General features: G+C 34.8%; 1 protein-coding gene, 2 long non-coding RNA genes, 1 other non-coding gene and 4 pseudogenes across 18 annotated transcripts; 5 read left to right on the top strand and 3 right to left on the bottom strand.

Annotated features, from left to right (window-relative positions):
- Window positions 1–19990: 19990 nt before the first annotated feature.
- Window positions 19991–23689, top strand: LOC114311297 (eugenol synthase 1-like). Its single transcript, XM_028257415.2, has 5 exons — window positions 19991–20378; window positions 20472–20606; window positions 21608–21851; window positions 23017–23220; window positions 23362–23689. Exons 1-5 carry the CDS (start codon window positions 20196–20198, stop codon window positions 23526–23528), a joined length of 933 nt encoding a protein of 310 aa, XP_028113216.2. The 5' UTR covers window positions 19991–20195; the 3' UTR covers window positions 23529–23689.
- A 25315-nt stretch (window positions 23690–49004) lies between these two features.
- On the bottom strand, window positions 49005–106161 carry LOC145792620 (uncharacterized). 5 transcript variants are annotated; one of them, XR_014332197.1, is made up of 6 exons: window positions 104782–106161; window positions 95535–95662; window positions 84065–84170; window positions 71613–71778; window positions 50475–50702; window positions 49005–49326 (listed from the first exon to the last, which is right to left on the bottom strand). It is a non-coding gene; the product is annotated as an uncharacterized LOC145792620 (long non-coding RNA). The 5 variants fall into 5 exon arrangements; XR_014332199.1 differs by having other exon boundaries at window positions 71613–71830; window positions 104782–105545; XR_014332200.1 differs by lacking the exons at window positions 49005–49326; window positions 50475–50702 and adding exons at window positions 69192–69513; window positions 70662–70881 and having other exon boundaries at window positions 71613–71830; window positions 104782–105545.
- On the top strand, window positions 98436–101760 carry LOC145792519 (cytochrome P450 89A2-like; annotated as a pseudogene).
- Window positions 106162–110643: 4482 nt separating the features above from the next.
- On the bottom strand, window positions 110644–147665 carry LOC114311291 (uncharacterized). 6 transcript variants are annotated; one of them, XR_014332185.1, is made up of 6 exons: window positions 146902–147656; window positions 137648–137775; window positions 126176–126281; window positions 113716–113933; window positions 112114–112341; window positions 110644–110965 (listed from the first exon to the last, which is right to left on the bottom strand). It is a non-coding gene; the product is annotated as an uncharacterized LOC114311291 (long non-coding RNA). The 6 variants fall into 6 exon arrangements; XR_014332188.1 differs by having other exon boundaries at window positions 112459–113881; XR_014332184.1 differs by having other exon boundaries at window positions 113716–113881.
- Window positions 140549–143873, top strand: LOC145792518 (cytochrome P450 89A2-like; annotated as a pseudogene).
- A 10180-nt stretch (window positions 147666–157845) lies between the features above and the next one.
- Window positions 157846–193063, bottom strand: LOC114273288 (uncharacterized). 6 transcript variants are annotated; one of them, XR_014332191.1, is made up of 6 exons: window positions 192375–193063; window positions 183106–183233; window positions 163924–164029; window positions 161000–161257; window positions 159317–159543; window positions 157846–158168 (listed from the first exon to the last, which is right to left on the bottom strand). It is a non-coding gene; the product is annotated as an uncharacterized LOC114273288 (transcript). The 6 variants fall into 6 exon arrangements; XR_014332193.1 differs by having other exon boundaries at window positions 161046–161257; XR_014332192.1 differs by having other exon boundaries at window positions 161000–161218.
- LOC145792517 (uncharacterized) lies at window positions 183924–186177 on the top strand (annotated as a pseudogene).
- On the top strand, window positions 187464–189395 carry LOC145792516 (cytochrome P450 89A2 pseudogene; annotated as a pseudogene).
- Window positions 193064–229620: the final 36557 nt, after the last annotated feature.

Raw genomic sequence — 229620 nt, 5'->3', positions numbered from 1 at the left:
GGTTTGTTTTGTTCACTAGCCAAGTTCAACTGGACAGGTTCAGTTACACTGTGTGAATTTGTTCAAACCTGTGTGAGTGAAACCTGTTCAAACAGATGTGTGAGAATTTGTTCAAACAGACCCAAAAAAATGGAGACAGATGTATCTCAATTCGACTCTGTGAATTTGTTCAAACCTGTGTGAATTTGTGTGAATTTGTTCAAACCTGTGTAAGTGAAACCTGTTCAAATAGACCTGTGTGAATTTGTTCAAACAGACCTAAAAAAATGGAGACAGATGCATCTCAATTAGACTTTGTGAATTTGTTCAAACCTGTGTGAATTTGTTCAAACCTGTGTGACTGATACTTGTTCAAACAGACCTTTGTGAATTTGTTCAAGCCAACAAACCTGTATGTCATGAGTGAAACCTATGTTCAAATAGACCTGTGTTCAAACAGACCCAAAAACAATAGACCTGTGTTCAAGCCAACAGACCTGTGTTCAAGTCAACAGACCTGTGTTCAAACAGACCCAAAACAATAGAGACCTGTATGTTATAAGTGAAACTTGTGTTCAAACAGACCCAAAACAATAGAGACAGTTACACTGTGTGTATGCATCTCATCTTAAGACCAAAATAAACCCAAAAAATAGAAACCTATTGAACATGGACCATTCATGAGTGAATTTGTTGAAACTTGTGTATATGCATCTCATTCAAGCCAACAGTTTTTTTGAAACCTGTATATCATGAGTTTCAACCTGTGTGAATTTGTTGAAACCTGTGTGTACACTTCTTATTCAAGCCTTCATCATTAACTTTCTATTAGTCTATCAATGCTTCTCATTGAAGCCAACAGATTTCAAAATCTATAAACATTGATATCCAAATCACTATTTACTTTTATGTCATGGCGAACATATCCAATGCTTCCAAAATACAAACTACAAAATAAAATAAAATACAAAATAAAGATGGTAGGCAGTATTGACTACAAAATACAAAATAAAATACAAAAGAAGTACTAATTACATTCATAACATTGTCCAAAACGTAACAACTGATTCATTTAGATGATAAAGTAAAAAAATACACAAAATAAAATGACATAAGTCATTGCCTTCAAAATCTTCTCCATCCTTTGAAGCCTTCTATCATGCTCATGAACTGCATTGTCCATCTCACCAAGCCTTCTCCTTAGATCATTAATTCTTCTGTTCTTGAATCTGTCCGAGGTCCAGCATTGGCACGGATTGTGGAGGTAACGTTGTCGTCGTCATTATCTGCGAACCTGAAGTAATTACAGTGTTCATTCGTGCTCTACAATGCACAAGAATCAGTTAATGAATAAATAACAAATGAAATTTGTAAAAAGTAAAAGATTAATTTATATAACAAATACTTACATATTTTGTTGGGCAAACAAAAAACACACGTCATTTATTCCCATTCTCATTGGTTCGTACAATATGCATGGAAGCTGTTCTTCCACAATTACACAATCTTGGCTTTAATCTTATGTTCCTATTATTAGTAGAAGATGAAGCCATTTTTTTATCTGCAAAAAAAAAAAAATACCAATAGATTCAACTACCTATTAGTAGAAGATGATGTTCTTCCTATTTTTTTTTTATCTTCTAAGCTGTTCTACCTATTAGTAGAAGATGATGATTCAACTACTTATTACTATAAGATGATGATTGAACTAGCTACCAACAGATTCAACTACCTATTAGTAGAGGATGATGATTCAACCACCTACCAAGCTCTTCTTCCATCTTTTTTAATCTTCCTATTATTAGTAGAAGATGATGTTGAAGTTCAATCTTCATAACATATTTGTTTAAAGAGTTCAATCTTGATAACACAGTTGAATCTGTTTAAAATAGAGACAGATGCGTTCAAGATTGAACTCTCTTATTAGGTTAATCTTGAATTAATTTTGATGACAGAGTTCAATCTTGATATGTTGAATTAACCAGGTTAATCTTCATAATAGAGTTCAATCTTGAATTAATTTGGTTAACATGTTAATCTTGAATTAATTTTTCACAGAACTTTGTTCAATCTGTTAAAGGTTAATCTTGAATTAATTTTGATAACAGAGTTCAATCTTGATATGTTGAATTAACCATGTTAATCTTCATAACAGAGTTCATTCTTGAATTAATTTGGTTAACATGTTAATCTTGAATTAATTTTTCACAGAACTCTATTCAATCTGTTAAAGGTTAATCTTGAATTAATTTTGATAATAGAATTCAATCTTGATATGTTGAATTAACCAGGTTAATCTTCATAACAGAGTTCAATCTTGAATTAATTTGGTTAACGTGTTAATCTTGAATTAATTTTTCACAGAACTCTGTTCAATTTCAATCTGTTAAATTAAGATAACAGAGTTCAATATGTTTTTCATACACACAACATTGAATTATTCATTGAATTTATTTTGAAATGATTTTACATAGGAACATTTATGAAGTTCAAGAACATTTCATCAAGATTAAAAATTAATTCAAGATTTACCTGTTAACCAGGTTAATCTTCATAACAGAATTCAACCTTGAATTAGACACACCACCAGGTTAACCATGTTAATATTGATAACATAGTTCATTCTTGATAACAGGTATATTTTGCATGACCAAACTCATCACGGAGGAGTATTTCAAGCAAAACCCTAATGCTAACCCTAACCCTAACACAAATTGCAAGCAAAATCCCAAACCCTAACACATCACAAATTAAAGCCAAATCCCAAACTCTAACACAAATTGCAAGCAAAATCCAACCCCAAACACTCCAAATCGATTAATTTCTACAAAAATTGAAAACAAACGTAAACCCTATCTTTTCAATTTCAGGTTTACCTTAGATCATAGGCTATCGTTCGTCCTCCGTCGTCCTCTCACGTCATTCATCCACCGTCTCGTCGTCCTTCGTCCACCATATCGTTGTCCCTCGTACTCCTTCAAGAGACAGGTGAGAGAGGTGAGAGTAAAGAGTTAGAGAGGAGAGAGAGGCGAGAGTGAGTGAATGAGAGGGATGAGGCGAGAGAGGTGAGAAGGATGAGGCAAGAGTGAGTGAATCAGAGAGATGAGGCGAGAGAGGTGAGACGGCTGTGGACTCGAGTGAGACATGTGAGAGTCAATTTGTTGAAGGTGGTATATTTGTACTTTCGAGCCATTCGAGCCCTTTAATATTCGAGCTACGGATCATTTTCGTATTATAATACACATTTTTTTATAAAAAGTCAAAAAGATATCCCAAACACTCATCTTTTTTTTTCTAACTTTTTTAGCCAAAAATTCAAAAAGTGCACTCATATAAATCATCCCAAACAACCCATTTATGTGTTAAAAAGAATTAATAATTGAAAGCTAAATACAAACAGATTTGCTGATGGCTGATAAACATTTTTGTCACTGTGTAAAAAGTTCATAAAAATAATTTCTTTCCAAGTTTTTTAAATAAAAAAAGAAGGTGTATTCTCAACCTGAAATCAAGTCCTCGTTTATGTTAACCAAATTTATCAAAAATCATGAATTTTACTTGTATCAAAATATAATAAATAAAACAACGGAAAATTCTATAATATACAAATTGTTATGTCTAAAGTGATGCATCATATCTTTAATTATGCTTCAAGTAGTGTTTGATTATGATCTATTATAATACTTTTATATGGGAATATTTAAGTTGTTTATTACACGAAAAAAGTGCTTAAGGTAAGTTGACTCAAATGTAGGATTTTTACTTATGTCAGTAATATCGTAACAGTTATACACATTGATACATAAAATATTACAAATTCAAATTATAAACAGTGTCTTCAAAGATAATCAAGCACAAAATTTCTATAACTTTAATAATTTCAGTTTTTAAAGGAGTTCTGACTAATAATGTGACCAACAATGCTAGTAGACTCACATTTTATGCTCACAAATGCATCCACAATGATGTGACAAGGATGGTAAGTCCCATATTATTGAGCATGTAACCAATAAAAAATTAACACATATCAAATCAAATCAAATCATTGTGGGATGACTTATGGGATATTAATAGGGTTTTCAAACATTTTCCTTATGTGCCACGTCATAATAACCGTAAATTTTTTATTCTAGCCAAATTGTTTTTGCGTATATTTTTTGATAGAGCTCATGAAGGTGTATTATCAGTAATACTATAAATTCAAAAAATTTGTTTAAAATTATTCAAGAAACATCAATAGATACTTTAAATATACCCAATCATTTTTGATGAATCGTTATTCTTTAAAGTAATACTCCACACTATTTATCATTTGGCATTTGTCAATTTATCTTCTAAAAATTTAACAAAAATGTATTGAGTTCCATTATTTTAATTAATTAATATCAAATTGGACGCTACATGTGTATGTAAATCAGTTCTAGAAATATGATATCTGATATAAATGTATAATGAAGTTAATTTTAATTAATGTAATGATATTTTATATTGTGATATGTGTTACAAAAGAATAATATTAATTTTAATTTAAAATAAAAATTTTATTTAAATTATTTATTTTAATAATCTTAATCTTATCGTTCTGTTAAAGTGTTACTTAAATGCTCATATATAATAAATTTAGTTAAATTATTTATTTATTTTGATAATTTTAATTTCATTGTGTATAAAAGTGTAATTATCAAATAATAATTTTATATGATATATATTAAATTATAAGACAGTAAAATCAACACTCATTTTGATAATAAAAATAATAGTTAACTTAGGGCTAGTTTGGCATGTACTAAATAAGTCAAAAAGTCAAAAAGTCACTATCTTATTTAAGTCACATCATCTTATTTAAATCACATCACCTCTCTAACACATCACATCAAACCCAACCCAAATCCAACCCAAACCCACCAATAAGTCAAAAAGTACACTTTTTTAGGATATCCCAAACCAACCCTTAGAAAGAGAATTAGTAATATAAAACTAAAAGTGATTATAATTATTTATTTTTACTTTTATTCTTATTTTTATTTTTATTTCTATTTGAAAAAATAAAATATGTAGAAATAGAAATATAAATATAAATATGTTGTGATTGGATTAAGAAGAAAATATATAAATTAATTATGTAGAGTATTGATTTTTTCTTTAATATTCTTTTTGAATTAATCATACATATATAGATGTATAAAATTTAAATTAAACATAAATGTTTTGTAATAAATACTTTCATGTTAAATTAAAAATTAAATATAAATTAATATTGTAACACCCCAAATTTCATGCCCAAGCGATAACACAGTAGTCATGGCTCTTTAAAGTAAAATTGATAATAAATCCTCATACTTGCATTTCATGATGTAAGTAGTCTTTAAGCGATAATACAATTAATTCAACAACAATGAATTAAACAACGAACAACCCCAAGGGTTTACACGTTTCAAGGCTTGAGCCTGGTTACACAAACGGTTATTCAAACCCACACATATAAAGCCCTTGGCTTGCAATCAGTGTCACAGTAAATGAGCACATTATGCTCTCTACACACACTTCCACGCCTTCAGTTAGGCGGAATCACCACATCCTTTCCTGCACAACAATCTCGTAGGGTGAGCATAAAGCCCAGTAGAGAATTCTTAACAAAGTATATACATTTTACACAAGTCTCAAGAGATGGAATGCTTATGCCATGCCATGCCTTTTTGAAAATATACACAGCTTCATCTTTTGAAAACCAATATGTTCAATGATGTCATGCCATTTCAACTGCTCAACATTTATCCAATTTTATTCGAGGGGCGGTAAATACGACTCTGGTAATCCCTAGGTCAATGTCTGCAAGTAGACTATACAAGTACTACCCATTTGTCATTTTTACCAGTATCAACTGGAGGGCTCGACACCCATAATCTATCATTTTTACCAGTATTGACAGGAAGGCTCAACACCTATTCTCTACACTACCTTTCAAGACTTGCCACTGTATTTACCCCAAAACCATTTCATGAAAACTTGTTTCTCAACATTTCTTTCTCAATGCAAGTTTTCAAATCAACTTTCAAAGTTCAATGTAATCAATGAATTGATATGCCAATGCAACAATTCTTCTATTTCCAATTCTTCCACACAATACTACTATTGTGATCAAAACTCTCTTTTCTCCTTTCAATGCAATTTCACAAGATGAAAAAATACTTTTATTTCAATTCATCCAAGGAATAACATAATTTTCACATTTCAAACATTTCCAACAACTTAGTCATTTCAAGACTATATCAATACTTTTAAATAACAATTTCCAAAAGTTCAACAATTATCCTATTCCATGGAAAACCATCATTTATATGTAATAAATAAATAATTTTCAACCATCATTTATTTTGGCACACAAAATAAATACAACAACATATTCTAAAGATTTTCAATATCTTTCTTAAAAACCCCTAATTTCTAGGTTTTCTCATCAAAAATCATTCATCTTCAAGTATTTGAGAAGATCTAATCAAAACATTTTTCTTTCATCAACATGGTACAAAAACCCCCAATTTCTAATTTTAAGAAAGTAAACCCACTTTTAAAACTTTATCATTCTTCTTGAATCAACTACCCATTTTCAAAGCAAATCAAAGGATGATTTCAAAATCATGTTGATCTTGAAAAAACATATATATAACTCAAAAAAAATCCATACCTCAAGTTTGAAGAAGAAATGAGTTAGAAACCCCAAAATCAATGACGATGAAACTCAATCTCCACCGCACACAACGTAGCTCTTGTCTAGACAACCAACTTTGATGAATAACTTAGATCTAAATCCCAAGGGATTTGATAAAATCAAAGGTCTTAGGATGTCTGGTGGAGGTTTTTAGAGAGAAGGGAGAGAAAACAACAATTTTAGAGAGAGAGAGAGAGATAGAAAATGAGATACACTACAGCCCAAAAAGAAGAAAATGAGAAAATTTCGGATCCACCTACCCCCGCACATGCGGAGCCCATTTTCGCACGTGCGGAGTGTGCCTCCCGCACGTGCGGCCCTCATCCCCGCACGTGCGGCCCCCCTTCCCCGCTGTAGACGTCCCCAAACGCCCCAGGAGGGTGAGTCCCGTTCTGTTCATTTGTGGGGTCACTACAGCTCGGACTCTCAAATTGTCACGGTTCTTAATCTGAACCAAAGAGTCCAAATCCGGCAAATCATTTTGAGAAATAGATTTTTGAAAAGAAGTGCCAAACATGGACTGCTTTGCCAGATACAGAGTCGCCACCTAAATATTTTTTATGGGGAATTTAGGAAACCCTGACTCGGTGCCGAAGGCCAAATGTCCGTCATCACCAGAGTTGCCTCGGCTCGGGAGCTAGGGTACAATTGGAGAAGGTCAGCTATGAGCACCCCCTCTCGCCCGATCCGAAGATCGGCCTCTACTAACCATGATATCCGTTTTTGAAAACGTTATGTGTTCTTAAACCAATTATTAGCCTAGCGTTACTATGTTATGCGCGCAGCAAACAAGTATAGACTAGATTGCCTAATTTGGAAATAAGCATTGCATATCCATTCGTCTTAAAAAAAAAGTACTTTGGAATTTGCTACTACGCAAGTAGGCTAAAATACGGATTTCAACGAGTTTTTCCAACTCAAACAATCCAACCTTCACCCACAGGCATTCAAACAATTTATAACACATAAGCATCTAGCCACATGGTAAGCATGCTATCAGGTTAACATTCACACGCATGCGAGATGCTAAAGCATAAATACTTACATCGTACTCCGTGCCAAAACAATAAACTAGTTAGAAAACATGCGTGATCCTAGTTCATGTCAAGTTGACTAATGCAGCACATGCAAGATGCAATTAGAGTAGGCTCGGCTAACCTAAACATGGCATGTGAAATGCAACCAATTAATGCACGTATTCAATTTGGGATTGAAATACAAATGCAGTTAGAATGATGTACCGAGCCTGGTGCATGCAAAACAAATGTATGGATGCACGCATGCATAGCATAAGGTATGCTAATTTAAACATGCCCTAATCTACCATCATAAGCAGGTAAATAAAAGGGAAGAAAGAAGTGGGGGTTGGAAGACTTTCACACACTCACCCACACTTATTACAGAATTGCCCTCACTTGGAGGGTTCGAATAAATATTACAGTCCGAATAAATAATACTAAATTAATTATTACAAAATTTCTAATCGAATTAACAAATTAAATGCAAAGAGAGGATGGCCGCAGCCCCTGCCTCGGGATGCGTGAATGATGCATGCTTGGATTTATCTTCCCCCGAAAGCCCGGAAACCCATACCATGCCACTGCTGCCTCTGTTAATGCTGCCCTGCTCCTCTGAAAATTGCCAAAGTCTCAGGGTATCTTCAATGAGGACTGCATAACACCACCGGCTAAGTGAAATGACCACCGGCCATGGGAAATTTCCATCGGCTGCTTTCAAATCCATCGGCCTCATATCCTTTGCCGGTCGGCATTCTTCAGTGCCGGTCGGCAGAAACTTCCTGCAGAAGCTGGTTTTTGATAGCAACAAGGACAGACAGTGCATGGCATAGAATTTCAAGCACATGTATGCGCGAGCACACTCCCTATCATGCAAGGGACTCAAGGGAGCATGACCCTCCACCCTCGGGCCATCAATTATGCATGATAGCCTAAGAGGCCAAGTTTTGCAACTTTGATATCAAACGAAATGCAAGCACAAAACACATCAAAGGGCCCCAACCCCTATCATGATTGATCAAGAGGCAAGGGATGCATGCTCAATGAAATGCAACCTAGGCATGGAGGCTAAGTATGCAACATGAACATGCAAATGAGCAATGTATACTAGGCGCGCAACCTAAACATGTAAGCAAACATGGCATGCAACAACATGCGATGATGGACTTAAACTAACATGGATGGCTCGCAAGCATGCCAAAAATCAGTGGCCAAATGAGGGGAAAAACAGCCCCGAAACAAGGCGAAATGACACCTGATGCATGGAATTTCTCCCGAAATGCAAAACTAGGTACATGAAATGGCTTACAGCTATACAAAGCATGCATAATTGGTACATGGAATGAAAAGACAGGAGCAAGGCAGCCCCAAAATAAGCATTTTTACAGTTCAAAGCATGGCTAAACAGTAAGCACAAGTGGGACTAAATTATCATACAAAAATGGCTCCGCAAGGGAGGCAATGAAGCAAGTGGTAGATGCAAAGCCCAAACAGAAAAAGACTCTTCTACAACACCGAATAGGGACCAAAAATATGACTACTTACAGTTTATAGCAACCCCCAAAGCAATATACGAGTATGCTCAAAATGCCATGCAAGGTAGGGCCCAAAAGAGGTCAAAACCCAAAGTATACAAAACGTTCATCAAACAGCCAAAGACCCTTAATGAAACATGACAAGGGGGTCAAAATATGGCCACTTTCAGTTCGGACCAAGGTCCAAAAACAGAAGAAAAATAGGGTAAAAAAACATGCAAAATGAGGCAAAAACATGGATTTCAAAGCAAGTAGCACATGGGGTATCTAAACGGTGATGAGCCCTTCTTAAATGTTGAAGAAGGGATCAAAACAAGCTCACTTACAGTTTATGACATGCCCCAAAACAGATTACACATAGGCCAAAAATAACATGCAAGATTAGGGCCTAAAGGAGAGATAAAGAAGGAAGTGTAAGATGGGGACCCCAAATGACAAAATTCCCTTAATGAATCATGAAATAGAGCTCAAATGAAGGGTAATTTCAGTTTTGGTCGGAGCTCAAAACAGCAAGCAAAATAGCTAGAAAAATGTTGCAAGATTAAGCCCAAAAAGAGGGAATTGACATTTACCCTTGAAGACCAACCCTTGGTTGCTTCTTGGCTTGAGAAGTGATGCCTCCTAGCTACTGGAAAGCTCCCCAAGCTGCTGGAAATGGAGTAGTGGTGGTGATGCTAGGTAGTGATGAAGGAATGGTGCAAGGAACTTGGATGCTTGAGCTTGAAAGAGAGAGATGGAGGGAGATGTATAGAGAGAGGGTATATATATCAGATATATATGCCCTAGGTCTGGTTTTTGCTGAACCAAAACAATGGAGGAGGATGGGTTTCTTTTATAGAGCAAGGAAATGGCATAGAGCTTCTCAAAGAAGCTATACAAAAGGGTCAAAGGGACCAAGCTTCTAAGAGAAGCTAATGCAAAGGTGAAAGCTTCTTGAGGAAGCCAAGACAAGGGGTCAAAGCTTCCTCAAGAAGCTTTGAGCAAAGGGTGCAAAAAAGAGGGTCAAAAGGGGTGCAAAGGGTGCAAAACAGCCACACACGTGCATGGGGAGGAGAGTCAGTGCATTCCAACTGGCACAGCTAGCATCCATTCAATCTGTAGAATACTCCGGAAGGTCATCTGCTAGAAAACTTGGTCGGTCAGCCATCTATTTGGCCGGTCGGCCATCTATTTGGTCGGTCGGCCATTTGTTTTGGCCGGTCGGCAGGAAAAATCTGCTCTGCAGGTCCAACTTCAAACGGGCATAACTTCTTCATATGAACTCCTTTTCAGGTAATTCGTGTATCAAAATTGAAGCCCTGGAAGTAAGATTTCCAATGGAACCAGCCTTGCATCAAAATTCCAACTGTGCAAAAAGTTATGCTTGTTTTAGTGAAGGCTGCTCAGTTTCGGTCCAATCGGGATGATGCCCAACTTCAACCAATCATATCTCCGCCCTCCGGTCTCGGATTTAAGAGATTCTTGAATGAAAAATGAAGCCCCGGAAGTCTTCTTCCAATGGTGGTGGCCTCATACCTTAACTCAAATTGTATAGACAAATAAGCTTGATTTAGCGAGGACTGTTCGTCCCTCTCTTAGCAATTCTTGCCTATCTTCTTCTCCAACTTGGCTTCTCCCGTCTTCTCCTCTTTTCTTCAACTTCAAACCCCTAAGCAAGGTGTTTTGAAATATTTTTCAAAGATTTCATCTCTCTTTCATTCATTTCCACTTTGTCCTTGCTCGGTTTATCGAAAAGCGCATTTTTTGACAAAATGTGAGCCTCGGAACTTCGTAGAAAATTTATTTCAAAAATGTTTTTAAAGAGAGGGTTTTAAGGTCTAAAAACCATTCAAAATAGCTTTGGTCCAAAATGGGGTGTGAAGTTGGGATTTGACTCTCTCATTGCCGAAGAAATTGAACCTTTGCCCTGCACACCTTTCATCATCGAGCAAATCATCAGTAGCGCCCAAGTCTTAAGGGCGGTCAAAAATGGGGAGTCTACACCCGCACCTCACTTCCGCACGTGTAATTTCAGCAGTGTGCTACCCCAGCTCTCCCCTGAAATTTGCACGTGCGGCCTCACACCCCGCACGTGCGGCCCTCTCCCACACGTGCAGCCCAAGGTCCCTGCACGTGCGGCCCTGACTCTCAGCCCGGAATTTCCTTGGTTCAACTCTCAATGCTCCGAATCGACCTCGGACAAGCAACATTAATGCATTTTGCATTTTTGTTTTGAGGGGCGCTGTCCCTTAACCCCGCCAAGGGGCGCTGGCCCCTGGACCCCCGCGAGCTGACCGGGCAGCTCGACCCCTGCCAAGGCGCTACCCTTGGACCCGCGAAGGGGCACTGCCCCCTGGACCCCCGACTGGCCCAGTCGAAGTGGCAAAACATAAAAGGAGGATCGAAATCGGGATCGCTACAAATATTAAGACATCAATAAGATAGACAAAAAAATAAAAAAGAAAATTAATTTGATCCATGCGATACACATAATTAAGCATAATCTATCTTATTTATTTATCTATTTGTATATTGAGATATATTTTTTTTAAATATCATAATAATTAAATTATAATTATATATAAAAAATAAGTATTTCTCAAATAGATTCATATAAAATTGATTATTATAATTGAAATTAAGTTTATGTAAAACTTTATATGTAAATAAGAAAGGTATGCTGATGTGGCATTTTTAGAAGAAACAAAAAAGTAAATCTTTAAAATGTGTCAAAAAACACAACTTATATATATATATATATATATATATATATATATATGTAATAGGACCTGGAGCCTTTCCAATCCTTGATTTAAATTGGAGGGCATTGTTTGGGCATGTGGGGTGTTTGGGGTTTATCTTAGAAATTGGACTGTGTGCTGAGAAATGGAAGATCATGGGTTGCTTAGATCCTTAATTCAGTTTAAGGCCTTGTTGTACCCAACTTTTGGTGGTTAATTGTACCAAAACGTCACTTTTGGGTGTGATTAAAGGGAATTAGACTCAAGAACACAATGAACAACAATGGAAAGAGTATTAGGGTTTGGAGAACTTACGATTTAGGGCATTAAACTAGATTCTAATCGATAGAAATGCTCCAACGATGATGGTGATTTGATTGCTGCAAGAAAAATGCCTTAATCTGGGTCTAAAATGCAAGATTTTAAAGGTTTGAAGCTCTAGTTCTTAAGGTTTGCACCTGGAAAAAAAAATAAAAAATAGATGAATAGTAAAAAGTTTGAATCTGTATATATAGATTATATGTATAGGAGATGAAAGGGCGCAATGATTCAAATTTTTGGGAGTCTTGCGTAACAGCTGCACCCATTGCATAAAACCAATGGATGTATGCCATGTGTCCCAGACATGACGTGGTGTCAGTGAAGCTAGTTGTATGAAGCGCCAAAATGATTTAGACTGGACACATAATTGGACCGAGGTAAACCTTATATCTCGGCTAGACCAAGTAATCACAGTCATCTTTCAAAGATGGAATTAAAAGGCAATTGAGGGGGAATTTGTGATGTGATATCTAGGCCGGCCTAAATTAGGCCCTTATTGTCGGCCAGGCTATGAATTGGAGGATTGCATGGTTTAGGCCGTGCAGAGTTCGAACCGGTCAAAGATGTTTCGTGGTTTGACTAAACAAACTATGTCCAGAATGTGCGTAGAGCGCGCTACACTGCAGTGGACTTAGGATTTGAGCTGAGGTTGGGCTAACTTGGTTGTCCTCCAGTGGTGGAACAATTATCATAAGAAGACCAATCAAGCGCAGTTAGGTGCGTGGTGTTGACCGGGCTATTTGGAGTGCTGAGCAGCATTAGCATGGCGGCTTGCTGCACTGGGTTTGCATAGTGCTATGCGTTGCTCAATTGTTTCAAAGAACTAGCAAGGTTAAAGCAGCACATATTCTCGGTTGAGAGCTGCGAAAAAAGTTGTGCCATATCACTTGGTTTGAAGTGATCAAGGTGTAAAGGATAGGCATTATCGTTTAGGAAGATGATTCCTAGTGGGACTCTAAGAATGGGAATTAGACTTCTATTAGGATTCTACAATGAGAAACTTATAAAAACTCAAAGCTAGCCTAATTTCAGGTATCGCAATCTTGATTCCTGAATACAGAGAGCTTTTCCTTCTTGTTGATTTTATTTGTTGACTTTGGCATCAGAGGGGTTTCTGGCACATACTTGCCAGCTAGCTCACGTTTTTGTGATTTTAGGCTATACGACGAGGTTTGGAGGAACGCGAGCATGATCAATAGGATTTTATAAGTGACGATTATTTCATGCTGGTATAGTAACATTTTCATTTTATCATATTTGTCGTCGAAAAAATTAATGACAAATAAATTTTTAAAAATAGATCATTTATTTTTTAGAGACAAATATACGATAAAATAAAAAAGTTATGATTATCGGTTCGACATAATTTTTTTCATGAATGATATATATTGCAAACTCTATAAAATAAATGTTCAGATCATTGAAAGAAAACTCATGATGAACCCTTCAAGTTCTCTAGTATTGAGTTGTGAAGATGAGATAAGTCTAACTCTTATTTAGGCCAAGTTTGGGAACACCCCAAAAAGTCAAAAAGTCAAAAAGTTACTCAAAAAGTTAAAAAGTTATCACTATTCACCAAAAGTCAACAATTACGGCTGCACAACTCCCAATTCTAATTTTCTCCTACAAATCAATTTTTACAATTTTTTATTACACATTTTTCCATAAAAAGTCAAAAAGTTAACCCAAACATTCATATTTTCAACCTCAACTTTTTAGTCTAAAGAGACAAAAAGTACACTTATTTAGTCTTCTCAAACTTAGCCTTAAAATACATGAGACTTTACAATTTTAAATAAAGACAATATGTATTTTTTTAGTGTGGGATACATTATTTTGAACCAATCACAATGAGTTCACGCACTCTGACTATTGGGTATTTCTAGAGCACAGTCAAATGATATTTCATAGTATTATGATTAGTAAAGAATGTGGGGTATTATAATTTTGTATTAGGTACTTAAGGAACATAAAAATACTAATAAATAATAATTGATAAGAAAATATTTATACATAATATTCTAAGAATACCTAATAAAAAAAAAATGTGCATACAAATTCATTTGTTAATCATGATGGCGTTTGCCGGATGCTAGATTATGAAATATGGCAGCAGTAGTTGTAGGTTGGTGATGGGACGCTGTCAGGTTGTCAAGGATACTGTGATTGATGAAGAAAGTAAATCTATAATTTTATCAACAATGATTCATCTCATTAAAAATATCATTACTAATAGTACTAATGCATTAAAAAAGTAAAAAAAAAAATACAACTCCAAAATCAAAACATCACATCATTAATGACGGGACCCACTGCCACCTAATTAGTGGGAGCACTAATTAGTACTCCCAATCATTTTTCTAATTTTATATTAAATAATTTAAAAATATAAAAAAACATAAAATTTATAATTAATAAGAAATACTATCACGTAATACCTAAAGCACCAAATAATTTTTCAACAGACGCACATAATTCCCTATATTCTCACAATCTAGTGTATGGTTGAACGGTCTAGTCAGTCATGTGAGCTCGCCATGTGGTTAATTTTCATCCTATTATTTTTAGTAAAAATTATTTAATAGAAATTATTTTTTTACTTGTTAGATAAATTCTTGTGATGTCCCAATTTTATATTAATTAATTAGAATAATAAGATTTAATATTTTTTGTTAATTTTTTTCATAAATAACTTGATAAATATTAAACAATGGATGGTGTGAAATAATATTCTAAAATCTTTAAATAATCACACTATTACTAGCTATGCATAGACTGCTAAAAAATAACTATTTTTATGATATAAGTAAAAGAAAAAAAAATAAAAAATATGATATATTTTTCATTAAATTCAATATATTTTTATTAAAATTGATACATTTTTTTTTTTGATATTTTCACATCCTTTTAAAATATTTTTACATACATTTTAACATTAAATAATGTTTATAGAACACTGGTTAACATTTACTTTCAAAATTCATTTTTGAATCATGATGACGTTAGCTTGATGTTAGATTATGAAATGAAAAATTCTATTCATATATAAAATTTATACAAAAAATTTTGAAAAATATTATAGACCTCAAATGAATTATCAAATATTCTACCAAACCTAACATTGTACATAAATACATTTTTAATACTGTTTTTATTTTAAAATGAATAGTTCATAATGAGTCATTTATACTATATATTAAGTAAAATGAGATTTTTAACCACAAAATTTCATGATTTTTTGATTTAAAAAAAAAAATCTTAGCATTTATTAACTTCTCCCAACTCTCAAGTCTTACCATCATAATAACACTTTAATGCATTAAGAACAAGCATAAAAAAAAAATCTTTGAAATCCAATACATATGAATTCCTTGAAAAGTCCCAACACATATGATTATTATCCCTGATAATAACACTTAAAAAAAAAGCTTAGCATTTATTAACTTCTACCAAGTCTTACCATCATCATAACACTTTAATGCATTAAGAACAATTATAAAAAAAAAAAAAAAAAAAAAATTGAAATCCAACACATGAATTCCTTAAAAAGTCCCAACACATATGATTATTACCCCTCATAATAATATTTTAATGCATTAAGAACAAGCATAAAAAAAAATTCTTGAAAAGTCTAACACATATGATTATTATCAAAATATTAAAATTTGATATAATATAATAATAAAAAAAGACATTTAATTTTTTGAAAAGTCCAACATACATGATTATTGTCAAAATATTAAACTTTAATATAATATAAAAAAAGTAAAAAAAAGAAGACATTTAAAAAAATATTTAAAAATCACAATTCACATATATAGATAATTATAAACACAATCAGTGCATAACACGGGTGATATACTAGTATCATTATATAAAAAAATCATAAATGAGTTATTTGTTTATATAGCATTACTCTTGCGAAATATGCAGATAGAAAATTATTGTTTGCTCCTAAACCCGTGAACGTTGCTTGGAATCGCAGCTAGATACAAGTATTAAAAACAATGAACCTCGCATCAAGTTGCGGCTAGATACATCACCAACCACTATTGTATATGGTTCTCTTTTAGGGAAAACACCCTCCTTGGTTAACTCTTGATTATTTGTATATTTGAAAATTATGCCCATAAACAAGTCTAAATATAAGAAAAACAAAATATTTAAAATTTCTAAAAAAGATACTGATGACCTGTATCACAAATTTACAATGGTATGCTATTTAACTACCATAATGGAGGTTGTGAGTTCAAGTTTCATGTAAGACATTGGGGTTGTTCTTAGATTTAAGGTTTTAATTAGGGGTGCAACTCGGGCGGGCTCAACCCGAGCAACCCGAGCCCAGCCCGAGTTTTTTTAGGGCTTGGGCAACTATATCTTGCAATCTGGACGGGCTTGGGCAAAATTTTGATACCCGAATTGCAATTCGGGCCGGGCTTGGGCAGAACCAATGGCCAACCCGAGCAACCCGAACCCGAATTGAATTTAATATATTATATAAATTATATACTCCCTCCGTCCCATAATATTAGTCCCTTATTCCATTTTTCATTGTCCCAAAATATTAGTCCCTCTTCAAAAATCAAGTACAAAAATAATATAAATTTCCCATTTTGCCCTTCTTTTAAATTCATAAATAATATAAAAAGTACAATTATGACATTGATATTCTCAAAAAAGTGTACTATCAAAGGGTAATTTTGGAAAACCAACTTTTTAAAAGTACAATAATTGTATAATATATATAAATTAAGTAAAAGAGGTAGTCTTAATTTTTATTTTTTATTTTTTTTTTGGTTAGTCTTCTATTAAGTAAAAGAGTTAGTCTTAATTTTTATTTTTTATTTATTTTTTGTTAGTCTTCTACCATTAGATTAGCATCTTTTATGTCTACCCTTAGATCTACCTACAGGTTTCTGGACTCGGACAATTCGGGTAATTCGGGCAATTCGGGCAATTCGGGCTAACCCGAGCTCAAAATACAAAGCTCGGGCCGGGCTTGGGCAGCAATGCTCGGGTTCATGGTCGGGCTTGGGCGGGCTTGGGCACTGCCAAATACAATTCGGGTCGGGCTTGGGCAGACCCCCAACCCGACCGAACCCGCCCGAGTTGCACCCCTAGTTTTAATGAGCAACCAAAAAAAAAAATCTAAATTTATTTTAATTTAACTTACAATTTGACATATTAATGGTTAATTTTCACTAATTCAACTATATAAAACTTAATTCTTTTGACACGTTATTGCACGTGAATTTGAAAATAAAATAGATAGCATTAATAAGTTCAACGGGTGCGTTAGGACTTCAATTCAAATCCACCTACCATGATAAGAAATAAAATACAAAACAAAATTAATTATTTCTTCTCTTCTTAATTTTTTTTTTTTTTTTTCCCTTTCTACTTTGCAAATGTTGAGATTAATTACTCTTTCTATCACTGTCCCATTTCAATTTGAACAACAATAAAGCGTGATTTTTAGAATATTTTTTTGGCAAAAATGTTACATGCTAATTTTTTTTTTCAAAATTTGAATTAAATTTAAATTTTGTAGGGTTTATTTAGAATAAATTTAATTTACGTACTTTAAATTTTGAGAGTTTTTTCGTAAATAAGTAAACATTACTGATTATGTGGTGAATTTTTAGAAGTGCACGTGGTGCTCTAATAGCACCTTGCATTACTGTACAATTGATGCATATCAATAAAGCTCTGGTTTACCACCTACTATATGTTGGTATTTTGAGCATCATTATTGTCATTTTGGTAATGCCAATGAAAAAAACATATTTCGATGATAATTTAGAAATAAAATTGAAATTAATTTTTGGTTTCTAGTCGTTCTTTATTCAAACATTAGTTTTCATTAGATTTGGCATAGTAATGAAAAACACATTTTTGCTCAAGTTGTCATTTTTTTACCAATGAAAGTTATTTTAATTAACCATTGGAAATACTCTAACGAAATCCCGTAAGATATTTTCTATTGGTGTGAAGTAATGTCATAAAAGTTTTATCAAAAAAAGTACGGTGGTGCTACGCACACTAATTAATGTACTAATTAATATATCAATATTAGTTATGATATTATTATTGATCTCACTTATTAATTACATTACAAATACTAAAAACTTCTTAAATTATATCACATCTTCAATTGATACACTAGTTATTGTACAAATTGGTGCATATAACATTATTTAAAAAAGTAATGTCATAAAAGCATTAAATATTATTTGAAAAATGCTAAGAATATTAACAATTTTACTAACACACTTACAAGTTGATGTGGGTTCCATACCAAGTGATGGTTAATTTTATCAAAATTTGTGAATGTATTAGTAAAATTGTTAGTAAATATATAAGTATCCCTGACATTGTTGATAATATTTACTCATGTCAAAAACGCAAAATAAAAATATAGAATAAACCACAAGGATCACATAAAATATATTCAAATGTTAAAATTTATTTATTCATACCACCATAGTTAGGTTTAATCGCAGTCATCCATAAATTTTTTGTTATCATTTTGTGATCCTGACATTGTTCAAACATCGGGTGTTTTGGAAAGTTGGTAAAAAGTTGACTTTTGACTTTTTATCAAACTTTTTAACTTTTTGAAAAGTGATTTGGGAAGTTAGTAAAAAATTGACTTTTAGCTTTTTAGTTTAATATTTGTTTATGGTGTCAAATTAAATTAAAATGACCAAAATACCCTTACCTAACATAATTTTTTTTTTTTTTTTTTTGTCATAGGCCCTAATTTGTAATTTCACACTTGCGTTTTTGGCACTTCCCAAACCAATTTTGTTGCGTTTTTGCCACTTGCGTTTTTGAATATTTTGACAAAAACGTGACTTTTTATTTTGGTTCCCAAAACGGCCCTAGATGTATTAGGTTTAATTCCAGTTCTTCATTAACGTTATATTCGAATTATGAATTTAAATAAGAATTTAAAAAGATAAATGAAAAAGATGAAAAAAATGTGAATTAAATGTAAACAAATTTTTAATTCTTTCTTTAAATTTTTATTTAAATTCATGATCTAAATATTAGATAATTTTTTTTATATATATTTATGTCATAAAATAGTTTTTTTTTTTTTTTGGTCAATAAGTAGAAGAATAATTATAAATATAAGAAATATTTACAAATAAACTATCACCATAAAATATATTAAACCTGTTTTCATAAGAATTAAACTCGAAATCTCAAATTACAAATAATATTACACCACCACTATATCAAATACCCTTATTCATATTTTGATCTTAATATTACTCAATAATGTAAACGGTCCTGCTGGAGACCCCCAGCAGGAGAGACCCCAGCACCCCCACCTCCACGTGGGGGGCTGGTAATGGCCGAAAATCAAAAAAAAAAAAAAAAAAAAAACAATTTTTTGGGCCAATAGGAGAAGACCCCAGCTGGGGGTCTAAGGCATTTTTCTAATGTAAATTTGGTTGTTTAACAACTTAAAGGCTCTTTAAAAAAAGAAAGGCATCGTTTGACAAGTGTGTTTTTTTAATTTTTTTTAACTAACTTAATCAAAAAGATTAAAAAATTAAAAAAATAAAATATCACATTCATACTACAATCATTTCACGCGGTCTTCCATAAAAATCAAAAAAATAATCCAAATAAACATTTTAACCCCCAAAATTCAAAAAGTAAAAAGATTAAAAACCCAACCCATACTTTGGCGATTCCATATTGTGCTCCAATAAGATCCCACCAAACAAGGCTACCAAAGCTGACAAGCAAATAGTACCAACAAGCAAGGCTAATTTGGTAAATTCAACAACTAGCCTGGTCGATAAATTGCGCTCCCGCTGGCTCTGTCCATGCAAAAAACACTTGGTACCACCAGACTATACGCACAGATTCTTTTCTTCATTTTCGTGGAAAATTCGCAATGGCCGAGAAAAGCAAAATTCTGATCATCGGCGGAACAGGATACATCGGAAAATTCGTAGTCGAAGCGAGCGCCAAGTCTGGCCACCCAACCTTCGCTTTGGTGAGAGAGAGCACTCTTTCCGATCCTGTTAAGGGAAAACTCGTCGAGGGTTTCAAGAACTCTGGCGTCACTTTGGTCCATGTATGTATATATTCATCATAACTGTGTATATCTATATGCATATAATTGTAAATATAGTGGATTTGAGTATGATTGTTTGTTGATTGGAAACAGGGTGATCTGCACGACCACGAGAGTTTGGTGAAGGCGATTAAGCAGGTGGATGTGGTGATTTCAACGGTTGGATCTATGCAGTTAGCAGATCAGACCAAGATCATCGCTGCCATTAAAGAAGCTGGAAACATCAAGGTTAAGATTTGCCTTCTTTGTTGCCTCATTTGTCCTCTCCACATGATTATAAAATAATTATAAAAAAAAAAAATTGTTGTTTTGGGTTATGATTTATATTATTTTTGACAATAATTATTGGGGCATATAGTCTAGAAAATGAATATCAAGTTACTGTATTATTTGGAATCTAGGAGTACCATGCTTTGAAAATGAATCCTCTGTTAGTATTTGTTAATTGAGACAATTATATGACACCAACTAGTTTGTGTGTTTAGTGATTTTTCCACATTTAAAGAAAAAAAAAAAAGAAAAAAAAGGGGGTTTTTTTTGAGGTGTTCCTATCTCCTCTATAAAATTTAAGGATAAAATAAAGGAAAATGTTTGGTGGCCACAAATTCTCTGGCTCAAATGGTCTGAAAATGCCAAAACGACGTCATTTTGGCATTTTTAGAGTTATTTTGTACCCAAAACGACATCGTTTTGGCATTTTTGAGTCATTTGAGCCACAGAATTTGTGGCCTCCCATCATTGCCCTAAAATAAAATATATATTATTATATAAAGCACGTAGCCCTTTGAAACTTTGTTACCATTTCTCTATACCCAAAATACCTTTTCAGATCTAACCATTTCAAACCTGTAGTAACTATCTTTAGGAACTTAACTGCTTCACACATACGTAGCGTAGTGTGTGCCCACACAATTTTGAAAAAAGTCCACCAAAAAGCCTCAAGAAAATTGAATTATTTATTTATTTATTTTTTGGGTGGATTTAATGGGCTCCTACTTTAGAACACCTGAAAAGTGAATAAATATTTTCAAATATGGACAACAAATTTCTGAAACTTTACCATAGACAAAAATACAGGGGAAAAAAAAAGTTGCAAATGGTGGCTGATTATGTTCATTTTATCTTCTTAAACCATTCTAACATTGAACTTTCAATCTTTTCACATGTTAATAATTTCCAACAGAGTTAATATTGTGGAGTTTGTTATGATTTTATATTGAACGATCCAGAGATTCTTGCCCTCGGAGTTTGGAAACGATGTGGACCGTCTTCATGTAGTTGAGCCAGCAAAATCTACATTTGCAGTGAAGGTTCAAATCCGCAGAACTATTGAGGCCGAGGGAATTCCCTACACCTATGTATCTTCCAACTACTTTGCTGGCTATTTTCTTCCTACGTTAGCGCAGCCTGGAGTCTTTGCTCCACCTCCACCCAGAGATAAGGCAATCATCCCTGGTGATGGAAATCCCAAAGGTATTCAACTGTCTCTCTTCCAACTCAGCTCTTACCGGTCTCTCTAATTAAGTCATGAATTTTTTTTTCACATTAATCTTCTATGTTAATGGATTTCAATGTAAACATGGCATGAATGGAAAATGGGTTTTTTTTTCGGTTGTAGTTAAAGTAAGCATTTAAGGCTTTTCTTACAGCATGGATAGAATTCGAATAATACTATATGTACCAATTAATGTACTAATTAGTGTATCAACTGATAACGTGACATAATTTAAGAGTTTTTGGTATTTGTAATTAGTGTAATAAGTAATAATATCACAACTAATGTTGGTACACTAGTTAGTACACTAGTTAGTGCATGTAGCACTACTGGTAAAATTCAATTATTTGAAATAAATCCGCTTCAAAAAACAATGAAAGCAAGTACTATTGGGCTACTAAGAGTGTCATGGAAACGTTCAGTCTGAACACGGATTTTCACTGGGCGTAGAGCTCTTTAACTGGAGGATTTTACATCAGTAGCTGAACTAGGACGTAGGCCCTGTTTGGTAGGGCTTATTTCTAACTTATTTTAGTTTTTAGTTTAATTTAAGCTATTTTAATGTGTTTGGTTTAGCTTAACAATACCGCTTATAGCTTTTTGTAAGTCAAAAATCAACTTATTCTTTGAGTGGGAGAGAAGAAGCTTAATTTATAAGTCAAAAATCAGCTTATGTTCATAACTATAAGTTATAAGCTTTTAAGTTATAAGTTATAATCACTTTCTTACAGCTCTACCAAACGGGGCCGTAGACCTGGCCAAATACAATAACTGACATTGGTGCTATTAGCCATTAGTTCATTAGTAGCTGAATACAACTGCATTTCTGCATTTTCTTCCTAGGATGAAAATTGGAATTGTCTTTGGTTGTCCAGATGGCACATGTGCATTGTCTTTTTTATTCTTGCTTTCGTATGAATACAATATGGGAGTGATGGTTATGTTCCGTGTTTCATAATAATCAATACTTCGTGGGAACCATGGTTGCGTCTTTCATAATAATCAATACTTGAGGAGGAACATTGTACGTAAGTTATATTTTTATTTTAGTGGTTTGTATCAATATTTTATGAGCAAGTGGTTTGCAGGTCTTAATTTTTGGTCTGTATTTTATTTTTTTCTTCTGTAATTGTTTGTCTGTAGCAATATTCAATGCGGAACATGATATTGGCACCTACACCATCAAAACTGTGGATGACCCAAGAACATTGAACAAGATCGTTTACATTAGGCCTCCCAAAAACATCTACTCATTCAACGAGCTGGTTTCACTTTGGGAGAAGAAGATCGGCAAGACCCTTGAACGAATTTATATTCCGGAGGAGCAAGTTCTGAAGGAAATCCAAGGTCAGTAACAAAACTTGCACCGAATTATTCATACCACTAATCAAAATCTGATATAAGCAATTTTTTATTTTTATTTTTATTTTTTAATATATTTTAGTATGTTGGCTAAGTGGTTGACATTTGTTAATTCCATTGTTGCAGAGGCCCCATTTCCAATCAATATAATATTATCAATCAACCACTCGGTTTTTGTGAAGGGAGACCAGACCAACTTTGAGATCGAGCCCTCGTTTGGGGTTGAGGCTTCTGAGCTTTACCCGGATGTCAAATACACCACCGTGGAGGAGTACCTCTCTCAGTTTGTTTGAGAAATCACAATATTTGCTCTTCTTGGTGTTAAAATAAAAATTACACAGTTATATACTTGGCTTGACTCTTGAGAGTGGCTTCTTGTAAGCAAAGTTGAGTACTATTGTGTGAAGTTTCTTTGGGAATTTGCAGTAATGGTATTCAGTGAGTTTGATTTGAATTTTTTGGATTAAGTTTTTTAAAATTTGACTTTTTTTAGTTTTCGTGTTTTTTTGTTTTTAGTGAATATTTTTTTAATTTTAAATAGATGTATCTAAAAAGTAAAAAATTTGTAAAAAAATATTTTAAAAAGTTAAGAAATATATAAAAATACAAAAAATGTATTGAATTCTTGTATTTTTTTTTTTATATTTTTGGTATTTAGTGAATTTTTAAAAGATTTTTTTTACAATTTTTTTACTTTTTAGGTGTATTTATGTTAGATGTATCTAAAAAGTAAAAAAATTACTTAAAATATTAAGAAAATTCAGTAAAAATAAAAAAATACGAAAAATAAGAAAATGAAATTTTCTGAAAAGTATTTTTTGAAAAGTAGAAACAAGCAAGGTGATTACTTTTTTTTCCTGCCTTGTGCTTTATGAGTAGACCAAGCTTCACAAATGCTGTTATAATCAGTGTACAAATTACCCAACAAGGACTAGAACAAAGAGTGCTATTCAGCCTCTGTTTGGCAAGATGGTTTTCAGGTTTTTTTGGCTATTTTAGCCACAAAAAACAAAATAGGCTATTTTAACCATAACAAACAAAACATCACATCCAACCCATAATCATTACATTCTTCTCTCCCAAAAAAAGCCAAAAAAGTCAAAAAGCCAAAAAGCCAACCCACTTCCCAAACGGAGGCTCAGTGTGTTTGGTTTGAGTTATCTAGATTAAGTTTTTTGAAAATTGAGTTTTTTTTATTTTTGTATTCTTTTGTTTTTAGTGAATATTTTTTAAATTTTAAATATTTTTTTTACTTTTTTAGATGCACCTTAGTTAGGTGTATCTAAAAAGTAAAAAATTTGTGAAAAAATATTTTAAAAAATTGATAAGTACAAAAAATGTATTGAATTCTTGTACTTTTTTATATTTTTGGTATTTAGTGAATTTTTAAAAGATTTTTTTTACAATTTTTTTACTTTTTAGGTGTATTTATGTTAGGTGTATCTATAAAAGTAAAAAAATTGCTTAAAACATTAAAAAAATTCAGTAAAAATAAAAAAAAAATACGAAAATTAAGAAAGTAGAATTTTCTGAAAAGTAAAAACAAGCAAGCTGATTGCTATCCCCCCATGACCCATCTTATCTTACAATTTTATTTTTTATTTTAAATTTTTTTTCCTTAAAGAGTAAGCAATAATTCTCAATTTCCATGAGTGATCAGTACACCATACATGCTTCTCTCAATGAGTTGTAACTATAGTGATGGGTTGTTGGATTGTCTTCATTAGCAATGACAGTGGGCAAAGTTTTTCCTTTTCCATATTGACACAATTACTTTTTAGGTATGGAGTTGATGATGTGCAAATGGTAATTCAACTGACTAGTCCTCAAAAAAAAAATAATTCAACTGACTTAAAAAGGACATTTCAAAAGACTTTTATAACAGATTAATGGTGTTTATGGTGATTAGTTGTTGACTTGTAAATGTAAGCAATAAAAAAATGATCATGTGGATGGAATTATTTACAGAGATTAATTAATTTATATAATAAGATGACATAAGTTGTTCAGTAATAAAGATAAATAAACACAAATTGATTTTCAAATAAATAAACACAAATTGATTTTCAAAGATGGAAGTATTTATCGAGATTAATTCATTTATATAAGATTAATAAGATCACATAGGTTGTTCTGCAATAAAGATACAAATCGATTTTCAATTTCATTGATGAAAACTTGGCTCATTTAGTGATGGTTTTCCATTTATTTTTTGTTTTTATTTTTTGAGAAAAGAAGAAAATTTGTTTGGTGAATTGTTTTCCCAAACTCTTTTTGGGAAGAAAAGAAATTCGGAACAATGATTTTTAAGAAATATTAGAAAGTTATTTTTAAATTTTCAAAAACTATTTTCACTCTACAATAAAATGATATGAAAACTAGAGTAGTAATTTTCAAACTTTCAATTTTCTATATTTCTAATAGCAGAAAAAAAAAAAAAAAAAAAAAAACAACAACAACAACAACAACGCAAGCTTTATTAAGGCCGACTCTACCCCTTGCTTAAAATTTAGTGGAAATTTAAGTAAAATATTTATTTGATATGAAACGCTAATGCACAAACTCATACTTATAAATTTGAGTAACAGTTTCAGTAATGGCTGAGTTGTAAATTTGAAAGCTACAAAATGTTCTTGAAAATTTTGAATAAACATTTGAGTCTCTCTTAATTTGGGTAAACAAATAGTTAAAACTCAATTGGATATAAGTTTGAATTAAGAATTGGACATGTTTAACTTGAATTTTAAGTAGAGGCATTTTGTAAGTCAATTAGACAATTTCCATCTCTACCGAAATCTTTAAAATTTAATATGTTAAATTTTTTAAAAAACATAGGTGACAAATTGATATATATCAATTCAACATGGAAACTTTCTACCCAAATCTTCAAAATTTGACATTGATACTTTAAATGAAGACAGAAGGAAAAAGAGCCACATCAAAGCTTTAATTTAAGATAAAAGAACAAAAAAAAAAGGACAGAAGGGAACTTCATGTCAAAATTGATATGAAGAAGTGATACCAAATGCTACATTAACTTTTGACACATCGAGTGAAATTGATACTTGATATCAAAATATAATTGTTGGAGTATTGCATCAGATTTGAAGTATTGGGTGGATGTGACAATTTCTACCAAAACCTTCAAAACTTGATATGGTAATTTTTTTTGAAAGCATAAGTGGCAAATTAGTATATGTTAATTTGATATGAAATCTCTCTATTCGTTAGGTCAAATATATTATTCTATATTTTTTTAAAATTTGAACTCTTTTATTTTATATAGAAGTTCTTTTATTTCAAAACAAAGGCATGAAATAGGAATATATCAAAATTAATATGAATGAGTAATGTCAAATGCCACATTAACCATTGACACATCGAGTGAAATTGATGTTTAATGTCAAAATATAATTATTGAAATGTTATGTTATATTTAAAGTATCAAGGAGAAATGCAATAAGATTCCATATTTAAAAAGGTCTCCAAATTTTTAAGAATTTTTTTTTTTAAGATGATAAAATAACAAACATCAATGTGGCACCTCTCCGAGAGTATCAGAGACAAAATAGAGGCTGGACCTCTTCCAACCACACCAACTGTAATATACATTATTTTAGGACTTAATAATATATATTATTTTATTTGACAAGGGCTCTAATGATTCCAAGTGTACTATTTCTGTTGGAAAAGGGCAAAAAAAAAAAAAAAAAAAAAAAAAAAAGAAGTAAATTAACTCTCATATGATCAAACAAAAAAGTCCTGCCTCTTGTTTTATTATATTATTTATTTATTGTACATTTGTTGTAGGTCAAGAAGAAAAGATAAAAAAAAACAAAACAAAACAAAAAAAAAAGAAAAAAAAGTGATGTACTAGATTCTTCCAACTAAGAGCCTCTTTTTTTTTTTTAGAGGTAAGTTAAAAATTATTTCTTAATTTTTAATTTATATTAGATCATATTATTTTTCATAATTTTTATTATTTTTTAAAAAAAATTAAAAAAATTAAAAAGTTAATTTTTAATTATCTTCTCAAAACACTCTTATGTACACATCCTTCAATATCATATTAGAGTAGAGCTCAGGCCTTTTTGACAATTAGGTTAAAAATCAGTTTATTAGTTTTTTAATTTTTTTAGATTATATCATTATTTTATTTTTTTGTATATTTTTTTTAAAAATAAAAAATTAAAAAGTTAACTTTTAAGTTAATGATGGAACAATGTGCATATTTATATTAAAAAAATCGCTTAAAATATTTAAAAAATTCAATAAAAACAAAAAAAAAAATACAAAAATTAAGAAAGTAAAATTTTCTAAAAAGTATTTTTTGAAAAATAAAAACAAGCAAGCTGATTGCTATCCCCCATGACCCATCTTATCTTACAATTTTATTTTTTATTTTAAATTTTTTTTTCCTTAAAGAGTAAGCAATAATTTTCAATTTCCATGAGTGATCAGTACACCATACCTGCTTCTCTCAATGAGTTGTAACTATAGTGATGGGTTGGTGGATTGTCTTCATTAGCAATGACAGTGGGCATAGTTTTTCCTTTTCATATTGACACAATTACTTTTTAGGTATGGAGTTGATGATGTGCAATGGTAATTCAACTGACTTAAAAAGGACATTTGAAAAGACTTTTATAATAGATTAATGGTGTTTATGGTGATTAGTTGTTGACTTGTAAATGTAAGCAATAAAAAAATGATCATGTGGATGGAATTATTTACAGAGATTAATTAATTTATATAATAAGATGCCATAAGTTGTTCAGTAATAAAGATAAATAAACACAAATTGATTTTCAAAGATGGAAGTATTTATTGAGATTAATTCATTTATATAAGATTAATAAGATCACATAGGTTATTCTGCAATAAAGATAAAGAAATACAAATTGATTTTCAATTTCATTGATGAAAACTTGGCTCATTTAGTGGTGGTTTTCCATTTATTTTTTGTTTTTATTTTTTGAGAAAAGAAGAAAATTTGTTTGGTGAATTGTTTTCCCAAACTCTTTTTGGGAAGAAAAGAAATTCGGAACAATGATTTTTAAGAAATATTAGAAAGTTATTTTTAAATTTTCAAAAACTATTTTCACTCTACAATAAAATGATATGAAAACTAGAGTAGTAATTTTCAAACTTTCAATTTTCTATATTTCTAATAGCAAAAAAAAAAAAAAAAACACACAATCAACGCAAGCTTTATTAAGGCCGACTCTACCCCTTGCTTAAAATTTAGTGGAAATTTAAGTAAAATATTTATTTGATATGAAACTCTAATGCACAAACTCATACTTATAAATTTGAGTAACAATTTCAGTAATGGCTGAGTTGTAAATTTGAAAGCTACAAAATGTTCTTGAAAATTTTGAATAAACATTTGAGTCTCTCTTAATTTGGGTAAACAAATAGTTAAAACTCAATTGGATATAAGTTTGAATTAAGAATTGGACATGTTTAACTTGAATTTTAAGTAAAGGCATTTTGTAAGTCAATTAGACAATTGCCATCTCTACCGAAATCCTTAAAATTTAATATGTTAAATTTTTTTAAAAACATAGGTGACATTGATATATAGCAATTCAACATGGAAACTTTCTACCCAAATCTTCAAAATTTGACATTGATACTTTAAATGAAGACAGAAGGAAAAAGAGCCACATCAAAGCTTTAATTTAAGATAAAAGAAAAAAGAAAAAAGAACAAAAAAAAAAAAAAAAGGACAGAAGGGAACTTCATGTCAAAATTGATATGAAAAAGTGATACCAAATGCTACATTAACTTTTGACACATCTGAGTGAAATTAATACTTAACACCAAAATATAATTGTTGGAGTATTACATCAGATTTGAAATATTGGGTGGATGTGACAATTTCCACAAAAACCTTCAAAACTTGATATGGTAATTTTTTTTGAAAGCATAAGTGGCAAATTAGTATATGTTAATTTGATATGAAATCTCTCTATTCGTTAGGTCAAATATATTATTCTATGTTTTTTTAAATTTGAACTCTTTTATTTTATATAGAAATTCTTTTATTTCAAAACAAAGGCATGAAATAGGAATATATCAAAATTAATATGAATGAGTAATGTCAAATGCCACGTCAACCTTTGACACATAGAGTGAAATTGATATTTAATGTCAAAATATAATTATTGAAATGTTATATTATATTTAAAGTATCAAGGAGAAATGCAATAAGATTCCATATTTAAAAAGGACTCCAAATTTTTAAGAAATTTTATTTTTAGATGATAAAATAACAAACATCAATGTGGCACCTCTCCGAGAGTATCAGAGACAAAATAGAGGGTGGACCTCTTCCAACCACACCAACTGTCAAGAAGAAAAGACAAAAAAAAAAAAAAACAAAAACAAAAAGTGATGTACTAGATTCTTCCAACTAACACCCTTTTTTTTTTTTTTTTTTTTAGAAGTAAGTTAAAAATTATTTCTTAATTTTTAATTTATTTTAGATCATATTATTTTTCATAATTTTTATTATTTTTTAAAAAAAATTTAAAAAATTTAAAAAATTAATTTTTAATCATCTTCTCAAAACACCCTTATGTACACATCCTTCAATATCATATTAGAGTAAATATCATATTAGAGTAGAGCTCAGGCCTTTTTGACAATTAGGTTAAAAATCAGTTTATTAGTTTTTTAATTTTTTTTAGATTATATCATTATTTTATTTTTTTGTATATTTTTTTTTTAAATGAAAAATAAAAAAATTAGCTATTAAGTTAATGATGGAACAATGTGCATATTTATATTTTGAAAGTTTATATTTAAAAAAAATATGACAGATTAATATTAAGGATTAGTTTGGCATAAACTAAATAATATAAAAAGTCAAAAAGTCACTATCATATTTAAGTCACATCATCTTATTTAAATCAAATCACCTCTCTAACACATCACATCAAACCCAACCCAAACCCAACTCATATAAGTCAATAAATCAAAAAGTACACTTTTTTTTAACATCCCAAACCAACCCTAAACAATATTTACTTAATATTAAGTTTTTGCTTAACCGATTAATATTATGATAGTGGTTCATCTAATGGGTATGTTATTATTACTTTTAGAATCTTTGATAGGTTGTCTTTTTTATTTTTTTTCTAAATACTATATAATTTTTGTTATGAACAAATTACGCCACCCTTATATCATTATGCACCTTATTAAATATTTTTGTGATATGTATTATGTATTTTTGTGATAAATGTTACATATTTTTTTGTAAGAGTTACGATAATTTATGATTGAAAAATAAAGTTTCGCATTTTTATAGTAATGCTTCGTATGTTGTGGTATTATTATACATTTTCTGATTAAAAAATATTTACATAAAAAAATGTGCAACATTTCTATAAAAATACGTAATACTATCATAAAATACATAACTTCATTTTTGAATCACAAATTATCATAACTCCTATTAGAAAAATACATAATATTTACTATAAAAATATATAATATTTATCACAAAAATACGCAACAGCTGTATATGTGCACACTTTTTAAAGAACTTGGGATGACTACTGTTTTTTATGCACATCAGTCACTATTATACGATCAATGGGGCTTACTACGGATTCTATTTCGATAATCCAAACCGTTCACATTTTAAAATATATTAAGTACAATATACTTCTAAAAAATCAATTGATCAAACATCCAGAAGCTTTTCATTTAATCACATTTTTATTTTTAAACAAATGAATGATTAGTGTGATTTTGTATATAAAATTGAATACAAATAGAGATAAAAGGGCTATTGATATTTGGTAAAATTATTTTTTTGTAGGAATGTTTTACATGCTATGTCCTAAAATGTAAATAATTTGAATTACCAAAATAAGATTCGAAGTTAACCCAATTGGCCGCATAACAATAATTGTTGTGCTTTATGCACAACGGGCACCCATATGCCCTTTTAAAGAGATATGTACCATAGTATTTTTCTCTATGTATCATCCAATCATTTCAAAGTTGAAAAATATGTGTTCATGCTTGAAATTTATAAAAAAATAAAATTGCTGATGAAAATATCAATAATGCAATGTGTTGAAAAATATTTACTAAGAATTATTCATTTCTTATATATAGTATATCAAATAATTTATTCAATGGAGTGTATGTTTAAACAAGTTCAATTGTATGTTTTGTTTGATTTTGAAAATAAAATTATTAGATGAGAAAAGTTTGAAAATATATATCTTGGGTCTAGAAGGGACATTTTAGTAATATACCGATAGTTTAGATTTATATTTTAAATTAAAAGTTCTAAAATAAGTTTTAAAAAAATTAAAAAAAAAAAAAACTCTAATTGACGCATTGAATTACATTACAAGATTATTCTTTCTGAATACATGCTTTGCCCATATAATATTATGGGTAAATTTTTATCACTTTATAGTTGGACTCATATACGGATAATCTCTTATCATTTAGAAATAATCACAAACTCTCACATGATTTGTGAACTAAAATATATCATCCATTTTTTCATGTATATAGCTGTGAGATTTACACGCCATAAAAACAATAAATTATGTTTTAAGATTAAAATATATTTTATTCATCTTTAAATTCATAAAAACATATATAATTCTTCTTTCTTCTCCCTTTACCCTTTCTCTCTCTCTATTCCCTCACTCCAATCGATTGTACCACACCAACTTTCTCTTCGACACCTCAACTGACCGCCACACACCAACTTCTCCTCTTCATTTTGGCTCAACAAGTTTGATCCTTTAATCATAAATATATGTATGCATACATTTCTTCTTTTTTTTTTTTTTCTCTCTCTAAAGTTTTGATTAATTAAATAATTTTTTATTTTTGAACGGGAGTAAAATCCACTAAGTATAAGCCAAACGACACTTATAATGGACTCCATGTCTACACAAATACAGCCTACTTTAAACAAAGAAAAAATAAGCAAAGAGACACAAAGACAAAGTTATAATAGTATCAAAGACATGATCATCTAAGATCATAACCCATGCCGCAACACAGAAGCGATCATAAAAGATTAGCACTAGGGCTAGTCAGAGATATCACAAAAACTTTTACCCCAGAGAAGGTAAGCTACCAATAACACACCCATGGAGTCCAAACATACAAACTACCGATTAAAAAAGAAATAAAAACTCAAAAAACAAACCGAAACAAAGATCTGGAGAGGAAAGAAATTAGATTTGGTGGAGAAGTGGTTGCGGTGTGGTGGTGGTGGTTTCTATGGCAAGAAACGGCGATGGGCGGCAGATCCGGTTGTGGTGTGGTGGTGGCAACGAGAAGCAGTAGATCTAACTTCGGCTGGGAACTTCGGCTGGGAGGGGGGAGGACGAGAACTCAAAAAATCCGTCCGAAGGGAAAGAAACACCTCACAAGGAGGGAGAGATTGAAAAGAAAGATATCCCAAAGTTTATTTTGCAGAAAATAAAAGGAAAAAGATAGGAGTGCAGAGAGAGGCCGGAGCTCCCTCCCCCCTCCCCCAAGCAGCACACTCAAACAACCCTAGGAGAGAAAAACTTAGAGAGGGAAAGTGTGTAGGAGCACATTGGTTAATTAAGTAGTTTAAATAGTTGGATCAGTAGCACATTGGTTATATTTTAGATTTGTGAGTAAAATTTTGATCTATCAAATATGATATATAATTGATACAAAAAGAAGAATTCTTTGTACATAATTGGGGAACTAACTAAGTTCGGTGCTTATCAATTTCCAACCAATCGTAGTTAGGTCGATCGGAATTGGCTCTATGCGATGGTATTTACTGATTTTTCACCAATCTGATTTTTCACCAAACTGATTTTTATCAATTCTCAATAATGTTACAATCATCGTCATGTAGGCTAGAAGAAAATAAATAAATAAAACTCACCACTAATTTGGTGGAAGATTGATTGGGTGTCAATGAAAATTGTGGAGAAGTGGCAGTGGGTGATGGGGTAAGGAAGCAGTGAGGGTGGCTGGAGGGCATGGTTGGGTGAGAGAGGTGAATGAACTGAATATATAGGGTAAATTATTGACACTCCCTGATGTTTAAGTTTATTACAGTTCTCCCTTTACTTTTGGAAAATTGCATCTCCCTCCATGAGATTTAAAGTTTCTTTACAGATTCTCCCATTAGCAATTTAATTTTTTTAAATACAAATTTTGCCCTTACTGGATAAATTACATTAACACCCCTCACATTTTAAAAATTACAATCCCCTCCCTAAGGTTTAAAGTAGCATTACAAATTGCCCCGTCGGTTAGTATTAGTTAGAAAAAAAAAATTTATTGAAAAAAAAAATATTTGAAAAAAAAAATTTGTAAGTAAAATTTTTAAATTTATGTTTAAAAACCAACGTAAACTCATTTTTTGAATTTACGGTTGCGTTTGGTAGAGCTTTCTAATTATGATTTGAGAGTAGAAGTTGTATTTTGAGGTTGTGAGTTTTGGAATTGTAAATCAGAGATCACAAAACTTGCAGCGGAATAAAATGTTTAGATCATACCTGATTCGATCTAAAACCTCATGGATAAATCACGTGCTTCCAGAATCTAATCAATCAATCCCAACAGTGGGGTAATATTACAATGGTGAATATCACCCACACAAACCACAGTGCAAATGACTTGATCGTTGTTTCTTGGGAGAGAGTAAGTTTATGGGTTGAAACAAAACCTACGTTGTTTCTCTCTTGGTTACCCATAACCATATATCAGATATATATTATATTATTATTATTTATCCATATCAGTTAAAACTGATAATATCTATATCCTGAGTGGTTATCCTAAATAGGTTTGAATTTAATTCAAAACCTATTTGGATAAGATCCAAATTATGTTCAAATGGTCATGCCACATGGGCGCCCATTACTAGCATCTCCCACTCGCACATGAGTTGGCATGACACTGCCACATCTCTGTCTCAATCTCCCAAAAATAAACAATCTCATACTAGCCACTGCACCGTGCGACTGCTGAGAACACCTGCATGTGGGAGCTCTATACTAGAAACTCAAAATGAGCCAGCATAGAGACATCAACCCAAAAAGAACAGAAATAGTGTCTCATATACCCCAGACCCATCTAATTACACCGGTCCAAAAAACATCTCTAATCCCTCAAAAAAGAGCATGTTTGACCCTCTCAATTCTTGCAATATATTCACACTCAATTCGCCTCTCATACAGAGCGATGTGAGTTGCCGGCAGTGAATATACAACAGTGGTGTAATACTAGATGATCTTCTCTTTGCACTCATGCCATTTAGTTTAGGATTGACCGCTTTCCCAGTGATGTCCCTTAAGGCCGAATCATGCATGACCGCAGGCAACATACCAAAGTAGCAGAACATCAACCCCTTACCTTATGACATAGTCAAAAGTCACAAAAGGGTACATAAATGAAAGTCATATCAATAATGACACGTAAGACTCACACGGTGAGGAAGCAGGGATCCATTCTCTCACCTCATTACTCGGTCGCCAAGCACATATAGTATGAATACATGTTACGGTGGAGTAACTCTTCCATAAAGAGTGATGTCATACTCGATACACCGTACAGATATTAGTCTAGTCGCTTTCTAGCGCCTAACCCGAATTCTCTATTTGCTCGCCTTCTAGGCGCCAAATGAGATCTCGTATCTGGCTAATCATAACAGGCACAACATGGAAAGTGGGTACTAACATCCATGTTTGGTCCTTAACACGACCTCATCTTGGTTATAACCAAGGCGACATACATAGTGGATGATTTAAGCCTCTCTTGGCTCCAAATAAAAATAAACCACCAGTCTCATCCTTGCTCGCTCCCAAGCGCCAAGGGCGATTGCTCGTGTGAGTGAGCCAATCTTGCCTGCTGACATCATCATTTGCTAATCATTATGACACAAACCGTAATAGTGTCAACATCCCATCATCTCAAAATAAGTGATCGATTTTAAAAAAATTGACCACAACTTGCGCAATTATAGATTCCAAACATAAGCCTTATCAGCACCTCTTGCGATAAGTATATACAACGGAATCCACCATGTGCACCTCACATGAAATGATTTAAGATCACTACCTCTTGCGCAATAACCTCTCTAAAGATATTTTTGGTGACCAATTTGCGTTCATTCTTAATGCGCCCAACTAGCGCAGATGCGCCCAACCAGCGCATTGAATTTTACAATGAGCAAATTAATATGCTTCTAATAAAGCATTTTATCCACAGTCTAATGAGCAAGGTCAAAGTCTGAACAACTCAGTTAACCATTTATCAAAGATAACACTTATCATGCCCAATACGCCCACATAGCGTACTTTAGGCTCCCACAACAAAGAAAAGATCAAGGAATATAGGTCATCTGTTTCTCCCAAAGACAATCTGAGGATTCACTCAATAGCTAAGGCTCTGGCTTTTACCGATAGGTAAGTCAATGGATTTGCAATTTTGCATCTAGAATCATTCTAAGATATTCTCTATGTAAGTCATCGAAGACAGACCGAGAATTTTCCTAAAACAATCCCTAAGGATCGTACATCCGAGCATATAAATTACATCACCCATGTCCATCATATCTAAAATAGAGGACTGCCCACCCTAGGTGGCGACAACCTTATAAATTCCTGGCTCATAATGACTAAGTAAGGAAAAACTTCTTTTGGACCATTGATCATGCCTCAGTGGTCTTCATTGATCATCGTTGGCCTATCATGGCTTGACGAAATCTAAGAACCACTGTTTGGATAACTGCTTTAGGTTGTAAAAGATTTATTGGAACCAGCAACCTTTTTGCGCTCCTAACTTTTCACCATAAAAGCAGAAGGTAAATCCTTACGAATCTACTTATCCAATTCTCTAATGAAAAATCGGGTCACAATGTCCACAAATCAAAGTTCCGAACTTATGTCAATCATAGCCTAAGTCAAAATAACCTTACTCCCCAGGAGGAAGTCTTCTCATGGTCTACACTTTCCTCAATGGTGCGACCATTCGGTATCTAGCGAGCCTTATGCCTCAACAATGACTATCCAAATTACGCATAACTTTATAACAGTTTTGCGTCACAATGGAAAGTCAACCAAATTATAAAAAATGGTTAATCCTCAAAGACTTTGTCTTAAACTGCGCAACATTGATCCACTTTCAAAAAATAGGGGACTAGAGCCTTAGGCATTATCCTAGGCTCTTTATCATCTTGCGGAGCAATCATGAATGTTTCCCTCTCAATCACCCAGTGATGACGTGGAAAATTTTCACATTTGCTACCACGCAACTAAGAATGTAGAGTATTCTTCTCTAATGGAGTAATCCATTAGTAGGCACATCGCTCCCACTGTCCCTAGGATATTGGAAATTTCTTTCCATTCTCAACTAGGCTACATAGAGCGCTATGCTTGGAATTCTCCATCTTATAGAGTTCCGAAAACTCTATTCACGTCACCTTTACTAATAAAACTTTATGTGACTTAGTTACACTACCACAAAGCTGCTTACCTATATGCACATGACCCGGAGGGTTTGCATGACCGCATACAATAATGCGCCACACGACCCTTTGTGTTTACAAGACAGCATACAATAATGCGCTATAGAACCCTAGGTCTTAACTTCGCAATCTTATGAGAAGTAGAATAAAGATAAGCTGCTTAATGGTTACAGATCGCCCATAGATGGCTCTCTGCTAACCCATTACTCAAAATGGAGTGTAAAATCTGATATGGAGGGCACTTAGTTAGGGATATAGGCAACAAACTAGTGCAATTCCCAATTGGGAAACATTTTGCGCCATTATCCACCTAACATTAACAATATTTAATTCCTTATCTCTACTACACCAGTGTGTTGTTGAGTACTAGGAATAATCAATTTTCTAAGCATCCATCTCTCTTCACAGAGTTTTCTAAAAAATAACTCAAATAGATACTCGCCACCTTGGTCAAAACTGAAAGCATGAAAGCTGTTATCTAATTGATCTCAACCTCATATGTGCAATGTCAAAAAAACATCTCAAAACTTTTGACTTATGGGAGATCAAATAGTCTTGACTCAGATGCGTATCGTAATCTATAAATATGTCGAGATTGAGACTTAGCTATCATACCCTTACACATATCTAGTCACAAATATCATAATGGACTAAATGCGCCAAAACAAATGACCTTCTACGGCTTTCCTACTTACTTGTGCGCACCCATTGCAAACAAAGTTACACATTTACATAAGAGCATGATGTCATAAGCGAGTGGGCCCGAGAAGGCCTACTCAAGCCATCGTGTCATCATCTTATTAATGTGATTAAGTATAATAAGCCACTGGTTCATGACCAATGTCATAAACTAATTCCAATCATCTTAATGTGTGAGTTCTCGAAGATAAGTTTAAAAAGGTTTAGGCCCAACTAGGTAATGACTCAGGACTAATTCATATTCACTAGATCATAAAAGGATGTCATGGAGATATCAACTGCGCCTAAGTCGCAAATTTAACTAGTAAGTGCTAATCCCCTGCACCTTCAAGTCAATTTTATTCTCCATACACTTTAATACATCTAGTTGAAAGATGACGATACTCCTCTTGCCATATCTATTTCTCGCTTCATAGTTACTTGCAATTAATTCTACTATCCACAAGAAGGAGAGAATAAGCTATCAACTATGACAGCTCCTGAAGTAACTTAAGCGCGAATTAGGCTAAAGAGTCTAATTCAACACAATGCTCTCACAAGCGATGCGTCAAATTCTTAGAGTCATTACAACCTTATCGGCCTTGACCTTTTCATTACTATGCTGCAAAGTTTGCGCTTAGTGGTAAATGTTATTCAAAACATTAGCCTAGCTAAGGAATTATACAAAGAAGCCCCTCCCCATGTCTCACACTCAAGTGTGGAAACAGTAAGTGTCCAAACTTAGACAAGTTGGCAATGCTAATAGATTTTGCAGCCACTAAGCGCTAATCTTTTCACGTAGTGTTAATAGATTTTGCAGCTTCTAAGCGCTGATCTTTTCACTTCACGTGATATTTCTACGCACACTATTATAGTGCATGAAATTTCGCTCAATCCACTCCCAATAATTGGGTAGAGAGCAAAACACTGCTCATATTGGCTACTCGTCTTACACTTAATGACTAATTTATTTAAGCTCGCATTTCTTGGATGACGTGACTCTTGAATGTTACTTCATCCAATGATGTAACATTATTTACAAGTCAAATTACAAAGTCAATCCGCGCAGCTCATTAGTCAAGATCATATACAGATCTATTGAGGGCTTACTAATTTCATAACTCCAAAACTCGCCAACCAAAACTATGTAGCGTGCCGCTAACTATAGCGCACACATTAGTTTTTATTGTGCCAAACAAGGCAACAAAACCACGGCGACTTTGAGTCATGTTTCCTTACTTTGGCTCAATTAAGGTTTGACCTAAAGTCTCCAAGACTTTTGCTCATCTAAAGAATGGGATTAGTTTGTTCACATTTGAACATCTCTACTAAGTCTAGGTCAACCAAATTAACTTCCATAAGCTAAATCAATTTAGAGAGAAATTCGCATTGGGATTAATTTGATTAGCATAATATAATTTTGCCGCAAAAATCTAAATTAAATAGTGACAATATTACACAAGTCGCAAGATCGAAAATCCGCTATGCTCGTAATCATCTCTTGCGCCACAAGTGACAATTATCCAAAATTTAGTTTAATTTATGCGCAAAATATTGGTTTTCGGGAGTTAATCTACAAAGATTTCTCTCAATCGAATAACCTCCCACTGACTATGGCATATACAAAGCATGATAAATTCCATACAATAGCATTTTAATGCAAATCTACAAATAACTCATGCTATATTTATTTAATAATGGAATTCTAATAAATAAATAAATAATCATGCTCTTCTAATTACAACATATTACAAATCCAAAAAAAAATATGCTGTATTCAATATTCAGATTATGCCATAATTAAAGTGTACATCATTTTGAAATATTCTGGAATTTTTCTGAAATATTCTGGAATTTTAAATAACTAATAAACACACATAAAATTAGAAATAAAAAATCCAGAAACTGATAAACTGTAACAATATTACCAGTAGATAGTAAAACATTTCAGAAGTCCACAATAAAAATTTCAACCCCAGAAAATTAATCATGCAACACCAGATGCATTTTAAAGCAAAAAAAATGCATTATTAACACAGGAAAAATATTACATATTTTCGTAAAATTTTCAAAATTTTACAGAATGTAGAAAAATTAATTCTGAGTCTAAGGGTACCAACCATGCTTAAAACAAAGCTATAACGAATAAATTATGGCCAATTAACGCAATTCAGAATTAAAAAACAAACAAACAGAGCCTTAGAGCCAAGCCAGGCGGGAAAAACGGCTCGGCTCGGCTCGGCTCCGCTCAGCGCAACTCGGCGCGAGTTGGCTCAAGGAGCGGCTCGGCGTGCGGCTCAGCTGCGGCTCGGCGCTCGGCTCCAGCCCTCGGCTCGGCGCTCAGCTCCAGCACGCGGCGCGCGTGCGGGGCGCAGACGGCGCGCGTGCGTGGACAGCGCCGCCGACGCGCGCGTGATGGCGCGTGCAGGCGCGTCAGCAGGGCATCCGGCGCGTGGTGGCGCGTGGCTGCGTGTGGTGGCGCGTGGCGCTGCTGGGAGGCGTCATACAGCGCGTGTATCACACGCACCGCCTTCCCGGGTGTTTTCTGGTCCGATTTTTGTACTGCCGGACTCTTTTTTTCAAAATAAAACCGTTTATGGTCTTAAAAAAGACATTAATGAACATAAAAAAAAAATTATGCTCTTAATCTAATCAAAGTAGATTTTTTTTTTTTTTTACAGACATTCATGTATATAATATAAACATACACATGTAAAAATATACACATGATTAATGGAAACACGAAAATATCCATCAAAGGCTCTGATACCAATGTAAATCAGAGATCACAAAACTTGCAGCGAAATAAAATGTTTAGATCATACCTGATTCGATCTAAAACCTCATGGATAAATCACGTGCTTCCAGAATCTAATCAATCAATCCCAGCAGTGGGGTGATATTACAATGGTGAATATAACCCACACAAACCACAGTGCAAATGACTTGATCGTTGTTTCTTGGGAGAGAGTAAGTTTATGGGTTGAAACAAAACCTACGTTGTTTCTCTCTTGGTTACCCATAACCGTATATCAGATATATATTATATTATTATTATTTATCCATATCAGTTAAAACTGATAATATCTATATCCTGAGTGGTTATCCTAAATAGGTTTGAATTTAATTCAAAACCTATTTGGATAAGATCCAAATTATGTTCAAATGGTCATGCCACATGGGCGCCCATTACTAACAGGAATTATAATTTGAGTGTGGAAAATTTGTTTGGTGAAAGAGTTTTGAATTGAGTGGGAATTTTTGATGTGACATATGATATTTGATACAAAACTTACAACTCATAACCAAACATACAACTCAAAATTCTATTAAAACACATAAAAAAAATTTAAAAATTCGGAAAATATTTTTTTCGAATATATAAAAATTAACATATGTCAATTGCCAAAAAAAAAAAAAATTGTACTGTTCCAGTCAACCAGCTGGATGACTGGTGGGATGACCGGTTAGCCTAAATTTTCTCGCCTTTGACAGTGTTTTCAAAACTGAGTGTGGAATTACATTTTGAAAACTCTAAACAAATGTCATGTGCAAAACATGGGATGAAAATATATTTAGAGAGGCTAACCAAACACAGCTTGTTTTTTCCTCAAATTTACAAACTGAGACAACAATTTATAAATCAAAAAAACTATCAAACAAGTTTTTATGATAGTTTTTAAAATTTTTGTAAATATAAATTGAAAACTGAAAATGAAATAGTTACCAAATAAGTTTCAGATGGAAAAAAATGTCGTAAAATTAACAAATAATTAAATAAGTTACCAACGTAAAAAATGACTTATCAAAAGATTCTTACGCTATGTATGGTTTGATTTTTAGAACTTTTTTAAAAAAAATTAAAAATTAATTTGGTTAAGAAATAAAAAATAAAAAAGAATTATCATTTAAGGGTAAAAAATAATTATCATTTTAACTTTTGGGCAGATTATATACATATGTATGGCTGTTTCAATTTAATTTGTAAAAAATTATTTCTAGCCACTCAAAAGATAAAAATTATATAAAAATAATAATTATTTTTATTTTTTATTTCTTAACCAAATTAATTTTTAATTTTTAAAAAAAAATTCTAAAAATCAAACCATACATAGCCTAAGAATCTTTTGATAAGTCATTTTTTACGTTGGTAACTTATTTAATTATTTTTTAATTTTACGACATTTTTACCATTTAAAGCATGTTTGGTAACCAGTTCATTTTCAGTTTTCAATTTATATTTACAAAAATAAAAAAAAAAAACTGCCATAAAAACTTGTTTGATAATTTTTTTGGTTTATAAATGGTTGTCTTAGTTTGTAAATTGGAAAAAAAAATGTAAATTCAAAAAATGAGTTTACGTTGGTTTTAAACAGAAATTTAAAAATTTTACTAACAAAATTTTTTTTCAAATAATTTTTTTTCCAATTCATTTGTTTTTTCAATGAATTTTTTTTCCAACTAATACTAACCGAGGGGGCAATTGGTAATGCTACTTTAAATCTTAGGGAGAGGATTGTAATTTCTAAAATGTGAAGGGTGTCAATGTAATTTACCCAGTGAGAGCAAAATTGGTATTTAATAAAATTAAATTGTTGATGGGGGAATCTATAATGAAAGTTTAAACCTCAGGGAGGGAGATATAATTTCCAAAAGGTGAGGGGGGAACTGTAATAAACATAAACATCAGGGGGTGTCAGTGTAATTTACTCTAATATATATATATATGTATATGTATTATGTATTTGGGTTTAGTTCAGAAAAGGAAGAAGATGAGGATATAAATGTCAATTCATATGTTTAGTTAATGGATATTATTATGAGTGATGCTATTAACACCCCATAAATTATTTTGGACCTCCTATTTCTTTGGACCCCCACTTATAAAATTTGAAACCCTTAAAATTTCTTTTCTTTCTCCAAATAATACTAAAATTATCCTTATAAAAACATCCCACCTATTAAATGCACACCCCCACACCCCAAAAAAATCCCACTTCCAAAAAAACCCTAACAAAGTCCACGAAGAAGAAGAAGAAGAAGAAGAAGAAGAGGCAGTGTGATTACTGTCTCTGTTGCTTCATCCATCATTGTCACAATTGGTATGCTCTCTCTATATATATATAAATGTAAGTTCTTAGTTTTCTCGTAATAATTTCCTTCTCTTGCAGAAAAAAATTATAATAATTGGTTTAGTTTTCTCAGTAAAACAGGTCTGAACCTATGAATAATGTTTGGTTACCTATTTTCGAACAAATAATAAATGTCTGGTTACCGATTCCCGAACAAATAAACAATGTTCTGGCCTATGTTTCCAAATTTCGGTCATATGTTTGGGAGTTCAGTTCCGAAAAAATGACAAACAGATTTTATTATTTTTGTCATTTTTTTCAAGCAACTTACCCTTACAAGGTCAATCTCCTCTGAGCTAAGGACAACATCAAAGCTATGAACCTCCTCTAAACTTTTATTGTTGTACTCCTCTCGTCTTATGGAGTTATGGTTGCCAAAAAAAATTTCACTCATTGTCATCGCCGGAGAAGTGTAGGTAATCAAATGGTTGCTACCGTAACTGCCAGAAGGTTTTTAAGGTTTTGAGGGTAGATAGGTTTTGAAGGTGAGATTTGGAGAAGATGAATGGGTGGTGATGGAAGTGGGTGCTCTCATAAACCCTAATTCATAATGCAGTGGGTATGTAGATTTAATTGTGAGATAGGGTGTCCCAAAATTAATGATGTCCTTTATAGTAATTTTATTTGAGGTTATTATTATAATAAAAAAATTTAAAAATTGGGGGGGTCCAAAATAATTTTTGGGGTGCTAATAGCAGTACTCTTTCAAAAAATAGAAATAAAAAATAACTTGCAACGGTTAAGTAATTAAAAAAATAAAAAATAAAATAACTAAAAAGATTGATCTTGTAAAAATAAAAAATTAAAATAGTTAAATAAAAATTGATCTTGTAAAAATAAAATTTAAAAATAAAACAAAAATAAAAATAATTTAAAAATAAAACAAAAAATAATAATAGTTTTTTCTCTGGCCAGGCTAGCCACAAGAACAAAAGAGAGAGAGAGAGAGAGAGAGATGGAGTGTGTATGGGAGTACCCACTAGCACTGTGGCTATTATAACAGTCGAAACAAGAAAGGAGAGAGAGAGAGAGAAATGGAGTGTAGGAGTGGGACCCACTGGCTGCCTACTCTGGTTTGTCCTACTCGCCCCTACTAGCCTAGCCTACTCTGGTTTGTTGTATCTCATCAATCACTTAACTCACACTCTTCTTCTTCATTCATTGAATATGAAAAAAAAATAAAATTCAAATTCAAATGGTCATAAATTAGTAGAGACGGACAGTTATAAAAAATTCAAACGGTAATATATATATATATTATAATTTTATTTCACTCTTTAAAACTACTATAAATAATTCTCAATCTCTCTCAACAAATAATTCTCTCTCTTTCTTTCTCTCTCTCTTAAACTCTCAATCTCTCTCAACTCTTAATTAATTTTGAAGTGTCATCCCTATGTGACAATTGCAATTGTGCAATAAGAAAGTTTTATTAGAAGAAGCTAATTTTTGTATCGCATTCGCCAGTTGGTAACATTAATTAGTTTAATTAAATTTATTAGCTACACATTTTTTTCATTAATTATTTGTGCACATATATTAATTATTATTTTTTACTAATTGTATTTACACATTATTTAAATTAATTGTTAATTCTTATATATTGTTTTGCTTACATTACTATGGATCAAAGTATTCATAATGTTTATGTCGATACTGATACATATACTACACAACATGAATCTGTTAATTCTCCTTCTAATATCCCTCTTCCAACAGCTGGATCATCATCTAGGAGCAGAAGTAGTAGTGTTTGGGAACATTTTGAAAAAATATCTATAAATAATCCTGATGGTACAATTACATTTAAAGGAAAATGTAAATATTGTGCACATTTACTTAGTGCTGCATCTGCAGGAGGTACTAGTCATCTAAAAATGCATGCTAACAAATATTTACAAAGTCAACAACCTGATATTCGAAGTCCAATGCAATTAGGGGCTTCATCAATTGGTAATTTGCAAACATTTTCATATGATCCTATACGTGCACAAAATTTTGTAGTTGATTATATTATTAAAAAAAAAACAACATTTTACTACTAGTGAATGTCCTGATTTTACCGAAATGATTCACGAAAGTTTTGCACCGCAATATCAAAGTTTTTCAAGAAATACTACTAGAAACAGGATTTTAAAGAAATTTGAGGATGTTAAAAGTGAATTATTTGACATCTTTAAAATTTTGAATGGAAGAGTCTGTTTAACATCTGATCTGTTATTAAATAATGGTTTTGAACATCAATGTATCACTGCACATTTTATTGATAATGATTGAAAATTAAATAAAAGAATTATTTTATTTAAATTAGTTGAACTTCCATGCACTGGTCATTCGCTTGGTGAACAAATAAGAAATGTATTATCTGAGTGGGCTTTACAAAATAAAATGTTTACAATTAGTTAGATAATGTATTATATTATAATCAAACTGTAGCACATTTAAAATCAACTTTACAATTACTTGTTGATAGTGATTTATTTCATGTTCGTTGTTGTGTCCATATTTTAAATTTGATTGTTGAAGAAGCTATGCATGTATACAAGACTTACGTACTTGTAATAAAAAAATACAGTTGTTACTATAATGTCTTCTGGTAATCGAATTTCGGAATATAAAAAAATTTGTCAACAAGAAAATATGCCATTTAGAAAATTAATTTTAGATGTAGATAGTAGGTAGAATTCAACATATAATATATTAAAAATAACTTGCAAACAAAGAAAAACAATAGATTTATTTTTTGCAACAACATCAATAGAAGGAGTACTAACTCCCACAGAACTTAATTGGCGCCAAGTAGCTTTGTATAAAGATTTTTTAAAATTTTTTGATACTTCAACAAAATTATTTTCTTATATATATATATATATATATTTCTACTTCACCATTTGTTTTACATATGCTAGCAGAAATAATTAAGTTTTCGTAAAATATATGAGTAATAAATATTATATAACCATTATTACTTTAATGAAAGAAAAATATAATAAATATTTTGATCATTTACCTCATCTATTAAGTCTAGCCATAATAATTGATCCTAGGTGTAAATAAATTGGTTTACAAGAATTTTTAGAGCGTCTTTTCGCTGATCAAACAAAATTTGCCTCTATTATACAAATATGCAACAAATTATTTGAAGAATACAGGGCATCTGCATCTGCATCTGTAAATACACCTATACACACTATACTAGTAGTTTCATCTCAAGGCGGGAGATTAAGTGCTTTTTCAACAATAAAAAGTAGAAGAATATCTCAACATACAAGTGTAAGTAGTTTTGAACTGTTCTGAACTACAACGTTATTTGGAAAGCCCGTCAATGGATGATTCCGATGATTTTGACATTTCGAAATGATGGAAACAAAATGAAACTATGTGGCTTGTGGTTTCACAGATGACCCATGATATACTAATCGTTCTTTTATTTTTACAGTTGCTTCGGAAACAGCTTTTAGTGCAGATAGACGGGTGTTGAGCAATTACCGGAGCAGACTTTCACCCCCAATGGTTGAGGCACTGATGATATTCAGAAATCATATGTATGCGCTTACAAGAAGACAAAATTATAGTGAAAATGAGCGAATTCAAAATGATTTGGATGACATATCCTCGGGCAACGTGACTGAAATGTCTGTCTTCTCCGATGATTGATCAACAATTTATTTTTTACTATTTCATTTCATTTCGGTTTTTTATTTTTATTTATTTATTTGTTTATTTATTTATTTTTTCCCTTTTATATTAGATTATTGAGGTGGAGTATAATACAAACTAGTAGATGCCAACCTAGTCGGGATGCAATTGACCTATAGTGATGTAATTGCTCTACCATCATCAATAATCTATTCATTTCGAAAGAAAAAAATTACATAATTGCATACTTTTTTAGTTATAAATTCATAATTAAAGAAACATAAGTCATACATAATTAAATTTAAATATCACCATGAAATATAACCAAACAAAACATCTCATTAATCTTAACTAAAATATTCTAGTATAATTTTTTGAAAATTTTTTATTCCTAATATAAAATAAAAAAAAAAGGCCTGACTAGGCCTGGCCGGCGGCCCAGGCCCGAGCCCTAGGCCCTATTATGAATGGGCTTGGGCCCCACTTTTTTTGGCCCATGGGTCGGCCCGGTCTGGCCCACTAAAAAGAAGGGAGCCCACGAGGCCCACTTGGGCTGGGCCAGGCCATTATTACATCCCTAGTTGGTTAGTGTATTCTCGCATCCTCTCTAGAGTGATCTGAAGGCTGATATGTCCCCTAACTAAAACAACGTCGTTTTGATGAGCAACCTCACCCCCTAAAAATCTGAATCACAACTTGATGTGAGAGAGAGAGAGAGAGAGAGAGAGAGAGAGAAGGAGAAGGAGAAGGAGAGACAGAGCCATTGCCGACGCCAACGATCGTGCCGCCCATGAAGCTATTCTCGAAGTTTCTTCAACAGATTTGAAAAAAACACAGTTTCTTTTCCCAAACTTGAAAAATTATGAGGTTTTGATTTAAAAAAATATAGGGTTTTCTTTGAATGGTAATGGTAATATAAGCTTGTTGAATGCGTTGATGAGAGATTCTTAGCATATAAAATACCTAATATTTTTTTCATTTGGGACTTTTTACCTAATTTATTTCAAATATATTCTTGGGTCGAAATTAGGGTTTTCATTTGGGGCTTTTTACATGATTTGGGGATTTTGATGTACACATTTACAATTATGAGTACTTTTTTAAGTACTTTTCTCTGAGTACATAGTATTGTTGATATTGAGATTGTTCATGCCATGCCCACATCAAAAAGGCATCTAAAATATTTGTTTTCATTAAATAAAAAATTTACAATTTTTGAACAGTTGGTACACCAAATCATATTTTGTTGTTTAAATATTAGATGGATTTCATAGTTGAATTGAATTGAATACAATATTTTAGCCAAGGTTTGTCATTGAGTAAATTTCTTTTTGTAGTCCTGTTGTATGATTGCAATTTTTTATTTTTTTTATTTTTTATTTTTTTAGAGAGAGTATTTGGTCACTTAAATATCAACAATGCTACGTAGCTCAAAATTTTGTGGCTCAAATGGCTCAAATCTGTCAAAACGACGTCGTTTTGACAGATTTTGAGTGTAAAACGACGTCGTTTTGATAGATTTGAGCCATTTGAGCCACAAAATTTTGAGCTACCAAACATTTTCCCTTAAATATATAATGCTTAAATCAAGACACTTTTATCAGTCCTTTTTGCTATTAGGTATGCATAATGCAGCTTGGTTTGAAATAGTATTGGAAAAAATTTGAATTGAATCTTAGTTTGAAACAGTACTGAAAAAGACAAAAAAAAAAAAAATGAATTGAATAGATCGCTTTGAATCTGAACTGAGTTACTAGAAATCAATCCGAGGAATAACTAAACTTTTGTGTGAAGTTCACATCGTGAATTTCATAGCTGTGTTCTTTGCATTTAAATGTCATGTTATTGAACTATATTTTTTAAACAGATTTTTGGTGAGGCGGCATCTTTGCTTTCTACTTATTTGCTTCTTCTTATAGGGTGAATAGGCAATTGTTGTCTCATTAATGTCAAGTTCCATTTTGATATTGTTTTAGGCGTCGTAGTAGAATGAGCATGAGCACGATAACGTGGATGACATTTCAAAAGCAATTGAGAGTGGATTGCAAGAAGACCATGGAAATTGACCAGTTGTTGGAACCTTTTGGACATTTTTTAAAGTCCAGTATTGCAAGAAGATGTTGGACCCTTTTATGTATAAATATGTTTTATGTTGGGATGACCTAAATAAGTGCACTTTTTATCTTTTTACGGAAAGATGTGCAAAAAAGTAGAGAGATGATGTGATGAAAAAAAATAAAAAGATAAAAATATAGATTATTTTGTGTATGCCAAACTTGACCTAATAATTTTTAGGGAACAAGTTTTATGTTGAACGTTCTTAGAAACAGGCTTCTCTTTCTTCTTTTTCTGAAATTGAGCAGGTCATCTCTTTTGTATGTATAAACAAATCATCTGTTCTTAAGTTTTTTTATGAAATTGGACAGGTTTCATGCATGGATAGGTTTTATGGTGACCTATTTATGCTGAAATTGAGCAATGCATTTCTTTTCTATGTATAAGTTGTTGATATTTTGATTGGGATTCTTATATTTGTTTCAACCATGGACCATTGAGGTGAAGGACAACATTTTAAAACACTTTGGGACTCTATAAAATTGTTCCAAGAACAACTATTGTTGCAGACAATTCTACTCAATCAATGCACAAATCAAAATTGCCAAATGCTATAGACCATTCAATTCAATCAATGCACAAACCAAAATTGCTCTATAAAACATTCATTCAAATCATTTCATTCAACCAAGATGCTCAAACCATTCCATTCAATCAAAATTGCTAAATCGTTTAATTCAATAAAGATATGCAAACTATTTCATTCAATCAACCAACATATCATTTTATTCCATTAATATTGTCATACAAATATTTAATCTAACTGTAACGTTCATATTAATTTAACTACGACATTTCATTTGATCTCACTTTATTGTTATCAATCAAGTCACTGTTCATGCAACCCAGGATCCACTATAGCAAAGCAGCCAAATTTGTCCCTTCAATTTAATTTTCTCACTTTCATGTTTCCTCATCCTTGTGTTTTCCTTTCTCTTTGTCAAAATCTTTGGTCTTTGCTTTATCTTTTCTATCTTCATCTTTACCTATCTCATTTTTTTTCCCTTTTGTATCCAAAATCTGTAAAAGTGAAAATAAGAACATCAATAAAAGTTTAGATTTTTTTAATGACAATAACAGTCGCAATATAGAAGTTCAACACAAGCTAGCACACACTTTTCAATTGCATTTGGGCGAGATAAGATACACATAATTGCCCAGATTTTGCAAGCATAACAAAATTTGATATCTGTATGAGACTGAAAATAGTGTTTAAAGTTGTTATGCAGAAAGCAATCTTCTTTTTTTTTTCAATTTTATTTTTTTTAAATTAGAACTTCAAGCAATTCAACAATGCTTTGTTTAATCATCATAATTTATCAGAAACTATTCTTTTATAATCATCTTTCATATTAGAATCTGTTCTTGTAATATATCAACCATGCAAATATCCTCAAAATGTAGAGGCAATTTCATTGCAGAGGCATCCACCCTAATTTCTGAAATTATTTCCTTCTCAATGAGAAAACAGGACCTTCATTTTTGAACTCACATAACATGACCAGGAAAGAAATTTACTCAATGACAAACCTTGGCTAAAATATTGTATTCAATTCAATTTTGAATGGCAAACATAAGGAAATAGGCAATTGTTGGAAAAGGAAAAACAAAACATAATATGTAGCAGTGTTTATATATGCAGATCAATAAGAAGTGCTACTGATTTGTTTCCAATGCTAAAAATTGTGTGTTTTGATGTCAGACAACAAAGATTACAAGAAAAAACGATAAAGTAAAATCAAATTTGGAGTTATGAAAAATGGCTCATTTGTGACAAAAACTCAGATTGTTATTGTGAACTATTAATTCTCTGATTGGTATATCTCAAATGGTTGCCAGGCTCAACCCAAATGGATAAAAGAAAACCTTGAAACAGTTTTCTCTGATTGGTATATCTCAAATAGTTGCCAGACTCAACCCAAATGGATAAAAGCAAACTTTGAAATAGTTAAAATTGGGGAATTTCTGGTTTCTACAAATCAAGTGCCAAATCAACTATGAAATCCATCTATATCTTTAACAGAGAACCACTATGCAACTCAAAGACAACAATGCAGATAAAAGAATCTACAAATCAAAGCCCCAAATAAAAAACCCTAACTTTTCAATCTAGAATTCAATTTCTTAACCTGCTTTCATTCTTTCAATAATGAGTTTGGAGGATGAACCTGGTTTAATCTATGGCATGAGACAATGGCCAAGGACCGTCGTTCTTCTCAAAAGATTTCTTCTTCTCTCCTTTCATTTTGCACTTGTTTCGTCTTTCTCTCTTCGCTGAGGACAGCGGAGAACTCACCGGTGATGGTGGTTGTGCGTCTCTCTCTCTCTCTCTCCCTCTCTCTCTCTCTCTCGTTGTCTCCGAACTACGTCTCCCTCCTCTTTCAGTTGCCTTCGACCTGTAAAACAAAAAATTCTGTTTAGTTTTAAAATTATGATGTGAGGTTAGAAATATGATTTAAGATCAATGCTTGGTAGCTTGAATATGAAGTTGGTTCGAATGGCTTGAAATTCACCTTGCCGGTCGTCCGGGCGGACGTCCGACTAGGGGGTTGACAGCCGCGGTCGACAAAGGTGACAACCACGGTAAACAATCTTTCACCCGGTCGTCCGGGTGGACGTCCGGCCAACACCCATTCAGGCCATTCAAGCCTCCTCCAATTCGAGCTACCACGCTTTTTCCATGATTTAAATGTAGGGTTGTAAGTTAAGTTTTAAAGAGAAAAAAAAAATTATTTAGTTACGAATTTTGAAAAAAGTTCTTGAATTTTAAATTTTGAAAAAAATTCTTGAATTTTAAATTTTGAAAATAATTTTGAGTTTTAAAAAGAGTTTTCAGCTATATTTTAAGTTTTGAGTTTTTGAATTTTGAGTTGTATTTTAAAATTTTTTAGATTTATTTTTTTTGAAATATTAAAAAATGTTTAATTTTTTTTTAAATATATAATTTTAAATATTTTATTTTATTTTATTTTGTAAATATTTTAAATTTTTAATATTTTAAACTCAAAATATAACTCCACACTAAAATCGTAACTAAACACAAAAGTCAAAAATCAATTCAAAAACTATCTTCAAAACTCATAACCGAACACATAACTTCACGATACTTTCAAAACTAGACACTTAAATTGTAACCAAACACATGACTAAAAAATTAAATTATTTAAAAATATATTTATTTAAAATAAAAAAATAAAAAATAAATAAAAATAAAAATTATATTTAAAATATAAAAAAAAATTTAATACCTTGTTTGGGGTTATAGGAAGGGGATTGGGACTATTAATACCTTAGTATTACTAATACCTTGTTTGTTTTGAGAGATGGTCTTGGGACTATTAATATCTTGGTATTACTAATACGCTTGGAAGGGGGATTCATAGTGAGGAGGTAGAGATGGTATTAGAAAAATAGTGAAGAATTAGAAATTTTTTTATTTTTTATATATTGGGAATTTTTTAAAAAATATTAATGTTTAATTTTTATATTTTTTTATTTGTTTTATTATTTTATATAAAAATAATTTAACAATTTCTCACTATCAATTCCTTCCATTCTATCTTTGAAAACAAATGGGCCAGTGCTATTGCTATCCCCCATGACCCATCTTATCTTACAATTTTATTTTTTATTTTAAATTTTTTTTCCTTAAAGAGTAAGCAATAATTTTCAATTTCCATGAGTGATCAGTACACCATACATGCTTCTCTCAATGAGTTGTAACTCTAGTGATGGGTTGTTGGATTGTCTTCATTAGCAATAATGACAGTGGGCAAAGTTTTTCCTTTTCATATTGACACAATTACTTTTTAGGTATGGAGTTGATGATGTGCAAATGGTAATTCAACTGACTTAAAAAGGTCATTTCAAAAGACTTTTATAACAGATTAATGGTGTCTATGGTGATTAGTTGTTAACTTGTAAATGTAAGCAATATAAAAATGATCATGTGGATGGAATTATTTACAGAGATTAATTAATTTATATAATTAGATGACATAAGTTGTTCAGTAATAAAGATAAATAAACACAAATTGATTTTCAAAGATGGAAGTATTTATCGAGATTAATTCATTTATATAAGATTAATAAGATCACATAGGTTATTCTGCAATAAAGATAAAGAAATACAAATCGATTTTCAATTTCATTGATGAAAACTTGGCTCATTTAGTGGTGGTTTTCCATTTATTTTTTGTTTTTATTTTTTGAGAAAAGAAGAAAATTTGTTTGGTGAATTGTTTTCCCAAACTCTTTTTGGGAAGAAAAGAAATTTGGAACAATAATTTTTAAGAAATATTAGAAAGTTATTTTTAAATTTTCAAAAACTATTTTCACTCTACAATAAAATGATATGAAAACTAGAGTAGTAATTTTCAAACTTTCAATTTTCTATATTTCTAATAGCAAAAAAAAAAAAAAAAACACACAATCAACGCAAGCTTTATTAAGGCCGACTCTACCCCTTGCTTAAAATTTAGTGGAAATTTAAGTAAAATATTTATTTGATATGAAACTCTAATGCACAAACTCATACTTATAAATTTGAGTAACAGTTTCAGTAATGGCTGAGTTGTAAATTTGAAAGCTACAAAATGTTCTTGAAAATTTTGAATAAACATTTGAGTCTCTCTTAATTTGGGTAAACAAATAGTTAAAACTCAATTGGATATAAGTTTGAATTAAGAATTGGACATGTTTAACTTGAATTTTAAGTAAAGGCATTTTGTAAGTCAATTAGACAATTGCCATCTCTACCGAAATCTTTAAAATTTAATATGTTAAATTTTTTTAAAAACATAGGTGACATTGATATATAGCAATTCAACATGGAAACTTTCTACCCAAATCTTCAAAATTTGACATTGATACTTTAAATGAAGACAGAAGGAAAAAGAGCCACATCAAAGCTTTAATTTAAGAAAAAAGAAAAAAGAAAAAAGAACAAAAAAAAAAAAAGGACAGAAGGGAACTTCATGTCAAAATTGATATGAAGAAGTAATACCAAATGCTACATTAACTTTTGACACATCTGAGTGAAATTAATACTTAACACCAAAATATAATTGTTGGAGTATTACATCAGATTTGAAATATTGGGTGGATGTGACAATTTCCACCAAAACCTTCAAAACTTGATATGGTAATTTTTTTTGAAAGCATAAGTGGCAAATTAGTATATGTTAATTTGATATGAAATCTCTCTATTCGTTTGGTCAAATATATTATTCTATGTTTTTTTAAATTTGAACTCTTTTATTTTATATAGAAGTTCTTTTATTTCAAAACAAAGGCATGAAATAGGAATATATCAAAATTAATATGAATGAGTAATGTCAAATGCCACATCAACCTGTGACAAGTCGAGTGAAATTGATATTTAATGTCAAAATATAATTATTGAAATGTTATATTATATTTAAAGTATCAAGTAGAAATGCAATAAGATTCCATATTTAAAAAGGTGTCCAAATTTTTAAGAATTTTTTTTTTTTAGATGATAAAATAACAAACATCAATGTGGCACCTCTCCGAGAGTATCAGAGACAAGATGGAGGCTGGACCTCTTCCAACCACACCAACTGTAATATACATTATTTTAGGACTTAATAATATATATTATTTTATTTGACAAAGGCTCTAATGATTCCAAGTGTACTATTTCTGTTGGAAAAGAAAAAAAAAAAGAGTAAATTAGCTCTCATATGATCAAACAAAAAAGTCCTGCCTCTTGTTTTATTATTATTTATTTATTGTACATTTGTTGTAGGTCAAGAAGAAAAGACAAAAAAAAAAAAAAAAAAAAAGTGATGTACTAGATTCTTCCAACTAAGAGCCTCTTTTTTTTTTTAAGAAGTAAGTTAAAAATTATTTCTTAATTTTTAATTTATATTAGATCATATTATTTATCATAATTTTTATTATTTTTAAAAAAAAATTAAAAAAATTAAAAAGTTAATTTTTAATTATCTTCTCAAAACACTCTTATGTACACATCCTTCAATATCATATTAGAGTAGAGCTCAGGCCTTTTTGACAATTAGGTTAAAAATCAGTTTATTAGTTTTTTAATTTTTTTAGATTATATCATTATTTTATTTTTTTGTATATTTTTTTAAAAAATAAAAAATTAAAAAGTTAACTTTTAAGTTAATGATGGAACAATGTGCATATTTATATTAAAAAAATTGCTTAAAATATTAAAAAAATTCAATAGAAACAAAAAAAAATACAGAAATTAAGAAAGTAGAATTTTCTAAAAAGTATTTTTTAAAAAATAAAAACAAGCAAGCTGATTGCTATCCCCCATGACCCATCTTATCTTACAATTTTATTTTTTTTTTTAAATTTTTTTTTCCTTAAAGAGTAAGCAATAATTTTCAATTTCCATGAGTGATCAGTACACCATACATACTTCTCTCAATGAGTTGTAACTATAGTGATGGGTTGGTGGATTGTCTTCATTAGCAATGACAGCGGGCAAAGTTTTTCCTTTTCATATTGACACAATTACTTTTTAGGTATGGAGTTGATGATGTGCAAATGGTAATTCAACTGACTTAAAAGGACATTTGAAAAGACTTTTATAATAGATTAACGGTGTTTATGGTGATTAGTTGTTGACTTGTAAATGTAAGCAATAAAAAAATGATCATGTGGATGGAATTATTTACAGAGATTAATTAATTTATATAATAAGATGCCATAAGTTGTTCAGTAATAAAGATAAATAAACACAAATTGATTTTCAAAGATGGAAGTATTTATTGAGATTAATTCATTTATATAAGATTAATAAGATCACATAGGTTATTCTGCAATAAAGATAAAGAAATACAAATTGATTTTCAATTTCATTGATGAAAACTTGGCTCATTTAGTGGTGGTTTTCCATTTATTTTTTGTTTTTATTTTTTGAGAAAAGAAGAAAATTTGTTTGGTGAATTGTTTTCCCAAACTCTTTTTGGGAAGAAAAGAAATTCGGAACAATGATTTTTAAGAAATATTAGAAAGTTATTTTTAAATTTTCAAAAACTATTTTCACTCTACAATAAAATGATATGAAAACTAGAGTAGTAATTTTCAAACTTTCAATTTTCTGTATTTCTAATAGCAAAAAAAAAAAAAAAACACACAAACAACGCAAGCTTTATTAAGGCCGACTCTACCCCTTGCTTAAAATTTAGTGGAAATTTAAGTAAAATATTTATTTGATATGAAACTCTAATGCACAAACTCATACTTATAAATTTGAGTAACAGTTTCAGTAATGGCTGAGTTGTAAATTTGAAAGCTACAAAATGTTCTTGAAAATTTTGAATAAACATTTGAGTCTCTCTTAATTTGGGTAAACAAATAGTTAAAACTCAATTGGATATAAGTTTGAATTAAGAATTGGACATGTTTAACTTGAATTTTAAGTAAAGGCATTTTGTAAGTCAATTAGACAATTGCCATCTCTACCGAAATCTTTAAAATTTAATATGTTAAATTTTTTTAAAAACATAGGTGACATTGATATATACCAATTCAACATGGAAACTTTCTACCCAAATCTTCAAAATTTGACATTGATACTTTAAATGAAGACAGAAGGAAAAAGAGCCACATCAAAGCTTTAATTTAAGATAAAAGAAAAAAGAAAAAAGAACAAAAAAAAAAAAAAAAGGACAGAAGGGAACTTCATGTCAAAATTGATATGAAGAAGTGATACCAAATGCTACATTAACTTTTGACACATCTGAGTGAAATTAATACTTAACACCAAAATATAATTGTTGGACTATTACATCATATTTGAAATATTGGGTGGATGTGACAATTTCCACAAAAACCTTCAAAACTTGATATGGTAATTTTTTTTGAAAGCATAAGTGGCAAATTAGTATATGTTAATTTGATATGGAATCTCTCTATTCGTTAGGTCAAATATATTATTCTATGTTTTTTTAAATTTGAACTCTTTTATTTTATATAGAAGTTCTTTTATTTCAAAACAAAGGCATGAAATAGGAATATATCAAAATTAATATGAATGAGTAATGTCAAATGCCACGTCAACCTTTGACACATAGAGTGAAATTGATATTTAATGTCAAAATATAATTATTGAAATGTTATATTATATTTAAAGTATCAAGGAGAAATGCAATAAGATTCCATATTTAAAAAGGTCTCCAAATTTTTAAGAATTTTTTTTTTTAGATGATAAAATAACAAACATCAATGTGGCACCTCTCCGAGAGTATCAGAGACAAAATAGAGGGTGGACCTCTTCCAACCACACCAACTGTCAAGAAGAAAAGACAAAAAAAAAAAAAAAAAACAAAAACAAAAAGTGATGTACTAGATTCTTCCAACTAACAGCCTTTTTTTTTTTTTTTTTTTTAGAAGTAAGTTAAAAATTATTTCTTAATTTTTAATTTATTTTAGATCATATTATTTTTCATAATTTTTATTATTTTTTAAAAAAAATTTAAAAAATTTAAAAAATTAATTTTTAATCATCTTCTCAAAACACCCTTATGTACACATCCTTCAATATCATATTAGAGTAAATATCATATTAGAGTAGAGCTCAGGCCTTTTTGACAATTAGGTTAAAAATCAGTTTATTAGTTTTTTAATTTTTTTTAGATTATATCATTATTTTATTTTTTTGTATATTTTTTTTTAAATGAAAAATAAAAAAATTAGCTATTAAGTTAATGATGGAACAATGTGCATATTTATATTTTGAAAGTTTATATTTCAAAAAAGGGCAAATTACATATACACCCCTCGAGGTTTGGCTAAATTACAGATGCCCCCCTGAGGTTTCAGAAATTACGAATTCCCCCCTGAATGCTATATTTGCATAAGAAATTAGGGGGTAATTTGTTATGAAATATAAACCTCAGGGGGCAAATTGTTATGAAAATACAAACCTCAGGGGGCGGGATGTAATTTCTGAAACCTCAGGGGGGTATCTGTAATTTAGCCAAATCTCGAGGGGTGTATATGTAATTTGCCCTTCAAAAAAATATGACAGATTAATATTAAGGATTAGTTTGGCATAAACTAAATAATACAAAAAGTCAAAAAGTCACTATCCTATTTAAGTCACATCATCTTATTTAAATCACATCACCTCTCTAACACATCACATCAAACCCAACCCAAACCCAACTCATATAAGTCAATAAATCAAAAAGTACACTATTTTAGAACATCCCAAACCAAACAATATTTACTTAATATTAAGCTTTTGCTTAACCGATTAATATTATGATAGTGGTTCATCTAATGGGTATGTTATTATTACTTTTAGAATCTTTGATAGGTTGTCTTTTTTATTTTTTTTCTAAATATTATATAATTTTTGTTATGAACAAATTACGCCACCCTTATATCATTATGCACCTTATTAAATATTTTTGTGATATGTGTTATGTATTTTTGTGATAAATGTTACATATTTTTTTGTAAGAGTTACGATAATTTATGATTGAAAAATAAAGTTTCGCATTTTTATAGTAATGCTTCGTATGTTGTGGTATTATTATACATTTTCTGATTAAAAAATATTTAGATAAAAAAATGTGCAACATTTCTATAAAAATACGTAATACTATCATAAAATACATGACTTCATTTTTGAATCACAAATTATCATAACTCCTATTAGAAAAATACATAATATTTACTATAAAAATATATAATATTTATCACAAAAATACGCAACAGGTGTATATGTGCACACTTTTTAAAGAACTTGGGGTGACTACTGTTTTTTATGCACATCAGTCACTATTATACGATCAATGGGGCTTACTACGGATTCTATTTCGATAATCCAAACCGTTCACATTTTAAAATATATTAAGTACAATATACTTCTAAAAAATCAATTGATCAAACATCCATAAGCTTTTCATTTAATCACATTTTTATTTTTAAACAAATGAATGATTAGTGTGATTTTGTATATAAAATTGAATACAAATAGAGATAAAAGGGCTATTGATATTTGGTAAAATTATTTTTTTGTAGGAATGTTTTACATGCTATGTCCTAAAATGTAAATAATTTGAATTACCAAAATAAGATTCGAAGTTAACCCAATTGGCCGCATAACAATAATTGTTGTGCTTTATGCACAACGGGCACCCATCTGCCCTTTTAAAGAGATATGTACCATAGTATTTTTCTCTATGTATCATCCAATCATTTCAAAGTTGAAAAATATGTGTTCATGCTTGAAATTTATAGAAAATAAAATTGCTGATGAAAATATCAATAATGCAATGTGTTGAAAAATATTTACTAAGAATTATTCATTTCTTATATATAGTATATCAAATAATTTATTCAATGGAGTGTATGTTTAAACAAGTTCAATTGTATGTTTTATTTGATTTTGAAAATAAAATTATTAGATGAGAAAAGTTTGAAAATATATATCTTGGGTCTAGAAGGGACATTTTAGTAATATACCGATAGTTTAGATTTATATTTTAAATTAAAAGTTCCAAAATAAGTTTTAAAAAAATTAAAAAAAAAAAAAAAAAAACTCTAATTGACGCATTGAATTACATTACAAGATTATTCTTTCTGAATACATGCTTTGCCCATATAATATTATGGGTAAATTTTTATCACTTTATAGTTGGACTCATATACGGATAATCTCTTATCATTTAGAAATAATCACAAACTCTCACATGATTTGTGAACTAAAATATATCATCCATTTTTTCATGTATATAGCTGTGAGATTTACACGCCATAAAAACAATAAATTATGTTTTAAGATTAAAATATATTTTATTCATCTTTAAATTTATAAAAACATATATAATTCTTCTTTCTTCTCCCTTTACCCTTTCTCTCTCTCTATTCCCTCACTCCAATCGATTGTACCACGCCAACTTTCTCTTCGACACCTCAACTGACCGCCACACACCAACTTCTCCTCTTCATTTTGGCTCAACAAGTTTGATCCTTTAATCATAAATATATGTATGCATACATTTCTTCTTCTTTTTTTTTTCTCTCTAAAGTTTTGATTAATTAAATAATTTTTTATTTTTGAACGGGAGTAAAATCCACTAAGTATAAGCCAAACGACACTTATAATGGACTCCATGTCTACACAAATACAGCCTACTTTAAACAAAGAAAAAATAAGCAAAGAGACACAAAGACAAAGTTATAATAGTATCAAAGACATGATCATCTAAGATCATAACCCATGCCGCAACACAGAAGCGATCATAAAAGATTAGCACTAGGGCTAGTCAGAGATATCACAAAAACTTTTACCCCAGAGAAGGTAAGCTACCAATAACACACCCATGGAGTCCAAACATACAAACTACCGATTAAAAAAGAAATAAAAACTCAAAAAACAAACCGAAACAAAGATCTGGAGAGGGAAGAAATTAGATTTGGTGGAGAAGTGGTTGCGGTGTGGTGGTGGTGGTTTCTATGGCAAGAAACGGCGATGGGCGGCAGATCCGGTTGTGGTGTGGTGGTGGCAACGAGAAGCGGTAGATCTAACTTCGGCTGGGAGGGGGGAGGACGAGAACTCAAAAAATCCGTCCGAAGGAAAAGAAACACCTCACAAGGAGGGAGAGATTGAAAAGAAAGATATCCCAAAGTTTATTTTGCAGAAAATAAAAGGAAAAAGATAGGAGTGCAGAGAGAGGCCGGAGCTCCCCCCCCCAAGCAGCACACTCAAACAACCCTAGGAGAGAAAAACTTAGAGAGGGAAAGTGTGTAGGAGCACATTGGTTAATTAAATAGTTTAAATAGTTGGATCAGTAGCACATTGGTTATATTTTAGATTTGTGAATAAAATTTTGATCTATCAAATATGATATATAATTGATACAAAAAGAAGAATTCTTTGTACATAATTGGGGAACTAACTAAGTTCGGTGCTTATCAATTTCCAACCAATCGTAGTTAGGTCGATCGGAATTGGCTCTATGCGATGGTATTTACTGATTTTTCACCAATCTGATTTTTATCAATCCTCAATAATGTTACAATCATCGTCATGTAGGCTAGAAGAAAATAAATAAATAAAACTCACCACTAATTTGGTGGAAGATTGATTGGGTGTCAATGAAAATTGTGGAGGAGAAGTGGCAGTGGGTGATGGGGTAAGGAAGCAGTGAGGGTGGCTGGAGGGCATGGTTGGGTGAGAGAGGTGAATGAACTGAATATATAGGGTAAATTATTGACACTCCCTGATGTTTAAGTTTATTACAGTTCTCCCTTTACTTTTTGAAAATTACATCTCCCTCCATGAGATTTAAAGTTTCTTTACAGATTCTCCCATTAGCAATTTAATTTTTTTAAATACAAATTTTGCCCTTACTGGATAAATTACATTGACACTCCTCACATTTTAAAAATTACAATCCCCTCCCTAAGGTTTAAAGTAGCATTACAAATTGTCCCGTCGGTTAGTATTAGTTAGAAAAAAAAAATTATTGAAAAAAAAAATATTTTAAAAAAAAAATTTGTAAGTAAAATTTTTAAATTTATGTTTAAAAACCAACGTAAACTCATTTTTTCAATTTACGGTTGCGTTTGGTAGAGCTTTCTAATTATGATTTGAGAGTAGAAGTTGTATTTTGAGGTTGTGAGTTTTAGAATTATAATTTGAGTGTGGAAAATTTGTTTGGTGAAAGAGTTTTGAATTGAGTGGGAATTTTTGATGTGACATATGATATTTGATACAAAACTTACAACTCATAACCAAACATACAACTCAAAATTCTATTAAAACACATAAAAAAAATTTAAAAATTCGGAAAATATTTTTTTCGAATATATAAAAATTAACATATGTCAATTGCCAAAAAAAAAAAAAAATTGTACTGTTCCAGTCAATCGGCCGGATGACTGGTGGGATGACCGGTTAGCCTAAATTTTCTCGCCTTTGACAGTGTTTTCAAAACTGAGTGTGGAATTACATTTTGAAAACTCTAAACAAACGTCATGTGCAAAACATGGGGTGAAAATATATTTAGAGAGGCTAACCAAACACAGCCTGTTTTTTCCTCAAATTTACAAACAGAGACAACAATTTATAAATCAAAAAAATTATCAAACAAGTTTTTATGATAGTTTTTAAAATTTTTGTAAATATAAATTGAAAACTGAAAATGAAATAGTTACCAAATAGGTTTCAGATGGAAAAAAATGTCGTAAAATTAACAAATAATTAAATAAGTTACCAACGTAAGAAATGACTTATCAAAAGATTCTTACGCTATGTATGGTTTGATTTTTAGAACTTTTTAAAAAAAAATTAAAAATTAATTTGGTTAAGAAATAAAAAATAAAAAAGAATTATCATTTAAGGGTAAAAAATAATTATCATTTTAACTTTTGGGCAGGTTATATACATATGTATGGCTGTTTCAATTTAATTTGTAAAACATTATTTCTAGCCACTCGAAAGATAAAAATTATATAAAAATGATAATTTTTTTTATTTTTTATTTCTTAACCAAATTAATTTTTAATTTTTAAAAAAAAATTCTAAAAATCAAACCATACATAGCCTAAGAATCTTTTGATAAGTCATTTTTTACGTTGGTAACTTATTCAATTATTTTTTAATTTTACGACATTTTTACCATTTAAAGCATGTTTGGTAACCAGTTCGTTTTCAGTTTTCAATTTATATTTACAAAAATTAAAAAAAAAAACTGCCATAAAAACTTGTTTGATAATTTTTTTGGTTTATAAATGGTTGTCTTAGTTTGTAAATTGGAAAAAAAATGTAAATTCAAAAAATGAGTTTACGTTGGTTTTAAACAGAAATTTAAAAATTTTACTAACAAAATTTTTTTTCAAATAATTTTTTTTCCAATTCATTTGTTTTTTCAATGAATTTTTTTTCCAACTAATACTAACTGAGGGGGCAATTGGTAATGCTACTTTAAATCTTAGGGAGAGGATTGTAATTTCTAAAATGTGAAGGGTGTCAATGTAATTTACCCAGTGAGAGCAAAATTGGTATTTAATAAAATTAAATTGTTGATGGGGGAATCCGTAATGAAAGTTTAAACCTCAGGGAGGGAGATATAATTTTCAAAAGGTGAGGAGGGAACTGTAATAAACATAAACATCAGGGGGTGTCAGTGTAATTTACTCGAATATATATATATATATATATATATATATGTATATGTATTATGTATTTGGGTTTAGTTCAGAAAAGGAAGAAGATGAGGATATAAATGTCAATTCATATGTTTAGTTAATGGATATTATTATGAGTGGTGTTATTAACACCCTATAAATTATTTTGGACCTCCTATTTCTTTGGACCCCCACTTATAAAATTTGAAACCCTTAAAATTTCTTTTCTTCCTCCAAATAATACTAAAATTATCCTTATAAAAACATTCCACCTATTAAATGCACACCCCCACACCCCAAAAAAACCCCACTTCCAAAAAAATCCTAACAAAGCCCACGAAGAAGAAGAAGAAGAAGAGGCAGTGTGATTACTGTCTCTGTTGCTTCATCCATCATTGTCACAATTGGTGTGCTCTCTCTCTATATATATAAATGTACGTTCTTAGTTTTCTCGTAATAATTTCCTTCTCTTGTAGAAAAAAATTATAATAATTGGTTTAGTTTTCTCAGTAAAACAGGTCTGAACCTATGAATAATGTTCAGTTACCTATTTTCGAACAAATAATAAATGTCTGGTTACCGATTCCCGAACAAATAAACAATGTTCTGGCCTATGTTTCCAAATTTCGGTCATATGTTTGGGAGTTCAGTTCCGAAAAAATGACAAACAGATTTTATTATTTTTGTCATTTTTTTCAAGCAACTTACCCTTACAAGGTCAATCTCCTCTGAGCTAAGGACAACATCAAAGTTATGAACCTCCTCTAAACTTTTATTGTTGTACTCCTCTCGTCTTATGGAGTTATGGTTGCCAAAAAAAATTTCACTCATTGTCATCGCCGGAAAAGTGTAGGTAATCAAATGGTTGCTACCGTAACCGCCAGAAGGTTTTTAAGGTTTTGAGGGTGGATAGGTTTTGAAGGTGGGATTTGGAGAAGATGAATGGGTGGTGATGGAAGTGGATGCTCTCATAAACCCTAATTCATGATGCAGTGGGTATGTAGATTTAATTGTGAGATAGGGTGTCCCAAAATTAATGATGTCCTTTATAGTAATTTTATTTGAGGTTATTATTATAATAAAAAAAAGTTAAAAATTGGGAGGGTCCAAAATAATTTTTGGGGTGCTAATAGCAGTACTCTTTCAAAAAATAGAAATAGAAAATAACTTGCAACGGTTAAGTAATTAAAAAAATAAAAAATAAAATAACTAAAAAGATTGATCTTGTAAAAATAAAAAATTAAAATAATTAAATAAAAATTGATCTTGTAAAAATAAAATTTAAAAATAAAACAAAAATAAAAATAATTTAAAAATAAAACAAAAAATAATAATAGTTTTTTCTCTGGCCAGGCTAGCCACAAAAACGAGAGAGAGAGAGAGAGAGAGAGAGATAGATGGAGTGTGTGTGGGAGTACCCACTAGCACTGTGGCTATTATAGCAGTCGAAACAAGAAAGGAGAGAGAGAGAGAGAAATGGAGTGTAGGAGTGGGACCCACTGGCTGCCTACTCTGGTTTGTCCTACTCGCCCCTACTAGCCTAGCCTACTCTGGTTTGTTGTATCTCATCAATCACTTAACTCACACTCTTCTTCTTCATTCATTGAATATGAAAAAAAAATAAAAATAAAATTCAAATGGTCATAAATTAGTAGAGACGGACAGTTATAAAAAATTCAAACGGTAATATATATATATATATATATATATATTATAATTTTATTTCACTCTTTAAAACTACTATAAATAATTCTCAATCTCTCTCAACAAATAATTCTCTCTCTTTCTTTCTCTCTCTCTTAAACTCTCAATTAATTTTGAAGTGTCATCCCTATGTGACAATTGCAATTGTGCAATAAGAAAGTTTTATTAGAAGAAGTTAATTTTTGTATCGCATTCGCCAGTTGGTAACATTAATTAGTTTAATTAAATTTATTAGCTACACATTTTTTTTTCATTAATTATTTGTGCACATATATTAATTATTATTTTTTATTAATTGTATTTACACATTATTTAAATTAATTGTTAATTCTTATATATTGTTTTGCTTACATTACTATGGATCAAAGTATTCATAATGTTTATGTCGATACTGATACATATACTACACAACATGAATCTGTTAATTCTCCTTCTAATATCCCTCTTCCAACAGTTGGATCATCATCTAGGAGCAGAAGTAGTATTGTTTGGGAACATTTTGAAAAAATATCTATAAATAATCCTGATGGTACAATTACATTTAAAGGAAAATGTAAATATTGTGCACATTTACTTAGTGCTGCATCTGCAGGAGGTACTAGTCATCTAAAAATGCATGCTAACAAATATTTACAAAGTCAACAACCTGATATTCGAAGTCCAATGCAATTAGGGGCTTCATCAATTGGTAATTTGCAAACATTTTCATATGATCCTATACGTGCACAAAATTTTGTAGTTGATTATATTATTAAAAAAAAAAACAACATTTTACTACTAGTGAATGTCCTGATTTTACTGAAATGATTCACGAAAGTTTTGCACCGCAATATCAAAGTTTTTCAAGAAATACTACTAGAAACAGGATTTTAAAGAAATTTGAGGATGTTAAAAGTGAATTATTTGACATCTTTAAAATTTTGAATGGAAGAGTCTGTTTAACATCTGATCTGTTATCAAATAATGGTTTTGAACATCAATGTATCACTGCACATTTTATTGATAATGATTGAAAATTAAATAAAAGAATTATTTTATTTAAATTAGTTGAACTTCCATGCACTGGTTATTCGCTTGGTGAACAAATAAGAAATGTATTATATGAGTGGGCTTTACAAAATAAAATGTTTACAATTAGTTAGATAATGCATTATATTATAATCAAACTGTAGCACATTTAAAATCAACTTTACAATTACTTGTTGATAGTGATTTATTTCATGTTCGTTGTTGTGTCCATATTTTAAATTTGATTGTTGAAGAAGCTATGCATGTATACAAGACTTACGTACTTGTAATAAAAAAATACAGTTGTTACTATAATGTCTTCTGGTAATCGAATTTCGGAATATAAAAAAATTTGTCAACAAGAAAATATGTCATTTAGAAAATTAATTTTAGATGTAGATAGTAAGTAGAATTCAACATATAATATATTAAAAATAACTTGCAAACAAAAAAGAACAATAGATTTATTTTTTGCAACAACATCAATAGAAGGAGTACTGACTCCCACAGAACTTAATTGGCGCCAAGTAGCTTTGTATAAAGATTTTTTAAAATTTTTTGATACTTCAACAAAATTATTTTCTTATATATATATATATATATATTTCTACTTTACCATTTGTTTTACATATGCTAGCAGAAATAATTAAGTTTTCGTAAAATATATGAGTAATGAATATTATATAACCATTATTACTTTAATGAAAGAAAAATATAATAAATATTTTGATCATTTACCTCATCTATTAAGTCTAGCCATAATAATTGATCCTAGGTGTAAATAAATTGGTTTACAAGAATTTTTAGAGCGTCTTTTCGCTGATCAAACAAAATTTGCCCCTATTATACAAATATGCAACAAATTATTTGAAGAATACAAGGCATCTGCATCTGCATCTGCATCTGTAAATACACCTATACACACTATACTAGTAGTTTCATCTCAAGGCGGGAGATTAAGTGCTTTTTCAACAATAAAAAGTAGAAGAATATCTCAACATACAAGTGTAAGTAGTTTTGAACTGTTCTGAACTACAACGTTATTTGGAAAGCCCGTCAATGGATGATTCCGATGATTTTGACATTTCGAAATGGTGGAAACAAAATGAAACTATGTGGCCTGTGGTTTCATAGATGACCCATGATATACTAATCGTTCTTTTATTTTTACAGTTGCTTCGGAAACAGCTTTTAGTGTAGATAGACGGGTGCTGAGCAATTACCGGAGCAGACTTTCACCCCCAATGGTTGAGGCACTGATGATATTCAGAAATCATATGTATGCGCTTACAAGAAGACAAAATTATAGTGAAAATGAGCGAATTCAAAATGATTTGGATGACATATCCTCAGGCAACGTGACTGAAATGTCTGTCTTCTCCGATGATTGATCAACAATTTATTTTTTACTATTTCATTGCATTTCGGTTTTTTATTTTTATTTATTTATTTGTTTATTTATTTATTTTTTCCCTTTTATATTAGATTATTGAGGTGGAGTATAATACAAATGATTGGTAGACTAGTAGATGCCAACCTAGTCGGGATGCAATTGACCTATAGTGATGTAATTGCTCTACCATCATCAATAATCTATTCATTTCGAAAGAAAAAAATTACATAATTGCATACTTTTTTAGTTATAAATTCATAATTAAAGAAACATAAGTCATACATAATTAAATTTAAATATCACCATGAAATATAACCAAACAAAACATCTCATTAATCTTAACTAAAATATTCTAGTATAATTTTTTTAAAATTTTTTATTCCTAATATAAAATAATAATAAAAAAGGCCTGACTAGGCCTGGCCGGCGGCCCAGGCCCGAGCCCTAGGCCCTATTATGAATGGGCTTGGGCCCCACTTTTTTGGCCCATGGGTCGGCCCGGTCTGGCCCACTAAAAAGAAGGGAGCCCGCGAGGCCCACTTGGGCTGGGCCAGGCCATTATTACATCTCTAGTTGGTTAGTGTATTCTCGCATCCTCTCTAGAGTGATCTGAAGGCTGATATGTCCCCTAACTAAAACAACGTCGTTTTGATGAGCAACCTCACCCCTTAAAAATCTGAATCACAACTTGATGTGAGAGAGAGAGAGAGAGAAGGAGAAGGAGAAGGAGAGACAGAGCCATTGCCGACGCCAACGATCGTGCCGCCCATGAAGCTATTCCCGAAGTTTCTTCAACAGATTTGAAAAAAACACAGTTTCTTTTCCCAAACTTGAAAAATTATGAGGTTTTGATTTAAAAAAATATAGGGTTTTCTTTGAATGGTAATGGTAATATAAGCTTGTTGAATGCGTTGATGAGAGATTCTTAGCATATAAAATACCTAATATTTTTCTGATTTGGGACTTTTTACCTAATTTATTTCAAATATATTCTTGGGTCGAAATTAGGGTTTTCATTTGGGGCTTTTTACATGATTTGGGGATTTTGATGTACACATTTACAATTATGAGTACTTTTTTAAGTACTTTTCTCTGAGCACATAGTATTGTTGATATTGAGATTGTTCATGCCATGCCCACATCAAAAGGCATCTAAAATATTTGTTTTCATTAAATAAAAAATTAACAATTTTTGAACAGTTGGTGCACCAAATCATATTTTGTTGTTTAAATATTAGATGGATTTCATAGTTGAATTGAATTGAATACAATATTTTAGCCAAGGTTTGTCATTGAGTAAATTTCTTTTTGTAGTCCTGTTGTATGATTGCAATTTTTTATTTTTTTTATTTTTTATTTTTTTAGAGAGAGTATTTGGTCATTTAAATATATAATGCTTAAATCAAGACACTTTTATCAGTCCTTTTTGCTATTAGGTATGCATAATGCAGCTTGGTTTGAAATAGTATTGGAAAAAATTTGAATTGAATCTTAGTTTGAAACAGTACTGAAAAAGACAGAAAAAAAAAAAAAAAAAAAATGAATTGAATAGATCGCTTTGAATCTGAACTGAGTTACTAGAAATCAATCCGAGGAATAACTAAACTTTTGTGTGAAGTTCACATCGTGAATTTCATAGCTGTGTTCTTTGCATTTAAATGTCATGTTATTGAACTAAATTTTTTAAGCAGATTTTTGGTGAGGCGGCATCTTTGCTTTCTACTTATTTGCTACTTCTTATAGGGTGAATAGGCAATTGTTGTCTCATTAATGTCAAGTTCCATTTTGATATTGTTTTAGGCGTCGTAGTAGAATGAGCATGAGCATGATAACGTGGATGACATTTCAAAAGCAATTGAGAGTGGATTGCAAGAAGACCATGGAAATTGACCAGTTGTTGGAACCTTTTGGACATTTTTTAAGGTCCAGTATTGCAAGAAGATGTTGGACCCTTTTATGTATAAATATGTTTTATGTTGGGATGACCTAAATAAGTGCACTTTTTATCTTTTTACGAAAAGATGCAAAAAAGTAGAGAGATGATGTGATGGAAAAAAATAAAAAGATAAAAATATAGATTATTTTGTGTATGCCAAACTTGGCCTAATAATTTTTAGGGAACAAGTTTTATGTTGAACGTTCTTAGAAACAGGCTTCTCTTTCTTCTTTTTCTGAAATTGAGCAGGTCATCTCTTTTGTATGTATAAACAAATCATCTGTTCTTAAGTTTTTTTATGAAATTGGACAGGTTTCATGCATGGATGGGTTTTATGGTGACCTATTTATGCTGAAATTGAGCAATGCATTTCTTTTCTATGTATAAGTTGTTGATATTTTGATTGGGATTCTTATATTTGTTTCAACCATGGACCATTGAGGTGAAGGACAACATTTTAAAACACTTTGGGACTCCATAAAATTGTTCCAAGAACAACTATTGTTGCAGACAATTCTACTCAATCAATGCACAAATCAAAATTGCCAAATGCTATAGACCATTCAATTCAATCAATGCACAAACCAAAATTGCTCTATAAAACATTCATTCAAATCATTTCATTCAACCAAGATGCTCAAACCATTCCATTCAATCAAAATTGCTAAATCGTTTAATTCAATAAAGATATGCAAACTATTTCATTCAATCAACCAACATATCATTTTATTCCATTAATATTGTCATACAAATATTTAATCTAACTGTAACATTCATATTAATTTAACTACGACATTTCATTTGATCTCACTTTATTGTTATCAATCAAGTCACTGTTCATGCAACCCAGGATCCACTATAGCAAAGCAGCCAAATTTGTCCCTTCAATTTAATTTTCTCACTTTCATGTTTCCTCATCCTTGTGTTTTCCTTTCTCTTTGTCAAAATCTTTGGTCTTTGCTTTATCTTTTCTATCTTCATCTTTACCTTTCTCATTTTTTTTCCCTTTTGTATCCAAAATCTGTAAAAGTGAAAATAAGAACATCAATAAAAGTTTAGATTTTTTTAATGACAATAACAGTCGCAATATAGAAGTTGAACACAAGCTAGCACACACTTTTCAATTGCATTTGGGCGAGATAAGATACACATAATTGCCCAGATTTTGCAAGCATAACAAAATTTGATATCTGTATGAGACTGAAAATAGTGTTTAAAGTTGTTATGCAGAAAGCAATCTTCTTTTTTTTTTCAATTTTATTTTTTTTAAATTAGAACTTCAAGCAATTCAACAATGCTTTGTTTAATCATCATAATTTATCAGAAACTATTCTTTTATAATCATCTTTCATATTAGAATCTGTTCTTGTAATATATCAACCATGCAAATATCCTCAAAATGTAGAGGCAATTTCATTGCAGAGGCATCCACCCTAATTTCTGAAATTATTTCCTTCTCAATGAGAAAACAGGACCTTAATTTTTGAACTCACATAACATGACCAGAAAAGAAATTTACTCAATGACAAACCTTGGCTAAAATATTGTATTCAATTCAATTTTGAATGGCAAACATAAGGAAATAGGCAATTGTTGGAAAAGGAAAAACAAAACATAATATGTAGCAGTGTTTATATATGCAGATCAATAAGAAGTGCTACTGATTTGTTTCCAATGCTAAAAATTGTGTGTTTTGATGTCAGACAACAAAGATTACAAGAAAAAATGATAAAGTAAAATCAAATTTGGAGTTATGAAAAATGGCTCATTTGTGACAAAAACTCAGATTGTTATTGTGAACTATTAATTCTCTGATTGGTATATCTCAAATGGTTGCCAGGCTCAACCCAAATGGATAAAAGAAAACCTTGAAACAGTTTTCTCTGATTGGTATATCTCAAATAGTTGCCAGACTCAACCCAAATGGATAAAAGCAAACTTTGAAATAGTTAAAATTGGGGAATTTCTGGTTTCTACAAATCAAGTGCCAAATCAACTATGAAATCCATCTATATCTTTAACAGAGAACCACTATGCAACTCAAAGACAACAATGCAGATAAAAGAATCTACAAATCAAAGCCCCAAATAAAAAACCCTAACTTTTCAATCTAGAATTCAATTTCTTAACCTGCTTTCATTCTTTCAATAATGAGTTAGGAGGATGAACCTGGTTTAATCTATGGCATGAGACAATGGCCAAGGACCGTCGTTCTTCTCAAAAGATTTCTTCTTCTCTCCTTTCATTTTGCACTTGTTTCGTCTTTCTCTCTTCGCTGAGGACAGCGGAGAACTCACCGGTGATGGTGGTTGTGCGTCTCTCTCTCCCTCTCTCTCTCTCTCTCGTTGTCTCCGAACTACGTCTCCCTCCTCTTTCAGTTGCCTTCGACCTGTAAAACAAAAAATTCTGTTTAGTTTTAAAATTATGATGTGAGGTTAGAAATATGATTTAAGATCAATGCTTGGTAGCTTGAATATGAAGTTGGTTCGAATGGCTTGAAATTCACCTTGCCGGTCGTCCGGGCGGACGTCCGACTAGGGGGTTGACAGCCGCGGTCGACAAAGGTGACAACCACGGTAAACAATCTTTCACCCGGTCGTCCGGGTGGACGTCCGGCCAACACCCATTCGGGCCATTCAAGCCTCCTCCAATTCGAGCTACCACGCTTTTTCCATAAATAAATAAATAAATATTTAAAAAATAAAATATTTAACCTAAAAAATAAAATCAAGAAACTTTTAAATATTTAAAAAAGTTAAATCCAAAAAAATTCAAAATACAACTTAAAAACTATTTTCAAAACTCATAACTAAATAAAATAAAAATTCAAAACTCAACTAAAAACTCATAACTCAAAACATGACTCTATACTCAAATCATGATTCTAAAAATAATTTTAAAAAATAAAATAAAAAAAATATTTTTCTGATTTTTTTTTTTTAAAATAGCGTTTTAAAAAGAATTTGGTTTTAAGTTTTGAAAATAGTTTTTGAAATGAGTTTAATATGTTTTTGAATTATGTAATTAGTTATAAGTTTTGAAATTTTTTTATTAGAATCACAATTTCAAAACAAAACCAAACTTCAAGTTTTTTTTTTTTTTTGGGTCATTTTTCTCTACCTCTTTGCGCCTTCATTTTTCTCTACCTCTTTCTCTTCCTGCGACCGGAAACCACGCCTTACTTCTTCTCTTTCTCTTTCTGATATATAATCATCGGCAACCAACGATCACGATTAATTGAGGTTCACTGGCAACCACCGACCACAGACTCTTTACTTCACCCTCACTGAAGGCAAAGGAGATGAGTTTCCGGTGAAGAAGATAAGATCTACTTAAATCTGATATCAATTTACTCAAATTTGAATAGATCTAAACCAAAAATAGTTTTCGGAGTACAATATTCTCTTAATTTTTCTACTTTTTCTCTGCTACACCCTTCTATTTTCCTATTTTAATGAAGAAAATTTTCAAATTCTGAACAAGTTGTTTTCAAGTTTTAATTACAGACAGTGAAAACTATAAAATATTATACTTTTAAATTTTTTGTTGCGGAAATGAATCATGCTTTAAAATTCTAAAATTTTGCAATTTCATAACATTTTTTAAAATTGTAAAATTTTACAATTTCATAATATTTTTTAGAATTGTAAAATTTTACAGTTTCATAATATATTTTCAATTTGATTAATAAGTATAAATACTTAATAGAATCATGCTTTAAATTGTAACATTTTATAATTTCAAAACTTGTTTTTCAGTTTAACCAATATTTGAGATTATTTGTTTAAATCCTACAAAAAGTTGAAAAATAATACATGTTTTTTTTCCCATTGTTGATGTTTGTAATTATTATGTTTTTTTTCTCTTTCAGTTTATCAATATTTAGCACATTTTACTATGTTTATTCACTCTAATTTCTCCATTTTTTTTTTCTCAACAATATTCTGGACATTTCGGTGAATCTCCGACGATGTTCTTGACGTCTAGCGAACGTTCTAGACATTCCGACGACTTCCAGTGACATTCAAAACATTTCAGCGATACTCCGACGAACTTCTGGTGATACAGTGACTTCCGGTGATGTTAAACATTCCGGCGAGTCTTCGGTGACCGTTTGACAGAAGTCCGGTGATAGTGGGATGTAGCAACGTTTTTAAATTTAAAAAAAAAAAAATTTTTTGGTAACATTTAAAAATATAGAGGACTAATTGGTGCAAGTGTTCTGTTTTGGGATTAAATGGATTTTGAATTTCGTGTATGAGACTAAATAAGAAGTGCCCTTTTTTTTATTTTCATTTATTTTATTAGATGGGCTGGATCTATTTGATACCGATTAGTATTACATTATAGGGTTAATTACACTTTCTATCCCTACAGTTTGATCTAAATTTTAATTAGTCTCTATAGTTTCAAATTGAACAATTTGATCTCTAAACTTTAAGTTCAGTTTCAATTTGATCTTTCTATCCAAATTAGAGGTTAAATTTAATCTCATGATTTCAGTTTCAATTGACAAGTTCAGTTTCAATTTGATCTTTCAATTTTAATATGTACACAGATAAAATTAACAAAAATATAGAGGGAATAACCGAATTGAAATTGAACGTAGGGACTAAATTGTTCAAATTAAAACTAAATAGACTATAGTGAAATTTTGATCAAACTACAAGGGTGAAAAAAGTAATTAACCCTAGATTATAATGCTACGTCTCCATATCCCACTTTTTATTTAGAAACATTTAGATTAATTTTTTACTAGCATAAAATTCATGTTATGCACGGTCTTAAATAGATGACAACGAAAAAAAAAAAAAAAAGAGTAAATTTGAAATTAAATAATAGCAATAATATTTTCTGAACGTACAAACAAAAATTAGAATAAAATAATTCTAATTGTATTCATTACAACTACATTTAAGATTGTTTGCATGGTTGATTTAAGTTCAATCATTGTGGTTGGGAGGAAAAATCTCTTTAGGGGATTTTAGAAGCGTGCTAACTTCTAACCTAGTAATCCTCATTATAGCGATCCCGGATTTACCCTTGTTGTATAGTGATCCGGACATGTGTCCGTGGATGTTGGTAATTGATTATTATCTTGTTTACGTCCTTTCTTACCTTGTATTTGAGTTATAGGATGTGTTAGGCAGGTTTGTTACAAGTTGGTTGAGTTTAGAAACCAAAACTAGTTGCCTAGATTTTGGCCTGTCCGCTCGAGCGGGGATTTTGACGCTCGAGCGGGGAATACACCCATCCAGTATTTCCTGTGCAGTGTTGGACGCTCGAGCGGGGGATTGGACGCTCGAGCGGGAGGTTGTGAGTGACGCTCGGGCGGGGACCTGTTGTGTCGAGATGCTGGGAGAGTGCATCTGGAGCTCGAGTGGGAGTTTGGCCGCTCGAGCGGGAGTCTGTGAGTGCCGCTCGAGCGGGGGTTTGGACGCTCGAGCGGGGCGACTGGGTTTAAGTTCCGAGTTTTGACTTTTCAAATCACTTTTTCACTTTCTCTTCTCTCTCCTACTTTTCCAAAAAACACCATTGTTGAGCCTCTCACTCTAGAACTCTACCTTCTCTCTAGGTTTTGATTTAGTAGGAGTGATTTGCTCATCTTTGGCCTTTACAAAAAAGTTGTTGATCGTCGAGGGCTACTTTTTAATCTGAAAATTTCGAGATTTGGAGCACGTTGGGTTTTGTCATCTTCTCCCTTGGGGCTCCGGGTTTGAGGTAGGGATCCTACTCCTCTCTATGGATTTTGTCTTTAAATTTTAGTATTTTGAGATGTTGGGGTTGGTTTGGTAATTTTGTGAAAGTTTGGGACTTTTGTGTAATTTTACAAAAGTTGAGGTTTTATTTATAATAAACCTAGATGCATGTTTGGCATAGAGAAAGGGAATAAATGTTGAATCATTGATGAAAATGGGACCTTAAGGGTTGTAATGTTAATTATGGAAAACGACCTAATTACATTGTTTGATTAATTGGGATAATTAATTGTGAGAAGTGAGGAAATGAAATGGAATTGTTGAGATTGGGAATGCATGGGGAAAAAGGGTGTAGTTGAATTATTTATCACTCACCGAATTGAAATGTTGATTGAATATCCATTTGTGCATTTATTTCCTGTTTAGAAATAACTGCTTTGGGCTATCGGTGGAGGATAGTCGTGATTGTTGTAGACAATGCATGATGATTAGGCAAATGAAAACTAATCAATGGAATGTGTCATGGAATTTAACGGTTGATAGAATACATTAACTGTATGTATTGAATGATGGTATATAGAACCAATGTGTTTGTATACGTTATGTGCAGAGGAGGAGATGGGGGATGTACTCCGCGGTTTAGGGGAAGATGGGGGATGTACCTCTAAACCGGATAGTATTGGGAGAAGATAGGGGATGAACTCCGTAAATACAACTCATATGCTTGTCTAGAGAAGTGAAGATAGAGCTCACATGCTTATCTTTGTGAAGTGTAGATACAGCTTATATGCTTATCTGTGAACGTGGGATATAGTTGTTATATATATCTGTTGAGAATGTGGATATAACTTATATGCTTATCTGTGAATGTGGGATATAGTTTTATACATATCTGTTGAGATGATGATATAGCTAATATGCTTATCTGTTGAAAAAGGGAAAATGAAAAGTAACTTTGACTCATAAGTCGTACGACATAAAGTGTGATTTATGTGGATGTATCGGTGTTGGCCATCTATCAATTGCTAATCTTTTAGTCATTGTTCATGGTTGGTTTAGTGTATTTCTGCTGGACTGTGGCTCACCCTATATGGGAATATCATTTTCAGGTACAGGTAGCATGCCACCTCCAAGGTCATAGCTTGGGAGGCTAGAGGCGGATAGATTTTTGTTGTTTAAGTTCCTTTTTGATGTATTACATGTATATTCAAGCCGAGGGCTTAATGTGTAGATGAGTTAGCACTCTTTTGTTGTAACCAAGTGTTAACTTGGAAAGCTGTAAGCCCGTAGGGCATTTTGCTTTTGTTGTTAACATGTAATACTTTTGTAATGAAACTCTGATGAATAGAAGAATGTGGATATTTCGTATGTTAATGAATGTTTTATTTGATGGGTTTAATGTTATTATTTCGAGGGCGTTACAACTTGGTATCAGAGCGTACCGAGTTCGAATACTTTGGGTACGTGGGAAGTGATTAGTATCACAATGGGTTTGTCTCGCTTGATAGAGACTTCGGAATAGTGTTGCATGCTATGTGTTTAATTGATAACATGCTTATGTGACTATGTGGGTATGGGATTTAGTTTCTAGGATGTTGATTGGATCCTTGAGTTTCTGTGAGTCCTGTTGGAAAGGCACTTGATCAATGCCGTTTCTAACCGAAACTCTAGTAACGCCTCGGGACTATCATTATCCGGAAATGAAATTCGTAAGTGCTTATGTGTTTATGTGCTTATGTGCTTACGTGGACTGAATTACAGTTGTCCATGCATTAGGACGTGAGTGTTTAGTTTCGGCACATTTATGAATGTGCCAACGTTCAGTGCTACCTTTATTAGGATGTCAGGACGAGGAAGAGGTGCTAGGCGTGGTAGAGATCTGCGAGGCAGGAAGTACCTCTACCGGAGGAGATTCCGGCAATGCAGGAGGGAGTTGGCCAGACCAATGTGGCCGAGCCAACAGGTCAGCAGGCCATGGGTGCCTTGGCCAGAGAGATAGCAGGAGCTTTGGGTACTCTTAAAGCTGGGAACCAGGCAGCTGAGGCAGGGCCTTCTTTCTTGAAGAGGGAGTTTTTCCGGTCTAATCCGGATGAGTTTATCGGGGATTCGAAGGAGCCACTGAAGGCTGATGAGTGGCTAGAGCAAATGAGTAAGACGTTCGAGATGCTTGGCATCGAGGACGGAGCACTGAAAGTGACCTTGGCATCCTTCCAGCTGAAGGGAGATGCGGGTCAATTGTGGAAGTACGAGAAGGCTCGTGTTAGTGGGTACTTGGGAGGCGTTTGTGAATGCTTTTCAGGAGAGGTTTTTGTCTGCAGCAGCTAGGGAGAAGCTGAGGGATCAGTTTAGCCGGCTTAAACAGCAGGGCTTGTCAGTGGCCGAATTTGAGGCTACTTTTACCAATCTGTCCAGGTTTGCACCTGAACTGGTGGCGTCTGAGGAACGCCGTTGCTACGAGTTTGAGCGGAAGTTGAGGCGGGGCCTCAAGTTGAGAGTTGGTGGGTCTTACATCCGAGAGTATAGACACCTGGTAGATACTGCTGCTCATATGGAAATTATGATGCAGGAAGAGGAGGAAGAGCAGAGGGGCTCCAAGAGGGGCCAGGATGGCCAGGGTGATGGCAAGAGACAGAGGGGTTATAACCCTCAGCAGCTTCAGGGTGCAATTTCTAGATCGACCTTTCCAGTGCCGAGTGCAGGCTCGAGGAGAGGCAATCAGGGGGAGTTTGCTTGTTACAAGTGTGGCCAGCTGGGTCACAAGGTTTCAGTTTGCCCGCAGAAGGGTGGGGGTCAGAGAGCTGCTTCTTCTTCAGCTAGACCACAGAGTCAGAGTCAGGGCAGGGGCCAGTCCTTGTCTTGTTATCAGTGTGGTCAGCCTGGGCACCTGAAGAGGTTTTGCCTGCAGTTAAGTGCCACTTCGGGAGCGTCTGGCTCCAGGCAGACGCAGAGTTTTCAGCCAGCTCAATCTGCGCAGGCCTCGAGGGCCAATCCGGGGGCTTCGTCGTCCCAGTCAGTGTAGCAGTCGTATGCTCCTAGAGGTGAGCAGGTAGATCAGGGGCCTACAGGGCGCGTGTATGCTGTTACCGCGCAGGATTTGGTACCGGCTCCATCGGGGTACTTTTCTGTTTTGCAACTCGGTTGCTAATGTGTTGATTGACACGGGTGCATCTCCTTCTTTTGTATCTGCTGCATTTGCATCTGTTTTGGAATTGGAGTTAGCACAGTTAGCATCTCCTATTTGTGTAGTGTCACCTCTTGGGGGTGAACTGATCTTGAAACAAGGTGTTAGGGGTTGTGATATAGAGGTCGCCGACCATAGGCTTCCTTTTCCGTTTGTTGTCATGCCCATGAAGGGCTTTGATGCTATTTTGGATATGGACTGGCTATCGTCATACCGGGCTGTTATCGATTGCTACCGCCAGAGGGTCACGTTATGTACCTTGAGCGGGGAGTGGTTCCATTTCTTGGGAGACCGGGTTGGTAGTGTTTTGCCACCGGGGTATGATTCGCGAGGGCGAAGTGAGCTTAGTGGTCTACTTGCTAGCTTTGAGAGTGGTCAGGGTGATGAAACCCAGGTTGTATTGCCGAGGGTGGTTTGTGAGTATTCAGATGTCTTTCCCGAAGACCTTGTTAGTTTGCCACCTCACCGAGAGATAGAGTTCTCTATTGATCTAGTGCCCGGCACGGCGCCGATTTCTATAGCACCTTACCGTTTTGCTCCAGCAAAGTTGATTGAGTTGAAAGTTCAGCTCCAGGAATTGCTAGATAAGGGTTTTGTTCGCCCTAGTGTTTCACCGTGGGGAGCATCGGCCCTCTTTGCTAAAAAGAAAGATGGTGCCTTGAGATTGTGTATAGACTACCGGAAGTTGAATCGAGCTATGGTCAAGAATAAGTACCCTATGCCCCGTATAGATGATTTGTTTGACCAGTTGAAGGGTTCCCGTTGTTTCTCTAAGATAGACTTGAGATCGGGTTACCACCAGTTGAGGGTCAGGGAGGAGGATATTCCTAAAACGGCATTCCGTACGCGGTTTGACCATTATGAGTTTCTGGTGATGCCATTTGGGCTTACCAATGCACCGGCAGTCTTTATGGACTTGATGAACCGGATTTTCCGGGTATTCTTGGATCGATTCATAGTCGTTTTCGTGGACGACATCCTTATCTATTCGCCTTCAGAGGAGGAGCACGAGAAACACTTGAGAGTGGTGCTTGAGTTGCTTAGAGCCCATAGGCTGTATGCCAAATTTGGGAAGTGTGAGTTCTGGCTAGGAGAAGTCAAGTTCTTAGGCCATATGGTTTCCGGGGAAGGGGTATCTGTAGATACATCCAAGATTAAGGTAGTGCAAGATTGGGCACAGCCTAAGAGTGTGTTTGAGATCCGCAATTTTCTGGGATTAGCTGGGTATTACCGCCGGTTTGTGAAAGATTTCTCCAAGTTAGCGTCACCATTGACTAGGCTGACTCGGAAGGGAGTCAAGTTTGTGTGGAGTGAGACTTGTGAAAAGTCGTTCCAAGAGCTGAAAGTTAGATTGACCACCGCTCCGGTGTTGATTATTCCGGAAAGAGGGTTGGGTTATGCGGTTTATTGTGATGCCTCACGAGAGGGTTTGGGTTGTGTGTTGATGCAAAAAGGGAAAGTGGTAGCTTATGGCTCACGTCAGTTAAACGTGCACGAGAAGAATTACCCCACACACGACCTAGAGTTAGCGGCAGTGATCTTTGCCTTGAAGATTTAGAGGCACTACCTTTATGGTGAGAAGTTCGAGGTGTTCTCGGACCACAAGAGTTTGAAGTATCTGTTTACACAGAGAGACTTGAATTTGAGGCAGAGGAGATGGATGGAGTTCATTGAGGACTACGACTTTGAGTTGCATTATCACCCGGGAAAGGCCAATGTTGTGGCCGATGCCCTTAGTAGGAAATCCATTAGTGATGTAGCTAGTATTGCCATCCGAGAATGGGAGATGTTGGGAGCTCTTGGCGAGTTTGATTGCTACTGGGCGAATCTGTTGAGGCTGCGGCCTTGTTTTCCGTTGTCGCGCAGCCTACACTTGTGACTAGAGTGTTAGAGGCACAGGGAGGTGACCTTGAGGTAGAATCCCTCCGAGAGAAAATCTCAGGTGGGAAGGTTGAGAAGGGTTTGACGGTGTATCCCGACCTGAGTGTGAGATACCGAGACCGTTTGTTTGTGCCGGAGTCTTGCAGAGAGGAAGTACTCCGAGAGTTTCACCATTCACGTCTTGCGGTGCATCCGGGAGGCACCAAGATGTATCGGGATTTGAGTCGCCAGTTTTGGTGGCGGGGCATGAAGAGAGACGTGGTCGTTTTCGTATCGAAGTGCCCTACTTGCCAGCAAGTGAAGGCCGAGCATCAGAGGCCAGCGGGTTTGTTGCAACCCTTGCCTATTGCCGAGTGGAAGTGGGAGCATGTCACTATGGACTTCGTTGTAGGTCTTCCGAGGACTCAGCGGGTAGTGACGCCATTTGGGTGGTTGTAGACCGGTTGACTAAGTCGGCGCACTTCATTCCTATGCGCGTGAGAGATTCGGTAGACCATCTTGCCGACTTGTATATTCGGGACATAGTGAGATTGCACAGGGTCCCAGTGACGATCGTCTCGGATAGAGATCCTCGTTTTACTGCTAGGTTGTGGCAAAGTTTGCAGAGTGCCTTGGGCACTAAGTTGACCTTTAGTACGGCTTATCATCCGCAGACTGACGGGCAGTCCGAGCGTACTATTCAGATCCTTGAGGATATGCTTCGGGGTTGTGTCCTTGATTTTAGTGGGACATGCGAGAGGCACTTACCATTGGTGGAGTTTGCCTACAACAACAGCTTTCAGTCTAGTATCGGTATGGCACCGTTTGAGGCCTTGTATGGCCGACCGTGTAGGTCTCCAGTTTGTTGGGCCGAGGTGGGTGATGCACCTCTGTTGGGTCCGGAGTTGGTTAGGGAGACGACGGAGAAAGTTGAACTTATCCGTAGGAGGCTTGTTACAGCCCAGAGTCGTCAGAAATCTTATGCTGACCGTAGGAGGAGGCCTTTGGCATTTGAAGTAGGTGATCATGTTTTCTTGAAAATATCACCTAGGCGAGGTTTGATGAGGTTCGGGAAGAGTGGGAAGTTATCCCCTCGGTTTATTGGCCCTTTTGAGATCCTTGAGAGGGTTGGGGAAGTCGCTTACCGTTTGGCTTTACCGCCGCAGTTGTCCGGGGTGCATGACGTCTTTCATGTTAGCATGCTTCGGAAGTATGAGCCGGATCCATCGCATGTATTAGATTGGACCGACTTAGAGATAGATGAGGATGCCTCGTATGAGGAGAGACCAGTTCGGGTCTTGGATAGACGGGATCAAGTCCTGCGTGGCAAGACCATCCCTTTAGTAAAGGTTTTGTGGAAACATCACGGAGTGGAGGAGGCCACTTGGGAACGTGAGTTGGAGGTCCGCGAGAAATATTCGGACTTGTTTGTTGTTGTATAATCTTGTATTTACATTTTGGACTATTGTTGAACTTAAAAGCTTTTGTATATGTCTTAAGTTGTGAAACATTGAAAATGTTTTGATTTATTGAAAGTATGTTTTGGAACTTGCCTCTATGGAAGTTGAATGTAGCATTATATATGTTGAAATATATTGTTGAAATTGGAAAGGAAATGCGTAATGTTGATGCATGTTGAAAGTACATATGTTGTTTACATATTGTGAATTGCCTCTTGTTAAAGGGATGGGATGACCGGTAATGGGTCGAGTTTTTGAATGTTAAAATGTAACATTGTTAAAAATGGAGAAAAACCCGTTTTGGAAAACTTGTGCTTAATTTCGGGGACGAAATTCTTTAAGGGGGGGAGGTTATAGCGATCCCGGATTTACCCTTGTTGTATAGTGATCCGAACATGTGTCCGTGGATGTTGGTAGTTGATTATTATCTTGTTTACATCGTTTCTTAAATTGTATTTGAGTTATAGGATGTTTTGGACAGGTTTGTTACAGGTTGGTTGAGTTTAGAAACCAAAACTAGTTGCCCAGATTTTGGCCTGTCCGTTCGAGCGGGGGTTTTGACGCTCGAGCGGGGAATACACCCATCCAGTATTTCCTGTGCAGTGTTGGGCGCTCGAGCGGGGGATTGGACGCTCGAGCGGAAGGTTGTGAGTGACGCTCGGGCGGGGACCTGTTGTGTCGAGATGCTGGGAGAGTGCATCCGGAGCTCGAGCGGGAGTTTGGTCACTCGAGCGGGAGTCTGTGAGTGCCGCTCGAGCGGGGGTTTGGACGCTCGAGCGGGGCGACTGGGTTTAAGTTCCGAGTTTTGACTTTTCAAATCACTTTTTCACTTTCTCTTCTCTCTCCTACTTTTCCAAAAAAACACCATTGTTGAGCCTCTCACTCTAGAACTCTACCTTCTCTCTAGGTTTTGATTTAGTAGGAATGATTTGCTCATCTTTGGCCTTTACAAAAAAGTTGTTGATCGTCGAGGGCTACTTTTTAATCTGAAAATTTCGAGATTTGGAGCACGTTGGGTTTTGTCATCTTCTCCCTTGGGGCTCCAGGTTTGAGGTAGGGATATCCTACTCCTCTCTATGGATTTTGTCTTTAAATTTTAGTATTTTGAGATGTTGGGGTTGGTTTGGTAATTTTGTGAAAGTTTGGGACTTTTGTGTAATTTTACAAAAGTTGAGGTTTTATTTATAATAAACCTAGATGCATGTTTGGCATAGAGAAAGGGAATAAATGTTGAATCATTGATGAAAATGGGACCTTAAGGGTTGTAATGTTAATTATGAAAAACGACCTAATTACATTGTTTGATTAATTGGGATAATTAATTGTGAGAAGTGAGGAAATGAAATGGAATTGTTGAGATTGGGAATGCATGGGGAAAAAGGGTGTAGTTGAATTATTTATCACTCACCGAATTGAAATGTTGATTGAATATCCATTTGTGCATTTATTTCCTATTTAGAAATAACTGCTTTGGGCTATCGGTGGAGGATAATCGTGATTGTTGTAGACAATGCATAATGATTAGGCAAATGAAAACTAATCAATGGAATGTGTCATGGAATTTAACGGTTGATAGAATACATTAACTGTATGTATTGAATGATGGTATATAGAACCAATGTGTTTGTATACGTTATGTGCAGAGGAGGAGATGGGGGATGTACTCCGCGGTTTAGAGGAAGATGGGGGATGTACCTCTAAACCGGATAGTATTGGGAGAAGATAGGGGATGAACTCCGTAAATACAACTCATATGCTTGTCTAGAGAAGTGAAGATAGAGCTCACATGCTTATCTTTGTGAAGTGTAGATACAGCTTATATGCTTATCTGTGAACGTGGAATATAGTTGTTATATATATCTATTGAGAATGTAGATATAACTTATATGCTTATCTGTGAATGTGGGATATAGTTTTATACATATCTGTTGAGATGATGATAGAGCTAATATACTTATCTGTTGAAAAAGGGAAAATGAAAAGTAACTTTGACTCATAAGTCGTAGGACATAAAGTGTGATTTATGTGGATGTATCGGTGTTGACCATCTATCAATTGCTAATCTTTTAGTCATTGTTCATGGTTGGTTTAGTGTATTTCTGCTGGACTGTGGCTCACCCTATATGGGAATATCATTTTCAGGTACAGGTAGCATGCCACCTCCAAGGTCATAGCTTGAGAGGCTAGAGGCGGGCAGATTTTTGTTGTTTAAGTTCCTTTTTGATGTATTACATGTATATTCAAGCCGAGGGCTTAATGTGTAGATGAGTTGGCACTCTTTTGTTGTAACCAAGTGTTAACTTGGAAAGCTGTAAGCCCGTAGGGCATTTTGCTTTTGCTGTTAACATGTAATACTTTTGTAATGAAACTCTGATGAATAGAAGAATGTGGATATTTCGTATGTTAATGAATGTTTTATTTGATGGGTTTAATGTTGTTATTTCGAGGGCGTTACACTCATCTTTGTGGAATTTTATATGTTGCATCTTATTCATATTATGCTCATGTGTACTTGTGTATTTGGAACGGGAAAAATGACGAGATGTGTATGTGTTTATTGGGCATTCCCAACTCATGGCGCTTCATGCCATGTGAAGAGGAGTTTTTCGAGAAAGAAGGCCCGACAAAGAGTTATGAAGAGTTTGGCTACCGTAGACGACAAACCTAGTTATTTTTGCAAACTCTTGACAAACTCTGTTTTTTTTAATATTTATTAATTTAGCAGACAATGATCTGTAATGTAACGTCCCTAATTTTGGAGATTCAAATAATAAGTATAAATAACAATAATTAAAGGAAAGACAAGAATAAACCATAATTCCCCTCCGTATATTCATAAGGATAATGTCATACAATACATGAGTTGGGTTTCATTATATTCATCATCTATGTGAAGTGGATATATAATAAGTAAATAAAAGTACCATCATTATTGAATACATATTTAAATGACCCAATGCTTACATGTAATGTATTTATTATTTTACTTTAATTTTTGTAATATTATATGCCACGCTCCGATAAATATAACTCATTTTATAATTACCAATCCATTATTGTTATCCAATTTCATAATATAAGTGTGATTAAAGAAAAATAAAATATATCTTGTAAAACAAAAATACATCTCTTTTTCATAAATTAAGGTTCCATGAAAATTAAGAAGCCACTACAGATTTTCCATCATATATATTTTCTTCATGTTATGAAATCAAATTTTGAATGCATCAATAATGGCAATCAAAATCTCTCTCACAGATTAGTAGGATCAAAGACTCACTCACCCATATTTTTTTTTAAGGAAATCTAGACTATGAGAAAAGGATATGATTAACTGGATGGAAAAGAAAGTGATTAATGTAAAAGAAGTACCTCGTGTCAAATAGCACACCTTCCAGCATTTTCTTGTAAGGCCTGAACCATGCCTCGAGCCACTTTAAAGGCTTCACAAACCTCAGCCACATGTACTTCCTTTAGACTAGTATGAAAAGATTCTTTATTCAAAACATAAATTTGAACTTGTAAAATCATTGGAGATCAAGAGAAAACATGGAAATATAACTTCCTAAAATTCAAGAACAAAAAAAATAATATCAAAATGGTGATAATCTAACTATCTAGTTTGTTCTTCATTCCAGTCATCTCAACTCAAACTAGGTGAAGCAAGGAGTTTAATTAGGCTAATAAAGATTAAGTACTACACATGATTAGTTAGCCCTAACTAATTATGCTCAACACTTAATCATTTGATTAATGAGCTCTTTTCATTAATCAATCTTTACATAGAAAAAGAGAGAGCTCTAGAGTTTAATTAAGCACGATTAGTCCTTCCTTAGGAAAAACAAGATTTCCCGAGAATCTATGACGTTCAGATTCACTATCACCCAAGAAAGGCCAATACTTTTGCTGATGCATTAAGCAAAAAATCAACGGGGAACTTAGCTTGTCTACTCACTGAACAGAAAGAAATCTTACAGGATTTTGAGAAAACCGAGATTGAAAGTTGTGTTACATGGATAAGCTGGGTTAATAGTTGTCACTTTAGCTGAACCAGCAACAGTGAACAAAGTCAAGCAAAGGCAAAAAGAGGAAGAACTCCTCAAGAAAATAATTGACGAGTTTGAAGCAAATCCGAAACCTGAATTCGGCATTGATAATGAAGTATTGAGATTTCAAAACCGATTATGTGTCGCAAACATTCCTGAACTAAAGAAGAGAATCCTAGATGAAGCTCACAAGTCGATATTTGCTATGCATCCGAGTAATACTAAAATGTATCGAGACTTGAAGCAAAGCTATTGATGGCCTAAACGGATCATTGACCGGCAAGTGAAACAATTGAGGAACAAGTCCATCCCAATGGTGAAGGTAAAATGGAAAGAATACTATGAGGACGCTACATGGGAAAAGGAGGATGAAATGCGGCTACACTACCAACATTTGTTTCCAGATGGAGGTAAAATAAGTTCAGAGGACCAAACTTCCTTGGGGGGGGGGAGGGGAGAGAGATTGTGATAACCTTGTCTTGTGTTATGTTAATTAATCATGATTATGCTTGTGGATATGTGTTTAAATTAATTTTGGGTTATAATTGCTTTATTATTTGATTTTGTGAAGTTATATCTGTTCACTGTAGGAAAATCTGTCTAACTTACCGCTTTAATTTGAAAATTGAAAGCCGTAGAGGCGACAAAAGTTGAAATTGGATGTGTCATTGTGATCACCGTGATTTTTAGAGCCTATGGTGAAATTTAATTAAAATTTGATTCGGACCAAGTTAATTAGATTAAATTGATTAAATTAAGCAATAATTAATTAGCCTTAATCAAATTTGATTAGGCAAGCATATATAAGGACCTATTTACACTTATACTTATTCTTTTGAGTTCATTCTCATAACTTGGCTGAAATACACTCTAGAAAGAGAGACGATTCTAGAGAGAGAGTGAAGACAAAATTAGAGAATTGAGCTAGAAGCTTGAAGATTGAGAAGGTTAACTCAAGAACTAGCTAGAATTTGGAAGATTGGAGCTCTCAGGTGAGTGATTAAACTCAAATTCATGAGTTTAAGTTCATAATTTAGTGGATTCCAGCATGATATGTGACTAAGAATGAGATTTAAGTGGTATATGATGAAATTGAGGTCTATATATCCATGCATGTAAGGAATTGCCACAAATTTGCATAATCAAGCATGTAACATGTTAACCTTGAAAAATTGAGCGCCAAATCACACATGCATGCATAATTTTATTGAGCTTCATGATTTTAAACATTATTTGTATCATATGAAATGGAATGAGAGTCAATATTTTACATGTATGCATGATTCATGAAGGTATGAAGCTTGATTGTATGAGTTTTGAAATTGAAATGAAAAATTTGGAATGATTTGGAAAATGGACCATGATTTTGGACAATTGGATTCAAATTACCCATGTTTTCATGGTATAATGTTTTTTTATGTTTTTGGTATCAATTCGCAAGCTTTGGACCTTTGGATGTGTGTTTTGAGCTTCAAACAGAATTCTAGAAATTCCAAAATTCGACCTGCCTGCTCGAGCGAAGAAAGCCTTGCTCAAGCGTAAAAATCAAGCTCCCAGAAGTTTTGCAAAGATTTGCACAGTAGCTCGAGCGACAAATCTTGCGCTCAAGAGAACCCTGTTTTGCAAGACTCCTCACTCGAGCTGCGAAAGTCTCGCTAACCAATACTTCTACAAAGTTTTGCAGACCGTTTGAGTGACCAAAGCTACACTCAAGTGAAGGGCCCTGTTTCAGAAATTTTTAAGAGTTATTTTCATGTTCCGTTTTCCGTTCTCTTTCATTTCTAAGCACTCTTAGGCATGCATTAAGTATTGTAAATGAACTAAAGGAAGAAGAAAGAAGCCTAAGAGAAATAAACAAGTTAAGAACGGATTGAATTGCTTGTGAGTCAATGTGTTATGAAATGCATAGGGTCAAGCGCAAGGGCAAATCCATCGACAGAAAACTGTAAGTAATATCTTAGTAAAGATATTGTCAATTATGTCATATTGGGCCTGGGGCTGTTTGATATGTATGATAAGAGTATGAATTGGGCCTGAGGCCGTTTGATACGTTTGACATGAATGAATTGGGCCCGAGGCCGTTTGACATGAATGAATTGGGCCTGAGGTCATTTGATATAAACGAATTGGGTCCGAGACCGTTTGTAATATTTGATAAGGGAATGAACTGGGCTCGAGGGCGTATGATATGATGGGCCAGTGGCCGTTTGATGTGTTTGACAAGGACATTATCCATTAGGGAATTTCATTAATGTAACCTCTTTAGTTTGGTATTATTTACTGGGTTATCGCTCACTCTTAATTATATAAATGTAGGTAAACAAAGAGATGTGCAAACCCCGCCTCAATGAAGGATGTGAGAGAAATCCAAGTTTTTGTGAAGTCAGCCCGAACGTCTCACGCACGAGACTTTGTTTTGTTCTTTTGTTTCCCCCTTTTGCTACCTTGGTGATTTCGTTGGACCACCTAAGTGTATAAGCTTTTTGTTTGGCTGACTGCATGTCTGAAAGTTCCGGGATGTATAAGATGTTAAGATGTGAACTTTGTATATGTGAGTTACTATGGACTGCTTATGAAATGTTTTCGCTTTGCCATGTAAGCACAACTCATTGGACAAAGTTTTTAAGCTGCTTCCGTTTGGACCCCTTTAGCTCTATTGCGATAATTTTAATTTCGTTTGAGGTCGTAGGCAATCTCATGATTACTGGCCGGCTATGACCTTAATCCATGAGGGGTGGGCTCGGGTCATGACAAAGAAGGTTCATATTTCTATTAAATTACACTAAAAATTCTTACTCTTAAAATTCATCTAAACCTACTAGATCTTATATAAAGATTTGGTATATAACTTGAGCCAAACTACTTTCTTGGACCATAACTCCAGCCCATGTCTAGAAAATGTTAGAATTACCAGAATTCCCTCGCAACATAATATATGTGTGCGTGTGTCTAACATATATGCATGTTGCTTTGTGGCCCCAATTTCATATCACCTATTGTATTTTTATCTATTATGACTTATTATTCTTGACCACTTTATGGACTATCTAGTTTCTAACCAATCCATATATACGACCTAAGATCTATGATATCCGATTCTTTGTTCTCTTTTCGTTGTCTATGATAGCAAAAAGCAGTGACGAGTGGATGACATGAAATCTCCAGTGTGAGCGATATCTGTTAGGCATCAGTCATCACTGCATCAGTCCAACACCATGAGATTCGATCTTGTGTCGTACTATTCCAGTTCACAGTCGATACTATACGTGATATCTATCTTTTTATTGGCAATTTGAGACATGTCATACTTATGTAGGCCTCTCCCTAATAAAATAGTTTATACCAAGTACACCGTAGACAGAGGTTTGCTTTCTAACCTCTTGCACTACTCACCATTCTGATTCTTCTCTTTGATCTTTTCACTGCTTCTCAAGGAGGGGACTCTCTCTTCCAAACAAGGGTAAAAGTAAGCAAACTATTCATTCCCTCTGCCCTTATCCGAGGTAGGCTTCGTTAAGAGCTTCCTCATTTGAGGGGCTTTAAGGGAATTGAATTGGAAGTCAAATGACTGAAAAGAAAGGTCCATCATGTATAAGGAAATTTTAGGTTGGGAGGTTGCTTGAATGCATTGGTCATGCATGGTATTACAATCGAAAATAGTAACGTCTTTTCGTACATTGCTTTATGCTAAATATTGAAAGGCAGAACGACATAAAAAGAAAGAAAATATGGTTCCAATAATAGTGGATTTGATGGTTCTAGAAAGTCATTTAATTGAATAAGGTATTCACTTTTTCTGGTCAGTATATGCGTATATCTCTCATCTAAGAATGAATGTAGTTCACGATGGGTGTTGGGGCCCCTACCATTAGTTGTCTATAGGGATCTCAATTTTAATATTGAATCAAGCCTTAACTTCTTCTTCTTATCACTTTAGAAGTCCTATAAAATACCTAATTCTATTGAGTGGGGCTGGGTGGAGAGATTGGATGGAAAAGAAAGAATGTTGACTTCTTGGAATGGTATTCGCCCCTACCTGAAGACCAAGCAACAGAGAAAGAAGGAACGAGACTGGAAGGCTACAAGTGGGTCACCATCTCTTGGCTTTGCATTCTGTATTCTAAACTTCACTATACTTGAACTATGGAACTACTAACGACCAAGCAAGAGAGAGAGACGGAACGAGAATGTTAGGCTACGGGCACCACCTCTTGGCTTTGTTTTCTGTATTCTAAACTTTACTACTTGAACTGTGGAACTAAAAGGAGTTCATTCAAAGATAGGAATAGAACACAATATAAAAGGAGGAGCAAGACCAATATAGATTGAATTTCATAAGTCGGGAAAGGGAGTAAGAATTCCAGGAATCCCTATTCGAGGGTTAATCCCTAATAGCTTCAGGAGACAGCTTGGTTGAAGGCCCTATCGTAGATTGCCAATAGTCCTTTCTAGATGCATGCATCTCGCCTAACTGCCCGAGTCTTTCTTCTCCCAAAAATGTTATGAGCTCATGTTCTAATCCATAATAATAATATCTTCAGGAAGCAGCCTCGTTAAAGCCCCTATCATAGATTACCAACAATCCTTTCTAGATGCATGCTTCTTGTCCAACCGCCCAAGTCTTTTTTCTCCCAAAGATGTTATGAGCTCAAGTGCTAATGTGGTCTGAGGGGAAATGATTTCTTCTTGTCTACTGAGCTTATTTTTCAGACTACCACATTTCCGGTCAATGTTGCTTCTTTTTTCATTTTTCCTTAAGGATCCTTTTCATTTTTCATTAAGGATCCTTTTCGGCCTTCTTTTGTTTTGAGCTTTTAAGACATGGTTAAATCAATTAAAAGATATCCAAGCTTTTAATATTGTGTATCATATGACATAAAAATAAAAATAAAAAACAAGCACTATGGTTGTCTTTGATTTGAATAGAAGCAAAAGATCCAGAAATGCCCTTGAACCCTTATAAAATTGATTTAACCATGTTGCTTTTTGCTAATTTCATGTGATGTGGGTTCAAGTTGCAATAATTAGTCTCTCCACAAAAAATTACTAATAAAGTTGCCTACCTATTGCCTCTCTCAGATCTTGTTAGTGGAAGTCTTGTGCATTCAAATTTCTTAGCCAGGATTTCTACAACTATACAACAAAAATACTTCTCTCTTTTCTTTCATCTTAGCATAGTAAGTAGATTTCTTTGAAATGCTTCTTGAATGAGTTTGCCATCATCCACAGTAGGCTAAATCTGAAAGTTTAGTTTCTTTTGTAATTAACACAAAAGTGCCCTGAAACTTGTTGGCTATATAATCCTGCCAACTATTCATATGTCCAATTCAGGAATGGAAAAAAAGCTGGAACCTTTATAAAAAGCATTTAATAGCCTACTTTAAGAAATAGAGTATGACAAGATTCAAGTTACTATCAAAAACATGGAGTGAACTCACTTGCATACACTTTTTGAACAAAATTATAAAATAACCTATAATTAGAAAACTTTAATTTGTTTTCTCCAATTGTAACCCTGTATGCCTCATATCTCATTATTATATCATGAATATTATTTGATTTGTGATTTCATCTTCTCAACTTATGTGATCTTTAATTGCACCTTTTATGACATTTGAAAACAACTTTGCACCCTTGGTATGTATAATGTCCTATGAAGCACGAGTACTCCAAAAATGTAGCCGTACAAGTACCGGGTACTTCCCGGGTGCGGATACGCCTACCGGTACGGCTGCACGCATACCGGGTACGCCAAAAACGCACCGGGTACGTTTTATACGGTTAGTATACTGACGGGTACGCCACAGGTACGCCATGGGTACATTTTCGGTACTCCGAGGTTAAAAATGAGATTTTTTATAAATTAAAAGGTACTGGAGCAATATTTTATGTCTATTTTAAAGAATTATAAAAATCTGAGGTTCTTTTGTAATAAATAAAACATAAATAAAACATAAAACCAAATAAAATTAGGTTTCTTTATTCTCTCTATCATTCAATCATCTAGCTCCTTCCATATCTCATTCCGAAATACTCCAAGGCTGAAGAACTTCGAAGGTGCTAGGGTTCCATGTCCATTCGATCATCTCCTTCCAGAAATACTCCCAAGAGAGTCTGAAGAACACTTCGAAGGTGCGATTGAAAGGTTTAATCAAAGGTGCTGCTGATTGATTCTCTCATTCGAAGGTGCGATTGAAGAGGTAAGTTCATCTTCGATTCTTTCCCCTTTTCTTCTTCGATTCTTTATCTTCTTTCTTTCATTTTTTTTTTTTTCCAGATTTTTGTACTGTTTCTTCGCTTCTTTAGTTTTCCCTTTCTTTGATCCTTCATCTTCTTCTTCATTTTTCTTGAACTCCTTTTTTTTTTCCTGATATATGTCCAGATTTTTGAACTAAAATCTGTCCAGATTTGTTGAACTAAGATCTGTCCTTATTTTATTTTTATTTTTTTTCTGATATATGTCCTGATTTTTGAACTAAAACTGTCCAGATTTGTTGAACTTTGTTGAAGTAAGATCTGTCCTTATTTTTTTTTTTTTTTTCCTGATATATGTCATACATATATGCAATATGATATTGGTTGTAAAGCTTGATGACAAATTAAAATCCCTTGACACCTTAAATTCTCTTTCGTAGCAGTTTATTTTGAGGGGGAGGGATGGGGGTTTTGTAACTGAAACAGAGCATTAATTTGTGATGCATAACCATTGGTTTTGAGTTAAGTTATCTGTCTGTCTCCACATTGGTTAATTTCCTTGCAATGCATGATGTTGTGCATGGATATGATTGGTTATTGTTTCATTGTCTTTTATGAACTAAAATTGAGAGATACTTTGTAGTTCTCTTTTTAGTTTTGATATTTAATTTTAATTTGTAGGTTGGATCCCATAACCATAATTATAAAAAAAATAAAAATAAAATATCGGCGTACCGCAACCGTACCCGTATCGTACTTTTTTAGGGTTTTGCCGTATCGGCGTACCCGCACTCGTACTCGTACCTGCACCCGTGCTTCCTAGAAAATGTCACTTTCTCTTTGATCTTATCATGGCCTCCTTTGCTTGCTTGGGAGAGGAGCCTGCTAAGTTTCTGCATTATCTAACTATGTTATTTTTTTATGAGCTTTGGTCTATTTTGTGACCAGATTCTCAAGATTGCCAAAGTTGACTCTAGACTGAGGAAATATTTTGCTTGTAACATGACATTGCCATTGGAATATCCTACCATGAAAGAAATGCTTACACTATACGCTAATGGTAGTGATTATCATTACAAGCCTATGTATGAAAACACTAACAAGTAACATAGGAAATTTGCATTGCGGTACAAAGTGAGAATTAGTGTCCTTGACCCAAGAAGATTATGCCTATGTAGACATTAGGCGGCACAAAATTTTAGAGAAATAGGATTATGTTGATAAGATGTGTTTGTTGATGTTACTGGAAGAAAAAACAATCATTCATGACTTGAAAACATCTATAATGGAAAAACAAGAGTTCCTTAGTAGTCTTTGGAAATAATATCAACATTCCAATGGACACTAATTGTTAGGCTAGTCGAATTCTGAAAACAAGGGTGGTAATTTTAGATTGGAACACTTCAGGTATTGAGAGTATGATTGGGCATAGTTAGATTTATTGCCCTGTAAATTGAATGGGTCTTTTCTTCATGCAAACATCATATCTGTGAACTCAGTACTAATCTTTCTCTCATTTTGGTTTTCTTAGAACTTGAAATCTAGACAAAGCAAACCTCTCTATGTTGCAAACCCTAGCAAACTCTTGTCGTCCTCAACCTAACATATGCAGTTGTGTTGAGTAAGAGATTTGGAGTATGTTTGGTTTGCATTTGAAAGATGAGTTTTAGAAAAAAAAATTTAAAAATTGTTTGGTTTGAGTTTTTCTCAAAAAAATTTCAAAATCACTTTCTCTCTCTTACACATCAATCAATCACTTTTTCTCTCTCCTCTCCTTCTCAATCACTTTTTCTCTCACCCACATCTACTCAAATTCTCCCAAAATATCAAATCATCCCAAACTCCCACAAAAACAACTCTCCCAAAATATACAACCAAACAAACCAAAAAAATTTATAAACTCTCCCCAATTTTTTTTTCAAAAACAACTCTCCCAAAAACAAACCAAACAAGCCCTTGATTTTTGCATTTTAAGTAATATACTAAAATTAGCATCTTACATAAAGTATAATTACGAGACAAACCAGCAAATATATATGTATATATATATTTCAAAAAGAATAGTAAAGTGTAAAATGTATACTCTAGCAACATATACATAAATTGTAATCTTGATAAAGTTGTTTCCCCTCACTCTCCTCGAGTCATAAAAGCCTTACTAACACAGTCTAGCCCGGTTGCCAATACAAAAATTCTAGTAATTACATTTAAGGAAATTTATAAAACTATAAAGCATTTGAGGTTGTTTGTATACCTAAACCTATTCTTTCTAAAAATTTATCCAATTTCTAAACAACTTCTGATGCATCTAGTCTATTGCCATATAGAGACAATCAAGTACCCAGTCTAATAGTTTTCTTGTCTTCCTTCTTTGAACATCCCGAGCTTAGCAAACTTTCGTCGATCAACTTTTTCAACTTAAGCTCTTCATTGATTATGTTTTCCAAGTGCGCTTTCCATTTCTGTGACAGTACGTTTTTTTTTTTTTGTCACTAATTGCAATAAGATGATGGCTAAGCTGTAAATGTCAGTTGGCTTAACAGACTCTGCAATGAAAAAGAAAGTAGATAGGGCTTTTTATAGTTTGCTATATTGACAAGGATAGACATGTGGAAAATGTTTGTTTTAAAAATTCATAATTAAGAAGGACAAATATATATAAATGCTAGAAACTGCAACAAAATAGTATTCTAATTTGGTTCTGAATGTTTTCTGATTTTAAGGTTTCTCATTAACCCTTTTTTCCGCACTCCCTAATTAGGTTAACCCCAAAACCACCCCACCCCCCTCTCTCTAGTGGTAAGTAGGTGCACTCAGTTTCGTATTATTATTTTTACATTAAAAATCTTACCATTTACAAGTGTAGTCCATAGTTTATTTCTAAAAATCTTACCATACGATTGATATTAAAATGAAGAAATAAACTATGGACTACACTTGCAAGTGATAAGATTTTTAATGTAAAAATAATAATACGAAACTAAGGCCACGTTTGGGAACCAGCCCATTTAGCTAAAAAGCCAAAAAGTTACTAAGAAAGTCAAAAGCCAACAACCCATACCAAAAAGTCAAAGATTCTCTTTTCTCTCTACTTTTTGCACATCTTTTTGTAAAAAGCCAAAAAGTCATCCCAAACATACTATTTTTTATCTCATATTTTAGCCAAATAGCCAAAAAGTAACTAAATTAGCCTGTTCCCAAACAAGGCCTGAGTGCACCTACTTACCACTAGAGACGGAGAGAAAAAGAGCAAGGGTGGGGTGTTTTGGGGTTAACCTAATTAGGGAGTGAGGAGAAAAGGGCTAATGAGAAACCTTAAAATCAGAAAACATTCAAAACCAAATTAGAATACTATTTTGCTGCAATTTCTAGCATTTATACATATTTTAATTATGAATTTTTAAAACAAATATTTTCCACATGTCTATTCTTGTCAATATAGCAAACTATAAAAAGCCCTACTTACTTTCTTTTTCATTGCAGAGTGTGTTAAGCCAACGACTGACATTTACAGCTTAGCCGTCATCTTATTACAATTAGTGACAAAAAAACCGTATTCTCACAGAAACGAAAAGCACTTGGAAAACATAATCAATGAAGAGCTTAGGTTGAAAAAGTTGATCGGCGAAAGTTTGCTAAGCTCGGGATGTTCAAAGAAAGAAGACAAGAAAACTATTAGACTGGCACTTGATTGTCTCCATGGCAATAGACCAGATGCATCAAAATTTGTTCAAAAATTGGATAATTTTTTTAGAAAGTATAGGTTTAGGTATACAAACAACCTCAAATGCTTTATAGTTCTATAAATTTCCTTAAATGTAATTACTAGAATTTTTGTATTGGCAACCGGGCTAGACCATGTTAGTAAGGCTTTTATGACTCGAGGAGAGTGAGGGGTTTATCAAGATTACAATTTATATATATGTTGCTAGAGCATACATTTTACACTTTACTATTCTTTTTGAAATATATATATATATACATATATATTTGCTGATTTGTCTCGTAATTATACTTTATGCAAGATGCTAACTTTAGTATATTACTTAAAATGCAAAAATCAAATCTTTTACTCAACACAACTGCATATGTTAGGTTGAGGACGACAAGAGTTTGCTAGGATTTGCAACATAGAGAGGTTTGCTTTGTCTAGAATTCAAGATCTAAGAAAACCAAAATAAGAGAAAGATTAGCACTAAGTTCACAGATATGATGTTTGCATGAATAAAAGACCCATTCAACAGGGCAATAAATCTAACTATGCCCAACCATACTCTCAATACCTGAAGTGTTCCAATCTAAAATTACCACCTTGTTTTCAGAATTCGACTAGCCTAACAATTAGTGTCCATTGAACGTCGATATTATTTCCAAAGACTACTAAAAATTGTGCCACTTTGATGTTGATCTTCTACTCGAATTGCTGACCCAAAGTCGCAAATTATGGCAGAGTAGTCCTATACATCAAAAAAAAAGTTTTTTCTTTTTCTTCTTTTTTTTTTTTTGGAAGTTAGGAGCTAGCTTAAAAGGAAACTATCAATTTTTACTATTCCTTTTTCATAGGAATATTGTGGAAAGGTTTCAAATCAAAGCTAATGTACCTGGCCCAACAAAATATTGTCGGGTTTAAGATCTCCATGTATAATGGCAGGAGTAGCACGCATATGAATGTGGTCCAAGTCAGATGCAATGCCTCTCATAATCTTCTGCACTTGAGCCCATTCTAAAACTGTACAACAACCAATTATTATTGTAAGGTTAGAATATGTATATAAAAAAAATAAGTGTTTCGACATGGTCTTGTTTGATATCACTTATAAGTCATAGCTTTATAAATTATTAGCTTAAAAATTTTAAATGAAGTTATAAATATGTTTAGTGTAGCTTCTAATAATCTGTAAAAATAATTGTACTTGTTTGGTTAAATAAGTTAGCTATAAAATATTATTTTTTTGTAGTACAAATATCTATAACACCCTCAAAAGTCTTGTTTAATAAAATTTAAATGTAACAACTCAGATATACGACAATTAACGTTAAAAAAAAAAAATTAGATATCCAAATGCATGCTACAATTTTACAAATCAATTATCTAGATAATTTTTACAAATAGATTGGCAAATTGTTGCGGCCTAAAGAAGAGAGGGTATGATATTTTTACATCACATCACATGAGGGTTTTTTTTTTTTTTTTTTCGTCTACATAATTTAAGGGTTTCAAATAAATTGAAAAAAATTAGATTATAAGTGGTACCAAACAGGTCTTTATATCATTGTCATAATCATTAAATGGCAAGAAAATTATGAAAAAAAAAAAGAAAACAAAACAAAAGAGCAGTTGTACACTTAAAAACTCAAATGGAGAATTGCATAATAAATGGGTTCTATGTTTGCAAGCAAGCATAAAACCAACAATAAATATGAATGAAAAAGTATTTGACACAATAGTTGCTCGTTATTGTGAACTTATAATGAAGATACAGACATTTCATTTCTATTCTTCTAATGAAAAGCAAGATTTGAAGAAAGCACAAGTCTTTCTTTAATAGAAGTAAACTGTTTATTTGCCATTAACAAAAGAAACAAAAGATCTCTTGCCTAAATTGAGGATTACAAATGCACGACCTTAAACCAAAGGCTCTTATTTTGCTTTTGACATCAATTTGATAACAAAACATGATGCAAGCCAGGCCTATAGAAAATATCTTGAACCAAAGGATTTTAATTGTTTTAGATTAGACCAAGCCCTTGTATAATACAAGAGTACAAGGCTACAAGAGATAATTGCCTCAGTAAAGGAATGTGAATTTGAAAAAAATGAATATGTTATAAAGAGGTATGAGGCACCTAAGGAAGAAGATGCATCTAATATTGAGTAGTGAACATAACTAACTTGAACCATCTCCACTCATGAAATGTAATATTCTATTTATGATTTTGGATCCTTTAAAAGACAAACAATCAAACCAACAAATTGGAAAACGGTGTTTAAATACATATCCAGTCAACATTCTGTAAGTAAATAGTGTTTAAAAAATACATGTCCAAACTCAACATTTCCTAGGTACGAGGCACCTAAGAAAGAAGATACATCTAATATTGAATAGTGAAAATAACTATTTGGAACCATCTCTACACCTGAAATTTAATATTTTATTTATGGTTTTGGACCCTTTTAAAAATAAATAAATAAATAAAAAAAGACAAACAAGCAAATCGAAGGATTGGAAAACGGTGTTTAAATACTTATCCAGTTAACATTCTCTAAGTAAATAAAGTGTTTAAAAAATACATATCCAAACTCAACATTTTGTAGCTATAAGGCACCTAAGGAAGAAGATGCATAATAGTGAACATAACTAATTTTAATCATATGTACACATGAAATGTAATATTCTATTTACAGTTTTGGACCCTTTAAAAGACAAATAATCAAACCAAATGATTGGAAAATAGTGTTTAAATACATATCCAGTCAAAAGATTAGTCTGGACACTACAAATGTAGGAAGCCCAATTTTAAATTTGAATTCTAATTACCCAAACACAGATAATGCCAAGAAGCCATGAGTATAGAAACCCATTCCAATTTTCCATCCTATAACGTGCCGCTTGAGAGGTTAAGGCCACAACCTGATTATGAACATTTAAACCCATGTTGTAACCCCAAAACTAATGTCAGCAAAAATAATAGATTAAAGGGTAAATTACAAATACACCCCCTGAGATTTGCTTAAAATACAGATTGCCTCATGTGGTTTGAAAAATAACAAATACCCCTTTATTAGAATTTTTTATTTAACAGAATTAACTAAAAAATAAAATTCATAATTGCTCTAATATACAATAATAAAATTACCTAAATTATTAATTGAAACATATTTTTAATATCATTAAAAACTGTTAATTAACTTGATAATTTATTTAAAAAATGGGCGATTTGTTACGAAATTAGAAATGTCAGGGGGTGGAATGTAATTTTCAAAACCATAGGAGGCGATTCGTATTTTAATCGAAGCTCAGGGGGTGTATTTTACTCGAAGCTCAGGGGAAGGAGACAGCTAATCCACATAACGGCCGGCAGTGCCCATTCTTTGAGGAATTGCATGCAGTATTTACAGAAAGAGAGAGACATGCAGCGAACGCTCCTGGAGTCCGAATCTGGAGCTTCACATGCAAAGAAGAGGGTTAAACGAATTGGTGGAGATCCTTTCTTTGAACAATTGTCAGATTATGAATAAATACGAGGATGAAGTAGAGAGCGGCAATCCTCGAAAAAAGAAGGGTAAGTTACAAAAGCGGTTGCGGACAGCTGGATCAAACAAGGCTTCAAGACAACCTAATATGGGTAATACTAATACTAGTGGTAATAATCTTAGCAGTATTCAGGAAATGCTTCAGGAATTTTTGCAGCAACAACAGAGGATCGAGATGTTGTGGAGGGAGTCAATAAAGAGGCATAACTATGAGAGGCAGATGTTTGAGCAGGAGTAACAGCAATCAATGGAGAAGCTTGAAAGGGAGAGCCTGATGGCTGAACAGGCTTGGTGGGAGAAGTGGTATGCTGTCTTGACAATGCTCTTGAACAAACTTATCAATGAAAATAATCCTTGAGGGCAGATTAACTGAGACTTTCACTCAATCAATCTCTTTATAGACTTCAGACTTCGGTGGTATCTTCTTGAATAGCGGTTTGTTGATACCAGAAGTGAATGCGGGAGAAAAGAAAAAATTTGAAGTATAAAACATTAAACAAATAGATAGCGATTATTATAACTTTGGTATACAAATTGGACTTGTTTTTGTTAATTTTTTCCAGATCATAAGCAGCAGCAATTTCAGTTTGTGGAGTTGCCCACTTGCAAGAATTGTATGGTATTCGAGATTTTCAGGTTTCATTCTTACATTTCTTGTACATGTTCACAATGGAGATTGAGATCTATGCTCTGTTCTTCTAATATATAATTTTTTCTTTCTTTTCAATTTATTGGCACATGCTTTCTTTTCTTGCTGAAGTGATGTTTTTTTTAGTTGCTGAAGTGATGTTTTCAATTGATGGAAAGTTGTATACATATTATTTGTAATACTTTTATCTAATGGAATTTAATTTTGGGAGAGGGAGGTGGATGGGAGAACAAAATCCCGAGACATGAGTCTAATTGCTAAGCTTGGCTGACTGTTAAGGGTTTGGTGCTTTTCTGCACTAATGGCCCTTGTTTTTGTGGCATCCAATATAGGCTTTATTTGGTGCAATTTATTCTAATTGTTTACATGGTTTTTTTTTTTTTGTTTTTGGCACATAAAAGGACCAATGACGCTCTTCCATCCTAGCTGGCGAGGCTTGAACCTCTATCCCCTAATAAGTGAGGGCTGGGAAAATGTCATACAAGATGATTATATGAAATTTAGGAATGGAGTGCTTATAAATTTTGTTTTCTTTTTATCAATTTGAGAAATTTTGGATAAAAAAAGCCATACATGTGTGTAGTAAAACATGCCATTCGTGTACTCTTGGTACTTTATTTTTTCTCTTGCCTAGTCTACGTAGGGGTGCTTCTATTTAGTGTTATATTGACTTTTGTTTTAAAAAACCCTCAGAATGTGTACCATATGCACTCCTATTATGTAGAAGGGTGTGTGCTGAAGAGGTTTCCCTATTTGTTTAATAGGTTGTTTATTTGGAATGTTGTTATGACAAATCACATAAGTGAGGCGGTGTATATTATAGAATTTCTTTACAAAATTTACGGGATTGCTGAATCAAATCAATGTTGTCAAGTTATAAGGTTAGATATTGATAGAACCAAGTCTCATCCCACTTGACCCTTTTACTTGCTTTTAAGATATAATAGATGGAGCACATTGAAACGTTTTTCGAGTACAAAATGAATAAATTAATGGTTTTAAAGTGTCATTAAGGAGACAGCATTAAAGGTGATTAATTTGAAGAGGAAAGAAGCCATATGCATTTATATATGCAAATTAAAGAACCTTCATATGCTACTTCTTCACATTGTAACGTTTTTCAAGTGCAAAATGAATTAATTAATGGTTTTAAAGTGTCATTAAGGAGACAAAGCATTAAAGGTGATTAATTTGAAGAGGAAAGAAACCATATGCATTTATATATGCAAATTAAAGAACCTTCATATGCTACTTCTTCCAAATATGAGGACTCTCATATTTATTTGGTAACTTTGTGCTTGATGTGTTATTTTTTTGAGGAGAATAGAGTAAGAAGAAGTTACAGAGCGTGACAATAAGACTCGATAACAAAACTTTATCTACTAGGTCAACCTTTAGTCGTTTGTTATCTGTTTAATTTGAGATAGAATTTTGGCTAATTCCCTCTAAGTCTTTTACACACTAAAAAACTTCCACAGGTCCTCCTACCATACCCTTCTTAGGTAACATGCTATGGCTTCTCAAATCCTCCCAAGATTTCTCCAACTTGGAAACCATCCTCCGCCGGCTACGCACCAAACATGGCCCCATTCTCACTCTCCATATCAGTTCACGGCCTTCCATCTTCATAACTACTTGTGAACTCACCCACCGAGCCCTAGTCCAAAATGCCACTATCTTCACCAACCGCCCACAAGCTATCGAAACCACCAAAGTTATCTTTAGCAACCACCGCATTGTTAGTTTTGCGGCCTACGGATCATTGTGGAAGGTTCTACGCCAAAACCTTGCATCTATCTTACATCCTTCTCAGTTAAATGTATACTCTGGTGGTCGTAAATGGGCATACGACGTATTAAAAAAAGAACTACTAGACATAGTTGAACAACCAGAATCAAAAAACAAAGCTATCCTTGTTCAAGATCATTTTTAACATGTTGTGTTTTGTTTATACATGTGTGTTGGAGAGAAACTAGAAGAGAAGGTGATAAGAGACATAGCGGCGGTGTAACAACTGGTCCTTGCCAATTTCATAAGATTCAATGTGCTCAACTTCATGCCAAGGTTGGGAAAGATTGTGTTTCGAAAGCTTTGGAAAGAACTCTTAGAGACTCAAAAGAAGCAAGAAGACGTCCTCGTTCCACTCATAAGACAACGTCGGAAGAAAATAAACAATACAAAAGAGGGAGACGAAGGTGAATCCATTGTCTCCTACGTTGATACCCTTTTTGATCTCCGACTTTCCCAAGCAAACAATGCTAGAGCAGAGCTCTCTGAAGACGAGATGCTGAGTTTGTGTTCGGAGTTTATCAATGGCGGTACTGATACATCCACCACCACATTACAACGAGCTATGGCTAACTTAGTGAAACACCAAGAAATTCAAGAAAAGCTATATAGAGAAATCAATGTGGTGGTGAAAAGACGAGAGGAGATCAAAGAACAAGACTTGAAAAAAATGCCATATTTAGAGGCCATAGTGTTGGAGACTTTAAGAAGACATCCACCCGGGCACTTCATATTGCCACGTGCCGTGATAGAGGACACTGATGGAAGGCTACGATATACCAATGAATGCCATGGTGAATTTCACAGTGGCAGAGAAGGGTTGGGACCCAAATGTGTGGGAAGATCCAATGGAGTTTAGACCAGGGAGGTTTATGAGTGAGAAGGGAGGAGAAGAGAAGGTGGTGTTTGACATAAAAGGAGCTAAAGAGATCAAGATGATGCCTTTTGGTGCAGGAAGGAGGGTTTGCCCTGCAATTACATTGGCATTGCTTCTTCAAAAGTATTTTGTGGCTAATTTGGTGAGGGATTTCAAGTAAGTGAGGGTGGTGAAGAAGTTGACTTGCGTGAGAAACAAGGCTTCACCATGGTCATGAAAAATCCACTCCAAGCCCACATCAACCCAAGGATGAATTAAAGAATATTGCTACGGACTCATAATTTGTGCGCTGGAACACACATTAATTCTTTTCGGATATATTTATGGGCATAAGATGACTAGAATGTTTAATGCTCACCACTTCAATAGCTATACCAATAAAGACGTTTTTTCATAATATTATCGTAGCCATTAAACTAATACATCAATATTATAAGACATATATTTCAATATACAAGATATGATAATATTATTTTTTCATTTATATAATTAATATTTTTTGATGAAAAATTAATTATGTCAAATTTATAAGAATTGCTGTATTTTTTCAAACCTAAAGAAGGTGAGTGCAATTTTTTTTTTTTTTTTAAATAATTAAACCCACACTAAAAAGTCATAAAAAAGTTTAAAAACTTTCAATATTAATTGAAAACATTCGTATAAAATAAAAATTAATAAAAAGAAGAAAAAGAAAATAAAGATTGGTGTAGATAATGTCTAAAATCTCCCCTCGTGTTTTTCCATTTTTTTATATTTTAATTTTGGAAGTAATGATAATGGGTAGTCCATGGCCGATAATAAGCGTCAAATTTAATCATATTTTTTAGCCAATAGAGAGTCGTTGCTCCTTTCATTTGAGAAATTATAATTTGATTCAAGACAACATCATGTGAGGTACTTATTCCATTCTTATTGGTTAGATTTTTTTATTAGTGTGACATACTAAAGTATTACAGTCTATTCATCAGACCATTCACTTATCAAATAATGATAGAGCACAAACTAAAGTTGCACCTGAATCACCCAATAACTTCTACATTCATTTTCATTTCACCATTATCACCAACATTGAACCGACGTGCATTTTGCATTGAATATTTACTCGATAGATAGAGAGAAAGAGAAAGAGAACAGGAAGAGCTTTCACTCCAAATGAAATCCAACCACATACATCTAATAATAATAATAATAAGCCAAAATGACAACTTTTTTCTTGTGTCCTTAGCTATTAGTATATTCTCTAGACCCAAATAAGCACACCATTGATCACAACTTCTTAAAACAAATTTATGTCAATTGAATACACTTATTTTTGTGTTGTAAAAAAAACAACCTCAATCATGTTATTAAAAAAAGCAAACTTTCAAACTTTTTAACTAACACTTAATACTGCATTTGGTTAGGAGATTTAGAAAGTGATTTGAAAAAAGAAAAAGAAACTGTGCGTAAAACTAGGCGAAATATAGGTATATTTTATTTATATTTCACCTACCTTTTCCGTTTTCCTTTCCAAAATCTCTCAACTAAACACGGCGCAAAGAAAAGTTGTCGGATCCATGAGATTTTTCTGATTCACGTGGACGGATGCTTTACGTGAATTGTGAGATTAGTCAAGATATGTGTAAGCTTGACTCGGACACTCAGTTATGAGGAAAAAAAATAATAATTTGTTAGACAATAATTCATCCACGTGATGTAAAAACTTGACCCTTGATCATCAATATAATAAGAGTAAAAATTAGAAAAATGTTAGGGACACTAAATATTTTACCAAATATTCTACTAACTGTCTTACATGGGTGTGGAACCCACACCATGTGGGTCCCGTGTGGGACCTATACCCATGTGAGATATTTGGTAAAACATTTAGGATGTGTTTGTTTTGAAGGATTTGGGTGTGGGATTGGACTATTAGTCCCACCGGACTATTAGTCCATTGTTTGCTTCAAAAGTTTTGCTTCGGACTAATAGTCCCCCGGACAATTAGTCCCATATTTGTAAGACTATCTTATCCCATGGGGAAGTGGGATAAAAACCATGAGATGAACCATGAGATTAGACAATGAAATTACATTTTTACCCTCTAGTATTTAATCATGTATTATATTTAATAAAATTCAAAAAAATTTAAATATCTCAATTTAAAAATAAAATAATTTTATTTAATTTTTATTTTTGTTTTATTTATTTAATTTTTTTAAATATTTTTTTATAGATATTTTATTGATGTTTTATTTTAAAATTTTGTTTATATTTTATTTAATTTCATTATTTAAATTTTAATAGATGTTTTATTTTATTTCATTATTTAATTATTATTATTATTTAAAATAAATTTATTTAAAATTTTAATTAAAAAATAACATATATTTGTATTTATATTTAATTTTTTAAAAATAAATTTATTTAATTGTGCAAAAAATAAAATAAAACATATTTTTATTTAATCTAGCTAAAAATAATTAAAATATTAAAGTTATGTTTAATATTGCTATTACTTAGTAAATAATTAAAAAAGATAAAATAGTCATTAGAGCATTTATCCTTTTTCATAATATCCAAAATAAATATTGGATTCACTAAAAATAGTCCAATCCAGACATCTAATCCCATGACTAAACAAACATAGGATACAAATCCAGTCCAACCAAATAGTCCAGGACAATGCATCCCAGTAGGCAGATGGATTACAATCCCCTATCCGTCCAAACAAACACACCCTTAGGGGCACCAAATGTAAAATATTTGGTGAAAAATAATAAGTTTAACATACATTATTTTTCACCAAGTTTAGTAAATTATAAATGTTTTACCCTTGGTACACCAAATGTTTTACCCTGATTTAACATACAAACTGGGATGGAATTCTTGTGATTGAATCATAAGCCCCTTGGCCACTTGTATGCTGCTAAATTTTTAAGAAAAAATGAAAATATATTATGATGCAATCTGTCATCATCAACACTACATATGCAATAGAGCAAACAACAAAATAATTATAAAAATAAAAAAATAAAAAACTATCAAGTCTAGGGAAACTAATGAATCCAGACCAATCTTAAATCCTAATTGCTTTGGTTCAATTATGCATAACCAATTCAATTCTTGATGAAAAACTGAAACAGTAAGAATGTTTTTCTCTTTTCTTTGATAAAGGGCATATTTATAAAAATAAAATTTAAAAAAAAAACCCAACATGCACACGAATTATAATCAAGAAAACCCCATTACTGTAATCAACAGAAAAGCAAGACAATCAAGAAAAGCAAGAAAACATACCTCCTTGAGATCACCTTTTCGGGCACCAATATGAAGCACAGTCCAACCTCGATCGTCCCTGTCGCCCCCAGACCTATACACGCGTCTGCTCCGGCGAGTTAAACCCAACTGGTCGTCTTGAGGCATACCTTTTCCTATATATTAAAAAGAGCCAGAAAACTACGAAGCTTCCAAATTCAAAGAAAACCCTCAAATTTCCAGCTTTAAACAGCAAGACTGATCTTATCCTTAACTCACTACACAAAACCCAAAAACTTTAATCGATAAAACTTCAACCTACCGATAGAACTTGAAGCGATAGATAAGATCTGAAGATGAGATATTTCAAGGCTTTTTTTTACACGATTGAGATAACACAAAACGCAAAAATAGAGTGGCAAAAACAATTAGCGAGAGGAGTGATTGGCCATGTTGTAGGGAGCAAAGGGATTCAAACCAGGGCCGAGAACTCGAAGATTGCGAAGTTTTGTGACCAGCGATGACGATGAGAAGCGAAATAGGAAAGAGATTATCATTATTGAATTGCCAACACCCTAATTGATTGAATTAATAAGCAAAGAAATCGATTTTGATGAAAAATCAGACGAATTCTGGTAGAATTTGGAGAGAATTTGGAGATTACATAGTAATTTGTAGATCGAGAAAGAGAGGAATGAAGAGAAACTCAAAAACCCTAGATCGCAGAGATTGCGAATGTTTTGGGTGGAGTGGTATTTATAGAGTGGTATGGGATGGGGAATGCTATTCGTGATCCAATTGGACCCAGTTGGCAAGGTTTGGGGTTTGTTTGTTTGTTTGTTTTTTTTTTTTTTTCATTTGAGAATATATTATTTTAATAATTTTTTAATTTTTTGATTAAAATATGAGGTAAAAAATTAATATGTTTATGATGTAAAAAGTAGAGAGAAAATAAAATTTTTGACTTTTTGGTATAAGTTACTAGCTTTTTAATTTTTTTAACAACTTTTTTACTTTTAAGCTAAAACAACCACTTGTCAAATAAGACATTAATTTAGCTAAACAAATTCTTTCTATTATTAAAAAGTATGGTATTTGACATTTTTTTTTTTTGACGAGATTCTTGTGGCTGAGTGACATGTAGTCACGTCTTAGAATGCGGTAAGTGGGTGATGTATCTGCGATGGCCTTTTTTATGTTGTAACTTTACTAGTATTTTAAACCATTGATTCAACTCATAACACCTTTCAATTTTTATTTTTTTTTTACATTTCAATTCTTATATAAAATTACTAAAATATCCTTCCACCTTAAACTTTTAAAATCCTAATTTTTTATTACACCACATCACCACCACCTCTATTAGCTCTTTACCGCAACTGCCTTTTCACTGCTAACCACTGCCACCCAGTCCCTTACCGCCTCACCCCATCGCCCTCATCCTCTTTCTCCCTCTTCTTCTTATTCTTCTTCTTCTTCGATATTTGAAAACCTAACCATAGGTTTTCATCTCTCTGCCTCTTTCTCTCATTCTTGCAGAAATGTAACAGTCGCGGTGATGGTGGATTGCAATGGTGGGGACACATATATGAAAGTGTTCCAGAAGGGAGTGGTTGCGGCAATTCTTCGTCGCCCCCATTTCCTCTTGTCGTTGCCCTCTTACTCCTCTCCTTCTTTTTCTCTCATCTGAAAACCTAATCCTAGGTTACATCCCTCTCTCTCTCTAGCAATGGATCATGGTGGTGGAGAAGCAGATTTGAAAGTGTTGCAGAATAGGGTGGTTGAGGCAGTGGTGATGGTCACGACAATAGAACGACAAAGGAAGTGGTGGCCGTAGCAATGAGGGTTGCAAAGGTGGTTGAGACAATAATGATCGCGGTGGTTGAAGGAATGTGGAGATGGTGGCAGTGGCTGCTGAAGATAGAGCAATTGCAAAAAGTGGTGGTTAGAAGACTGGGTTTGGAATGTTGGGATGAAAGAGATGAGAAGTTTGGCATTATGAAAAGTGTAAAGAGAGAGGAATTTTCGAGTGTGGTGTAAAAAGAAAATGGGAGTAAGGAGTTTATTTGGTGGTATAAGTAGAATCACTCAACATTCTACCTTTGACCCAAAAAAAAAAATTTAAAATGTTACACCCCCAAAATATTATAATAAATCTAACTCATAAGAGAAGTAATCATGGGAATGATATACCTTCATTCATCAGAGTTCGTGTTACAAAAAATAATACATGTGATATATTCATAAATGTACATCCTGAATCTATTGCATGTAATAGTAGTTAATGATTGACAAAAAGGATGTCCTACGGGCTTACATCTTTCCAAGTCATTACTTGGTTATACAAAAGTAAGCATGGCTCAATACAGTTTAAATCTCTTGGCTATACAAAAATATACAACAAAATAAAGAAGCCCTTGCTCCCATTTATTCCTCCAAGCTATTATCTTGGCGGAAGCATGTCACCAACACCTGAAAATGGTTTCCCAAGTAAGGTGAGCCAAAACCCAGTATAAACATACTAGCACAGCATATGAGAATTAACAAGATATAAGTATAATGCATATGTTCATTGTCCAATGACAAAATCCGTGTAACTCTTTCCACAACCATGTTATGTCGAAGCTTACCCCTCAATTCATTCCTTTTGTTTTAATAGATACATCCACTGCATTTAATCCGTCAACAGAGGTTACACCTCACAAGTTTCCACAGATAAATCATCATATAAATACATTCACTTCCATTTACCATTTTACAAAAATTTTGTCCGTGGGAATTGGCACCCATGTATACAAATGGTTTTCGGGACTTTCACCCTGGACACACAAGCTAACTTAGTTCAATGGAGTCCATCTCATTTCTTCCCCTCAAAAACATGGAGTACATCCCCTTTTAACTCCCAAATATCATATATATACAATGCATATCATTCATATCATATTCAATGATAATGGTTAAAGGATTAATTTCAATTCGTTTAATTCACATACAGTATCTACAACAATATGACTATCTTCTACTGATAGTCCAAAACAGTTATCTCTAAATAGATATGCAACCTTTATAACAGGTAATTCATCAAATTTTCATAGGTGAGTGATTAAACAAATTCAACAATACCATTTATGTATACATCCTCCCAATTTCACATTCCCCATACCAATTTTATTATTTGTACAAAATAATTACCTAAGACATTTTAAGGCAAAACTCCTCACTTTCCAAATATCAACCCAAAGGCCAAAATCAACTATTTTGACAGATGGTAACCTCATAACCAAACCCCAAAACCACTTATACAACACTTACATAAAAACTCCTCTGTTCAAACTTTGACCCAAACCCTAGGTTTGCTCAAAACATTCCCAAAATCTCACCATTTTTATACAACAGCCTATAACCAAGCTAAAACCAATATTAAGGTGTAGAGAGAAAAAAATTACAAATAATAATCTATTCATTTCGAAAGAAAAAAATTACATAATTGCATACTTTTTTAGTTATAAATTCATAATTAAAGAAACATAAGTCATACATAATTAAATTTAAATATCACCATAAAATATAACCAAACAAAACATCTCATTAATCTTAACTAAAATATTCTAGTATAATTTTTTGAAAATTTTTTATTCCTAATATAAAATATAAAAAAAAGGCCTGACTAGGCCTGGCCGGCGGCCCAGCCTCGAGCCCTAGGCCCTATTATGAATGGGCTTGGGCCCCACTTTTTTGGCCCATGGGTCGGCCCGGTCTGGCCCACTAAAAAGAAGGGAGCCCGCGAGGCCCACTTGGGCTGGCCCAGGCCATTATTACATCCCTAGTTGGTTAGTGTATTCTCGCATCCTCTCTAGAGTGATCTGAAGGCTGATATGTCCCCTAACTAAAACAACGTCGTTTTGATGAGCAACCTCACCCCCTAAAAATCTGAATCACAACTTGATGTGAGAGAGAGAGAGAGAGAGAGAGAGAGAAGGAGAAGGAGAAGGAGAAGGAGAGACAGAGCCATTGCCGACGCCAACGATCGTGCCGCCCATGAAGCTATTCCCGAAGTTTCTTCAACAGATTTGAAAAAAACACAGTTTCTTTTCCCAAACTTGAAAAATTATGAGGTTTTGATTTAAAAAAATATAGGGTTTTCTTTGAATGGTAATGGTAATATAAGCTTGTTGAATGCGTTGATGAGAGATTCTTAGCATATAAAATACCTAATATTTTTTTTCATTTGGGACTTTTTACCTAATTTATTTCAAATATATTCTTGGGTCGAAATTAGGGTTTTCATTTGGGGCTTTTTACATGATTTGGGGATTTTGATGTACACATTTACAATTATGAGTACTTTTTTAAGTACTTTTCTCTGAGTACATAGTATTGTTGATATTGAGATTGTTCATGCCATGCCCACATCAAAAGGCATCTAAAATATTTGTTTTCATTAAATAAAAAATTTACAATTTTGAACAGTTGGTGCACCAAATCATATTTTGTTGTTTAAATATTAGATGGATTTCATAGTTGAATTGAATTGAATACAATATTTTAGCCAAGGTTTGTCATTGAGTAAATTTCTTTTTGTAGTCCTGTTGTATGATTGCAATTTTTTATTTTTTTTATTTTTTATTTTTTTAGAGAGAGTATTTGGTCATTTAAATATATAATGCTTAAATCAAGACACTTTTATCAGTCCTTTTTGCTATTAGGTATGCATAATGCAGCTTGGTTTGAAATAGTATTGGAAAAAATTTGAATTGAATCTTAGTTTGAAACAGTACTGAAAAAGACAGAAAAAAAAAAAAAAAAAAATGAATTGAATAGATCGCTTTGAATCTGAACTGAGTTACTAGAAATCAATCCGAGGAATAACTAAACTTTTGTGTGAAGTTCACATCGTGAATTTCATAGCTGTGTTCTTTGCATTTAAATGTCATGTTATTGAACTAAATTTTTTAAGCAGATTTTTGGTGAGGCGGCATCTTTGCTTTCTACTTATTTGCTACTTCTTATAGGGTGAATAGGCAATTGTTGTCTCATTAATGTCAAGTTCCATTTTGATATTGTTTTAGGCGTCGTAGTAGAATGAGCATGAGCATGATAACGTGGATGACATTTCAAAAGCAATTGAGCGTGGATTGCAAGAAGACCATGGAAATTGACCAATTGTTGGAACCTTTTGGACATTTTTTAAGGTCCAGTATTGCAAGAAGATGTTGGACCCTTTTATGTATAAATATGTTTTATGTTGGGATGACCTAAATAAGTGCACTTTTTATCTTTTTACGAAAAGATGCAAAAAAGTAGAGAGATGATGTGATGGAAAAAAATAAAAAGATAAAAATATAGATTATTTTGTGTATGCCAAACTTGGCCTAATAATTTTTAGGGAACAAGTTTTATGTTGAACGTTCTTAGAAACAGGCTTCTCTTTCTTCTTTTTCTGAAATTGAGCAGGTCATCTCTTTTGTATGTATAAACAAATCATCTGTTCTTAAGTTTTTTTATGAAATTGGACAGGTTTCATGCATGGATGGGTTTTATGGTGACCTATTTATGCTGAAATTGAGCAATGCATTTCTTTTCTATGTATAAGTTGTTGATATTTTGATTGGGATTCTTATATTTGTTTCAACCATGGACCATTGAGGTGAAGGACAACATTTTAAAACACTTTGGGACTCCATAAAATTGTTCCAAGAACAACTATTGTTGCAGACAATTCTACTCAATCAATGCACAAATCAAAATTGCCAAATGCTATAGACCATTCAATTCAATCAATGCACAAACCAAAATTGCTCTATAAAACATTCATTCAAATCATTTCATTCAACCAAGATGCTCAAACCATTCCATTCAATCAAAATTGCTAAATCGTTTAATTCAATAAAGATATGCAAACTATTTCATTCAATCAACCAACATATCATTTTATTCCATTAATATTGTCATACAAATATTTAATCTAACTGTAACATTCATATTAATTTAACTACGACATTTCATTTGATCTCACTTTATTGTTATCAATCAAGTCACTGTTCATGCAACCCAGGATCCACTATAGCAAAGCAGCCAAATTTGTCCCTTCAATTTAATTTTCTCACTTTCATGTTTCCTCATCCTTGTGTTTTCCTTTCTCTTTGTCAAAATCTTTGGTCTTTGCTTTATCTTTTCTATCTTCATCTTTACCTTTCTCATTTTTTTTCCCTTTTGTATCCAAAATCTGTAAAAGTGAAAATAAGAACATCAATAAAAGTTTAGATTTTTTTAATGACAATAACAGTCGCAATATAGAAGTTGAACACAAGCTAGCACACACTTTTCAATTGCATTTGGGCGAGATAAGATACACATAATTGCCCAGATTTTGCAAGCATAACAAAATTTGATATCTGTATGAGACTGAAAATAGTGTTTAAAGTTGTTATGCAGAAAGCAATCTTCTTTTTTTTTTCAATTTTATTTTTTTTAAATTAGAACTTCAAGCAATTCAACAATGCTTTGTTTAATCATCATAATTTATCAGAAACTATTCTTTTATAATCATCTTTCATATTAGAATCTGTTCTTGTAATATATCAACCATGCAAATATCCTCAAAATGTAGAGGCAATTTCATTGCAGAGGCATCCACCCTAATTTCTGAAATTATTTCCTTCTCAATGAGAAAACAGGACCTTAATTTTTGAACTCACATAACATGACCAGAAAAGAAATTTACTCAATGACAAACCTTGGCTAAAATATTGTATTCAATTCAATTTTGAATGGCAAACATAAGGAAATAGGCAATTGTTGGAAAAGGAAAAACAAAACATAATATGTAGCAGTGTTTATATATGCAGATCAATAAGAAGTGCTACTGATTTGTTTCCAATGCTAAAAATTGTGTGTTTTGATGTCAGACAACAAAGATTACAAGAAAAAATGATAAAGTAAAATCAAATTTGGAGTTATGAAAAATGGCTCATTTGTGACAAAAACTCAGATTGTTATTGTGAACTATTAATTCTCTGATTGGTATATCTCAAATGGTTGCCAGGCTCAACCCAAATGGATAAAAGAAAACCTTGAAACAGTTTTCTCTGATTGGTATATCTCAAATAGTTGCCAGACTCAACCCAAATGGATAAAAGCAAACTTTGAAATAGTTAAAATTGGGGAATTTCTGGTTTCTACAAATCAAGTGCCAAATCAACTATGAAATCCATCTATATCTTTAACAGAGAACCACTATGCAACTCAAAGACAACAATGCAGATAAAAGAATCTACAAATCAAAGCCCCAAATAAAAAACCCTAACTTTTCAATCTAGAATTCAATTTCTTAACCTGCTTTCATTCTTTCAATAATGAGTTAGGAGGATGAACCTGGTTTAATCTATGGCATGAGACAATGGCCAAGGACCGTCGTTCTTCTCAAAAGATTTCTTCTTCTCTCCTTTCATTTTGCACTTGTTTCGTCTTTCTCTCTTCGCTGAGGACAGCGGAGAACTCACCGGTGATGGTGGTTGTGCGTCTCTCTCTCTCTCTCTCCCTCTCTCTCTCTCTCTCGTTGTCTCCGAACTACGTCTCCCTCCTCTTTCAGTTGCCTTCGACCTGTAAAACAAAAAATTCTGTTTAGTTTTAAAATTATGATGTGAGGTTAGAAATATGATTTAAGATCAATGCTTGGTAGCTTGAATATGAAGTTGGTTCGAATGGCTTGAAATTCACCTTGCCGGTCGTCCGGGCGGACGTCCGACTAGGGGGTTGACAGCCGCGGTCGACAAAGGTGACAACCACGGTAAACAATCTTTCACCCGGTCGTCCGGGTGGACGTCCGGCCAACACCCATTCGGGCCATTCAAGCCTCCTCCAATTCGAGCTACCACGCTTTTTCCATGATTTAAATGTAGGGTTGTAAGTTAAGTTTTAAAGAGAAAAAAAAAATTATTTAGTTACGAATTTTGAAAAAAGTTCTTGAATTTTAAATTTTGAAAAAAACTCTTGAATTTTAAATTTTGAAAATAATTTTGAGTTTTAAAAAGAGTTTTCAGCTATATTTTAAGTTTTGAGTTTTTGAATTTTGAGTTGCATTTTAAAATTTTTTAGATTTATTTTTTTTGAAATATTAAAAAATGTTTAATTTTTTTTTAAATATATAATTTTAAATATTTTATTTTATTTTATTTTGTAAATATTTTAAATTTTTAATATTTTAAACTCAAAATATAACTCCACACTAAAATCGTAACTAAACACAAAAGTCAAAAATCAATTCAAAAACTATCTTCAAAACTCATAACCGAACACATAACTTCACGATACTTTCAAAACTAGACACTTAAATTGTAACCAAACACATGACTAAAAAATTAAATTATTTAAAAATATATTTATTTAAAATAAAAAAAATAAATAAATAAAAATAAAAATTATATTTAAAATATAAAAAAAAATTAATTTTTTTTAATATTATAAAATATATTTAAAATATTTAAAAAAATACAACATACAAATGTATGAAATACAATGCACATTAAATAAATAAATAAATAAATATTTAAAAAATAAAATATTTAACCTAAAAAATAAAATCAAGAAACTTTTAAATATTTAAAAAAGTTAAATCCAAAAAAATTCAAAATACAACTTAAAAACTATTTTCAAAACTCATAACTAAATAAAATAAAAATTCAAAACTCAACTAAAAACTCATAACTCAAAACATGACTCTATACTCAAATCATGATTCTAAAAATAATTTTAAAAAATAAAATAAAAAAAATATTTTTCTGATTTTTTTTTTTTTAAAATAGCGTTTTAAAAAGAATTTGGTTTTAAGTTTTGAAAATAGTTTTTGAAATGAGTTTAATATGTTTTTGAATTATGTAATTAGTTATAAGTTTTGAAAATTTTTTATTAGAATCACAATTTCAAAACAAAACCAAACTTCAAGTTTTTTTTTTTTTTTGGGTCATTTTTCTCTACCTCTTTGCGCCTTCATTTTTCTCTACCTCTTTCTCTTCCTGCGACCGGAAACCACGCCTTACTTCTTCTCTTTCTCTTTCTGATATATAATCATCGGCAACCAACGATCACGATTAATTGAGGTTCACTGGCAACCACCGACCACAAACTCTTTACTTCACCCTCACTGAAGGCAAAGGAGATGAGTTTCCGGTGAAGAAGATAAGATCTACTTAAATCTGATATCAATTTACTCAAATTTGAATAGATCTAAACCAAAAATAGTTTTCGGAGTACAATATTCTCTTAATTTTTCTACTTTTTCTCTGCTACACCCTTCTATTTTCCTATTTTAATGAAGAAAATTTTCAAATTCTGAACAAGTTGTTTTCAAGTTTTAATTACAGACAGTGAAAACTATAAAATATTATACTTTTAAATTTTTTGTTGCGGAAATGAATCATGCTTTAAAATTCTAAAATTTTGCAATTTCATAACATTTTTTAAAATTGTAAAATTTTACAATTTCATAATATTTTTTAGAATTGTAAAATTTTACAGTTTCATAATATATTTTCAATTTGATTAATAAGTATAAATACTTAATAGAATCATGCTTTAAATTGTAACATTTTATAATTTCAAAACTTGTTTTTCAGTTTAACCAATATTTGAGATTATTTGTTTAAATCCTACAAAAAGTTGAAAAATAATACATGTTTTTTTTCCCATTGTTGATGTTTGTAATTATTATGTTTTTTTTCTCTTTCAGTTTATCAATATTTAGCACATTTTACTATGTTTATTCACTCTAATTTCTCCATTTTTTTTTTCTCAACAATATTCTGGACATTTCGGTGAATCTCCGACGATGTTCTTGACGTCTAGCGAACGTTCTAGACATTCCGACGACTTCCAGTGACATTCAAAACATTTCAGCGATACTCCGACGAACTTCTGGTGATACAGTGACTTCCGGTGATGTTAAACATTCCGGCGAGTCTTCGGTGACCGTTTGACAGAAGTCCGGTGATAGTGGGATGTAGCAACGTTTTTAAATTTAAAAAAAAAAAAATTTTTTGGTAACATTTAAAAATATAGAGGACTAATTGGTGCAAGTGTTCTGTTTTGGGATTAAATGGATTTTGAATTTCGTGTATGAGACTAAATAAGAAGTGCCCTTTTTTTTATTTTCATTTATTTTATTAGATGGGCTGGATCTATTTGATACCGATTAGTATTACATTATAGGGTTAATTACACTTTCTATCCCTACAGTTTGATCTAAATTTTAATTAGTCTCTATAGTTTCAAATTGAACAATTTGATCTCTAAACTTTAAGTTCAGTTTCAATTTGATCTTTCTATCCAAATTAGAGGTTAAATTTAATCTCATGATTTCAGTTTCAATTGACAAGTTCAGTTTCAATTTGATCTTTCAATTTTAATATGTACACAGATAAAATTAACAAAAATATAGAGGGAATAACCGAATTGAAATTGAACGTAGGGACTAAATTGTTCAAATTAAAACTAAATAGACTATAGTGAAATTTTGATCAAACTACAAGGGTGAAAAAAGTAATTAACCCTAGATTATAATGCTACGTCTCCATATCCCACTTTTTATTTAGAAACATTTAGATTAATTTTTTACTAGCATAAAATTCATGTTATGCACGGTCTTAAATAGATGACAACGAAAAAAAAAAAAAAAAGAGTAAATTTGAAATTAAATAATAGCAATAATATTTTCTGAACGTACAAACAAAAATTAGAATAAAATAATTCTAATTGTATTCATTACAACTACATTTAAGATTGTTTGCATGGTTGATTTAAGTTCAATCATTGTGGTTGGGAGGAAAAATCTCTTTAGGGGATTTTAGAAGCGTGCTAACTTCTAACCTAGTAACCCTCATTATAGCGATCCCGGATTTACCCTTGTTGTATAGTGATCCGGACATGTGTCCGTGGATGTTGGTAATTGATTATTATCTTGTTTACGTCCTTTCTTACCTTGTATTTGAGTTATAGGATGTGTTAGGCAGGTTTGTTACAAGTTGGTTGAGTTTAGAAACCAAAACTAGTTGTCTAGATTTTGGCCTGTCCGCTCGAGCGGGGATTTTGACGCTCGAGCGGGGAATACACCCATCCAGTATTTCCTGTGCAGTGTTGGACGCTCGAGCGGGGGATTGGACGCTCGAGCGGGAGGTTGTGAGTGACGCTCGGGCGGGGACCTGTTGTGTCGAGATGCTGGGAGAGTGCATCTGGAGCTCGAGTGGGAGTTTGGCCGCTCGAGCGGGAGTCTGTGAGTGCCGCTCGAGCGGGGGTTTGGACGCTCGAGCGGGGCGACTGGGTTTAAGTTCCGAGTTTTGACTTTTCAAATCACTTTTTCACTTTCTCTTCTCTCTCCTACTTTTCCAAAAAACACCATTGTTGAGCCTCTCACTCTAGAACTCTACCTTCTCTCTAGGTTTTGATTTAGTAGGAGTGATTTGCTCATCTTTGGCCTTTACAAAAAAGTTGTTGATCGTCGAGGGCTACTTTTTAATCTGAAAATTTCGAGATTTGGAGCACGTTGGGTTTTGTCATCTTCTCCCTTGGGGCTCCGGGTTTGAGGTAGGGATCCTACTCCTCTCTATGGATTTTGTCTTTAAATTTTAGTATTTTGAGATGTTGGGGTTGGTTTGGTAATTTTGTGAAAGTTTGGGACTTTTGTGTAATTTTACAAAAGTTGAGGTTTTATTTATAATAAACCTAGATGCATGTTTGGCATAGAGAAAGGGAATAAATGTTGAATCATTGATGAAAATGGGACCTTAAGGGTTGTAATGTTAATTATGGAAAACGACCTAATTACATTGTTTGATTAATTGGGATAATTAATTGTGAGAAGTGAGGAAATGAAATGGAATTGTTGAGATTGGGAATGCATGGGGAAAAAGGGTGTAGTTGAATTATTTATCACTCACCGAATTGAAATGTTGATTGAATATCCATTTGTGCATTTATTTCCTGTTTAGAAATAACTGCTTTGGGCTATCGGTGGAGGATAGTCGTGATTGTTGTAGACAATGCATGATGATTAGGCAAATGAAAACTAATCAATGGAATGTGTCATGGAATTTAACGGTTGATAGAATACATTAACTGTATGTATTGAATGATGGTATATAGAACCAATGTGTTTGTATACGTTATGTGCAGAGGAGGAGATGGGGGATGTACTCCGCGGTTTAGGGGAAGATGGGGGATGTACCTCTAAACCGGATAGTATTGGGAGAAGATAGGGGATGAACTCCGTAAATACAACTCATATGCTTGTCTAGAGAAGTGAAGATAGAGCTCACATGCTTATCTTTGTGAAGTGTAGATACAGCTTATATGCTTATCTGTGAACGTGGGATATAGTTGTTATATATATCTGTTGAGAATGTGGATATAACTTATATGCTTATCTGTGAATGTGGGATATAGTTTTATACATATCTGTTGAGATGATGATATAGCTAATATGCTTATCTGTTGAAAAAGGGAAAATGAAAAGTAACTTTGACTCATAAGTCGTACGACATAAAGTGTGATTTATGTGGATGTATCGGTGTTGGCCATCTATCAATTGCTAATCTTTTAGTCATTGTTCATGGTTGGTTTAGTGTATTTCTGCTGGACTGTGGCTCACCCTATATGGGAATATCATTTTCAGGTACAGGTAGCATGCCACCTCCAAGGTCATAGCTTGGGAGGCTAGAGGCGGATAGATTTTTGTTGTTTAAGTTCCTTTTTGATGTATTACATGTATATTCAAGCCGAGGGCTTAATGTGTAGATGAGTTAGCACTCTTTTGTTGTAACCAAGTGTTAACTTGGAAAGCTGTAAGCCCGTAGGGCATTTTGCTTTTGTTGTTAACATGTAATACTTTTGTAATGAAACTCTGATGAATAGAAGAATGTGGATATTTCGTATGTTAATGAATGTTTTATTTGATGGGTTTAATGTTATTATTTCGAGGGCGTTACAACTTGGTATCAGAGCGTACCGAGTTCGAATACTTTGGGTACGTGGGAAGTGATTAGTATCACAATGGGTTTGTCTCGCTTGATAGAGACTTCGGAATAGTGTTGCATGCTGTGTGTTTAATTGATAACATGCTTATGTGACTATGTGGGTATGGGATTTAGTTTCTAGGATGTTGATTGGATCCTTGAGTTTCTGTGAGTCTTGTTGGAAAGGCACTTGATCAATGCCGTTTCTAACCGAAACTCTAGTAACGCCTCGGGACTATCATTATCCGGAAATGAAATTCGTAAGTGCTTATGTGTTTATGTGCTTATGTGCTTACGTGGACTGAATTACAGTTGTCCATGCATTAGGACGTGAGTGTTTAGTTTCGGCACATTTATGAATGTGCCAACGTTCAGTGCTACCTTTATTAGGATGTCAGGACGAGGAAGAGGTGCTAGGCGTGGTAGAGATCTGCGAGGCAGGAAGTACCTCTACCGGAGGAGATTCCGGCAATGCAGGAGGGAGTTGGCCAGACCAATGTGGCCGAGCCAACAGGTCAGCAGGCCATGGGTGCCTTGGCCAGAGAGATAGCAGGAGCTTTGGGTACTCTTAGAGCTGGGAACCAGGCAGCTGAGGCAGGGCCTTCTTTCTTGAAGAGGGAGTTTTTCCGGTCTAATCCGGATGAGTTTATCGGGGATTCGAAGGAGCCACTGAAGGCTGATGAGTGGCTAGAGCAAATGAGTAAGACGTTCGAGATGCTTGGCATCGAGGACGGAGCACTGAAAGTGACCTTGGCATCCTTCCAGCTGAAGGGAGATGCGGGTCAATTGTGGAAGTACGAGAAGGCTCGTGTTAGTGGGTACTTGGGAGGCGTTTGTGAATGCTTTTCAGGAGAGGTTTTTGTCTGCAGCAGCTAGGGAGAAGCTGAGGGATCAGTTTAGCCGGCTTAAACAGCAGGGCTTGTCAGTGGCCAAATTTGAGGCTACTTTTACCAATCTGTCCAGGTTTGCACCTGAACTGGTGGCGTCTGAGGAACGCCGTTGCTACGAGTTTGAGCGGAAGTTGAGGCGGGGCCTCAAGTTGAGAGTTGGTGGGTCTTACATCCGAGAGTATAGACACCTGGTAGATACTGCTGCTCATATGGAAATTATGATGCAGGAAGAGGAGGAAGAGCAGAGGGGCTCCAAGAGGGGCCAGGATGGCCAGGGTGATGGCAAGAGACAGAGGGGTTATAACCCTCAGCAGCTTCAGGGTGCAATTTCTAGATCGACCTTTCCAGTGCCGAGTGCAGGCTCGAGGAGAGGCAATCAGGGGGAGTTTGCTTGTTACAAGTGTGGCCAGCTGGGTCACAAGGTTTCAGTTTGCCCGCAGAAGGGTGGGGGTCAGAGAGCTGCTTCTTCTTCAGCTAGACCACAGAGTCAGAGTCAGGGCAGGGGCCAGTCCTTGTCTTGTTATCAGTGTGGTCAGCCTGGGCACCTGAAGAGGTTTTGCCTGCAGTTAAGTGCCACTTCGGGAGCGTCTGGCTCCAGGCAGACGCAGAGTTTTCAGCCAGCTCAATCTGCGCAGGCCTCGAGGGCCAATCCGGGGGCTTCGTCGTCCCAGTCAGTGTAGCAGTCGTATGCTCCTAGAGGTGAGCAGGTAGATCAGGGGCCTACAGGGCGCGTGTATGCTGTTACCGCGCAGGATTTGGTACCGGCTCCATCGGTAGTGAGAGGTACTTTTCTGTTTTGCAACTCGGTTGCTAATGTGTTGATTGACACGGGTGCATCTCCTTCTTTTGTATCTGCTGCATTTGCATCTGTTTTGGAATTGGAGTTAGCACAGTTAGCATCTCCTATTTGTGTAGTGTCACCTCTTGGGGGTGAACTGATCTTGAAACAAGGTGTTAGGGGTTGTGATATAGAGGTCGCCGACCATAGGCTTCCTTTTCCGTTTGTTGTCATGCCCATGAAGGGCTTTGATGCTATTTTGGATATGGACTGGCTATCGTCATACCGGGCTGTTATCGATTGCTACCGCCAGAGGGTCACGTTATGTACCTTGAGCGGGGAGTGGTTCCATTTCTTGGGAGACCGGGTTGGTAGTGTTTTGCCACCGGGGTATGATTCGCGAGGGCGAAGTGAGCTTAGTGGTCTACTTGCTAGCTTTGAGAGTGGTGAGGGTGATGAAACCCAGGTTGTATTGCCGAGGGTGGTTTGTGAGTATTCGGATGTCTTTCCCGAAGACCTTGTTAGTTTGCCACCTCACCGAGAGATAGAGTTCTCTATTGATCTAGTGCCCGGCACGGCGCCGATTTCTATAGCACCTTACCGTTTTGCTCCAGCAAAGTTGATTGAGTTGAAAGTTCAGCTCCAGGAATTGCTAGATAAGGGTTTTGTTCGCCCTAGTGTTTCACCGTGGGGAGCATCGGCCCTCTTTGCTAAAAAGAAAGATGGTGCCTTGAGATTGTGTATAGACTACCGGAAGTTGAATCGAGCTATGGTCAAGAATAAGTACCCTATGCCCCGTATAGATGATTTGTTTGACCAGTTGAAGGGTTCCCGTTGTTTCTCTAAGATAGACTTGAGATCGGGTTACCACCAGTTGAGGGTCAGGGAGGAGGATATTCCTAAAACGGCATTCCGTACGCGGTTTGACCATTATGAGTTTCTGGTGATGCCATTTGGGCTTACCAATGCACCGGCAGTCTTTATGGACTTGATGAACCGGATTTTCCGGGTATTCTTGGATCGATTCATAGTCGTTTTCGTGGACGACATCCTTATCTATTCGCCTTCAGAGGAGGAGCACGAGAAACACTTGAGAGTGGTGCTTGAGTTGCTTAGAGCCCATAGGCTGTATGCCAAATTTGGGAAGTGTGAGTTCTGGCTAGGAGAAGTCAAGTTCTTAGGCCATATGGTTTCCGGGGAAGGGGTATCTGTAGATACATCCAAGATTAAGGTAGTGCAAGATTGGGCACAGCCTAAGAGTGTGTTTGAGATCCGCAATTTTCTGGGATTAGCTGGGTATTACCGCCGGTTTGTGAAAGATTTCTCCAAGTTAGCGTCACCATTGACTAGGCTGACTCGGAAGGGAGTCAAGTTTGTGTGGAGTGAGACTTGTGAAAAGTCGTTCCAAGAGCTGAAAGTTAGATTGACCACCGCTCCGGTGTTGATTATTCCGGAAAGAGGGTTGGGTTATGCGGTTTATTGTGATGCCTCACGAGAGGGTTTGGGTTGTGTGTTGATGCAAAAAGGGAAAGTGGTAGCTTATGGCTCACGTCAGTTAAACGTGCACGAGAAGAATTACCCCACACACGACCTAGAGTTAGCGGCAGTGATCTTTGCCTTGAAGATTTAGAGGCACTACCTTTATGGTGAGAAGTTCGAGGTGTTCTCGGACCACAAGAGTTTGAAGTATCTGTTTACACAGAGAGACTTGAATTTGAGGCAGAGGAGATGGATGGAGTTCATTGAGGACTACGACTTTGAGTTGCATTATCACCCGGGAAAGGCCAATGTTGTGGCCGATGCCCTTAGTAGGAAATCCATTAGTGATGTAGCTAGTATTGCCATCCGAGAATGGGAGATGTTGGGAGCTCTTGGCGAGTTTGATTGCTACTGGGCGAATCTGTTGAGGCTGCGGCCTTGTTTTCCGTTGTCGCGCAGCCTACACTTGTGACTAGAGTGTTAGAGGCACAGGGAGGTGACCTTGAGGTAGAATCCCTCCGAGAGAAAATCTCAGGTGGGAAGGTTGAGAAGGGTTTGACGGTGTATCCCGACCTGAGTGTGAGATACCGAGACCGTTTGTTTGTGCCGGAGTCTTGCAGAGAGGAAGTACTCCGAGAGTTTCACCATTCACGTCTTGCGGTGCATCCGGGAGGCACCAAGATGTATCGGGATTTGAGTCGCCAGTTTTGGTGGCGGGGCATGAAGAGAGACGTGGTCGTTTTCGTATCGAAGTGCCCTACTTGCCAGCAAGTGAAGGCCGAGCATCAGAGGCCAGCGGGTTTGTTGCAACCCTTGCCTATTGCCGAGTGGAAGTGGGAGCATGTCACTATGGACTTCGTTGTAGGTCTTCCGAGGACTCAGCGGGTAGTGACGCCATTTGGGTGGTTGTAGACCGGTTGACTAAGTCGGCGCACTTCATTCCTATGCGCGTGAGAGATTCGGTAGACCATCTTGCCGACTTGTATATTCGGGACATAGTGAGATTGCACAGGGTCCCAGTGACGATCGTCTCGGATAGAGATCCTCGTTTTACTGCTAGGTTGTGGCAAAGTTTGCAGAGTGCCTTGGGCACTAAGTTGACCTTTAGTACGGCTTATCATCCGCAGACTGACGGGCAGTCCGAGCGTACTATTCAGATCCTTGAGGATATGCTTCGGGGTTGTGTCCTTGATTTTAGTGGGACATGCGAGAGGCACTTACCATTGGTGGAGTTTGCCTACAACAACAGCTTTCAGTCTAGTATCGGTATGGCACCGTTTGAGGCCTTGTATGGCCGACCGTGTAGGTCTCCAGTTTGTTGGGCCGAGGTGGGTGATGCACCTCTGTTGGGTCCGGAGTTGGTTAGGGAGACGACGGAGAAAGTTGAACTTATCCGTAGGAGGCTTGTTACAGCCCAGAGTCGTCAGAAATCTTATGCTGACCGTAGGAGGAGGCCTTTGGCATTTGAAGTAGGTGATCATGTTTTCTTGAAAATATCACCTAGGCGAGGTTTGATGAGGTTCGGGAAGAGTGGGAAGTTATCCCCTCGGTTTATTGGCCCTTTTGAGATCCTTGAGAGGGTTGGGGAAGTCGCTTACCGTTTGGCTTTACCGCCGCAGTTGTCCGGGGTGCATGACGTCTTTCATGTTAGCATGCTTCGGAAGTATGAGCCGGATCCATCGCATGTATTAGATTGGACCGACTTAGAGATAGATGAGGATGCCTCGTATGAGGAGAGACCAGTTCGGGTCTTGGATAGACGGGATCAAGTCCTGCGTGGCAAGACCATCCCTTTAGTAAAGGTTTTGTGGAAACATCACGGAGTGGAGGAGGCCACTTGGGAACGTGAGTTGGAGGTCCGCGAGAAATATTCGGACTTGTTTGTTGTTGTATAATCTTGTATTTACATTTTGGACTATTGTTGAACTTAAAAGCTTTTGTATATGTCTTAAGTTGTGAAACATTGAAAATGTTTTGATTTATTGAAAGTATGTTTTGGAACTTGCCTCTATGGAAGTTGAATGTAGCATTATATATGTTGAAATATATTGTTGAAATTGGAAAGGAAATGCGTAATGTTGATGCATGTTGAAAGTACATATGTTGTTTACATATTGTGAATTGCCTCTTGTTAAAGGGATGGGATGACCGGTAATGGGTCGAGTTTTTGAATGTTAAAATGTAACATTGTTAAAAATGGAGAAAAACCCGTTTTGGAAAACTTGTGCTTAATTTCGGGGACGAAATTCTTTAAGGGGGGGAGGTTATAGCGATCCCGGATTTACCCTTGTTGTATAGTGATCCGAACATGTGTCCGTGGATGTTGGTAGTTGATTATTATCTTGTTTACATCGTTTCTTAAATTGTATTTGAGTTATAGGATGTTTTGGACAGGTTTGTTACAGGTTGGTTGAGTTTAGAAACCAAAACTAGTTGCCCAGATTTTGGCCTGTCCGTTCGAGCGGGGGTTTTGACGCTCGAGCGGGGAATACACCCATCCAGTATTTCCTGTGCAGTGTTGGGCGCTCGAGCGGGGGATTGGACGCTCGAGCGGAAGGTTGTGAGTGACGCTCGGGCGGGGACCTGTTGTGTCGAGATGCTGGGAGAGTGCATCCGGAGCTCGAGCGGGAGTTTGGTCACTCGAGCGGGAGTCTGTGAGTGCCGCTCGAGCGGGGGTTTGGACGCTCGAGCGGGGCGACTGGGTTTAAGTTCCGAGTTTTGACTTTTCAAATCACTTTTTCACTTTCTCTTCTCTCTCCTACTTTTCCAAAAAAACACCATTGTTGAGCCTCTCACTCTAGAACTCTACCTTCTCTCTAGGTTTTGATTTAGTAGGAATGATTTGCTCATCTTTGGCCTTTACAAAAAAGTTGTTGATCGTCGAGGGCTACTTTTTAATCTGAAAATTTCGAGATTTGGAGCACGTTGGGTTTTGTCATCTTCTCCCTTGGGGCTCCAGGTTTGAGGTAGGGATATCCTACTCCTCTCTATGGATTTTGTCTTTAAATTTTAGTATTTTGAGATGTTGGGGTTGGTTTGGTAATTTTGTGAAAGTTTGGGACTTTTGTGTAATTTTACAAAAGTTGAGGTTTTATTTATAATAAACCTAGATGCATGTTTGGCATAGAGAAAGGGAATAAATGTTGAATCATTGATGAAAATGGGACCTTAAGGGTTGTAATGTTAATTATGAAAAACGACCTAATTACATTGTTTGATTAATTGGGATAATTAATTGTGAGAAGTGAGGAAATGAAATGGAATTGTTGAGATTGGGAATGCATGGGGAAAAAGGGTGTAGTTGAATTATTTATCACTCACCGAATTGAAATGTTGATTGAATATCCATTTGTGCATTTATTTCCTATTTAGAAATAACTGCTTTGGGCTATCGGTGGAGGATAATCGTGATTGTTGTAGACAATGCATAATGATTAGGCAAATGAAAACTAATCAATGGAATGTGTCATGGAATTTAACGGTTGATAGAATACATTAACTGTATGTATTGAATGATGGTATATAGAACCAATGTGTTTGTATACGTTATGTGCAGAGGAGGAGATGGGGGATGTACTCCGCGGTTTAGAGGAAGATGGGGGATGTACCTCTAAACCGGATAGTATTGGGAGAAGATAGGGGATGAACTCCGTAAATACAACTCATATGCTTGTCTAGAGAAGTGAAGATAGAGCTCACATGCTTATCTTTGTGAAGTGTAGATACAGCTTATATGCTTATCTGTGAACGTGGAATATAGTTGTTATATATATCTATTGAGAATGTAGATATAACTTATATGCTTATCTGTGAATGTGGGATATAGTTTTATACATATCTGTTGAGATGATGATAGAGCTAATATACTTATCTGTTGAAAAAGGGAAAATGAAAAGTAACTTTGACTCATAAGTCGTAGGACATAAAGTGTGATTTATGTGGATGTATCGGTGTTGACCATCTATCAATTGCTAATCTTTTAGTCATTGTTCATGGTTGGTTTAGTGTATTTCTGCTGGACTGTGGCTCACCCTATATGGGAATATCATTTTCAGGTACAGGTAGCATGCCACCTCCAAGGTCATAGCTTGAGAGGCTAGAGGCGGGCAGATTTTTGTTGTTTAAGTTCCTTTTTGATGTATTACATGTATATTCAAGCCGAGGGCTTAATGTGTAGATGAGTTGGCACTCTTTTGTTGTAACCAAGTGTTAACTTGGAAAGCTGTAAGCCCGTAGGGCATTTTGCTTTTGCTGTTAACATGTAATACTTTTGTAATGAAACTCTGATGAATAGAAGAATGTGGATATTTCGTATGTTAATGAATGTTTTATTTGATGGGTTTAATGTTGTTATTTCGAGGGCGTTACACTCATCTTTGTGGAATTTTATATGTTGCATCTTATTCATATTATGCTCATGTGTACTTGTGTATTTGGAACGGGAAAAATGACGAGATGTGTATGTGTTTATTGGGCATTCCCAACTCATGGCGCTTCATGCCATGTGAAGAGGAGTTTTTCGAGAAAGAAGGCCCGACAAAGAGTTATGAAGAGTTTGGCTACCGTAGACGACAAACCTAGTTATTTTTGCAAACTCTTGACAAACTCTGTTTTTTTTAATATTTATTAATTTAGCAGACAATGATCTGTAATGTAACGTCCCTAATTTTGGAGATTCAAATAATAAGTATAAATAACAATAATTAAAGGAAAGACAAGAATAAACCATAATTCCCCTCCGTATATTCATAAGGATAATGTCATACAATACATGAGTTGGGTTTCATTATATTCATCATCTATGTGAAGTGGATATATAATAAGTAAATAAAAGTACCATCATTATTGAATACATATTTAAATGACCCAATGCTTACATGTAATGTATTTATTATTTTACTTTAATTTTTGTAATATTATATGCCACGCTCCGATAAATATAACTCATTTTATAATTACCAATCCATTATTGTTATCCAATTTCATAATATAAGTGTGATTAAAGAAAAATAAAATATATCTTGTAAAACAAAAATACATCTCTTTTTCATAAATTAAGGTTCCATGAAAATTAAGAAGCCACTACAGATTTTCCATCATATATATTTTCTTCATGTTATGAAATCAAATTTTGAATGCATCAATAATGGCAATCAAAATCTCTCTCACAGATTAGTAGGATCAAAGACTCACTCACCCATATTTTTTTTTAAGGAAATCTAGACTATGAGAAAAGGATATGATTAACTGGATGGAAAAGAAAGTGATTAATGTAAAAGAAGTACCTCGTGTCAAATAGCACACCTTCCAGCATTTTCTTGTAAGGCCTGAACCATGCCTCGAGCCACTTTAAAGGCTTCACAAACCTCAGCCACATGTACTTCCTTTAGACTAGTATGAAAAGATTCTTTATTCAAAACATAAATTTGAACTTGTAAAATCATTGGAGATCAAGAGAAAACATGGAAATATAACTTCCTAAAATTCAAGAACAAAAAAAATAATATCAAAATGGTGATAATCTAACTATCTAGTTTGTTCTTCATTCCAGTCATCTCAACTCAAACTAGGTGAAGCAAGGAGTTTAATTAGGCTAATAAAGATTAAGTACTACACATGATTAGTTAGCCCTAACTAATTATGCTCAACACTTAATCATTTGATTAATGAGCTCTTTTCATTAATCAATCTTTACATAGAAAAAGAGAGAGCTCTAGAGTTTAATTAAGCACGATTAGTCCTTCCTTAGGAAAAACAAGATTTCCCGAGAATCTATGACGTTCAGATTCACTATCACCCAAGAAAGGCCAATACTTTTGCTGATGCATTAAGCAAAAAATCAACGGGGAACTTAGCTTGTCTACTCACTGAACAGAAAGAAATCTTACAGGATTTTGAGAAAACCGAGATTGAAAGTTGTGTTACATGGATAAGCTGGGTTAATAGTTGTCACTTTAGCTGAACCAGCAACAGTGAACAAAGTCAAGCAAAGGCAAAAAGAGGAAGAACTCCTCAAGAAAATAATTGACGAGTTTGAAGCAAATCCGAAACCTGAATTCGGCATTGATAATGAAGTATTGAGATTTCAAAACCGATTATGTGTCGCAAACATTCCTGAACTAAAGAAGAGAATCCTAGATGAAGCTCACAAGTCGATATTTGCTATGCATCCGAGTAATACTAAAATGTATCGAGACTTGAAGCAAAGCTATTGATGGCCTAAACGGATCATTGACCGGCAAGTGAAACAATTGAGGAACAAGTCCATCCCAATGGTGAAGGTAAAATGGAAAGAATACTATGAGGACGCTACATGGGAAAAGGAGGATGAAATGCGGCTACACTACCAACATTTGTTTCCAGATGGAGGTAAAATAAGTTCAGAGGACCAAACTTCCTTGGGGGGGGGGGAGGGGAGAGAGATTGTGATAACCTTGTCTTGTGTTATGTTAATTAATCATGATTATGCTTGTGGATATGTGTTTAAATTAATTTTGGGTTATAATTGCTTTATTATTTGATTTTGTGAAGTTATATCTGTTCACTGTAGGAAAATCTGTCTAACTTACCGCTTTAATTTGAAAATTGAAAGCCGTAGAGGCGACAAAAGTTGAAATTGGATGTGTCATTGTGATCACCGTGATTTTTAGAGCCTATGGTGAAATTTAATTAAAATTTGATTCGGACCAAGTTAATTAGATTAAATTGATTAAATTAAGCAATAATTAATTAGCCTTAATCAAATTTGATTAGGCAAGCATATATAAGGACCTATTTACACTTATACTTATTCTTTTGAGTTCATTCTCATAACTTGGCTGAAATACACTCTAGAAAGAGAGACGATTCTAGAGAGAGAGTGAAGACAAAATTAGAGAATTGAGCTAGAAGCTTGAAGATTGAGAAGGTTAACTCAAGAACTAGCTAGAATTTGGAAGATTGGAGCTCTCAGGTGAGTGATTAAACTCAAATTCATGAGTTTAAGTTCATAATTTAGTGGATTCCAGCATGATATGTGACTAAGAATGAGATTTAAGTGGTATATGATGAAATTGAGGTCTATATATCCATGCATGTAAGGAATTGCCACAAATTTGCATAATCAAGCATGTAACATGTTAACCTTGAAAAATTGAGCGCCAAATCACACATGCATGCATAATTTTATTGAGCTTCATGATTTTAAACATTATTTGTATCATATGAAATGGAATGAGAGTCAATATTTTACATGTATGCATGATTCATGAAGGTATGAAGCTTGATTGTATGAGTTTTGAAATTGAAATGAAAAATTTGGAATGATTTGGAAAATGGACCATGATTTTGGACAATTGGATTCAAATTACCCATGTTTTCATGGTATAATGTTTTTTTATGTTTTTGGTATCAATTCGCAAGCTTTGGACCTTTGGATGTGTGTTTTGAGCTTCAAACAGAATTCTAGAAATTCCAAAATTCGACCTGCCTGCTCGAGCGAAGAAAGCCTTGCTCAAGCGTAAAAATCAAGCTCCCAGAAGTTTTGCAAAGATTTGCACAGTAGCTCGAGCGACAAATCTTGCGCTCAAGAGAACCCTGTTTTGCAAGACTCCTCACTCGAGCTGCGAAAGTCTCGCTAACCAATACTTCTACAAAGTTTTGCAGACCGTTTGAGTGACCAAAGCTACACTCAAGTGAAGGGCCCTGTTTCAGAAATTTTTAAGAGTTATTTTCATGTTCCGTTTTCCGTTCTCTTTCATTTCTAAGCACTCTTAGGCATGCATTAAGTATTGTAAATGAACTAAAGGAAGAAGAAAGAAGCCTAAGAGAAATAAACAAGTTAAGAACGGATTGAATTGCTTGTGAGTCAATGTGTTATGAAATGCATAGGGTCAAGCGCAAGGGCAAATCCATCGACAGAAAACTGTAAGTAATATCTTAGTAAAGATATTGTCAATTATGTCATATTGGGCCTGGGGCTGTTTGATATGTATGATAAGAGTATGAATTGGGCCTGAGGCCGTTTGATACGTTTGACATGAATGAATTGGGCCCGAGGCCGTTTGACATGAATGAATTGGGCCTGAGGTCATTTGATATAAACGAATTGGGTTCGAGACCGTTTGTAATATTTGATAAGGGAATGAACTGGGCTCGAGGGCGTATGATATGATGGGCCAGTGGCCGTTTGATGTGTTTGACAAGGACATTATCCATTAGGGAATTTCATTAATGTAACCTCTTTAGTTTGGTATTATTTACTGGGTTATCGCTCACTCTTAATTATATAAATGTAGGTAAACAAAGAGATGTGCAAACCCCGCCTCAATGAAGGATGTGAGAGAAATCCAAGTTTTTGTGAAGTCAGCCCGAACGTCTCACGCACGAGACTTTGTTTTGTTCTTTTGTTTCCCCCTTTTGCTACCTTGGTGATTTCGTTGGACCACCTAAGTGTATAAGCTTTTTGTTTGGCTGACTGCATGTCTGAAAGTTCCGGGATGTATAAGATGTTAAGATGTGAACTTTGTATATGTGAGTTACTATGGACTGCTTATGAAATGTTTTCGCTTTGCCATGTAAGCACAACTCATTGGACAAAGTTTTTAAGCTGCTTCCGTTTGGACCCCTTTAGCTCTATTGCGATAATTTTAATTTCGTTTGAGGTCGTAGGCAATCTCATGATTACTGGCCGGCTATGACCTTAATCCATGAGGGGTGGGCTCGGGTCATGACAAAGAAGGTTCATATTTCTATTAAATTACACTAAAAATTCTTACTCTTAAAATTCATCTAAACCTACTAGATCTTATATAAAGATTTGGTATATAACTTGAGCCAAACTACTTTCTTGGACCATAACTCCAGCCCATGTCTAGAAAATGTTAGAATTACCAGAATTCCCTCGCAACATAATATATGTGTGCGTGTGTCTAACATATATGCATGTTGCTTTGTGGCCCCAATTTCATATCACCTATTGTATTTTTATCTATTATGACTTATTATTCTTGACCACTTTATGGACTATCTAGTTTCTAACCAATCCATATATACGACCTAAGATCTATGATATCCGATTCTTTGTTCTCTTTTCGTTGTCTATGATAGCAAAAAGCAGTGACGAGTGGATGACATGAAATCTCCAGTGTGAGCGATATCTGTTAGGCATCAGTCATCACTGCATCAGTCCAACACCATGAGATTCGATCTTGTGTCGTACTATTCCAGTTCACAGTCGATACTATACGTGATATCTATCTTTTTATTGGCAATTTGAGACATGTCATACTTATGTAGGCCTCTCCCTAATAAAATAGTTTATACCAAGTACACCGTAGACAGAGGTTTGCTTTCTAACCTCTTGCACTACTCACCATTCTGATTCTTCTCTTTGATCTTTTCACTGCTTCTCAAGGAGGGGACTCTCTCTTCCAAACAAGGGTAAAAGTAAGCAAACTATTCATTCCCTCTGCCCTTATCCGAGGTAGGCTTCGTTAAGAGCTTCCTCATTTGAGGGGCTTTAAGGGAATTGAATTGGAAGTCAAATGACTGAAAAGAAAGGTCCATCATGTATAAGGAAATTTTAGGTTGGGAGGTTGCTTGAATGCATTGGTCATGCATGGTATTACAATCGAAAATAGTAACGTCTTTTCGTACATTGCTTTATGCTAAATATTGAAAGGCAGAACGACATAAAAAGAAAGAAAATATGGTTCCAATAATAGTGGATTTGATGGTTCTAGAAAGTCATTTAATTGAATAAGGTATTCACTTTTTCTGGTCAGTATATGCGTATATCTCTCATCTAAGAATGAATGTAGTTCACGATGGGTGTTGGGGCCCCTACCATTAGTTGTCTATAGGGATCTCAATTTTAATATTGAATCAAGCCTTAACTTCTTCTTCTTATCACTTTAGAAGTCCTATAAAATACCTAATTCTATTGAGTGGGGCTGGGTGGAGAGATTGGATGGAAAAGAAAGAATGTTGACTTCTTGGAATGGTATTCGCCCCTACCTGAAGACCAAGCAACAGAGAAAGAAGGAACGAGACTGGAAGGCTACAAGTGGGTCACCATCTCTTGGCTTTGCATTCTGTATTCTAAACTTCACTATACTTGAACTATGGAACTACTAACGACCAAGCAAGAGAGAGAGACGGAACGAGAATGTTAGGCTACGGGCACCACCTCTTGGCTTTGTTTTCTGTATTCTAAACTTTACTACTTGAACTGTGGAACTAAAAGGAGTTCATTCAAAGATAGGAATAGAACACAATATAAAAGGAGGAGCAAGACCAATATAGATTGAATTTCATAAGTCGGGAAAGGGAGTAAGAATTCCAGGAATCCCTATTCGAGGGTTAATCCCTAATAGCTTCAGGAGACAGCTTGGTTGAAGGCCCTATCGTAGATTGCCAATAGTCCTTTCTAGATGCATGCATCTCGCCTAACTGCCCGAGTCTTTCTTCTCCCAAAAATGTTATGAGCTCATGTTCTAATCCATAATAATAATATCTTCAGGAAGCAGCCTCGTTAAAGCCCCTATCATAGATTACCAACAATCCTTTCTAGATGCATGCTTCTTGTCCAACCGCCCAAGTCTTTTTTCTCCCAAAGATGTTATGAGCTCAAGTGCTAATGTGGTCTGAGGGGAAATGATTTCTTCTTGTCTACTGAGCTTATTTTTCAGACTACCACATTTCCGGTCAATGTTGCTTCTTTTTTCATTTTTCCTTAAGGATCCTTTTCATTTTTCATTAAGGATCCTTTTCGGCCTTCTTTTGTTTTGAGCTTTTAAGACATGGTTAAATCAATTAAAAGATATCCAAGCTTTTAATATTGTGTATCATATGACATAAAAATAAAAATAAAAAACAAGCACTATGGTTGTCTTTGATTTGAATAGAAGCAAAAGATCCAGAAATGCCCTTGAACCCTTATAAAATTGATTTAACCATGTTGCTTTTTGCTAATTTCATGTGATGTGGGTTCAAGTTGCAATAATTAGTCTCTCCACAAAAAATTACTAATAAAGTTGCCTACCTATTGCCTCTCTCAGATCTTGTTAGTGGAAGTCTTGTGCATTCAAATTTCTTAGCCAGGATTTCTACAACTATACAACAAAAATACTTCTCTCTTTTCTTTCATCTTAGCATAGTAAGTAGATTTCTTTGAAATGCTTCTTGAATGAGTTTGCCATCATCCACAGTAGGCTAAATCTGAAAGTTTAGTTTCTTTTGTAATTAACACAAAAGTGCCCTGAAACTTGTTGGCTATATAATCCTGCCAACTATTCATATGTCCAATTCAGGAATGGAAAAAAAGCTGGAACCTTTATAAAAAGCATTTAATAGCCTACTTTAAGAAATAGAGTATGACAAGATTCAAGTTACTATCAAAAACATGGAGTGAACTCACTTGCATACACTTTTTGAACAAAATTATAAAATAACCTATAATTAGAAAACTTTAATTTGTTTTCTCCAATTGTAACCCTGTATGCCTCATATCTCATTATTATATCATGAATATTATTTGATTTGTGATTTCATCTTCTCAACTTATGTGATCTTTAATTGCACCTTTTATGACATTTGAAAACAACTTTGCACCCTTGGTATGTATAATGTCCTATGAAGCACGAGTACTCCAAAAATGTAGCCGTACAAGTACCGGGTACTTCCCGGGTGCGGATACGCCTACCGGTACGGCTGCACGCATACCGGGTACGCCAAAAACGCACCGGGTACGTTTTATACGGTTAGTATACTGACGGGTACGCCACAGGTACGCCATGGGTACATTTTCGGTACTCCGAGGTTAAAAATGAGATTTTTTATAAATTAAAAGGTACTGGAGCAATATTTTATGTCTATTTTAAAGAATTATAAAAATCTGAGGTTCTTTTGTAATAAATAAAACATAAATAAAACATAAAACCAAATAAAATTAGGTTTCTTTATTCTCTCTATCATTCAATCATCTAGCTCCTTCCATATCTCATTCCGAAATACTCCAAGGCTGAAGAACTTCGAAGGTGCTAGGGTTCCATGTCCATTCGATCATCTCCTTCCAGAAATACTCCCAAGAGAGTCTGAAGAACACTTCGAAGGTGCGATTGAAAGGTTTAATCAAAGGTGCTGCTGATTGATTCTCTCATTCGAAGGTGCGATTGAAGAGGTAAGTTCATCTTCGATTCTTTCCCCTTTTCTTCTTCGATTCTTTATCTTCTTTCTTTCATTTTTTTTTTTTTTCCAGATTTTTGTACTGTTTCTTCGCTTCTTTAGTTTTCCCTTTCTTTGATCCTTCATCTTCTTCTTCATTTTTCTTGAACTCCTTTTTTTTTTCCTGATATATGTCCAGATTTTTGAACTAAAATCTGTCCAGATTTGTTGAACTAAGATCTGTCCTTATTTTATTTTTATTTTTTTTCTGATATATGTCCTGATTTTTGAACTAAAACTGTCCAGATTTGTTGAACTTTGTTGAAGTAAGATCTGTCCTTATTTTTTTTTTTTTTTTCCTGATATATGTCATACATATATGCAATATGATATTGGTTGTAAAGCTTGATGACAAATTAAAATCCCTTGACACCTTAAATTCTCTTTCGTAGCAGTTTATTTTGAGGGGGAGGGATGGGGGTTTTGTAACTGAAACAGAGCATTAATTTGTGATGCATAACCATTGGTTTTGAGTTAAGTTATCTGTCTGTCTCCACATTGGTTAATTTCCTTGCAATGCATGATGTTGTGCATGGATATGATTGGTTATTGTTTCATTGTCTTTTATGAACTAAAATTGAGAGATACTTTGTAGTTCTCTTTTTAGTTTTGATATTTAATTTTAATTTGTAGGTTGGATCCCATAACCATAATTATAAAAAAAATAAAAATAAAATATCGGCGTACCGCAACCGTACCCGTATCGTACTTTTTTAGGGTTTTGCCGTATCGGCGTACCCGCACTCGTACTCGTACCTGCACCCGTGCTTCCTAGAAAATGTCACTTTCTCTTTGATCTTATCATGGCCTCCTTTGCTTGCTTGGGAGAGGAGCCTGCTAAGTTTCTGCATTATCTAACTATGTTATTTTTTTATGAGCTTTGGTCTATTTTGTGACCAGATTCTCAAGATTGCCAAAGTTGACTCTAGACTGAGGAAATATTTTGCTTGTAACATGACATTGCCATTGGAATATCCTACCATGAAAGAAATGCTTACACTATACGCTAATGGTAGTGATTATCATTACAAGCCTATGTATGAAAACACTAACAAGTAACATAGGAAATTTGCATTGCGGTACAAAGTGAGAATTAGTGTCCTTGACCCAAGAAGATTATGCCTATGTAGACATTAGGCGGCACAAAATTTTAGAGAAATAGGATTATGTTGATAAGATGTGTTTGTTGATGTTACTGGAAGAAAAAACAATCATTCATGACTTGAAAACATCTATAATGGAAAAACAAGAGTTCCTTAGTAGTCTTTGGAAATAATATCAACATTCCAATGGACACTAATTGTTAGGCTAGTCGAATTCTGAAAACAAGGGTGGTAATTTTAGATTGGAACACTTCAGGTATTGAGAGTATGATTGGGCATAGTTAGATTTATTGCCCTGTAAATTGAATGGGTCTTTTCTTCATGCAAACATCATATCTGTGAACTCAGTACTAATCTTTCTCTCATTTTGGTTTTCTTAGAACTTGAAATCTAGACAAAGCAAACCTCTCTATGTTGCAAACCCTAGCAAACTCTTGTCGTCCTCAACCTAACATATGCAGTTGTGTTGAGTAAGAGATTTGGAGTATGTTTGGTTTGCATTTGAAAGATGAGTTTTAGAAAAAAAAAATTAAAAATTGTTTGGTTTGAGTTTTTCTCAAAAAATTTTCAAAATCACTTTCTCTCTCTTACACATCAATCAATCACTTTTTCTCTCTCCTCTCCTTCTCAATCACTTTTTCTCTCACCCACATCTACTCAAATTCTCCCAAAATATCAAATCATCCCAAACTCCCACAAAAACAACTCTCCCAAAATATACAACCAAACAAACCAAAAAAATTTATAAACTCTCCCCAATTTTTTTTTCAAAAACAACTCTCCCAAAAACAAACCAAACAAGCCCTTGATTTTTGCATTTTAAGTAATATACTAAAATTAGCATCTTACATAAAGTATAATTACGAGACAAACCAGCAAATATATATGTATATATATATTTCAAAAAGAATAGTAAAGTGTAAAATGTATACTCTAGCAACATATACATAAATTGTAATCTTGATAAAGTTGTTTCCCCTCACTCTCCTCGAGTCATAAAAGCCTTACTAACACAGTCTAGCCCGGTTGCCAATACAAAAATTCTAGTAATTACATTTAAGGAAATTTATAAAACTATAAAGCATTTGAGGTTGTTTGTATACCTAAACCTATTCTTTCTAAAAATTTATCCAATTTCTAAACAACTTCTGATGCATCTAGTCTATTGCCATATAGAGACAATCAAGTACCAGTCTAATAGTTTTCTTGTCTTCCTTCTTTGAACATCCCGAGCTTAGCAAACTTTCGTCGATCAACTTTTTCAACTTAAGCTCTTCATTGATTATGTTTTCCAAGTGCTTTCCATTTCTGTGACAGTACGTTTTTTTTTTTTTTTGTCACTAATTGCAATAAGATGATGGCTAAGCTGTAAATGTCAGTTGGCTTAACAGACTCTGCAATGAAAAAGAAAGTAGATAGGGCTTTTTATAGTTTGCTATATTGACAAGGATAGACATGTGGAAAATGTTTGTTTTAAAAATTCATAATTAAGAAGGACAAATATATATAAATGCTAGAAACTGCAACAAAATAGTATTCTAATTTGGTTCTGAATGTTTTCTGATTTTAAGGTTTCTCATTAACCCTTTTTTCCGCACTCCCTAATTAGGTTAACCCCAAAACCACCCCACCCCCCTCTCTCTCTAGTGGTAAGTAGGTGCACTCAGTTTCGTATTATTATTTTTACATTAAAAATCTTACCATTTACAAGTGTAGTCCATAGTTTATTTCTAAAAATCTTACCATACGATTGATATTAAAATGAAGAAATAAACTATGGACTACACTTGCAAGTGATAAGATTTTTAATGTAAAAATAATAATACGAAACTAAGGCCACGTTTGGGAACCAGCCCATTTAGCTAAAAAGCCAAAAGTTACTAAGAAAGTCAAAAGCCAACAACCCATACCAAAAAGTCAAAGATTCTCTTTTCTCTCTATTTTTTGCACATCTTTTTGTAAAAAGCCAAAAAGTCATCCCAAACATACTATTTTTTATCTCATATTTTAGCCAAATAGCCAAAAAGTAACTAAATTAGCCTGTTCCCAAACAAGGCCTGAGTGCACCTACTTACCACTAGAGACGGAGAGAAAAAGAGCAAGGGTGGGGTGTTTTGGGGTTAACCTAATTAGGGAGTGAGGAGAAAAGGGCTAATGAGAAACCTTAAAATCAGAAAACATTCAAAACCAAATTAGAATACTATTTTGCTGCAATTTCTAGCATTTATACATATTTTAATTATGAATTTTTAAAACAAATATTTTCCACATGTCTATTCTTGTCAATATAGCAAACTATAAAAAGCCCTACTTACTTTCTTTTTCATTGCAGAGTGTGTTAAGCCAACGACTGACATTTACAGCTTAGCCGTCATCTTATTACAATTAGTGACAAAAAAACCGTATTCTCACAGAAACGAAAAGCACTTGGAAAACATAATCAATGAAGAGCTTAGGTTGAAAAAGTTGATCGGCGAAAGTTTGCTAAGCTCGGGATGTTCAAAGAAAGAAGACAAGAAAACTATTAGACTGGCACTTGATTGTCTCCATGGCAATAGACCAGATGCATCAAAATTTGTTCAAAAATTGGATAATTTTTTTAGAAAGTATAGGTTTAGGTATACAAACAACCTCAAATGCTTTATAGTTCTATAAATTTCCTTAAATGTAATTACTAGAATTTTTGTATTGGCAACCGGGCTAGACCATGTTAGTAAGGCTTTTATGACTCGAGGAGAGTGAGGGGTTTATCAAGATTACAATTTATATATATGTTGCTAGAGCATACATTTTACACTTTACTATTCTTTTTGAAATATATATATATATACATATATATTTGCTGATTTGTCTCGTAATTATACTTTATGCAAGATGCTAACTTTAGTATATTACTTAAAATGCAAAAATCAAATCTTTTACTCAACACAACTGCATATGTTAGGTTGAGGACGACAAGAGTTTGCTAGGATTTGCAACATAGAGAGGTTTGCTTTGTCTAGAATTCAAGATCTAAGAAAACCAAAATAAGAGAAAGATTAGCACTAAGTTCACAGATATGATGTTTGCATGAATAAAAGACCCATTCAACAGGGCAATAAATCTAACTATGCCCAACCATACTCTCAATACCTGAAGTGTTCCAATCTAAAATTACCACCTTGTTTTCAGAATTCGACTAGCCTAACAATTAGTGTCCATTGAACGTCGATATTATTTCCAAAGACTACTAAAAATTGTGCCACTTTGATGTTGATCTTCTACTCGAATTGCTGACCCAAAGTCGCAAATTATGGCAGAGTAGTCCTATACATCAAAAAAAAAGTTTTTTCTTTTTCTTCTTTTTTTTTTTTTGGAAGTTAGGAGCTAGCTTAAAAGGAAACTATCAATTTTTACTATTCCTTTTTCATAGGAATATTGTGGAAAGGTTTCAAATCAAAGCTAATGTACCTGGCCCAACAAAATATTGTCGGGTTTAAGATCTCCATGTATAATGGCAGGAGTAGCACGCATATGAATGTGGTCCAAGTCAGATGCAATGCCTCTCATAATCTTCTGCACTTGAGCCCATTCTAAAACTGTACAACAACCAATTATTATTGTAAGGTTAGAATATGTATATAAAAAAAATAAGTGTTTCGACATGGTCTTGTTTGATATCACTTATAAGTCATAGCTTTATAAATTATTAGCTTAAAAATTTTAAATGAAGTTATAAATATGTTTAGTGTAGCTTCTAATAATCTGTAAAAATAATTGTACTTGTTTGGTTAAATAAGTTAGCTATAAAATATTATTTTTTTGTAGTACAAATATCTATAACACCCTCAAAAGTCTTGTTTAATAAAATTTAAATGTAACAACTCAGATATACGACAATTAACGTTAAAAAAAAAAAATTAGATATCCAAATGCATGCTACAATTTTACAAATCAATTATCTAGATAATTTTTACAAATAGATTGGCAAATTGTTGCGGCCTAAAGAAGAGAGGGTATGATATTTTTACATCACATCACATGAGGGTTTTTTTTTTTTTTTTTTCGTCTACATAATTTAAGGGTTTCAAATAAATTGAAAAAAATTAGATTATAAGTGGTACCAAACAGGTCTTTATATCATTGTCATAATCATTAAATGGCAAGAAAATTATGAAAAAAAAAAAGAAAACAAAACAAAAGAGCAGTTGTACACTTAAAAACTCAAATGGAGAATTGCATAATAAATGGGTTCTATGTTTGCAAGCAAGCATAAAACCAACAATAAATATGAATGAAAAAGTATTTGACACAATAGTTGCTCGTTATTGTGAACTTATAATTAAGATACAGACATTTCATTTCTATTCTTCTAATGAAAAGCAAGATTTGAAGAAAGCACAAGTCTTTCTTTAATAGAAGTAAACTGTTTATTTGCCATTAACAAAAGAAACAAAAGATCTCTTGCCTAAATTGAGGATTACAAATGCACGACCTTAAACCAAAGGCTCTTATTTTGCTTTTGACATCAATTTGATAACAAAACATGATGCAAGCCAGGCCTATAGAAAATATCTTGAACCAAAGGATTTTAATTGTTTTAGATTAGACCAAGCCCTTGTATAATACAAGAGTACAAGGCTACAAGAGATAATTGCCTCAGTAAAGGAATGTGAATTTGAAAAAAATGAATATGTTATAAAGAGGTATGAGGCACCTAAGGAAGAAGATGCATCTAATATTGAGTAGTGAACATAACTAACTTGAACCATCTCCACTCATGAAATGTAATATTCTATTTATGATTTTGGATCCTTTAAAAGACAAACAATCAAACCAACAAATTGGAAAACGGTGTTTAAATACATATCCAGTCAACATTCTGTAAGTAAATAGTGTTTAAAAAATACATGTCCAAACTCAACATTTCCTAGGTACGAGGCACCTAAGAAAGAAGATACATCTAATATTGAATAGTGAAAATAACTATTTGGAACCATCTCTACACCTGAAATTTAATATTTTATTTATGGTTTTGGACCCTTTTAAAAATAAATAAATAAATAAAAAAAGACAAACAAGCAAATCGAAGGATTGGAAAACGGTGTTTAAATACTTATCCAGTTAACATTCTCTAAGTAAATAAAGTGTTTAAAAAATACATATCCAAACTCAACATTTTGTAGCTATAAGGCACCTAAGGAAGAAGATGCATAATAGTGAACATAACTAATTTTAATCATATGTACACATGAAATGTAATATTCTATTTACAGTTTTGGACCCTTTAAAAGACAAATAATCAAACCAAAGGATTGGAAAATAGTGTTTAAATACATATCCAGTCAAAAGATTAGTCTGGACACTACAAATGTAGGAAGCCCAATTTTAAATTTGAATTCTAATTACCCAAACACAGATAATGCCAAGAAGCCATGAGTATAGAAACCCATTCCAATTTTCCATCCTATAACGTGCCGCTTGAGAGGTTAAGGCCACAACCTGATTATGAACATTTAAACCCATGTTGTAACCCCAAAACTAATGTCAGCAAAAATAATAGATTAAAGGGTAAATTACAAATACACCCCCTGAGATTTGCTTAAAATACAGATTGCCTCATGTGGTTTGAAAAATAACAAATACCCCTTTATTAGAATTTTTTATTTAACAGAATTAACTAAAAAATAAAATTCATAATTGCTCTAATATACAATAATAAAATTACCTAAATTATTAATTGAAACATATTTTTAATATCATTAAAAACTGTTAATTAACTTGATAATTTATTTAAAAAATGGGCGATTTGTTACGAAATTAGAAATGTCAGGGGGTGGAATGTAATTTTCAAAACCATAGGAGGCTATTCGTATTTTAATCGAAGCTCAGGGGGTGTATTTTACTCGAAGCTCAGGGGAAGGAGACAGCTAATCCACATAACGGCCGGCAGTGCCCATTCTTTGAGGAATTGCATGCAGTATTTACAGAAAGAGAGAGACATGCAGCGAACGCTCCTGGAGTCCGAATCTGGAGCTTCACATGCAAAGAAGAGGGTTAAACGAATTGGTGGAGATCCTTTCTTTGAACAATTGTCAGATTATGAATAAATACGAGGATGAAGTAGAGAGCGGCAATCCTCGAAAAAAGAAGGGTAAGTTACAGAAGCGGTTGCGGACAGCTGGATCAAACAAGGCTTCAAGACAACCTAATATGGGTAATACTAATACTAGTGGTAATAATCTTAGCAGTATTCAGGAAATGCTTCAGGAATTTTTGCAGCAACAACAGAGGATCGAGATGTTGTGGAGGGAGTCAATAAAGAGGCATAACTATGAGAGGCAGATGTTTGAGCAGGAGTAACAGCAATCAATGGAGAAGCTTGAAAGGGAGAGCCTGATGGCTGAACAGGCTTGGTGGGAGAAGTGGTATGCTGTCTTGACAATGCTCTTGAACAAACTTATCAATGAAAATAATCCTTGAGGGCAGATTAACTGAGACTTTCACTCAATCAATCTCTTTATAGACTTCAGACTTCGGTGGTATCTTCTTGAATAGTGGTTTGTTGATACCAGAAGTGAATGCGGGAGAAATGAAAAAATTTGAAGTATAAAACATTAAACAAATAGATAGCGATTATTAGAACTTTGGTATACAAATTGGACTTGTTTTTGTTAATTTTTTCCAGATCATAAGCAGCAGCAATTTCAGTTTGTGGAGTTGCCCACTTGCAAGAATTGTATGGTATTCGAGATTTTCAGGTTTCATTCTTACATTTCTTGTACATGTTCACAATGGAGATTGAGATCTATGCTCTGTTCTTCTAATATATAATTTTTTCTTTCTTTTCAATTTATTGGCACATGCTTTCTTTTCTTGCTGAAGTGATGTTTTTTTTAGTTGCTGAAGTGATGTTTTCAATTGATGGAAAGTTGTATACATATTATTTGTAATACTTTTATCTAATGGAATTTAATTTTGGGAGAGGGAGGTGGATGGTAGAACAAAATCCCGAGACATGAGTCTAATTGCTAAGCTTGGCTGACTGTTAAGGGTTTGGTGCTTTTCTGCACTAATGGCCCTTGTTTTTGTGGCATCCAATATAGGCTTTATTTGGTGCAATTTATTCTAATTGTTTACATGGTTTTTTTTTTTTTGTTTTTGGCACATAAAAGGACCAATGACGCTCTTCCATCCTAGCTGGCGAGGCTTGAACCTCTAACCCCTAATAAGTGAGGGCTGGGAAAATGTCATACAAGATGATTATATGAAATTTAGGAATGGAGTGCTTATAAATTTTGTTTTCTTTTTATCAATTTGAGAAATTTTGGATAAAAAAAGCCATACATGTGTGTAGTAAAACATGCCATTCGTGTACTCTTGGTACTTTATTTTTTCTCTTGCCTAGTCTACGTAGGGGTGCTTCTATTTAGTGTTATATTGACTTTTGTTTTAAAAAACCCTCAGAATGTGTACCATATGCACTCCTATTATGTAGAAGGGTGTGTGCTGAAGAGGTTTCCCTATTTGTTTAATAGGTTGTTTATTTGGAATGTTGTTATGACAAATCACATAAGTGAGGCGGTGTATATTATAGAATTTCTTTACAAAATTTACGGGATTGCTGAATCAAATCAATGTTGTCAAGTTATAAGGTTAGATATTGATAGAACCAAGTCTCATCCCACTTGACCCTTTTACTTGCTTTTAAGATATAATAGATGGAGCACATTGAAACGTTTTTCGAGTACAAAATGAATAAATTAATGGTTTTAAAGTGTCATTAAGGAGACAGCATTAAAGGTGATTAATTTGAAGAGGAAAGAAGCCATATGCATTTATATATGCAAATTAAAGAACCTTCATATGCTACTTCTTCACATTGTAACGTTTTTCAAGTGCAAAATGAATTAATTAATGGTTTTAAAGTGTCATTAAGGAGACAAAGCATTAAAGGTGATTAATTTGAAGAGGAAAGAAACCATATGCATTTATATATGCAAATTAAAGAACCTTCATATGCTACTTCTTCCAAATATGAGGACTCTCATATTTATTTGGTAACTTTGTGCTTGATGTGTTATTTTTTTGAGGAGAATAGAGTAAGAAGAAGTTACAGAGCGTGACAATAAGACTCGATAACAAAACTTTATCTACTAGGTCAACCTTTAGTCGTTTGTTATCTGTTTAATTTGAGATAGAATTTTGGCTAATTCCCTCTAAGTCTTTTACACACTAAAAAACTTCCACAGGTCCTCCTACCATACCCTTCTTAGGTAACATGCTATGGCTTCTCAAATCCTCCCAAGATTTCTCCAACTTGGAAACCATCCTCCGCCGGCTACGCACCAAACATGGCCCCATTCTCACTCTCCATATCAGTTCACGGCCTTCCATCTTCATAACTACTTGTGAACTCACCCACCGAGCCCTAGTCCAAAATGCCACTATCTTCACCAACCGCCCACAAGCTATCGAAACCACCAAAGTTATCTTTAGCAACCACCGCATTGTTAGTTTTGCGGCCTACGGATCATTGTGGAAGGTTCTACGCCAAAACCTTGCATCTATCTTACATCCTTCTCAGTTAAATGTATACTCTGGTGGTCGTAAATGGGCATACGACGTATTAAAAAAAGAACTACTAGACATAGTTGAACAACCAGAATCAAAAAACAAAGCTATCCTTGTTCAAGATCATTTTTAACATGTTGTGTTTTGTTTATACATGTGTGTTGGAGAGAAACTAGAAGAGAAGGTGATAAGAGACATAGCGGCGGTGTAACAACTGGTCCTTGCCAATTTCATAAGATTCAATGTGCTCAACTTCATGCCAAGGTTGGGAAAAATTGTGTTTCGAAAGCTTTGGAAAGAACTCTTAGAGACTCAAAAGAAGCAAGAAGACGTCCTCGTTCCACTCATAAGACAACGTCGGAAGAAAATAAACAATACAAAAGAGGGAGACGAAGGTGAATCCATTGTCTCCTACGTCGATACCCTTTTTGATCTCCGACTTTCCCAAGCAAACAATGCTAGAGCAGAGCTCTCTGAAGACGAGATGCTGAGTTTGTGTTCGGAGTTTATCAATGGCGGTACTGATACATCCACCACCACATTACAACGAGCTATGGCTAACTTAGTGAAACACCAAGAAATTCAAGAAAAGCTATATAGAGAAATCAATGTGGTGGTGAAAAGACGAGAGGAGATCAAAGAACAAGACTTGAAAAAAATGCCATATTTAGAGGCCATAGTGTTGGAGACTTTAAGAAGACATCCACCCGGGCACTTCATATTGCCACGTGCCGTGATAGAGGACACTGATGGAAGGCTACGATATACCAATGAATGCCATGGTGAATTTCACAGTGGCAGAGAAGGGTTGGGACCCAAATGTGTGGGAAGATCCAATGGAGTTTAGACCAGGGAGGTTTATGAGTGAGAAGGGAGGAGAAGAGAAGGTGGTGTTTGACATAAAAGGAGCTAAAGAGATCAAGATGATGCCTTTTGGTGCAGGAAGGAGGGTTTGCCCTGCAATTACATTGGCATTGCTTCTTCAAAAGTATTTTGTGGCTAATTTGGTGAGGGATTTCAAGTAAGTGAGGGTCGTGAAGAAGTTGACTTGCGTGAGAAACAAGGCTTCACCATGGTCATGAAAAATCCACTCCAAGCCCACATCAACCCAAGGATGAATTAAAGAATATTGCTACGGACTCATAATTTGTGCGCTGGAACACACATTAATTCTTTTCGGATATATTTATGGGCATAAGATGACTAGAATGTTTAATGCTCACCACTTCAATAGCTATACCAATAAAGACGTTTTTTCATAATATTATCGTAGCCATTAAACTAATACATCAATATTATAAGACATATATTTCAATATACAAGATATGATAATATTATTTTTTCATTTATATAATTAATATTTTTTGATGAAAAATTAATTATGTCAAATTTATAAGAATTGCTGTATTTTTTCAAACCTAAAGAAGGTGAGTGCAATTTTTTTTTTTTTTTTTAAATAATTAAACCCACACTAAAAAGTCATAAAAAAGTTTAAAAACTTTCAATATTAATTGAAAACATTCGTATAAAATAAAAATTAATAAAAAGAAGAAAAAGAAAATAAAGATTGGTGTAGATAATGTCTAAAATCTCCCCTCGTGTTTTTCCATTTTTTTATATTTTAATTTTGGAAGTAATGATAATGGGTAGTCCATGGCCGATAATAAGCGTCAAATTTAATCATATTTTTTAGCCAATAGAGAGTCGTTGCTCCTTTCATTTGAGAAATTATAATTTGATTCAAGACAACATCATGTGAGGTACTTATTCCATTCTTATTGGTTAGATTTTTTTATTAGTGTGACATACTAAAGTATTACAGTCTATTCATCAGACCATTCACTTATCAAATAATGATAGAGCACAAACTAAAGTTGCACCTGAATCACCCAATAACTTCTACATTCATTTTCATTTCACCATTATCACCAACATTGAACCGACGTGCATTTTGCATTGAATATTTACTCGATAGATAGAGAGAAAGAGAAAGAGAACAGGAAGAGCTTTCACTCCAAATGAAATCCAACCACATACATATAATAATAATAATAATAATAATAAGCCAAAATGACAACTTTTTTCTTGTGTCCTTAGCTATTAGTATATTCTCTAGACCCAAATAAGCACACCATTGATCACAACTTCTTAAAACAAATTTATGTCAATTGAATACACTTATTTTTGTGTTGTAAAAAAAACAACCTCAATCATGTTATTAAAAAAAGCAAACTTTCAAACTTTTTAACTAACACTTAATACTGCATTTGGTTAGGAGATTTAGAAAGTGATTTGAAAAAAGAAAAAGAAACTGTGCGTAAAACTAGGCGAAATATAGGTATATTTTATTTATATTTCACCTACCTTTTCCGTTTTCCTTTCCAAAATCTCTCAACTAAACACGGCGTAAAGAAAAGTTGTCGGATCCATGAGATTTTTCTGATTCACGTGGACGGATGCTTTACGTGAATTGTGAGATTAGTCAAGATATGTGTAAGCTTGACTCGGACACTCAGTTATGAGGAAAAAAAATAATAATTTGTTAGACAATAATTCATCCACGTGATGTAAAAACTTGACCCTTGATCATCAATATAATAAGAGTAAAAATTAGAAAAATGTTAGGGACACTAAATATTTTACCAAATATTCTACTAACTGTCTTACATGGGTGTGGAACCCACACCATGTGGGTCCCGTGTGGGACCTATACCCATGTGAGATATTTGGTAAAACATTTAGGATGTGTTTGTTTTGAAGGATTTGGGTGTGGGATTGGACTATTAGTCCCACCGGACTATTAGTCCATTGTTTGCTTCAAAAGTTTTGCTTCGGACTAATAGTCCCCCGGACAATTAGTCCCATATTTGTAAGACTATCTTATCCCATGGGGAAGTGGGATAAAAACCATGAGATGAACCATGAGATTAGACAATGAAATTACATTTTTACCCTCTAGTATTTAATCATGTATTATATTTAATAAAATTCAAAAAAATTTAAATATCTCAATTTAAAAATAAAATAATTTTATTTAATTTTTATTTTTGTTTTATTTATTTAATTTTTTTAAATATTTTTTTATAGATATTTTATTGATGTTTTATTTTAAAATTTTGTTTATATTTTATTTAATTTCATTATTTAAATTTTAATAGATGTTTTATTTTATTTCATTATTTAATTATTATTATTATTTAAAATAAATTTATTTAAAATTTTAATTAAAAAATAACATATATTTGTATTTATATTTAATTTTTTAAAAATAAATTTATTTAATTGTGCAAAAAATAAAATAAAACATATTTTTATTTAATCTAGCTAAAAATAATTAAAATATTAAAGTTATGTTTAATATTGCTATTACTTAGTAAATAATTAAAAAAGATAAAATAGTCATTAGAGCATTTATCCTTTTTCATAATATCCAAAATAAATATTGGATTCACTAAAAATAGTCCAATCCAGACATCTAATCCCATGACTAAACAAACATAGGATACAAATCCAGTCCAACCAAATAGTCCAGGACAATGCATCCCAGTAGGCAGATGGATTACAATCCCCTATCCGTCCAAACAAACACACCCTTAGGGGCACCAAATGTAAAATATTTGGTGAAAAATAATAAGTTTAACATACATTATTTTTCACCAAGTTTAGTAAATTATAAATGTTTTACCCTTGGTACACCAAATGTTTTACCCTGATTTAACATACAAACTGGGATGGAATTCTTGTGATTGAATCATAAGCCCCTTGGCCACTTGTATGCTGCTAAATTTTTAAGAAAAAATGAAAATATATTATGATGCAATCTGTCATCATCAACACTACATATGCAATAGAGCAAACAACAAAATAATTATAAAAATAAAAAAATAAAAAACTATCAAGTCTAGGGAAACTAATGAATCCAGACCAATCTTAAATCCTAATTGCTTTGGTTCAATTATGCATAACCAATTCAATTCTTGATGAAAAACTGAAACAGTAAGAATGTTTTTCTCTTTTCTTTGATAAAGGGCATATTTATAAAAATAAAATTTAAAAAAAAAACCCAACATGCACACGAATTATAATCAAGAAAACCCCATTACTGTAATCAACAGAAAAGCAAGACAATCAAGAAAAGCAAGAAAACATACCTCCTTGAGATCACCTTTTCGGGCACCAATATGAAGCACAGTCCAACCTCGATCGTCCCTGTCGCCCCCAGACCTATACACGCGTCTGCTCCGGCGAGTTAAACCCAACTGGTCGTCTTGAGGCATACCTTTTCCTATATATTAAAAAGAGCCAGAAAACTACGAAGCTTCCAAATTCAAAGAAAACCCTCAAATTTCCAGCTTTAAACAGCAAGACTGATCTTATCCTTAACTCACTACACAAAACCCAAAAACTTTAATCGATAAAACTTCAACCTACCGATAGAACTTGAAGCGATAGATAAGATCTGAAGATGAGATATTTCAAGGCTTTTTTTTACACGATTGAGACAACAGAAAACGCAAAAATAGAGTGGCAAAAACAATTAGCGAGAGGAGTGATTGGCCATGTTGTAGGGAGCAAAGGGATTCAAACCAGGGCCGAGAACTCGAAGATTGCGAAGTTTTGTGACCAGCGATGACGATGAGAAGCGAAATAGGAAAGAGATTATCATTATTGAATTGCCAACACCCTAATTGATTGAATTAATAAGCAAAGAAATCGATTTTGATGAAAAATCAGACGAATTCTGGTAGAATTTGGAGAGAATTTGGAGATTACATAGTAATTTGTAGATCGAGAAAGAGAGGAATGAAGAGAAACTCAAAAACCCTAGATCGCAGAGATTGCGAATGTTTTGGGTGGAGTGGTATTTATAGAGTGGTATGGGATGGGGAATGCTATTCGTGATCCAATTGGACCCAGTTGGCGAGGTTTGGGGTTTGTTTGTTTGTTTGTTTGTTTTTTTTTTTTTTTTTTTTTCATTTGAGAATGTATTATTTTAATAATTTTTTAATTTTTTGATTAAAATATGAGGTAAAAAATTAATATGTTTAGGATGTAAAAAGTAGAGAGAAAATAAAATTTTTGACTTTTTGGTATAAGTTACTAGCTTTTTAATTTTTTTAACAACTTTTTGACTTTTAAGAGCATCTCCAATGGAGCTGCTATATCAGTTGTCAAAGCTAAAAAATGACAGAAATGGCAAAAATCAGTCTCCAATGGTCTGCTATTTCCCTTGCCAAAGATGGCAGATGCCATATGTGTTCTCAAATATGGCAAGTGAAATAGCAGATGCCAACATTGCCAGATCAGCAAAATCCAACAGAAATTGGCACCAAATTCAGTTGAGAAAACAACAGAATTAATCCAGTAGGGAAGCTATTTTCCAAAATCAAACCCAATTTTTACAATCAAGCAAATTTCACATGAAGACAGATCGTGTATTTATATATATATGATCATTGGAGATGAAGACAGCTTGTATATATATATATATATGATCAAAATCAAACCCAAAATATATATATATATATATATATGATCAAACCCATGAACCTCTGCTGACCGTATATATATATATATATATATGATCAAAATCAACCCCAAAACATATATATATATATGATCAAACCCATAGCAAACCGTATATATATATATATATATATGACCAAAATCAAACCCAAAACATACCCTGACCGTATATATATATGTGATCAAAATCAACAAAATCAACCCCAAAACATATATATATATATATATATATATATGATCAAACCCATAGCAAACCGTATATATATATGACCAAAATCAAACCCAAAACATACCCATTAAAGACATAGCAAACCGTATATATATATATATATATATATGATCAAAATCAAACCCAAAACATATATATATATATATATATGTAATATGTATATATGAAGACAGATATTTTTTATGGAGACCAAAACACATAAAAACAGAATTTTTTGATGGAGATCAAGACAAATCAAAATATATATATATATATATATATGCAGATAGATCAAAACATATATATATATATAGATGAAGATTGTACCAGAGGGGGTTTCGATCTTGGAGGAGAAGGGGGAGATCGGGTTCCGATCATGGAGGAGAAGCGGTTCCGATCTTGGAGGAGGGGGTTTCGATCTTGGAGGAGAAGGGGAGATCGGGTTCCGATCCTGTGCTCTGTTTGGTTTGTGCTCTGTTTAATTTCGGCCATGGAGGAGTAGACACAGTGAGTGAGAGGGAGATGAAGGGCTGTGGAGGAGATGAGAGGGAGATGAGAGTGAGAAGAGACAGAGATAGATGTATGCAAAAGAGTGATGGGTCAGTGTAAATAACAGAGCCGTTGGGCTCTGTTTGGTTTGTTCAACTAAAAAAAAAAATTGAAATTAATTTTTACAACGGCTCTTTAAACGGCTATTTGCCAAACGGTAATAAATTTGATTTCTATAAATTGAAACCTTTCTTTCACTTTTATTTCACACAAATATTTACATTTAATTTTTCTTTTCTCCTCTCCTCTCTTCTTTGAATTTAATTTCACAACAAACCTCTTAAATTATATTCTTTTTAGTTTTTTCATCCAATCACTATGGAAGGTTCATCAAAAACAAAGAGAGGAAAATCATTCACCGTTGAAGAAGATATGGCAATTTGTAAATCTTGGTGTCACATTTCGGAAGACCCAATTGTTGGCAATTCGCAATCGTATGCTCACTTTTGGGGAAGAATTTACGAAAATTTTTGCCTGCTTCAGAATGATCAGTCCAGAACACAAGTGTCTATTCAATCTCGATGGGGTATAATCATGAAATGTTCTAACAAATTTCGGGGATGTTTAGCACAAGTCGAAAATCTTCACCCAAGTGGGATTTCTCAAGTTGATATAGTAAGTTTTTATTTTCAATTATTATGTTTAGTTTCTTATTCTGGTATCGTATAAAAATTACGTAATTAAATAATGTTTCAATATGAAAACATTTAATTTTTTGGAATATTAAATAATGTTTATTATTTATTATTCAATTATTATTTATTTTATTTAAAGAATGTTTTGATTTTCAATTACATTTAATTTTTATCTACAATTTTTTTTAAACAGATGCTTCAAGCAAAACTGTTATACCATCAAGATGAAAACAAACATTTCGCTTTTGAACATTGTTGGCCAATATTGCAAGACAATATCAGGTGGCAAGATGTAGCTCCCACGAATACGGTAAAGTCAAGGATGCATACAGTGTTTACCCCTAATTCAGCCCCTGATTCTCCTATGGAAAACTGCATTTCTCTTGAAGATGACACCAGTCCAAGTGTTGGTAACAATCCAACTGTCGGTGAAGGCAGTGTCTCTGCAAGGGGTAAAAGGCCGATGGGTAGGAAATCTACAAAAGAATTATTTCGGAAAAATCAAGTCGCTCAAGCTGAAGTTCAAAAAATGAGCACACAACTGGACACATTTAACCAATACCTTGCTGAGAAGGAAAAGAAAAAAGATGAAAGAGAAGAAAAAAGGATTCAAGCACTGCAGGAGATGAAAGAACTTGAGATGAAAAAACATAACTTCGAGATCAGAAGACAAGAACATGAGATGAGAAAGGAAGAACACCAAATAATGACTACAGACATTTCTCATTTGGACCCTCAGATGAAAGCGTATTACACAATGCGAAAAAATGAGATTTTCGCCAAGTGGTCCTCAAATGTGAGCAGCCCAAATTTTTATTTCCCCCTACCTCCTGATGAATAATTACGGGATAATGTATTTTTGAAATTTGCAATATCATTTATATTTTGATGTAATTGTCAGTCTTTATTTGCAATGTAATTTTTATTTTGTAATGAAATTCCTTGTTGTTTTTTTATTTTATTTTTTAGTATTTTGTACTTCACAATGTAAAAAAAGACATTTTATGAAAAGACATTAACTGACATTAAAAGACATTGTAAAATAAAAAGACATTAAATGAAGAACATTTTATTCGAATAAAAAGACATTAACTGACATTAAATGACATTAACTGTCATTAAAAAGATAAAATGCAAACTTAATCTAACTCTCCAGCTCGGGACCACAAGTGTTCAATTAGATCATTACGAATTACATTATGGGCTTCAACAGATCAAATCCTTTGCCGATTCAACATAAATTGAGCGTACTCCTCATTCGGATCGCGTGACACTTGACAGCCCAAATTACTGGTATCAGTCTCAAGTTGTGCTGCACTGCGTTCATTTTCTGGAATATCACGCTCGTCTTCAATGATCATGTTGTGCAAAATAATACACGTCTTCATGATGTAATACAGATCCTCATCACTCCAACCTCTAGCCGGCACGCTGACAATATTAAATCGTGCTTGGAGCACTCCAAATGCCCTTTCGACATCTTTCCGACATGCCTCCTGCATCCTCGCAAATAGTTGTCTCTTTGCGCCTTGAGGTTGAGATATTGTTTTCACAATCGTTGCCCAACGAGGATAGATACCATCAGCAAGATAATACCCCATGGTGTATGCGTGATTATTGATGGTGTAGTTGGCAGCAGGGGCACGTCCTCTAGTTAATTCAGCAAATAAAGGCGACCTGTCAAGAACAGTAATATCATTTAGAGAGCCAGGCATGCCAAAGAAAGCATGCCAAATCCACAAGTCATAGGAGGCAACCGCCTCGAGTACAACTGTTGGTTTGTGATAGTGTCCAGTGTAAGCACCGGCTTGGGCACTTGGACATTTATCCCAACGCCAGTGCATACAATCCAAACTCCCTAACATTCCAGGAAACCCGCGTTGCTCTCCCTCTTGCAATAATCTGGCGACATCTGCTTCATTTGGAGATCTTAAGTAAACAGCTTCATAGGTAGCAACAATTGATCTGGTAAAAAAATTTAAGGCGGCAATTGTAGTACTTTCGCCGATTCTAATGTACTCGTCTACAGCATCAGCAGGCACGCCGTATTGAAGGATCCGAAGTGCTGCAGTCATCTTCTGTATACCGGATAATCCAGGAGCACCAGTGGCATCACGGGTTTGGATGAAGTACTCATTCACTTGTTGAATATTGTGTAAGATACTAACAAACAATGACCGCCTCATTCGAAAACGTCTTCGGAAGTATTCTTCTGGATAGACAGGATTATCTGCAAAATAATCTCTATAAATTTGTTCGTCGCCTCTGACCCTCTCACGATTAATGTATCGACGACCACTTGTGGAACCAACACGTCTGGTTTGTTGGTTTAGGCTTAACATCTGTAATCTTTGTTGTTGCGCTGTGAATAGTTGCATCATGATGATATCATCATCAGATGATGAAGATTCATCAAAATCTCCATTTAATATGGCTTTACTCAAATTGTTCATTGTAAATGGATGGGTGAGTAGGTGAATATGAAAATTGTAGAAAATTTTCTTGGTGGATACAAAGAGTTTTGAAGATATGAAAATGATAGGTAGGTGAATATGAAAATTGTAGAAAATCTTATGTTATATTTATAGAGAAAATTGTGGGTGGGTGAATGATGGATGGTTGTTGGGTGGGTGGATGAATAATGGATGGTTGTTGGGTGAGTGGATGAATAATGGGTGGTTGTTGAGTGGGTAGATGAATGATGGATGGTTGTTGGGTGGATAGATGAATGATGGATGGTTGTTGGGTGGGTGAATGAATAATGAATGGTTGTTGGGTGGGTAGATGAATGATGGATGGTTGTTGGGTGGGTGGATGAATAATGGGTGGTTGTTGGGTGGGTGAATGAATAATGAATGGTTGTTGGGTGGGTGGATGTGAGTGAATGAATGCTGGGTTAATAATTGATGGTTGGTTGGTGGTTGGTTGTTGGTGGGTAATTGGTTTTAAAATTAATTTTTATGTGTAGTTAAATTTTTTTTGGTGGGATGAATTAATCAAATAAATTTTTTTTTTCAATTTTAAATTTTTTTTAAATTTTTTATATTTGTCTAGTTGGGAATAATATAAATATATAATTTTTTTAACAAACAGATAAAAAAATGTCACAAAAGACAAAAAAATAAACAAAAATAAAATCACAAAAAACCTATATCCAAACAACACCTACAAAGTTGGAGGGAAAGTTGGTTGGGATTTGCCAAAAATAGCAAACAACCATTGGAGCACCATTGCTATAATTTGACAAAATAACACTATTCATTGTCAAATTATAGCAATAGCAACCCCAATATAGCAACAACCATTGGAGATGCTCTAAGCTAAAACAACCACTTGTCAAATAAGACCTTAATTTAGCTAAACAAATTCTTTCTATTATTAAAAAATATGGTATTTGACATTTTTTTTTGTTGACGAGATTCTTGTGGCTGAGTGACATGTAGTCACGTCTTAGAATGCAGTAAGTGGGTGATGTATCTGCGACGGCCTTTTTTATATTGTAACTTTACTAGTATTTTAAACCACTGATTCAACTCATAACACCTTTCAATTTTAATTTTTTTTTTTACATTTCAATTCTTATATAAAATTACTAAAATATCCTTCCACCTTAAACTTTGAAAATCCTAATTTTTTATTACACCACATCACCACCACCTCTATTAGCTCTTTACCGCAACTGCCTTTTCACAGCTAACCACTGCCACCCAGTCCCTTACCACCTCACCCCATCGCCCTCATCCTCTTTCTCCCTCTTCTTCTTCTTCTTCTTCGATATTTGAAAACCTAACCATAGGTTTTCATCTCTCTGCCTCTTTCTCTTATTCTTGCAGAAATTTAACAGTCGCGGTGATGGTGGATTGCAATGGTGGGGACACATATATGAAAGTGTTCCAGAAGGGAGTGGTTGCGGCAATTCTTCGTCGCCCCCATTTCCTCTTGTTGTTGCCCTCTTACTCCTCTCCTTCTTTTTCTCTCATCTGAAAACCTAATCCTAGGTTACATCCCTCTCTCTCTCTAGCAATGGATCATGGTGGTGGAGAAGCAGATTTGAAAGTGTTGCAGAATAGGGTGGTTGAGGCAGTGGTAATGGTCACGACAATAGAACGACAAAGGAAGTGGTGGCCGTAGCAATGAGGGTTGCAAAGGTGGTTGAGACAATAATGATCGCGGTGGTTGAAGGGATGTGGAGATGGTGGCAGTGGCTGCTGGAGATAGAGCAATTGCAAAAAGTGGTGGTTAGAAGACTGGGTTTGGAATGTTGGGATGAAAGAGATGAGAAGTTTGGCATTGTGAAAAGTGTAAAGAGAGAGGAATTTTTGAGTGTGGTGTAAAAAGAAAATGGGAGTAAGGAGTTTATTTGGTGATATAAGTAGAATCACTCAACATTCTACCTTTGACCCAAAAAAAAAAAATTAAAATGTTACACTCCCAAAATATTATAATAAATCTAACTCATAAGAGAAGTAATCATGGGAATGATATACCTTCATTCATCAGAGTTCGTGTTACAAAAGATAATACATGTGATATATTCATAAATGTACATCCTGAATCTATTGCATGTAATAGTAGTTAATGATTGACAAAAAGGATGTCCTACGGGCTTACATCTTTCCAAGTCATTACTTGGTTATACAAAAGTAAGCATGGCTCAATACAGTTTAAATCTCTTGGCTATACAAAAATATACAACAAAATAAAGAAGCCCTTGCTCCCATGTATTCCTCCAAGCTATTACCTTGGCGGAAGCATGTCACCAACACCTGAAAATGGTTTCCCAAGTAAGGTGAGCCAAAACAAAGTATAAACATACTAGCACAGCATATGAGAATTAACAAGATATAAGTATAATGCATATGTTCATTGTCCAATGACAAAATCCGTGTAACTCTTTCCACAACCATGTTATGTCGAAGCTTACCCCTCAATTCATTCCTTTTGTTTTAATAGATACATCCACTGCATTTAATCCGTCAACAGAGGTTACACCTCACAAGTTTTCACAGATAAATCATCATATAAATACATTCACTTCCATTTACCATTTTACAAAAATTTTGTCCGTGGGAATTGGCACCCATGTATACAAATGGTTTTCGGGACTTTCACCCTGGACACACAAGCTAACTTAGTTCAATGGAGTCCATCTCATTTCTTCCTCTCAAAAACATGGAGTACATCCCCTTTTAACTCCCAAATATCATATATATACAATGCATATCATTCATATCATATTGAATGATAATGGTTAAACGATTAGTTTCAATTCGTTTAATTCACATACAATATCTACAACAATATGACTATCTTCTACTGATAGTCCAAAACAGTTATCTCTAAATAGATATGCAACCTTTATAACAGGTAATTCATCAAATTTTCATAGGTGAGTGATTAAACAAATTCAACAATACCATTTATGTATACATCCTCCCAATTTCACATTCCCCATACCAATTTTATTATTTGTACAAAATAATTACCTAAGACATTTTAAGGCAAAACTCCTCACTTTCCAAATATCAACCCAAAGGCTAAAATCAACTATTTTGACAGATGGTAACCTCATAACCAAACCCCAAAACCACTTATACAACACTTACATAAAAACTCCTCTTTTCAAACTTTGACCCAAACCCTAGGTTTGCTCAAAACATTCCCAAAATCTCACCATTTTTATACAACAGCCTATAACCAAGCTAAAACCAATATTAAGGTGTAGAGAGAAAAAAATTACAAATAATAATCTATTCATTTCGAAAGAAAAAAATTACATAATTGCATACTTTTTTAGTTATAAATTCATAATTAAAGAAACATAAGTCATACATAATTAAATTTAAATATCACCATGAAATATAACCAAACAAAACATCTCATTAATCTTAACTAAAATATTCTAGTATAATTTTTTGAAAATTTTTTATTCCTAATATAAAATAAAAAAAAAAGGCCTGAATAGGCCTGGCCGGCGGCCCAGGCCCGAGCCCTAGGCCCTATTATGAATGGGCTTGGGCCCTACGTTTTTGGCCCATGGGTCGGCCCGGTCTGGCCCACTAAAAAGAAGGGAGCCCACGAGGCCCACTTGGGCTGGGCCAGGCCATTATTACATCCCTAGTTGGTTAGTGTATTCTCGCATCCTCTCTAGAGTGATCTGAAGGCTGATATGTCCCCTAACTAAAACAACGTCGTTTTGATGAGCAACCTCACCCCCTAAAAATCTGAATCACAACTTGATGTGAGAGAGAGAGAGAGAGAGAGAGAGAGAGAAGGAGAAGGAGAAGGAGAGACAGAGCCATTGCCGACGCCAACGATCGTGCCGCCCATGAAGCTATTCCCGAAGTTTCTTCAACAGATTTGAAAAAAACACAGTTTCTTTTCCCAAACTTGAAAAATTATGAGGTTTTGATTTAAAAAAATATAGGGTTTTCTTTGAATGGTAATGGTAATATAAGCTTGTTGAATGTGTTGATGAGAGATTCTTAGCATATAAAATACCTAATATTTTTTTGATTTGGGACTTTTTACCTAATTTATTTCAAATATATTCTTGGGTCGAAATTAGGGTTTTCATTTGGGGCTTTTTACATGATTTGGGGATTTTGATGTACACATTTACAATTATGAGTACTTTTTTAAGTACTTTTCTTTGAGTACATAGTATTGTTGATATTGAGATTGTTCATGCCATGCCCACATCAAAAGGCATCTAAAATATTTGTTTTCATTAAATAAAAAATTTACAATTTTTGAACAGTTGGTGCACCAAATCATATTTTGTTGTTTAAATATTAGATGGATTTCATAGTTGAATTGAATTGAATACAATATTTTAGCCAAGGTTTGTCATTGAGTAAATTTCTTTTTGTAGTCCTGTTGTATGATTGCAATTTTTTATTTTTTTTATTTTTTATTTTTTTAGAGAGAGTATTTGGTCATTTAAATATATAATGCTTAAATCAAGACACTTTTATCAGTCCTTTTTGCTATTAGGTATGCATAATGCAGCTTGGTTTGAAATAGTATTGGAAAAAATTTGAATTGAATCTTAGTTTGAAACAGTACTGAAAAAGACAAAAAAAAAAAAAAAATGAATTGAATAGATCGCTTTGAATCTGAACTGAGTTACTAGAAATCAATCCGAGGAATAACTAAACTTTTGTGTGAATTTCATAGCTGTGTTCTTTGCATTTAAATGTCATGTTATTGAACTATATTTTTTAAGCAGATTTTTGGTGAGGCGGCATCTTTGCTTTCTACTTATTTGCTTCTTCTTATAGGGTGAATAGGCAATTGTTGTCTCATTAATGTCAAGTTCCATTTTGATATTGTTTTAGGCGTCGTAGTAGAATGAGCATGAGCATGATAACGTGGATGACATTTCAAAAGCAATTGAGAGTGGATTGCAAGAAGACCATGGAAATTGACCAGTTGTTGGAACCTTTTGGACATTTTTTAAAGTCCAGTATTGCAAGAAGATGTTGGACCCTTTTATGTATAAATATGTTTTATGTTGGGATGACCTAAATATGTGCACTTTTTATTTTTTTACGAAAAGATGTGCAAAAAAGTAGAGAGATGATGTGATGGAAAAAAATAAAAAGATAAAAATATAAATTATTTTGTGTATGCCAAACTTGGCCTAATAATTTTTAGGGAACAAGTTTTATGTTGAACGTTCTTAGAAACAGGCTTCTCTTTCTTCTTTTTCTGAAATTGAGCAGGTCATCTCTTTTGTATGTATAAACAAATCATCTGTTCTTAAGTTTTTTTATGAAATTGGACAGGTTTCATGCATGGATAGGTTTTATGGTGACCTATTTATGCTGAAATTGAGCAATGCATTTCTTTTCTATGTATAAGTTGTTGATATTTTGATTGGGATTCTTATATTTGTTTCAACCATGGACCATTGAGGTGAAGGACAACATTTTAAAACACTTTGGGACTCTTTAAAATTGTTCCAAGAACAACTATTGTTGCAGACAATTCTACTCAATCAATGCACAAATCAAAATTGCCAAATGCTATAGACCATTCAATTCAATCAATGCACAAACCAAAATTGCTCTATAAAACATTCATTCAAATCATTTCATTCAACCAAGATGCTCAAACCATTCCATTCAATCAAAATTGCTAAATCGTTTAATTCAATAAAGATATGCAAACTATTTCATTCAATCAACCAACATATCATTTTATTCCATTAATATTGTCATACAAATATTTAATCTAACTGTAACATTCATATTAATTTAACTACGACATTTCATTTGATCTCACTTTATTGTTATCAATCAAGTCACTGTTCATGCAACCCAGGATCCACTATAGCAAAGCAGCCAAATTTGTCCCTTCAATTTAATTTTCTCACTTTCATGTTTCCTCATCCTTGTGTTTTCCTTTCTCTTTGTCAAAATCTTTGGCCTTTGCTTTATCTTTTCTATCTTCATCTTTACCTTTCTCATTTTTTTTTCCCTTTTGTATCCAAAATCTGTAAAGGTGAAAATAAGAATATCAATAAAAGTTCAGATTTTTTTAATGACAATAACAGTCGCAATATAGAAGTTGAACACAAGCTAGCGCACACTTTTCAATTGCATTTGGGCGAGATAAGATACACATAATTGCCCAGATTTTGCAAGCATAACAAAATTTGATATCTGTATGAGACTGAAAATAGTGTTTAAAGTTGTTATGCAGAAAGCAATCTTCTTCTTTTTTTCAATTTTATTTTTTTTAAATTAGAACTTCAAGCAATTCAACAATGCTTTGTTTAATCATCATAATTTATCAGAAACCATTCTTTTATAATCATCTTTCATATTAGAATCTGTTCTTGTAATATATCAACCATGCAAATATCCTCAAAATGTAGAGGCAATTTCATTGCAGAGGCATCCACCCTAATTTCTGAAATTATTTCCTTCTCAATGAGAAAACAGGACCTTAATTTTTGAACTCACATAACATGACCAGAAAAGAAATTTACTCAATGACAAACCTTGGCTAAAATATTGTATTCAATTCAACTTTGAATGGCAAACATAAGGAAATAGGCAATTGTTGGAAAAGGAAAAACAAAACATAATATGTAGCAGTGTTTATATATGCAGATCAATAAGAAGTGCTACTGATTTGTTTCCAATGCTAAAAATTGTGTGTTTTGATGTCAGACAACAAAGATTACAAGAAAAAACGATAAAGTAAAATCAAATTTGGAGTTATGAAAAATGGCTCATTTGTGACAAAAACTCAGATTGTTATTGTGAGCTATTAATTCTCTGATTGGTATATCTCAAATGGTTGCCAGACTCAACCCAAATGGATAAAAGAAAACCTTGAAACAGTTTTCTCTGATTGGTATATCGCAAATAGTTGCCAGACTCAACCCAAATGGATAAAAGCAAACTTTGAAATAGTTAAAATTGGGGAATTTCTGGTTTCTACAAATCAAGTGCCAAATCAACTATGAAATCCATCTATATCTTTAACAGAGAACCACTATGCAACTCAAAGACAACAATGCAGATAAAAGAATCTACAAATCAAAGCCCCAAATAAAAAACCCTAACTTTTCAATCTAGAATTCAATTTCTTAACCTGCTTTCATTCTTTCAATAATGAGTTTGGAGGATGAACCTGGTTTAATCTATGGCATGAGACAATGGCCAAGGACCGCCGTTCTTCTCAAAAGATTTCTTCTTCTCTCCTTTCATTTTGCACTTGTTTCGTCTTTCTCTCTTCGCTGAGGACAGCGGAGAACTCACCGGTGATGGTGGTTATGCGTCTCTCTCTCTCTCTCTCTCTCTCTCTCTCTCTCTCGTTGTCTCCGAACTACGTCTCCCTCCCTTTCAGTTGCCTTCGACCTGTAAAACAAAAAATTCTGTTTAGTTTTAAAATTATGATGTGAGGTTAAAAATATGATTTAAGAGCAATGCTTGGTAGCTTGAATATGAAGTTGGTTCGAATGGCTCGAAATTCACCTTGCCGATCGTCCGGCCGGACGTCCGGCTAGGGGGTTGATAGCCGCGGTCGACAAAGGTGACAACCACGGTAAACAATCTTTCACCCGGTCGTCCGGGCGGACGTCCGGCCAACACCCATTCGGGCCATTCAAGCCTCCTCCAATTCAAGCTACCACGTTTTTTCCATGATTTAAATGTAGGGTTGTAAGTTAAGTTTTAAAGAGAGAAAAAATTTATTTAGTTGTGAATTTTGAAAAAAGTTCTTGAATTTTAAATTTTGAAAATAATTTTGAGTTTTAAAAAGAGTTTTCAGCTGTATTTTAAGTTTTGAGTTTTTGAATTTTGAGTTGTATTTTAAAATTTTTTAGATTTATTTTTTTTGAAATATTAAAAAATGTTTAATTTTTTTTTAAATATATAATTTTAAATATTTTATTTTGTAAATATTTTAAATTTTTAATATTTTAAACTCAAAATATAACTCACACTCAAATCGTAACTAAACATAAAAGTCAAAAATCAATTCAAAAACTATCTTCAAAACTCATAACCGAACACATAACATCACGCTACTTTCAAAACTAGACACTTAAATTGTAACCAAACACATGACTAAAAAATTAAATTATTTAAAAATATATTTATTTAAAATAAAAAAATAAAAAATAAATAAAAATAAAAATTATATGTAAAATAAAAAATAAATTAATTTTTTTTAATATTATAAAATATATTTAAAATATTTAAAAAAATACATCATACAAATGTATGAAATACAATGCACATTAAATAAATAAATAAATATTTAAAAAATAAAATATTTAACCTAAAAAATAAAATTAAGAAATTTTTAAATATTTAAAAAAGTTAAATTCAAAATACAACTTAAAAACTATTTTCAAAACTCATAACTAAATAAAATAAAAATTCGAAACTCAACTAAAAACTCATAACTCAAAACATGACTTTATACTCAAATCATGATTCTAAAAATAATTTTAAAAAATAAAATAAAAAATATATTTTTCTGATCTTTTTTTTTTAAAATAAAGTTTTAAAAAGAATTTGGTTTTAAGTTTTGAAATGAGTTTAATATGTTTTTGAATTATGTAATTAGTTATAAGTTTTGAAATTTTTTTATTAAAATCACAATTCCAAAACAAAACCAAACACCAAGTTTTTTTTTTTTCCGGTCCTTCCCACCAAAATGGTGTCGTTTTGGATCACTCTAGTGGGACAAGTGTCGCAATCTAGAGGATAATTGCAGAGGATCCGAACACGTCAAAGCCACCACGTAGAAATGAGTAGTTTTGCATGTATGGGCCTAGATTTGCCTTCTTTTTTTTGGACAAATTACCTGGAAGTCCTATTTGAAAAATGAATAGCCTATTTAGTCCCACAACCTTTTGGATACTCTCAAAAGTCTACTATGCATTTTTCTTCTTTGTTCTTCTTTGCGCCTTCATTTTTCTCTACCTCTTTCTCTTCCTGCGACCGGAAACCACGTCTTACTTCTTCTCTTTCTCTTTTGATATATAATCATCGACGACCAACAATCACGATTAATTGAGGTTCACTGGCAACCACCAACCACAGACTCTTTACTTCACCATCACTGAAGGCAAAGGAGATGAGTTTCGATGAAGAAGATAAGATCTACTTAAATCTGATATCAATTTACTCAAATTTGAATAAATCTAAACCAAAAATAGTTTTCGGAGTACAATATTCTCTTTATATATGTTTCTCTTATTCAATCTCTTAATTTTTCTATTTTTTCTCTGCTAAACACTTCTATTTTCCTATTCTAATGAAGAAAATTTTCAAATTCTGAACAAGTTGTTTTCAAGTTTTAATTACAGGCAATGAAAACTATAAAATATTATAGTTTTAAATTTTTTGTTGCGGAAATAAATCATGCTTTAAAATTCTAAAATTTTGCAATTTCATAACATCTTTTAGAATTGTAAAATTTTACAATTTCATAATATTCTTTAGAATTGTAAAATTTTACAGTTTCATAATATATTTTCAATTTGATTAATAAGTATAAATACTTAATAGAATCATGCTTTAAATTGTAACATTTTATAATTTCAAAACTTGTTTTTCAGTTTGATCAATATTTGAGATTATTTGTTTAAACCCTACAAAAAGTTGAAAAATAATACATGTTTTTTTTCCCATTGTTGATGTTTGTAATTATTATGTTTTTTTTCTCTTTCAGTTTATCAATATTTAGCACATTTTACTATGTTTATTCACTCTAATTTCTCCATTTTTTTTCTCAACAATATTCTGGACATTTCGGTGAGTCTCCGACGATGTTCATGACGTCTAGCGAACGTTCTAGACATTCCGACGACTTCCAGTGACATTCAAAACATTTCAGCGATACTCTAGCAAACTTCTGGTGATACAGTGACTTCCGGTGATGTTAAACATTCCGGCGAGTCTTCGGTGACCGTTTGACGGAAGTCCGGCGATAGTGGGATGTAGCAACGTTTTTAAATTTTTAAAAAAAAAAAAATTTTGGTAACATTTAAAAATATATAGGACTAATTGGTGCAAGTGTTCTGTTTTGGGATTAGATGGATTTTGAATTTCGTGTATGAGACTAAATAGTAAGTGCCCTTTTCTTTATTTTCATTTATTTTATTAGATGGGCTGGATCTATTTGATACCGATTAGTATTAGATTATAGGGTTAATTACACTTTCTATCCCTACAGTTTGATCTAAATTTAAATTAGTCTCTATAGTTTCAAATTGAACAATTTGATCTCTAAGCTTTAAGTTCAGTTTCAATTTGATCTTTCTATCCAAATTAGAGGTTAAATTTAATCTCATGATTTCAGTTTCAATTGACAAGTTCAGTTTCAATTTGATCTTTCAATTTTAATATGTACATAGACAAAATTAACAAAAATATAGAGGGAATAACCGAATTGAAATTGAACGTAGGGACTAAATTGTTCAAATTAAAACTAAATAGACTATAGTGAAATTTTGATCAAACTACAAGGGTGAAAAAAGTAATTAACCCTAGATTATAACGCTACATCTCCATATCCCACTTTTTATTTAGAAACATTTAGATTAATTTTTTACTAGCATAAAATTCATGTTATGCACGGTCTTAAATAGATGACAAAAAAAAAAAAAAAGTAAATTTGAAATTAAATAATAACAATAATATTTTTTGAACGTACAAACAAAAATTAGAATAAAATAATTCTAATTGTGTTCATTACAACTACATTTAAGATTGTTTGCATGGTTGATTTAAGTTCAATCATTGTGGTTGGGAGGAAAAATCTCTTTAGAGGATTTTAGAAGCGTGCTAACTTCTAACTTAGTAATTCTCATCTTTGTGGAATTTTATATGTTGCATCTTATTCATATTATGCTCATGTGTACTTGTGTATTTGGAACGGGAAAAATGACGGGATGTGTATGTGTTTATTGGGCATTCCCAACTCATGGCGCTTCATGCCATGTGAAGAGGAGTTTTTCGAGAAAGAAGGCCCGACAAAGAGTTATGAAGAGTTTGGCTACCGTAGACGACAAACCTAGTTATTTTTGCAAACTCTTGACAAACTCTGTTTTTTTTAATATTTATTAATTTAGCAAACAATGATTTGTAATGTAACGTCCCTAATTTTGGAGATTCAAATACTAAGTATAAATAACAATAATTAAAGGAAAGACAAGAATAAACCATAATTCCCCTCCGTATATTCATAAGGATAATGTCATACAATACATGAGTTGGGTTTCATTATATTCATCATCTATGTGAAGTGGATATATAATAAGTAAATCAAAGTACCATCATTATTGAATACATATTTAAATGACCCAATGCTTACATGTAATGTATTTATTATTTTACTTTAATTTTTGTAATATTATATGCCACGCTCCGATAAATATAACTCATTTTATAATTACCAATCCATTATTGTTATCCAATTTCATAATATAAGTGTGATTAAAGAAAAATAAAATACATCTTGTAAAACAAAAATACATCTCTTTTTCATAAATTAAGGTTCCATGAAAATTAAGAAGCCACTACATATTTTCCATCATATATATTTTCTTCATGTTATGAAATCAAATTTTGAATGCATCAATAATGGCAATCAAAATCTCTCTCACAGATTTAGTAGGATCAAAGACTCACTCACCCAAATTTTTTTTTTAAGGAAATCTAGACTATGAGAAAAGGATATGATTAACTGGATGGAAAAGAAAGTGATTAATGTAAAAGAAGTACCTCATGTCAAATAGCACACCTTCCAGCATTTTCTTGTAAGGCCTGAACCATGACTCGAGCCACTTTAAAGGCTTCACAAACCTCAGCCACATGTACTTCCTTTAGACTAGTATGAAAAGATTCTTTATTCAAAACATAAATTTGAACTTGTAAAATCATTGGAGATCAAGAGAAAACATGGAAATATAACTTCCTAAAATTCAAGAACAAAAAAAATAATATCAAAATGGTGATAATCTAACTATCTAGTTTGTTCTTCATCCCAGTCATCTCAACTCAAACTAGGTGAAGCAAGGAGTTTAACTAGGCTAATAAAGATTAAGTACTACACATGATTAGTTAGCCCTAACTAATTATGCTCAACACTTAATCATTTGATTAATGAGCTCTTTTCATTAATCAATCTTTACATAGAGAAAGAGAGAGAGCTCTAGAGTTTAATTAAGCACGATTAGTCCTTCCTTAGGAAAAACAAGATTTCCCGAGAATCTGTGACGTTCAGATTCACTATCACCCAAGAAAGGCCAATACTTTTGCTGATGCATTAAGCAAAAATCAACGGGGAACTTAGCTTGTCTACTCACTGAACAGAAAGAAATCTTACAAGATTTTGAGAAAACCGAGATTGAAAGTTGTGTTACATGGACAAGCTGGGTTAACAGCTGTCATTTCAGCTGAACCAGCAACAGTGAACGAAGTCAAGCAAAGGCAAAAAGAGGAAGAACTCCTCAAGAAAATAATTGACGAGTTTGAAGCAAATCCGAAACCTGAATTCGGCATTGATAATGAAGTATTGAGATTTCAAAACCGATTATGTGTCGCAAACATTCCTGAACTAAAGAAGAGAATCCTAGATGAAGCTCACAAGTCGATATTTGCTATGCATCCGAGTAATACTAAAATGTATCGGGACTTGAAGCAAAGCTATTGATGGCCCAAAATGAAGGAGATCGCAAAGTATGTGTCCAAGTGCCTTCAATGTCAGCAAGTTGATGCTGAACATCAGAAACCAGACGCTCTACTTCAACCACTCCCTATTCCAGAATGGAAGTGGGAGCATGTAACCATGGACTTTGTTCTTGGCCTACCTCGGATCCCTAGAGGTATGGATTCTATTCGAGTTATAGTTGATAGACTGACCAAATGTGCACATTTCCTACCTATGAAGGCTACTTTTGATGCTTATAGATTAGCCACTATACATGTTGATGATATTGTTCGTTTACATGGAGTACCGATATCTGTTGTATCGAATAGAGATCCGAAATTTGTATCTAGATTGTGGAAAAGCCTGCAAAGAGCAATGGGAACAAAACTGAGATTCAGTACCGCGTTCCATCCACAAACAGACGGGCAATCAGAACGAACCATACAAACTTTAGAAGACATGCTCCGAATGTGTGCTTTAGATTTTCAAGGGAGTTTGGAGGACTATTTGCCACTAGTAGAGTTTGCATACAATTACAGTTTCCACTTCAACATCAGTATGGCACCATATGAAGCTTTGTATAGCAGAAAGTGTAGATCACCAATTTGTTGGACATAAGTCGGAGATATGGCTTTACTTGGCTTGAAATTGTGCAAGACACTTCTGAGAAGATCAAAATTATCCAGCAAAGGCTCAAGACAGCACAGAGCCGGCAAAAGAATTATGCGGATGTTCGAAAAAGACCTCTTGAGTATGAGATTGGTGACCATGCATTTGTTCGTGTGATACCGATGAAGGGTCAATCGAGATTTGGTAAGAAAGGAAAATTGTCACCCCGTTACATTAGGTCATTTCAAATTTTGGAAAGACTTGGTCCAGTCGTTTATAGAGTTGCTTTGCCATTGGGGTTCGAACAAATGGACAATGTGTTCCATGTATCGATGTTGAGGGGGCTATCTCCAAGATCCGTTTGACATGATTGACTACCACTGGATAGCACTTGATGAAAATATGGACTTAGAAAATATGAGGAAGAAGAACTCCGAAAATATGAGGAAGAAGGAATATATTTCTGTTATATTCAAAACTTCTTATTTTACAAGACCAAATGACACTCCTTATATAGGAGATATTACAAACATCATTATAACCCATTATATGCCACTTACATATTATATATTACCACTATCTACCACTATCATATTATATACATGCCACTATCTACCACCAACACCACTATCATATTCTATACATGCCACTATCTACCACAACACCACTATCATATTCTATACATGCCACTATCTACCACCAACACCACTATCATATTCTATGCATTAACACAAATTTCCAGCACTCCCCCTCAAGCTGGTTTGAAGATATCTTCCATAGCCAGCTTGCTAGTCAGCTTATCAAATTGCTTCTTGTGTAGTCCCTTCGTTAGCACATCAGCTAATTGTTCACCTGTTGGAAGGTAGGTCATACAGATTATGCCAGCATTGATTTTCTCCTTGATGAAATGTTTATCCACTTCTATATGTTTTGTGCGATCATGTAGAATTGGATTATGAGCTATAGATATAGCTGCTTTGTTGTCACAATAGACCTTCATAAGTGTCGGGTGAGAAAGTTTTAATTCTTCAAGAATTCTTTTAATCCACATTACTTCACAGATTCCATGGGCAACAGCTCTGAACTCTGCTTCTGCACTACTTCTAGCTACCACATTCTGTTTTTTACTCCGCCATGTAACTAGGTGGGCACCTACAAAGGAGCAGTATCCGGATGTTGATCTCCTGTCTGTAACACTTCCTGCCCAGTCTACATCTGTGTATACTTCAACTTGAAGATGTCCATGTTTCTTGAACAGTAAGCCTCTCCCTGGAGTTCCTTTCAAATATCTTAAGATCTTATAAACGGCCTCAAAGTGCTTTGCCCCTGGTGAGTGCATGAACTGACTTACCATGCTGACTGCAAAGGCAATATCAGGCCGCGTATGAGACAAGTAAATCAATTTCCCGACAAGTCGCTGATATTGTTCCCTCTCTTTGACTTCTTCAGCCTTAGCAGCTTGTAACTTCAAGTTAGGCTCGATCGGAGTCTCCACCATCTTACAACCAAGCATACCTGTTTCTCCAAGGAGATCAAGAACATATTTTCTCTGATTAACGAATATACCTTCCTTGGATCTTGCAAATTCCATTCCGAGGAAATACTTGAGAGCTCCCAGATCCTTAATGTGAAATTCTTTTGCGAGTTTCTCTTTGAGGGCTGCTAACTCTGCTTCATCATTACCAGTTAAAATGATGTCATCAACATAAACAATCAAAATTGCAATTTTACTGTTTTTTGAATGTTTATAAAATATTGTGTGATCTGCTTGACTCTGCGAGAAGCCACAACTGATAACTGCCTTCCCAAAGCGTTCAAACCACGCTCTTGGTGATTGTTTGAGTCCGTATAATGACTTGTTCAATCTGCATACTCTGTCGCTTCCAAGTCTCTGCTCAAATCCCGACGGTAGGCTCATGAACACCTCCTCTTCAAGATCACCATTGAGAAATGCATTTTTAATGTCAAGTTGATGTAGAGGCCAATCTGAATTTACTGCAAGAGATAACAGTACTCTGATGGAATTTATTTTAGCAACAGGAGCAAACGTCTCCTGATAGTCGATCCCATAAGTTTGAGTGAAGCCTTTAGCCACCAGTCTCGCCTTGTATCTCTCAACGCTTCCATCTGCGTTACATTTTATCGTAAACACCCATTTACACCCAACTGTTTTCTTGTCTTTGGGTAGATCAACTATCTCCCAAGTACCACTTCTCCTTAAAGCATTCATCTCCTCCATGACTGCTAATTTTCAATTCGGATCATCCAATGCTTCCTGTATATTTCTTGGAACAAACAAGTGTGAAATCCTAGATGTGAAAGCTCTATGGTTTTTAGACAGTCTTTGATAGGAGAGGTAATTTGCAATAGGATGTTTAATGCAATTTCGGACACCTTTCCTAATTGCTATAGGAACATCAAGGTCGGAAATAGAAGGAATAGGATTACCTAAAATTTCGATGCCAGAACTCGGGTGGACATTCGGGTCATTAGGATGGACATTCAGGTCATTATTCTTCAGATGAAATCGCTTCCTAGTATAAACCTGAAGCTCAGGATTTAGATCATTTTGTAGTACTTCTCCCCCTAAACAAGAATCTTCTTGACTAGGCACCATAGAACTTGGTTCTCCTAAGTGATCATTATCAGACAGATGTGGTTTTTGTGTAGGATAAATGACATTGGGGAGCGGGATAGAAATATCCCAAAAACGGTCTTCTACTCCACTTGTCTCCCCCTGAAGAGAAGTGTTGGGGAAATAGGATTTTGTTTCCACAAATGACACATCCATACTCACATGAAATTTCTTGGTTTGAGGATCGAAACACTTATACCCCTTTTTGTTTGAGGAATAACCCAAAAAAACACATTTTATAGCACGAGGGTCAAGTTTTGAACGAAATTGACTAGGAACATGAACATAGGCAGTACATCCAAAAACTTTGGCGGGTAAATCAGAAAACAACCTCGTGTCAGGAAAAAAAGCTTTGAGACAATCGAAAGGTGTTTTGTATGTTAACACCTTTGTAGGCATCCTGTTTATCAAATAAGAGGCTGTTAAAATTGCTTCACCCCATAAATATTTAGGAACATGCATGTAAAACATTATAGCACGTGCAACTTCAAGTAGATGTTTATTTTTTCGTTCTGCAATGCCATTTTGTTGAGGGGTATCCCGACATGTAGATTGATGAAAAATTCCCTTTTTTTCCAAAAACTCACCCAACTGCTCATTGAAATATTCTGTTCCATTATCAGAATGTAAAATACCAATTTTGGTTTGAAATTGGTTTTCAATCATATTGTAAAAATTTGTGAATAAATTTTTCACGTCAGATTTTTTATTCATCAAATAAATCCAACATAAGCGGGTATGGTCATCAATAAATGTAACAAACCATCTTTTACCAGAAAGAGTAGTGATTTTAGAAGGGCCCCAAACATCACTATGAATCAAATAAAAAGGTTTGGAAGTCTGGTAAGGTTTTGGCAAATAAGTAGAGCGATGAAATTTTGCAAAAATGCAACTTTCACAATGAAAAGAAGAACAATCAATCCCTTGAAATAATTCTGGAAATAAATGTTTCAGATAAAGAAAACTAGGATGTCCTAGCCTATAGTGCCATAGCATTATTTTTTCTCGAACAGAGATTGAACTAGTACTATTAAAGCTCTGAGCTTTTTTATTACTAACAGGTACTTCATCAAAGTAGTAAAGACCTTCAAGCATCCTAGCACGCCCAATCATCATCCCCGAGTTCTGGTCCTGAAATTCACAATGGGATTCAAAAAATGTAACACGACAATTAGAATCCTTAGATAGTTTACTGACAGACAAAAGGTTACAGGCTAAGTTGGGGACGTGAAGAACAGCATTGAGATTAATTTTCTCAGTTAGTTTAATAAATCCTTTTCCTGCAATAGGTGAAAAACTACCATCGGCTATTCTGATTTTGTCATGACCAGAACAAGGGAAATAGGTACTAAATAAATGGGAAAAACTAGTCATGTGATCGGAGGCACCGGAATCTATGATCCACGGAGAGAAGTTTAGGCAAGAGAAGGCTTTAGGATTTCTACCTGTTTGTGCCAACAAAACACTAGGAGTACCGGATGAGGAGTTGGATTTTATCAGCTTTAAGAGTTGATCAATCTGCTCTTTGTTGAAGGGACCTGAATCGGCTTCATTAGCGGTAGGAAAGCCACGATTCTTCTCTCCTTGTTTGCTGCTTTTCCAGTTGACAGGTTTGCCATGGATCTTCCAACACGTTTCGCGTGTATGGCGAGGCTTGTTGCAAAAATCACACCAGACCCGTGGCTTATCATCAAACCTGCGCTGGTAATTTGCAGCCTTGTTGGCCGCAGCATCGCTAATTAAAGCAGAAATTTCAATTGATTCACCAGTACCTTTTTTCTTAAGCATGACGCTCCTTCGGCTCTCTTCCCTTCTGACTTCGGCAAATACTTCGCCAATGGATGGGAGAGGAGGTCTGCCAATAATTCTTCCTCGCACTTCATCGAACTCAATGTTGAGGCCGGCAAGAAACTTGTAAATACGGCTGTCTTCCACAGTTTTCTTGTGGTGGTTGCAGTCGTCAACCGATTTCCATTCGTATGTGTTGAAGATGTCAAGATCCTGCCACAACCTTTTCAACGAATTGAAATATTTGGTGACGGAATCATCTCCTTGACGAATCTCTCCCAACTTCAAAGTTAATTCGAAAACTTGAGATTGATTTCCTAGGTCAGAATACATCTGACTAACATTATCCCACAATTCTTGTGCAGTAGGATAGCACATGTAATTAGAGCTTATATCCTCCTCCATAGAATTGACCAACCATGTCATAACCATGGAGTTTTCAGCGTCCCAATTGTCGAACAGCGGATCATTAACAGCAGGAGCCTTCTTGTCACCAGTGATGTAACCGATCTTTCCTTGCCCACGGATATACATCCGGACAGATTGTGACCAGCGGAGAAAATTATCACCATTTAGGCGGATGGTGGTGATTTGGACAGAGTGAGAGTTGGACGTTTTCACTGGAATGGCAGCTGCAGGGGTTGAAGTGGTTTCGGACGTGACTTCCGACATGGCTATGACGGTTTTAGGGCTGCTGCGTTTTTTGTTGCTCTGATACCAACTTAGAAAATATGAGGAAGAAGAACTCCGAAAATATGAGGAAGAAGGAATATATTTCTGTTATATTCAAAACTTCTTATTTTACAAGACCAAATGACACTCCTTATATAGGAGATATTACAAACATCATTATAACCCATTATATGCCACTTACATATTATATATTACCACTATCTACCACTATCATATTATATACATGCCACTATCTACCACCAACACCACTATCATATTCTATGCATTAACACAAATTTCCAGCATATGGAATACAAAGAATGGCCAAAACGGATCATTGACCGGCAAGTGAAACAATTGAGGAACAAGTCCATCCCAATGGTGAAGGTAAAATGGAAAGAACACTATGAGGACGCTACATGGGAAAAAGGAGGATGAAATGCGGCTACACTACCAACATTTGTTTCCGGATGGAGGTAAAATAAGTTTAGAGGACCAAACTTCTTTGGGGGGGAGATTGTGATAACCTTGTCTTGTGTTATGTTAATTAATCATGATTATGCTTGTGGATATGTGTTTAAATTAATTTTGGGTGATAATTGCTTTATTATTTGATTTTGTGAAGTAATATCTGTTCACCGTAGGAAAATCTGTCTAACTTACCGCTTTAATTTGAAAATTGAAAGCCGTAGAGGCGACAAAAGTTGAAATTGTCTGTGTCATTGTGATCACCGTGATTTTTAGAGCCTATGGTGAAATTTAATTAAAAATTGATTCGGACCAAGTTAATTAGATTAAATTGATTAAATTAAGCAATAATTAATTAGCCTTAATCAAATTTGATTAGGCAAGCATATATAAGGACCTATTTACACTCTACTCATTCTTTTGAGTTCATTCTCATAACTTGGCTGAAATACACTCTAGAAAGAGAGACGATTCTAGAGAGAGAGTGAAGACAAAATTAGAGAATTGAGCTAGAAGCTTGAAGATTGAGAAGGTTAACTCAAGAACTAGCTAGAATTTGGAAGATTGGAGCTCTTAGGTGAGTGATTAAACTCAAATTCATGAGTTTAAGTTCATAATTTAGTGGATTCCAGCATGATATGCGACTAAGAATGAGATTTAAGTGGTATATGATGAAATTGAGGTCTATATATCCATGCATGTAAGGAATTGCCACAAATTTGCATAATCAAGCATGTAACATGTTAACCTTGAAGAATTGAGCGCCAAATCACACATGCATGCATAATTTTATTGAGCTTCATGATTTTAAACATTATTTGTATCATATGAAATGGAATGAGAGTCAATATTTTACATGTATGCATGATTCATGAAGGTATGAAGCTTGATTGTATGAGTTTTGAAATTGAAATGAAAAATTTGAAATGATTTGGAAAATGGACCATGATTTTGGACAATTTGATTCAAATTACCCATGTTTTCATGGTATAATGTTTTTTTATGTTTTTGGTATCAATTCGCAAGCTTTGGACCTTTGGATGTGTGTTTTGAGCTTCAAACAGAATTCTAGAAATTCCAAAATTCGACCTACCTGCTCGAGCGAAGAAAGCCTTGCTCAAGCGTAAAAATCAAGCTCCCAGAAGTTTTGCAAAGATTTGCACAGCAACTCGGGTGACAAATCTTGCGCTCGAGAAAACCCTGTTTTGCAAGACTCCTCACTCGAGCTGCGAAAGTCTCGCTAACCAATACTTTTACAGAGTTTTGCAGACCGTTCGAGTGACCAAAGCTACGCTTAAGTGAAGGGCCCTATTTCAGAAATTTTTAAGAGTTATTTTCATGTTCCGTTTTCCGTTCTCTTTCATTTCTAAGCACTCTTAAGCATGCATTAAGCATTGTAAATGAACTAAAGGAAGAAGAAAGAAGCCTAAGAGAAATAAACAAGTTAAGAACGGATTGAATTGCTTGTGAGTCAATGTGTTATGAAATGTATAGGGTCAAGCGCAAGGGCAAATCCATCGACGGAAAACTGTAAGTAATATCTTAGTAAAGATATTGTCAATTATGTCATTTCCCATATGCTACTTCTATATAAACTTCATGGATTTGCTGATTTGAATTATGAATAAGTATTCTGTATGCCTAATTTTTCTATAAGGTGTGAAGAACATGATTTGGGCGCAAGGCCGTTTGATATGTATAAATTGGGCCTGAGGCTGTTTGATATGTATGATAAGAGTATGAATTGGGCCTGAGGCCGTTTGATACGTTTGACATGAATGAATTGGGCCCGAGGCCGTTTGACATGAATGAATTGAGCCCGAGACCGTTTGATATAAATGAATTGGGCCCGAGACCGTTTGTAATATTTGATAAGGGAATGAACTGGGCTCGAGGGCGTATGATATGATGGGCCAGTGGCCGTTTGACAAGGACATTATCCATTAGGGAATTTCATTAATGTAACCTCTTTACTTTGGTATTATTTACTGGGCTATCGCTCACTCTTATTTATATGAATGTAGGTAAACAAAGAGATGTGCAAACCCAGCCTCAATGAAGGATGTGAGAGAAATCCAAGTTTTTGTGAAGTCAGCCCGAACGTCTCACGCACGAGACGTTGTTTTGTTCTTTTGTTTCCCCCTTTTGCTACCTTGGTGATTTCGTTGGACCACCTAAGTGTATAAGCTTTTTGTTTGGCTGACTGCATGTCTGAAAGTTCCTGGATGTATAAGATGTTAAGATGTTAACTTTGTATATGTGAGTTACTATGGACTGCTTATGAAATGTTTTTGCTTTGCCATGTAAGCACAGCTCATTGGACAAAGTTTTTAAGCTGCTTCCGTTTGAGCCCCTTTAGCTCTATTGCGATAATTTTAATTTCGTTTGAGGTCGTAGGCAATCTCATGATTACTGGCCGGCTATGACCTTAATCCATGAGGGGCGGGCTCGGGTCATGACAAAGGAGGTTCATATTTCTATTAAATTACACTAAAAATTCTTACTCTTAAAATTCATCTAAACCTACTAGATCTTATATAAAGATTTGGTATATAACTTGAGCCAAACTACTTTCTTGGACCATAACTCCAGCCCATGTCTACAAAATGTTAGAATTACCAGAATTCCCTCGCAACATAATATATATGTGTGTGTCTAACATATATGCATGTTGCTTTGTGGCCCCAATTTCATATCACCTATTGTATTTTTATCTATTATGACTTATTATTCTTGACCACTTTATGGACTATCTAGTTTCTAACCAATCCATATATACGACCTAAGATCTATGATATCAGATTCTTTGCTCTCTTTTCGTTGTCTATGATAGCAAAAAGCAGTGACGAGTGGATGACATGAAATCTCCAGTGTGAGCGATATCTGTTAGGCATCAGTCATCACTGCATCAGTCCAACACCATGAGATTCGATCTTGTGTCGTACTATTCCAGTTCACAGTCGATACTATACGTGATATCTATCTTTTTATCGACAATTTGAGACATCATACTTATGTAGGCCTCTCCCTAATAAAATAGTTTATACCAAGTACACCGTAGACAGAGGTTTGCTTTCTAACCTCTTGCACTACTCACCATTCTGATTCTTCTCTTTGATCTTTTCACTGCTTCTCAAGGAGGGGACTCTCTTCCAAACAAGGGTAAAAGTAAGCAAACTATTCATTCCCTCTGCCCTTATCCGAGGTAGGCTTCGTTAAGAGCTTCCTCATTTGAGCGGCTTTAAGGGAATTGAATTGGAAGTCAAATGACTGAAAAGAAAGGTCCATCATGTATAAGGAAATTTTAGGTTGGAAGGTTGCTTGAATGCATTGGTCATGCATGGGATTACAATCGAAAATAGTAACGTCTTTTCGTACATTGCTTTATGCTAAATAGTGAAAGGCAGAACGACATAAAAAGAAAGAAAATATGGTTCCAATAATAGTGGATTTGATGGTTCTAGAAAGTCATTTAATTGAATAAGGTATTCACTTTTTCCAGTCAGTATATGCGTATATCTCTCGTCTAAGAATGAATGTAGTTCACGATGGGTGTTGGGGCCCCTACCATTAGTTGTCTATAGGGATCTCAGTTTTAATATTGAATCAAGCCTCAACTTCTTCTTCTTATCACTTTAGAAGTCCTATAAAATACCTAATTCTATTGAGTGGGGCTGGGTGGAGAGATTGGATGGAAAAGAAAGAATGTCGACTTCTTGGAATGGTATTCGCCCCTACCTAAAGACCAAGCAACAGAGAAAGAAGGAACGAGACTGGAAGGCTACAAGTGGGTCACCATCTCTTGGCTTTGCATTCTGTATTCTAAACTTCACTATACTTGAACTATGGAACTACTAACGACCAAGCAAGAGAGAAAGACGGAACGAGAATGTTAGGCTACGAGTGGGGCACCACCTCTTGGCTTTGTTTTCTGTATTCTAAACTTTACTACTTGAACTGTGGAACTAAAAGGAGTTCATTCAAAGATAGGAATAGAACACAATATAAAAGGAGGAGCAAGACCAATATAGATTGAATTTCATAAGTCAGGAAAGGGAGTAAGAATTCCAGGAATCCCTATTCGTGGGTTAATCCCTAATAGCTTCAGGAGACAGCTTGGTTGAAGGCCCTATCGTAGATTGCCAATAGTCCTTTCTAGATGCATGCATCTCGCCTAACTGCCCGAGTCTTTCTTCACCCAAAAATGTTATGAGCTCATGTGCTAATCCATAATAATAATATCTTCAGGAAGCAGCCTCGTTAAAGTCCCTATCATAGATTACCAACAGTCCTTTCTAGATGCATGCTTCTTGTCCAACCGCCCAAGTCTTTTTTCTCCCAAGGATGTTATGAGCTCAAGTGCTAATGTGGTCTGAGGGGAAATGATTTCTTCTTGTCTACTTAGCTTATTTTTCAGACTACCACGTTTCCGGTCAATATTGCTTCTTTTTTCATTTTTCCTTAAGGATCCTTTTCATTTTTCATTAAGGATCCTTTTCGGCCTTCTTTTGTTTTGAGCTTTTAAGACATGGTTAAATCAATTAAAAGATATCCAAGCTTTTAATATTGTGTATCATATGACATAAAAATAAAAATAAAAAACAAGCACTATGGTTGTCTTTGATTTGAATAGAAGCAAAAGATCCAGAAATGCCCTTGAACCCTTATAAAATTGATTTAACCATGTTGCTTTTTGCTAATTTCATGTGATGTGGGTTCAAGTTGCAATAATTAGTCTCTCCACAAAAAATTACTAATAAAGTTGCCTACCTATTGCCTCTCTCAGATCTTGTTAGTGGAAGTCTTGTGCATTCAAATTTCTTAGCTAGGATTTCTACAACCATACAACAAAAATACTTCTCTCTTTTCTTTCATACCAGCATAGTAAGTAGATTTCTTCGAAATGCTTCTTGAATGAGTTTGCCATCATCCACAGTAGGCTAAATCTGAAAGTTTAGTTTCTTTTGTAATTAACACAAAAGTGCCCTGAAACTTGTTGGCTATATAATCCTGCCAACTATTCATTTGTCCAATTCAGGAATGGAAAAAATGCTGGAACCTTTATAAAAAGCATTTAATAGCCTACTTTAAGAAATAGAGTATGACAAGATTCAAGTTACTATCAAAAATATGGGGTGAACTCACTTGCATACACTTTTTGAACAAAATTATAAATAACCTATAATTAGAAAACTTTAATTTGTTTTCTCCAATTGTAACCCTGTATGCCTCATATCTCATTATTATATCATGGATATTATTTGATTTGTGATTTCATCTTCTCAACTTATGTGATCTTTAATTGCACCTTTCATGACATTTGAAAACAACTTTGCACCCTTCGTATGTATAATGTCCTATGAAGCACGAGTACTCCAAAAATGTTGCCGTACAAGTACCGGGTACTTCCCGGGTGCGGATACGCCTACCAGTACGACTGCACGCATACCGGGTACGCCAAAAACGCACCAGGTACGTTTTATACGGTTAGTATACTGACGGGTACACCACAGGTACGCCATGGGTACATTTTGGGTACTCCGGGGTAAAAAATGAGATTTTTTATAAATTAAAGGGTACTGGAGCAATATTTTATGTCTATTTTAAAGAATTATAAAAATCTGGGGTTCTTTTGTAATAAATAAAGCATAAATAAAACATAAAACCAAATAAAATTAGGTTTCTTTACTCTCTATCGTTCGATCATCTAGCTCCTTCCATATCTCATTCTGAAATACTCCAAGGCTGAAGAACTTCGAAGGTGCTAGGGTTCCATGTCTATTCGATCATCTCCTTCTAGAAATACTCCCAAGAAAGGTGTGATTGAAAGGTTTAATCGAAGGTGCTGCTGATTGATTCTCTCATTCGAAGGTGCGATTGAAGAGGTAAGTTCATCTTCGATTCTTTCCCCTTTTCTTCTTCGATTCTTTATCTTCTTTCTTTCATTTTTTTTTTTCCAGATTTTTGTACTGTTTCTTCACTTCTTTAGTTTTCCCTTTCTTTGATCCTTCATCTTCTTCTTCATTTTTCTTGAACTCCTTTTTTTTTTCCTGATATATGTCCAGATTTTTGAACTAAAATCTGTCCAGATTTGTTGAACTAAGATCTGTCCTTATTTATTTTATTTTTTTTTCTGATATATGTCCAGATTTTTGAACTAAAACTGTCCAGATTTGTTGAACTTTGTTGAAGTAAGATTTGTCCTTAATTTTTTTTTTTTTTTTTTTGATATATGTCATACATATATGCAATATGATATTGGTTGTAAAGCTTGATGACAAATTAAAATCCCTTGGCACCTTAAATTCTCTTTCGTAGCAGTTTATTTTGAGGGGGAGGGATGGGGGTTTTGTAACTGAAACAGAGCATTAATTTGTGATGCATAACCATTGGTTTTGAGTTAAGTTAAGTTATCTGTCTGTTTCCACATTGGTTAATTTCCTTGCAATGCATGATGTTGTGCATGGATATGATTGGTTATTGTTTCATTGTCTTTTATGAACTAAAATTGAGAGATACTTTGTAGTTCTCTTTTTAGTTTTGATATTTAATTTTAATTTGTAGGTTGGATCCTTTAACCATAATTATAAAAAAAATAAAAATATAATATCGGCGTACCGCAACCGTACCCGTATCGTACTTTTTTAGGGTTTTGCCGTATCGGCGTACCCGCACTCATACTCGTACTCGTACCCGCACCCGTGCTTCCTAGATAATGTCACTTTCTCTTTGATCTTATCATGGCCTTCTTTGCTTGCTTGGGAGAGGAGCCTGCTAAGTTTCTGCATTATCTAACTATGTTATTTTTTTATGAGCTTTGGTCTGTTTTGTGACCAGATTCTCAAGATTGCCAAAGTTGACTCTAGACTGAGGAAATATTTTGCCTGTAACATGACATTGCCATTGGAATATCCTACCATGAAAGAAATGCTTACACTATACGCTAATGGTATTGATTATCATTACAAGCCAATGTATGAAAACACTAACAAGTAACATAGGAAATTTGCATTGCAGTACAAAGTGAGAATTAGTGTCCTTGACCCAAGAAGCTTATGCCTATGTAGACATTAGGCGGCACAAAATTTTAGAGAAATAAGATTATGTTGATAAGATGTGTTTGTTGATGTTACTGGAAGAAAAAACAATCATTCATGACTTGAAAACATCTATAATGGAAAAACAAGAGTTCCTTAGTAGTCTTTGGAAATAATATCAACATTCAATGGACACTAATTGTTAGGCTAGTCGAATTCTGAAAACAAGGGTGGTAATTTTAGATTGGAACACTTCAGGTATTGAGAGTATGGTTGGGCATAGTTAGATTTATTGCCCTGTAAATTGAATGGGTCTTTTCTTCATGCAAACATCATATCTGTTAACTCAGTGCTAATCTTTCTCTCATTTTGGTTTTCTTAGAACTTGAATTCTAGACAAAGCAAACCTCTCTATGTTGCAAACCCTAGCAAACTCTTGTCGTCCTCAACCTAACATATGCAGTTGTGTTGAGTAAAAGATTTGCGGTATGTTTGGTTTGCATTTGGGAGATGAGTTTTAGAAAAAAATTTCTAAAAAATTATTTGGTTTGAGTTTTTCTCAAAAAAATTTCAAAATCACTTTCTCTCTCTTACACATCAATCAATCACTTTTTCTCTCTCCTCTCTCCTTCTCAATCACTTTTTCTCACCCACATCTACTCAAATTCTCCCAAAATATCAAATCATCCCAAACTCCCAAAAAAACAACTCTACCAAAATATACAACCAAACAAACCAAAAAAATTTCTAAACTCTCCCCAAATTTTTTTTCGAAAACAACTCTCCCAAAAACAAACCAAACAAGCCCTTGATTTTTGCATTTTAAGTAATATACTAAAATTAGTATCTTACATAAAGTATAATTACGAGACAAACCAGCAAATATATATGTATATATATATTTCAAAAAGAATAGTAAAGTGTAAAATGTATACTCCAGCAACATATACATAAATTGTAATCTTGATAAAGTTGTTTCCCCTCACTCTCCTCGAGTCATAAAAGCCTTACTAACACAGTCCAGCCCGGTTGCCAATACAAAAATTCTAGTAATTACATTTAAGGAAATTTATAAAACTATAAAGCATTTGAGGTTGTTTGTATACCTAAACCTATTCTTTCTAAAAATTTATCCAATTTCTAAACAACTTCTGATGCATCAGTCTATTGCCATATAGAGGCAATCAAGTACCAATCTAATAGTTTTCTTGTCTTCCTTCTTTGAACATCCCGAGCTTAGCAAACTTTCGTCGATCAACTTTTTCAACTTAAGCTCTTCATTGATTATGTTTTCCAAGTGCTTTCCATTTCTGTGACAGTACGTTTTTTTTTTGTCACTAATTGCAATAAGATGACGGCTAAGCTATAAGTGTCAGTTGGCTTAACAGACTCTGCAATGAAAAAGAAAGTAGATAGGGCTTTTTATAGTTTGCTATATTGACAAGGATAGACGTGGAAAATATTTGTTTTAAAAATTCATAATTAAGAAAGACAAATATATATAAATGCTAGAAACTGCAGCAAAATAATATTCTAATTTGGTTCTGAATGTTTTCTGATTTTAAGGTTTCTCATTAACCCTTTTCTCCGCACTCCCTAATTAGGTTAACCCCAAAACCACCCCACCCCCTCTCTCTCTCTAGTGGTAAGTAGGTGCACTCAGTTTCGTATTATTATTTTTACATTAAAAATCTTACCATTTACAAGTGTAGTCCATAGTTTATTTCTTCATTTTAATATCAATTGTATGTGATGTTTTCTCCTTTCAATTATTTTCTTCCCCAGTGCTACTAACAATTGTTGTTAAGAGGCATTTAGATTTGCAACAATCGTAAGTTGCAAATATGGAACGAGAATAGAAGAGAGAACCATTGCTTAGAGGTACCTTGAAGTAGAGGTACCATGAAGAGAGAACCATTGTATCAATGTATTCAGTTACTAGAGGTACCATGAAGTAATTTCTTTTAGTTATTTCATTTTTGATAACACACAACAGATAATATTACTTATAAATATGTCGTGTCCAATACCACATCAGTTATTTCATTACTTCACCTAGACAGAATATAGGCAGTACTACGGTTTCATATAAATCACAGCTTATCAGATCAATAATTGAATCATGAATCAAAATTTTAATTTTACAAATTGTAAGTCAAATAGTAGTAAAATTCAACACGAATTATAATATAAATAATAATATTATGTTAAACAATCACATATATATTTAAAAAATTAATTAATTTTTATACATATTATGTCATAGAAAGGCATGATCACATCATCTAATGGAATCACTGGATTTAACAGACCTGACCTAAATTATATTAAACCATGTTTGTTTCTTAGATGCAAGTTAGTTCAAAAGCATAATGTATTTTAACATTTTTCTTTATTTGAACTTTTGATTTTAAATAATAGTATCGAGATATGTATCAATCAGTATTTGTCAATACATCATTGATAATAACAGTATCGGAATTCTCCGATTCTAATATATAATGGCTAATATTTAAACCTTTGCTTGACTTGATCTAATTGCATCCCATCAAACCAAAATAATAACAAATCATGCATAAATGTTAATTATTTTTGTACTACACTCACAGAAGTTAAATTATGACATTTTCTCCCATTAAAAAATAAATAAATAAATAAAGGAAAATAGGGATAAAAATTTGGCAAACCCAATAATTTCAAGACACAATAAATTGTAAAACATGAATCAAATAGTAAATCGTGTGATTCACCATTGATTTTAATATCAAAACAAATTCATCAATAAATTCGTATAGATTTATGCATAAATCATGAATTGAATAGTGAATCGTACGATTCTAACAATAAACATGTGATTACATGAAGTATAACGTTTTTATCTTATTCCTTAACATGATTACAACTTTTCATCAACTCATAGAAGACTAATATATATATAAGCAAGGCTATTATAAAAATTAGCATAATGCCATGTTCATAATTTGTCAAATTCAACCCTATACTAACCTCTTAGTTGCATGGTCCATGTTTTCAACTAGAATACTAAAATATTTCAATATAAAAACCATGTAGGTGTAACTTCAAAATCTAATTCTAAGAGCGCTTTTCAAAACTTCACATTGTATTAATGTACAATAACCTTGCAAATATACATATGCATACACACGCACACATCTTAATACCTTCTAAGCAATGGTTCTCTCTTTTATTCTCGTTCTATATTTGCAACTTACCATTGATACAAATCTAAATGCCTCTTAACAACAATTGTTAGTAGCACTGGGGAAGAAAATAATTGAAAGGAGAAAACATCACATACGATTGATATTAAAATGAACAAATAAACTATGTACTACACTTGCAAGTGATAAGATTTTTAATGTAAAAATAATAATACGAAACTGAGGCCGCGTTTGGAAACCAGCCCATTTAGCTAAAAAGCCAAAAAGTTCCTAAAAAAGTCAAAAGCCAACAACCCATATCAAGAAGTCAAAGATTCTCTTTTCTCTCTATTTTTTGCACATCTTTTCGTAAAAAGCCAAAAAGTCATCCCAAATATACTAGTTTTTTTTATCTCATATTTTAGCCAAATAGCCAAAAAGTTATTAAATTAGCCTGTTCCCAAACAAGGCCTGAGTGCACCTACTTACCACTAGAGACACACAGAAAGAGAGCAGGGGTGGGGTGTTTTGGGGTTAACCTAATTAGGGAGTGAGGAGAAAAGGGCTAATGAGAAACCTTAAAATCAGAAAACATTCAAAACCAAATTAGAATACTATTTTGCTGCAGTTTCTAGCATTTACACATATTTTTCCTTCTTAATTATGAATTTTTAAAACAAATATTTTCCACATGTCTATTCTTGTCAATATAGCAAACTATAAAAAACCCTACTTACTTTCTTCTTCATTGCAGAGTGTGTTAAGCCAACGACTGACATTTACAGCTTAGCCGTCATCTTATTACAATTAGTGACAAAAAAACCGTATTCTCACAGAAACGGAAAGCACTTGGAAAACATAATCAATGAAGAGCTTAAGTTGAAAAAGTTAATCGACGAAAGTTTGCTAAGCTCGGGATGTTCAAAGAAGGAAGACAAGAGAACTATTAGACTAGCACTTGATTGTCTCCATGGCAATAGACCAGATGCATCAGAATTTGTTCAAAAATTGGATAATTTTTTTAGAAAGTATAGGTTTAGGTATACAAACAACCTCAAATGCTTTATAGTTCTATAAATTTCCTTAAATGTAATTACTAGAATTTTTGTATTGGCAACCGGGCTAGACCATGTTAGTAAGGCTTTTATGACTCGACGAGAGTGAGGGGAAACAACTTTATCAAGATTACAATTTACATATATGTTGCTAGAGCATACATTTTACACTTTACTATTCTTTTTGAAATATATATATACATATACATATATATTTGCTGATTTGTCTCGTAATTATACTTTATGTAAGATGCTAACTTTAGTATATTACTTAAAATGCAAAAATCAAATCTTTTACTCAACACAACTACATATGTTAGGTTGAGGACGACAAGAGTTTGCTAGGATTTGCAACATAGAGAGGTTTGCTTTGTCTAGAATTCAAGATCTAAGAAAACCAAAATAAGAGAAAGATTAGCACTAAATTCACAGATATGATGTTTACATGAATAAAAGACCCATTCAATTTACAGGGCAATAAATCTAACAATGCCCAACCATACTCTCAATACCTGAAGTGTTCCAATCTAAAATTACCACCCTTGTTTTCAGAATTTGACTAGCCTAACAATTAGTGTCCATTGAACGTTGATATTATTTCCAAAGACTACTAAAAATTGTGCCACTTTGACGTTGATCTTCTGCTCGAATTGCTGACCCAAAGTCGCAAATTATGGCAGAGTAGTCCTATACATCAAAAAAAAAGTTTTTTCTTTTTCTTTTTCATTTTTTTGGAAGTTAGGAGCTAGCTTAAAAGGAAACTATCAATTTTTACTATTCCTTTTTCATAGGAATATTGTGGAAAGGTTTCAAATCAAAGCTAATGTACCTGGCCCAACAAAATATTGTCGGGTTTAAGATCTCCATGTATAATGGCAGGAGTAGCACGCGTATGAATGTGGTCCAAGTCAGATGCAATGCCTCTCATAATCTTCTGCACTTGAGCCCATTCTAAAACTGTACAACAACCAATTATTATTGTAAGGTTAGAATATGTATATAAATAAAATAAGTGTTTTGACATGGTCTTGTTTGATATCACTTATAAGTCATAGCTTTATAAATTATTAGCTTAAAAATTTTAAATGAAGTTATAAATATGTTTAGTGTAGCTTCTAATAATCTGTAAAAATAATTGTACTTGTTTGGTTAAATAAGTTAGCTATAAAATATTATTTTTTTGTAGTACAAATATCTATAACACCCTCAAAAGTCTTGTTTAATAAAATTCAAATGTAACAACTCAGATATACGACAATTAACGTTAAAAAAAAAATTAGATATCCAAGTGCATGCTACAATTTTACAAATCAATTATCTAGATAATTTTTACAAATAGATTGGCAAATTGTTGCGGCCAAAAGAAGAGAGGGTATGATATTTTTACATCACATCATATGAGGGCTTTTTTTTTTTTTTTTCCGTCTACATAATTTAAGGGTTTCAAATAAATTGAAAAAAATTAGATTATAAGTGGTACCAAATAGGTCTTTATATCATTGTCATAATCATTAATTGGCAAGAAAATTATGAGAAAAAAAAAAGAAAACAAAACGAAAGAGCAGTTGTACACTTAAAAACTCAAATGGAGAATTGCATAATAAATGGGTTCTATGTTTGTAAGCAAGCATAAAACCAATAATAAATATGAATGAAAAAGTATTTGACACAATAGTTGCTCGTTATTGTGAACTTATAATGAAGATACAGACATTTCATTTCTATTCTTCTAATGAAAAGCAAGATTTGAAGAAAGCACAAGTCTTTCTTTAATAGAAGTCAACTGTTTATTTGTCATTAACAAAAGAAACAAAAGATCTCTTGCCTAAATTGAGGATTACAAATGCACGACCTTAACCAAAGGCTCTTATTTTGCTTTTGACATCAATTTGATAACAAAACATGATGCAAGCCAGGCCTATAGAAAATATCTTGAACCAAAGGATTTTAATTGTTTTAGATTAGACCAAGCCCTTGTATAATACAAGAGTACAAGGCTACAAGAGATAATTGCCTCAGTAAAGGAATGTAAATTTGAAAAAAATGAATATGTTATAAAGAGGTATGAGGCACCTAAGGAAGAAGATGCATCTAATATTGAGTAGTGAACAGAACTAATTTGAACCATCTCCACTCATGAAATGTAATATTCTATTTATGATTTTGGACCCTTTAAAAGACAAACAATCAAACCAACAAATTGGAAAACGGTGTTTAAATACATATCCAATCAACATTCTGTAAGTAAATAGTGTTTAAAAAATACATATCCAAACTCAACATTTCCTAGGTACGAGGCACCTAAGAAAGAAGATACATCTAATATTGAATAGTGAAAATAACTATTTGGAAACCATCTCTACACCTGAAATTTAATATTTTATTTATGGTTTTGGACCCTTCTAAAAATAAATAAATAAATAAATAAAGACAAACAAGCAAATCGAAGGATTGGAAAACGGTGTTTAAATACTTATCCAGTTAACATTCTCTAAGTAAATAAAGTGTTTAAAAAATACATATCCAAACTCAACATTTTGTAGCTATAAGGCACCTAAGGAAGAAGATGCATAATAGTGAACATAACTAATTTTAATCATATGTACACATGAAATGTAATATTCTATTTACAGTTTTGGACCCTTTAAAAGACAAATAATCAAACCAAAGGATTGGAAAATAGTGTTTAAATACATATCCAGTCAAAAGATTAGTCTGGACACTACAAATGTATGAAGCCCAATTTTAAATTTGAATTCTAATTACCCAAACACAGATAATGCCAAGAAGCCATGAGTATAGAAACCCATTCCAATTTTCCATCCTATAAGGTGCCGCTTGAGAGGTTAAGGCCACATCCTGATTATGAACATTTAAACCCATATTGTAACCCCAAAACTAATGTCAGCAAAAATAATAGATTAAAGGGTAAATTACAAATACACCCCCTGAGGTTTGCTTAAAATACAAATTGCCTCATGTGGTTTGAAAAATAACAAATACCCCTTTATTAGAATTTTTTATTTAACAGAATTAACTAAAAAATGAAATTCATAATTGCTCTAATATACAATAGTAAAATTACCTAAATTATTAATTGAAACATATTTTTAATATCATTAAAAACTGTTAATTAATAAAATGGGCAATTTGTTACGAAATTAGAAATGTCAAGGGGTGGAATGTAATTTTCAAAACCATAGGAGGCGATTCGTATTTTAATCGAAGCTCAGGGGGTGTATTTTAATCGAAGCTCAGGGGAAGGAGACAGCTAATCCAGATAACGGCCGGCAATGCCCATTCTTTGAGGAATTGCATGCCGTATTTACAGAAAGAGAGAGACATGCAGCGAACGCTCCTAGAGTCTGAATCTGGAGCTTCACATGCAAAGAAGAGGGTTAAACGAATTGGTGGAGATCCTTCCTTTGAAGAATTGTCAGATTATGAATAAATACGAGGATGAAGTAGAGAGCGGCAATACGGATTGGTGGAGATCCTTCCTTTGAAGAATTGTCAGATTATGAATAAATACGAGGATGAAGTAGAGAGTGGCAATCCTCGAAAAAAGAAGGGTAAGTTACAGAAGCGGTTGCGGACAGCTGGATCAGACAAGGCTTCAAGACAACCTAATATGGGTAATACTAATACTAGTGGTAATAATCTTAGCAGTATTCAGGAAATGCATCAGGAATTTTTGCAACAACAGCAGAGGATCGAGATGTTGTGGAGGGAGTCAATAGAGAGGCATAACTATGAGAGGCAGATGTTTGAGCAGGAGTAGCAGCAATCAATGGAGAAGCTTGAAAGGGAGAGCCTGATGGCTGAACAGGCTTGGTGGGAGAAGTGGTATGCTGTCTTGACAATGCTCTTGAACAAACTTATCAATGAAAATAATCCTTGAGGGCAGATTAAAACTGAGACTTTCACTCAATCAATCTCTTTATAGACTTCAGACTTCGGTGGTATCTTCTTGAATAGTGGTTTGTTGATACCAGAAGTGAATGCGGGAGAAATGAAAAAATTTGAAGTATAGAACATTAAACAAATAGATAGCGATTATTATAACTTTGGTATACAAATTGGACTTGTTTTTGTTAATTTTTTCCAGATCATAAGCAGCAGCAATTTCAGTTTGTGGAGTTGCCCACTTGCAAGAATTGTATGGTATTCGAGATTTTCAGGTTTCATTCTTACATTTCTTGTACATGTTCACAATGGAGATTGAGATCTATGCTCTGTTTTTCTAATATATAATTTTTTCTTTCTTTTCAATTTATTGGCACATGCTTTCTTTTCTTGCTGAAGTGATGTTTTTTTTAGTTGCTGAAGTGATGTTTTCAATTGATGGAAAGTTATATACATATTATTTGTAATACTTTTATCTAATGGAATTTAATTTTGGGAGAGGGAGGTGGATGGGAGAACAAAATCCCGAGACATGAGTCTAATTGCTGAGCTTGGCTGACAGTTAAGGGTTTGGTGCTTTTCTGCACTAATGGCCCTTGTTTTTGTGGCATCCAATATAGGCTTTATTTGGTGCAATTTATTCTCATTGTTTACATGGGTTTTTTTTTTTTTGTTTTTGGCACATAAAAGGACCAATGACGCTCTTCCATCCTAGCTGGCGAGGCTTGAACCTCTAACCCCTGATAAGTGAGGGCTGGGAAAATGTCATACAAGATGATTATATGAAAGTTAGGAATGGGGTGCTTATAAATTTTGTTTTCTTTTTATCAATTTGAGAAATTTTGGATCAAAAAAGCCATACATGTGTGTAGTAAAACATGCCATTCGTGTGCTCTTGGTACTTCATTTTTTCTCTTGCCTAGTCTACGTAGGGGTGCTTCTATTTAGTGTTATATTGACTTTTGTTTTAAAAAACCCTCAGAATGTGTACCATATGCACTCCTATTATGTAGAAGGGTGTGTGCTGAAGAGGTTTCCCTATTTGTTTAATAGGTTGTTTATTTGGAATGTTGTTATGACAAATCACATAAGTGAGGCGGTGTATATTATAGAATTTCTTTACAAAATTTACGGGATTGCTGAATCAAATCAATGTCGTCAAGTTATAAGGTTAGATATTGATAGAACTAAGTCTCATCCCACTTGACCCTTTTACTTGCTTTTAAGATATAATAGATGGAGCACATTGTAACGTTTTTCGAGTGCAAAATGAATAAATTAATGGTTTTAAAGTGTCATCAAGGAGACAGCATTAAAGGTGATTAATTTGAAGAGGAAAGAAGCCATATGCATTTATATATGCAAATTAAAGAACCTTCATATGCTACTTCTTCACATTGTAACGTTTTTCAAGTGCAAAATGAATTAATTAATGGTTTTAAAGTGTCATTAAGGAGACAAAGCATTAAAGGTGATTAATTTGAAGAGGAAAGAAACCATATGCATTTATATATGCAAATTAAAAAACCTTCATATGCTGCTACTTCCAAATATGAGGACTCTCATATTTATTTGGTAACTTTGTGCTTGATGTGTTATTTTTTTGAGGAGAATAGAGTAAGAAGAAGTTACAGAGCGTGACAATAAGACTCGATAACAAAACTTTATCTACTAGGTCAACCTTTAGTCGTTTGTTATCTGTTTAATTTGAGATAGAATTTTGGCTAATTCCCTCTAAGTCTTTTACACACTAAAAAACTTCCACAGGTCCTCCTACCATACCCTTCTTAGGTAACATGCTATGGCTTCTCAAATCCTCCCAAGATTTCTCCAACTTGGAACCCATCCTCCGCCGGCTACGCACCAAACATGGCCCCATTCTCACTCTCCATATCAGTTCACGGCCTTCCATCTTCATAACTACTTGTGAACTCACCCACCGAGCCGTAGTCCAAAATGCCACTATCTTCGCCAACCGCCCACAAGCTATCGAAACCACCAAAGTTATCTTTAGCAACCACCGCATTGTTAGTTTTGCGGCCTACGGATCATTGTGGAAGGTTCTACGCCAAAACCTTGCATCTATCTTACATCCTTCTCGGTTAAATGTATACTCTGGTGGTCGTAAATGGGCATATGATGTATTAAAAAAAGAACTACTAGACATAGTTGAACAACCAGAATCAAAAAACAAGGCTATCCTTGTTCAAGATCATTTTTAACATGTTGTGTTTTGTTTATACATGTGTGTTGGAGAGAAACTAGAAGAGAAGGTGATAAGAGACATAGAGGCGGTGTAACGACTGGTCCTTGCCAATTTCATAAGATTCAATGTGCTCAACTTCATGCCAAGGTTGGGAAAGATTGTGTTTCGAAAGCTTTGGAAAGAACTCTTAGAGATTTGAAAGAAGCAAGAAGACGTCCTCGTTCCACTCATAAGACAACGTCGGAAGAAAATAAACAATACAAAAGAGGGAGATGAAGGTGAATCCATTGTCTCCTACGTCGATACCCTTTTTGATCTCCGACTTTCCCAAGCAAACAATGCAAGAACAGAGCTCTCTGAAGGCGAGATGCTGAGTTTGTGTTCGGAGTTTATCAATGGCGGTACTGATACATCCACCACCACATTACAACGAGCTATGGCTAACTTAGTGAAACACCAAGAAATTCAAGAAAAGCTATATGGAGAAATCAATGTAGTGGTGAAAAGACGAGAGGAGATCAAAGAACAAGACTTGAAAAAAATGCCATATTTAGAGGCCATAGTGTTGGAGACTTTAAGAAGACATCCACCCGGGCACTTCATATTGCCACGTGCCGTGATAGAGGACACTGATGGAAGGCTACGATATACCAATGAATGCCATGGTGAATTTCACAGTGGCAGAGAAGGGTTGGGACCCAAATGTGTGGGGAAGTTCCAATGGAGTTTAGACTAGGGAGGTTTATGAGTGAGAAGGGAGGAGAAGAGAAGGTGGTGTTTGACATAAAAGGAGCTAAAGAGATCAAGATGATGCCTTTTGGTGCAGGAAGGAGGGTTTGCCCTGCAATTACATTGGCATTGCTTCTTCAAAAGTATTTTGTGGCTAATTTGGTGAGGGATTTCAAGTAAGTGAGGGTGGTGAAGAAGTTGACTTGCGTGAGAAACAAGACTTCACCATGGTCATGAAAAATCCACTCCAAGCCCACATCAACCCAAGGATGAATTAAAGAATATTGCTACGGACTCATAATTTGTGCGCTGGAACACACATTAACACTTTTCGGATATATTTATGGGCATAAGATGACTAGAATGTTTAATGCTCACCACTTCAATAGCTATACCAATAAAGACATTTTTTCATAATATTATCGTGGCCATTAAACTAATACATCAATATTCTAAGACATATATTTCAATATACAAGATATGATAATATTATTTTTTCATTTATATAATTAATATTTTTTGATGAAAAATTAATTATGTTAAATTTATACGAATTGCTGTATTTTTTCAAACCTAAAGAAGGTGAGTGTAATTTTAAATAATTAAACCCACACTAAAAAGTCATAAAAAAGTTTAAAAACTTTCAATATTAATTGAAAACATTTGTATAAAATAAAAATTAATTAAAAGAAGAAAAAGAAAATAAAGATTGCTGTAGATAATGTCTAAAATCTCCCCTCGCGTTTTTCCATTTTTTTATATTTTAATTTTGGAAGTAATGATAATGGGTAGTCCATGACCGATAATAAGCGTCAAATTTAATCATATTTTTTAGCCAATAGAGAACCGTTGCTCCTTTCATTTGAGAAATTATAATTTGATTCAAGACAACATCATGTGAGGTACTTATTCCATTCTTATTGGTTAGATTTTTTTATTAGTGTGACGTACTAAAGTATTACAGTCTATTCAACAGACCATTCACTTATCAAATAATGATAGAGCACAAACTAAAGTTGCACCTGAATCACCCAATAACTTCTACATTCATTTTCATTTCACCATTATCACCAACATTGAACCGACGTGCATTTTGCATTGAATATTTACTCGATAGACAGAGAGAAAGAGAAAGAGAACAGGAAGAGCTTTCACTCCAAATGAAATCCAACCACATACATATAATAATAATAATAATAATAATAATAATAATAATAATAATAATAATAATAAGCCAAAATGACACCTTTTTTCTTGTGTCCTTAGCTATTAGTATATTCTCTAGACCCAAATAAGCACACCATTGATCACAACTTCTTAAAACAAATTTATGTCAATTGAATACACTTATTTTTGTGTTGTAAAAAAAACAACCTCAATCATGTTATTAAAAAAAGCAAACTTTCAAACTTTTTAACTAACACTTAATACTGCATTTGGTTAGGAGATTTAGAAAGTGATTTGAAAAAAGAAAAAGAAACTATGCGTAAAACTAGGCGAAATATAGGTATATTTTATTTATATTTCACCTACCTTTTCCATTTTCCTTTCCAAAATCTCTCAACTAAACATGGCGTAAAGAAAAGCTGTTGGATCCATGAGATTTTTCTGATTCACGTGGAGGGATGCTTTACGTGAATTTTGAGATTAGTCAAGATATGTGTAAGCTTGACTCGGACACTTAGTTATGAGGAAAAAAAATAATAATTTGTTAGACAATAATTCACCCACGTGATGTAAAAACTTGACCCTTGATCATCAATATAATAAGAGTAAAAATTAGAAAAATGTTAGGGACACTAAATGTTTTACCAAATATTTTACTAAATGTCTTACATGGGTGTGGAACCCACACCATGTGGGTCCCGTGTGGGACCTACACCCATGTGAGATATTTGGTAAAACATTTAGGATGTGTTTGTTTTGAAGGATTTGGCTGTGGGATTGGACTATTTAGTCCCACCGGACTAATAGTCTATTGTTTGTTTCAAAAGTTTTGCTTCGGACTAATAGTCCCCCGGACAATTAGTCCCATATTTGTAAGACTATCTTATCCCATGGGGAGGTGGGATAAAAACCATGAGATGAACCATGAGATTAGACAATGAAATTACATTTTTGCCCTCTAGTATTTAATCATGTATTATATTTAATAAAATTCAAAAAAAATTAAATATCTCAATTTAAAAATAAAATAATTTTATTTAATTTTTATTTTTGTTTTATTTATTTAATTTTTTAAAATATTTTTTTATTGATGTTTTATTTTAAAATTTTGTTTATATTTTATTTAATTTCATTATTTAAATTTTAATAGATGTTTTATTTTATTTCATTATTTGATTATTATTATATTTAAAATAAATTTATTTAATTGTGCAAAAAATAAAATAAAATATATTTTTATTTAATCTAGCTAAAAATAATTAAAATATTAAAGTTATGTTTAATATTGCTATTACTTAGTAACCAATTGAAAAAGATAAAATAGTTATTAGAGCATTTATCCTTTTCCATAATATCCAAAACAAATATTGAATTCACTAAAAATAGTCTAATCCATACATCTAATCCTATGACTAAACAAACATAGGATACAAATCCAGTCTATAACCAAATAGTCCAGGACAATGCATCCCAGGACTAATAGTCAGATGGATTACAATCCCCCCTATCCAATCCGTCCAAACAAACACACCCTTAGGGGCACCAAATGTAAAATATTTGGTGAAAAATAATAAGTTTAACATAGATTATTTTTCACCAAGTTTAGTAAATTATAAATGTTTTACCCTTGGTACACCAAATGTTTTACCCTGATTTAACATACAAACTGGGATGGAATTCTTGTGATTGAATCATAAGCCCCTTGGCCACTTGTATGCTGCTAAATTTTTAAGAAAAAATGAAAATATATTATGATGCAATCTGTCATCATCAACACTACATATGCGATAGAGCAAACAACAAAATAATTATAAAAATAAAAAAAATAAAAAACTATTAAGTCCAGGGAAACTAATGAATCCAGACAAATCTTAAATCCTAATTGCTTTGGTTCAATTATGCATAACCAATTCAATTCTTGATGAAAAACTGAAACAGTAAGAATGTTTTTCTCTTTTCTTTGATAAAGGGCATATTTATAAAAATAAAATTAAAAAAAAACCCAACATGCACACGAATTATAATCAAGAAAACCCCATTACTGTAATCAACAGAAAAGCAAGACAATCAAGAAAAGCAAGAAAACATACCTCCTTGAGATCACCTTTTCGGGCACCAATATGAAGCAGAGTCCAACCTCGATCGTCCCTGTCGCCCCCAGACCTATACACGCGTCTGCTCCGGCGAGTTAAACCCAACTGGTCGTCTTGAGGCATACCTTTCCCTATATATTAAAAAGAGCCAGAAAACTACGAAGCTTCCAAATTCAAAGAAAACCCTCAAATTTCCAGCTTTAAACAGCAAGACTGATCTTATCCTTAACTCACTACACAAAACCCAAAAACTTTAATCGATAAAACTTCAACCTACCGATAGAACTTGAAGCGATAGATAAGATCTGAAGATGAGATATTTCAAGGCTTTTTTTTACATGATTGAGATAACACAAAACGCAAAAATAGAGTGGCAAAAACAATTAGCGAGAGGAGTGATTGGCCATGTTGTAGGGAGCAAAGGGATTCAAACCAGGGCCGAGAACTCGAAGATTGCGAAGTTTTGTGACCAGCGATGACGATGAGAAGCGAAATAGGAAAGAGATTATCATTATTGAATTGCCAACACCCTAATTGATTGAATTGATAAGCAAAGAAATCGATTTTGATGAAAAATCAGACGAATCCTGGTAGAATATGGAGAGAATTTGGAGATTACATAGGAATTTGTAGACCGAGAAAGAGAGGAATGAAGAGAAACTCAAAAACCCTAGATCGCAGAGATTGGGAATGTTTTGGGTGGAGTGGTATTTATAGAGTGGTATGGGATGGGGAATTAGGGGTGCAACTCGAGCGGGCTCAACCCGAGCAATCCGAGCCTAGCCCGAGTTTTTTTAGGGCTTGGGTAATTATATCTTGTAATTTGTATGGGCTTGGGCAAAATTTTGATGCCCGAATTGCAATTCGGGCCGAGCTTGGGCAGAACTAATGGCCAACCCGAGCAACCCGAATTGAATTTAATATATTATATAAATTATATAATATATATAAATTAAGTAAAAGAGTTAGTCTTAATTTTTATTTATTTATTTATTTTTTGTTAGTCTTCTATTAAGTAAAAGAGTTAGTCTTAATTTTTATTTTTTATTTTTTTTTTGTTAGTCTTCTACCATTAGATTAACATCTTTTATGTCTACCCTTAGATCTACCTATAGGTTTCTGGGCTCGGGCAATTCGGGCAATTCGGGCTAACCCGAGTTCAAAATACAAAGTCGGGCCGGGCTTGGGCAGCAATGCTCGGGTTCATGGTCGGGCTTGGGCGGGCTTGGGCACTACCAAATACAATTCGGGTCGGCTTGGGCAGACCCACAACCCGACCGAACCCGCCCGAGTTGCACCCCTATGGGGAATGCTATTCGTGATCCAATTGGACCCAGTTGGCAAGGTATGGGGATTGTTTGTTTATTTGTTTGTTTTTTTTTTTTTTTTTGGCTCATTTGGAAACATATTATTTTAATAATTTTTAAATTTTTTATTAAAATATGAGGTAAAAAATTAATATGTTTAGGATAATTTTTAGACTTTTTACTAAAAGATGTATAAAAAGTACAGAAAAAATAAAATTTTTGACTTTTTTATATAAGTTACTAACTTTTTAATTTTTTTAGTAATTTTTTTACTTTTAAGCTAAAACAGTCACTTGTCAAATAAGGCCTTAATTTAGCTAAACAAATTCTTTCTATTATTAGAAAGTATGGTATTTGACATTTTTTTTTTTTTTTTTGACGAGATTCTTGTGGCTGAGTGACATGTCGTCACGTCTTAGAATACGGTAAGTGGGTGATGTATTTGCGACAGCCTTTTTATATTGTAACTTTACTAGTATTTTAAACCACTGATTCAACTCATTACACCTTTCAATTTTAATTTTTTTTTTACATTTCAATTCTTATATAAAATTACTAAAATATCCTTCCACCTTAAACTTTGAAAATCCTAATTTTTTTATTACACCACATCACCACCACCTCTATTAGCCCTTTACCGCAACTGCCTTTTCACTGCTAACCACTGCCACCCAGTCCCTTACCGCCTCACCCCATCGCCCTCATCCTCTTTCTCCCTCTCCCTCTTCTTCTTCTTCTTCGATATTTGAAAACCTAACCATAGGTTTTCATCTCTCTACCTCTTTCTCTCATTCTTGTAGAAATGTGACTGTCACGACCCCAAACCACCCATAGTAGTTTGGCGCCGTGATGGCCAGTAATCCGAGATTACCGAAAGCCAACTTTCAAAATTCACACACAAACAGAGTATAATGTATATATGGGGCTCACAAGTGCGGAAGCAATAATTTAAAAAAAATACAAGTGGTCCATGAGAGCAGTGCGTAAGTTACATGGAATAGCATACAACTTTACATAATATTACAACTTGAATACAAATACAATAAAGTACAAAATACATTTTACATCTTGATCAAAAGGCTTCTCCAGCCGACATGTGTACATTACAAGCATAATTTTCAAGACTGCCGACGTGAATACAAGTTAAGCCGACATAACAAAAACCCAAAACAAGCTTGCAAGTCACACCTAGGCGTCACCGCCTTCCTACTCATCACCTACATATATATAAAGAGAGTGAGCTTGGATACTCCGTGAATGGTATAAGAAATAAAGGGAGTTTGCATGACTGGTATTCAAGATCTTTATCAACAATACTTAACATAATTAGTGCAAGTCAAGGGATGAACTGTAACAACCCCCATACTGTTTACTGATTAATGACCGATTGATTACCGATAATCACCGATTACTGTTAAACGGAACTGATAATGACTGATAATTGAACTGATTAAAAGTACTGAACTGACTGACTGAAATTGGAAACCGAATGGATTGAGTATATGTTAGTTAAATTGCATTCTATCTGTTTGACTGTATGATTATCTGTTCATACTTATATGTTTAAACTGCTAATTGAAGGCCTTATCGGCGGCCGAAATCGGAATTGATTAGTGTTTTATGATCCTCATAATTAATGTGATTTTATGGTATAATTATCTGAAAACTGATTAGGCATGATTAAATTAGATTAAAATAAGCTAATTAAAGAGTTTGGTTTATTTACCATATTGCCACCCTTAGTGGCACACTACCTAGTGATGCTAGAGCCTTGCATCCTTGACTCAAAACATTTCCATCAGCCATTTCTCCTGAGCTTAGCCGACCATGAGAGGAGAGTTAGAGAGAGAGAGAATTGTTCTTGTTGATTTGGCTTGAATTGCTTGGAATTGAAGTGTAGATTACTATATTGAACCTCTAGACTTGCATTCGAGGAACCTAGGTATGAATTTCATCTTTTGACTTTGTCTTTAAGTTGATTCATGCATGGTTCATGTTAATTTGTAGAGCTAAGTCATGATTTGGTTCATTAATGGTGGATTGAAGCTTATCTCTTGCATGCATGTTAGTATAGTTGCATTTTGAGGTTGATTACATGGACATTAGTACATGCATGCTCATATTGTTGTTATAGACCATGTTTTCATCTGGTTTTGAAAAGAAATGAGCTCATTTGAGCAAGCTTTGGAGCTTTAATTTGGTTTAAAACTCATCCATGCATGTTTGAATGTTGTTCTTGAAAATGGGTTTGAATATGGTTTTAATTGACTCACCCTTGGGGCTTGAATTCATAAATTGAGCTTTGAAACTTGTTATACATTGAATTTAGTTATGTTTTCCAGAATTTGGGCCCAAGAGGTCGAGTTTGGAGTGGTTGAATGCTTAGTTTGAGCTTGGGAGGCAAATCTGGAAATTCCAGATTTGGCTTCCTCGCTCGAGCGAAGGGTTCCCCACTCGAGCGAGCACCTTTGTCCAGGGCTCCGCTCGAGCGACCATCGCGCGTAAAATCTCAGCATCCAGTATTTTTACTGTTTTGCAGACCGCTCGAGCGAAGGATTCCTCGCTCGAGCGAAGCCTTTGATTTTGGACTTACGCTCGAGCGGAGAAAGTCTCGCTCGAGCGAGGTTCCTATTTTCAGCAACTTTGCAAAATGTTTTCTAAGTGTATTTTTGCATCCTCATCCCATCCTAGGCATTCTTAGGCCTAGTTTAAGACATTTAGATGAGGATATCGTTGTAGAACACACCAAGGCAAATTAGGGATTAAGTTATGATATTTCCCAACTGTGTAGCTTAGTGTGTGTTCAACCTGTGAACTGTGTAGGGTTGGCAACTGGGGAGACACGCTCTAGCATACTGTAGCCCAGAACTCTGTGAGTAACAATTGTGTAAAGATATGTTCAACTGATATCTTTTGAATACTGAATTGAACTGTTTACTGAACTGGTATTACTGAATGAATGTATGTCCTTTATTTCTGAACTGTACTGTGGCATCCTTAGTACCTACTGTTTACTGTTACTGTTACTGTTACAGAGATCTCTGTCGGTTCCCTCGTGGAACCACTACTGTTTACTGACTGATGGCCATCATTACTGTTCGGTCTTTTAAGACCTACTGTTACTGTTATGCTAATGGATGTACCACATATGACTGTTTGCTGTACTGAACAACTGAAATACTGATTGAATTGAACTGTTTTTATTACTGTAAGGACATTCATTCTAAACCCCTTTACGCTTTATGTTATTCACTGGGCTTTAGCTCACTGCTCATATATATATGTAGGTGTACAGGCACCAGATCGGAGCTAGGAGCGTCAGGGTAACTCCAGTTTTGTCAAGCCAGCCTTTGTGCCTCACTGCGAGGTTCCGAGTTGCCATGCTATGGCTTTGGGGTGTTTTGTTGGTTTCCCCCGTCTGTCTCCATACTGTTTGGATTACTGTATAGACTGTCAGTTGCTAACTGTACTGTTATCAAGGGATTAGGTCCCTGTACTGTGTGACTGTAAATTTTGTATAGACTGTACTGTTTGTATATGTATGAATGCATGAAAAATCTTTTTGGCATACAGACTGTCACAGCTCATTGGACATTGCTTAATTACTGTATTGGCTTCCGCCAGGCCCTGTACTCTGTTTTACTGTATTACTGTTAAGCAGGTCTTCGGTAATCTCGGATTACTGGCCGGTTACGGTGCTAAACCCATAGGGCCGGGTTTGGGTCGTGACAGAGTGGTATCAGAGCGATACTTAACCACGAGTTATACCGCACACACGTGTCCAAATGAGCTATAGGGTGTCCTAGAAAAGTTATTAGGGCATCTCATGAGCATGATAAGTGTGTGGATATGTTATGACTGAATACATACTAATGTGGTAAACTGTTAAACAAATGACTGCTTATGTTTAAAACTGTTATAACTGCTTATAGTGAAATGGACAATGCAAATGAACCTGAGTCCTCATCTACTGAGGCAAGAATGGAAAGAATGGAAAGAATGATGGAATTGATAACTGCTAGACTTGAACAACAACAGAACCAACAGTCCCCACCTCCTCCTCCTCCGGTTCAGCCGGAACCTAATGTGAATGTGAATGATGGGGATATTATTGCTCTCACCCATAAATTCAGCAAGATGAAACCACCATCCTTTCAGGGAGGCCTTGAACTGTTAAAAGCTGAAGCTTGGGTTCTGGAAACAGAAAAATTATTCGAAGTGTTTCCGTGCTCAGAAGCGAACAAAGTATTGTTAGCTACCTTCACCCTACAAGAAGAGGCTAGAAGGTGGTGGATGTTGATCCGTGATACAAATACTGTTATGACTTGGGCTCAGTTCAAGGAGTCCTTCTTTGAAAAGTATTTCCCTCAGTGTGTCAGGGATAGAAAGGTGACTGAATTTGAACAGCTGAAGCAGGGCACAATGTCCGTTGCCGAATATGAAACAAAATTTACTAAACTTGCCCGTTATGCACCGCATATGGTGGATACTGAGTATAAGAAGGCCAGAAAATTTGAAGGTGGCCTTAATGTTGCAATCCTTGACCGGATAAATGTTTTGAAACTACCGACTTTTGTGGGTGTTCTCGACCGGGCATTGATGGCCGAGTCGAACATTGCAGCAGTGCAACAATCTGAAACACCAACAACTGAATGGCATGGTAAAAGGCAGGGTTTCAAATTCAAGAAAGGCAAGCATAACCCGGCCAACAAGAAATAGAATACGGGGTCGACAACTAGCCCAGCCAAGTGAGTGGGTTCATACCACCCTGTCCTGAGTGTGGCAAGAAGCACAAGGGGGTCTGCTACAGAATATCTGGAGCCTGTTACAGGTGTGGCAAGGTGGGCCACATGGTTAAAGATTGCCCCTCTGCTCCACAAGCCAGTAGTAAAGCTGCACCAAGCACAGCAGCATCAACTGTAGCACCAAAGCCTAACCCTAGAGCTACCGGGAAAGAGCCCATGAGGCAGGGCCGAGTGTTCGCTCTAGTACCGGGAGACGTGCAAAATACTGAGACCGTTGTGTCAGGTATTCTCTCTATTTGTACACAAAATGCATATGTATTGATTGATTCGGGGTCTACACATTCTTATGTATCGCATGCTTTCTCACGGAAATTGAATAGACCCTTAGAACCTATGAACTATCTGCTAGCCGTATCATCACCCGTAGGAGGGTCCATGACATGTGCTTATATGTACCCCGCATGTGAAATTATTGTTGGGGATATGCATCTGTTTATTGATTTACTGCCATTGAACATTGATCATTTTGACGTAATATTGGGGATGGATTGGTTACAAAAATATCATGCCACTATTGACTGTGTGACCAAGCAAGTTGTTTTCCGTCCACCTGGTTTGCCTGAATTTGTGTTTAATGGGAGTGGAGTAGTACCTCCTCCGTATTTGATTTCGTCAGTGAAAGCTGTTAAATTAATTAGAAAGGGGTGTAAAGGATATCTGTGTTCTGTACTGACTGTGTCTACTGATGATAATGTTAAAACTGATGTGAATTGCATTCCTATAGTCAGAGAATTCCCAGATGTATTCCCAGATAATCTTCCAGGAGATTTGACTGACAGGGAGATTGAATTTACCGTTGATGTGATTTCCGGAACACAACCAGTTTCTAAAGCTCCTTACCGAATGACTCCAACTGAACTGAAAGAACTGAAAGTGCAATTGCAAGAACTGTTAGACAAAAAGTTCATCAGACCTAGCACTTCGCCATGGGGTGCTCCTGTTTTGTTTGTCAAGAAGAAAGATGGCTCACTGAGACTGTGCATTGACTACCGTGAACTGAATAAGGTAACTGTAAAGAATAAATACCCATTACCGCGTATTGATGATTTATTTGATCAGTTACAGGGTGCACAAGTGTTTTCCAAAATCGATCTCAGATCGGGGTATCATCAACTGAAGGTTAAACCAGAAGACATTGATAAAACTGCTTTTAGAACAAGGTATGGCCATTATGAATTTTTAGTTATGCCATTCGGAGTTACGAATGCCCCTGCTGCTTTTATGGACCTCATGAACAGAATTTTTAAATCGTACCTTGATGATTTTATTGTAGTATTTATCGATGACATATTGATTTACTCCAAAAGCATAGAACAACATGAACATCATCTGAGACTTGCCCTACAAACCTTAAGGGAACAGAAACTGTATGCTAAGCTGTCTAAATGTGAATTTTGGCTTGACCATGTTATGTTTTTGGGGCATGTTGTTAGCAAAAATGGAATTTCTGTTGATCCGCAGAAAATTGAAGCTGTAATGAACTGGCCTAGACCGACAAATGTGACTGAAGTCCGAAGCTTTTTGGGACTGGCTGGATATTACAGAAGATTTGTCAAAGATTTCTCCAAAATTGCCCTACCATTGACTCAGTTAACTCAAAAGGGGACATCATTTGACTGGACTGACCAAAGAGAATCTGCTTTCCAGGAGTTGAAAACTCGATTAGTGACTGCACCAGTTCTTACCTTACCTTCAGGTACGGATGGTTATACTGTATTTAGCGATGCTTCTCATAAGGGTCTGGGGTGTGTTTTAATGCAGAATGGGAGAGTTATTGCTTATGCTTCCCGACAACTGAGACCACATGAAAAGAACTACCCGACCCATGATCTGGAACTTGCTGCAGTAGTATTTGCACTGAAAATCTGGCGTCACTATCTGTACGGGGTGACATGTGAAGTATACACCGACCACAAGAGTTTAAAGTATTTCTTCACACGGAAAAAACTGAATATGAGACAGCGGAGATGGCTGGAACTGATTAAAGACTATGACCTACAGATATTGTACCATCCGGGAAAAGCCAATACCGTTGCCGATGCATTGAGCCGGAAATCGATTGGAAACTTAGCCTGTTTGCTTACCGGACAGAAAGAGTTGCTTTGTGACCTTGAAAAATCTGAAATTGAAATTGTTTTGAGAGAACAAGGTGGAACCTTAGCTGCTATTTCTGCTCAACCGGCACTGATTGAAGAGATTAAAGAGAAACAACAACTGGATGACTTCTTGAAGAAGATCATCGAAGAAAGAGAATCTAAACCGAGACCGGGATTCAAATTTGAGAATAATGTACTGAAATTTCAAGAAAGACTGTGTACCAAATGATACTGAACTAAAAAAAAGAGTTCTGCAAGAAGGCCACAATTCGAAATTGTCTATCCATCCAGGGAATACGAAAATGTACCAAGATCTGAAACAGAATTTCTGGTGGCCGGGAATGAAGAAAGAAATTGCCGATTTTGTATCCAAATGTCTTCATTGCCAACAGGTCAAAGCTGAACATCAACGACCTGCCGGACTATTGCAACCCCTACCCATACCAGAGTGGAAATGGGAGCATATCACCATGGATTTTATTGTGGGATTACCTCGCTCCAGAAAAGGTATGGATTCAATTTGGGTTATTGTTGATAGACTGACTAAATCTGCCTACTTCTTACATGTCAAGACGATTTATAATGCGGACAAATTGGCTGTTATCTATATTGATGAAATTGTTAGACTGCATGGAGTGCCTGTGTCTATTGTTTCTGACAGGGATTCGAAGTTTACATCGAGGTTTTGGCAAAGCCTACAAACTGCACTGGGTACTGAACTGAGACTGAGTAGTGCCTATCATCCTCAGACAGATGGCCAATCAGAAAGGACCATCCAAACTCTGGAGGATTTACTGAGAATGTGTGTCCTTGATTTTCAGGGAGATTGGGAAAGTCACCTGCCATTAGTTGAATTCGCCTACAACAATAGCTACCATTCGAGTATTGGTATGGCGCCTTTCGAGGCATTGTATGGCAGAAAATGTAGATCTCCAATTTGCTGGGTGGAAGTTGGAGATGGGCCTTTGCTTGGGCCCGAGATTGTTTATGAAACAACTGAGAAAGTGAAACTGATACAACAGAGACTGAAAACTGCACAGAGTAGACAGAAAAGTTATGCAGATGTCAGAAGACGGGACAGAGAGTATGAAGTGGGTGATCACGTTTTTATGAAAGTGACACCAATAAAAGGCCAGACTCGTTTTGGAGTCAAAGGCAAGTTAGCGCCAAGATACGTCGGACCATATGAGATTATTGAGAAAATTAATCCGGTGGCGTATCAAGTTGCGCTCCCTCCTGAAATGGAACACATGCATAATGTTTTCCACATTTCTATGTTAAGAGATTATCTCCGGGATCCGTTCCATGTAATAGAGCCTACCCACGTAGTGTTGAGTGATGACTACACTTATGAGGAACGACCTATACAGATTGTAAACCGACGAATCAAGAAACTGAGAAACAAAGAGATCCCGTTAGTGAAAGTTGATTGGCAAAACCACGGTGGCGTGTATGCCACTTGGGAAAGGGAAGATGACATGGCCAAAAGATATCCTGAACTGTTTCCACTGAATCCTGTTTTCTTCCAGAATGAAGGTAACTCGAGTTTAGAGGACTAAACTCTTTATAAGGAGGGGAGACTGTAACAACCCCCATACTGTTTACTGATTAATGACCGATTAATTACCGATAATCACCGATTACTGTTAAACGGAACTGATAATGACTGATAATTGAACTGATTAAAAGTATTGAACTGACTGACTGAAATTGGAAACCGAATGGATTGAGTATATGTTAGTTAAATTGCATTCTATCTGTTTGACTGTATGATTATCTGTTCATACTTATATGTTTAAACTGCTAATTGAAGGCCTTATCGGCGGCCGAAATCGGAATTGATTAGTGTTTTATGATCCTCATAATTAATGTGATTTTATGGTATAATTATCTGAAAACTGATTAGGCATGATTAAATTAGATTAAAATAAGCTAATTAAAGAGTCTGGTTTATTTACCATATTGCCACCCTTAGTGGCACACTACCTAGTGATGCTAGAGCCTTGCATCCTTGACTCAAAACATTTCCATCAGCCATTTCTCCTGAGCTTAGCCGACCATGAGAGGAGAGTTAGAGAGAGAGAGAATTGTTCTTGTTGATTTGGCTTGAATTGCTTGGAATTGAAGTGTAGATTACTATATTGAACCTCTAGACTTGCATTCGAGGAACCTAGGTATGAATTTCATCTTTTGACTTTGTCTTTAAGTTGATTCATGCATGGTTCATGTTAATTTGTAGAGCTAAGTCATGATTTGGTTCATTAATGGTGGATTGAAGCTCATCTCTTGCATGCATGTTAGTATAGTTGCATTTTGAGGTTGATTACATGGACATTAGTACATGCATGCTTATATTGTTGTTATAGACCATGTTTTCATCTGGTTTTGAAAAGAAATGAGCTCATTTGAGCAAGCTTTGGAGCTTTAATTTGGTTTAAAACTCATCCATGCATATTTGAATGTTGTTCTTGAAAATGGGTTTGAATATGGTTTTAATTGACTCACCCTTGGGGCTTGAATTCATAAATTGAGCTTTGAAACTTGTTATACATTGAATTTAGTTATGTTTTCCAGAATTTGGGCCCAAGAGGTCGAGTTTGGAGTGGTTGAATGCTTGGTTTGAGCTTGGGAGGCAAATCTGGAAATTCCAGATTTGGCTTCCTCGCTCGAGCGAAGGGCTCCCCGCTCGAGCGAGCACCTTTGTCCAGGGCTCCGCTTGAGCGACCATCGCGCGTAAAATCTCAGCATCCAGTATTTTTACTGTTTTGCAGACCGCTCGAGCGAAGGATTCCTCGCTCGAGCGAAGCCTTTGATTTTGGACTTACGCTCGAGCGGAGAAAGTCTCGCTCGAGCGAGGTTCCTATTTTCAGCAACTTTGCAAAATGTTTTCTAAGTGTATTTTTGCATCCTCATCCCATCCTAGGCATTCTTAGGCCTAGTTTAAGACATTTAGATGAGGATATCGTTGTAGAACACACCAAGGCAAATTAGGGATTAAGTTATGATATTTCCCAACTGTGTAGCTTAGTGTGTGTTCAACCTGTGAACTGTGTAGGGTTGGCAACTGGGGAGACACGCTCTAGCATACTGTAGCCCAGAACTCTGTGAGTAACAATTGTGTAAAGATATGTTCAACTGATATCTTTTGAATACTGAACTGAACTGTTTACTGAAATGGTATTACTGAATGAATGTATGTCCTTTATTTCTGAACTGTACTGTGGCATCCTTAGTACCTACTGTTTACTGTTACTGTTACTGTTACAGAGATCTCTGTCGGTTCCCTCGTGGAACCACTACTGTTTACTGACTGATGGCCATCATTACTGTTCGGTCTTTTAAGACCTACTGTTACTGTTATGCTAATGGATGTACCACATATGACTGTTTGCTGTACTGAACAACTGAAATACTGATTGAATTGAACTGTTTTTATTACTGTAAGGACATTCATTCTAAACCCCTTTACGCTTTATGTTATTCACTGGGCTTTAGCTCACTGCTCATATATATATGTAGGTGTACAGGCACCAGATCGGAGTTAGGAGCGTCAGGGTAACTCCAGTTTTGTCAAGCCAACCTTTGTGCCTCACTGCGAGGTTCCGAGTTGCCATGCTATGGCTTTGGGGTGTTTTGTTGGTTTCCCCCGTCTGTCTCCATACTGTTTGGATTACTGTATAGACTGTCAGTTGCTAACTGTACTGTTATCAAGGGATTAGGTCCCTGTACTGTGTGACTGTAAATTTTATATAGACTGTACTGTTTGTATATGTATGAATGCATGAAAAATCTTTTTGGCATACAGACTGTCACAGCTCATTGGACATTGCTTAATTACTGTATTGGCTTCCGCCAGGCCCTGTACTCTGTTTTACTGTATTACTGTTAAGCAGGCCTTCGGTAATCTCGGATTACTGGCCGGTTACGGTGCTAAACCCATAGGGCCGGGTTTGGGTCGTGACATGAACCAAGTCCATCTTCCAAATCTGTCAAGTTTCAAAGGATGCTTACTAACATCATTATAATACAAGTGATGACATCTCGTTAAACAAAACCCACGCGGTAAACCGTCAGTGGCAAACAAGACAAGACAAGGCAAGGCAAAACAAGGGAGATATCTCAATTCGATGGTGTCGTTGCATTATAGTCCCCGGACACTAAGGACTTGTGCTACTAATGCTTAGAGTCCCCTAGCACGTACGGACTTCCAAACTTTGTGCTACCAATGCTTATAGTCCCTTAGCACGTACGGACTTCCAAACTTTGTGCTACAAATGCTTATAGTCCCTTAGCACATACGGACTTTCCAAGAATGTCATCAAAACAAGATATATATATATATATTTTTCAATTAGGAATAACCATTCATGCTTACAAATACTTTCCAAAACAAGCAAAACAAGACTTTATCAAAGCATTATAACATAGCTTTATTAAAAATACCACTCACTTAGTTCTTCAAGCGTCGGGGTCAAGGCAAGTCCAAACCCTACAAACACATGGCAAAGTCTGTTGAATGCACTTTCAAACAAGTTTCACATGCATGCAGATAATCTCGGTATTCCTCAAGACTAAGTCAAATCGAAATCGAAACAAGCACAATTCTTTATCTCGGGAAAACGTGCTGGGCAACTACCAGGTCTAGGCCGAGGTCCCACACCTCCTTGCCGAGGTGTTGCCTCGATGGCCACATTCAAGGAAATGAGGTCGGGAAAAATCTGGATTTCCCTCTCTAGAGGAACGTAAAAAACATGAACATGAGGAAGATGAATGCAAAGGTCATGATTTGCTATTACAAATATGAGATTACATGCTATGAGTTCAAAAACATGGATCTGGGTACCCATATTCAAGGATTTCATGAAAATAAACACAAGAGCATGAATCTTAATGCAAACTTTCAGATCAAACAAGGCTTTTCTTTAAGAACACATGAACACTATTTTCTCTTTCTAAAACCAACTTTAAATCGATGCATGACATGCAAAACGGGTTCGATTATGCAATGCAGCTAGATGATCAATAGGAATGACAAGAGTGATTCAAGAATCTAACCTCAATACGCGAATCTAATGGTTTGATCTCTAGGAATCAACCCAAAAACCCACTCTCTCACTCTAAACTTCTTCTTCTTCTTCTAGAGCTTCTCTCTCCTCACAAACAAAGATATATAGCAAAATGATACATTTCTAGATCTGCTGGTTGACTTAATCTTCTACAGAGGCACGTGGCAGCGGCTGGTTGGTGCTTCACAGAAAGGTGGTTGAGTGACAAGATAAAACTATGACAAAGTGTGTTCAACAAGCAAGACGGCATGGGCACTCTGGCGAGTAATGATCTCGGCTAAGAACAAGGCATCAGCAAGTAGGGAACAATGACTTTGGTTAGGAAGGACAACACTTGACTAAGCTGTGCCACACCTTGACCTAGATGTGCCACACCTCGGTCTATGTCATACCTCTCCGGGACAAGATCACTGAGGTGCAAGGGTAACATCTCGGCCTAGATGATTCACACCTCGGCCTTGGTGATGAACACCTCGACCTTGATAATGGCATCTCGGCCAATATGTTAGGGCGAAGGTAGAGGTCAAACGAAGTGGTTCCAAGGTAATCCTAGACGGAAGACGACCTCGGCTAAACTCACACCAAGCAAGGTACCAAACATGTTGAAACACTTAAACGAACAAGGACAAGACTTGAAACGCAAGCTTACAAGATAGAATCACATGAATGCATATGAGTACGGTTAGGATAGTGTGAGGGTTATCACAGTGACAGTCGCGGTGATGGTGGATTGCAATGGTGGGGACACATATATGAAAGTGTTCCAGAAGGGAGTGGTTGCGACAATTCTTCGTCGCCCCCATCTCCTCTTGTCGTTGCCCTCTTACTCCTCTCCTTCTTTTTCTCTCATCCGAAAACCTAATCCTAGGTTACATCCATCTCTCTCTCTAGCAATGGATCATGGTGGTGGAGAAGCAGATTTGAAAGTGTTGCAGAATAGGGTGGTTGAGGCAGTGGTGATGGTCACGACAATAGAACGACAGAGGAAGTGGTGGCTGTAGCAATGAGGGTTGCAAAGGTGGTTGAGACAATAGTGATCGCGGTGGTTGAAGGGATGTGGAGGTGGTAGCAGTGGCTGCTGGAGATAGAGCAATTGCAAAAAGTGGTGGTTAGAAGACTGGGTTTGGAATGTTGGGATGAAAGAGATGAGAGTAAGGCCTCGTTTGGGAACAGGCTTTTTTAGTAACTTTTTGACTTTTTAACTAAAATCTGATGTAAAAAAAAAAAACTAATATGTTTGGGATGACTTTTTGGCTTTTTACGAAAAGATGTGCAAAAGTAGAGAAAAAATGGAATCTTTGACTTTTTAGTATGAGTTGTTGGCTTTTTAGTTTTTTTAGTAACTTTTTAACTTTTTTGCTAAACCGACCGCTTCCCAAACGAGGCCTAAGTTTGGCATTATGAAAAGTGTAAAGAGAGAGGAATTTTCGAGTGTGGTGTAAAAATAAAATGGGAGTAAGGAGTTTATTTGATGGTATAAGTAGAATCACTCAACATTCTACCTTTGACCCAAAAAAAAAAAAAAAAAAATTTAAAATGTTACACCCCCAAAATATTATAATCAATCTAACTCATAAGAGAAGTAATCATGGGAACGATATACCTTCATTCATCAGAGTTCGTGTTACAAAAAATAATACATGTGATACATTCATAAATGTACATCATGAATCTATTGCATATAATAGTAGTTAATGATTGACAAAAAGGATGTCCTACGGGCTTACATCTTTCTAAGTCATTACTTGGTTATACAAAAGTAAGCCTGGCTCAATACAGTTTAAATCTCTTGGCTATACAAAAATATACAACAAAATAAAGAAGCCCTTGCTCCCATGTATTCCTTCAAGCTATTACCTTGGCGGAAGCATGTCATCAACACCTGAAAATGGTTTCCCAAGTAAGGTGAGCCAAAACAAAGTATAAACATACTAGCACAGCATATGAGAATTAACAAGATATAAGTATAATGCACATGTTCATTGTCCAATGACAAAATCCGTGTAACTCTTTCCACAACCATGTTATGTCGAAGCTTACCCCTCAATTCATTCTTTTTGTTTTAATAGATACATCCACTGCATTTAATCCGTCAACAGAGGTTACACCTCACAAGTTTCCACAGATAAATCATCATATAAATACATTCACTTCCATTTACCATTTTACAAAAATTTTGTCCGTGGGAATCGGCACCCATGTATACAAATGGTTTTCGGGACTTTCACCCTGGACACACAAGCCAACTTAGTTCAATGGAGTCCATCTCATTTCTTCCCGTAAAAAACATGGAGTGCATCCCCTTTTAACTCCCAAATATCATACATATACAATGCATATCATTCATATCATATTCAATGATAATGGTTAAAGGATTAGTTTCAATTCGTTTAATTCACATACAGTATCTACAACAATCATGACTATCTTCTACTAATAGTCCAAAACAGTTATCTCTAAATAGATATGCAACCTTTATAACAGGTAATTCATCAAATTTTCATAGGTGAGTGATTAAACAAATTCAACAATACCATTTATGTATACATCCTCCCAATTTCACATTCCCCATACCAATTTCATTGTTTGTACAAAATAATTACCTAAGACATTTTAAGGCAAAACTCCTCACTTTCCAAATATCAACCCAAAGGCCAAAATCAACTATTTTGACAGATGGTAACCTCATAACCAAACCCCAAAACCACTTATACAACACTTACATAAAAACTCCTCTTTTCAAACTTTGACCCAAACCCTAGGTTTGCTCAAAACATTCCCAAAATCTCACCATTTTTATATAACAGCCTATAACCAAGCTAAAACCCATATTAAAGTGTAGAGAGTCCCTACCTCAAGTTTAGAAGACCAATGGAGCAAGCACGAAACTCCAACGATGCCGAAAGTAAATTCAAATCGGTTCAAAGTAAAGTTCCCAAGATGCTTAACCCTTTTTCTCAAGACACTAAAGCGGAGAGATCAACGAATCAAGGAAAAAAAGTAGAGAGAGAGAGAGAGAGAAAGTATTTTAGAGAGAGAAGGTCTCATATTAGGGTTTTTAGAAGAAAAGATCCGAAAAAGTGATGTAAAAAGTCATTTTCGCGATCTGATATACGCACAGTCGGCTTAAGCGGAGAAGTTGACGCTCGAGTGTCAGACACAATAAGTTGTTTTGCTCGATTGCAAGAAGAGGCCCGCTCGAGTGCAGAATACACACCTCTAGTACTTTTGTAGACAATAGACAAACCACTTAAGCGCAAAAAGGGAAGCTTGAGCTCTCACCTGCTCGAGCGTAGGAAACGCCGCTCGAGCGTGGAAAACACTCCTCTAGTATTTTTGTAGACATGCAAAGTACTGAGGATTTGCAAACTCCGCTCGAGCGCAAGAAGGCCCACTTGAACGGAGGTCCAAAATTCTGGGTAGCACAAGGTTTGAAAATTAAGTAACCAACCTATTCCAAACACACCCAACACATCCAAATAACCAAATTTAAGGAGGAATAAAGAGGGAAGACAATGAACAACATACAAAAACTATAAACTCGAGTCTGAACTACTACAAATGTCGGGTCATAACTGGAATCACTAAAACTTTCCCCCCTTAAAAAATTTCGTCCCTGAAATTTCAAATTAAGTTTTAAAACACAGTTAAAACTAATTACGATCACGATAATCATTCAATTCCATCACCATGACCTATTCACCGGCCATCTATTCTCAACAAAAAATTTGACAACATCTCAATATCGAATATACAATTCACATTTTCCCAAATCATGTGCAATGATTAATTAAGTCCAAGTTCTTTTTCTAAAATTTATACAGCATATACAATGCTCCCAATAGTGATACAACATACACAATATTTCATATTCTTAAAACATATACAATGTTTATATTAAACTCATGATCCCAAACTCCCATAACATATACAATGTTCTCATAATTTAAGACATATACAATGTTATTACATTCCATTAACATAATCAAAATCTCAAAACATATTCAGGAACCCACAAACAAATCCGGATATTTCTCTCGGACTTCTAATTCACGCTCCCAAGTCGCTTCCTCGACTCCGTGATGTTTCCACAATACTTTTACTAAGGGGATTATCTTGGCTCGCAAGACTTGATCCCAAGTATCCAAGACTCTCGCCGGTCTGTCCTCATACGAGACGTCTTCGTCGACCTCTAAATCGGTCTAATCTAATACATGTGATGGATTCGGTTCATATTTCTGAAGCATGCTAATATGAAATACATCATGAACTCCGGAAAGTTATGACGACAATGCCAAATAATAATCAACCTCTCTGATCCGCTCAAGGATCTCAAAAGGCCCAATAAATCGAAAGGATAATTTTTTCACTCTTGCCAAATCTCATCAAACCTCGTCTAGGTGATATCTTCAAAAAGACGTGATCTCATACCTCAAAAGACAAAGGTCTCCTCCTACGGTCAGCATAGCTTTTTTGGCGACTTTGAGCCATAACTAACCTCTTACGAATAAGTGTTACTTTCTCCGTCGTTTCTCGAACCAACTCTGGACCTAACAAAGGTGCATCACCCACCTCGACCCAACACACAAGAGACCTACACGGTCGGCCATACAAGGCCTCAAATGGTGTCATGCCAATAGTCAACTAGAAGCTATTGTTATAGGCAAACTTTACCAAGGGCAAGTGCTTCTCCCACGAACCCTTAAAATAGAGGACACAACCTCAAAGCATATCCTCTAAAATCTGAATGGCATACTCTGACTGCTCGTCAGTCTGAGGATGATATGCTGTGCTGAAAGTCAGTCTAATGCCCAAGTCACTTTATAAACTTTGCCACAACCAGGCCGTAAAACACGGATCTCTATCCGAAACAATTGTCACTAGGACCCCGCGCAACTTCACTATGTCCCGAATATACAAGTCGGCAAGGAAATCTACTGAGTCACTCACACGCATATGTATAAAATGCGTCGACTTGGTCAATCGGTCAACTACCACCCAAATGGCATCACTGCCTCGTTAAGTTCTAGAAGACCCACAACGAAATCCATCGTAACATGCTCCCACTTCCACTCGACTATAGGTAAGGGTTGCAACAAACTCGTTGGCCTCTGATGTTCGGCCTTCACTTGCTAACAATTAAGACACCTCGATACAAACACCGCCACATCCCTCTTCATACCCCTCCACCAAAACTGGCGACTAAGGTCGTGATACATCGTTGTGCCTCCCAGATGCACTATAAGGTGCGAGTGGTGAAACTGTCGGAGTACTTCCTCTCGACAAGACTCCGGCATAAACAAACAGTCACGGTATCTCACACTCTGGTTGGGATACATATTCAATCATTTCTCTACCTTTCCATTGGAGATCTTCTCCCGGAGAGATTCTGTCTCACGGTCACCCTTCTGTGCTTCTAACACTCGATTCGCAAGTGTAGGTTGTGTAACCACTGAAAACAAGGCTGCAGACTCAATAGACTCGCCCAACTGCAAGTCAAACTCACCAAGGGTACCTAACATCTCTCATTCTCGAACTGCGATACAAGTCGCACTGCTAATTGACTTTCTACTCAAGGCGTCGACCACAACATTAGCCTTTCCCAGATGATAATGTAACTCAAAATCATAGTCCTCTATGAACTCCATCCATCTCCTCTGTCTCAAATTCAAGTCTTTCTGTGTAAACAGATACTTCAGACTCTTATGATCGGAAAACACCACGAACTTCTCACCATAAAGGTAATGCCTCTAAACCTTTAAGGCAAAGATCATCACCGCTGTCGTGAGTAGGGTAGTTCCTTTCATGTGCTTTTCAACTACCGCGAGCCATAGGCCACTACCTTTGCATCTTGAATCAAAACACAACCCAAGCCTTCTTGCGAGGCATCACAATATACTGAATAGCCTAAACCCCTCTTTGGAATCATCAAAACTAGAGCAGTGGTCAACCTAACTTTAGGTTCTTTGAATGATTTCTTATAGGTTTCACTCTGCACGAATTTGATCCCTTTCCTCGTCAGCTTAGTCAATGACGAGGCTAGTCTAGAAAGGTCTTTCATAAATCGGTAGTAATACCCGGCCAACCCAAAGAAACTACGGATCTTGAAAGCATTCTTAGGTTGTTTCCAGTCTTGAACTGCCTCTATCTTGGATGAGTCTACAGTCACCCCTTCCCCGGATATCACATGGCCTAAGAATTTAACCTCTTTCAGCCAGAACTCACATTTTCCAAACTTAACATACAGTTTGTGGGCTCTAAGTAAGTTAAGTACTACCTGTAAGTGTTCCTCGTGTTTCTCTGCAGAGGGTGAATAAATCAGGATGTAGTCTACAAAGACGACTATGAAACGGTCTAGAAACTCATGAAAAATCTAATTCATCAAATCCATAAACACAACCGGTGCATTAGTCAGCCCAAAAGGCATCACTAGGAACTCATAATGGCCATATCGTGTACAAAATGCTATCTTTGGCATAGCCTCCTCCCTCACTCTCAATTGGTGATAACCCGATCTCAAGTCTACCTTCGAGAAGCAACAAGACCCTTTAAATTGATCAAAAAGATCATCTATACGAGGCATTGGGTACATGTTCTTGATAGTTATCCGGTTCAACTTTCGATAATCTATATAAAGCTACAATGCACCATCTTTCTTTTTGGAAAACAAGGCTGGTGCTCCCCAAGGCAAAGTACTAGGGCAGATAAAGCCCTTATCTAACAATTCCTGGAGTTGAATCTTCAACTCACTCAATTCGGCAGGTGCAAATCTATATGGAGCCATAGAGATCGGTGCTGCACTGGGCACTAAATCAATAGAGAACCGGTGGGGTGGTAAACTAGTAAGATCCTCGAGAAAGACATCTGAGTATTCACAAATTACTCTTGGCAACTCAACCCGGGCCTCATCATGCCCACTACTCAAGAAACTAGCAAGTAGACAACTAAGTTCACTCCGCGCACGCGGATCATACACCGATGATAAGACTCTACCAACCCGGTCCCCCAATAAATGGAAACAATCTCGTTCAAGGTACATACAGTAACCCTCTGACGGTAACAATCTATAACAGCCTGGTATGAAGACAACCAGTCCATACCCAATATAACATCAAAACAAGACATATCCATCCATACAAATGAAAAAGGAAGTCGGCGATTGGCAACTTCTATATCACAATCCCGACACCCTTGTTTTATAACCATCTCACCTCCAATAGGTGGCACCACACAAATAGGAGATGCTAACAAGGCCAACTCTAACCCCAAAATCGATGCAAATGCAGACGAGATAAATGAATGGGATGCACACATATCAATCAACACATTAGCAACTGAATTGCAAAACAAGAAAATACCTCTCACAATAGAAGGTGCTGACACTAGATCTGGCGCGGTAACAGGATACACGCGCCCTGTAGGCCTATATTCCACCTGCTCACCCCTCAAAGCATAGGACTGATGCACTGACTGAGCTGAAGAGGTTTCCTGATTGGCCCTCAAGGCCTGTGTTGACTGTATTGGTTGATGGCTCTGTGTTTGTCTCGAACCAAACGCGCCAGGTGTGCCACCCAACTGTGGAAAAAATCTCTTCAGGTGACCTACCTGCCCACATTGATAACATGTGAGTAGCTGCCCTCTTCCCTGATTCTAGCTCTGAGAGCGAGCCGAAGATGAAGTTGCTCGCTGCCCTCCTCCTCTCTGTGGGCAAACTGGAAACTTGTGGCCCAACTGGCCACACTTGAAACAAGTGAAATCCCCCTGCTTGCCTCTTCGAGAACCTGAACTCGATATAGGAAAGGTAAACCTCAACTGTGCTCCCTGGGACTGCTAAGGATTAGAACCTTTGTGCCTCTTACTATCCCCTTAGGCATCCTGACTCTTCCTAGAGCCCCTCATCCTCTCCTCCTCCATTTGCATCACAATCTCGAGATGAGCCACTGCCTCCACGAGGTGTCCATAATCTCTAATCATCGAACCGGCCACCTTAAACATTAGCCCGGTCCTCAACCTCTTCTCAAACTCCAAGCAACGGCGTTCCTCAGTCACCACAAGCTGGGGTGCAAACCTAGACAAGCTAGTAAAGGTGGCTTCGAACTCTACCAGGTGTGTTCGACTGTAGTAGCTTAGAAAACTGGTTTCTCAACTTCTCCCTAACTGTAGGAGGCAGAAATTTCTCTTGGAAGGTGCTGAAAAAAGCCTCCCAAGTCATCTCAATGCGTCTACGTGCATACTTTCACCACTGACCCACATCCCCTTTTAATTGGAAAGACGCCAAGGTCACCCTTAACTGGTCATCCTCGATGCTAAGCATCTTGAACATCTTCACTATCTGCTCTAGCCACTCATTTGCCTTCAGTGGCCCCTTGGGATCATCCAAAAATTCGTTCAGATTAGATCGGAAGAACTCTCTCTTCAGAAAAGACGGTCATACCTCAGCTACTTGGGCCTGGACTTGCTTCTCAGCCTTGAGAGTGTCTATGGATTCTCGCAATGCTCTGGCCATTTCATGGGCTAAGGCGCCCATGGCCTGCTGACTAACTAGTTCGGCCACGTTAGCCTGACCAACACCCTCCTCCTGTGTCGGAATATCATCTGGTACCGGCATCTCCTACCGTCTAGGCCTACCACACCGACGTCCTGACATCCTAATAAAGGTAACAAAAGAAATTAGCACATTTACAAATGTGCCAAAGCTAACTCACTCGCATCCTAATACGATGGACAACAGTAATTCAGTCCATGTAAGCACATATTCACATAAACATATACGAATTTCATTTCCGGATAATAACCGTCCCTCGGCATTGCCAGAGTTCCAATTAGAACCAGTAGTGATCAAATACTCTTCTAACAAGACTTTTAGGAACCCGTGGACTCAATCAACAACCTAGAAATTTAATTCCATACTCATATAATCACATAAGCATGTTGTCATATAAACACGTGTTGTTTATATTTAAGTCTTTAGTAAGCAAGACAAACCCATTGTGGTACTAACCACTTCCCACGTATCCAAAGTATTCAAACCTGGTACGCTCTGATACCAAGTTGTCACGCCCCAAAAATATTATAATAAATCCAAATCATAAGAGAAGTAATCATGGGAACGATATACCTTCATTCATCAAAGTTCGTGTTACAAAAGATAATACATGTGATATATATTCATAAATATACATCCTGAATCTATTGCATATAACACCAGTTAATGATTGACAAAAAGGATGCCCATTTTTCCAAGTCATTACTTGGTTATACAACAGTGAGCCTAGCTCAATACAGTTTAAATCTCTTGGCTATACAAAACTATACAACAAAATAAAAAAGCCCTTGCTCCCATGTATTCCTCCAAGCTATTGCCTTGGCAGAGGTATGTCACCAACACCTAAAAATGATTTCCCAAGTAAGGTGAGCCAAAACCCAGTAGAAACATACTAGCACAACATATGAGAATTAACAAGATATAAATATAATGCACATGTTCATTGTCCAATGACAAAATCTATGTAACTCTTTCCACAACCATGTTATGTCAAAGCTTACCCCTCAATTCATTCCTTTTGTTTTAATAGATACATCTACTGCATTTAATTTGTCAACAGCGGTTACACCTCACAAGTTTCCACAGATAAATCATCATATAAATACATTCACTTCCATTTACCATTTTAAGAAAATTTCGTCCGTGGGAATCGGCTCTCATGTATACAAATGGTTTTCAGGACTTTCACCATGGACACACAGGCCAACTTAGTTCAATGGAGTCCATCTCATTTCTTCTCCTAAAAAACATAGAGTACATCCCCTTTTAACTCCCAAATATCATACATATACAATGTATATCATTCATATCATATTCAATGATAATGATTAAAGGATTAGTTTCAATTTGCCTAATTCACATACAGTATCTACAATATCATGACTATCCTCTATTGATAGTCCAAAACAGTTATCTCTAAATAGATATGCAACCTTTATAACAGGCAATTCATCAAATTTTCATAGGTGAGTGATTAAACAAATCCAACAACACCATTTATGTATACATCCTCCCAATTTCACATTCCCCATACTAATTTCAGTATTTGTACAAAATAATTACCTAAGACATTTTAAGGCAAAACTCCTCATTTTCCAAATATCAACCCAAAGGCCAAAATCAACTATTTTGACACATGGTAACCTCATACCCAAACCCCAAAACCACTTATACATGACTTACATAAAAACCCCTATTTTCAAACTTTGAACCAAACCCTAGGTTTACTCAAAACATTTTCTAAATCTCACCATTTTTATACACCAACCTATAACTAAGCTAAAACCCATATTAAGGTGTAAAGAGTCCCCACCTCAAGTTTAGAAGACCAATGGAGCAAGCACGAAAGTCCAACGATGCCGAAAGCAAATTCCAATCGGTTCAAAGTGAAGCTCCCAAGATGCTCAACCATTTTTCTCAAGACACTAGGGCAAAGAGATCAACGAATCAAGGAGAAAAAGTAGAGAGAGAGAGAGAGAAAGAGTATTTTAGAGAAAGAAGGTCTCACTTTAGGGTTTTTAGAAGAAAAGATATGAAAAAGTGATGTAAAAAGTCATTTTCATGATCTGATATACGCACGGTCTGCTCGAGCAGAGGAGTTGATGCTCGAGCGTTAGATTAAATAAGTTGTTCTGCTCGAGTGCAAGAAGAGGCCCACTTGAGTGCAGAATACACACCTTCAGTACTTTTACGAACAACAGACAAACCGCTCGAGCCCAAGAAGGGACGCTCGAGCTCTCACATGCTCGAGCATAGGAAACGCCGCTCGAGCATGGAAAACACTCCTCTAGTATTTTTGCAGACGTGCAAAGTACTGAGGGTTTGCAAACCCCGCTCGAGCGCAAGAAGGCCCGCTCGAGTGGAGGACCAAAATTCTAGATAGCACAAGGTTAGAAAACTAAGCAACCAACCTGTTCCAAACTCACCCAATACGTCCAAATAACCAAATTTAAGGAGGAATAAAGAGGGAAGACTATGAACAACATACATAAACCATAAACCTGAGTTCGGACTACTTCAAATGTCAGGTCATAACCGGAATCACTATAAAAAAAAACAAAAAATATAACTATTGAAAATTCATTTGTCAAATCAATCCTTAAATTATATGTTTGAACCTTTAAAATGGAGATTAATAATTAAAAGTTCATATAGAATTCAAGGATTACATATATTTTAAGATTAGTCAAAGACAAAATTTTAATCACTCTTTATGGTAATAGTTCTTATACTTTACTTTGTCTCACTTTAGTTTTTGTAATTTTAATTGACTTAATTTTCACCATAAATTTTATATTTTGTATCAACATATTCCAATAAATTACTTTCGTTAGGAATTTTGTCATAAAGATGCATGCAAATGCCATATGATTGCTTTCAAGTGTAAAATATACTTTAGTCATTTCCCCTTTTATCTTTATTCTCTATGCAACAAACAATTTGTCTATAACAAACAATCATGCATCACATACTGCACCATTATACACCCCTTTGCTAGCAATTAAGTCCCACATTTTTACCACACTAACAACACGTTACCACTAAAAGAATACAACCACAATCATTAAAATAAAAAACAAAACATTTTCAACAAAATCATATTACAAGTCACCAACAAATTAAAATCCTTCCAAAATTAAGATTGTTGGAAAATGAAAAGCAACTACGATGGTATCACTAGTGTACTTGCTGTCAGAGTCTCTACTGGTGAGAGACTTGGGTTGTGTTTGGTTCATTTGCATTTCATGTTTGGATAGAGTTTTCAAAATGTAATTCCACCATACGTTTCAAAATGTAATCCTTCTTCCCATTTGGCAGATTTCTCTTTGTTTTGTCTTCTCCACTCTAAAAAGCTTCCCAACATACATATTCTTTCTCTTTGGTCTTCTTATTTCTGAAAAGCTTCACGTGCAATGAAATTTAAAGCTAAAGATGCTTCACAGCTGATACGTATATCCTTCAATCTATCTGGTGTGGAATAGCTAAGAATGTGGAATGGGTTCTCTGATCTAGGAAAAAGTGGCTGAGCCGGTCATCCACCAAGACATCTGGCTAGTCGTCCACCCGGACTTCCGGCTGGTCGACCGCCATTCCACATTTTCCTACTTCTCGGTCAACCATCACTCACCCTTTTGTTTGATCTTTTCTTCTGCTTTCTTATACTGCGTAAACTTCGATGGAGCAACACTCTTTAACAATGAATTTGCTCGAAGGTAGAGAGCTAGCTGCAATGGAACTCGTTGCTTGTTCTTGCATTTCACCTTCACAGAAAAAAATAAAAAATAAAAGATGATGGAATTATACTCTTTAATAATGGATTTGCTCGAAGGTAGAGAGCCAGCTGCAATGGAACTCATTGCTTGTTCTTGCATTTCACCTTCATAGAACCCACAAAGAAAAAAAAGTGTAGAAAGAGAGTAGAGAGAGAAAGAGGATACGATGGAAGGGGACGTGGGATCTTTTTTTTTTCCCCCTCCGCTGTTTGGTAATAGAGAAAAGGAGCGGGATATTAATGTTACAATGAGTACAGAATGCACGAGTGGTGCAATCAAAAGAGTTTACAATCAAAAGTTATTTTAAATCAGTAATTGAATATTTATTTTGCAAAAAAATTATTTCTTTTGTAATATTTTCAATTAAAAAAATTGATTAATGTTATTTTCTGTTAATAATTAATTTTTTGAATTAGATTTTGAAAAGAGTTTGGTTACGAGTGTTGATCAGAATTTTCAATAGAGTTTGGAGTAGTGTGTTTGGTTATGAGTTATAACAATTTGAATTAAGTTTTGAAAACTCTTTCCAAAACTCATAACCAAACAAATTTTCTTATTTCACATGTTACATCAAACATTAAAAACTCAATTCAACACTCAACTCAAAACTCAATTCAAAACTCTTTTCAAAACTCATAACTAAACAAATTTTCTACACTCAAATCATAATTCCAAAACTCGCAAATTCAAAATATAACTCTATTCTCAAATCATATTTAGAAAACTCTACCAAACACTACCTTGGTTCCCTTATCTGTAGTCCATTTGTCATCATTCTTACCATATTTCCAAGTTATCCCAAAATTTTGAGTATGATAATTATTTTGTATATATAGGATGAAAAGATTATATGTATTAGGAATTTAATCAATGCAAAACTCCCAACACTAATATGAAAAATTGCCTATAAGCAAGACCATACTAGGCCATACTAGAGCTTGAATCAAGCCATGAGTGGATAAGTTGGGTCGGACCTGGCCCAAGTCATCCATGAGCCATGGACTTTTTAATGAGGCTACTAACACCCACAACCCATATCCTACACCAATGAGAATATCTGAAGTGAAGAAAATGTGACACTACATTAAAACCAATTTTTCTACATTTCCTGTAGACATATATATATAAGTACTTTTTAATTTTTTATTATTTTTTTTAAACATTTTGTCAGTCGTTTATTCTTTCTCTTCCCCAGAGAAGGAAAGACAAAGGAAGCCCCACCCTACACAGTCTGGAGCCTTCTCTTTTGACCAAAATGCCCGAATGCACCCTAATAATAAATACAAGGAAACAAATCAATCTCTCGAATTCAATAAAATGATGCACGGCGGTGGCAGTGGTGGTGGTGGTGGCGGCGGCGGCGGCGACTGCGGAGGAAGGGAGAACAAAGGTCTAGGTCGACTGACTCGAATGATGATGCCCCTTTCTCTCCAACTCAATCCGGCAACGATCTCCGCCTTAGCCAGCGAAGACGATGACTAATTTCCGAGGAGGGATGAGAGAGTACCACAGTGGAGCCACCAGGAGACCTAAAACATCATCGCCATTCATGCCGAGCTCGAGAGAGACTTTATTGTTGCTAAGTGGAACAAGACTCTCTAGGAGGTTGTCTTTTCCAAAATGAGGGAGTTAGGGTATCAGAGAAGCATTGATTAGTGTAAATGCAAGTGGAAAACCTCGTCAACAGATACAAGGTACATACATTTATAATGCACCAAGTTTTATTTTTATTTATAACTTTTAATTCTGTATCTAAAAATGTTATTTTTTTTATATCTGTTGGATTTTCATGGAAATTGAAGTCTTAGTACTGTTTTATTTAAATTCATGATTCACTAGAAATGAATTGTTAGCATTGCACAATTCTTTTCTCATACAAGGTTTATAAATTGATTCTGCGGTGGTTCAGTTATGGTGAGTCTGCTGCTGCTACATTGATGGCGCCGGGAGAAATTTTTTTTTCTCCTTCCTGCGCATGGAAACCTTTGTAAAAAAATTTTATGCTCATTGATCATTATTTATGTCTAAATTTTGGTTGGTTACGGAATCGAGTCCTAGCATGCGATGCTTGTAAAAGATTGTTTCCCCCCAATCAATGTATCTGTAGAACCAATGGTTGTGAAAAAAATAGCCATAACAATCACAACAACAGTACAAGTAGGTGTAGACACCCCATTTTTGACCGACCTTAAGACTCAGACGTCAGCGATTGAGCGCTCGGTGATGACGCATATTGTGCTCGTTTTGAGGTTGCGGAGTCTCGGCCGAGAGCCTTGCCTCCAGACTTCGAGGCTCTTATGTGCTTTGCCTCGGTTTGCGAATCAAGTCTTGTTTTTTCTGTTTTCTCTTCCCAAAGGGAGGGAGAGGTCTCGTAGACCATCTCTTAGTGGCCGTAGGCTACATTTCGTGGTCGTAGGCCATTTTTCCCGTTTGGAGACCAGTTTCCGATTTTTCGGAGCCGTCGACCGTGTGCCTCAGTTTGGGACCGCTTAACTACCTCCGTTTGCTCCGATTTTTGGCACACACCTTGTTTCCTCTCCTTAGAGGGACACTGTGGCCCGAGAGACCACCTTCAGGATCGCACGCCACTTTCGGCGCTTAACAGTCAGTTTTCGGGGCTCTCGGCTGCGCGTTTTGACCCCCGAACCCTCGTTTTGCATCGGTTAGGGTTCATTTTTGGCATGGACCCTAGTTTCATTGTTAGGAAGGTGGTATGAGGATAGGAGACCACCTTTTCTCCTTGGAAACTAGCTTTCTCCTCGGAGACCACTTTTCTCTCTCCTCCAGCCAGTTTTCTTGTCAGGAAACTGGTCTCCCTCACTTTTGGGCCATAATTTCTGGTCTCCCATACCACCATTGTGTTGTATTCATCTAGGAGGCCACCTATTTGGTATGGCCGACCACCTTTGGTGATTGACCCTTTTGAACCTTCTTTGAAAGTTGGTTTTTCTTACTTTTGAGCCACATTTTCTGGTCTCACATACCACCACTGTGTTGCACTCATTTGGGAGGCCACCAATCTGGTATGGCCAACCACCTTTTCAACTTGACCCTTTTGACCCTTGGTCGGCTGACCACCTTGGCTGGTCGGCCAGCCTTCTGCTTTTTTGTCTTTTTGAGTGCATTACAACTGTGCCAGCTGGGAGGCATTTGCCCCATCCTCTGAGATTTGACCCTTTTGTTTGTCTTCTTAAGGAAGATTTGGCCCCTTTTCCTTAGCTTCTAAGGGAAGCTTGACCCCTTTGGTCTAGCTTCCTTAAGAAGCTTGACCCTTTTGGTTTAGCTTCTTTTAGAAGCTTGCACCCTCTACTTGAGGCTTCTCCAAGAAGCCTTGGCCCTTTGTCTTCTATAAGAGAGGCTCTCCTCTGCATTTGCAAAGGTTGAACACTTTTGGTTGGAGCATACATCCACTTCCCTCCATACCTCTCTTCTTCAAGCTCCAAACCCCATTGTTCTTGCACCCATTACACTACACCTCCTAGCACAACACCTCCACCATCCATCCAAGCACCTTGGAACTGATTTGCAGAGGTTGAAGGCTCATTACCTTGGTCCAGAAGTTGCTGAGGGTCAGTTCTACAAGGGTAAGCCTCTATTTTTTCCTTTTTTGCATTATTTTGCTTCATGTCTTAGCCCTATTTGCAAGCATTTTTTGGTTTCGACATAAACTAAAAAAAGTTTTCTTTTGAGCTTATAAACATGTTTGCTTAAGGTCATTTTTCTGTTGGTGGTCATCTACCCCCTTCCATGCTTCATTTCCTCATTTTTGAGCTATGCATTTGAGCATTTGCATTGGCCTTGGTTTGGCCTTTTAGCCACTGAAATCTAGTGGATTTTTAGTGGCTAACATGTGTCTTTGAGTTTCAAAATCATAGAGGGGTGACCCTCTCACCCCTTGTTCTCTTTACTAGCTTTGTTGGCCTTCCAAAGGGCCCCTTATTTACATGTTTTGAAGTCATGTTTCAGGTCCTATTTGGTGAGTTTTAAGGTCTGCATAAGCTCTTTCTAGAGCTTTTTTGGCCATTTTGAATGTCTATTATGCATCTGTAGAACAATCATATTCAAGGCTTTTCAAAGGGGCTTTCACTTACATGCTTCCTAGACTAATTTTAAGGCCTTTTTGGTGGGTTTTAGGACCCTCATAACCTTTTTCCAGAGGTGGTTTTGCCATTTTGTGTGTCCATCATATATGTGTAGAATAACCTCTTGCATGGCCTTTCAAAGGAGCACTTTATTCTTGCATGTGTTGACTGATTTTCTGTGGTTATTTGGGCATATTTTGGCATAACTGTAGACACTCCATTTTTGACCGACCTTAAGACTCAGACGTCACCGATTGAGCGCTTGGTGATGTTGCATATTGTGCTCGTTCAAAAGTTTCAGAGTCTTGATCGCGAGCCTTGCCTCCAGGCTTCCGGACCCTTTCATGCTTTGCCTCGGTTTGCGAACCAGGCTCGGTTTTCTCTGTTTTCTCTTCGTGAAGGGAGGGAGAGTTCTCGTAGACCATCTCTCAGTGGCCGTAGGCTACGTTTCGTGGTCATAGGCCATTTTTGCCCGTTTGGAGTCCGGTTTCCGGTTTTTCGGAATCGTTGGTCGTGTGCCTCGGTTCGGGACCGTTTAACCACCTCCATTTGCTTCGATTTTTTTGGCATACTTCTTATTTGCTCCCTTTTGAGGGACACTGTGGTCCGAGAGACCGACTTCGTGGTCGAACACCACTCCCGGTGCTTAACAGCCCGTTTTCGGGGCCCCGAACTGCGTGTTTCGGCCCCCGAACCTTCATTCTGCATTGGTTTTGGTTCATTTTTGGCAGGGACCTCTGTTTCATTGGTAGGAAGGCCGTAGAAGGGTGGGAGGCCAGTAATTGTTCTGTTAGCCAACTTTATCCCTTCATCGCCCTCCGTCGCCCGTTTTTCTTCACTTCAGAGCCAATGTTGAACACCCTTGGACCATTTTCTTGCACCCAAAACCACATATTTGTGTTGTACACACCTGGGAGGACACAAATATCACATGGCCGGCCAGTAATTCCACCTGAACCTTTTGAACCCCTTTGAAAAATGGCTTGTTCTCTCTCCTGGTTCATTGTTGCCAATTTTTGACCACAGGGCTGTGTTGAGGGCATCTGGGAGGACACCAATTTGTAGTGGCTGGCCATTAATTCACCTTGGCCCTTTTGACCCCTGGCCGGCCGGCCATGGGGGGTGGCCGGCCGGCCACCTGCAGCTCCAAAACCTGGCCGGCCTTGCTCCTTAGGGTGAGTACATTACAGTTGTATACTTTTTTTCCCCCAAAAAATCTGTATCCGGGGGAACAACTTTTGGGGGGAAACTTGGCTTGTTTTCCCCTCATTTTCTCCCCCTCTTTGGTCTATATAACTAGCCTCCAGCATTGGTCCAAGGGTTGGGAAAAATTGCCTTGAGCTTGCATATACATACCTCCCTCCATCACCACCTAGCACCACACTACCACTTCCATTCCAGCAGCTTGGAGGTCTTCTCAGAGGCTAGGAGGTAGCTTTTCTTGGTCCAAGAGGTAGCAAAGGATTGGTCTTCAAGGGTGAGTTGATTTCTCCCTCTTTCTAGCTCATTTTTGCAAGTTTTCTCAGCCCCTTTTGCTTGCTGTTTTGAGCTCCGACCATAACTGAAAATATTATTTTTTTGAGCTCATTTTTCTGTTTCATTAAGGGTCTTACCCTGTTTGGGACCCCCATCTTGCACTTGCTTCATTACCCCTTTGTATGCCATAATCTTGCATAGTTTTTTTGGCCTATGTATGATCTATTTTGGAGCATGATGTAAACTGTAGATAGGCTTATTTTGAGCCCTTATTCAATATTGAAGAAGGGCTCATCACTGTTTGGGACCTCCATGTGCCACTTGTCATTATACCCCTCTTTGGTCCCCATTTTTGCATGATTTATTAGCCTATTGTGTCTCTGTTTTTGGACTTTGGTCCGAACTGAAAATGGCCCTATTTTGACCCCCTCTTCATGTTTCATTAGGGGTCTATGGCTGTTTGAGACACCCTTTGTATACTTTATGTTGTAACTCTTTTTTGGCCTTAATCTTGCATAGTATTTTGAGCATACTTGTATACTGTTTTGGGCTTGTCTATCAACTGTAAAAGATCATATTTTGGGCCCCTCTTCAACTTTGTTGAAGGGCCCTAATCTGTTTGAGGTCAGCAGCTGTGAGTTGCTTCTTTATCTCACATTTAGGGCCATTTTTGCATGCTAGTTTTTCCCTATTTGTGTTTGCTGTTTGGTCTTGCTTAAAACTGTGAACATGCTTATTTTGGGACTGCCTTAAATCGTTCTTCACATGTCATAAGCAAATAATGCATGCTTGATGTAGCTACAAGCCATTTTATGTGCTTAATCTTGCATTTCGGGACCATTTCATGCATCGGGGGCTATATTGTCATGATTCGGGACTGTTTTGGGTTATATTTTAGCTCTGAAATTTGCATGCTAATATGCCATATTTTGTGTTTTGCCATATCTTGTTAGAGTGGCATTTCGGTGCCTTAGGGTCGGTCCTCGGTTTGCGTGCATGTGTGCACGCATTCCGAGTTATCTCATTTTTCATCTCATGGCCTCCTATGTAAGTGTGGTTGAGGTCCACTTGTATTGGTGTAAGTACATTGTGCATTGTGTATGCCATTTCATTTCATAACATTGTGTATGCTAGGTTGCATGTTAGCGCATTGTGTATGCCATGTTATCTCGCGCATCGTGTATGCCATTTCATAGCATTGTGTATGCTAGGTTGTATCTTAGTTGCATTTCATGCATATCATGCATATTGCATTGTGCTTGGGATAGGGGTTAAACCGAGCACGGGAAACGAGGTACGTTTCGTACTCCGAGTGACGGAACGTGTCTCAATTCCAAGTCACCGACACTCCGGATTATCCATGATGGAGTTAGGTCTTGTTGTGTTTACATGCGCATTCATTCTATATTGTGTTGCGCAATTCGACCCCTCGGCCATCATGCATCGAGATGCATGATTGGTGGCACGAGGATCGAGGCATGCATACATTTGTGAAAATACATTGCTATGACCCTTTCCTGCTCTCTGTTGCAGCAAATCAAGAATTGGCAACCTTCTGGAACTTGGCGCGTTTTCCAAGAAAAAGTACAAAACAAAGGCTAATCGGGGCATCCCAGTGGATTTCCGCGCAAGGCAGCCCAGACATGCATCATTCATCATCCGGGGCGAAGTCAAGGTAGTCCCTGGCTTGCATGCCAGTTTACAGCTTTCTTAGTTAATTTGTAAATTAATTAGGAATTTGTATATATTTGGACTGTATTTATTTGGGACTGTACTATTTATTCGGACCCTCTGCGCGAGGGCACAACTGTAATAAGTGTGCGTGTGTGTGTTGTATGTCTTCCAACCCCACGTCTTTCTCCCTTTTATTTACCAGCTTATGATGGTTAGATTAGGGCATATTTCAATTAGCATACAGTATGATAGCATGTTTGCATTCATTCATCTATCTTGCATGCACCGGGCTCGGCGCACCATACTAACTGCATTCGTATTTCAATTCCAAGTTGAGTACTTGTTAGCTGTTGCATCTCATATGCCATGTTTAGAATAGCTGAGCCTGTTATAGTTGCATTTTTGCATGTGTTGCATTAGGCATTTCTGTATAATTAGGATCATGCATGGATTTCTAATGAGCTTCTTTTTTGGCTTGGAGTACTCGGTAAGTTTTATGCTTTAGCATCCTTGCATGCGTGTGAGTGACTGCCATGAATAGCATGCTTACCATGAGGCTATTTGCTTATGTGATATAACTGCTTAAATGCCTGTGGGTGAAGGTTGGGTTGTTTAAATTGGAATAAATCATCAACTGTTTGTTTTAAGCCCACTAGATAGTGGCAAAACCATCTTTTCTAAGCCCACCCGAGGGTGGCAAAATCTGCATTTTAAGCCTACTTGCGAGTAGCAAACCACCTTTCAAAAAACAAACATGAAATGTTTTGTTCCAATTCAGGCGACCCAGTCTATACTTGTATGCTGTGCGCATCACATAGTAATCTAGGCTAATAACCAGAATAAGAACACACAATGTTTTCAAAACTTGATATCATGGTTAGTAGAGGCCGATCTTTGATCGGGCGAGTGGGGGTGCTCACGAAGTGACCTTCCCCAATCGTACCCAAGTTCCCGAGCCGAGGCAACTTTGGTGATGACGGACACGTGGCCTTAGGCAAACGAGTCAGGGTTTCCTAAATTTTCTCCAAAATAAAATATTTAGGTGGCGACTCTGTATCTGGCAAAGCAGTCCATGTTTGGCACTTCTTTCAAAATCTGTTTTCTCAAAACGATTTGCCGGATTTGGACTCTTTGGTTCAGACTTAGAACCGTGACAATTTTAGAGTCTTGAGCTGTAGTGACCCCAAATGAGCAGAACGGGAGCTCGATCCCTCCCGGGGCGTTCAGGGACTCACCCTCCCGGGGCGTTCGGGGACGTCTACAATAACATACTTCTGTTTTTGGTTGGTTTGGTGAGCCCTCATGAGCTTTATATACGTGTAGTGTAAATCATGGTTCACTAGCTTACTTCGCATGCTTTGTTGACCCTTCATGTTAGCACTTTTTAGCCATGCCTCAAACTAATATTGTGCGTATTTTGGACTGCCCTAGCTCTATTTTGGGTCTCATGATTGAATGATGTTTGTTTTGCATGCTTGTAGTTCAATACCCATGCTTAACTTTGAGTTTTGAGGCTCATTCCATGTATATACTGAGGTGAGTTCATGTTTTGGGTCCATTATACATCATATTTCAGAGCTTGTATGAATGCCATATTGCCATGTTTTCTACTCTTTAAGTGTGCTTAAGAGTTGTCCATGAATGCCTTGTTTTTGGACCATTGAATGAGCTCCATTTTTTTGCATTCCGAGCCATCATTTTAGGCTATTTCCCCATTGTTTCAGACCTGCCTAGGGTCTATTTGGGGTTGGTTTTGCCATATGTGCATTGCTTTGTGTACCTCTAGTGTAATCTGCTTCACTAGTTTCGGTACCCGAGCCTTCTAGCATGCATTGGGTGACATGTTTACATGTTTCGGGACCATCTTTTGTGCCATTTCAGAGCTGTATCATATGCCATTCTATGCCATATTTCATCATCTGCCATGCTTAGTTAGAGTTGCATGTTGTGCCTTAGGATCGGTCTTTTGCATTCATGCATTTTTGCAGGTGTTTCGGTTGTCTCATTTTCATCATATGGCCACTGACGTGAGTGTGGCTGAGGTCCACTCATATTGGTTTAAGTCCACCTTACATTGTGTATGTTATTTGATTCATGTTATTGCATGTTTGACCATCGCATTGTGTATGCTTTGATTATGCCTTTGTGTATGTCCATCTTCGTGTGTGCATTGCGTATGCTAGGTTGTTAGTTGCATTGTGTATGCCATATAGTTTATAGCATTGTGTATGCTAGTAGCATGTTTGCATCTCATCCTTGCATGTTTGTATGGTTAGGTCGCATTGCATTAGGATTACATGCTAGTTGCATTCATGCATGTCATGCATATTGCATTGTGTTTGGAGTAGGAGTTAGTCCAAACACGGGAAACAAGGGACGTTTCATACTCCAAGTGATGAAATGTGCCTCAATCTCTGGTCGTCGGCATTCTTGATTACCCATGATAGAATTGTTGGCTTCATGTGTTCATACTTGCATTCATTCCATTGAGTTGTGCAATTCGACTCCTCGGCCATCATGCATCGAGATGTGTGATTGGTGGCACGAGGATCGAGGTCTACACTCCCTTGAGCTTGTGCAAGGACGGGGAGAGTGGTCTTGCACACATATGTTGAAAATACCCTACTTTCTCTCCCTCTTGCCTTTATTGCAGAAAAACCAGAATCTAGGGGTAGAAAGTGGTCAGCCGACCAGGTTTTCTGGCAGGCCGACCACCTTTTTTTGGTTTCTACCACAAAGGGTGGTCGGCAGGTGTTTCCCAAGCCAATATCTGGTCGGCAGCCTTCCCAGGGTGGAGTTTCAGCCTCTTGGAGCCTTGTGCAAATTTCTAAAATTAGTTGCAAACAAAGGCGAGACGAGGCATCGCGATGGAATTTCTCGACGAGGCGACTCGAGCATGCATGCATCCATCGTCACCCAAAATAGAGCCGAGGCAGCCACATTCATGTAGTTTACATGCTTACTTAGCTAGTTTGTTAATTAGTTAATGTTGTGTAATAATTAGTTGTAGCTGTTATTTATTCGGACTGTATTATTTATTCGGACCCCTCGAGGGGGCAATGTTGTAATAAGTGTGCGTGTGTGTGATGTATGTCTTCCAACCCCACGTCTTTCTCCCTTTTATTTATCAGCTTATGATGGTTAGATTAGGGCATGTTTCAATTAGCATACTTATGCTTACATGTTTGCATTCATTCATCTGCCTTGCATGCACCGGGCTCGGCGCATCATACTAACTGCATATGTGTTAGTTGTAGCATTTCACATGCCATTGTAGAACAGTCGAACCTATTTTAGTAGCATTTTGCATGTGTTGCATTAGGCATTCCAGCATAGTTAGGATTCATGCATGATTTCTAATTAGCTTCTTTCTTTGGCTCGGAGTACTCGGTAAGTGTTTATGCTTTAGCATCCTTGCATGCGTGTGAGTGACTGCCATGATAGCATGCTTACCATGAGGCTATTTGCTTATGTGATATACCTGCTTGAGTGCCTGTGGATGAAGGTTGGGTTATCTGAATTGGAATAATGCATTGACTGTGAGTTTTAAGCCCACTAGATAGTGGCAAAACCATGTTTTCTAAGCCCATCCGAGGGTGGCAAAATTTGCATTTTAGCCTACTTGCGAGTAACAAATCGTTTTCAAAACAAACATGAGATGTTTTATTCCAATTCAGGCGACCCAGTCTATACTTGTATGCTGTGCGCATCACATAATAAATCTAGGCTAATAACCGGAATAAGAGCACATAATGTTTTCAAAACTCGATATCATGGTTAGTAGAGGCCGATCATTGATCAGGCGAGCGGGGGTGCTCACGAAGTGACCTTCCCCAATCGTACCCAAGTTCTCGAGCCGAGGCAACTTTGGTGATAACGGACACGTGGCCTTAGCCAACGAGTCAGGGTTTCCTAAATTCCCCTAAAATAAAATATTTAGGTGGCGACTCCGTATCTGGCAAAGTAGTCCATTTTTGGCACTTCTTTCTAAAAATCTGTTTTCAAAACGGTTTGCCGGATTTGGACTCTTTGGTGATTTATCAGTCTTACATTGCACTTTGCGAAACTAGATTCAGAACCGTGACAATTTGAGTCCGAACTATAGTGAGCCCATATGAACAGAACGGGATTTCCCTCCCGGGGCGTTCGGGGACGTCTATAGTAGGCCCCAACTAATCATTCGCTAGCCATGGTTTTCACGGGTTGTTGTTACACACGTACATCATAATGCAGCTTTTCACTAGCACGTGAATTTATAAAGGTCGCACAAAATTTATGCTAAAAAAAAAAGAAGATAATTTGTGCATTACTTTGTTAAAAGAGTTTTTTGGGTGAGGATCATCTACGATTCTTGGATCTTGCATTTGTGGTTATTGACTGATAAATAAGTTGAAAAAAATGCAAGTTCATTTTAAACTC

This window comes from Camellia sinensis, chromosome 6 (genome assembly GCF_055761805.1).
Source record: "Camellia sinensis isolate YWXY chromosome 6, ASM5576180v1, whole genome shotgun sequence".
In the NCBI taxonomy this organism is placed as follows: Eukaryota; Viridiplantae; Streptophyta; class Magnoliopsida; order Ericales; family Theaceae; genus Camellia; species Camellia sinensis.
Note: the sequence above shows the minus strand (reverse complement) of the source record. Positions and strands in the feature narration are given on the sequence as shown.

Bases quoted from the DNA above. Each gene is read 5' to 3' on its own strand.
- LOC114311297 (XM_028257415.2), top strand. From the start codon at position 20,196: ATGGCCGAGAAAAGCAAAATTCTGATCATCGGCGGAACAGGATACATC. The intron at 20,379-20,471 runs GTATGTATATAT...GATTGGAAACAG, and splicing joins CTGGCGTCACTTTGGTCCAT to GGTGATCTGCACGACCACGA. The intron at 23,221-23,361 runs GTCAGTAACAAA...CCATTGTTGCAG, and splicing joins AGTTCTGAAGGAAATCCAAG to AGGCCCCATTTCCAATCAAT.